Here is a 202,038-nt window from a genome sequence, read left to right as displayed (position 1 = left end):
GCTACCCACATTCAGAGGAAGAACTACAGGAGAGGAAACATAAAGAAAAACAAATGCTTGAAAGCATGGGCTGAGGAGGACATGATTGGGGATGTGGACTTGAAACTACCACACCAATGCAACCACCAACAATTTGGAAATAGGTCTTGAACAAGGACACATGTTAAAACCAGGGGAAATGTGCATTGCCTATGGGTGGGGGGTGAAGGGGAAAGGAGGAGCATGAATCATGTAACCATGTTAAAAATGAATATTAATAAATGTTAAAAAAAAATAAAAAAAATTGTATGCATTTGTGTGCACACATAAATTGTGTGTCAGTAATAGTTAATACTCTTTGTAGGCCCTATACCAAATATTATTGAGGGATCCTTTCACTTCAAAATCTTAGAAAGAAATATCAAAATTAGGAGACCGACCAGCACTGTGTCCAATGCATTTGCTTCCCTTATATTTGTTCTGTCAGTGTCTTGTGCCTCCCTTTGTTATTGAAAAAAGGATTAACAAGGAAGTGGGTATTCTATTACTGATATCAATATAAGGAAGATCAGCCTTAAATTTGAAACAGTTTGTGTTGCATTCCTTCACTTCTTTGTATGTCCTTTTGGTTGCACACATTTTATCAATTTACAAAATGGCATCATTAGCAAGGGCTAAAAGGGCAGAGAAAGATAAAATGAGAATACAAGAACCCTGAAGGTAAGCAAAAGATATTATTTGAAGATATAATGATTAACCTGGGCCTATACCCCTAATGGGAAGAAAAGTTCCTGACTCACCACAAAACTTATGGTAGATAAAATGCCTTTGCTTACCTTGTTTACAGCTTGTCTCTAAAGGTCTTTTAAGGCAGATCGACATAGCTAACACATTTCATTTAAGTCTATTGTGCATTCCCCTTTAGGGAATTAGAATGTACACTGAAGGTAAGCAAAAATTTTAATGAAATCTGAACATAACTCCAGCTCAATGTTAATTCAAACATAACTTAGGAAAACATCTAATAACTGAAATAAATTTTTATGTTATTGAATTCTAGGTTTGATAACGTAACCTATTCTTTAGTCCAAACAGTTTTAAAATTGAAATCTTTGGGAGCAAGAACTAGAACCTTTTATGATGATATGTTAGCATCTTCCATTCATTTGTACAATGTGGGTATTTAATCCAAAATGGATTATAGATGTGGAGCTGGAAGGAATCTCAGAGGCTATCTAATCCAACCTCTTCATTTGTCATCACTTTCTTAGCATTAAATCATAACATTCAAGACAATGAGATTGCTTTCTCCAAGGGATCAATACGGAGCAGGAGAATGAAGAAACAAAGGAAAATCTTAAATAACTACAGGCTAATTGAAAGAGATCCATTTTCATTAAGGAAGAAGTAATCATTCAAGTTATGTTATTTCATATATTAAAGATCAGAAAATATAAATACCAATGTGAAACTAGATAACTGCTTATTCTATTAGGTAATTTCAGCAAGGTTCTATTCATTTTGTCTTAGAAATATGGAACACATAGGTTGTAAATAGAAGAGCTAGGGGTACAACCAGGTTCTCTGACTCCCAGGTAGTAACATAATGATTTGGATAGTGACACAATGGTCAAAATAAGAGTTCAGGAAGGGAAAGTCCCACCCCTGAGTAAGTTCACTGAAGCAGAGATATATTGGGCCAAACTTGTAGGAGTTGAATGAAAAGTGGATAACTAAATAACTAAATAAAAATAAATAAAATAAAGCAAAGTGAATGAAAGTAATGTTAACAAATAAGGTGGACAAAAGAAATGTCAAGAATAGTCACACAGAATAAAGTATAATAGAATTATTCAAAATTGGTTTACAAATTTAGGATACATGATACTGAGGTGTAGCAGGCAAGGTGATTTGCAGGGGAACAACTGAGCAAAAAAAACATTTCTTACATAAATCAAGAGAGAGAAGGATAAACATTGGCAAGCTCTGCACACCTCCTCAAGATGCTGTGCTAGAGCAGCACTATTCCATGGGATTCAGTTGATGAGGAGCCTTTGTCTCAAACATAGAAGCAGGGTAGCAGCACAACGTAGTGGGCAATCCAAGGGCCTGGCATCAAATCCTAGCCCAGTCATTTACTCCCAGGGCGCTTTTCACAACCTGAGGCTCAGTTTCCTTTCCTGAAAATGAGGACATACTAGATAGCCTTTAAAGTTTATTCCAGTTCTAAAGTCCTATGATCCACTGTCTGCGCGGAAGTGGACCTTTCAGGGAGGAAAGTGCTAGCGCTTGGGCCAGAGCAGCCTCTGGAGCCCGCCTCCCTAAGGGCCCTGCCCCGTTACCTTGGGAGCTGAATAGCGGCCCCCTCCAGCCACCAGAGGGCAGCGCAGTATCCCAGCGGGGCCCAGCACAGTCCCTCCCCCTCCTTCTAGTGCTCGTCCTCATCCTTCTTGGGGCGGCCGGCTGGGCCTGCCCGCTGAGCCGTCTGATCACGCTGCCGCCTCCTCCTTGCTCCTGGTGCTGCCGCGGCCATGGCTGGGGGCTCCGGCGCCCGGCAGCCTCGGGATTCCAGCGAGCAGTCTCGGCGCGGGGCTGGGGATGGCCCGGCGGAGCAGTCGGAGAGCTACCCGCAACGCCAGGACCACGAGCTACAGGCACTGGAGGCCATCTACGGCGGCGACTTCCAGGACCTGCGGCGGCAGCGGCCGGGAATGGTAGGAAGGCGCCTGGAGCCCCCGCGTCTTGCCCCAGCCCCGCCCCACCTGGCCCGCTCTCCTCTGTCTGTCCCCGGGCTTGGCCTGCACCTTCAGCCTGCCACCCCGTTACTTCCTCCCACATTCCACCTCCACTCCCAGTACGGGTACCCCCCACTTCAACTGACCTCCACCCTAAGTGCCTTATCTGCGGCTCTGGTCACCCTAAATTCCTGCACTGCCCCTCGCTAGCCCCTCCCCGCCAGCGCAGCAGCTGCTCCACGGACCATTACAACTTTATGCCAGTTCTTTATCCCTTGCCTAGGTCTGAGCCCGGGTCCGTGAACTTGGTATTTTACTTCTTAGAAACGTCTTGATAATTGCATTTCAATATAAGCGGTGTCTTTCGTAATCCTACGTATTTTATTTTATGCTTTTACAAGTCCTGAAAAATCCATAGGTTTCACCAAATTGCTAAAGTGCTCCATGACACAAAAATGTTAAACCCCCTGGCTTAACTCTTTTTGTTCACCCTTAGCTGTCCCATAGCATTTTATTGATATCTCTTCATTTTCCTGCCACCTTCATCCTTTATTCCCAACACCCCCCTCCCCAAAAGGTTTACATAGGTACTTTTCCTTTTCCTTGCAATCCTCTGAACTCTTTGGGTAGATCCCTAACAGCACATTATTACTTTACATTTTCTAACTTTGTTTTTTCCTCTCTGATCACTTTTTTCTCGACACATGCCACCCCTTACTCAGAATAATCCTCTTCAACAAAGGTTGAGGGTCTAAGCCCTGCAAGAATACTAAAATTATTGCAAACAGTTTTGAGTTGGCCTTAAAGAATGAATAGGTTTTCAACTGGAAGAAATGTAGGGGAAAGGAATTTCAGAAATTAAAAAGTGCATAATGCATGAGCTATGGGACCGAGGTGTTTGAGCCTGGCAAACATTAAAAACTGAGAAAACTAGTGTGGTTGGAGGGTATTGTAGGGGACCTTGAATAACAATCCACAGAGTTTGGCTATCTTTTGGTAAGGGGAAAACAATGAAAAGTGAGCTGAGTTCATGCCAGACATTGGGATAAATCTGGCAAGGAAATGTAGGGTAGTTTGGAGGGGGAAATCCAATTAGGTTATTATAGTGGTCTAGGAGAGAGGAAATTAGGTCCGAATTAGGAGCCATGGAAGTGAGAATGGAGAGAAGACAGTTGCTAGAGAAATTTTAGAGGTAGGATTGAAAAGACTTGGTGATTGAAGCAGTGGGAGTAAAGAAGGAGTCAAAGACAAGTCAAATTTTTCAGACTGGGTGACTGACAAAATAGTTATGCCATTTACCTATGTAGATAAATAAGGAGAAGAAGCCAGTCTTTAAGGAAATATGATGAATTTGGCTTGGATAATGTTGAATTTTAAATGCCTATGAGATATTTACGTGGAACTGTCTAGCAGGAAGTTGGAAATATGGTACTGGAACACCAAAAGAGAGAATTGGGGTTGGAGATTTGTAAATTAAGTACATTCAAATGATAGTTGAAGCCTTGAGTGTGAGCAAGATTACATTGGGATATAGTATAAAGAACAAATAAAAGAAAGCTGAAGATTGAACTCTTTCCAGTGCATCAAGTTTCTAAATACAAATTTCCCAAGACAGAATCAAATTAGTGCACAGGGAAAAGGGATATTTATTCAAAAAGGAAGTAGTAATACCTTCAGTACTTTATCTTCATGTACAATCTACTCTTTCATTTGTCATATTGTTCCTAATTTTATAAATCATATATCCTAATTTTTCTACTTCATCTATCCTCACTGTATTTCCCTATTTAGATACCCCAACCCCTCCTTCTGACTATTTAACTTTACTCTCTTGAGTATCCACTCCCTCAAATGCATCTAAAAGTCTCTCATGCTTTACAAAATATATGGAATAGACTTTGCCCTGACCCTACCCATTTTCCACCTGTTATAGACCCTCCCTTTCTTTTAGGGTTCAACTTAGATGCCTAGTATATGCTTCTTCAATTTGTTGTTGAATTGAAAGTTCCTTGTGGGGCTAGGGTTTGACAATTGGTCTCCTTTCTGCTTGTGGTAGTTACCTCACATAACTTATATCTACCCTGCTTCTATCCTGTACCAAGTTGTTACCTTGTCCCACCAGGCCTTCTCTGCTACTTACTTTCTTTTTATCATTAAATATTTCAAGGATCTGTGAGCTCATTGTGGGTATTTTCTTTACTAATGGAGGTTATAAGGTTAGTTAGTAAGTTAGTTCTTCATGAGTTACAGTGGCTAAAAATATTCATCATTTCATATCCAACCTTCCACTAGAACTTTGCTAGGCTAGTCTACAGAGAAACAGCACATATATGTATGTACATATACATGTGCATCATGTATTCTATCTCTGAGCCTATACTTGAAGATTTCCCATTGGCAGGATCAGCCAGGAATTGTATTCAGCTGATATAGCCTAGGTGAGTCCAGAGACACATTTATATCACAATATAGCATCAGAATAGGATTTTAGCAAAGATTATTCTTAATTAATTGCTCATAATAGAGACCTGTCCATGTACTCTAGAATAGTGATGGCAAACCTTTTAGAGATTAAGTGCCCAAACTGCAACTCTCATGCCGCATGTGAGCCCTCCAACTTAATAGGAGAGGGAGGAAGCTCTCCCATTGGGCTTACTGGGAAGAGGGCAGGTGATGAGAGAAATGTCCTCAGGTGTGAGTGGAGAGGGGGAGGGGAGCACACATGCCATAGGTTCTCCAACATAGCTCTAGACAATGGGATTTTTTTTTTTTGGCACTTTGTTTTAAATAATGTCTTTCTTTTTCCTTGCAAATATCCAGAGATATATTGAAGTCCTCTGTTACTGCCAGCATTATTGCTACCTAAAAATCTAATACTATCATGCCTCTGAGTATTATAAAATAATTGGTGCTTCCTCTCTTCTGCACTTTATATCATTCAGCCATATCCAACACATCTACTCAGCAATGTTTTTTTTTTTTTTTAAACCCTTGTACTTTGGTGTATTGTCTCATAGGTGGAAGATTGGTAAGGGTGGGCAATGGGGGTCAAGTGACTTGCCCTGGGTCACACAGCTGAGAAGTGGCTGAGGCTGGGTTTGAACCTAGGACCTCCTGTCTCTAGGCCTGACTCTCACTCCACTGAGCTACCCAGCTGCCCCCTCAGCAATGTTTTAATGAAGTAATAACTTTTGGAACTATCTATAAAAGGAATACATTCTATTCCTCTATACCCCATGTGTTCTTTCACATTGAAATACTGGAAATGCAATATTTGTGCTTCACACAATCATAATGCAATAGCCATTTCACCTATCTGGAACTTGGCTATTAGGCAACCTTAATTATATAAAACAACAAAATTGGTTTTTAAAAGTCTACATGGTCAAATTGATGTGTTTTACTCATAGGAAAACCCCTTTAGGACATCACTCAGAACTCAGTTTTTCTATTTTTCTATTTTCTGTTGTTCTAACAAATTGGTTATCAGGTTTTCATATCTACAGTAGATAAGAAGCAGCAAATTGAAAGAGTAGGGGGAGAAAGAGAGACAGACAGACAGACAATTAAAGGTAGGGACACTCAAAAATTTTTTAAAACTCTTTTTTTTAGCAAGATATAATGAAAGCAAAATGCAACAACTTGACAACAATTGGAAGGAATGAGAAAAGTTTGCTTAAAAATCTAGATAATTCAAAAAATATAGTAGTGAAGTACTATTTTGCATGGAACCAAACTTCAGTAAGCTTATTACTGAAATATATAGTACAGTACAGTAATATTCCTAATTGTGACTCTAAATTATTAGAGCAAAATAAAAGTATGTTTTGACCCCATTAAGAAGAGAGGGAAGTTTTAAATATATTTATTCACTTTACTTTTTTAAAGAAAAAAGTGTTTTGATGTTTAAAGAGGGTTAGCCCTCTACCATCACTTTGGCTATCTAGATAAATTCTGGTGGGCTTCTAGATAGTGGTTTTCTGTACTTGTATTCTTGAAAGTGAGAATATCAAAATAGGAAAACCATTGCTGATAACAAAATGAATATTTCCTTTATATTATTGTATTAGTGTTTTCTGAAAATACGCTAATTTTTTAAGGTTTTATAGTTTCAAAAACTCATGCTGCTTTAGTTGTTAATTCCCTGAAATATAGTTATTGTTTTGGTTTTATAGGTAAAAATAAATTCTATCTAGGGTTAGAAATGCTAAATTTCCAGAACTGTTAAGTGGTAGAGGAGGGGAAGAGGAAGGAGAAATTACTCCTTCTCATCCTATTAGGTGAAAAAGTATTGGGAAAATATTTATGTAACTCATGTAAATTTATGTAAAATTCTCCTTATCTGTGCTGTGTAATTGTCCTGGCTACTAATTTTTTTTGTTTTATTTTATATTTGAATCCTTAGACTTTATTGCACTTCAAAAAATGGATACACATGACAGTTCATCTCCGATAATTAATATCCAAAGCATGGAGTTCAACACTGACATCATACTAGCTGCTAAATTAATTCTGAAGCTGTACCAATTCTGCAATGTAAATTTTAAACCGTTATTTATACAACTAAAACTTACATATTCAGATTCTAATACTATTACATTAAAATGAAGCAATCATTTTTTCTAGGCAATTATTTATTTCATAAATCAAAGATTTAATGAAATCACAAAAAGTTACCTATCACTTATTCAATTAGAAATTACCCAATATTAAGGAAAAATAGACATTCTAAAGTATTTTATTACTCATACTTAATTTTTAAAATTGCATACATTTACTTCTGTTCACCAACTTGTAAATTTATTCACTGATATTTTAATTAATTTGCATGCCAGTGATGTAGACCTAAACAGTACATACAAAAGCCAGCCCTTTCAAGGGCTTGTGATGAGTTTGGTAGCATATGTGAAGGCTTCTTCAACTTCATGCTATAAAATCTTTTGAATATGATTGAAGTACAGACAGTTCTTGCTTTATGTAAGGGGACCATTTTGCATAAATCATTTTTTTATATAATGAGAATTTGCCCCTATCCACTCACTTCACTCAGCCTATATAACAAAGACATACACAAAAGAATACACTTATATGGCGAAAAATATACTGAAATGTAGACACATTAAATACTGTACCATGATATAAACAGAATTATGAAAGGTAAAGTTAATGATAAAGCACTTAAGGTTAACATAGGTTGTGCAGTATGTTGCCCCTTCCCCATTCACTGCCCCTTGTCTTTATCACTGTTGTTTGGCTGTACAATTTTTTTATTAAGCTATCTTGATGTTTGAACAGTAGCAATCTGTTTTTCCTTTGGTGTCTGATGATAACAAGGAATCCTCAAAAAGTCTCTGGAATTTCAAAAAGTGTTCAGATTCATCTTTTCAATACAAGAATAGAATTCACTCAGATGATGAAATGCTTCTCCCAGTTGTTTTGTTGTGAATCTTTTTTGGTTTGACCTCTCTTCTGAAGCTTTGCTTCCTAATGCAATCTTTGTAGCTACTTCAACCAAATACTCATTCAAGATTTCTTCTCTGTGATACTCAATGAAATCCACATCATTCTTATCCACTTCTACCTCTAATTCTTGAGCTAAGTTTACAGTCTTGTTATTCACTTCTTCCAACATTTCATCTTTGTTAAATCCATGAAAATTGGGAGCTGTGGGCACACTTTTTCCCCCAAACCCTCTTTATACATGTTTCTGTTACATCTTCTCAAGCTTTTGAGAATTCTTTATCTAAAGTTGAATTTCCATGCCAGTTAGCCCAAATTGAGAACTGAGCATTCCTTTTTTCTCTTCTCAGCTTTTCTATATCTGAAACTATATTCAGATCCTCAATTTTAAAACCATCATTTCACCACTTACTTTCTTTATGGAGACATACATTCAATTTTAATAATTATAGTGTATACATATCCAATGCTTAAAATTGTAAAGTGGTCTGTTATATTGTGGGAAACATAAATACAGCTCATATAATGCAATACAAACAGCTGAAAAGTAAAGAGGCTGTATTTGTGTGTGCATGTAAATAAAATTTTCATACATCTTGAGAATAACTGAGAAATCAACTTTGAAATGCTATTTGTTTCATTTGAAAATTTACTTCTAGTGCTGCCTCATTTATGTGTCCTACTCATATGTTCGGCTTAATAAAATTTTATATTGTTACCTTATACAAAGGGATGTTCCCCTTTGTAATAAAGGAACTCCTGCATTCTACCAAGATAGACTCATTACCCATGCAGGAAAAGTACTGGAGTATCAGTTTAAACAAAAAGATTCATTCTTATATTTCTGCTCCCATGCAACAGAGACATCTTTATAAGTTATCCAAATCTGGGTATCAAACTAATTAGACGAAGTTATAGGGTATAGACTGTCAACAGAAATCAGAGCCCTTTCTTTAGAAGTTTCTCTTTAGTTAAATGTTTCATACAGTTTAAAGTAGATTCACTAATTTTTTTTAATGAATAAGCAAAGGAGAAAGAACCCAACTATTAATAGCTATTGCAGGGACAGAGAAGGTCTAGGTTCAAACTCAGAAGAGAGTGAAGTAAAAATACCTACTTCTAAAACAGCAAAGAAAAATGTTAAATGGTCACATGCTCAAAAAAAGCTTTTGGAGGAGCTGGAGAAAGACCTCACAAATGAAATGAGAGAGGTTAAAAAAAGAATAATGCAAGAAAATCAACAAAATTATGAAAGAAAGATCACCCAAATGAAAAAGAGATTCAGAAACTCACAGAAGAAAATAATTCATCAAAAACTAGAATTGGACAAAAGGAAGCTAATGACTTCCTAAGGCAATGAGAAATAACAAATAGACAAGAATACGAAACTTCTTATTTCAAAAATAATTGATCTGGAAAATATTTAAAAAACAAACAATATAAGAATTGTTGGACTCCCAGAAAGTTATGATTAAAAAAAAAGCATTTAGATACCATATGTCAAAAAATAATTAAGGAAAATTGTCCAGAAATTCCAGAACTAGGGAGCAAAATAGAAATTGAAATATTTCACTAATTGTCCCTGCAAAGAGACCCCAACATGAAAATGCACAGGGATATCCTTGTTAAGTTCCATAACTCTCACATTAAGAAGAACATATCATAAGCAGCAAGGAAAAAAAAACAAACCCAGATACTGTGGAGCTACAATCAGAATAACATAAGACTTAAGTGGCTTCAACATTAAAAGAATGAAGGGCATGAAACACAGTATTTCGAAACAGAGGAACTCAGTTTACAACCAAGAACACATAGCTAGCAAAATTGAGCATAATTACACAAGAGGGAAAGTGGATATTTAAGTTTCAACTCTTCTTGGGGAAAAACCCAGAACTCAGCAGAAAATTACATCTTTGAGAATCATAAGAAGGTAAACATGAAAGAACAATTTTAAAGGACCCAGAAGGTCAAATTGACATTTCTTATATGGGAAAATGTCATCTATAACCCTTAAGAATAACATCATTACCTGGGTAGATTGAATGAGCATATATAGATAGAAGACTTAAGGTAGAGTTGAACATAATGGAATGAGCTTAAGATAATAATAAAATAGAGCAGGAAGAGGTGAAATGGAATAATTATCATATAAAATAAGCATGAGTGGAAAAACTCACAGAGAAAGGGGAGGAGGGCTGGTAAGACTAGAAACCTATTCTCATCAGATCTGGGTTAAAGAAGGAACAGCATAAACAACAAGGAGGGTAAAAGTCAACTTACAGAGAAACAAGAAGGAGAGGGGATAGGATAAAGGAGGGATTAAGGAACAAAGAGAAGGGATGTTAGATCAAAAGAAAAGAAAGCTAGAGAATATGAAAAGAGTAGTATATCTAGGAAGGAGTACCTAGTAAGATATGTGAGGGGTGGTTAGATAAGGGGATAAGGAAAGCACTTTTAGGACTAGATAATGGAGGAATATTTTAGAATCTTAATTCATATAAAAAATAGAAAGACAAGGTTGGAAGGATAAAGAAGGGACTTTGGATAGATGGATAGAATAAGGACCCTGAAGGTAAGGGGGAAGGGAAAAGGGTGGAGTATTTAGAAGGATGAGCTAAGTTAGAATTAGCAAGACAAAGGGAGAGAAGAAGGGAAGAGGTCTAAAAAGGGATGCAAATTGGAGAGGTAGCGTACAGAAGAAATTAGATGTCCATGGAGGGATTTGGCAAAAAGAGGGGAAGAGAAACAGGAAAAACAGATGGAGGGAAATGTACAACTAATAATTATGACTGAATGTGAATGAGTTGAATTCACCCATAAAACAAAAATGGATAGTAAAATGGATCAAAACCCCAAATCTGATAATATATTATTTACAAGAAACAAACTTGAAAATGAGAGTCACACACATAGAGTAAAAATAAAGAGCTAGAGCAGAATATACCATGCCTCAGCTGATTAAAAAAAAGGGCAGGGGTAGCAATCATGATTGCTGAAAAAGTTAATGCTAAAATAGATAAAAAGAGAAAAATGGGGAAATTGTTTTATGTTTAAATGTTACCATACATAGAGAAGCATTATCAATATTAAACTTATATGTATCAAAAGTTATAGCTTCCAGATTTCTAAAGGAAAAGAGTTACAGATGGAAATATATAACAAAATAATAATAGTGGAGTACTTCAATTTTCCCCTCTCAGAACTAGATAAATTTAACCCCCCCCCAAAAAAAAAAAGTCAAGGCAATGAATAGAATCTTAGCTAAGTTAAATATGAGAGATATTTGGAAAGAACTGAATGGGAACAGAAAGGAGTATTCCTTTTTCTTAGGGCTCAAAAACATTGTAGTTAAATAAAAAAACCATCGAATTGATCAATAAATCTAGACTTTGGTTTTATGAAAAATAGGTAAACCATTGGTTAATATGATTTTTAAAAAGAAGGAAACCAAATCACTAGCTTTAAAAAGGAGAAGAAATTAAAAATTAAAGCAATTATTACGAGTTATTTTGCTCAATACATGGGAATAAATTGTAACAATGTAAGTGAAATAGAATACTTATCCCCCCCAAAAAGAACTGCCTAAACAAGTAATGGGCAAACTTTTTAAAGAGGGGGCCAAAGGAAAGGAAATGATCATCTGTCAGTCTATTTCTAAGGCAACTCTTTCGAAGTTTCATTGTATTGTATCCTACTTATTGTATTCATCAGATTAGGAATAACATCCCGGGGCTGGATAGAATATTTCAGGGCCCCCCACCCTAATCTGGCCCATGGGCTGTAATTTGTCCATAATCGGCCTAAACTATCAGAAGTGGAAGTAGCATACATAAATAAACCTGTTTTAGAAAAAAAAAATTGAACAAGCCATAAATAAGCTGCTCAAGAAAAAAGCATCGTGATCAAGTGGATTTACAAGTGAATTCTTCCAAACATTCAAAGATCAGCTAATTCCAATATTAAATAAATTATTTGAAATAACAGGTAAAGGAGTTTTACCAAACTCCTTTTATGAAACAAATATGGTTCTGATACCTAATCTAGGAAGAGCAAAAACAGAAAGAAAAATAAAGACCAATTTCATTAATGAATATGGATGCAAAAATCCTAAAAAAAACACTATCTGAGAGATTATAACAACAAATCACAAAGATTATACATTGTGACCAAATAGGATCCATATCAAAAACAAAGGCATGGTTTAGTATAAGGAAAATATCAACATAGTTGATTATATTATTAACAAATGTAATAAAAAAGTATGTGTTTATACCAATAGATACAGAAAAAGCCTTTGACAAAATACAGTTTTCATTACTACTGAAGACACTGGAATGCATAGGCAAAATGGATTTTTTATTAAAATGATACAAAGTATCTACCTAAAACCATCAGTAAGTATTATTTGTAACAGAGATAAGCTTGAAGAAGCCTTCCCAGTAAGCTCAGGAGTGAAAGTTATTTATCATAGTATTAGAAATGCTAGCAATAAGCAAATACAAGAAGAAAAAGAAATGGAAGGAATCAGAATAGGCAAAGAGTAATAAAACTATGTCTGTTTGCAGATGACATGATGATATATGTAGAAAATTCTAGAGATTCAACTAAAAAGTCAGTTGAAACTATCAATAATTTTAGCAAAATAGTAGGATATAAAATAAATCCACACAAATCATTAGCATTTCAATATATTTCTAACAAGAGTCCTGCCAGAAGAGATGGAAAGAGATATTCCACTTAAAATAACTACAGATTGTAAGAGGGGAAAAGGGGTTTTATGGGTTCAATATATTAAAAGATGGTTGCCAGAGGATTGAACTATTATCAATCCTCAATTAAGAATAATCTCAAGTCAAAATTGACTTTTATGGAAGTTTATTTACAATTAGGAAGGTTGAAGGTAGGGAAATTGAGAGAGAGAAACTCTGGCCCGGATCAGAGGCCCGGACCAGGTAAGAATTTAGAGGCCCAGCAGAGGGGCACAGAGGCTTCTAGCCACAAGGCCTTTTACAATTAGAGAGGTAAGAGAGGCCTCCCTGAGGGTAGAGCCTCCAGAAACGCCAAGGGCAGAGAGAGTCAGCCTAATTTACCCATGTGAAAATTCAAAGTCAGAGGTCCCACCAAAGATCCTTCAACACCAAGTTCAAACGCCCACTGCCTTCTCAGGAAGTTACCATCATATTTAAAAGTTGGCATCTTTCCTCACTTCCTGCATCCACCTCCAATTTGCATGTCCAATCACAATAGACTGATTCTCATAGTACTGCCTAGGGGGCAGTCAGTTGATTCTGATTCGTCACCCACTCTAGCACACGTGGGTTACAGACCTCCCAGAATTAGAGGTGTTTGTGGAGATCTTTTTATCATCTCTGATAATCTGATGACAGTTTAGTTGATAAGGAAATAAGGACAGGACAAGGGAAATGTCTTTTACTTTATGCTTCCAGCTCTGGCTCCAGGAGCATGGAGTTTATTATATATATTTCAAGACTCATTTCACACAAAAGAACCCCCCCGAAACTTTGCAGATGCGCAGAAGTTACAAATTATGTCACATCAAAACACAAAACATTGGCTTCAGAATAGACCAAGGCCAAGGCTGAATTTTGACTAGGTTCTTATCAGAAAGCCAAGTTGGGGAGTATCTTGGCCTTAGCTATAACAGGCAGCAGCATTCCTTGCTGTGTTAACAGTGTTAACCCTTTAAATTCAGGTTTGATAGGAACTTAAAGCTTTTCAGTAAGGCCATAATACTTTTCAAGAAGAAATCACAAGGATCACAAGAGGGGTCAAAAGAGGAGTCTCAGATTTTTATCTATTCTCTTATTGGCTTCCCACAGGTGTTCTCACCTTTGGTGATTAAATCTAAAGATGGGCAGTGTAGACTTAATCTAATTATCACAAGATAGAATAAAATGCCTGCGGAAATAAACCCAGGAACCACATGAACATAATTATAAAACATTTTTATACAAATAAAGTAAGGTCTAAATAATGAAGAAATATTAATTACATATATAGACAGAGCCAATATAATTAAAATGAAAATTCTACCTAAACTAATGTACTTATTCAGTACCATCTCAATCAAATCACCAAAAAATTATTTTACTGGGAAAATAATAACAAAGTTCTTTTGGAAGGAAGATCAAGAATATCAAAAGTATTAATGAAAGAAAATGTAAAGGGAGGGTCTAATAGTACTAGATTTTAAACTGTATTAGAAAGCAGTAATTATCAAACTATCTGGTACTAGCTAAGAAATAAAAAATTAGATCAATGGAATAAGACAGACATAAAGCAGAAGTGAAAGATTATAGCAACCTTTAATTGGATGAAAGCATAGATCAGGTTTGGGGATAAGAAATCATTATTTGGTAAAAATTGCTGGGACAACTAGAAAATAGTTTGGCAGAAACTAGATATAGACCAATATCTTAACCATTCATTAAAGTAAGATTAAAATGGGTACATGTTCTAGACATAAAATGAGATTATAGGCAAATTAGAAGAACAGGGAACAGATCATTTATCAGATTTATTGATGAGAGGTTTTATGAGTAAATGAGAGGGAGAGCATTGCAATATGTAAAATGGATAAATTTGAATACTTTTAATGAAAAAGGTTTTGTACAAATAAAATAAATGTTGCCAAGATTAGAAGGAAAACAAAATCAATGGGAAAAATTCATAGGCAGGCTCTTAGATAGAAGTTTCATATCCAAAATATATAGAGAACTTTGTCAAATTTATGGGAATAAGAGCCATCTCCCAATTGATAAATGAGCAAAAAATATGAATTAACAATTTTCAGATGAAATCAAAACCATATATAGGAATATGAAAAAATGCTCCAAATCATTATTGAGCAGAGAAATATAACCCAAAATAGTTCTGAGGTATCCTCTTATACCCATCAGATTGGCTAAAATGACAAATGTTAGAGAATGTGGAAAAATGGGGGCACTAATACACTGTTGGTGAAACTGTAAACTGATCCACCCATTTTGGAAAGCAATTTGGTATTATATATATGGTTATAAAATTTTATATGGCCTTAGACCCATTGCTAGATCCCAGAGATCAGGGGAAAAGGAAATTCCTGTATATTCCAAAATATTTATAGCAGCTCTTTTTGTGTTGACAAAGAACCGGACTGAGGGGATGTCCACCAGTTGGGAAATGGCTAAACAAATTGTGGTATATTGTTAGCATCCGTATGGGTGGAACACACGAGACAATGTAATCAAAGCAGGAGAAAGTTTTATTGCCAGTGCACTGGGGGGGGGGAGTTCTGTAAAAGAATTCCCTAAGTGGTGCGTCAACAGAGGGGAATATATATGTTTCAAGGGCTGGAATTTAGGCACCGGTGTCTTAGGGTCTGATAATAGCTAGACAGTGGGAGTATAGATGTTTCCAGGTGCCATAGGATATAATTCTTAATGTTCAAGGCTGCTCTGTCTAGGGAGGAGTGGTGTCCCTGGAACTATGAGTTCCAGATAACCTCCCTGCTTAGCAGAGCATGAGTCTCTGCTTTCTGGCTACAACATTCCCCCCTTTTCGTTTTGTTCACTGAGGAATCATCCTCAGGTGGTCCTTTAAAGATTAGTGTCAGCACAGATTGTATCAAGGGTGGGGGTTGTCTGGTAATACCGATGTAGGACCATAAGCTGAAAGGTGTTAATTTGTTCCTTTACAAAAGCTGCTAGTTGTTTAAGAATAAGGGGAAGGGTACATAGTGGAAACAAAGGGATTTTCCTGCCTATAGTGTTCTATGCTGTCTCTGGGGTACAATGTCCCACAAAGTCCCATGCCGTCTCCCCTCCCCTCCTCCAAATGTCTAAGGGAAGAGGGCTGATGGTTTCAATCTTCTGTAGCCTCCTCAAGCTGAGAAGGGGTGTAGAATCTCTGAGAAGGGGGAACAGGAGGAAGAGCTGTGGGCACAGGGTCTTCAGGGGCATCTCTGCAGTGAATGCCAGGGTCCTGAAGGCTTGGAGACCAGAGACCGTTTCCCCAGACTGACAGACAGGTCACAAGGGGGAGCATCCATTCCCTAAGGCAGAAGGATAGAACCTAGGACTGGGGCAAAAACTAGAACACCAGATACAAAGAGAGAAAATTAGCACAATAGAAAATGATATTAAACATTAACATTTGGGTATCTTAGCCAACAGATTTTATCCCCAGAAATCATCCTCTGACAGGAATTGAACCTTTTAGGAAATTTGATCCCTAAGTTGTTTGCAGAGCTGGCATGTGATGTTTCTGTTAAAAACATATCCTTTTGCAAAGCCCTCATTAATATGGCATCTATAACTACTTAAATAACAATACTTTACAGATAAATTTCTTTATCCCAGATTCTGGAGGAAATCCAGAAAGCTTTGGGTTATTTCCAAGCTCAAAATCCAAACTTCTGTTGTGGTAAATTAAGGCTGTAAGCTACAAGTCATCTATCACTAAACTTCACTTACTTCTCAAAGTGTGTTCCCTAACAATTTGATAATTTCCAATTATTAACCTAATAGGTTGTTTGGGGAGATGGAAACATTAATTTACAACTTGCATTAAGTGCTGATTATGGGAACTTGCTCCAAAAAGGGAAGGCAGATAGGAAAAAAATTTCCTTGTGTCCCAAGGGACACATAGTGAGGGGCTCCATGTACAGGCCAAAGCTGACACTGGCTCATGCCATATGTACAGGCCAAAGCTGTCACTGGCTCATGCCGTCCTTGTGTCACTCAAGGATTAGTAGCCTAGATGGTCAGAAGAGGTCCAGTCCAGATTGAGCCCTAGAATTGCCTCTCTAACCATCACAGAACATTCTCTGTCTTTTGTACTGGATCCCAGAAGCCTTCTCCTTCCTTAAAAGACAAGTCTTTCCCATTACAGCTCAGAGAAATTCTGCTAAGCAGCAGTCTGAAAAGAATTTCCATACCCTCAAACAAGCCTTTCACATCCCTACCAGGCTAATCACTCAGTTATTCTTGCATATTCTGGCAATAATTAACATATCACACTTTAGTCACAAAACCTGAATTAAGGAACAGGAGTGCTGGATTGAGTAGCTCCACAGTAAATATAAGTCAGGGCTGTTATCGTCTCTTGTACCTGGGCCATCTGAAAGACTAAGACAAGCCATACAGGAATCTCTTCAGTGTAACTTTCAAGAGAATTCCAGAATTTGTGATTTTCCCAATACCATATACACTAATTTTAGAAATTATCCCTAGGTCAAAGATCCAATTATAAGAGTAGAACATCTATCTATTCTTTTTCACCTCCCTATCTGTTCTCTTTCATCTCTCCTCTCTCCTTCTCTCTCCTTCTCCCTCTCTCTTTTTCCCTCAAAACCCTCTGCTTAAAAAGCAGAACACAACTTCCATTTACCCATCACAAATCTGCATACCCAAGGTATTAGATCAAGTCTTTCTTCTCTATTCAAACACAACATACCTCTTCACTTTCTCTGACTCTCTGTTACCATCACAAAAATAAACATACCATTTGGTATCCCTTCAAATGCTAATAAGTAACTCCCAAGAATTGAGGCACTGTGTCTTTAGCATAGTGCTTATCAATTATAACTTGCAATTCATAGTACAAATTGGTAAACTGAGATAACCACTGAGGATTGAACAAAACCTATGGTACAGTCAGGTTTACAATGAGCTTTTGCTTACATTCAAACAATACTTAAAGCACATGTTTTAGCAACGATTTACATAAAAGTCACATTTAAAGGAATATCATAAAGCATGTAGTATTACAGGGTCTATTTCCAATTACAAGATTTGAAACCTTTTAAGCACTATAAACCTTAAAGCAAGCCTTTTGACAAGCAGGCTGCTTATCTATTTTCAAGACCAGGAAGTCAAATGTAATAATGAAGTTAGTCAATTTTAATACACTGAGATGAAAAACTATTTATGATAACTTTAAACCCCAAAAAAACATTTTTGATCAATTTAAACACTTAAACCTATTATATTTTTTAAACCTCTTATGACGGAAAGATAAATAAGGAGAAAACAGTCTTGTGCAGAGATGGTAGGGACCCTGCACCCCTTAACTCAGGCAGGCTGTGAATAAGGAAACTCCCCCTTAACTCGGGCAGTCTGTGAATAGGGAAACTCCCTTCCCCTTTCCTGCCCCTGTAACAAAAGAGATACACCTCCAGCCACACCTTGATAGCCTAAGCCCAGAGGATCTCAGACAGACCCCCCCACTCACTAAATGCCTGAGTGCAAGGAGTCATGTCCACACTCTTTGAAAAGGATACTTCTAAGCTAAGCTTGGAGTCCTCTCCTCCCTGAGAAGGGCCTCCTTCCTGAACCCAGGGGTTCACCATTTGCACCCCTATAACAACTGTACTGCTAAAAAAAAGAACCTGTTTTACAAGATATCCATGACTTTTCTATCAACTTTTACTTGCTTGAACACCTCTGAAGTATACAATTAAAATATACTCATCTTTAAATTCTTTAAGATCTTACTTATGTACTATGCTGCTATATCAGTTCCTAAGTATCAAAAGTGGAACAATTAAAAGTATTTCTCTCTTTCCTTTTTGCAATGAAGAGTTTAATAGCTTGTGGGCAATTTACCCTAAGGCTGCCTGGCTTGATTTAGGTTTTTATGACTTAACAACCTTGTCTCTTATCTCTCTTTACCAAGTGAGATCACCTACAGTTTAAAATTTAGCATGTACCAAAATCTTCATAATAAATTATTTTGAACAAACTTCAGTTTGAACTCCACAACTCCCAAACAACTTTGAGTCCTTTAGTAATCTTTCAGTATGTAAACAACTGAATTTCAAAGCCATTTACTTTTATTCCTTTCAGACCTCTGTTTAAAACAGAATAGAACCTCCAGTTTAGCTTCCTTTACGTCAAAGCATTGCTTACATAACTGATTAAATTCCATCAATATTATTCTGATTTACCATTTGTTCTAGAATTCACACCTATTATTTCTTTATCAATTACTCTTATTTCTTCTAGCTTCTCCTCCTTTACCATTATTGCAAAAAGAGGAAAGGCACTATATTTAATTGCATGTAATCCTATTAGCTTTCTGGGCTGGTCAAATTTTCTCTTGTTAATTTCATACAGTTTGCACATCATACAACCTTAACCGATTCAGGTGGAAAACTTAATTCTCCTTATAGTCCAAATGCATACATATTTTGTATTCATTCATCATTACTTTCTAGCAATTTGAGTCTAAATACATGTTAATCTCTAGATCACAAATTCCTTCTTATACATTGTACACATTTTTAAAAAACAGTTCATACAACCCTAGTCAAATATAACACTGTTTAGAAATTCCACTTTTCCCAAATTTTAGTACCTGTATTATTAAATCCCATGCACAGATTAACCACTTTAAAAACTTCCTGTGTGTCATATGATTACTTGTTGCTAGTTCTGACAGCACATACATTAAAAAAACATCTCATTTTAAAAATACCAAGTTTAAATTCTAGAATAAGTTCTCAATAATAACATTACAACTTTTTCTGTATGACTTTTACATCTACAAAGTAGCCAGTACAATTTCTGACCTTATAGAATAATCATTCCCTCTCTGTGTCAGATTGGCTATTAACTACATTTAAACAATTCTCAATTCACTGAAACCAAGGCTTAACAAACTTCCAACTATGAGTTTTTGTGCTCAGTAAAATCTGGTTAATATTTCACATTTGACTGACAAACAGTTACCATGATAAATAAAATTACATTGTATCATATCAACATCATTAGCAATCCTCGACCCTTAAAATCAAATCTTAAGTGAAAATGCTTCCAATTGTGGAGTAAAATCTCCCTTTTCTGCTCTGAATTTTTCCCTTTTTCACTCCTTTGGAGGTCCATTCAAAGGAAAAAAGAGAAAAATGATTGAACATATATTTGCTTTTGTCCTCTGCTGAGGATTTTTGACTGTGGGAAGTTCAATCTTTCAATTCCCCTCCTATTCAGATGTTAAATCTGCCAACAGGTCTGGGAGGTTTGTTTAAAATCCTCTCCCTATTCAAATGTTAAGTCTGCTGCCTGAGCGGCACAGTTTCTCCAGTCTGGGAGGTTAGAAATGTAGATAGGGGAAGGGGAATTGCAGAATGTTTGCAGTTTTCCCCTCTGAATTCGCCTTGAAGCCTGGGAAACCAGCAAGCACCAGGCTGATTCGCCCTGGCTCTTGATAAGGACGGAAATAACACCAAAGACACAGACCCAGCCAGTACTGATGAATTAGGGGACCTCCGAACTGGAGCTGGGTTTTTGGGGCTGGGTAACCAGAACCTGGGAGGGTGTAACTGTTTTCTTGCTGGTATTAGATCCTTCCACAACCGAACAAAGCCAGGGTGGGGGGTCCAAGACTAAATCCTGCCAGGTTAGAATGTAAGGCATTTGGTCGGGGTGTCCTTCACGACCAGGGAGCAAAATACGACCCTGAACTGCAGAAATAATAGACTGTTGCCATGTCCCACCCCGGGGCCATCCAACCCCAAATGTAGACCACTCCGAATTACAAAAGGTCTGCAGCTTCCCCTTTTTTACTGATAAACCTAAGGCATGCGCATGGATTTTGAAATCAGAATAATGACTTAGGACGAAGTCCAGGGGGGTTGATTGACTCTGGCACGTTTTTGACCAATCAAAAAGACACAGACAAAGGACAACACAAAAGACAGACAAACAAAACGATAAACAGAAGATTCTTTTTGTGGATCTAAACAAAGTTTGAATTGGGGATGTAGCCCACTTGGGGCTCCATCCCACTTTCCCTGGCGTCCTTCCAAAAAGATCCAGTTCCCCTCTTCTGCCCGTGACGCATCCGCCACTGGACTTTTCCGGGATTTAGTTCCACCAGGGATTTGAACCCTGGATTTCCGGAACTGTTTCCTCCAGGGAATCAAACCCTGACTCCTTCCCCCTCTCACCGGGGGAGCTGCTCAAGGGGACTCCAACCCCTTAAAGTTACGTATCCCCTGTCCCCGTATTCCCCCCGGATACCTATCTCCAAGGTTTCCAACGACTTCCTTCCCTCCCTTATATCCGACTCTCTTCCCGGTTTTCTCGACCTGATTCCTCACGGAAATGCAGGAACTGCGATACTCAAGGTCCCACTCAGAAACAGGTGGAAATTCGGACACAAAGCCATGGGACATTATACCTCACCCTAGAATGGGGTGGGCCTCGGAGCTTGTCAATAGGATGTCTCCATATAAGCCATGGAGCACGTGCCATCCACTTAGCCGTATGCCAATCGAGAGTCCTCAGTTTCCCCATCTAGTACACACATCACGCACCATTCACACACCATTCACTGCTTACCTCTGGAAGTCACCACGAAACCTAGGAGAGAGCTTTCTCTGTCTCATTGGTCCCCAGGGGGTCGCACACCATCCTGGGACGAGCCCCCATAAGTTAGAATCCGTATGGGTGGCCACCAGAGGAACACACGAGATAATGCAATCAAAGCAGGAGAAAGCTTTATTTCCAGTGCACTGGGGGGAGTTCTGTAAGAGAATTCCCCAAGTGGTGCATCTACAGAGGGAAATATATACATTTCAAGGGCTGGGTGTCTTAGGGTCTGATAATAGTTAGACAGTGGGAGTATAGATGTTTCCAGGTGCCATAGGATATAATTCTTAATGTTCAAGGCTGCTCTGTCTAGGGAGGAGTGGTGTCCCTGGAACTATGAGTTCCAGATAACCTCCCTGCTTAGCAGAGCATGAGTCTCTGCTTTCTGGCTACAACAATATGATTGTAATGGAATACTACTGTACCATAAGAAATAATAAGCAGGCTGATTTTTTTTTAAAACTTGGAAAGAATATAGGATAATGAACTCTTGGAACATCATATATAGCTACAGATTTAATATTTGAAGAATAACTTGTGAATGTCAACTCTAGAGTATGAACTCAAAATTGGAAACATGAAAGACATAATCTACATATACATGTCTGTTTGCCAGATGATGCCGTCTATGGTGTAGGGAGGGAAAGAAGGGAATGAGATACTTGGAAATAAATTATATTTAAAAAAAGAAAAAGAACAACATATAGACCAATTTTTGAAGATTTCAAAATATAATGTTTTTTTTTTTTAGCCAAAGTTTGCTTGAGACAGTTTATTAATATGCAAGTATTACCTAAATGGGGTCATTGCTCTTGCTACTCTAGTAGTATCTTTCACATGCTGAAGAAGTCTGAATCAAGAAAAAACTAGAGGCTCCAGAGTCTGTTCCAGGGAGGACTGTTGTGGTTCAAGTGTTTCAGTCATGTCCAACTCTTTATGACCCCATTTGGGGTTTTTCTAGTAAAGATACTGGAGGGGTTTGTCATTTCCTTCTCCAGCTCATTTTTTATAGATGAAGAAACTGCGACAAACTGGGTTAAGTGACTTGCCTAATGTCACACAGTTAGGAAGTATCAGGCTTGATTTGAACTCAGGTCTTCCTGATACCAGGACAAATGCTTTATCCACTGTGTCACTTACCTGCCCCAAGGTGCATATCCAGGGAGGATGTGGTAGACAAAATACAATCCTGTGATCCTGGAGCAAACATCTAAGGTGCTTGCTAGGTTAATGCTATCAAATCTAGTAGCAATACTATAATCTCCTGGAGACCTTTACCTCATTATAGAAGCCTTTCCTTAGTTGTTAATCTCTCACTTCATCCCAGCAATCCCTTTGTATGTGTTTTGTATATATCACTTCTACAGAGAAGTATTTACTTATCTATTAATATGTCAAGGACCCAGTAGACATTAAGCTCCTTGATGGGAGAAATGATCTTGCTTTTGTATTCATATCCCTAACACCTATCTAGCACCATGCCTGGCACATTGTATGTACTTGATAAATGATGTTTGTTGGGCGATTAACTAATACCGACTTAACTTTTCTGCTTTAGATTTTTTTCCCCTTTAAACTCTTACTTCCTGTCTTAGAATCTATACTAAGTACCAGTTCCAAAGACAGAAGAGTGGTAAGGGCTAGGCAATTGGAGTTAAGTAATTTGTTCAGGGTCACAGAGCTAGGACATATCTGAGGCCACATTTGAACCCAGGTTTTCCCATCTTTGGCCCTGAATTTGTGTCCATCAAGCCACCTAGCTGCCTCTGCTTTGAAGAGATTAAGCAATATGAATTGGTTGACAGAATTGTTCCTATTTCTTAAACTTTTTTCTCAAATATTTTTATTTAAAAGTGAAAATACACTTACAGTAGATTCCCAAATGTTTGATTTCATCTATTCCATTTGGTAAATAATACCTTGCAAAATATAGCATTTAACTAAAATATGCTGAAAAAGCAAGCTACATATTGTAGTAGATAAAGCACTGAATTTAGATACAGAAAGAGATAAATTCAAATTCTACCTTAGATACCTACTAGCTCATTTCAGGTGACTTAACCTCTCTTAGCCTGAATTTCCTAATATTCCTTACAGCTCTATGATCCTATTTTTTAAAATGGCCTTAAGAATCTTTGAGGATTTTTGTGCCCAAACCTGGATACTTTAAGACCCACAACTATTTCTGTGTTTTTTTTAATTATTTCTGTGTTTTAAAGATTTTCTTAACTGTTTTTTGAAGCAAGTTCTGAAGAAATGTCACCACTCCATTCTTAACATCCTACTGCAGAGGTTTTAAAAACTATCTTTAACCTCTGCATTCTTTTCTTATTTCTTAAAATCAGCAGTGATAGCATGATTAGATTTAATATTTGTTGACTTTTGTTTTAAGGATTTTTGAAATATTAAACTTCATGTTATGAAAATGCAAATTTAATGACAAGCAGGATGATTTTGGAAAAATCTGGAAAGACATGAACTGATGCAAAATGAAGTGAGTGGAACCAGGAGAACATTGTATAGTGACAGCAGTATTTTATGATGAACAATTGTGAATGACCTAGTAATTTTCAGCAATGCAGTGATCCAAGACAATCCCAGAGACTCATAATGAAAAATGCATCTGTCCTCTGATAGAGAACTGATGGAGTTAGAATGCAGACTGAAACATATATTTCAGTTTCTTTCTACTTCCTTTTTTTTTGTTTGAGATTTCTTATACAAAATAATGAATATGGGAAAATATTTTATATAATTACACATGTAAAATCTCTATATCAGATTGCTTACCATTTCAGAGAAGAGACTGAGGAGTCAGAGACAATAAGGAAGGTGGTAAAGAGGGAAAGATTTGGGAACTCAAAAAAATTTTAAATGGAAGTTTGAAAATTGTTTTTACATTTACTTGGCGGAAAATGAAATATTATTTTTTAAAAAATACTTATCTCAAAAAATGCAAATTTAGATCATAGAAGGTACATTTATTGTAATATGTGGGTGCTTACACATTATAACTTCCCATGAAGCCTTTATACTTTTTATTTTGACAACCAGCAAAACAAATAGTTGACTACTTCCTCATTTCTGTAGGATTTTATATACTTAATCACTTTGTAGTGTATTTAGGTTTTTCTAATTTCAGTAAATATGTCCATTAAAAAAAATTCCCACTTCTTACATATTTGCTTATCAATCTAGAAATGTTTCAAGATACAGTATTTGATTGATTCTTTCTTATACCAAACCTGCATGTGCCCAGTTCTAAAAGAGGTTTGCTTAAAACATGCCTTCTTGGCAGAAAGTATAGTCGTCTTAATTATTTTTAAAACTTCCTAGGAGCATATATTTCTGACATATTCACATGACAGAATAACAATTTTCTAAAGGAAGCTCTTATATGAACTTAGTGTTCGTTCAAGTATCAACTGCAAATACATTGAAGATTTTTTTTTGATAAAAGATATTTTATTCCTTGATAAGGATGATGACGTCCATCACTAAATACCTCAAGGCAGTCCCGATTGACAACTCTCATGTTAGCAAAGCAATAGATGAAAACTCCTGGACATAGAATCCTGGAAAGTACCTTTATTCCTCCTCCTCCTCTCTCTGTAGCTACTACTGTGCCATCAGCAGCAGCAGCAGCAGCATGAGTGACATACTTTAGGATTTGCAAAGGGCTGTACATACATAGCTCATTTGATTTTCTTTCTAATCCTACAGGGTAGGTATTACAAGTATTTCTAGTCTCATTTTATAAATCAAGAAACTTAGACTCAGGTTAAGGAGTTTGCCCATGGTAGCCAAGTTAATCTCCAAAGCATTGGTGGTGCAATTCAGACTCAGTTCAAATCACTCCTGACTCTTAAGTCTAGAGCTCTTTCCTACTACATTACATAAAGGAATTTTAAAATGTTGGTAGGATTTCTTTCATACAAAGATGTGTCTGGTCATCCTAATACCATTAGAAATACCTACTTCAGGAATCTTTGATTTCAGTCTCTTGTACTAAAACAAATATTAATTCTTCCATGCCTTAGTAGAAAGCCTTCATAATTTGCTATATTCAAAAAATTCATGATCCAGTGACTAACCTTCTGGTGACTTAGGCTGGCCTTTAAGCAACAGGAATAATATCAGTTGATGGGCTTGTGCTTAAAGCTTTTCCAATTTTGTAGGACCTGCCAGAGTTTGTTCACCACTAACATTGCCTTTAAGAACCTTTAATCACTGCTATACTATGATGAGGCATCAAAGGAAGACTTTAATGGAGGATTTAATTGTTTTTATTTTAATTTTGAATATTTTCCCATAGTTACATGTTTCATGTTCTTTCCCTCTTCCCCAAACCTCCCTAACCCCCCTTAGCCAATGCACACTTCCATTGGGTTTTACATGTATCATTGATCAAGACCTAATTCCATATTATTGATAGTTGGACTAAAGTTATCGTTTAGTGTCTACATCCCCTATAATATCCCCATCAACCCATGTGTTCAAGCAGTTGTTTTTCTTTTGTGTTTCTCCTCCCACAGTTCTTCCTCTGAATGTGGCTAGTTTTCTTTCTCATAAGTCACTCAGCCTTGCTCTGGATCCTTGCACTGATACTAGTAGAGAAGTCCGTTATGTTCGATTGTACCACTGTGTATCAGTCTCTGTGTGGAATGTTCTCCTGGATCTGCTCCTTTCACTCTGCATCAATTCCTGGAGGTCATTCCAGTTCACATGGAATTCTGGAGGATTTAATTTAATAATTTATGAAAATCATATTTGAAATTGTTTTTTTCCCCCTTCAGGATAATGTATAGTGTGAAAGTGCTTCCACATTATAAAAAGCTGATCTCAACATTTTGCTTTGTGGGTTTGGGGGTGAAATGAAAGAAATATTTTATCAGCCAGCTGGCAAAAACAAAGCAAAACACTATTGCTGCATATTTATTAAACAAACTTGGTAATAGTATCCCCTTAAAGTTCAATATCAACAACGTTCCAGCCTTGTAGATCATCCCCTCTTGTCTACAATTGGGTGAGAGGTTTTGCTATAAAACACTGAATTGGTATCCAACCATTCTGGAGAATGATTTGGAACTGTGCCCAAAGGACTATAAAATTGTGTACTCTTTGATCTAGAAATACTATTACTAGGTCTGTATCCAAAAGAGATCAAAAAGAGAGAAAAAGACCAATTTGTACAAAAATCTTGATAGCAGCTCTTTTTTTTTTCTTTTTTTCTTTTTTTAAACCCTTGTACTTCGGTGTATTGTCTCATAGGTGGAAGATTGGTAAGGGTGGGCAATGGGGGTCAAGTGACCTGCCCAGGGTCACACAGCTGGGAAGTGGCTGAGGCCGGGTTTGAACCTAGGACCTCCTGTCTCTAGGCCTGACTCTCACTCCACTGAGCTACCCAGCTGCCCCCAGTAGCAGCTCTTTTTTTGTGGTGGCTACGAATTGGAATCTAGGGGATGCCCATCAATTGGGAAATGGCTGAACAAGTTGTGGCATATGATTGTGATGGAATATTATTGTGCTACAAGAAATGATGAGCAGGATAACTTCAGAAAACCCTGGAAAGACCTACATGAAATGATATAGAATGAAGTATGCAGAATAGGAGAACATTCTTTACAGTAAATAGCAACACTGTGATTATGTTCAACTATGAATGGCTTAGCTTTTCTCAGCCATACAGCGATCCAAGACAATTCCAAAGGATTTAGGATGAAAAATGTTATCCCCCTCCAGAGAGAGAACTGATGGAGTCTGAATGCAAATCAAAGCATATTTTCCACTTTATTTTCTTGGTGCTTTGTTGTTTTTGTTTTATATGAGTCTTCCATAACATGACCAATATGGAAATATGTTTTGAATGACTGCACATGTATAACCTATATCAAATTCTTGCCTTCTTAGGGAAGGGGGGAGGAGAGAAAGAGAGGGGGAAAATTTGGAACTCACAATTTTAGGAAATGAATGTTAAAATTGTTATTACATGTAATTGGAAAAAATAAAGTATATTAAAAACATTGAATTAGTAAGAATTTAATTGTGACTTATGATGTTATTAAAAGGATAATGCAGATAAACATATAGTTTAATATCATAGAAGCAGATAAATTTTTTAATCTTCTCAAACACAAAGTTTATTTTCAGGCATTTTCTGCATCTTAAGATTTCAGTGCCTTAGAGAAGCTGAGTTTTAACTTCTTTCCAATTCCTGGATTCTAGATTAGTTCAGACTCACCTTAGGTTCAGAGAGTGTGTATGTGTGTGCAGTCACAATAATTAATAAACTCCTTCTTTTTAATCTTAAGGAAAATAGATGCTGTTGCTACATCTATTTCCAGGCCTTTGAGATATAGCCAACCCTAGCTCCCCTAAATTGGGATGTTCAAAACACAAAAAACCCAGAATAAACAGATTCTAGGTTAAGTTGGATTATCCTAATATTATTATTTTTTCCTAATATTATTATTAAAGAAAAACAAGAGAGTTAGGTAGAGGATAGGCAGTTATTTGAAATTATGCACAATTTTACATTTTGAAATTTCACATATTTCATGGTATCTTTAAAACAGAATGGAACATTTTTGTACAATGGTTTTTTAAACATACATGGCTTTTGAGTTTTATGTATGCAATAGGTAAAAAATATATAAAATACAGTTATGTGTACAGAATGAAAGATGACTGGAAGAGGGTTAGACTAAAATGATTAATGCCACAGCTTGTTCTGCTCTTCCTTTTATCCCCAGGCATTTATCTAGTCCCAGGCACCTAGTAGACACTTAATAAATGTTTGTTACTAGTTTTTACTATTTTTAAAAATAACCTTTATTTTTCTGTTTTAGGTAAAAGAGCCCCCTGAAATCAATTTAGTTCTACATCCTCAGGGATTAACTGGTGATGAAGAAATCTATGTCAAAGTGGATTTGCGAGTTAAATGCCCACCAACCTACCCAGACGTGTAAGTACATTTGGGAACTATTTTGGTATGATTTCAATTTGACTTCTCATCACCACAAATGCTAGCTGAAATTTGTTCATGAGTACGTCCTCCTTATCCCTTTTTAAATGGTATTACACTGAACATTGATATATGCCATTATTCCACCTTGAGCAAAATCATTTTTTTTCTCCTTACATTAAATCAACTCTTAGTGATATAGTAGCTATAGTATAGCACAGAGGTTGGCAACGTATGGCTCTGGAACCATATCTGGCTCTTTTGAGGGCCAGATATGGGTCTTTCTGCAGGAGCCATAAAGTCAATTTTTTTTTTCAGGCATTGTTACAGGAGCGCGCACTGTGAGCACTGTAAGGCTCTCATGAAATTACATTTTAAAAAATGTACGTTTATGGCTCTCACGGCCAAAAAGGTTGCCGACTCCTGGTATAGCAGCTTCTTCCTAAGTTTAGATTTGGCCTCAGATGCTTAATTAGCTGTGTGCCCCTGGGCCAGTAATTTAGTCCTGCTTTGCCTCAGTTTCTAATATCTTTGTCAAGAAAATCTCAAATGGGGTCATACAGAAGCAGACTTGACTGAAATGACTAAACACAATGACAACAAGAAGTTTTCTCAGACTTAGCTACCTGTGAAGTATTGCTGAGTATTTGTTCAAGGTGAATTGTTAATCTGTACTTATTTAACACTTTTGTATAAACTAGGATTAGGGATAACAAAATTATATATAAAGCAGAATAGAAGAAGCATTAAAGGTCTGATTAGTAGTTAATCTACTTACACTCCCCTGTCTGTACTCTGCAATCTAGCTTTTTGTTTTGTTTTGCTATTTTTTTTTATATATCACTTTATTACTTGTCTTATTGCCTTTGCCTTCCTGGAATGTTCAGCCTCCCGGAATCCTGATTTCCTTAAAGATTCTGCTCAAGTGCCATCTAAAATAAGAAATCTCTTGACCTTTCCTGCTCTCCAAAGCTTCTAGTATCTCCCTCTCAAAAGTTGCTTTTTACTTGATTTGATTGTATCATGTGTGAACCTATTATGTACATGTATTCCTCATTTGAATATAAACTTTTTGGATTCTTGAGGACAGGGACTATTTTATATATTAAAGTAGATGTCACCTTCAATAAAGTGTTTTTGGTTGCTACCAGCACCTCAGTCCCTCCTGACTGCCAGTTGTGTCTAGGTCATTTTCCTTGCCACCTTTGGGGACTCTAAGTGGTTTTGTCAAGCTGGCCCTTGCTGGACTTGACAGTGCCTCAGTTCAAATTGGTTCCCATACTTGAAATGTACTTTTCTCACTTCACTTCTGGAATTCCTACTCATTATAAAAAACTAAACTCAAATGTCAACTCCTTGATCCTCTCATCAGTAATAAACCTTTCTCTACAAGCCCCACATAGCACTTTTGTTTTAGAATTTTCTAAATTAGAATTCACAAAATTGATTGCTTTAGTTATCTCTCTTGTGTCTTATTCTCCCTATTAGAATGTAAGTTCCATAAGTACATAGACTGTATTGTATTTAATAAACATATCCTCTAGCACCAGTATCCAATTAGCATTTAACGTTGTTGTTTTTTTGTGAAATGAGTGACAGATTGACTACAGATTCAAGTTGCAAGGAGTTGGAAAAGCATAACAAACTCACAAAGTGGAACCGAGTAGGCTCTTTCCCTTTAAACCTGCTTCTTTTGACTCACAGATTCTCTGTAAAGAATAGAGTGGGCACTTCATTGCCTTATGGCATCCAATAATTTCTCCTCCTGTAGTTGGCCCTTATTTATAGGTTAAACCACATGTATTCAGTCCATTTTCCTGCAGGATTCTGATAATACGATATTAATCATTGTATGAACTGGAGTTGTCTTGTGAGGAAAAACCCCTCTGCTTTAAAAAAAAATTTATCTTTATTTTGTTCCAGTAACAAATTTACACATAAGTTTTCTAAAGTTATATGATTCATGTTGTCTTCCTCCTCTCTCTACCTCCCCCCAACCCCCAGAGTTGAGAAGCAATTCCACAAGGTTATAAAAAAAAGAGATGTGTAGGGATTAACCAGGCCACCGTGATAGGAAGTAGGAACCAGGGAGCCCCCTGCTGAGGGAGAGTCAGTGGCAGGCTGTCAGTTGTTGACAGTTAGGAGAGTCAGTTGTGAAGACTTAAGGCTGGGAGTTGTGGGGAAGTTGACTGCTGGGGTGAGTTGGTCATTGGGGGTTGGTTGCTGGTAGTGTGGTTGGCATTTAGTTACTGGAATATAAGGGTGGGCCTGAGTTTTCTGAGAAGGCTTTTGGTCTAAGCCTTTTAAGGGTTTTTTGCCTCTGAGATCTGTAGAGAGCAAGAAGTCTCTCTCATAGGCAAGGATCTGCTGTCAGTTGGCTTCTGACAGTTTGGGCTGCTACAGAAAACTGATTGAGGAATGAGAGTTAGATAGTTAGTGAATAATTTATAGATAGAGTAGGTTAGATAGGCCTGGTGTCTGCCAGGCAGAAGAAACTGTCCTCAGAAGATAGTTAGAGGTATTATTAGGAATTTTAGATATATTTATAGGGTATCAAATTAGTAATCTCTCCTCTTTTCTATCTGTACTTTTTTCTTAAATTAAACAAGTTTTTTTATTAAACTGCTCTCCTTACTTTGTTTCTCATTAAAACTTAAATTATTAAAATCTGCTCTCTTATTTTGTCAAAACCCCTAATTTAACCCTTACATTTAATTGGCGACCGTGGCAGGACTCAAACCCACAACCTTCTGATCATTTTCCTTACTTTTTACTGAAACTATCCCTAAGTCAAGTTATTTCTATTAATCCTTTATGTTAAATAGCACCATCTATTGACAGAAAGTAGAACTGCAAACAAAAATAACAATTAGATTAACTATGATTTTGAGCAGTCTGGTTCAAGTTGTGATGCTGTTTCTTGTCTATCTAAAATGACTTATTGTCCAACAGACTATTTCACAGTGGCTCTATATATCACTGTTCCTATCCGTACTTATGGTGATAGGAGGCTTGGCATTCTACCTATTCCTCTTCAGGAAAAAACAAAGTGATAATTTGTTAGCTGAACTAAAAGCTCACCTTCAAAACCTAGAAAATAACTCGAGTGACCTTAAGAAGCTGAAGGAGAGTTTGGGGGAACTCAAGGCTTATATAAAAAGCATTGAGAAAAGCTTAAGAAATCCCCAGAGGAAGAAGAGAGCCTTATCTCTCAACATTCCCTCATCATTAGAGCCAACACAGTCTCTGTCCAGTCCTGCTCCATGCAATTCTGCTCATACTAAAACTATCTCAACTCCTTGCCCTGTTCTAACTATCTCTAAATCTACCCAGACTCCTTCCACTTGACCTTTTTCCCTGCCTACACCCATTACCTGCTCTATGGCAGCAGAAACACAATGCCAAGAGGCAGAAATAGAAAATAATTCAGTTACAGGCCCATTTCCCTTAAAATAAGTACCTACCCACCTTTAATAAGACTGGAGATGTAATTTTGCTAAGGCATCATACACCATTCACCCCCACCCCCAAGATACTAAGATATTCAAGCAAAATACTCCTTCTTTTGAGGATGAGTCAATTGTGATTATTAAAAAGCTAGAGAGCATTTTTCACACACATGATCCCGAATGGATTGATATTGAAAATTTTCTCTAAGTTTTTTTGACAGAAAGAGAGAAGAATAAAATCATCTCTCTTGTCAGTCAGGCTCAAGGAAGAAGAGCAGTTCATTGGCCACTGCAAGACCCAACGATGAGCAAGATTACACAAGACTATGCCAGGCTAGAGAGGCATTATTAACCACAATGAGAGCTTGCTCTGATAGGCCTGGTACATGGATAAAATTTGAAAATCTTAAACAAAACCCCAATGAAAATCCATCCCAATTTATGGATAGATTTATTGAGCTGGAAGGTAGGTATATAGACCAGGATCTTGCCAGAGAAAGGGATGTCAGACAAATAATGAGACCGTTTGTGAAAACTGTTGTAAAGTGGTCAGAGATTATTTTAAGACCAATTGTCTGAATTGGGTTAATATAGACCTCAAAGAATTGAGAAGAGTAGAAGTTTATGTATTTAGTGGCCATGAAAAGAAAGATAAGGAGAATAGTGACTTAATAGAGATGTTAAGGAGAAATATTAAAAGTTTAAAAGAGGAAATTGAAAGAGAAAAAGCTAATTGAGTAGTGGCCATAACCTCTTTTGCAAGAATACACAACTCAAACACCAATGTGTTACTTCTATAGAAAAAGGGGTCATGTAATGTTAAACTGCAGAAATTGGAACCAGGTGCTCAATAACATAAATTTTAGAAATAATGGGAACTCTAGGAATAATAACTTTAGAAATAATAACAGTTCTAGAAATAGCAACAATTGAAATGCATTTAGAAATACTAACCCAAAAGAGCCAAATGATAATTTATGATATATCTGAAATGGGGCTCATCCATGCAATACTCAGGGTAGAAATTCCCCTCAATGAGAGGAACCCCAGAGAAATGGCCAAGGACCTTTATAATGGTCTGAAAGGGAGAAAGAACTCTGGAATCAGAGTGAAACCTTTGATTTCCCAAACATTGACATCTTAACACCAGTTATCATGGTCCATTCTCCCTTACATAGTAATGAACCTCATGTAACCTTGAAAATTGGGGACACTTATTATGATTACCTCTTAGACACTGGAGCTTCCATATCAGTGTTGATGAGTAAACAAGATACCAAGTGCAATTCTATTGGCTCTCTAAATGTAGTAGGTGTATCAGGGCAGCTCTGAAGGTCCCAAAGCTTTCCTCTCGAATGGTGTCTGTGTGACCTCCATCAGTAGAAAATTCTTTCCTTATAATGCCTAGCTCCCCTATAAATTTTTTAGGGAGAGACCTTTTATGTAAACTTAGAGCCACAATAACATGTTCTCAAGATGGTGCTATGATGCTAGAATTGCCTGAGGAAACTAAATTTTCTCCCTGTACTTCTTTTAGACAGTCAGGAGGTGGACAACCCTCCCAACTTTGAAATACCAGCTGATATATCTGAATCTTTTTGGGCCACATTTTCATCTGATGTAGGCCTACTCAAATCAGCTGTTACTGTTTAAATCAAAGTAAAAGGTGGCCCACCTCCTTTTTCCATTCCTCAGTATCTCCTATCAAAAGAGGCAATTACCTCAGTGATAAATTCTTTAACTGAACAAAAAATAATAATTCCATGTAAATCTGAATATAATACGTGTATCTTGCCTGTTCAAAGACCAAAATTAGATGTAAATGTAAAACCTATCAATTTGAACAAAATTTAAGGACTGTAAATAATTATGTCATCAAAAGACATACTGTGATTCCAAGCCCAACGACAATTATCTCCTCTATTCTTAGCACAGCTATATATTTTATGGTAGGGGATTTATGTTCAGCATTTTTCTCAATACCCATTCATGAAGATTACAGAAATATATTTGCCTTCACCTGGGAAGGTTCTCAATGGATGTGGTGTCATTTGCCTCAAGGGTATGTACAAAGTCCCACTTTATTTTCACAGATTTTAACACAAGATTTAGAAAATATTAAGTTTAAGGAGAGCCGTTTGATACACTTTGTAGATGATTTACTCTTGGTCTCACCAAATGCCACAGCATGCTAAGAAGATAGCAAACATCTTCTTTTGGAACTATATAAGAGAGACCAGAAGATCTCAAAGGCAAACATTCAGTGGTGTCTCTCCAAAGTGGAGTATTTAGTGTTTATTTTAACTGCTGGTGCCCACTTCATTTCCCCTAAACACATCGAAGATATTAAAAAATTAAGCACCCCCTCCAATAAAAAACAGTTGAGAGAAATTCTAGGAGCAATGGGGTTTTGTAGACAGTGGATTCCTTGCTATGGGGAAATCACTAAACCTCTTATAGCACTGACAAAAAATTCAGTCACTCAATCACTTAGGTTAGAGGTGGAACACTTGTCAGCTCTTTCCAAATTAAAACAGGCTATCCTGTCTGCTCCTGCTCTAGGCATCCCAGATTACAAAAAGCCATTTACTTTATATGTACACAAATGGAGAAGGGTAATTTCAGGTATTTTAACTCCTGTTCAACATCCAATTACTTATTACTCAGCCCAGCTGGACCCAGTAGCTTCAGGAGCACCATCATATCTTAGAGGTGTAGTGGCAATAGATTTATTAGTAACTAAATCTGCTAATTTAGTATTAGGATGCCCACTAACAATAATGTATCCGCATGAAATCGAAGCATTGTTGCTAACGCAGAGAACACAAGCATTTTCCAACCAAAGACTTGTGAGATACAAAGAAACTGTGTTAGGCAATGAAAATATCACCTTAAAATGCCGCACAACACTTAAACCTGCCTCCTTGCTTCTAGATTTACCGGTTACAAGAGAACCATTACACAATTGTGAATATTTAGTGTCCATGGCTGAAAAATCTTGAAATAATCTTCTGGACACTCCTTTAGACAACCCAGATCTAGTCTTACTCACTGATAGTTCTTTTATGAGGGATGGCATACGCTACACTGGAACTGCTGAAGTCACAGAATTTTCCACTGTGTGGTCAGCTTCACTGCCCTCAAATATAAGAGCTCAAGGTGCAAAACTCATAGATTTAAAGCATGCCTGTATAATTGCAAAAGATAAGAAAGCAACAATTCACACAGATTCCAGATATGCATTTGGAGCTTTAGCTTCAAAGGTGATTTTTAACTTTAGCTAGGGAAAAATAACTTAAATGCAGAAATTATTAATGAAGTTCTTTCTGCTCTTCAACTACCTGAAGCCCTGACTGCTGTACATTGCTCTCCCCATACAGGTGGAACTGACCTGTCTCTAGGGGGAACCAACAGGCAGATATTGCTGCAGAACTCACTGCTTTACAAGGGTCTGAACTAATTCTAACTTTGGCAACTAGTAATAAATCAGATTTATCCTTTATAATGAAAAGGAAATGCAAAAATAGAAACAAAAATTCAAAGCAAAACAAAATAATGGAGTATGGGTGTCATCTGAAGGAAAACCCCTACTCCCTAGAAGTTTTTATCACCAAATATTTCAATCCATTCATAAGAATGGTCATTTTGGAACCCAAGACATTGTAGACTCTGCAAAAAGAGTATGGATAGCCCCTGGTATAACTACCATAGCCTCTAAAGTGTGTGCAGCCTGCTCTACCTTTCAAGCATGTAACCAGTATGCCTTTTGTGGAAAAGCTTTTGGTGGATGTCCCTGGCTTACACACCTTTTGAACATCTACAGATTGATTTTATTACAATGCCAAAGGCTGGACATTATAAATTCTGTTTAGTTATAGTAGACCAGATGGCCAGAAGCCCAGTGGCTTTTTTTGCCAAAGTGCTCTTAAAAGAAATTATACCTCATTTTGGCCTGCCAGCATGTATTGATTCAGACAGGGAAACTCATTTTAATGATTCAGTTTTATCTCAAATATATTCCTGTTTGGGGATAACTCCTAAATTCCATGTACTGTATCATCCCCAGAGCTCAGGCCAAGTTTAAAGAATAAATAGAGAATTTAAGATCATGATTGGAAAACTGTGCACTGAGATTCATTTAAAATTGCCTGAGATTCTTCCTCTAGCCCTATTGTATCTTTGAAGAAGGCCCAGGGGAGATCTACATATCTCACCATTGAGATGCTTTATACAAGCTAAGCCTTTTTCCCCAGCATATGCATCATTGCTAGGAGGGAGATACTTCTATTGCTTCATATATACAGGATATACAAATAAAATTAAGAGAACTTCAAGAATCTGGAGCTGTAGTATAAGCAGGACCTATAGACTTTTCCCTTCATAATCTTAACCCAGGAGACAAAGTACGTATAAAGAACTTTCAGTGCACAGGGGCAACTCAGCTGGCCTGGGAAGGTCTGTTTCAAGTACTGTTAACCACTCCAACAGCTATAAAAATTGGAGAAAAGACTTCGTGGATACATTGCTCCCACATAAAATGAGTACCTTCCATTGAAACTGATTGACTATATCCTGTCACATGCATTAAAGATAAAACTACAGAGACAACTGGACACTATTTTCACTGACATTGAACTCTGGAATTTTTTTTTTATTTTTAGAATATTTGATTTTTCCTTGTTCTTGAAGCACATGATACCAGTATTAATATTTTTTTTGATTTTGCAGTAGTATGAGTTTAGATATCCATTAGCCATTGGGTAAGTGTATAATTTATATTATATTATTGAATTTGTATTTTGTTTTAAATATGTGTACTGGCATGTATTCTTTTTAGAAATGGTTATTATTATTATACTTTTATAGGACTATAGCAAAAAGTTAAAATAAGTAAATGATAAATGTTAGTCAATACCCATCTCAGGGGGAATTGATTATATACTTTTTTATGTGTTATCTGTTAGATTGTATACTTTTTTATATAGTATCTGTTAGATTTAAATTGCTATCTCCAGGTTCTTATTTTCCATAGATTATAATTTTTATAAATTCTAAGAATTAGGATTGTATTCTTTGTAATTGTAATTTATAATTATTTGTAATTGGGAATTGTATTTTGTAAAATCCAAGATTTGAAATCTTTTGAGAGTAATTTTAGAATTTGTTAAATCCCTGAATCAATAAAAGCAAACTGTTTTAAGAAGAACCATAAAGAAATCTATACTGCTTCAGAAGATCTAAAGTGAACTGTGAGAAGTATTGATTGAATTGAAGGGGGTTGAATGCATTTAATGAAAGTAAATTTCTTATGCCAAAGGGGATTGCCCCTTAATTGGCTTTTTGTCAATGCATCTACCTACCACTGGTTTTGTTTTCTTTCTCTTTCCTTTCCCTTTTCCTTATTATTACTTTAGCTTTTATATTAGTATAATATTATAGGCACTTGTAACTAGAAGACTTTTAAAACTATAAGTTAGATATGTTTAACTGATCCATTGGGGAGACTAGCCTCCTAAAGGATCAAGTTATACATTGTAAAAAGAAATTCTTTAATTTAACGGGGGACTTGGAGATTCTCTTACCATAGAGATGTGTAGGGATTAACCGGGCCAAGTGACAGGAAGTAGGAACTGGGGAGCCCCCCTGCTGAGGGAGAGAAAATGGTAGGCTGTCAGTTGTTGTCAGTTAGGAGAGTCAGTTACTGACAGTTAGTAGAGTCAGTTGTGGAGAGTTAAGGCTGGGAGTTGTAGGGAAGTTTACTGCTGGGGTGAGTTGGTCATTGGGGGTTGGTTGCTGGAATATAAAGGCAGACCTGAGCTTACTAAGAGGGCTTTTGGCTTAAGCCTTTGAAGGGTTTTTTGCCTCTGGGATCTCTAGAGAGTAGGAGGTCTATCTTATAAGCAAGGATCTGCTGTCAGTTGGCTACTGACAGTTTGGGCTGCTATAGAAAACTTATTAAAGGAGTGAGTAAGTGGTGGCTATCCATTATTTTAGGGGGTTAAGTAGTGTAAGATTACAAGGCAAAGCCAGGCATTTTGGAACCTTGAAAGACAGAACACAGAGGAGGGAGATCCAGTGACAGTTGATAGGAGCAAGGACTTCTGGGATTGAGGAGCCATCTGAATGGGCTTTGGGAGTTTTAGCCAAGGTGGGAGGTGTTTTTTTTTTTTTTTGTTTTTGTTTTTGTTTTTTTGGCAATGTGACCCTCAAAGTGATCTTGGGAGGTTTTCCTCATACTCACAAAGAAGATTTACTATTTCTCCTGATCCATACTGTTTCATGAAGTACTCTTGGACTTCTATGGATAGCTGATCCCTGGACCCCATTTCGCCTTGGGCATTGCCCCTCAATATTCCTTCTGAGTTTTAATAACAAATCTTAACTATAGCAATATTATCTTGGGTTTGGGATAGTGAAGCTGTGTTTGGGGAACACAGAGTATCAATATCTCTGTGGGTACCTAACATAGTCAAGGACTGAAGGGACTTAGGGAAATTGCCCTTTGCACCCTCTTTCCTGTGAACCCAATCTCCAATTCCTTTGTTACCTGTTCCCTAAAATAAACCCATTAGGTTCTTTAGTCAGATCAGTGTGTATTCTTTCGGTGGGAGGCAGAGTGAAGGGGGTTGTGGAAGGAAGGCAGGCTGACCTCCATTTTAAGCCTGACCCTTCCAGTAGGGAAATAAGCAGAAGCTTCTGTGTGTGCTGACTAGCACCAACATCTTATTGGGATTACAGTCATTTCCCCTTGAAGGGACAACATTTCTTTAACCCCACTATCCCAGCACGAGTTTCTCAGGAAATCCCATTTTGTCTCCCAGTAAGGAGGGGAGGCTGAGAGGGAGGAGTGGCCCTTATACATCTTTCTATGGGTTACCAACTACACCCCAAACCTCCTAATCACCCCACTTCTTACAGTAGTTAGTGAATAATTTATAGATAGAGTAGGTTAGATGAAGCCTAGTATTTTCCAGGCAGAAGAAATTGTCCTCAGAAGACAGGTAGAGGTAGTATTAGGAATTTTTGGTATATTTATAGGGTATAAGATTAGTAATCTCTCTTTCCTCTTTTCTAGCTTTCTATCTGTACTTCTTTCTTTTTTTAAATAATTTTTATTTTTTAGAAAAGTTTTCATGGTTACATGATTCATGTTCTTACTTTCCCCTTCACCGCCTGACCTCCTACCACTCCCCATCCCCCATAGCCGATGCACATTTCCCCTGGTTTTAACATGTTTCATCAATCAAGACTTATTTCTGACTTTCTCAGTAGGGTTAGATAGAGTATATATAGCTACTCTTCCCTCTCAGGGTTAATTCCACTGAGAGCAAGGTTTAAATATTATCTCTTAATGCTCTCTTCCTCTCCTTCTTATAATAGTATTCATCCCCTCCCCTTCCCATGCCCTCTTTGTGTGTAATAGAATATCCTTTTTTTCTTATTCATTCAAGTTTCTCTTGGTGCCATCTACTATTCACCCCCCTCTGTCCCATCCACCCCCATATCATCTTAGACCATTTAGTACTCCAACCTCTCCCTGTGAATAATTCTTCTAATTACTATAATAGTGGATAGAGTTCACTACAGAGAATTACACATAACATTTCTCCATATAGGAATACAAATAATTAGATCTTATTGAAGCCCTTAAAGAGGCAAATTTAAAAATAAGAGTTTCCTTTCTTTCCCCTCTGTTTCTTATTTATCTTTTCACGTTTCTCTTGGTTTTTGTGGTTGGATATCGAACTTTCCATTTAGCCCTGGTCTTTTCTGTGCAAATACTTGGAAATCTTTTATCTTGTTGAATGCCCAAACTTTCCCCTGGAAGTATATAGTTAGTTTTGATGGGTAGGTGATCCTTGGTTGTAGACTCAGTTCTCTTGCCTTTCTGAATATCATATTCTAAGCCTTGAGGTCTTTTAGCGTGGAGGCTGCCAGATCCTGTGTGGTCCTGATTGGTGCTCCTTGATATTTGAATTGTCTCTTTCTGGCTTCTTGTAAAATTTTTTTCTTTTACTTGGAAGCTCTTGAATTTGGCTATTATATTCCTGGGGGTTGTCTTTTCAGGGTTTAGTGTAGAGGGTGATCTATGGATCCTTTCAATGTCTATATTGCCCTCTTGTTGTAGAACTTCAGGGCAGTTTTGCTGAATAATTTCTTTTAGTATGGAGTCCAAATCTCTATTAATTTCTGCTTTTTCAGGAAGACCAAAGATTCTCACATTATCTCTTCTAGACCTTTTTTCTTGATCTGTCAATTTTTTATTGAGATATTTCATGATTCCTTCTATTTTATCAGTCTTTTGACTTTGCTTTATTTGTTCTTGCTATCTTGAGAGATCATTGGCTACTACTTGTCCAAATCTTGTTTTTAGAGACTGGTTTTCTGCTATACTCTTTTGATTATCCTTTTCGATTTGGTCTATCCTGTTTTCCAGCTGTTTGATTTTGGTTTCCAATTTGCTCATCGATTCTTTTGATTTGACGGCATCTTTTTCAAATTGCCCAATTCTAGCCTTTAGAGCCTGGTTTTCAGCTATAATCTTTTGGTTTTCCTTTTCAGTCTGGACTGTTTGGTTCTTCAGGGCTTCTAGTTGGCCATTTCTAGTCTTCATTTTGCTTATCAATTCATTTGATTTCTGAGCCTCACTTTACAGTTGTGAAATTCTGCCTTTTAAACTGTTATTTTCTTTCCAGATCCCTTTCATCTTTCTCATAATCTCAAATTTGAACTCTTCAAGAGCTTGTGACCAGTTTTCATTTTTTTTGGGAAGGTTTGGATATGGTTACTTGTTTGTTCTCCTCTGCTGTTTGCTCTGTTGTCTGGATTTTTCTGTGTAAAAGTTGTCGAGTGTTAAAGATTACTTATGGATCTTTCTATTCTGGGGTTCTTGTGTCTGGCTTGCCATTGTTAGCCCAGCGCCCTTTCAGCTTTATCCTCACGCCCAGGGCCTGTCTGCGCTCTTTAGGCTCCTGAGGTCTCAGGTCTAGTTGTTCTCACGGTCAAGCTTCGTGGTGGTCCCCTTGTTTGTTCCTCTGCCTGAAGCTCCCTTTAACAGTCTCAGGGCATTGCTTCCACAGTCATGCACCCCTCTGCACTGGGTCCCCACCCAAGGTCCGTGCCTGCGCTCAGGATCCGCATCTGCCCCTGTGTCCGTGCTTCCGCTCAAGGTCTGTGTTCAAAGTCTGCATGTTCTTTAGCCTCTTGGGGTCTTAAGTCTCGCTGCTCTCAGGAGCAGGCCCTGGTGATCCCAGGTAGCTGCGAAGGACATAATGGGTGCCCCAAACTTGTTCTCTAACTCTTGTGTGCTGGCTTTGGCCATGTAGGTGGTGTGGGGGAGGAGGAGGCTGCTTAGCTCGCATTTTAGTGAGAGCTATTTCGCCCCCTTATAGCATGGAAATGCCCCGATCCCACGTACGTTCAATGCTGCACCCTGTTGTGGGGTCCCATTGTTCGTCTGGATTTGTTTTTATGTCCTCTTGAGGAGTCCTATATGTGTGGGTTAGGAGAGGTTAAGCAGCTGCTTTTTACTCTGCTGCCATCTTAACCCGGGCTGTTCTACTTTCTTAAATTAAACAAAGGTGTTTTTTATTAAACTGCTTTACTCACTTTGTTTCTCATTAATTTAAATTATTAAAAGCTGCTCTCTTATTTTGTCAAAACCCATAATTTAACCCTTACAACACGTATTATCACTCAAAACATATTTCCATGTTATTCATTTTTGTAAGAGAGTAATCTTATAAAACCAAAACCTGTGTTATTTGTAATTTTGGGGATTCCATTGAGAGGTATTTCAGGCTCATTTGAGCCTTGGAATACTTAGATGTGTGACAGACTTCCTGTGGACATTTGGGGAACTTTGAAACTACATTTTCCATGATTCAATGGGTTTCCGGTTTCTCATGTGATGATGTGTACCAAGGTGAAGCGTGGCTCAAATTGGGAGGTCGGGCTAGGAACTTCTTTCTTTGGTACATAGGAGAAGGTACAGAAGGTAAATGGTTGATGGCGGTGATTTTGAAATAGATCTTAGCCAGGTGCCTGGTCATTTCTTTATTTTACCAGGATAGCCCTAATTAAACATTACTTCTCCTTTTACTCTGTCTCCATTATTTTTAATTATTATAGTCATGGTAACCACATTGGACATGTAAATAAATTTTTCAGATAGCCTGAGAGTATTTAAAATCTTCTCCAGAGGTATAGACCTGCTCTTGCCGTTTTGGAGTTTTTGGTTCCATTTTTTCTCTTCTCCCTGTTCTCCCCAGCCACGTGGCTGTTTTTCAGGGAAAGGGGAAAATGGCTTTAATTGTCGTGTTTTTGCTGATAGCAGTTTGGTTTTGCCTGCCTATTACCTCGGAAGCTGCTTCAGCCAGTTTGAGTCACTTCTGCACATTTTTAAGTTTTAAATAAGCCATTGGATTTTCCATCTCAACTATAAGAGCACATCTTAAGTTTTTATTCTATCTTGATAATTGTGTACAAACTTGGAGATTTTAATGCCTTGAGAATTTAAATTTAAATTTTAGAAGAGGTCTTTAGAATTTGATTTTAGATGCCTAGTACCCTTCTGTATAAATGATAAGGTTTTATATATTTATTGTGAAGAATTGTTGTCATATGTATATATGACAACAATTCTTCCTGTTTTAAATATATATATTTAAAACAGGAAGCCAGGAGAGCTCCTGTATGCTTGATGTTAATCCCTATGTTTTATCCTGCTTTTCCCATCAGAAGGATCTAGAATAAATGTGTTATTTGGAATTTTGGGGGTTCCATTGAGAGGTATTTGAGGCTCACTTGAGCCTTGGAATACTTAGATGTGTGACAGACTTCCTATGGACAATTGGGGGACTTTGAAACTACATTTTCCATGATTCAATGGGTTTCCGGTTTCTGACATGATGATGTGTACCATGGTGGAGCTTGGCTTAAATTGGGAGGTCGGGCTTGGGACTTCTCTCTTCGGTACATAGGAGAAGGTACGAAAGGTAAATGGCTGATGGCGGCGTTTTTGAAATAGATCTTAGCCAGGTGCCTGGTCATTTCTTTATTTTACCATGATGGCCCTAATTAAAATATTACTTCTCCTTTTACTCTTAGTCTCCATTATTTTTAATTATTACAAACCCCAAATCATATACTCAAACAAATGATACATCATATGCTTTCATCTGCATTTCTACTCCAACAGTTCTTTCTCTGGAAGTGAATAGCATTCTTTGTCATAAGTCTCTTAGAATTGTCCTGAATCATTGTATTGCTCTTAGTAGCAAAGTCTATTACATTTGATCATCCCATTATATTTCAGTTAATGTGTATAGTGTTCTCCTGGTTCTGCTTATTTCACTCTGTATCAGTTCATGTAGGTCTTTCCAGTTCTTTCTGATATCATCCTTCCTTATAGCACCGTAGTATTCCATTATAGTCATATAGCATAATTTGTTCAGCCATTCCCCAGTGGAGGGACATCCCTTTGGATTCCAATTTTTTGCCACCACAAAAAAGTGCAACTATAAATACTTTTGTACAAACAGGTCCTTTCCCATTTCTCCTCTGCTTTTTTTTTTTACATTATTAACTGTATACAAGAGATCATTTAGATAGATTTATATGATAATAGTGATGGAGCACAGTGAAGTTCTTATGGAACTTGAAGAGTATGTATTATTAACCCAGTGATATTGATGTAGTAAATACTGAGTTCTGAAATAAAATTTTTGTTTTCCAGTGTCCCAGAAATAGAACTAAGGAATGCAAAAGGTTTGTCAAATGAAAGTGTCAATTCATTAAAGGCCAATCTGGAAAAATTAGCCAAAGAACATTGTGGAGAGGTAAGATCTAAAATTTTTTTTAAAACTGTTACAATGAATGTCATTGAAAAACTCAAAGCAGTGGCTTCATATAGCATTTGGTAGAACTTACCTTATACTAAGTTTTTCCTTAGTTCGTTAGGTCCATTTTAGTCTGAAATGTTTAGCTTCAAATGTCCCATGGCAAGACTCTAAAGTGAAATCATTAGTACTTTTGATGTAAATTTGACTAGTTGATCTTGGAGATGTTATCCACTAAATAGGACTTTTATTTTATTTTATTAAGGACTTTTTCATCCAGTGAATGGTACTACAATCACTGATGACATCTTTGAGTGTTCACTTTAGAAACTTTGGAAATATGATCAACCTTTTATCTTGCCACAACAAAATCTTAGCTATAATTTCAACACTGAAAAATCTTGATTTTTTCAGAATTTCCTTGATTTGTTTTGGGGAGCTCTTCACAAAAGAATTTGCTTCCAGTTCTGCTTAGCTGTGAACCCATTTTCCCACTAACTTAGTCTCAGCCTGAAGAAAGAGAAGCACAAAACAACCTCAGAGGGTAGAACAGAGTAGGGCTCTTTCCCCTTGAACCTGCTACTTTTAGCTTGCAGATCTCCTGCAAGAAATAGAGTCGGGGGGGGGGGGGAGCAGCTGGGTAGCTCAGTGGAGTGAGAGTCAGGCCTAGAGGCAGGAGGTCCTAGATTCAAACCCGGCTTCAGCCACTTCCCAGCTGTGTGACCCTGGGCAAGTCACTTGACCCCCATTGCCCACCCTTACCACTCTTCCACCTATGAGACAATACACCAAAGTACAAGGGTAAAAAAAAAAGAAAAGAAAAAAAGAAAAAAGAAATAGAGTGGGTACTTTAATGCCTGGTGGCACTTAATGGTTTTTCTGCCTGAAGTTGATTCTGATTTACAGGTTAAACCACATATATTCATTCTGTTTAGGCCCTAATCTAACTATAAATCTTTTTCTGCTTCAAAACTGGTGCTTCTTGCCCTTCTCACCAAATATGTGCCTTTAATCCAATACATTTGTAAGACTGTACAAGAGAAATAGCAGATAGGTTGAGTCAAACATTGCTGATTTGTCTCAGACATGCTGTGGTTTCTACCCATTTCTCTAGGGTTTAGATTGATGAGTCAAGGATCACACCTTTCCCAAAAGACCTATATTTACTGAAAGCCTTATAATTTTACAATATAATGTATACATTATAGTAATAACCATATTTATCTTCCACCAACAGTGAGGGAAAGGTCATTTCATAACAAGTTCCCTTCTCATTTACTCATAGTACATTCCAATATCACTTCCCTACCCGAACAGTATAATAAAAAATAAGGGTAAACAGGCTTGGTTAGACAAAAATCTGGAGTTTTAGTGGCCTGCAAGTTTAATAGGTGTCAACAGTGTGATATAACAGCCAAGAAAGCGATTGTTATATTAGATTGCTTTTAAAACTATAAAGATTCCAAGATTAGGATGGTAGAGAGTTGCCGTTTTCTTTCCCCAAAAAACGCCTTTGAAATATTCTGTTCTTTTCTGGGATACCACATTTTAGGGACAGGGAGAGGTATGTCAGAGTATATCTGGAGTACATCAATAAGGATGGTGAAGAACTTTAAGTTCAGGACATAAGGGGATCATTTGAAGGATTTGGGAATGTTTAGCTTAAAGAAGAGAAGATTTTATGGGAGATATCATAGCTGTTTTCATATGGAAGAGAATTCTTACTGGTTCTGCTTTAGGGAGACAGTGTGGAATGAACACTTAACCTGAAATCAGACCCCCTGAGTTCAAATTTTTCTATAGTTGTTTACTCCCTCTGTGGCTACAGGCAAGTGAATGTTGCTGTCTTTGCTTCAGTATCTTTATGTATAAATTGAAGAGGTTGGAACCAGTGGTCTCTGAGGACTCTTCCAGTTCAAAATCCATGATTCTGTTTTTGACCACCTTAGGCAGGAGTAGGAGCATTGCTAACATTAAGTTAAAGTTTTAAAGAAGCATATTGGCTTAATATAGGAAAGGAAAAACTTGTTAATAATTAGAACTATCCAAAAGCAAAGTAACCTACCTCAAAAGATATGTTCCTTGTCATTACAGGTCTTCAAATTGAATGACAGATTGTCAGCTATATAGAAAATTCTTGTTCAAGTATAGGTTGGACTAAATGGCCTCTGAGGTTCTTTCCAACAATGAGATTCTGTGATCGTTTACCTGAGAGAAACCCAGTATTGACTTCCTTAGCATTTCCCTGAACATAGAAGTCCATGTATTTAAAGTTCTGCAAATGTGTCATGACCACAATACTAGGGAGGGTAAAACTCGTGGTTTTTGGATGCATGGTAAACAAGGAGTTTAGGCATTTCTTTTCTTCAGTTCTTTTTAGTTAATAGAGACTCCTTTCTTTCCCTTTTAAACTTTTACCCTGGAGGATCTTATTTATTATAGTCTTCATAAAGAAAGAAAAATAACTATTAGCTAATAAGCAAGTACTAAATTGGAAAACCTTGAGGTCTCAAAGTTTCATTTATTAAAGGCAGGTTTATTGCTTAAGTCAACTAAAGGTTCAATAAAATGACAAAACTTAATTTATATGTTATAACATAATCAGAAGTTGATCTCTAAGGTCTATTCTAACTCTAAAGTCCTGCAAATTCAAGTTGTATTTGAATGTTATGGGGGTAAATCAGGTAAATGTTGCATTACTCTAGAACATTCCTGAAGAGGAAGTAAAATCAAAATAAATTATTCCATTAGCTTTTTCTAGTTACTTAGGACTCTTGCATCAAGCTGGAAAATTCAGTTTTAGGTATCCCTCTAGATCAGTGGTTCCCAAAGGCCTACTGCCCCCTTTCCAGAAAAAATATTGCATAGCCCCCTGGAAATTAATTTTTAAAAATTTTAATATCAATTAATAGGAAAGATAAATACACCTGTGGCCATCACTGTCCCCCTGGATCGCTGTAGTACCCACCACAGGGCGGTAGCGCCCACTTTTGGAATCACTGCTCTAGATCCTTGGATTCATGTTCATTTTTCAAATATTAGCTCTTGTCCATCTGATCTTCCTTTGAAGCTATTCCATATGCATTAGGCCTTTAACTTGAAGATACATTCTTTTTTTAAAGAAAGAAAAAATTAATAAGTACTGAAAATATATTAGCATTTTATTGTAGCTTCTAAGAAATATATAATCAGAAGAAATGAAAATATATTGAAGAGGGAACAGCTTTGAAAAGAAAATGAGTAGTGGTCAAAAGCATTCTAAATCAGGAACAAATATTCAAGGATTTATCTATAGGAGCTCTTGAGTGCATTTCCTTGAATACAAGCACATTCAGTCTTTTCTCTTTCCAGTGCAATGAGATGATAAATCAGCTTGCTTAGGCAGAAAAGAACAGACACATATTTATGGGCCCTTTTGTTGTATGTATATTTGGTTACTGTATATCCTATTTGTTACCAATCGTGATTGTTCTTATTTTTGTTGGTCTCTTTTTTGGGGGGTGGGGGTGGAGAGGATCTGAATTAATGAGTATTTAAAAACAACCAACCAGCCAGAAACACGTAATTTTAGAGCAGAGAAGTAACTTAGTTGTCATTGAGTTCAAACTATGCTTTACAGATGGTGAAACTAAGGTACAGAAGTGAGATGATATGTCATTATGATATAATGACAGGACCAGGACTAGAACCTAGATCTTTTGACTCTTAATGCTTTTTCAGGTTTTATACAATTACTCTCATTTGTTTATACCCAATCCCTATGTTGACCAAAAAGGCATTTGTTTGGGGGTAAATAATGTTCAAGAGAAGAATCTGAATTGTAAAATTCTATTTTCTTGTAGAATAATTTGCCATTGAGTCCTTGACTTTATGAAGAATGTTGAAGGGAAATTATTTTTTAATGAATTCTTCATACTAACTTTATATTTATGTGTTAATGAGAATTTTCTTAATAATAAACCTGATACCTTCATCCAATAAAAACCAGAAAAATAAAGGTGTTCAAGTTTGAAATGCTTATGATTGTGAGTAATTAGACCAGGTTTGCTTTTAAAATGTCTGATGACTTAGTTTTAAAAATATTTTTGATTGAATAGAATACAAATCCTTTGAGAAATGCATTAAGCAGCAAATATATTGGGCTACACACAGCCTACATTTTTATCAATACAGCTTGAATTTTTTTTTCTATCACAGATCACAGAGATAGAAATCTATTTTTTGAAATATGGTACACTTTTATGAGTTAGGTATAGAATTGGGTTGAAAAAGGAGGCAGAAGAAAGTGTTTCAAAGAAGCATAGGGTTTTCCCCAAAATAATGGTTTCAGAGGACCAGGACACTCCCATGTCTATTGATCCTGTCAACTTGGCTTACTCTGCCTGTGCACGGTGTATTTTGTTGATTAAAGAAGATAGAAGACCTTAGAGACTAATCCCTTCATTTTATAGATAAGAAAATTCACAGAGGTTAAATAATTCGCCTGTGGTCAGATCATATGTATAATAAATGCTGTGCTGGGATTCAGATTCAGGTAATCTGACTCCCAAAGTCAGTCCTTTTTCTGCTGCATCATACTACCTCCCAGATACCATAGTAGAAGTTTGTGGAAACCCATTTATAAATTACATCAAGGTCTCCTAGTGCCTTGTGGTTTCAGGAGAAAATCCTTGAGAATAGAGTACATGGAATTGTTCTTCACCTCTTATCTCCCCCTCTAGATAATTAGTTGTATGTATTTGTGTTTGGGGGATGGGTTGCAGATTGGGAAGGTTAGACTAATTGTTTCACTAGAGTAAGGAGCCCCAAATGCACAACTCTTATAATTTTTTAATCTTTTAGAGAGTTGTCTGGGACACCGAGAGGCTCAGCGACTTGTGTATAGTTATACATGTAACATGTTAGAAGCAGGAATTTAACCCAGGTCTTGTGCTACACTGTCTCCTTTGTGGACTGGAATAAATCTAGATGATTAACCTTCTGAGCTATATCATAACTAATTGAATTAGACTAGTGTCACAAAGCAAGTCACTTGTTCTCAGTGAATAAACCATCATTTCTCCTACAACATACTTATATTGCTAGCAGGTGAAGTAGGTTACAGTAAAGTCCTGTGTTTCTAAATAGACACTGGTTGAGAGTTAGATTCAGTCACTAAATTATACCTTCTTAAAAAAAAAAAGTAATAACAAAGCCTCTTTATTAAATAATGAAAGCCTATGTAATTAGTATGTGAATACAAAATTTTGAATATGAGATACGCTAGCAAAGTCTGACTTAATTGAAAGTCTTTCTTAAGACTACCAATTTAACATTGTCCTTTTCCATTTTTTAAAACCTTTAAAAAATGTTTGAAGAAAGGTTTCCTCTTCTCTTTGCTCTCATGTTGACCTCACAATCAGTTCCAGTTTATTTCTCAGTTCCAGATTCCTTCTCTTTAGGAAATCATTCATCTCTCTTTGACTGGATAGAAAGTCATCCTCTTGCTTCTTTAACACTGCTTTGTTCTTTCAACTTTTGAGTATTCATCAGTACTACCTCTAAGTGTGTGTGTGTATATGTGTGTGTGTGTGTATTTTTTTTTAAATTTTAAACCCTTAACTTCTGTGTATTGACTTATAGGTGGAAGATTGGTAAGGGTAGGCAATGGGGGTCAAGTGACTTGCCCAGGGTCACACAGCTGGGAAGTGTCTGAGGCTGGATTTGAACCTAGGACCTCCTGTCTCTAGGCCTGACTCTCAATCCACTGAGCTACCCAGCTGCCCCCTGTGTGTGTATTTTTAAAGACAGAAATGAAAATGAGTGCCCTCTACTAGCTCTTCTGGTTTCTGGAATTTTGTATATGACATATTCATAGCCCAGCCTTGTATGTTCACTCAGAGGGCTTTAAAATATAGAGAGACCATGGCCAAAGTGTTTTGTTTTAGCAGAAATAAGGAGAAAGAAACCCAACAAAAGATTCTTCCATATCTCAGTGAAAAGCTGTATTCTCACCATTATTTTTCTCTTCCACAAGGGCTCCCAGAATGTTTCACAATTCTGCTAACTCATCAGCTCAAGTAAGATCTACAGGCACCTGTTGTGCAACAAATTGGCTTATTAGTCACTCCAAGGCAGCAAGGATCCTTTTTCTTTAAGTCTATGAAGACCCCATCAGCACTGAAAATGAAATCCTTTTGAAATATCTGATCCGCCTTCCTATTGGCCTCATTCCCAGTAGACAGAGAGTGAGGTCTTTGTGTGCTAGCCTACACCTACAGAATATTTTCAGTGTCCGAGGTCAGGCTTACAGTAAAAGAGATGACCATTCTGCTTTTAACAGCATTTATTTTCTGCAAAGGCATTATCAATACACTTGAAAGATGTAGACCTTTTCAGGTTATTAAAAGAAAAGAAGAAGAAAAAAGAGAAGTCTTAAGACCACTGTGCACAATAACAATAATATAAAAAAAAAGACAAAATTCAGGTCAAATCCTGTGGGCAGTGTCAATTCCAAATGACTAATGCTAAAAGCACTCTTTCTACTAACAGTCTAAAAAATGCAGTTTTTATTATCAATGGCAATCACTAAGACCATATAAGAGTTTGCCTTTATTATTTTTTTTAATTTTGGAGGGCAATGGTGGTGTTTCTTGGGAACTAACTAGTATTTCAAAACAACATGTTCTAATTTTGTGAAACCTTTTTTAAAAAATCTTTGCTTTAATTTTACTGTGTAGAAAATGTCAATGAAATAAATATGCTTGGAAAGTAAAAGTAAGGAATTTATTATATGCTAGTAGTAATTTGTCTTAATAGCAACAGCTTTTAAAGTGTTTCCCTCATATGATTTGCTTCTTGTTTAATATGTTAGAATCATAATTCAGAAAGTGTCTTATTAAAATGGCATTGGGTAAGCAGTCATTTGATTGTCCATTGTATCTTACTTTTTTTGTTGTGATTATTATTGTTAACCATTATGTTTTTTATGCTGTTCAGGCCACTGCTTTGAATTCTATGTCAATTAAGTTTCATTTTGGTTCATATTTGTAGGTGATGATATTTGAACTGGCAGACCATGTACAATCATTCCTTAGTGAACATAACAAACCGCCTTCTAAGTCTTTTCATGAAGAAATGCTAAAAAATCAGCAAAAGCTTCAGGAAAGACAGGCCCAAGAAGAGCAGCAACGACTGTTAGAAGCAAAGCAAAAAGAGGAGCAGGTGGTAAGAGAGGTTCTGTTTCATATATTTTCTGCAATGATGAAATACAATAGGTTGTGCATGCTTTTAGGGTTATGCATCTTTGTAGTTTTTCTCATTCTTCTTTGTAAAGGGTAAAATTATGATTAGACTGAATATTTAAGAGTTTGGTCAGCAGGAATTAATCACTTAATTCTGAATTCAAGTCAGAATGACTTTTATGGTAGTTTATTTACAAATGGAAAGAGTGAATGCAAGGAAAATGAGAGAGAGAGAGAGAGAGAAGAGAGAGATAGTTACTCTGGCCTAGTCCGAACCAGGCAAGGCTTCAGTGGCCCCAGCAAAGGGGGCACAGAGGTTAATTAAACAAGGCTTCTAGTCAGGAGGCCTCCTCCAAGACGAGGGGCCTCTCAGGAGGGTAGTGCCTCCAGAAAAGCCAAGGAAAGGGAGTCAGCCTTCTTACTCACCCATGTGGCAGTCCAAAGGGAAGCAGTCTGAGATCTCAAGCCCAAGCTCCTCCAAGGCCAAATTCGAAAAACCTCCTCACAGGAAGTTATAACCATATTTAAAGACAGTTCTTTGCGTCACTTCATGTGTCTACCTTCCACTTTACATGGACCAATGGTAGCTTTATCTTTGCTTCGGACTCCCCAGGGGGCAGTTAAGTTGTTTTTGATTTGTCACTCCCTAGCACATGTGGGTCATAGACGTTCCCCTCCCCAATTTAAGGATTAAGTGGGGGCGTATACATTCCTGGTGGCTAAAATCTAAAGAATAAATAGGGGAGAGTTAATCCCATCTTCACACCTTATAACTAGGTTTCTCAGAGTCAGATATAACTTGACTGGATTCCCTGACATTAATGGGAAAAATTAACTTAGCCTGTTCTTTCCTCCTCCTTCCTCTACTCCCAGCTCCTTGGTACTTTCTGGCTCAACTACAGCATATCTCCCAGACTTGCTGTAGTCTTTCTGATTATAGCCAGTTTCATAGGAATCTACTGCTGACCATCATTATACCTGAGACAAAAATTTCCCATTCTCACAATAGCCACAGAATGTCTGTAGTGAGGTTAAGCTGACCCAGGAGAAGAGGGTCCTAGCAGAAGTTGCTCATTTGGGAAATGACCTAGCCTAGCAATTCTTCAAAACAGCCAAGTAATTAGGGAGGTTCATGAAGAGTAAGTGTGTGAATTATTTTCACTTCTCCCTGATCCTCTAGAAAAGTCTTTATTAACTTATTTTAAAACATCAGCAAATGCACAAATAAGTATGGCATTTTAAGGACACTTCTGAAAATCAGTTTATCACGTTAAGAATATGATAATTCTTTGTGGGATAAGTATTTCTTTTGCCTCTGAGATTGACTGACTGCTTAAGGGCCGTGAGCTTTTCTCAAGGGTATAGAGAAAAGTTCTGATATAAAGAAAAGCTTCTTTAGTCAGTTCTAATACCTTCTGAAACAGGAGCATCCGGAGGATCTTAATGTCTACCAATAGGAAATCCTTATTCCATATGAACTCAATGGAGCTTATCCTTCATGACAGTGGCAGAGATAAATTTCTCTGTTTTATGCTTCACTTGATATCAACAGGAAATCTTTGAGCAAAATTATATCTCTGGCTATAAGATCTTAATATATGCCTGAATGAGAGACATCTTGTTGGAGGAGAATCTGTAGGGCTGCATTTTGTCCAAGTCAAATTCTTTCTCTTAAAATAAATATAAACTGTGGTATTTAATATTTTCTATATTGTCTAATCATTTAGTAGACTAGAGAGGTGTAGTCTACTATTTAAAATAATTTGTGACAATGCACTGATTGTTTTTGTAGTTGTCATCAGAATTATATTCATCATGTGATCTCAACATGAAATTATTCTCAATGATTTTATAGAAACGAGATCAATATATGTTAATAATTAGGGATATCCTCTTAATTGTCCTTTTTGATAATAATGTACTAAATGATTTTTCCCCTTCTATTTAATGTCTTCCTTCTTTTAAGTAATTGAAAATTAATCCCTAGGGGCAGCTTAGGTAGCACAGTGAATTGAGCACTAGGCCCAGAGTTGGGAGGACCTGGCATCAAATCTGGCCTCAAGAGCTTCCTAATGTTAAATCACTTAACTCATCTACCTAGCTCTTACCCTTCTTACTAAGACAGAAAGTAAAGGCTAAAAAAAAAATAATAATCCTTTGATGCCTTCAAAATTCTGTTGCCTTCAGCACAACTATCTTCTATCTTTACTTGGTCTAGCCCAACTATGTTTCTCAGAATTATTCTAAGTCTTATTTCTCCTTCCTTACATAGCATTTCAGGGACTGAGGTGAGAGACCAAATGTGTGTGATGGTAGTTACACTGACATAGATGATGAAAAATAGGTCTTTATAAAAACATTATCAGTTTTTTTATTTTTATCTGCTTATTGGGGTTTTTAATCTAGTTAGATTTCTAAACTTTTCACCGACATTTTTCTCTCCTATTCTTACTATTGTATGAGCTGAGAGTGCCCATAGCCTACTACTATCCCCCTTGATATTTCATAAATGAGTTTTTAATTCTAAACTGATGTTGCTATTGGCTACTGTCTCTCTACTTTACAAGAAGTTGAGATGTTGGCTGGCTGAGAAAGACTATGTTCCTTTGGCGTGATTGTAATAATTATTTTCTGTCAGTTAAACCTCTGTACAATATAGTGATAGTCAGCAATGTCTTTTCCTTTATCCATTTGGACTTTGTTGATAATTTATAGAAATGCTGATGATTTATGTGGATTTATTTTATACCCTACAACTTTGCTAAAGTTGTTCATTATTCCAACTAGTTTTTAGTTGATTCTCTAGGATTCTTCAGGTATATCATCACATTATCCACAAAGAGTGATAGTTTTGTTTCTTCGTTGCCTATTTTAATTCCTTCAATTCTTTTTCTTCTCTTACTGCTATTGCTAGCATTTCTAGCAAATATTGAATAATAGTAATAATGATACCCCTTATTTAAAGAAGATTCTATACCTTATTTTGTAGATAATTGTACTTTTGTTAGATTTTACACCATTTGGGAGGTGATAAATGCTGGCTGGTAGAGTCTTGTGGTGAATTGATCTGTCACAGCAGTTTTCCTAAGTATTTGAGCAATATCAAGGTTAGTGTTCATGATTTGTTTGTTCTATAATAAATTTTGTAGTTCTCTGTAAGTGAGCTATAATGGCCAAGAAAATAGGTCTACATACATTGAATACTAACAGCACTCAAGGTTTAGGTCTTCTCAGGAGATGATTTGAATTATTAAACTTATCAAAAAATGTTTTTTGTTGTTTCTTAAATTTCATTTATCTTGATGAGACTTGATATCATTATGATTTATTTCAGCAACGTGAAATCCTTCATGAAATTCAGAGAAGGAAGGAAGAGAAAAGAGAAGAGAAGAAAAGGAAAGAAATGGCAAAACAGGTACTAAAAGTTATCTTTTCTGTTAATTCCTGGTACAAAATAATAGATTTAAATTAAGATTTGCCATTAATAGAAGCTTCTCTCTTATTTTTGTTTATCCCAGGTGATATCAGTAACATTATGTGTAATTTTAAAAAGGAAATCAAACATGACCTCTTCCAACTCTAGACCTCTGATCTTATGTCAGAATTGGAATGGGCTTCAGAGGCCCTCTACCCCACTACTAAAATATATTAAGATATCTTATATCTTATATATATCTTATATATTAAGATAAATTATCTTATCAAGAATTACTTTTATAGGATTTCTCAGAAATAGTCCTCTAGCCTTTGCTTGAAGACATTTAAGCAAGAGAACACCCACTGCCTCTCTCTCTCCATTCCACTTTTGCTTAGTCCTAACTGGTAGATTAAAAACTGGTAAGTTTTTCTTTTTTGTCAAACCCAAATCTGCATCTCTGCAATTCCCTTCTGCCCCCTCATTACTCAGAAGTCTTCCCTCTGGAACCAAAGGAAACAAGTTTCTAATTCCTCTTTCCCATGATAGCCCTTTAAATACTTGAAGACAGCTATCTTGCCCTATTAGTCTTCTCTTTTCCTGGTTAAACATCCCTAGTGCCCTTGATTGACTGAGTCTTACCTAGTCTGACCTACCAAAAACATATTTTTGGTTTTTCAGAAGGCCAGTATGGAGTAATGGTAGATTTAGAGCCAAGTCCTGGATTTAGAGCAGAATATCCCAGTCTCCTGCCTACTTCTTGTATAACACATGCCAAATTATTTTATTTCTTCAGACTTCAGTTTTCTCACTAGTAAAGATAAGAGGTGATGTCTCAGGCTCTAGAGCCTCGAAAACGCTTAACTTTATTTGGAAACAGTAATAAGGTTTAGAGTTTTATGATTTATAAGTTAAGCATGTTTGGCAGATCTGGAGAGAATGTAGTTTATTCTGTATGCTACTATGGAAGAACACTTTGAGGGGACAATAGCTATAAACTTAAGTAGTTAAATAACAAAATAGTTATTTTTATAATATACCATATTATACATATATATATTTATAAAACATACAATAACTATAAATGTAATTAATTCATATATTGAGGTGAGCATTGACCTAAAAGGAAGAGAGAACCTAGGCTGTACTTCTCAATCCCTTTGCGACTCTGGTATGTTATTTAACTACTACTCTGTTTTATTTTTCGTGTGTCCAAATTCAAATAATGCCAAACCTTACTATTTAATAGGGATATTGTCAAGATCATATGAAATAATATATCCAAAAATGTTCTATACAAATATATTTTATGTCCATCAACAGTTATATGAATTCTCATTCCTTTCATTTCTTCCTGGATAACCCTTTTGTTCTTAATACTTGATTGAGGGTTGGTAACTGTAGTCAGAGACTGTAATATTTTGATAAATAGACGAGCTAAAGTGGGAGAAGTGATCACAGCAGTGAACTTTAGGAAGAACCCTGAACAAATTGTTGGGATATAAGGGAGAATTGAATTGTTAGGATAAAGATATGAAATTAGGGAGGTACCAAAGGTAACTTGAGCTGCAGGAGTTATGATCTGTGGGTCTCTATGTTTTCTTGGCCTAGGAGTCAGATTGGTCCCTCCAGAAGAAAACAGTTAAATTAACAAATATTTGTTAAGAACCTACCTAACAATGAGTGAAGTAGTCAGTTCTCACAGTGAGTTTACATTCTATTGAAGTAGATAAATATATATAAAGATATGTACAACATAAATATAAAGTGAATAAATACAAATGTACACAAAGTCATTACATGGAGGGTATTTTGAAAGGGACACTAGCAGTTGGAGGGATTGGGGAAATTTCATGAAAAAGGTTGTACTTTAGCTACATCTTAAAAGATGAGAGGGATTCTGTGGAGGAAGGAAGAGAGGTCATTCTTGACATTTGGGACTGCCATTGCAAAGGCCCAGAGACAAGAGATGGGGTGTCATATATGAAGAAGAGGAAGAAGTCTAGCTTAGCTAGATCAGAATATGGGAGGGGAACCTTCTTCATTTGTAAAATGAGTATAGTAGCCCTTACTTCCCAGAATTGTTATGAGACAAAATGCAATATATAAATGCTTATATTAATATTAATAATTATTATCCAAATATAGGTTGGGGATACTTTGTGCAAGGCTTTAAACATTAAAAAGAGGAATTTATATTTGATCCTAGAGGCAATAAGAAGTCACTAAAGTGGATTGGATAGGTTAGTTACATGATCAGATCTGTGTTTAAGGGAAATTACTTTGGCGGATAGAGTAGGGTGGTAAGAAGCTGGAGTCAGGAAGACTAATTAAAAGGCCATTTCAGTAATCTAGGCCAAAACTGATGAGGATCTTAACTAAGGTGGTGGTTCTGTGAATAGCAGAATGAGTCAGAAGCAAGAGTTTTTATTTAAGTAGAAACAAGAAGATTTAGCAACTGATTGGATATATGGGGTGAAGGAGAATGAAGTATTTCAGATAATATCAAAGTTATGAGCCTAGACAACTTGAAGTATGGAGGTCTCTTCAACTGAAATCAGGGCATTTGGAAGAAAGGAGAATTTGGGGATAGAAAGGAAGATAACAAGTGTTCAGTTTTTGAAATGTTGAATTAGTTGTCTCCAGGACATCCAATTTGAAATATTCAGTAAATAATTGGTGATACAGGCCCTCAGGGAAGAGACTTAAGACTGAATCTATAGATCTGGAAGTCACCTGAATAGAGCCAACAGTTAAAACCATGGGAGGAAATAAGGTTATTGAGAAAGTGGAAGAAGAAAAGAGAACCCAAGACAGAACCATTGGAAACACCCATAGTTAGGTTGTGATAAAGATGGTGATCTAGCAAAGGAAACTGAGAAGGAATTGTCAGGTAGGAAATGAATGAGAAGAGAGAGAAATGTCATGAATATCCAGAAAACAGAATATATAGAAGAGGTTAGCCAACAGTGTCATACAGCAGATCAGATGGAGAAAGATGAAGACTAAGAAAAAGCCACTGGATTTGGCAATTAAGAGGTCACTGGTGTTCATATCTGGTTTCAGATACTTCCTAGCTTTGTGAGCCTAGACAAGTTACTTACCTTCAGTTGCCTAGCCCTTGCTGCTCTTCTGTTTTAGAATTGATTCTAAAAGAGGAGATCGGGGTTAAAAAGAAAAGATAATTGTTAACTTTCAAAAAAAGTGATTTTAGTTGAGTAATGAGGTTGGAATGAGGATGAGATTGTTGCCAAGCCTGTAAATTAGGCTTAAGTGTCCTGGGATGTAGGAGAATTGATAGATGTTATGATGAAGAGAGAGCTGAAAGGTAATCCTACCTGAAAAAGAGAAATTTATTTTTAAATATGTTTTGATAATGAATTTCTAAGTCATGTGCTTTGTTGTTTCCTAACCTGGAACTAATTAATATTTTTCTGTTTTTGAGATTAAGTAATCCAGATATAATTTGTATCAAAGATTGATTTGATGTTTCTTTTCCAGGAAGAAATTGCCAACTTAACAAACCAAGATCATAACTCCAGGAAAGACCTGACAGGATTCAAACCATCTGTCAATATAAATGGAGGTGCCCTAGACCACACAGGCCATGTTAAACATCGGGCAAACTCCACAGGGAGGTCAAAGTATGTACCTAGTAACTTCTGGTGTGGGAGGATGGACACTGATTTATAGTGAGCTTTTTTGATAAACATTCAGAGATTAACAGGTAGATTGCATAATTTATCATTTCGAGGGTCTCCTTGTAAATTATTATCCACTCTATTCAGTGGCAGTGTAAAAGCAAATTATTAGTCATCAGTTTTTAAAACTCAAATGTAACCTGTAAGATAGTATTATATGTAATAAGGGAAAATTCTGCTTTCTAAATAGCATTTTTTAAACTTATACTATATCTTATTCTCAATAGAAAAATTCATTAAAGGCCACCTTTGAAGTGTCCCAATTATGTTTCTAATTCCAGCTTAGTCTGCCTTTTAAAAACTCAAATACTAGAGAAGAGACTTTTTGAAAGTTATTTCTTGATCAATAAAAATTTTACAACGTAGGATTTTTCTTTTCTGACCTCTTGAATAACCAACATAAATTTGGGGAATTTTACAGAATAAGTACAAGTTTCTCTTGTTTGACAGGGCTCCTTACATAAGAATGACTGTTCCAAAAAGGATTAACCTCCTTGTTAAGGCTGCCAGAACTATTCTCCCTATACTTTCTTCCTGGATGCTGTCAAGCTTTTGTAGTCTGGTTTAGGAAAAAAGAACAAGGAGCCCATATTCCTACTATCTTGGATTGCTTTTGGGTGGGAGTAGTAATTCTTGTCCTCCTGATTTGGAACACAGAAGGAATTTTATTATTGAAATGCAGTTATAAATACAAAGTGTAGTATTAGAGCTAGCAGTTGTATGGCTTGCTAATGAAGAAAGAATAATTGTTCCATAGAAATAGAATTCACTCACTTTCAACTTTCAACCACTTGGGTCATAGACCTCCCCCCTCACCACTTACTTCTAAGTTGGGTGGGGTGACATTCCTGGTGGCTAAAGTCTAAAGAATGGATAAGGGCGAGCTAATGCCATTTTCACAGCAGGGAACAGTTTCTAGTTGAATTTGACACCTGAAGTCTAGTCCCTGTCCTTATCAATAGACTTGTCATAACTGGAAGAACCTTAAAGATATTTAAGTCTAACTCTTGTTATTCATCTTGTTATCCATCAAAGCATCTACCACAATGTCTTAAATCTAAAAATATGCAATATTTATTGAATAGAATTGAAAAAAGTCCAAAAAATTCTCCACCTTTCTTACCAGAGACACACATATATCAAAATGTAGCAGTTAAAAGTTATTTGCATTCTCTTGATTAACTAGTAGTAGAAGTGCTAGATAATCATACATAACATGACTAGTCCTTTTTTTGCTTTACTCTATTTTTCCCTTGCCATTCATAGATTTTTCTTCTGCTTTGTGCAAATGGAGGCTGTAATCAAAGCCCTTTCTTTCCCATTCTTACAAAAACAACCTTGGAAAATAAAAACAAATGTGCAAACCCAAATTTTGTAATATACTTGTATCTGAGCTAATTGTAATAATAATCAGTGTTGGGGAAGAGTAGGAAAGAAATCTATAGCCTTTTGGCCTTTTTTCATATTCATATAAATAGATAAAAACTACAAGAAAACCTAATTCCTCTTAAGAATAGGAATTATTTAATTCTTTTTATTTGTAACCCTAGTAACTAGCACAGTACCAGGCCTGTAGCAGACACTTTGGAAATACTGGCTGATTCCTAGCTGTGTGACCCTGGGAAAGTAATTTAAACCCCATTGCCTAGCCCTTTTCACTGTTCTGTCTTAGAATTGATACTAAGATAGAAGATAGGAGAAAAAAAATTAATACTGATTGATTAAAAAGACAATTTAACTTTTTAAAACAATCCATATTTATTGAACATCCATTGTGTGCCAGGAATAGTATCAGTCTCTGGGGATACAAATACAGAGAGTTAACTTAGCAAAACATTGACTTATAGTTGACTAAAATGATTTATAAGTAAACTTTTGAGGTTTTTTTGGATAAAATTATTTTTACTATTTTATGTAAAACTTTCTTTCCCTTACACTTAGAGCAGTGATTGTAATACAGTTATACAAAATGTCTCCACTGTTTAAAGTATATCTTATGCAACATTGGACCTACAGTTTCCTTTGAAGACCTCTATTTTTCCACAAACAATGACTTACATGCTTGGATTTTTCACTTTGTAGTTTATTATATGAGTCTACTAAAAAAACAATAAGTAGAGTTTAAAAAGTGGCATACACAAGGAAGAGATAGGCTTGGATTGTTATGGATAAGAACAAAAAAGTGGTGGAAATTGTCTTTTTGGTGAGGCACAGATACTACATATGTGTATTGTGAAGACACAGCAATAATTTTTTGCATCGTTCATATGGTTACCAGTATCCATTATTTTCTATGACCTGACAGAGACTATACAGAAACTATGGCTTCTTTTTAAAAAATATTTTTAATTTTATTTTGTAATTGATTAATTAATTAATTAAGGATATTTTTCCATGGTTACATGATACATGTTCTTTCCCTTTCCTCTTCCCTCCCCCTTCCCTGAGCTGACGAGCAATTCCACTAGGTTTTGCATGTATCTTTGTCCAAAATCTATTTCCATATTATTAATATTTGCAATAGAGTGATCGTTTAAGGTCAAAATCCTCAACCATATACCCATCGAACCATGTGATCAATCATATGTTCTTCTTCTGCAAGAAACTATGGCTTCTATGAAAAAAGCTTCCTCAATTTTAGAGATAGAGTGACAAGAGCGAAAGGCCAGATAAATCTGCATACTGATATAACTCACTGACTCTGGCTTTATAGAAATGCCCTAATTTCTCTGTGCTGCAAGTCTTATATGTAATTCAGGGATCAACAAGCCTAGAGACAGGAGATCCTAGGTTCAAATGTAGCCTCAGACACTTCCTAGCTTTGTGACCCTGGACAAGTCACTTAACCTAAATTGCTTAGCTCTTGCCACTTTTCTGCCTTAAAACTGATACTAAGACAGAAGGTAAAGACTTTTTAAATAATAAAATAAAATTCAGGAAAACTCCTCCCTAACATCCCTACTTTCTTCATATAACTAATGGCCTATAAATGTGATCCAAAGCACTGTGAAGTCTTTAGAAGTAAAAAATTATATAAACATAGTTCCTGTTATATAGATCTGAGTCAAACATTTCACTTATAGTACTCTAGGTCCAAAGAAAGGTTCAGAGGTCCAGAATGGCAACATTATAATGGTTGGATGATATCAGATCATCTCCCCATTTCAGTTTACCTATCTTTAAATTTGGAGTGATAATAGTATTTTGTATAAGTTTTTGACATTTGATTCCCTATAACTGCAGAGCTATTTGTGCTTATATGTGTATTGAAAGGGACTGATTTCTATTTAGAGGAAACACAAAGACAATAATACATCCAGTAGACATCTACTTACTTCTAACCAAGATTTTTTTCTGAACCGCATTGGTCTTACTAGTTATTAGTAAGTCAGGATAAGTAACCTAGTTTTTTTTTAAACCCTTACCTTAAATCTTCGAATATATACTTAAGTATTGGTTCCAAGGCAAAAGAGTGGTAAGGGCTAGACAACTGGAGTTAATGATTTGTCTAGGAGCATGAAACTAAGAATTCTGAGGTCAGATTTGAACCCAGGTCCTCTTGACTCCAAGACTAGTGCTCTATTCACTGAGTCCCCTAGCTGTTCCTGATAAATAATGTATTCTGATAAAACTCTTATATATCTTGGCAATGGCCCATTTACTCATTTGGCTTTCATTTTGGAAGCTCAAATCTGGTTTAGCTCTAGAAACTAGCCAGACTAAAATAGGGTTCTTGGGGAAGAAAAATGGGATTTGTCCCTTAAGTATTATGTAAATGGCAATCATTAAATGCCACCAATGCTAATTAGTCCTATAAAATATTTTCCAAATTTCCATTCTGTTTTTGACTTGTAGAAGTGCCGGGGTATTATGCTAGAAATACTAGGGAATAGGACTGAATCATTGAACTACAATAAGTTTGCTAAAAAAAGAGCATGTAGAAAATAAAAGGGGCCAAGGAAAGTCTCTTAAGAGGACACTGGCATTAATGGATTGGGAAGAGGATTAGAAACTAGTGAAGGAAGTGGGGGGGTGGGGCAGCTGGGTAGCTCAGTGGATTGAGAGCCAGGCCTAGAGACAGGAGGTCCTAGGTTCAAATCTGGTCTCAGACACTTCCCAGATGTGTGACCCTGGGCAAGTCACTTGACTCCCATTGCCTAGCCCTTACCACTCTTCTGCCTTGGAGCCAATACACAGTATTGACTCCAAGATGGAAGGTAAGGATTTAAAAAAAAAAAAAGGAAGGAAGGAAGAAACCAGTGAAGGAGACAGAGGAAGGTTAAAAAATAGAGAGAACCAAGAGTGTTGTGTGTCTGAAGTCAAAAGAGAAAAGAATATTCAATGGAAAGAGTGGCCAACTAAGAGGTTACTACAATAGTTTATATAAATAGATATCTAGAGACATGCCCATATTTAGTGGGAGAAAAGGAGCAGCTTTGAGAGGTATAGAGGTAGGATTAACAAGGCTTGGCAACTGATTAAATATGAGAGATAAAGGAGAAGGGAAAGTCAAGGCTAGCTTTGGGATTGTGAATCCCCATGATCAAGAGGATTTAGGTGTATACTCAACAGAAATGGGGAGGTTAGAAAGAAGGATATGTTGTAGGTAGAGATGTTCAATCTTGAGCATGTTATGTTTGAGGTAGCTATAGAAATTCCACTTGGAAATGATTTTAGAAATAAAGTCAGTGATACAGAACTAGAGGTCAGAAGAGAGGCTAGATTGAATATATAGATCTGGGAGACATCTGTATGAAGATATAGACTTGATTACTTAAGGCCTGAAGAAATCAAAAGAGTTTAGTGAAGGAATCAGAGGGCCTAAGAAAAAGCTCTAGGGAATACCCACATAATATGTATGACAGTCCAGCAAAGGAGACAAAGGGGGAATGGTCAAATAGGAAGAGAACAAGAAGGCAGCAGTGTCATGAAAATCCAGGGAAGAAAAAAGTTTAAAAAAGAGAGACAAAAAAGAATTCTCAAAAAAAAAACAAACGTTATCCCACAGTTTCCCTTATCTCCTCCACAATTACCCCTTTATTTATATAAAACAACTTTTATCTCAACAAATAAATTAAACATCTTTTTTTTTTTGCTCTCTTTGTCCAAATACTTTACTAGGTGCTAAGTAGAAGTCAGAGATAAGTAAAGTAACCATCTAGACATTCAAAGAGTTTACAGCCTTTCAGAGAAGATTATTATATCAACCAGCCACACCAAGAAGAGTGATATGTGTGGTTATGTATGTCTAAACAGTGCTGTGAGAGTTTACAGAAGAGAAACTACTGACTGAGGGGATAATGGAAGACATATTTGTCATGTGTCTTGAAAGATAGGAAGAATGACTGGAAGTAGTTAGATGGGAGTGATTGTTTTAAGTGAAGAGCAAACAGAAACAGGCAAAAACAAAAAAATATGGGTCCTGTTGAATCAATTTGGATGGTACAGGCTAGAAATTTGAAGGGTAGTTATGTTAGATAAAATGAGACAAGTAGTTCAGAGTCAGATTGTGGAAGACCTTGAATGCCAAGCTGTGGAGGGGGAACTTTATTCAACAGTCATAAATAAAGTGTAAATAAATGTCTAAAGGTAATCTGCTGTTTTTATTGTTATTGATAAAGGCAGAATGTGACAGTTACCTCATCAGGGAGGATGGAAAGCTGAACCTGTTGCTGTACAAATGTGATTGATGTAACTTAGGGAGTAATTGGGGGCAAAGGAGAGCTTTCAGGAAGATGCTATAGGAACATTGGACAGAAAGTTTTCAACTGCCCTCCAAGTGGCACCTGGGAAAAATATTGAAGAAAAGGAAGGATTTGGAAAGGTAGGGGCAGAGAGACATTATCTCATTTGTGTGAGCTCTTGGTTAACAATTAGAGAATTGCCCACTCTGGGAATTTAGCTACAGAAACTTTAAAATTCCAGGCTAACTTTTTTCTCTTCATTATTTCTCAATTCATGCTATAGAAATGCAAACAAATTTTAACTTAAATATAATTAGGGAGATGTCTAATTTTATATAACTAAATATAGCAACTAACACAATGCCTGCATGTAATAGATGTTTAATCAAGGAATATTTATTAAGTAGAAACTACTATACCAAGCATTGTACTAGGCATAGGAGATATAAATACAAGGAATGAAACAATCCCTTCTCATAAGGTGTTTGCATTTTAACAGAGGTGACAACTTTTTAAAGTATATGCAGAACCAACATAAAAAGAATAAATACAAAGTAGTTAAATGCAAGGAAGTTTTAGAGGGAGGGCACCTGCCACAGAGAGGATCAGGCAAAGGCTCATCCAGGAGGTGAGGCTTCAGCTACACCTCAAAGGAAGAGAAGAATTCTGAGAGGTAAAGGTGAGGAAGAAATACATTCCAAAGGGCAATTAGAGCAAAGGTGGGGAAATAAGAGATGAAATGTTATGTATCATAGAGAGAAGATTTATTTAGCTTGGTCAAAGTGTGTAAGAAGGGAGATTTATTTCTTTTTTTGTTTTGTTTTTTTAATTTTATTTTATTGTCATGCAAAACATACTTCCATGTTGGTCATTGTGGTAAGAGCAAACTCATACATAACAAAAACCCCAAATAAAATCATAAATACACTGATATGAAAAACAACTCCAACAGTTCTCTCTCTGGAGGTGGATAGCATTCCCTGTCATAAGTCTTTCAGGAGTGTCCTAGATCATTACATTGCTGAGAGTAGCCAAGTTCTCACAGATAATTATTGTATGATATTGCTATTATTGTATACAGTGTTCTCCCAGTTCAGCTTATTTCACTCTGCATCAGTTCCTGCAGATCTTTCCAACTGTTCTGAAATCATCTTGCTTAGCATTTCTTATAGTACAATAGTATTCCCTCACCAACATGTACCTCAATGTTCAGCCATTCCCCAATTGGTAGACATCCACTCAATTTCCAATTCTTTGCCACTACAAAAATAGTTGCTATAAATTTTTTTGTGCAAAGAAGGTCCTTTCTCTTTTTTTATTCTCTTTGGGATACAGACCCAGTGGTGTTATTACTGGATCAAAGGGTATGTACAGTTTTATAATCCTTTGGGTATAGTTCCAAAACTATAACACTTTATGTTTATTTTAATGTATAGTTCCAGAAAGGTTGGATCAGGTCACACAACTCTGCCAACAATGCATCAATGTCCCAATTTTGCCACATCCCCTTCAACATTTACTACATTCCTTTACTGCCATGTGGGCCAATCTGATAGAAGTGTTAATTTGCATTTGTCTAATCAAGAGTGATTTAAAACATTTTTCATAAGATTATTGATGGCTTTGATTTCCTCACCTGAGAATTGCTTGTTCATATCCTTTGACCATATGTCAATTATAGAATGGCTTATATTCTTGTAAATTTGACTTAGTTCTCTATAATTTGAGAAATTAGGCCTTTATCAGAGAAATTTGTTATAAAATGTTTTCCCAGTTTGATGTTTCCCCTTGTAAGCATTAAAACGAATGGTTTAACTAAATATATGAAAATTATAAATCTTTTATTTATAAAAGAGGTGGAAAGAGTGAAAGCAGAGGAATACATAAGGATAGAGGAGATATTAACCTATCTAACTAAATATAGTTCCAGTGCTTGGCTCAGCCAGGACTTGTTAATCTTCAACCAGAATTAAACTCTCTCCAGAAGATAGGAAGGGAAAACCAGCTATCCACTCACCCAAGTTCCCTCCAAGAGGCAGGTCAAGACAATGACTGGAGCTGAAGGTGACTCCCGAGACTGACTTTCTTCTTTGAGCCAACCTTCTTCAAGCTGACTTCCTTCTTGGAGTGACTCTTTTCTTTCTTTTTTTTTTTTTAACATTTAATAATATCTATTTTTTAGAAAAGTTAACATGGTTACATGATTCATGCTCTTACTTTCCCCTTCATCCCCTGAACTCCCCCCCATATCCAACACATATTTCCACTGCTTTTAACATGTGTCATTGATCAAGACATTTCCAAATTGTTGATAGTTGCATTGGTGTGGTAGTTTCGAGTCTACATCCCCAATCATGTCCGCCTCAACCCATGTGTTCAAGCAGTTGTTTTTCTTCTGTGTTTCCATGGAGTGACTCTTTCCTTGGAGTTCACTCTCCACAAGAGTTAACTTCCCAAGACTGAGTTCAGGGCTTGCTTTTATGGTGTTTTCTCCCCTCTTCACAGTTTCCAAATTGTGTAGCACTCCCCAGGGGGCAGTGTTGTGGGAACTAGTTCTGGAGGGGTGAATACTCTTCAAAAGGGTTCACACTTTCTGAGGATGTGAACAAGTTTCTGACTGGTTGAGTTAGAAAAAAAAGTTTAAAAACAAGAGTTAGAAACTCTCCAAATATCTTGCCGGCTTCTCACCTAGCACTAGGCAGGATATGAATTCACTAAGTGGTTTGTGAGTTCTTCCACCTAGTTCAAGCTTATGTTGATTCAAAGTTATTGTTAACCAAAGTGTTAACTCCAACTAGTCAAAGAGAATAAAGGATTCCCTTTCACAAGTGCAAATTCAAAGAGAACAAAGAATTCCCTTTTACAATCTCCCTTAAAAATCTTCTAATTACAGGTGTATACAATATTGCACCTTTATAATTTTCATATATTTAGCCAAACCATTAATTTTAACACTTACACATTCTACTCTTGGTTACATTAGTTTTGATTGTACAAAAGTGTTTTAATTTAATATAATCAAAACTATTCATTTTACATCTTATAATACTCTCTTTATCTCGTTTGGTCACACATTCTTCCCTTTTCCAAAGATCTCCCAGGTAAACTATCTTGTGTTCCCCTAATTTAGTGATGATACCATTCTTTATATCCAGATCATATGTTCATTTTGACCTTATTTTGGTATAGGGTGTGAGATATTGGTCTATACCTAGTTTCTGCCATACTGTTGTCCAATTTCCCCAGCAGTTTTGGTTAAATAGTGAGTTCTTATTCCAAAAGCTGGGATCCTTGGGTTTATCAAACACTAGTCTAAGTCATTACCCCTGTATATTGTGTATCTAATCCCCTCCAGTGATCTACCATTCTCTTTAGCCAATACCAAACTGTTTTGATGATCACTGCTTTATATACAGTTTGAAATCTGGTACTGCTAGGCCACCTTCCTTCACATTTTTTTTCATTAGTTCCCTTGATATTCTTGACCTGTTGTTCTTCTGGATGAATTGGGATTAAGAGGTTGGGACCATGTTGTTCCCGGGCACTTCATTGACTGGGACAGCTAAAATCAGCCACTTCCACACAATGTATAAATTTTCTTTATTCATTGCACTACTTAGATGGGGACAGATAGAAACATCAGATTCCACCTAAATGGGTTATCCATGTTTAATGCTAAATTGAAGGAAAATCATTGTCCAAATTTATTTTTAAGGCGAGAACGTCAGTATTCTATATGTAGTAGTGAAGATTCTCCTGGCTCTTGTGAAATCCTGTATTTCAGTATGGGTAATCCTTATCAGCTCACGGTGCACAAAGGGAAATGTATTGGTGAGTAAATTAGCTACATCCATTTATTTTAAGGACCAAAAATGGCCATAAAGAAGAATGATAGGATGATGATGATTACTGACACAAATATAACTCCTTTAGGTTTGCACAATACTTTATAGTCTTTATCCCATTTAACCCTCACAACATGAGGGAGGTATTGCTGGCATTATTCTCATAACACTGGATATATCTCAAGAGGCAGTGTGGTCTTATAGAAAGAGTTCAAGATTTTTGAGATCAGTCCTGAGTTCTATTCTTTCCTATCCTTGGTTTGTAGTATGATTCCAATCAAGCCTGATTTTCTCCATCTATAAGAAAACAATAATAATCCATGTTCTTAGGAATGTTAGTAGGACAAATCAAATCATATATTTAAAATTACCTGAGTTTTTGGAAAGTGTGCAGTAATACTAAATATGCTACATTAGCCAATTTCACACATTAGGATTATCAGACTTCTGCCTCTGAGAAAATAATTTGCATGCCAACCTAGTACCCTTAGTACAACTTAGAGTTTTTAGTACTCTGTTGCCCTTTAATGACCATGAAATACCTTTTTTTTACAAGTTGCTGATATTATCAACCTAATTGCCTTTTTCTTCTGGCATATTGGGTATTTGACTAGAAGGTCCCTGTTTTGGTTATATTTTATTTAGCAGTCCTAAAAAATTATTATTTGGAATTATACTTAATGACTAATGGAGAATTTGAAATAGTTTTTCAATACTCGTTGTATTTGAGATCACACACACACACACACACACACACACACATACACACATATCCTCCCCTTATTTATTTATGTCTTTCACAGAGAAATAATCATCTCTATACATAATATTCTGGGAGCAGAAAGAGTTTGAAAAATCCACAGATGATGCAAAAATGAATCTTAATGAGTAACTTCAATTTTACTGCCTTATTTGAACGTATTTTAATTTCACTTCCTTTCTTTTCCATTTCCCATTCTCCTTAAGGAGTTGAAATGAGTAGTAAAATACTGAGAAAGCAAGCAGTAGATAGGAGGATATGCAAAGGACATGGATAATCTACAAACTTCATAATGAATTACTGGTTAATTGTCAACTGATTACTTAGTGGCTAATATAGTATTCCCATTCCATACAAATTGGTGACCTGTGGGCTATAGGGCAAACTCAAAATCTTTGTTGAAAATAATTGACATTCATGCTACTTGTCTCAGAGACATTTGAAATTCACAGCACAAAACCCATTTTAGTTCACAGATCTGGAGACATCAGGGAGGTAAATTAATCCTAATCCTACTGCTCATTATTATGTCTTTGCCTGGGATTCTCACTAGTACTCATTAAACAGATTTCCCACACTTAATACATTAATTAGAAAGCAAATTTGCACTTTGAAGGGTCTTCATAAAACCACCAGTTATTTATTTCCCACAGTGGCAAAGGACTTTAAAATGTGCTTTAGTTTCCTATAAAGTTGAAAAAAGAAAGGAAGAAAGAAAGAAAGAGATTAACTAATAAGCCATCATTTTCAATTGAAAGGTATTAAAATTTCAGAAAAGAAAATGCATGAATCCCCCAACAGGGGACGAAATAAGACACCAGAATGACTAGCTTATGTCATTCTTAGCACATACTGGTTGATGGCAAAGTTCTATTCTTAATTGTCTTCCTCTCTTTTTTTCTGTAAGATGTTTTTAGTCCAATTATTTTTCTCCTTTTTAATTACCATTTTTAGCCTGGAATTTTTATGTAACACTGAAAAGTATATTGAATGCCATACATACCAAGTTTATCATAACTTTTATTTAAGTAATAGCATACCTTATCCAGTGAGCACTTAATAAATGTACCTCTGACTTCTTCAATGCTGTATTCCATTTGTTTCTTTGGATTGTCAAAGCAAAAGAAAATTGGATTTTTTTTCCCTAGGCTAAAAATTTCAGATGTCATTTGTAGCATACTAGATAGCTGTTATCAGTAAGTTACAAAAATACTTATTTTAATAAAAGATCTATAATATGATAATAGTTCATGGAATAGAAGCTGCTTCTGCATTCTGAGTATCAATTGAATTTGTACAATCATTCTTTATCCAAGTGTTTTTTTTTAATTACACTGTCATTTTTACTTTTTCCAAGTGGAAATAAATCATAATTATACGATACCAGTTTTTCAGACTATGTTCTTTTGTTTTCCAAGAATTTCATTCACAAAAATATAAATGGAAATATATGCCTATGACTAAATAAGCCTCCCTGCCTATCACTTATATTTTTACAAAGTAGTCACATTTAGTTGCCTTTTCTGGGCCCTCCTTCATACCAATTCCTGATACAAATGGGCATTTGCATTTACTGAGCATGCAGTTTTTGTTTGTTTTGTTTTTTAAATCCTTCTGTCCTAAAATTAACACTAAATATTGGTTCAAGTGAGGGCTAGGTAATGGGGATTAAGTGACTTGCTCAAGAGGACACAGCTAGGAAGTGTCGAAGGTCAAATTTGAACCCAGTACCTCTCATCTCTAGGCCTGGCTCACTATCCACTGAGCTTTCTAGCCATTTTGCATATTTTGTTTTTAATAAGCTAGTTTTATGTTTAGGAAACCCTTAGATTTTAAAATGCACCCAATGCATAGCCTTGTTCTATGAAGTTAAGATGACTATAGATTCATTCTTTCTACACATACCAATCAGAACAAATTTGATATAATGTCACCATTTTTACCTTCTCAGTTTTTTTGTTATTTGACATTTTGAGAGCATTTGTGGTTGCAAATAAATTTTACTATGATGTCAGGAATAAAAAAAAAGTTGGCCTTGATATTCAGTTTGATGATTCCTTATTAAATATTTCTTTTGTATTTCTGTCTCTTTGTAAATACATTTCTTTGTCTATCAAATGAAAGGAAAATATAACAATGAAATTTAACTTCATTTCTTGCTCTATTTGTTTCTTCTATACAGGAAATGATATACAGCTTGGAAAACTAACCTATAATGCCTTGGAAACAGCCACTGGCAATTTTGTTTTCTTATATGAGTGGATCCTTCAGTGGCAGGAAAAAATGGGCCAGTTCCTTACCAATCAAGAAAGAGAGAAGATTGATAAATGCAAAAAACAGGTTGGGCATACTTTTTCCTTCATTTTTAGGCTAGTGGAATATTTTAATGTTTTATATACTGATCAAATGAGAGGATGGCCTTCTAGAAATGCTAGCTATAATAATAATAATAAGCCAAGATAAGGAAATTGAAGGAATTAGAATAGACAATGAGGAAACAAAACTATCACTTTTTCAGACAATATGATGATATACTTAGAGAATTCTAGAGAATCAATTCAAAAACTGGTTGAAACAGTTAACTTCAACAAAGTTGCAGAAGATAAAATAAATCCACATAAATAATAAGCATTTCTGTAGATAGTATTACCGATGAAGTCCAACAGGAAGAATAAGACAGAGAAATTCCATTTGGTAGAGTTGTGAATTGATTGAACATTCAGGAGAAATTTTGGAACTAGACCCAAAGACCTATAAAACTATGCATCCTGTTGGGCCTGCAGTAGTATTTCTAGATGTGTATCACAAAGAGATCAAAGGAAAAGAATTTATGTTTACAAAAATATTTATAGCAACTCTTTGTGGTGGCAAAGAATTATAAACTGAGGGATGTCCATCAATTGGGGAATGGTTGAACAAGTTGTGGTGTATGATTGTGATGATACTATTGTGCCACAAATGGCAATCAAGATGGCTTTGGAGAAACCTGGAAAAACTTATATCAGTGATTCCCAAAGTGGGCGCTACTGCCCCCTGGTGGGTGCTGCAGTGATCCAGGGGAACAGTGATGGCCACAGGTGCATTTATCTTTCCTATTAATTGCTATTAAAATTTAAAAAAAAATTAATTTCCAGGGGGCTAAGTAATATTTTTTCTAGAAAGGGGGCAGTAGGCCAAAAAAGTTTGGGAACCACTGATTTATATGAATTGATACAAAGTGAAGTAAACAGAACCAGGGGAACATTGTACCTAGTACCAGCAATATTGTACAATAATCAACTGTAAATGACAGTGATCCAAGACAATCCTAAAAGACTTTTGATGAAAAATGCTCTCCACCTCCAGAAAGAGAACTGATCAAGTCTGTATGTAGATTGAAGTATAATATATATACTTTCTTTATTTTTCTTGCTTTTTTTTTAATAACATGGCTAATATGGAAATGTTTTATAAGATTTCACATGTATAATTGATATCACATTTCTTGCTTCTCAAGGAAGGGAGAGGGGCAAGAGAAATAATAAAAATTTTAAAACAAGAAAAAGGATGTCCATGACATCAATATTCAGCTTTTCAGTGGGAGATTTTATGAAGACCAAAGAACATATCTTTAATGAGCTTTTAAAGTTGACTTTAAGTTGAGCTAGTTATAATTTATTATGAGCACCCAAGTAGAGGATGCCTAGAGCAAGTGCTGGTTCACTTTCCTTCTTGTTTTTTCAATTCCCTGCTATCTTCCTCACTGTGCTATTGGAGAATCAGAATTTTCCAGCATATTCTAATCTTGCATAGCTTCTTCAGCCTTTCACTGATGTTACCCACTTCTTGGTGCAGGATCCATCTATCTCTCCAGCTGAGACTAGGTAGGCAGAAATCTCTAGCTGTAGACTAGTGGTTGGATTATTCATGTTTTTGCTTCACAATTTGTATTCTATCAGAGTGCCCCACATAAAGTCAAACCCACCAACATCATTTACAGTAATGACACTAAAAAAATTATAAGAGCACCTCAACACTTAAGCCAAGGTCCTCCAGCCATTTCCTACAGACTTGACCCTCTTCTGCCCCAGTGCTCAGATTCAGTCTTTGCTCTTTGGATTACTAAATATAACAGAGAGTTGTTAAATATAAGATATAAATAATTCACTGTTGTTAGTGGAAAGAGAATTAGTCTTTTGAATGTGAATGGATCTGAATCTTGGCTTTGACACTTTTCCATCTCAGGTAAGTCATCTAAACTTCTTGAGCCCCAGTTTAATCAAATGTAGAATGGAATTAATAATATTCAGACTACTCCTTGCCTCATAGGATTGTTGTGGGAAAAACACTCTTTAAGCCTCAAAATTCCATCTACATGAGTTATCATAAGAATTCCTATTCACAACAAGGAAACATCAAGTTAATTGCTTCACCTAGCTGCTTTTATTATGCAAAGAATAAGAGAGATTTTTGTTTTAATCCTTTGAACTTAAAAAATGTTTGTTTAATATCATTCTCTTACCAATTGCACTCCTGCTTCAGTCTCTTAAAGGGAAGACTAGCTTCTAAGTATTTACCCTTGAGGACAAATAGGTGGCAAAGTAGATAGAGTTTCAGGCCTGAAGTCAGGAAGACTCATCTTCCTGAATTCAAATCTGGCCTCAGACACTTATTAGCTGTGTGTCCTTAGGCAAGTCACTTAACCCTGTTTGCCTCAGTTCCTCCTCTGTTAAATGATCTGGAGTAAGAAATGGCAAACCACTCCAGTACCTTTGCCAACAAAACCCCTAAGTGATGTCATGAAGAATTGAATACAAAAAAAACAAATTAACAGTAGTCTACCCTTAATCATTTATCCTCCCCTTTTCAGACATTGACTATTCCAGTGCTCACATCCTCAGGAGAAATAGATTATATATTTTCTCCAAATGTGTTCAAAACTCTAAAATTTTTTCTTGTTATTTTACTACTCATGTGAAAATCAGCTTTCTTAACTTAAACTAGTATTTGATATTCCTGGGGAGGAAACGGTCACTTTTTCCATACCCCTTCCAAAATACTACTGGATTGACCTTCTGCTAGTTAGTTCCCACTCTTCTCCTGCCTTTCCCCATAACCCAGTCATTTTGATGGCAGTGAGCTATACCCACTATCCCTCCCCTTTTGCTGGTGTAGCAGGTCTCCCCATCTCAGATCTTTTAGCATCTAAGAAGCATAGCCTAGGTATAGGCTTGTTCAATTTTAAACTTTTATTGTCTGAATTTTGGCTATGGAAGAAGGTATCTTCCATTTTTAACATTGTTACTAGTGAACTAATGACCCTTCTGCGCTATTATTTTAAACGTTTTCAAAGGGCTAAGTCTGTTAGATGGAGTCTATCTGCCTTTCTCTCGATGTAAAATGTCAAAAACATACGACTTGAATATAAACCTCCTCTGACCAAGGGCCATCTGGGTCACTCAGTGGATTGAAAGCCAGGCCCAGAGATGGGAGGTCATGGGTTGAAATCTGGCCTCAGACATTTCCTCGCTGTGTGACCTTGGCCAAGTAAGTCACTTAACCTCGGTTGCCTAGCCCCTACCTCTTTTCTGCCTTGGAACTGATACTTAGTATTAATTATGAGTCAGAAGGTAAGGGTTTTTGCAAAAAGGTACCAATTCAGTACTTATTCCTGACTCTCTCAAAAGTGCATTTTCTAAACATTTTCCATTATGAAACAAAATGGGAGTTAATTCTGATTAATCCAAGGTAAACTTTATGTTTCTTCTAACCAGATTCAAGGGGCAGAAGCAGAATTCAACTCTCTGGTGAAACTGAACCATCCAAATGTAGTGCGCTATCTAGCTATGAACCTCAGAGAAAAGGGTGATTCTATTGTTGTGGACATTTTAGTGGAACACACGAGTGGTGTCTCTCTCTCGACATATCTGAGCAAAGCTGTCCCACTGCCTGCTGATCAGCTCCGTAGTTATGCATCCCAACTTCTATCTGGCCTTGATTATTTGCATAGTAATTCAGTGGTGCACAAAGTCCTGAATGCTTCAAATGTCTTGGTGGATACTGAGGGCAACATCAAGATTACCGACTACAGTATTTCTAAACGCTTGGCAGATATCTGCAAGGAGGATGTTTTTGAGCAAACTCGAGTTCGTTTTAGTGATGATACTCTGCCTAACAAAACTGGGAAGAAAGGTGATGTGTGGCGCCTGGGCCTCCTCTTGCTTTCTCTCAGTCAGGGTCAAGAAAGTAAAGAGTACCCTGTCACCATTCCTAATGACTTACCAGCTGACTTCCAAGATTTTCTAAAGAAGTAAGTATCTTTGGCGTTCTTTTTCACTGTCATGTTTCACTGTATTGATAAGAGTGTTGGTGGTATTGAATGTCTAATTTGAAAGACATGGAACTCAAAATGCTGGCCTAGAATCAGTTCTTTGTACCTCTTTTCCCTCTTTATATGATATGTTTTCTATCTACTGCTGAATTATTTATATTTCACATCAGTTAACTCTTATATCTTCCATTTCTCTTCAGGATTTACTGTAGTAACTTTGAGACTTTTGTGGCTCTTTTTTATGGTATCATAGATATTCAGGACTTACTGTGGTTAGAGCCTCCCTAAACAGAGAATTCTTTGTGATTGGTTACCATGTATTTGGAAATGCATGTGACACTGAAAAACAAATCAATATAAAAAAACAAAATTTTGAAAATAAATTTTATATATAGTTTTTGAATGAAGTGATTCATTTGTGAATTTCTTTTGACTCCAAAGAATGACAATTTTGTTTTGTTCAGTTGTTGCCTTTTGTTTTTGTGTTGCAATCACTTCCCTCATTATTCTCTATTTTCCTCTCCCAAAAGTCTAACTTTGTGTCAGAGAAAAACAAGCAAGACCAACTAACACATCCATATTTGACAGCATATGTAAATACCCACACCTATAGTTCTTCACCCCTACAACAAAGTAGCAGATGCTTTTCCTCAGGTCTTCTTCAGGCTGTTTAACCACTGAAATTTCAAAGCTTTCTACCCTCCTTTTTTCCCCCTTATATTGCTAGTCATACAGAGACCATTATCTCTTCATTTATTGATAAAGACTTTAGTAAGTCTTTTTCTTTAACTGGCATCTATTCTTGTATGATGCAGACAATAACATCACCTGTTAAACTTGCTTCTTAAAGGTTACACTGATTGCAGGTCTCTAGCAGGTCCTCTCCGGAAAGACTTTAAGTACAGAGCCAGCAAAGGAGTCTATATTTGTAGTCTCAAGAACCACTCAATTAATATAGGTCAGAGAGGCTCATATTCTGAGGTGTGGCCTCAGAATTTTTTAGCCACAGCAAATCATAAACATCATTATGTTAAAGAGTTCCATTCGATGAAGGGAAAACTCACACTGAAAAAAGTCATAGATCTCCCTTCATGGGAGCCCTGGCCTTTGTAGGCAGCAAGCTCATTTTAAGGTTTCTAAATCTTTTGTGCTTTCAGATCAAGGCTAGCCATAGCTAAGCAGGTAATACTTTATTAATTTCAGCCATGGCATGCCTTTTAGATTACTGGTTTATAGGGATATTTTATGAATTCATGTAGGATCTTGATAGGCAACATAATCTATAAAAGACAGTTGTATTCCAGGAAGAATTTTGTCTCCCTAACATCATATAGTTTTAACTCTTGTTTCCCACCATATCCAACACTGTGTTAGGCACATAAAAAGGTCCTGAGTAAATACATACTAAACTGTTTTGATAAATATAAGGTCCTTGAATCAGAGATTGTGTTTTGGATTGTGTATGTGTCTTCAGAGCCTCACACAGTATTTTGTCTATTACAATTGCATTTTTAAAATGCTTATTGGATTGCATGTTATATTTGATTCATCAGTGATACAAAGCTTTATGATGCATGGCTTCCCTCATCCCTTGCCTTAGGTTGTTATAAATATCTTCATTAACTAATTATTTGTTCTTTCTAGGTATTTAATATTTTTTATTCCCTGTCCCCTAAGGTGTGTGTGTTTAGATGACAAGGAAAGGTGGAGTCCTCAGCAGTTGTTGAAACACAAATTCATTAAACCTCCTCAGTTCAAAGTGCCTTTGATAGAAGAGAGTCCTGAGGGTAAGACTTTTCCTTTTGATGCTCATTTTACCAAGCAAATATATGGGGATCAGAATCCAACAATTAATTCAAGAAACATTTATCAAGCACTTAATATGGGTAAGATTACTCTAGTGTGCTGAGACTACAAAGAAAAGTAGACCCTGCTTTCAGGGAGCTGGCATTATTCTTAAAGTAAACAACACTTATGTGTATAAATAAATAGTAAGTTGAGGAAGAATGGAATACTGTGGATAAGTTGCTGGTGAACAACAAAAACAGCTTTGCTTAGGAGATGACTCCTGAACTGAACCTATAAAGACTAACCAGGGCTTTTCTAAGAGGCAAAATGATGAATATTCCAGGCATGGAGTACAACCTTTGCAAAGGCATAGAGATGGATGATATAGTATTCCTTTGAGGAAACAGCTAAGGTCAATTTGATTATAATGCTAATCCCATTAAGGGGAACTATTATGAAATAAATCCTAGAAGATTGATGGAAAACAAATCATGTAGAGCAGTGATGGACAAACTATTCTTCTTGGGCCAGATCCAGGCAGTAGTTTGCCCATCACTGCCTTAAGCAATTCCCTAATCACTACATCTGGATGTGGGGGCATAGTGATTAGGGAATTGCTTAAGGCAGTGATGGGCAAACTACAGCCTGGATCTGGCCCATGGGGAATAGTTTGCCCATCACTGAAGAGCTTCTGAAGAATTTTGAGCAGGGGAGTGATGTGGTCAGACCTTTATAGACAATTCTTTTTAAGGTTGGGCAAAAGGTTCTTTAAGGTCCCTTCCAACTCTGAAATTCTATGAGTTTGTGAAAGAATTCTCTTAGTGGATATCCTTCAGTTTCAATATCTAACCAAGTACCTTCATACAATTTAAGATAGTTTCATCTTGTTCTGTCTTTCATGGAATTAAAGAACAGATGATACCAGTCCTTAATGCCAAATAGACATAAGTGAAAGTTTTAAAAGTAAAACAAACAGGAACACTGTACCTTAAAACATTAATTGGTTCTTTAAAGACATGACTTTGGGTGAAAAAAGCTTATCATTAATCATTAGAACAATCTTATTAATGTGAAAGCTATTCTTGAGTGGCCAAAATTCAGACAATAAAAAATTTAATAGGGCTTTCCAGAGAAACTGGATTTATTATATAGAATTGGCATGCCAGAGTGGGAAAGATCAAAGCAGGGAGCTGTTGTGCTTGCCTGGGGTGAGCAGGATAGCCTAAGGCAGGGTCTGGGGTAGTTACTGCTTCTAACAGAAACCAGGGGTCACAAAAGCAGTGGTAGAGCCAACTAGCTTTCCAATCTCACCACCCTTGGGAGCATGTGTATAGCACAAGTACTGATGTATAAGATATACATAAATATGCTCAAACTCAGAGGAGATGTGTAGCAGCTAGAAGTACAGTACCTGTTTAAGGAATTGATATCATCAAGGGAATTTGTTCCTCTGTGGTAGGGGTCCCTAATAAAGAACTATTTTAAATCTCAGCATAGCCATAACATTGGGAGAGTAGACTATTATTAGTCAAGGCCATAAACCCAGAAAGGGTGGGCAAAGCCTGGCAACAGTAAGTCACTTAACAAAACAGAAAAGGGGAATCCAGCAAAGGATGGAGGGCAAATGAGGACTCCTGGGGAGGGAAAGTTGGGAGAGCAAAAAGCTTGGAAATCTCCAGGGAGGCTCCAAAATGCACCAATATATGCTAACCTATCAACTGGGAGTGCTTACTCTACTGTTTATGCCATTTGTCTTCTTAGGCACCTGGATATTATTATAGCCTTTCTGTACTTGGAATGTCTTCCTCCCATCTCTGTTTTATCTCAGATTCTGGAGGCCTAGATTATGCTGAGACTGTTATTCCCAGAAACCAGCTACCCAGTGCATCATTCTTCACTGAAACACAAAGACAATTTTCCCGATATTTCAATGAGTTTGAAGAACTGCATTTACTTGGTAAAGGAGCTTTTGGAGCTGTCATCAAGGTGTGGTATATAGTTCTTTTCATGTGCATTTCTAGTTCCTTTTCCCCTGTTCCCTTCTCTGAGATACCTCCTCATTAATTTAATAGTAGTGCTTATTTTCCTCCTAAATATCTCTTATAGCTTTGTCTTTTCTGTGAGAAAGTTGTTATTATTGGTTTAAGTAGTGATCCTCTGACCCTTCCTGGCATTAAGGACTTTTACTTAAAGGTACAATGTGCACATTAAGAGAATATCACTCTCTACTTGAGCTTAATGTACTGACATTAACATGAAACACATTATTCTAACAGCCTATCAAGTGGAGTCAAGACTTCTAAGCAGGGAGGATTTTAGTGTACTTTTGTTCAGAAAGGAAGTGTTCAGTTTTTCTTTTCAAATTTTAATTTGTTTTAGATCAAAGGGTCCTCAGGTTTGAACAAAAATGGAACCCTACTGAGAAATAACAAGAGATGGTCTTGATGGCTTATGTTTTCTGTCTCTTACTGAGATGAAAAGAAATGTTGTCATGTTAAGCTGTGATTATTCTTGGACTTCCTTTTTGTTCTTCATTCCCATTTACTTGATGATCTACTTTAAAAAATCATCCAAACTGTGTTATGTAATTAAGAAACAATTTGATTGAACTTATGAAGTGAAAAAAATTTTCTCTGATAAATCAATTTGATATATATGTGTGTATACATATACAATTATGTATGCACACATATATGTGTGTGTGTTATCTTCATTTTTAAAAATAGTATCAATAAATGGTCCACAACAGGATGCATTATTGCAGTAGTGAAGATACTAAAATGGAAGGTCCTTGGAATTTTGCCATTAACTGAAGTTAACTTAACTTTCTAATGAAAATGCCAAGTACATAGACTTTTGCTATACAGAATCCTGTTTCTGTTCATGATTCTTTTAGGTTCATGTGTTATCTTGGTTGAACTCTCAATTATGAATCTTTATGATTCATAAATCTTCAACAACCAGAGGGAACAGTAGCAGGAACATTGTATTTTGAAAGTAACCTCATAAAATGGTAAACTTTGAAAGAATCCTCATAAAATATCAAGTTAGGTTTTACTAACTTAGACTTTAGCTAAGCATAATAAATCTAGAGGGGAAAAGTAAAATCAGTTCTTCCAAACTTCACACTAGTAGAAAATAAAAGAACTTTAAAAACTCAAGGAAATAAAATTTATTTCAAAAATAGTTCTTCCCAAAATTAGGAAGCCTGGTTGACACTGAAAAGAAACAATTGGAAAGCACTTGTCAAAATGTCAGTCTTGAGCTTCCCCTGGTTGTCTTAGCCTACAGAATAAACCTACTTTCTCACTGGAATTAGGCAGGGAAAAAAAGCAGAAGTTTTTCAGAAATTATAAGCAAACAGGTTAAAAATGAAATCTTAGATACTGTAACCTGCATACCCCTCAAAATTTATTCTACTTTTTGTGGGTTTCAGATAGTAGCTTTCCTACCTGCATACCATTTTTTGTTTATACCATTTCTTATGCCTGTAATATCTTCATGCCATATCTCACCTATTGAATTCACACTCATTCTTTAAAACCCAACTCAAATGCTACCCCATCTTTCTCAATGAAAGATGAAGCATGGTAGAATGGAGCAAGTGCTGGATTTGTAGCATAGGACCTGAGTTCTAATGCTGACTCTACTGTTTACTACCTTTGTGGCCTTGAGCAAACTCTATAAATTCTCTGGGTAATTTTTGCCATCCTTCAAAAGACAGGATTGGCTTAAGGGACTTTCTAGTTCTAATCAGTAATCAATTCATTCCTCCATCAGTCACAATCTTTCTCCTTGACCTTCAGAAAGTGTTCCATACTTTTCTAATGCACTTGTCGATATAACAGACTGTGGTTATATATTTTGCCTTTGGTAGACAGTAAGATCCATGAAGGCAAAGGCCATTTTTATGTGACTTAAGATATTTTACTTTCATCTGAAAGTTTTATATATGTAACTTTAAGCATAAACTTGGCTTCCAGTTGGAATTCTAATATGGGATTATGAGTTCATTGGATACTATATTGAAGTAATGTATTGTAATGTGACAAAAATAACACTCAAAATTGACAGCTGCCTTGTTATGCTCTTATTCTGGCAGGTACAGAATAAGCTTGATGGCTGTTGCTATGCAGTGAAGCGGATCCCTATCAATCCTGCCAGCAAGCAGTTTAGACGAATTAAAGGGGAAGTGACATTGCTTTCTCGCCTGAACCATGAGAATATAGTGAGATACTATAATGCCTGGATAGAAAAACATGAGATGCCCTCTCCTGGATTCCCACAGTCAGATACAACTGAAGAGAGTCCAGCCCCTGACAAGGAGCAACAGAATGGAAAAAATGGACTTGAGTTGACAGATGATGTAGAAACCAATGCTCCTCCCCCTATCCTGACCAGTTCAGTGGAGTGGAGCACATCCTCCAGTGCCAAGTTCACTGGAGCCAATCAGGAGTCAAGTGATGATGATGAAGATGATGATGACCGGGATGGAGTGTTCTCACAATCATTCTTGTAAGTTGATTCAGTAAATGTTCCCAAATGTTCAGTAAAAATTCCCAAATTTTATTTGGGAAGCCAAAGGATATTTTAAAGCAGACCCCTTCACCAAGCCTATTCATAGCATTTAAAAAAAAAACCTCTTTATCTTCCATTTTCATTGTACATTTGAGGTTGTAGTAGATTGTTTGAGAAAACTAGATGTGGTGATACACACCTTTAATCCCTGCTACAGTGGAAGCCTGAGTCTGATGAATCAATCTCTTGAGTCTTGGAGAGTACTAACTGAAGTCACGCAAAAGTCAATTGCAGGGGGTGGGGGGTGGGGACGAGCAGCTGGGTTGCTCAGTGGATTGAGAGGCAGGCTTAGAGGCTGGAGGTCCTAGGTTCAAACCCGACCTCAGACACTTCCCAGCTGTGTGACCCTGGGCAAGTCACTTGACCCCCATTGCCCACTCTTACCACTCTTCCACCTAGAAGCTAATACACAGAAGTTAAGGGTTAAAAAAATTTTTTTTTAATGAAAATAAAAAAGTCAATTGGGTTTTCACATTAAGTCCATTTTTAACATTTTGAGCCCAAAAGAGCAGAACGCTACTGGACTACCTAAGGCAAAGCCAACCAGTCATTGTGGGGAAAAGAGCATATTAAAGCTTCTGTTTCAGTTAGCACTGGGTCAGACCTTATGATGGATTTCTAGCTCAGACAAAATAGGGAAACCTTATCTTAAAAAAAAAGGTATGGGAAAGGAGAAATGAATTCTATAGCATAAAAGGTTCCCACTTGATTTCATTTGCCATATGATTAAGCCTACATTCATTGTTGTTCGTCTACTATATTATAAGATGTATATTTTCTAAGATATTTAATAACATAATTTGTAGTCCTGAGGTAATATCTCCTGCAGCTTCCAAAATTAGTTAGCAGACTTAATAATGTAATCATAACTAAAACCTATAGATCAGAAAGTGTAATTTGGTAATTTAATAAGATTAATCTGCTTTTAATTCTTTATAACTTAATAAAGTTTTGTTGTAGCCCTTTTAGCTAAATAATTTCTGAATGAAATCATTTTCATGAAGGGCCCTACAATTAGCTTAGTGTTCTCTCTAGGTGAATTTATATTTTCACCCAAGGTTTTTTCTTGATCATGGTTTTTAGGTAGTCCAATAATTCTCAGATTGTCTCTCCTAGATCTATTTTCTAGGTTAGTTGTTTTTTTTCAGTAAGATATTTCATGTTTTCCTCTGGTTTTTCATTCCTTTGATTCTGCTTTATTATTTCTTGATTTCTCATGAAATCATTAGTTTCTAGATGGTCAGTTCTGTTTTTTATGGCCTGATTTTCCTCTGTCAGTTTTTGGTTTCCCTTTTTCAGTTGGTCCATTTCTCCTTGCATCACTTTCATTTCTCTTTCCCACTTTTCCTCCGCCTCTCTTAATTGATTTGTGAAGTCTTTTCTGAGTTCTTCCAGACTGTGTCCAATCCGTATTTTTCTTTTGGACTTTGCATATGTTTCCTTTGCTTTCACTGTCCCCCTCTATGACTGCACCTTGCTCTTTATCTCCATAAAAATTCTTTAGAGTTAGGTGATTTTTTTCTTGTTTACTCATTTTCCCTATCTAATTATAGTTAGGCTTGGGGGGATGATGTGATGGTTTGAGGGCTGAAAGCTCTGGGAGTCCCCTCCCCCTGCTGATTCAGTTGACCCTTGAGATGCCATAGCTTAAAAGACTTGCCTCAGGCTTAGGAGTAAGTTTCTCTGATCTTGATCAGATCAGGGGCTGATCCAATTCTAGCCCCAGGCATAGGTTCAGGCTTTTGGTCTCACTGTTTATTTGATCCACTCATGCACACTTTTGATTGTTCTGTCTTAGAGCTCCACCCTGAGCTTTAGGCAAAAAGATCAGTACTTAATACTATCAGCCACCCCAAAGTGTAAACTGTGTCCTTATCCCAAGCCCAGACTAGAATTCCCTGGGTTGGGGCTCTGGATTTCTCCACAGGATTCAAATTTCAAGGAGTATGGGTTGGCTCGTACATCTGTTTATCCAGGCTGGATCTCAGGGTCTGGATGTTTGGTTTGGGCTTAGGTTCTGAACCTAGGACTGCAGATGTGGGGTGGGAGGCCATAGCTTGCTCTTGGCTTGCTCTTCCTGCCTTGCTACAACTTCTTGCTGGCTCTGCTCTCCTCTCACCCCAGGGCTCCAGATGTTCTTTGCCTACCTTATGTTTTTTCTTTTCTTGAAAGTTGTTTCACTCTGTCTCCTTGTTGGTTCTTTCTCTCCTGTATTCCTTTTGTAGCATTTTTTAATGTTGGCTGGAGAGGATTCTCATGGTGGCACAGAGCTGCTCTGGATTAGTCCGCCATCTTGGCTCCACCCCCAGAAGTCTCCTCTGAATTTATATTTTTGAGTGCTGTTTATGAATAGCATTCATTTTAGGGCAGCTAGGTGGTGTAGTAGAGGAAATGCAGACCTCAGACTTAGGAAGACTCATCTTTCTGAGTTCTTATTTGACCTCAGAAACTTATTGGTTTTGTGACTCTGAACAAGTCACTTAACCCTGTTTGCCTCAGTTTCCTCATCTCTAAAATGATATGGAGAAGGAAATGACAAACTTCTTTAGTATCTTTGCCAAGAAAACTCTAAATGGGGTCACCAAGAATACAGCATGACTGAAGAACAATAAATTTTATTGCATACCAGAACATCTTTTTTTTTTCAGCAGTTGTCAAATTTATTGATTTTGGAAATTTAAAAAAAATTTATTTTCCTCTCTTTTTACTTTTTTCCTTTTTTTTAAAGGCCAGCCACAGATTCTGAAAGTGATATCATTTTTGACAATGAAGATGAAAACAGTAAGAGGCTCAGTCAGGTAAATAAATATTTAGTTTTATGACTTGTTTGACTAGCTAGAATATGATGAGAACACAAAACTTAGTTCCAAGTCATAAACCCTTAATTCAACTTTCAATTCCAGATGCCTTACTCTTAAAAGCAAGAGAAATCTCCTTCTCCAAAATGCTCCTTACAGTGACACCTTCAATATAAGCCACCTTAATATATCTGGAGAGAGCTAACGGACACCTTTGTAAGATATTAGTCATGAAAAAATTTTGATAATAATAAAAGGAACATAACTAATTTGCTTTTTAGGTCAAATTAAATAGCCAGATGGAAAAGTAGTAATATAGTATAATATAGCATAATCACTAAAAAAGTCAGGGAAACTGTTCAGCCTAGAGAATGGTGCAGGTTATACTGATTAAAAATCTGTTCACATTAATATTTTACTATTTTAGATCTAGACAGATCTAGACATACTTTATTCTAAAATGAACACTTTGTTGCTTCATAAGAATTGTTTTTAACTGAAGCATTAAAATCTTAGTCTTTATCAACTGAACTCTTTGGTTGTGAGAAGATATTTTGGCAGTGATAAGAGTGACTTACTGACTAGACTCCCTGTTACTTCTAGGATCTAATTTGGTATTTGGTCTCCTCTCTTTGGTATTTAAAGCCCTTCAAAACCTGACCCCAACCTCCCTTCCTAACCTTTCCTTTTACTCCCTTTCATGCTCTATAATCCAACCAACCTGACTGAGTTACTCTTCCTTCATATGACATTGCATCTCCTGTTCCCCAAGCCTGGAATACAGTCCTTATTCACCTCCACTTCTTAGCATCCCTAGTTTCCTTCAAGACAGCTGAATTTCAATTTTGTCATTGAATGCTTTTCTAATTGTCCTCAAAAGTTAGTGCCTTTCCCAAAAAACTACCTTGAGCATTAATGGTATAGTGGTGAATATAGCTGCCTTCCAAAACACTACCTTGTATTTATTCTGCATGTATTTCCTAGTTTTCTTTATGTGTAAATATTGTCTCCCATCACTCTCTTTCCCTCTTTCACACACCAATAGAATGTAAGGTTCTTGAGGGCAGGGATTATTTCCCCTCTGGCTTTGTATGTCCAGCATTATCACACAGTCCTGCATATATACAGGTGCATCTGGTAAGTAGGGAGGGAGACTTCATAAATGCTTAGCAGTGATAGACTGGTTGAGTATCAATTCTTTTTATTCTGGTTTTTTCTTCATGAAGCAGGATGAAGAATGCAATGAAAAAATTGATCACCAGGAAAATGAACAATCCCTGACGACTCAGGCAATCCATTACCTATACATCCAGGTGATCCTCCAGGTTACTCTTGGATAACACAATAGCATCCATTAAGGCTCATGGCTTAGTGTTTCTTTTGAGAAGACTAGAAAAAGGATGTATTAATGAGATATAATGACATTTGTTCAAAGTTTTGGCAAAAGAATTCTATAAGCATTTCACGTCATCTCGTTACTTTAGGTGCCCTCTCCTCCAAGACAATTTGCAGCCCCTTTGTGCCTTCTCATGCTGAGCAGTTCTTCTCTGTGCCTTTCTTTTAATTTCCCATGGCCAACATTCCACATTCAAAACCCTTAAGTTCTTTCAGTATTGTCAATATCAGTGTAGCATTTGGGCATCACTCTTGATAAGACAGTATCACCAATTAATTAAATGAAACATTCATTCTGCCAGACCTGACATGATGCTTTTTGGAATGCCATGCCCTTGCCATTTGCAGCCATCATGAAATGGATTGAAATAAGGTACCTTCAAGAATATGAGGAGGCAGGAGAACAGAAGCAGAGCTTTCAAAAGTGTAGATTTGTTGAGAAATAGTAGCCACAGACAGACTAGCCTGGTATGAAAATATATAGAATGAGCCTAAGCCTTGGGCTGGCCACAAAGAGGAGAGTCCTGTCAGCTTCAAACCCTGGTAGACTTGTTGTCAAACAGTAACAAGAGCCAGCCACAAGTCTAGAGAGAACTTGTACATATATTGCACAGTACAGAAAGGAATCTTGGTTGGTATGAATCTTTTTTAACTGGAAGATCTTCAGGATAAATAACATAAAGATTTTGAAACAACAACTAATAGTGAGATTAGTATTATACTTTGTTGAAAAGACCAGCTCAATCATCATAAAATATGTGGCATGTGTTACTGTTTTTGTGAAAATGAGATGAATTCTTGCTAGATTTTTATACTGTCATTTTAGCTGACCCTTAGTTCCTAGGGTAGGAATAGCTTCTGTAATAGGTACCAAGAAGTACTGCTAGATTACCTAAATCTTAGCTTAAAAGCCTTAAAGGATTTCTTAATTTTTTTTCCCTTTTCTCATTTGCATAATATTAACCAATTAAATAAATAGCTTCTGTACCAGACTGACTTTATTCAGTGCTACCATATTATGTTTTAATTTGATACTTTAATTATGGTGTCAGGTTAGAGACCAGTCAGTATGATTCTGAGCAAAGTAAGGCTCATTAGTGTTTTTAAATGTTAGGATTTAGTTTAGAAAATCATTCTTTTCAAAACAACTACATAAAACTTGTAACTCTTAGTTTTCTTGCTATTTTCATTTATGATGGGAACCTTTAAAAAGAGAGGTTGGTGGTACATGCCATAAATAGTATTTGATTTACCTTATATACTAACAGCAGCCTCAAATCAGTGATAAATGCATAAAATTAGAGCACAACATTAAGTAGCATTTTAAGCCAACAGGTGAATGTTTTCATGTTGAAATTCTTACCAGTTTATCCTTATCCAAAGATGGAATACTGTGAAAAGAGTACTTTAAGGGACACCATTGACCAGGGATTGTATCAAGACTCCATCAGATTGTGGAGACTCTTCAGAGAAATTCTGGATGGATTAGCATACATCCATGAAAAAGTAAGTACTTTACCTCACTGATATATTCCATTTTATATCTCAACTAAAATTAAGTATTCCTGTATTTTTATATATGTTTGTATGTGACATATACAAAAATAAGTGATTTAATAAAATTGTATTAGTTATGGAAAGAAAAAATACAAAGAAGAGAAAAATGCATGAAAGTGTTTTATATAAATGGCAGCTTTGTTAGACTTCCTAGAAATATATTAAAAACTACTTATATCATCTATTGGGTGGACAAAAGAAGGACAAAGATAGGGAAATCTATTTTCAACTCCTGTTTCTCATTGAGTATTTGTCATTTTAAAAGCCAGAAATTTGGAATCTGCTATAAATGATAAAACATGAACCTAGATTCAGAATGAACTGCCTGCATTTAAAAACCCATCTGTTTAAGACAAATAAGATCTTGGAATATATTTAGTTGCCAGCACTGAAGTGAACCACCTTAGCACAACATTTTGCTGAGCTAAGCATGGAGAGAACACCTTGACTATAGTGTAAAAAACAAGTAAGATAGCTTTATGAGGGGAACAGAGGGAAGTAGGAGATAAAATATAGATATATTAGGCTTTTTTTGGCTCAATTTCTCATTATTCTTCAAATGTTTTATTCTGCCATGTTTAGCTGTAATATTATTAGACCATATTTGGTACACATACCTGGATGTGTCATAAATGATTTCATAGAAACAAAATTTGCAGGGCTTAGATTTTTTTAAAAAACCATTTCTGCTGAAAACCCTAACTATTTTACTATAAAATATGACTACTGGTCTTAGAATTGTGCTCTGGTGCAATTTCCCCCCTCAATTCATTTTAACAAATATTGTTGCATTTCTTACTATACATATATCTACTATGCCTGGGACTTTGAGGATAGAAAATGAAGAGCTTATTCTTTTAAGGGGAAGGTCAGAGAAGAAACAGAACTTTTGTACATTAAATGATTATAAAGCAACAATAAATATAATCTGGCAGTCCAGAAGAAAAGAGATCAGTGTTCACTAGAATTATTTGGGAATATTCTTCAGAACCAGGTAGAACTTAAGATGGACTTTGAAAAATTAGAAGCATTTAGAAGTGTAAAGAAAAGAAGGGAAGTACTCTCTTCATTAGGGGAGAACAGCATGAATAGAGGCAAAGAGATATGAATGAGCATAGTATACAAAAAGGATAGTGAAGAGACCTCACTGCTGGGACAGGATTAGGAAAGGAGTTAGGAAAGATGGTACTTGAGATGATGGACCTTGAATGCCAAACTGAGAAATTTGTACTTAATCCAAAAATTAATAGGAGAAAGTGTTTTAGGAAAATTGATCTAATAGTTATTCAGGGTAAATCAGAGTAAAGAGTTCAATCAGAAGACTAAGTCAACAAAATAAAAATGAAATAATGAGGGCTTGCACTTTTCTGACATATTGTGTATTAAGCTATGTGTTTGTGTTATCCCCTAGCACAGTGATGGTGAATCTTTTAGAGACCGACTCCCCAAACTGCACCCTCATGCCGCAAGTGAGCCACCCCCTTACCCCACACAGGGGAGGGAGGAAGTGCTCCCATTGGGCTGCTGGGCAGAGGGGCAGGGGATGAGAGAAATGTCCTCAGGCCTGTGTGGAAGGGGGAGGGGAGTAACCTCCTCCGGCATATGTGCCATAGGTTCGCCAACATGGTCCTAGCCGATGCTAAGTTCCATCAGGGCAGAGATAGCGTCTTGCCTAAACTTTGTATTTCTCCTAGGTACCCCTCCCCTGCCCAGACAATTCCTTACATAAGAGCTATTTGGTAAAATCTTACTCTATGAATGAGGAAATAAATGAAGAGCAAAACCTGGTTCTTCCCCTGAAATTCAATTCACCCTTCCTGTGATAAACATCTATGAGTCAGGATATCCTAGTTTGAAGAGGGCAATCTTTTTATTCTTTTTCTTTCTTTTACCAGGGAATGATTCACAGAGATTTGAAGCCTGTCAATATTTTTTTGGATTCTGATGATCATGTCAAAATTGGCGATTTTGGCTTGGCCACAGACCATCCAGCCTTTGCTGTAAGTATTTTAATTAAATGGAGGCCATAAATGAAAGAGACCAAATCTCATCCATGAAGCTTTGGGATTTAATCACAATGAAAGATACTTTTAAAACAAGGTTATGTTAATGTGATTCTTCAACAGGAGTCTTCAGTTTACATTTGTTTTCTGCATTTTTATTATGTGCTAGTAATTATATACATTTATTGGCAAAATGCATTTTAATTAAAAGTAAATGGTCCTTCAGGAGGTCCTAGGTTCAAATCCGGCCTCAGACACTTCCCAGCTGTGTGACCCTGAGCAAGTCACTTGACCCCCATTGCCTACCCTTACCAATTTTCCACCTATAAGTCAATACACAGAAGTTAAGGGTTTAAAAAAAAAAAGAGTAAATGGTCCTTTTGGTTTTTTATTTTATTTTTATTGTCATGCAAAATCTACTTCCATATTTGTCATTGTGGTAAGTACAAACTCATACATAACCAAAACCTCAAAATAAAACCATAAAATCACTGATGTGAAAGACAACTCCAACAGTTCTCTCTCTGGTGGTGGATAGCATTCCCTGTCATAAGTCTTTCAGGAGATCATTGCATTGCTAGGAGTAACCAAGTTTTCACAGATAATCATCATCCAATATTGCTGTAACTGTGTACAATGTTCTCCTGGTTCTGTTTATTTCACTCTGCATCCGTTCCCTCAGATCTTTCCAGCTTTCTCTGAAAGATCTCTGAAAGATTTAATCAGTTCTTTTTTTCTTCAGGGTATAGGGATCTGGAGTAGGAGCACAGGCTAGATGCCTGGAGGCTCAGAGTAGTGAACTTTAACACCAAGACTGGAACACTACAATAAGTTCTGTCTGCTTTGGTCTTCTTTAAAATATATTTCTGGCTTCCTCAAGAATTTAATTCTCGATCTCTTCTCTGCCACCATGTTCATTAGTAATGTACATAGGTAGCAAAGTATAAGGAACAAAGAGTCTTAATCTGCAATGCTATAACTTTTGGCCATGAATTTATGCAAACTGGAAATATAACTATCCACATTTACAGAACAGTTAAGTTATAAGAATTGGAGGCTTTCAAAGTTGGAAGGCAGCAAGGTCCTCTAGTACAAGAGCTTCCAACAGTTCTGTCCCTTTTAACATAAAAAGAAGAGATCCAGAAAAATTGATACTCTCCCCATCACACATATAATAGATAGTAGCTGTCCTATTATCTGATCGAGAATATACATGACAAAAAGTTAATATGAATTCATCAGTGCTTCTAAAATGATATTTTGTTAATTACAATAGCATTTACATGCAATTGAAAAATCATAATGCATATGTGCAAGGTGTTATTTAGACTATTAACAGAAGGTGGGTTTTGCTTCCTTATTTTTATGCTAAATCATACTTCTTGTTTTGTTCCATCCAAGTAAAGGCAAAATGATAGTATAAGTATAGATTTGTAGACCTTTTGCAATCATTCTGTATTGCTTCTCTTTTCCTCCTACTCCTTAGGCTTCTGTGGCTCCTAAATGGGATACCACTAATCCAGTCTAATCTGTTCCCTTTCCTTCCCCTCACCTTTTTACAGGTAAGGAAAGGAAACAAGGAAACTGAGGTTCAAAGGATTACAGAATAGGAGAACAGTGGACAGTCAACATTAATGTGAAGATAGTAGGAAAGAGAGGGAACAGAAAAAAGAGGAAATGAGGAAGGTGGGAGAGTACTTAAGGAAAGGGTGTAGCCATTTGCTATTAGAATGTTTTGTTTTGTTTTAGAAAATATCATCCACTTTACACAATGTCATTTTGAGCACACATCAATGTGAACTAGAAAATGATAGAATAAAATTAGAAAGGCAATACCAGTGACATCCCATGTTCACAATAACTCTTCACCATCTTTCAGTGGCATTTTCGTTGGCCCTCCTTGTTCTGAGTGGGATTCCTATGAGCTATGAAATAAGCAAAAGGCAGTCATCAATAATAAGTGGGCATGCTGTCCTGGGTAATGATGTGACATCCTAATAATTGGTTTCCTTGTATTTTAGGCTGATACCAAACCAGAAGATCGGGGAGCTGATCATTTGGTTAAATCTTATCCTTCAGGTAAACAAGGAACCTACATGTTTTCATCACTGACTTTTTTACACTAAATGCCATTTCCTCTTCACTGTGTCAATGGTCCTTCAGTATATCATTAGAAAAGGGAGCTTAATGTGGCCAAATGTCTGTCTATGAATGCATCTTAGGTAAAGTGTTGGCCAGGATTCAGAATGACCTTTGTTTAAGTCCTTCCTCTGATACACACTGACTATGGCACCCAGGGTAAGTCAGCTTACCTCTCAGTGCCCCAGGCAACCTACTCAGGTTACAAGTAGCACAGTGGTTACAGATTAATATTGGTAGAATTTCCTTACCTGATGCTCTATACACCAATGAAATCAAACTCCCTGATCATTAAGGCCTATCCAAAGGGCCTTCTCCTAAGAACATATTCAGTTGATAGAACACATTAGGCTATCTGGGGCTGCTTCCCTCCTTGCTTAACTGAGAAGGCATCCTTTAACAGAATGGGTCGAATGTCAATAATTAACCTTACAAGGGATGTATGGATGGCTTTTTTGGACCATGAATAAAAAAAATCCATTACCTTGCATAATCAATAATTAATTATACTCAGTTTGTCACTCTTAATTTCCTTGTTTGGTAGAAGGTACTTCTTCCTTATCCATAGAATGCCTATCATATAAAGCTTTTTTTTCTGTCTGTAACCACACAGATAATTTAACTGGAATGGTGGGCACAGCATTATATGTGAGCCCAGAAGTCCAAGGAAGCACTAAATCCTCATACAATCAGGTAATGTGAAAGAAAGCATTTCATTTGTGTCGAAAAGCAGAGAGGGTTTCAAGAGAGTGATAATATTATGGGCTTAAAAGATACCATCACTTTGGGGCCATTCTCAAATATTCTATTTTTAAATGTGCTGGTTTTAGCAATTGCTGTTTGCTTTTTATTGTTAAGATGCTGTGAATGGATTCCACATAAACTATCAACATGCTAGATGTTGTGAAGACAAAGATATTGTTTTGATTTGCTGTCCACTTAACTGTTGACTTGTGCAATATGTATTAAATTTCGGTGCTTTCTGATATCCTAGTGGCATTTTGTAAACTTTCTGTCGGAAATCTCAAAATTTCTATTAACTCTTCAACTTGAACACATTTCCTTGTAGAATGTACACCACACTACTAGTTAAACCATTGTAGATGAAGAGTTTGAATCAAAAACCATTCTTTCTCAGTTAAGGCTAGGTTTCACTTGTGAATACACGCACACGCGCACACACACACACACTCCAAAAAATATGATTTGGAAAAGACCTTGGAGGTCATCTAATCCAGTATTAGAGGAATTTTTTGCTAATACTTAAAATAAGAGTCATCTTAATAGCTTTTTGAAAAGTAGGGTTTATGCTTCCTTGCTACTTAATTTTGTTGAAAAACAGAGTCTAAAATTTTCAGCAATTCTCGGACTTGGTGAATTTGTTTACATTATCATCCCTTTATCCTTTAGTAAGACTGCTTTCTGTATTTTTTCTAATCAGATTTTCATTTGTTTTCTTTGAGCTAATCATGAGGCCTTTGCTGATCCATCATTATTATTACATTAATCAATCTACCAGCATTTTCAGGTGCCTACTATTCACCAGGCTCTAGTCTCCGCCATCAAGGAGCTAACATTCTACTACCAATACTAGAATGTCTTTGAAACCTCTGGCTGCTGAGAGTAACTTCATTCAGTGAATGAATCAGATGACTGATAAAGGTGTTACCCAAAGCCACATCTGTTATCACAGTTCTTTTGACCATCAGTACCAAGAATTGCAGTTTTCAGCCATTTGGGTTTTTGACAGGGAATATAAATAAACCAGTTAGAATTTACTTTACAAGTATAATGTTCAGAGGAGCTGGGTTAAATATAGAGCATTCTGTTTATGTTCTTGCCTTTTTTTTTTTTTTTAATTTTTTTAATTTTTTTATTTTAAACCCTTAATTTCTGTGTATTGATTTATAGGTGGAAGATTGGTAAGGGTAGGCAATGGGGGTCAAGTGACTTGCCCAGGGTCACACAGCTGGGAAGTGTCTGAGGCCAGATTTGAACCTAGGACCTCCTGTCTCTAGGCCTGGCTCTCAATCCACTGAGCTACCCAGCTGCCCCTCTTGCCTTTTTGTTTTGTGAATTGTTAGAGCAAATAGATTTCTCTGCCATGACTTCTTTTTTTAAACCTTTTTTTTTTAAGCTACTTATTGCTTATTCTACCAGTTCTTAAGAAATTATATTTTGATCACAAGTTAAAACTGAATGCAATTATTTATAATTCTGTTTTTTCTCCCATAGAAAGTAGATCTTTTCAGCCTGGGTATCATCTTCTTTGAAATGTCCTACCATCCAATGGTTACTGCATCAGAAAGGATCTTTATTCTCAGTCAGCTCAGAGAAGTATGTATCAATGATTTCATCCCCTAAATGAACCCCACTAACTTAGGTTATTAACACATGAGGTTTATGTCTGGGATAGAATATCTTTCTTTCATTTAAACATATGAAAAAAGTTTTCCTGCTGTAAATATAAGCACTTAATTATTGAGACTTGCCAGCCTTGCAAATCTCCTTTGCAATGAAAACTATTCAAACAAGGAACAATCACTCCAAGTCTTCATTTAGCCTTAGTAGTAACATTGCCACTTCTCTGGCAACTGGGAACATCCATGTGGAACCAAAGCTTTTAGGTGGAAATTTGATTATTTTCACAACTTTTAGGAAAGGATATAGGAAGGAGGAGAAAATTATGTAGATTGATAGGGTATTGCTTTTTAGTAAAGAAGAAAGTGCTAGCCCTGACTTTTACTAGCTTCATGAACTTGGGCAAAGTGCTTTAAAATCTCTGATTCTTAGCTTCCCTGTCTGTGAAATGGGCACATAGTTGTACATAACTCTTTAAATTAGTTATTGTGAGGCTAGTACTTCGTGGGCTTTAAAAATTCATGAGTGCAAGATTGTTAATAATAAGCATAAACATATTAAAAAAAAAAAAGACAGGGGCAGTGCAGAGACAGGCATAAGAAAAGGGAGTGAAAAGAATCCACAGTTTAGTTCAGATGTGGTATTTTTTTCCAACTACATTTTCATTTGCTTTCTTCTCATGTCTAATTGTACAACCTTGCCTCAGTCTTCATATACACTGGGATTCTCTTGAGGGATGCCACCAATATGTAACTAGAATATATGAGAATATACTGTGAAAATTTGACTTAGTTTGGAATTTGGTCAGGTTCACTTGTGTTCAGAAATACATGATGAGTATGATGGGCCTGGGGAATCAAGATGTGAAGTATTCCCATTGTAACATACAGAGATAGTTTTAACCATCTTCTTAATTTCCATGAAGAATAAAGCAGGGACAGGAAGTCTGTGCTTTATGTTAAATAGCATTTTATGAGTGAGAAAGTATGGTATACTTAGACCCATTGTACTGCTTTTCACCTAAAAAATAACCGTTTGAACCTGAGCTACTTCACTTAAGTATTTAAACCTCTGGCTATGCCCTCCTGGAGTAAATAAAGTTGTCCTATTGTTCCTGCTTTAAATAAGAGTCTTTTGTGTAGAGTTGGGGTCCTGAATGATTAAGATGACATGCTTTCCTTTTGCTTAAATAGCAGCACATTGTTCCTTCTTTTCTAAATGTATGTCTACATTTTTACTTTAATGATGTCAATCTGTAGTAATAGTATTACTGGCTAGAAAAGTTTAGTGTCTTGTAGGTTCTTTCAGTGTGAATGATTTTCTCTTACTATCTCTTTTGGTGATTCAAAAAAATAAAAAGACTACATTGGTCACATGGTGCCCTTTTAGTAATCAAGAAAAATGCAGACCTCTTTGGTGTGAGATTTTAAATGACGTGGAGGTTCTAAGATATTCAGTGATCCACCTTTTTAATAAAATTCCCTATTAAGCAAAGCTATTACTAAGCTTATGTGAACAAGAAATTTGGAAATGTAAAGACACAAAGTTCATCAGATTTCAAGATGGTTCCCAGTTTATCCTTTTCTTTTGAGCTTGTCACTTCTGTGCTGGCATCTTTTTTTATTCACTTCTAGTGAACAAATGTTTTAATTATGGAAGTTTGCCAAGTGTTTGCTGTATTTATTTGCTAATTCGAATATAATTATCCTTTTAGCCTACTTCTCCTAAGTTTCCAGAAGATTTTGATGATGCAGAACATACAAAGCAGGTAATTTTCAAATGCTTTAATTATAACGTCTTCAGACTTGAGTTTTAATTATTATTTTTCTTCTTCAATTAGTAATCTCTGCCAGTCATTCTGTTGTATTCCGAGAACAAAGTAAAAAGAAATACCAAAAGATAAAGCACTTAAAACATTATTGAAATTTAAATACATGGTAAAAAAAATTGAGTGTTGCCATAGTGAATTAACAAGCTACAGGATTCTTTTGTGTAGTTCTTTGTGCCTTGGAAGTACTGTTTGGACCCTAGGCTTAACTGCTGCAATGAAGCAGCTCTTTGTTTCAGATAAAACCTGGGCCTTTATAGGAAAGAAAAACATCATTTAAAATTTTAATTATATTGAGTTTCAGGTTTTAAATAGCTTAGTGAGAAGAAAACATGCATACTTCTGGGAAAAGCATATTAAAGCATTTTTGAATATTATAATAATGTTCATATATACGATGTGCTGTATATAAGGTGTCACAGCTAAAGTCAATGCCAGCTAATGTGAAAAAGAATGATTTGGAAATTCATGTACTGTATATCAATTCATCCTTTTCTTTCTAAGGCTAAGTATGGATATAAGTAACAGTTTCTGCAGTAATTCCTCTTATAAGGATGATGTTTTCTTTTTTTGTGCTAAGATTTGATCTAAGTTTGGAAGGGAGAGAATCACCTTCTGAAAATAGCTACCCAAATTGGTCAATAGCATAAGACTTGCTAACACTCTTTTACTTCTGATGTACTGTTCTATCTTTTGTTATGACATTTCTGCATCATAATTAAGGATTATACAAATAAAGGACTATTAGAAAGCTCATTAACATCATGTTTATGCTTTTATTAGCTATACATATATGTGTACTGATATTTATTAGTGTGTTTAAATTCTTAAGTATTTGTGAATTTTATACCTTTTACCCTTCCTAAAGAAAGACTAGGCTCATTCTGTTATTTTTAAAGAAGTTATTAAGGAGTCAGTTAAATGGCATAGTGGATATTAGAATGTCAGGTTTGGAATCAGGAGGACCTGAGTTCAAATCTGGCCTCAGACACTTCCTAAATATTTGACTCTGAGCAAATCATTTAACACCAATTGCGTAATTCTTACTTCTGTAAAAACTAATTTAAACTATGGTCCTTAATTTCTTTAGAGTTTATTAATATTTATTTGAACAGGAGAAGGTAGATAGAAAAAGCCTAATTTTTATTCTGCCATATGGTTGGTCTCCCAATGGACCCCTTAGTTACCTGCCTTTAGCTGCACACCTGAGAGAATAGAGTCCCATTTCCTGGATCTCCCTACTTTTATTTTTCCCCTTTATACTCAGATCAATTTCCCCATCATTTTCGGTCAAGTGCCTAGGTCCAGTGACCCAAGCCCACCAATGTGATATAGCTCTAGCAGTACCAAGACACAGGTAGGGCCTCAGTGTGTGATCCTGGGAGGCAGGGGTTCCCTTCACACACTGCTATTCTGTCTTAAAATTAATACTAAGACAGAAGGTAAGGTTGTTTTTTTGTTGTTTTTTTAAAATTTATTAAGGCATAAGAAGCAATGTGTTGAAATGGACTCACCTCATAGACCTGGGTTCAAGTCCTGCCTCTGATGTGGTTTCTGATATGGTTCTGTTGCTAGCCATAAAGGGGAGCTCAGTGGACTCCTCAATAAAAACCTTAATCTTTCATTGCCCCTAAGAACAGAAGTCATAGTGAAGGTACTCTTTTGCACTGAGAAAGAAAGTTCTTTACCTCCAGCTATTGGTCCTAACAGACTTACAAACAGAACCATAGTTAATAACTATGCCAAATAAGGGATTCTGGGAAGATGGCAGCTTAGATGGAGCAAATCTTAAAACCTCTGCACCCTTTCCACACTGAGATAGAAAACAAAGCACTTCGAGAAGAAAGAGGACCAAATCTAACAACAGGTCAGAGCAGGGGGATCCTACTGCTGGACAGCTCAAGAGGTATGCCAAGAAAATGACTTGAATTCTTGAACTGTTGGGTCTGAGAGTATAGAAGAGGAATCCCAGGACCCTTCCCCCACAGGCTGTGCAGAGTCTCCAGCAGCCCCTGAAATTTCCGAGGGGTGAGCACACCAGCCTAGAGAGAGGGCCCTGCTGTTGCAGGACTTGGGGAGTTGAACACAGGCACCAGGGAGGTGGCTAGAGGAGAAAGCCAGAGAAACACAGCAAAAACTCTCAGAAGATGGCAGCTTAGATGGAGCAAAACTTCAGACCTACGGCCTTTACCACACTGAGAACAAAACGCCTCGAGAGGAAAGAAAACCAGGTCAAACAGCAGGACAAAGCAGAGGGACCCTACTGCTGGACAGCTCAGCGAAAACACTCCAATCTTGTCCCCCCCACAATTTTTTTCTCTCTAGGTTTTAGCCTCTGGGCACATTGAGTAATACAGACTAATCCAGGCTTAATCCCATCAGTTGGACAGATAAGAAGTCTTCAGAGGGCAGGGAAACACCAACATCCCTCCTCCATAGACTGCAGAGAACTAACTACAAAACTCCATTGCCAGAAGATCTTTCATCAAAGCTCATTAAATCCATCTAATTAAACTAGCAGAATAGAGAAGGAAAAAATATGAGTAAACAACAGAAAAAGAGAAAAGAAATTAAAATTGAAAGCTTCTTTCCTGGAAGCGAAAAAAGAGCAAATGAAATAGAAGAGGAGGAGGAAGCTCCAGCGAATTGGACACAGGCTTTAGAAGATCTCAAAATTTAATTAAAGAACTTCAGGAACTCAAAAAGCAATTAAGAGAGGCTGAAGACAATTTGAAAAAGGAAATACATGAACTAAAACAAGAAAAGAAAGTCCTAAAAGCTAAAACTGACCAGCTCGAAAATGAAGCAAAGGTGGCGAAAGAAGATCTACAAAGAAAATCAGACCAGGAGGAGAAAGATGACCAAAAAGCCAGGGATGAAATTCAGTCTTTAAAAAATAAAACTCAACAACTAGAAGCAAATGACTTCACAAGGCAACAAGACTATATAAAACAAATAAAAAAATGAAAAATTTGAGGAGAATATGAAACACCTCTTTGACACAACCACAGATCTGGAGAATAGATCTCGAAGAGATAATTTAGGAATTATTGGTTTACCTGAGCATCATGACAAAAGTAAAAAAAGTTTGGACAGAAAATTATCTAAGAAAACTGCCCTGACATTCTTGAACAAGAGAGAAAAGTAGAAATTGAAGGAATCCACAGATCACCTCCTACATTTAATCCACAACTGACAACTTCCAGGAATATTATAGCCAAATTTAAAAACTACCAGCCCAAGGAAAAAAATATTACAAGCCACTAAGAAAAAGTCATTCAGATACCAGGGAACCACAGTTAGGATAATACAGGATCTGGCTGCATGTACATTAAAGGACCAGAAGGCATAGAATACAATATTCCGGAAAGCAAGAGAACTGGGTCTACAACCAAGAATCAACTATCCAGCAAAACTGACTATATTTTTGCAGGAGAAAGTATCATTCAATAAAATGAAGAGGTCAAAAAGGTCATTCAATAAAATTGAAGACTTCCAAGTATTCATAAAGAAAAAACCAGACTTAAACAGAGAGTTTGCTGCCCAAACACAGAACTTAAGAGAATCAACATAAGGTAATTAAGAGAGTAGTGAGGGGAAAAATCTTTTCTTTAAGAGACCCAATAAGTCAATTGATTTGTATCCCTAGAAGAAAAAGAAGATATTGCTAACTATTAAAAATTATTATTATCAACAGGGTAACTAGAAGAAGTTTACTTAGAGGGAACAGTGACAAACTATAGGATGAAATGTCAAGATATATATGTATATATTTGCATACATATATATAAACATATATATAAAACTAGAGGGGCAAAAAAAAAAGGAGATAATATTAAGAAAAATGAGAAAACAGACAAAATTGAGTAAATTTATATTCCATAAAGAAGTGCATGGGGCAAACACAGGAGAAGATCAATATACTGGAAGGGTAAAGAGATTGGAGAGAGGAAATACTTAATACTTAAGTACATTGAAATTAACTTAAAGAGGGAAGAACAGTCAGATCCATTGAGGCAGAGAAGTGATTCGTGCCCTATAGAGAAATAAAAGGGTAACAAAAGGACTGGTGGGAAGGGAAGCAACACTAGGGAGGGAGAGGGCGGGGGTAGGGGTAGCTTATAAAGACTAAAGAAGAATAAGAGGGGAATAAGAAGGGAGAGAGGAGAAAGGGAAGTACAGTAAGGGAGGGGATTAGGGGAACTGATTAAAAACAAAACACTGGTATAGAAGGAAATAGTGAAAGAAGAAAGGGCAGGACAAGGAGAGAGAATGACTATGCCAACTACTCTTCCCAGCTTATGGATACTATGTGCAATGTTAGGAAGCATTTCCAACAAATGCCTATTCCTTAAGGATCATTATATGACTGTCATTGGGGAGATAATGAGTTGAGTGACTTTGGACAAGTCATTTCATCTTTACAGGCCCTACTTTACTTATCTACAAGATAAGAGGGTTAGACTAGACAACTAGTAAGATTTCTTCCAATTCTAAAAGTCTTTATTTCTGATATTTGTTAAATTCTCTTATGTATATGGTCCTGAAGGTGGTTTTGCAGCTAATAAAGTATTTTTGTACTGAAGTTATGCTAAATTAACTTATTTATCATTATATAAAATTAGAAGACACCTGGTAATTTCCCCTCAAGGGTTTAGAACCTAAATAGAAATAGCATAGAATATGTAGATAACAGGGGAATATGCAATAAAAGAAATTTTTTACATACATAAAAAATAGACAGTGTACTGATTTGCTGGAAAAGTATTATTTCTACCAGTTTCATGCTGTATTAAATTCTCAGAAAATCTCATTAAATAACTTCAGCATACTCTAATACAAAAATGCTTCCTAAGACTACAAATAACCAGTCATTCAATCTCAGCCCAAAACAACAACACTTCAATAGGAATGAGGAGATATTTGCTTAGATACACTAAGAAACTGTAAAATGATTTGTGAGCCTCTTTTGAGCACTAACTAATGCTACTTCTTCTGCAGCAGTGCTTCTGTCTCCCCATAAACAGTCCAGGGAAGGTGTGGATCAACACCAAATAGCCCACTGAGCTCTCCTTTATGGGTGGCAACAGAACCAAGAGAAAGATGACCCTTAAAATCCCAGTGCAGGCACAAAGTCTCAGCCCCCTACAGAAAAAACTAGAGATAAGATTACTGGTTAAGTTGAAATGTTTTAAGTTTTCCTTTTTTTCACATGCCTAGCAGAAGAGTAACAGATTGAAGTACTGCCACAGGTTGCTTTACATACATTCGGAATTCTAGTAGCTGTGGGACATGATAATAGATAATGGTAAAAAGATGTCTTATTTTATGGAATTTACACTTCTTTTGATATACTGATAGCATACAAATTGCCATTGAGTGTTCTAGTCTTCTGTAATTTTGTTTATTATTAAAACTTTTAAGGGCATTCAGCATTCTAATAAATTCCTATTTATAGAATTATATGCTGCATCTAACAGTGAGGTATGTGGTTAAGTAAAGAATCATGCATCAAAGGTTGCAAAAACCCCAATTAAAATTCTACGAAATGCAACAAAGCTCACTTTGGCTTAGGAGCAATAAAAACTATTGTAAGACATAAGTCCGTGGGCTTTGATTTTAGAAGTCTGTCATTTCCTGGCTATTGAATCATGATCCAGCAAAGCGACCTACTGCCACAGAGCTACTGAAGAGTGAGCTGCTCCCCCCACCCCAGCTGGAGGAGTCCGAGCTGCATGAGGTGCTGCACCACACCCTGGCCAACGTTGATGGCAAAGCCTACCGGACCATGATGGGCCAGATCTTCTCCCAGCGCATCTCCCCTGCCATTGACTACACGTATGACAGCGACATACTGAAGGTGAATTTAAATTCACTTCTTATAGTATGTATTTAACAAAACACAGGTTGGATTTAGAAATTCTAAGTTCTCTTGAATAGCATTAAACCAGGTGACTATTTCTGAAAAGTTCTTTTAATGCAGCTGTAATAATAAGCATTAGCCAAAATGCCCAGGGCCTAAAACATCTTGGCAGTTCTAGTCCAAACTAAATAGTGGGCCTAACATAAATTTAATGTACTCTGCCTATTTGTTCTTTTCCCTTTTGGTTTGGTTTTCATGGAATCTGTTTGGGGTGTGAGTTTATTTCTTGCATGCTGATAGGCAGAGTAATGAAAAGAGATAGACTTGGATTGAGAAAAATGTTACTTAAGATGGAGTTAATGCAGATTTTTGAGAGCCACATTTTTTTTCTTTTGCCTGTTTCAGAAAGCTATTTGCAAGAATGCTTTAATATCAGATGTATGTTTAAACAGAGTTCTCAAATATGCAGAAAAAACTGGTCTGATGTCTTATTGGATATACATCTTGCCCACAAAAGATGTTTTACAATTGATTGTACTTCATAGAGCCACAAAGGACCTTAGAGATCACATAATCCAATGCATTCACTAAGACATTTTCTTTTCTTTTAAGGAGTCAAAAAGACCACCCAGCTTTCTGACTCTTCAACACTATTCAGAAAAATTCAGAGTACCAACCTCCTCCCACAATTTTATTAGGTTGCTTACATTCTTAAGGCCCTACTTTGTTTTTTTATGGCCTAATTAGACTCATTTTCCCCCCATATTGCTTCAGTTGATTAGCTTCTGGGTATTTGCCAGTTACTGGTCAGCATCTATTTAGGAACTAGGGGCCTTAGGTTACCTAGCCATAGACCATTTCTTTTTTTTAAATTTTTATTGTCATGCAAAACACACTTCCATATTGGTCACTGTTGTAAAGCACACTCATACATAACCAACCCCCCAAATAAAGCCATAAATATACTAATGTGAAAGACGACTCAAACAATTCTTTCTCTGGAGGTGGATAACATTCCCCATCATAAGTCGTTCAGGATTGTCCCAGATCATTGCATTACTGAGAGTAGCCAAGTTTTCACAGTTGATCATCATCAATGTTCTCCTCGTTCTGCTTATTTCACTCTGCATCAGTTTCTGCAGAACTTTCCAGCTTTTTATGAATCATCCTGCTTATCATTTCTTATAACACAATAGAATTCCATCACCAACATGTACCACCATTTGTTCAGCCATCTCCCAATTAATGAACATCCCTTCAATTTCCGATTCTTTGCCACCACAAAAAGCACGGCTATAAATGTTTTTGTATAAGCAGGTCCTTTCCCCTTTTTTATGATCTCTTTGGTATTACAGAATCAAAGGTTTTGCTTAATTTTATGGCCCTTTGGACACTGTTCCAAGTTGCCCTCAGAATGGCTGGATCAGTTCATAACTCCACCAACAATGCATTAGTGTCCCAGTTTTGCCACATCCCCTCCAACATTTATCACTTTCCTCTTCTGTAATGTTGGCCAATCTGATGGGTGTGAGGTAGTTCCTCATAAAGCCCATTTTTCTAGAGCTACTGCCAGTTACCCAGCCCAGTGATATGATAGATAAATAATAAATCTAGTTACTGTCACTCCTAGACTATCACAGTGGCATACTGGTTGGTCTCCCTGCTTCAAGAAATGTTCCACTTAGCTGTCAAAATAATCTTAGAGAATAGGTCTGACTATGTCATCTCCTTCCTCAATACATTCCTGTGGCTCCCTGTCACCTCAAAGATTAAATAAAAACATTGCCATTCAAACCCTAACACATCTCTCACCCCTCCTTTCAGTCTTCTTCCATCCACTCTATACTCTGTGCCCCAGTGACACAAGGGACTTGTCTCTTCCTAGACCAAGGTACTCCATCTCTCAACCCTGGGCATTGTCACCAGTTGTCCTGCACATGGGAACACCCTCTTCCTCATCTCTACCTCTTGGCTTTCCTTCAAGACCCAACTTAAATCCCACCTTCTTCCTTTCCCAGAAAAGGACTTTCCTGATTGCCTTTAATTCCAAGGCCTCCCTCTGTTGATTGTTGCCAATGTATTCTGTATTTGGTTTGACGGTATCTTGTCATTGTGTCTTGGAGATCAAAGATTGTTTTTTGCTTTTCTTTATATCACATAGAAGGTACTTAATGTTTATTGACTGACTTACCATCAGCTATAATATTCTTGAAAGTTTCCCTTCTGCCACCATTTTCATAGGGTTCCTTTCAAAGATTTCTCTTAGAGAACCAACCCCCTAGGAAAATACCTAAGAGATTGAGAAAAAGCAATTTATGATCAAAAGAATGTCCTCCATTATTCATAGTACTTTGAGAGCTATGACAGCAAAGAAACATATTTCGGTATTCTTGGGATCTTGCATCCAAATTGTTTTGGGCATTGGTATCTGGCAGCACCTCAGTGTAGTCAAACTGTGTGTTTCTGTGTCACATTTGCCCTACACTACACAGTGCGTTTTTATATATATGTGTGTGTGTGTGTGTGTGTGTGTGTGTGTGTGTGTGTGTATACATACATCTTTGAATTAAAAAGACTCCCCATAAACCTCCATTTATATTAAAACTGTGACTTATTTTGACTCCTGATTAAAGATCATTCTGAAACAAGATAGAAGATGGTAGAGCCCCCTTCCCTAAAGATGTTTGGAAACAAAATCAGGGCAGAAAGGTGGCTCAGTGGATTGAGAATTAGGCCTAGAGATGGGAGTTTCTGGGTTTGAACCTGGCCTCGGACACTTCCTAGTTTGTGACCCTTAGCAAATTATGTACTCCCACTTGCTTAGCTCTTACTGCTCTTCTGCCTTGGAACTGATATTTATAGATTCTAAGACAGAAGGTAAGGGTTTTTAAAAAAGCACACAATGACTCTATGAAACCTTGTTCTGTGATCTTGCAAAAGTACACTATCATACCACCAACCAACACATTTTTTTTTCTTTAGAGATAACTTGTTTCCCCTCTTGGAGTGGTATTTTAATTGTCTTGGTTGTTTTTTAGGGCAGCTTCTCTATCCGTATAGCCAAGATACAGCAGCACGTGTGTGAGACCATTACCCGCATCTTTAAGAGACATGGTAGGTCCTTTTTTATCTCATTGTTACCTGTGTTTCTTTTTCACCCTCAGAAAGTTATGGCAGCATTTCTGAGTAAAACCTAAATATACTTTTCTTTTCAAATCTGATTATAGGTCATTGAAATTTAGGCATGTGAAATTTAAGCCTATTCTTACATTTCAGCTTCTTATAGAGAAATCGACCTAAGAGAATAGAAGCTTTGCTTTTAAAATAAAGTTGGATAATCACCATTATAAATTATGAGAGCTACAATGACCCATTGTACTCACTCTATATCAAGAATATTAAGAATAAAGAAATTAATAATGTCTTAGGAGTGGCACATGGGGATTAGTCTAACTTTTTTTAATAGTCTTCAATGACATAGCCTTAATTGTCAGGTTCATATTTCACTTTAAGTTGGTTCCTGGGGAGTATGAGAACTCAGTGGTTAATTATGGTTTGCCAATTTGGTATAGGAGCTGTCGAGTTGTATACCCCACTGCTACTTCCCCGAAATAGGCAAATATATGAGCATAATGAAGCAGCCTTATTCATGGACCACAGCGGAATGCTGGTGATGCTTCCCTACGATCTCAGGGTGAGTCCAGGAATATGCTGTTTTTCAAGCTGGAGTTTTAGAACTTATGAGTTTGTTACTGAATCTAATTTTAATTGAGATTTTCTTTTAGCACTTCTTTTTTATACTGGAACTCCTGACTTTTATTCCACACAGATTAGTGTGCCCATTGTTACCATTTCTCTCTCACCCTTTAAAAAAAAAACAAACTTCATAAGCGTGAGTTGGTCAGAGTTGCTCTTGAAGTCCAGATGTTTGAGACCCAAATCTTTGCCTCCTTATCGGCAACCCAGAAGTTAGTTGTGATAGTACAATTGTTTGTGCCCATAGATTCCAGAGTCCCCTTTACTCGAGTCTGGTCCTCAGAACCTCAACACATAACACTGACCAGGACACTGGCTACAGCAAATAAAGTGTACATTTTATTTCTTAGCAAATTCTTTCTTCTGAATTGATAACATTTTTACTCTGCTATGCCAATGACTATCCTAAATAAATATTCTTCTTTTCTAAGCCTGGCCCTCTAGTTTTTTCTTGGAAATATTTTTGCTATATAGGATTTTGACTCCTAAGTATTTAACTGATTCCTAAAATCTCATTGCTGACAAACAATTCTTTAGCATGCTGGATATTTGGGGCTGCAGATGAGATGTGGCATGAAGAATCATTTTACAGAAAACTTGAGTTTTAGTTGTCATTTGTTAATCTTCCTAATGCCTCAGGTTACCCAATTCTACATATGGAAAAGCTGAAATAATTCATCAATTGTTCATTCTATGAACACCCTCTATGTACATGGCATTAGGGGGCCAAGTTATCAAAGGAGTAAATGATTTATGTCCTGCTGCAGTATCATCAGCTTCGTTCGAACATATCTGTCTTTGTACCCACAGTGATTCACACAGGATAGGTGCTCAGTAAACATTTATTGAATTGTGTGAATTCCCACAATGAATGAATGACAAAGCTGGGATAAGAGTCCAAAAGGAAACTGAGATAAACATATCCTGCCTATGCTAACCCACTGAGATCCACTGAACTGTTAATCATTTGCATTTATATTCAGGGTGCCCCAAAAGTCTGAGTGCAGTTTTAAGCACTATTAACTTAAATCATGGGAGGCCAGGCAGTGCAGTGAACAGAGTGCCAGGCCTAGATTCAGGAAGACTCATCTTCCTAAGTTCAAATCTGACCTCAGATACTTACTAGCTGTGTGGCCCTGGGCAAGTCACTTCCCTCTGCTTCAGTTTCTTCCTCTATAAAATGAGCTGGAGAAGTAAACAGCAAACCACTCCAGTATCTTTCCCAGGAAAACCCCAAATAGGGTTACAAAGAGTCAGACATGGCTGAAAATAACACCAAGGAGTTTAAATCAGCATTGACCCACTTTGTGATATGTCTAATATATAGATGTTAGATTGTAGCATATATATTAATGATATTTTTTTTACTCCTGCAAGTACAGGGCCCCAATTTAATTTTTTTTTGCTGGTAGTTGTGCTTGATAATATTATATGTTTTCCATAGAAAGAAATCTGTACCTTTTCTAGTCAGTACTGACTATTTCCTATTATTACATTGAACTTTGACAGTTCAACAAAAATGTGTTTTCCAAATTCCACTTTAGGCATAGTTTAAAAGAATCCAACTCAGCAGCTCTGTATGTGTTATGTCTAACCCAATATGTGTGCCATATTATATTGTTCCTCATTACCAATTTGTTTTTACTTAAATGTTTCTTTGTCATGAGAGATGGTTCTAGTGGGGAGAATGGATGGTAGAGATTGGGAAGTAATAGTGGCATCAACAAAATAAACAAAAGACATCAATAAAACATTAAATAAATAATTGGGGAGGTAAATAAATAAGTTTTTCTGCCTTGGGTGAGGTCCAGAAAAGGGATAAAGCACTGATTTTTTTTATTATTAATTCTTTTGCTAAATGTTCATGTTATTTCTGTTTATCTTTCTGCAGACTGTAAATGCAAAGGAGTATTATTGTTATTTTAATGCTAACATTGAATCAAGTGGTGTGGTAAAGAAATGTGGTGTGGTTTGATAAGGAAATATATAAAAGAAAATAAGTGCTATAGTTATTGTCCAATTATATTTAAAATTGGCTTTTCATTTTCTAAATATTGGCAGGAGAAAAGTTCAAAATTGCAAACAGCACTTACTTTCTATGAATTATTCAAATATGAAAAGAAAATGCATGGCTGCCCATGTTGTGACCCATGTTGTACTAATGCTACCACCCTGGGATAAATGAGTTTCTGGGAGGTAATCTGAAAATAGCTACTTTATCCCCTAATGTGGTAACGGGTTGTGGTTACTTATTTGTGGATAGATGGTTATAATAAAGGATTTTTCTAGAGGGAATTTATTAAGGATTCCCCTTATAGATATTTAGGAAAAGACAGGGTGCTAGATGTCTTTCATGGTTGTGTTACCATAAATACTCTCACGGATTATTTCACAGATATCAGAATAACCATGAAAAAAGTCACTGGACTTTTAGTATATATGAGTTTTCATTTGACACAATCAAAATTAGTTTGTTTCAGAACAGATACAGTGGATAGAATGCTAGGCCTAGAGTTGAGTGGACCTGGGTTCAAATATGACCTCAGACACTTCCTAGCTGTATGACCCTGGGCTAGTCACTTAATCCTGATGGCCTAGCTCTTGCCACATTTCTGCCTTAGGATTGATAATAAGAAGTTAAGGATTTAAAAAGAAAAGAAAAGATCTTAAATACATACATAATATAGCAGCTAGTCACTGATATTGCCACCAAAAGACAGTTTGTGGGAGAGCATGGACTCCAAGACTTTACTCTGAAAACATTTTTTTGTTATATTTTCAGATTCCTTTTGCAAGATACGTGGCTAGAAATAATATCTCAAATTTGAAAAGGTAAGGAATTTGTAGAGGGAGTATTGTCTTCTCTGACCTACATCTAATTAAGAGCTCAGCATTCAACTGTTGGGTTTGGAATACTCTTCAAAAAGCAAAGATATCAGTTCTTAAAAGGCTGACAAGACTGCCCTTTCTCATAAGACTGTGGTCACTGAGCTGAATTAACTAGAGTTAACCACAATTCTCTGTGTGTCTTCTAAATATCTCTGGATCTCATCATTAATTATTTTCACAGATGACAGTTATGAACATATCTGGCCATTATTAGGCACAGATGATACTTTATATGCTTAATTTGAAGAATACTAACATGATGTTTAAAACTTTCTATTTCGGTTAACTTTGACCAAGAGGCACTTAAAAAGAAGCCTAGTAGAAATCTGCATGAAATTTGCATAGTAGAAATCCATAATTATCAAGCACATTTAAGTAACAAAGGAGCCAAACCCCAATGTCTCCTTATAAGACCCAGTGGTATTGCAGCTAATTGGCATGGTGGTTTTATGTGAAGTCAAAGCATTGTTATGGGATTTTTTTATTCATTACTCCTGAGATATTGTCAGCTACCAGTGAATGGTAAATCAGAATGTCATTTATGGTATGTTATTCTATCTGGGGTATAAGCACTAAGAGACAAATTTTTGCTGTGATAATATCTGCATAGTAGAGGAACCAAAGCACACAAGGCTTTTTAACAGCCGAACTAAATTGAAGCATAGATCATACTTCAGTTTTGTATACAGTGAAGTCTACGTATGCATTTAATTTGATTTTAGGTATACATGCTAGGCCAAAAAAAAAAAAAAAAAAAGAAAAGAAACACTTTAAATATGGTAAGTGCCATTCAGTTCAATGAGTGTATGCCTGAGCTTGAGCATGGAATAGACGTGAATCTACTTTCCCTAAGTTGTTCTCGTTGAATGTCTATCTTCAGTGTTATGGAGTATGACCCTAGAATGTCTTCTTCAAATCATACCGTCGACGATCTAGTTAATGAGCTTTTGCTGGTAGAGTGATTGAGAAGGACAGCCATTTGGGCCATCCTAGCATGCCTGGTTAGCTGAAAAGCCCTTGCTACCTTTACTTTGATGTTCTTACATCCTTTCTTACTTCATAATAAAGCAGAAAATTAGAAAGAAGTCATGTGGTATGAGATCCCTTTCTAATATCTAAAATCACATAAATGTGAAACCCTTTCAAGAATATTTTAACCTGTTCATTAGTTTTCCTACCAGCTAAGACTTATCAAACCATTCCAGTATCTGCCAATGAAACTCCAAATGGGGTCATGAAAAGTTAGACATGACTGAACAAAAATAACAACCTAAAAAATAAAATTTACATTTAGTTGTTTTCCAGATTCATCTAAAGATAGTCAGAGATTTTGAGAAATTCAAGGGATTTCTCAAAGGTGATTTCATCTTTAAATCTTTTTTTTTTATTTTTTTATTTTATATTTTTAAACCCTTAACTTCTGTGTATTAGTTCCTTGGTGGAAGAGTGGTAAGGATAGGCAATGGGGGTCAAGTGACTTGCCCAGGGTCACACAGCTGGGAAGTGTCTGAGGCCATATTTGAACCTAGGACCTCCCGACTCTAGGCCTGGCTCTCAATCCACTGAGCTACCCAGCTGCCCCTCATCTTTAAATCTTAAAACTCACTTTTTGACTGTAGAACTTAACCTCTTCATTAAGATGAGACTCTACTGTACTGGTCATGGGGCCACACAATCCTAGTGTCCTAATACATATTCTACCAGTTGAATTTTCTTACTCATTCCCTGTGAATATCTACATTGTTTTTATGAGCATTAGAGTACAGTAAGTAATCTTAGAATTCTGGGTTTCTTCTTCTAGATACTGTATAGAACGTGTATTCAGACCACGCAAGTTAGATCGATGTCATCCCAAAGAACTTCTGGAATGTGCTTTTGATATCATCACTTCTACTAGCAATAGCTTTCTGCCTGTTGCTGAAATAATCTACACCATACATGAGATCATCCAAGAGTTTCCAGTGCTTCAGGTTCCTTTCCATATTTTATTTAATATGTACTGATCTCCCATCCAATATACTTATTTTTTTCCAGTAAACAAGCTAGTGAGGTTGAATCAAGCCAGATTCATCTAAAGTTCCTTAAGTTGCCAACAGAATTAGTAAAGAGCTCTCCATTGAAAGTGATTTGATAGATATGACTTTTGAGTTTAACTTGGAACTATTAACTCTATTAACTTGAAACTCTATTAATCTTGGTCAAAAATATTATTGAGAGGAGGAGGAAGGATGGGGAGGGAGCATAAAAATTATTTGCCTGTAGTATTTCTAAAGTGCAAAATATAGACTAGTAACACTATGCCTTGTATACACAGACAATGATGCAAATACAAAAATGAAATCTTATATAATCCCTATCCTCAAGGAGTTGACTCCATTAGAAAGTTGATTGAAGATTTACATTAAAAACTTTGTCATAAGGCATAGTATCATACATATGCAAGGACTGCAAAGGGCTAGAAGATTGGGTAATGAAAAACAAAAGATGTGCTAAATAGAGGACACTTAGAGAAAGTGGAGGCAATGTGGTATGTATGTATATATAGCAGAAAGAGTGCCGAATTTCAGATCAGAAAGTCATAGATCTGAATCTCATCTTCGACATTTCCTAGCTTTGTGATATAGAATAAGTCACAACCTATCAGAGACTTAATTTTCCCCTCTGTAAAATGAGGATAACAGTACCTCTAGTAACTACCTTTCAGGGATTTTCTGAGAATGTTTTGCAAAACCTCAGAGCAAGGAGACAGTCACAGTATAGTATCATGGTGTCAGATTCAAATAGAAACCCTATGGGCAGTATATTGACTTAGAAAGTGACAAGTTAAAATTATCTACAATAGTTGAGAATTTTTATTTTGTTAAATATTTAAGGTTCTTGAATTGAGCTAGGAGTGTGACACCTCTGGTGAAGTGGATAAAATGCTGCCCTTAGAGTCAAGAAGATGTGGTTTTGAGTCCCACCTATTGCCTATACTGGCTGGGTGACCCTGGTTGAATCAGTCCCCAGGCAACTCTTTGAACCCTAAGTTGTAGAGTAAGTGTGGCCCTGCATTGGCAAAGAGTTTCCTCACTGAGATTCTCTATGAAAATTAAATCACATGTTCACTCCAAAGTCAAACCTTAAAATACTATATTATATAAATTTAAGCTATCCTCATTATTATTAGATACAAAAAAGCAGTCTCAGCAAGGTGAGAATTTTGTAGAAGAGAGGTCGGCTGGAGAGGGGCACATGAATAGGCAAAACTAAGGAAAGCTTCATGGAGAATTTGGAACCTGAATTGGGCCTTGATAGGAAGAACTTGAGCCAGAGGAGATGGGATTATTATGGAATTATTCATTTCCGGTGGAGAGGTAGAATTGGAACAAGAAACAATGAATAATCTAGTTTGGTTAGTATGTAGAGTATGTAAAGGGGAGAAGGATGAAATAAGGCTGGAGAGGTCAACACCAGTTGTGGAGGGTTCTGAATCTCTGGATCAGGAGTTACTATTTATTTGTTAAACTTTGGGAAGCTGTTGATGACAGGAGTAAGAATAGTGAAGATTATATAGGCAGCCATGTGAAGGATGGATTAGGAAGGAAAAAGATTAGAAACAGGAAAATCAGTTATAAAATTATTACTGTGCTCTAGATGAAAGGTGTTAAGGGAAAGATGCAAAGATTATTTTGTATGTAGAATGAATAGGACTTGAATTGGGAGGTGAGGGAGATGGAAGAATCAAGGGTCACTTTGAGGTTTTGATCCTGGGAAGCTGGTGATGTCAAACAACAGAAACAAAAGTTGGGGGATGGTGCAAGTTTCTGAGAAGAAAATGATGAGTTGAATTGTGGATGTGTTGAATTTAGAGCTTTCAATTTGCAGAGGCAGTTAGAAATGGAGGACTGGGGATCTATAAAGATTGGGTGTTATCTGCTTAGAGGTGATAAAGCCATCAGAGCCTGTTAAATTACTAAAGAGAGGGTGTGGAGTGAGAAGCAAAGAGGTCCAGGGACAGGGTCAAGTATAGAACTTCGGAAAGATAGTCACAATTAAGGAGGATAAGAAAACAGAAAAAAAAGTGAGGGAAAAATCAGAACATGAGGATGTTCAGTGTTATGGGACTAAGGGAGAAGATAATATTAAAAAGAAAAGGGGATGATTAACATTGCCCACTACTTTAAAGAAATCAAGACGTAATGTGAACTGAAGAAAGGATTCTGGATTTGGCTATCAGGAGGTCTATTAGCTACTTTTGAGAAAGCAATTTTAGGGAGGCAGATGACTTTCTAGTAGTTTATAGAATTGAATGGATTCTTTTACAAATGCTACTTTTATTGTATTGCTGTTCAAAAACTTTTCATGGTTCCTCATTTTTTACTGTATGAAATCTAAACTCATCTTGGCTTCCCAAGTTGTTTATAGCATGGCACCATCCTTTCTATCCAGTGTAATTTCCCACTACTCTTAACTTTTGCCTTTCACTCTAGTTAGACCAATCTCCTTCCTTCTAGCCCACACCCTCCACTATCTTTGTACCTTCCCTCATTTTATTATTCTGCATAAAATACTCCCTCATTCTTCCCTTCAAACCCATCTTTCAAACCTGTTTCTTTTGTACCTATTTTGAAACCTGTTATTTCAGGTCTCATTGATTTCTTTCCTCTTAACTCCCCCCAACTCTTACAACTTGTAATTCACATTTAAGCATTTAATGCAAGACTAGTTTACTGCTTGTGTGTGGTTTGGTTTTGGGTTTTTTTTTCTTTATCCCTTACCTTCTGTCCTAGAATCAGTTTCCAAATGGATTGTATGCTCTTTCAAGGCAAGAACCATCACTTCAATTTTTCCTTTACTTCCCACAATATCTAGCATAGTGATGTGCAAACAGAGATGTAACTTACTGGTTGATTGTTAGGTTACATAATGACATGTTTGAAGAATAATTTCTATTGAATGAAATTGCATGAACTCTTGCAGGTAGATATTATGTAGCATCCTAAAGACCTTTAAGAAAAGCTCTATTCTTTTCATGTTTTAAAAATCATTTATATTCGGATCTCTGAAAGTGCCTGAGGCAAAAGTATAAGTATGCACATGTCCAACAATTTCTCCTTTTTACCCCATGATATTCCACTGAATTAAAATTATGCGTTAAAACGCGAGAGGCTCATCATGCATCAAATGCCCTGTGAACAATCATGCCTAAAGTACTCCACTGGACTGCTAAAGGTTTAGATGATATCTTTCTTCACCTTTTTCACCCTCTAGTTTCTAAGAAATTTGTTTCTCAACTAAACCAGAAGTTTATAGCACTTTGTATACTTAAAGCCTTTGGAAAGTTTATGTGTTGCAATGAAAAAGCTAAGTGACCAAAGGAGGGGATTCAAAGAAAAGTCAGTTTTGAAAATCGAATAGAGAATCTTTTTCCTATACCTAAATGTCAATAGATAATTTTTTCTTCATATTAGGAAAGAAATTACAATATTTATTTGAACCACACTGCCATATTGAAAGCAATACTCTTATATTGTGGGATTCCAGAAGATAAGCTCAATCAAGTTTATATAATTCTGTATGATGCTGTGGTAAGTGAATAATGAATTTCTATTTACATGTAAGTACCTCCTGTCAATATTCATGAAGAAAAGTAGGATATGACTACCTTTTTACCGCTACAAATTTAAAACTATTACTCACCCAACTCTAGTACCAATTCAGAGTGATAAGGGAAATCTTCCACCTACATTATCCCAAAATGCAGATAATTAATATTCAATGAATTACATATCAGTTCATAGCTTTTGTAGATATTTACAAATCTAAAGATAGCAAATACCATAATCATATAGTATTCTTACGTGGAATGTTATCAGATTAATAGGAGAAATTCATAAAAAAATTACTTGGAGTTCATAAATATCCTATTGGTTCGAGGAATTCATGTGGTTGATGGAACAGTCAGAATAAAAACATGAAATTGATTATTTGAAGCTTCTTTGCAATATGGCAACAGCCTAAAAATGCCTTATATTAAATCAGGACAAATGTATCACCTGGAATCGAATCTCCCTTACATAGGTAGTATTTCTTGGACACCTATCTCTCTGGCTCTCAGGTAGCACTATTTTAGCAAAAAGGAGTAGGAAAACAAGGTAGTTAAGTCACAAAGTATAACTAAAAAAATGATTAATTTGGAAATGGGAGTGTATGTGAAGAAGCCTTTAAATTTTAAAGACTGGAATAGCATTATTTAAATATCATTAGGAAATTCAATCATCTTGTTTCTGCAGGCAAAGAACCTATAAATGGTATGATATGATTTCTTTGTTAGTAAATAGAAGTGCTGATGGAGAAAAGAATGAAAATGTTACAAGCTATTTCTGAGTTTTTTCTTCCCCTTTTTATGAATGAGTAATAAAAGTCATTTTTGGATTTGTGACACCTACTTTTAGCTAACTGCATTTAGGGAGAACTTGAAATGTAAACATCATCTTCCCCAACTTTCTTTTACACTTTTTGAAATTGTGTCAAATGAGAAAGCCTTTACTGTGAATTCTGCTACTCTAGGTTAACTTCCTTTGGTCTCTAGAAGTATAGAACCTTGAAAACAGGCTGTGCACTGACCTAGCTCCTCAGTTCCCCAAAGGTTGCTACACAGGCACAAGGGTGACATGAAATTCATGGCTCATAGGAAATAGGAAAAGGTGACTTCTCAATAATGATAGCCACAGCTGAAGAGGAATGGGCTAAATTGAATGATCTGGTATAACTAACCAGGGACCAGATGTTGAGCTTAGGTCCTTTCCTCCTATTCTTGCTATTACATCTATTTTCCAGATAGCTACAATGATCCTGGTTTCATGCACCTGGACAAAACATCTAATCTGTCTGAACCGTAGCTTCCTTATTCTTAAAATGAGGATATTAATATGCACAGTAACCACCCTACAAGGTTGTTGAGAATAAAATGAGATCATATTTAAAGCAATTCATAAATGTTGGCCATTATAATTACTGTCTAATTGAAGTGGTGAGTAGGTCATTAGCACCTGTTATTGCTTCATTTTTATTACAAATTAAAGTAATCTTCATTTGAGAAATTACATACTTCTTTTGCAATATGTCTAACCCTTTTTTGGAGACTAAAACTATGGTCAGATTTGAATATCCATTTTTTTAACAAGCATATTGATCTACTTTGATTTGTCTACATCAGAATTTTCATGTTTTATAATAACTAGTGAATATTTGTATACAAAAATTATACTTGAACCAATATTTTACTTTATTCTTTTTTTAAACCCTAACTTCCGTCTTGGAGTCAATACCGTGTATTGGCTCCAAGGCAGAAGAATGGTAAAGGCTAGGCAATGGAGGTTAAGTGACTTGCCCAGGGTCACACAGCTAGGAAGTATCTGAGGCCAGATTTGAACGTAGGACCTCCCTACTAGAGACTAGGCCTAGGTCTCAATCCCCTGAGCCACCCAGCTGCCCCATTGAATCAATATTTTAATAATGGAGTCAGATCCCTCTTTTCAGCATCAGGAACTAGAAATTTTCTCATTGAGAGTCATCTATAAGGAAATTGAAATTTGCTCATCTTAATATTATTTTCTTTTGTATAGACTGAAAAACTGACTAGGAGAGAAGTAGAAGCTAAATTTTGCAATCTTTCTTTGTCTTCTAACAGCGTAAGTACCTTCTAACAGTATATAGCACATTATTATTGCTTTCTCTATAATCTATCATGCCATAAAATGTCACCATATTCTTTTCCTAGCAAGGTAAGAACACTTTATACTACCTTTCAAACACAGTTTTTTCCCTTGCGTGTTAATGGGTACCATGGCAACTCACTGTATTAAGGGAGGGGGTGGAACTAACACTGTGATCCCAAAGAATGTCTCTCCATGGTTCTTTTTAATGTACTGTAATCACCATGTTCTTTCCTGGTCACTAGTCACTTTCTTTTACAGCCCCCTTTTGTTAGACAATGCTTTGGAACAACCCCCTGGCTATGCCAAGCTAGAGTACTAGTCATAGTCTCCTGAAATAAACTGTATGGTACTAGAAGTGGGCAGAACTAAGAAAATTCACTTGGATTTTACAGATTCCTTTCAACTCCTTTTCAGAATGGAAAAAACCTCCTGCTTTTCTGGCACATAGTTTGCTCCTAAAAATCTTAATTTTGGACTGTCTTAGAAATTAAGAATAATTCTTGGGCCAGAACAGGGCTTTGTCTCTAATTGTCTCACCACTTCAGTAAGTTGAAGTGACAATGATACACCCTCTGATAGTTTACTGAACAGCAGAGGACAAAGCAGGGAGTCCTGAAATTATCCTGACTTCAGAAAAATAAGAACTCTTTCTGAGCCTTAGCGCCCTCCCAACCCTTGTTGTCCTGGACATGAGATTCAGATGATTGTGTGGTGAGCCTCAAAAGTTCAAGTATTATAAGATGCTTCAAAATCCTATTGAATACTTCTCAGGACAAAAATTCAATGTGAATATCATATTCAACCTCTCAACTCCTGTTGACATTCAGTCAAGCCTTTTGGCTAATCTCCCCCCCAAATTTGTTTAGTTTATAGCACTTTATTCCCTAGCTTTTAAGGCACAAGATTTTAAAAGAGAATGTTTAAGCACACAAATTAGAGCTTAAAAGAAATTCTCCCAGACAGCTATAAAGACAAAAATTAAGTCATCTGTCTAGCAATAGGAGTTCAGCATAAAAACTCTTCCAATTTTGGAGCTGATGTTACCATTGTACAATGTAACTAAGGGTACCATTCCCAAATACAAAGGATTGTAGATGCACATGTATCTATATGTAGAAACCAGTCCATTTACAGATGATAGAATCCAAATGCAAGGTTAAAATGTGGAGTCAGGGGGCAGCTGGGTAGCTCAGTGGATTGGGAGCCAGGCCTAGAGACGGAAGGTCCTAGGTTCAAATCCGGCCTCAGACACTTCCCAGCTGTGTGACCCTGGGCAAGTCACTTGACCCCCATTGCCTACCCTTACCACTCTTCCACCTATGAGTCAATGCACAGAAGTTAAGGGTTTAAAATAAAAAAAAAATGTGGAATCATAGTTTTTCATAAGACTTTAGAGCTGGATGGGAACTTAAGAGATTGGTTCATCCAACCCCTCATCTCACAAAAGGAAAGAACTAAAATAATTTGGCCAAAGCCATACAGCTAAGCAATTTTAAAGATTAGAACCAATTATGCTTCTGAATCCTACACCAGTGTTGGGTCTAGGAGTCTTGGGGTTTGTTTGTTTTTAAGTGTTGAATTGAAAAATATGTTTCTCAATAAAAGATTTTTTTGCTATTCATAATTTTAATGCAATCAACTGAATAAATATCGGAACAGGACTTAGACTTTTTAAAACGTTTCTCAATACAAATATTTAATAGTGTTTTTTAAAGCTTTAAATAAAGCTTTGTTCCCTACTCTAGCAATTATCATTTTCCAGTTTGAATATGAATCAATTTCTGTATAAAAATGTAAAAATAATTACACAGATACATTTGTGCAAAATATTGACTTGCTCTTAATTATAATTCCATTTTCTGATCATATAAGATTAGAAATCAGTAATCTTCACAAGGAGGTGAAGTATTTTATACTTTTTTTTGTCTTGTCAATCCCTTCTTCATTCTTGCCAAAGAGCTTAATTCCTAAAAAAGGAAAAGCAGTGCAAAGAAGTGATTAAGATTTTGCAGCCCCATAAGAGGCTTTTTTTATAAAGGGGTCCTTAGACCATTCTAGATCAGCCTTACCGTATTGTTTTTAAAGCAAGACAATTTGTAGAATTTTTTCTTTCAAAGTGACATACTCAAATTTGAGCCTATTGGGGTTGAAAACTAAAAATTCCACTGTAATATCAAAAGGGTTTTCTTTCTCTTTGGGAAGATCACCTTTTTTTTTTCTTATGTTTCAAGCAAAAGATATTACCCATTTCCTCACCCAGTGGCCTGAAGCAGTGCAGTTTGAAGAAAAGAAATGGGAGGAAGATGGGAAAAGAGGTCAGATGAGACATAGCTGCACTATGGAAGTTCTAATCCTCTCTTGTTTGTCTGAATTTACTATAGATATAGACCAGATAGGGAAGGCACCTGTGATTTGATCTTTTCTGTAGTGTTTTGTGACTCTTAGTAAGAGCTTCTTGAATAGATACTATGTCTAAGACTATGTCTGTGACTTTTCATAAAATTCCTTCCCTATGGTGTAAAAATAGAGCCTAAGTGTCTCATTGTGCACCCAAGATTCTGTGCTTAATGGCTCTTCCAATACTGTTGATTGAAAGTTCAATTGAAGCTATTTGCTTTTCAGCTGTGTCGACTCTACAGATTTATTGAACAGAAGGGAGATTTACAAGACCTAGCTACAACAACAAACACAATAATAAAACAGAAAACAGGTGTTGCCCAGCTGGTAAAACATGGCATGAAGGATCTGGAGGAAGTTGTTGGACTTTTAAAGAAACTTGGCATAAAGGTTTGTAGACTATCTGGCCTGTCTCAACAAATTTGTAAGAGTAGTAACACCCCGAAATGGTGTCTTTATTTAATTCTAGCTAGTCATTGTTTTCCCTAGAATTCTTCTGACCTAGATTTTGTTTTCTGATGAACAGCAGTGCCTTTGGTTTAAAGTAAGGTTTTATATGAAGTAGTAGGATGGCATTATAGATGAAGCACCAGAAAAATAAAAATCAATTCAAAATCTAAGTTCAAATTATTTTCCAGACACTTTAAGAACCAGGCCGTCCTGGGCAAGCCACTTAATTTCTTTCAACTGTTGTTTCCCCATCTGTAAAAGGGAGAGAATAACTGAAGCAGTTACCCCATGGAGTTATCATGAGACTCAGATGGGAATTTTAAAGCGCTATATCAGTGGCAGTTGTTAATTTAGACATTGTCTGCAAGACCAGTCAAGAATACTTCAGGATTATTGCTCTTCCTTATCATTGTGGGGGGGTCTAGCATAGTAGGGCCAATAGGCATGAATGCCAAAATTTCTACATTTTGGGGCTTTCAGCCTGTGATGTGTGGCTTTGCAGGTCTCGGTCAATTTGGGCCTCGTTTATAAAGTACAACAGCACAATGGGGTAATCTTCCAGTTTGTTGCATTCATCAAACGAAGGCAAAAAATTGTGCCTGAAATCCTTGCAGCTGGTGGCAGGTACGACCACTTGGTAAGTATTCGCCCTTTAAACATTGCTTTTTCTTAGATTTCGATATACTTAGATTTCCATATACACAGGCAGCAGTGGCTGCCTGTGAGCAGCGCCTTATAAGGAGCAGTTGATTGCATCTCATCAATAGTACTGTGCTGTTTGTCTTCTTAGATCCCCCAATTTAGAGGACCTCAAGCACTGGGACCAGTTCCTTCTGCTATTGGAGTCAGTATAGCTATAGATAAAATATCTGCAGCTGTTTTCAATATGGAAGAACCAGTAAGTTTGGGCTCTTGCCTTTACCTTCCTAAAGGGGTGGCTTCATTTCAAAAAGCATTATTTTTCTGTTTTGTAGCAATTCACAAGGAACAATAGATAAAACAAAGACATATGATCTGAATCTAAACCAAACCTCAAAATAGCTATTAACATCCTTAACCTCTTCTGACTTGGTAGCACTGGTGCACAAATGCAAATATGAACTTCAACTTATTCTTTTACTTGAAACAAAAGAGAAAAGATGGCCTTCCCAAAGAGAAAGAAAACCCTTTTGATATTAGGCTGGCATTTAGTTTTCAGCCCCAGCAGACTCAAATTTAAATATGTCATTTTGAAAGAAAGAATTCTGCAAATTGTCTTGCATTTGTAGTCCCCTCTATGGGACACTAGTTAAGGAATTAGTCTTCAAATCAATGTGACCTACCCTCCTACAGCTTAGCTCCCATTTGCACAACCTAAAATCTGATTCCTCAAAGTGTAAAATTCTGTTTCTGTTCTAGGTTACAATAAGCTCTTGTGACTTACTAGTTGTAAGTGTAGGTCAGATGTCCATGTCGAGGGCCATCAATATCATCCAGAAACTCTGGACGGCAGGAATTGCAGCAGAAATCATGTACGACTGGTCCCAGGTAAAACAGAAGAGGACATTTCATATAGGAGGTTCACAAAAGTAATTGCTTTGGGGGCAGCTGGGTAGCTCAGTGGATTGAGAGCCAGGCCTAGAGATGGGAGGTCCTAGGTTCAAATCTGGCCTCAGACACTTCCTAGCTGTGTGACCCTGGGCAAGACACTTGACCCCGATTGCCTACCCTTACCACTCTTCTGCCTTGGAGCCAATACACAGTATTGGCTCCAAGACAGAAGGTAAGGGTTTAAAAAAAAAAAGTAATTTCCTTAATAACGAATCCTATTGTTCCCTCATAGAGCTGTCAGATGATATTTTTCTGTAGTTATGTCAGTTTCCTAAAATCCCTGTCATGAGAGGGCTTGCAGCTTTTGCCTTGGGTCTCTCATTTCATACAGATGTTGACAGCTGCTCTACTTTTACCTTTAAAAGGGACACTTTCAGATAACCAACTGGCAGATTGCTAAAGCAGCCACTAATCCCAATTTACTTTTGTTTTTATGGATGCCATTTGTTTTTTACATCACATTCATTTCTGATTCGTTCCCTTATAATAAAGTTTTTAAAAGAGGGGGGGAAAAAAGAACAGTTCAGCACTATCAGGAGGCTCAGCAACTGTTTGATAACATATGCCACATTCATCACCCCTATTGCCTGACTCCGGTGAAAGGAGAAAGGCATATTTTCTAACTCTTTTGAGGGGATCACATTCTTCATTTGTTGTTATTGTTCAGTCATATCTGACTTTTCATGACCCCATTCAAGGTTTTCTTGACAAAGATACTAGAGTAGTTTGCTATTTCCTTCTCCAACTCATTTTATAGATGAGGAAACTGAGGCAGGATTACATGACTTGCCCAGGGTCACATTACTAGTGTCTTAGGCCATATTTGAATTCAGGAAGAAGAGTTTTCCTGACTCCATGCCCTCTATATGCTATGCAATAAAAAAAAGGGAATAAAGAAAAGGTAAAAGGGGGTTTATGGTTCTTTAGTGGAAAAAGAGGGTGCAATAGTGGATTGAGGTGGTAAGGAGAGATGTAAGGGGATGGCTGAGTTTAGGGAAATAGAGGATAAGGCAATATAATGAATGGTATGAGGAGATGATGAGGTAATTAGGAGAGGCAGCTGCAACAGGGAGACACTCAGACTAGAGACAGAGGTGCCTCCAGCTTCCCTCATGAAAATAAAGAGAATAGTTCCTTCCCTCCTTCAACCCTCACTTATCGTCAAGCCAATGCTTTAGAAAAGGGTTTGATTAGGTAACATGGGGTTTATCAAAGTTTCAGGGTTGGTTATCAAGGAGAGAGGAGTTCAGGTTTCCCTGACAGCCGCTAGGGAGAAGCTTAAGGTTGGGGAGGGTCACAGGAATGGCTTGGACTGAGAGAGAACCTGCTCTCTCTCAGCCAGGGAAATTTGGCTGTCCTTGAGGTTAGGGAGTACTAAAGCAATAAAGCAAGGGATAGTTTGTTTCAAGGGTAAGCCCTACTTGTCTATGGGGAACTAAATCCTCAAACTCCAATTGCTACAACCCAAAAATCCACCCTTCTCCCAAAGCGCACAGGAAAATCAGGAAGGTAATAGGAGAATGATATAGGGAAGATCAGGGAAGGTCCAGAGAAGTTAGCTAAGCTCCAAATGTCCAAAGACAAAAGCACAGATTTAAGGCAAGGTTTCAGCCTGAAGGCAGAGCGCCGTTCACCCCTCCACTCTTCACAAGCTTCTGGGACCAACTGAACTTTGTCAGAGTTCTAAAGATGGCTAACGGCCAGAAGTTCTATAGTTAGGTTTTGCAACGGTATATGCCTTGATTGCATCTCTGCATTACAGCTAGTTAGTCACCTTTGTCATAATTACATAGCACTTAATTTCATTTTATGATTCTTTCCATTTACATTGTTATAATTACTATATTATTGTTTTCTGATTCCTGTTACTTAGGAAAAACTTATGGGATGGTAATATATTCATATATCACTTAAAAAAATTTTTTTGTCACTCAAGGGTGTCTCTTCCTCCCCCCACCCCCCACCCTTATCTACAGTTCTTTGCTAAGTGCTATGGATAGTTTGAGGTCCATGACTCTCAGTGTATATCTAGGTCAAAGGCTATGGAAAATGTAGCCTTTTTCATTTTTTAAAACCTTACCTTCTTCCATCTTAAAATCAATACTGTGTATTGGTTCCAAGGCAGAAGAGCAGTGAGGGCTAGGCAATGGGGATTAAGTGACTTACCCAGGGTCACACAGCTAGGAAATGTCTGAGGTCAGATTTAAACACAGGAATTTCCATATATAGGCTTGAGATGGGAGGCCCTGGATTCAAATTTGGCCTTAGCTACGTGACCCTGGGCAAACCTGGTTGCCTAGTTCTTACTCTCTTCTACCTTGGAACCAATACATAGATTCTAAGATGGAAGGTGTATGGGTTTAATTTTATTTTTTTAATAAAGGCTACCCAGTGTCTAAAAATAGGGAATACTCTTAGACAAGGCATATGACCCCAAGAGAATAAAAATATGGAAAGGTCTCCTATCATAATGAGGTGAAGTGGGTTGTGGCAGAGACAGTGGAGCTGGCCCATGAGTTCCTGAAGTTTGATCTTAAATAGCCCCTAGGAGGCTTTCCTTGCTTACCAACCTCCAGAGAGCCCCAGACTTGAGACTGGAGATAAGAAACCAGAAACAAATTAGCTTTTAGCAAGAGCAGAGTCTACCTTGTATCAGAATATTTATGGAAATAAAGTCGCATTTGGGGGGTGGAGGGTGGGGGGGTGGGAGTATTTTATGTACAAAAATATTTATAGTTGCACTTTTTATCAGACCAAAGAACTAGAAACAATGTGGTTGCTTATCAACTGGAGAATGAATCTACAAATTATGTAATCAAAATATAATGAATGAAAAGGACAAATTTTGAGAAACCTGGAAAGACTTGAGTTAACTGATGCAGAGTGAAGTTAGAATTGTTTTTATAAAATGACTAACTACTATAAAGAAAAACCACCTTTGAATTCTTAAGAACTCTGACCATTGTGGCAACTGGTTTTGGTTCCAGAAGACATTGAAGCATTTATCCTACCCCTTGGCAGAAAGGTGGACCATAGTAGGTACAAGATGTAGGTTGGAAATTGGAGGGAAAGGAAAGGAAGGTAGCCAGTCCACCCCACCCCCAGCCCCGGTAGGAAAATTGACCAGAGCCTTTTAGAGGTAGGCTAGGGAGCAGATAAAATCAGACTAGACTCCAGGGATATTTAGCTGAGTTTATTTAAGGTTAGAAAAAAAAAAAGATTTGAGAAAGCCAGGGAAAATTAGATCTCCAGCAGCAATGCAGGGACCAAAGTTCTCCACCCAGGTTCTGGGGTGGTGGTGGTGCTGAAGTGCTTCTCTGGTTGGGGAAAAAGGGGCCAAAACCCGCACTTCTCTCTTCTTTTATTCTCCCTCAGACATCTCCCACAAATGAAGTGGGATGTGTCCAAGGAAGTTAAAGTAGAGAGTCCTGGGAGATGTAGTGTCCCAGGGTTTAGATTCATTTTAAAACACAAAGATGAGGCATAGATTTTCAGACACGACCTATGTGTGAATTTGCTCAACAGTCCTTATTTAAAAGCAGAGCTTTTATTTGGGGAAGGAGATGTTGGAAGAAAGTGAAAGTTAGTGATAGTAAGGCAAAATATTGCCAAAATCAAAATAAATATTTTTAAAATAAGAGGAAAGCAGAAATTCAGAAAGGCTCCCAGACAAGCAGGGTCATGTTGCTATTACCACGTTAAATTCAAAATAATTTTTTTAAAACAAGCTATTAGTAATTGTTAGAGTTTCTTAATTTTTTAGAAAGTAAAGAAGGCCAAAGAATTGTCTTCTTGAAAAAACCTTTCCTTGGTGAATATTTTATACTCTAGGAACAAGAAGTGTAGTCATTCATTTTAAAATAAATGAGCATTTCCAATGTTTCCTGCATAATTGAACAAAGAGTTTTGGCATTTGTTTTATTCTCCTCCTTACTGTTTATCATTTCAGTCTCAAGAGGAATTGCAGGAATATTGTAAACATCATGAAATCACTTATGTGGCTCTTGTTTCCGACAAGGAAGGAAACCATGTAAAGGTAAAGATTCTAGGAAATTATGTGTGTGATCAGATTCTTAACCTTTATGTGATTGGAGAACACATAGCTTCCTGTCAGAACATGACTTGCTTGTTACTCTACCTGTCCCTTTGAAATATTGTACTGGCCAGAGAAAGCACATCAAACAAGAATTGATGTAGATCTGAACACTTTTATAGACTTTTACCTCTCGTCTTCCCATTCTTTTCCAAGAAGAGATCTCCTGGCCTGGTTAGTTACTCTAGCTTTTTTTTTTTTTCCCCCCCTTTGGGAGAAATCGGATTTAACTAAAAATGCCTTAATACTTATTCTGCTTCATGGCCTATTTCTTTATTTCTCACTATTTTTAAAGGATTAAAAAGTAAATCAGTATCTATTTGGAATAGTTTGCATGTTAATCTGATATAACAGGACTCTAGAATACACCATCCAACATTGGTTTTGATTAACTAACAATCATTTCTTAAGCACCTACCATATGCCAGGCGCTCTGCTAGGCAAAGGGGTTATAAAAACAAAAACTAAACAGTCTTTGTTCATAAGGAGCTTAAATTCTGTCAGGGAGACATGTACATAAATAAGTATATATAAGACCATTACAGGGAAAGGGCAAAAGGATTTGTAGCTGAGAGAGATCAGAAAAAGCTTCATGTATAAAATGAAGCTTGAGAAGTGTTTTGAAGGAAATAAGAGATTCTAAGAGGCAGAGGGGAGGAGGAAGGGCAATCCAAGCAAGGGAAATAGCCAGTGCTGCAAAGGCTAACACACATTACTTCCACTACCTTCTAATCTAACTATTGAAGTCTTCTGGAAGCACAGACAAGCTTTTAAAGCAAATCCTGGGACTATAATTTGGATAATTTCACAGAAACTAGAGTTCTCACACATTACAGATGCATAAATATGTCCACAAAGAATTACAGTCTAATTTTCAGCAGTGCAATGATCTGGACAATCCTGAAAGACTTATGACCGGGAATGCTACCCACCTCCAGAGAGAACTTTTGGAGTCGTCTTTCACATCAGTGTATTTATGGTTTTATTTGGGGGATTTGGTTAATGTATGAGTTTGCTCTTACAACAATGACCAGTGTGGAAGTGTGTTTTGTATGGCAATAAAAAAGAATTACAATTTAGCTACTTCTATATAGCATACACACTTAACATTTATTAAGTACTTATGTGGAAAGAACATTATCTTTTATAACCTAGAGAAATCATCTGATTCATTTGCATCTTTAACATCACTCTTAAACCATTTGCTACACTATGGTGGAACAATAGTATCATCTTTGTATTTGAAAGGAGCCACATTGCTTATCATTATTGAATTTTATATCATCTACTTCTCTGACATAAAAAGTTCATTTAGAATCAGTTATGGCCCTGTCATATAAGCTCAATTCCCATCATTCCTCATTACTCCCCCCGCAAAAAAATAACAGTAATCATACTGTTCTGTCATCATAGTCATTGAAAATGTTAATACAGGGCCCAGGACTGATTCTTGCAAAATACTATTTGTTTCTTCAGAATAGCACAAATGTTTAGTGGAATATGAAGGGAAAGAAATGGGGTAAGCATTTATTAAGCGCCTACAATGTGCCAGGTACTGTGCCAAATGTTTTACAAATATTCCCCATTGTTTGGTTCCTTAAGTTGATTGATTGATTCTGCTTCTTGGCTTCAGAAATCTGCAACTTATCTAGCTATTCCTTTTCTTTTTACAAGGTCAAATCCTTTGAGAAGGAAAGGCAGACAGAGAAACGAGTACTAGAATCTGACCTTGTGGAACACATGGCACAAAAACTAAGGACCAAAGTCTGTGATGAAAAGAATACCAGGTAATGTAACAAATAGAAGCCCTTAAATGCAAATACTTCCTTAAGCAGAACACCCAGATTAGTTTTTAAATTAGGTCACTAGTGAGTCTTTTTTTTAGAGTGATGCTTATTCAAAATAGCTTTTAATGGATGTAATCTATTCCCTTTGGAAAGTTCAGAAAGTAATTTGATGAGCCAGTACCTAATATTTTGTGACATGCCTTCCTCTTGATTTTTGTCATGTACATCAGCATCCAAAAGCCTATTTTGTCATTCTTTAGGCATCATTAAGAACAGGATGTCAATATTTTCTGGAATCTGCTGATATCTTTGTAAACTATTTTATTAAATTATTTAAAAGAGAACTAACAGGAAAAATTTTTAAAATTATTTTAATATGCATGAGAGTTTAAGTTTTTTTCCATCCCATTCTTCCCATTTCTATTGTAGTATCTTTTCCTATTAATTCCTTCCTTTTTTATCTGGAACTGCCTCAAAGAAATAAGTTTTCATTTTTATTTAGCACTAGATTTTGCAATGACATATAATATTACCAAAGTCTCTTGTTAACAGTCAACTAAAAGTCAGAGGGCTAGGAGTAAACAAGAAATAGTCAACTACTTAACAAAATTGGCAAGAAAATATTATTAAAACATGTAAGATGAGATGAAATTTAATTGTAGCAGTTATCTAAAATCTTAATGTAAATGGCTCCTTATTAATCAATAGAAGATGAATACTTCCCTTTATTTCTAAGATATAGGACTGCTATACATTTAAAAGGCTATAAACTTACTCATTTGCTTTTGGAAAAACATCTATTCACACCTTTAGGAAGACCACCTTATTTAATAAATTGTTCTCCTTTGGGAGGTTCCAAGATGTGAGATGGGGTAATGCTTCCTAGTATTGTGAAGGGAGCAGAAAGAATTTCCATTATAGCTCATTGCAATTAGTATTTTATGGCAAGCCACATTTCCAAATCCAACTAACCAAACTGAAGTATTCTCTAAGTGTCTGTTCACTTGAAATGACATCCTATATCATTTTTTATTTACTCTGGACCAAAAATTGATGCACATTTCTACATTAAGGTCCAAAAGTAAAGCATTTTTGTAGTAGAAAAATGGACTGCAACATACATTGATATAGGTTGCTTTTGCCTTCTTAACTACTTTCCTAATTGTTCTTGTTTGATTGTTTTTAGAGAAGCTTCCGATAATCTTGCAGGGCAAAATCTGAAGGGGTCGTTTTCTAATGCTTCAGGTATAACTACTAATTAGACTGAACAAAATAATTGTAGTGTCTGTCAATAAGATATTGTATGTTTGCTTTGCTGTACTTATCCTAGGATTTTGGCTAACTCTTAGAAATACCCCAAAAAAGAAAAAAAAAGATAATGCTAACTTACCTAAAAATCTGTTCTGTAAAATGGGAGTTTTACTGTCTTTTGAAACTTCTAGCTGAGGAAAAAGTATTCTTAAATATAGAAACTAATTTAAACTACATGTCATATACCTGGGTGCTAGTCCTAACTGTTTTACCAACTTAAGTGCTTTAGGCAAAGTTTATAGCTCTCTGTCTCAGTTTGACCCACAGAGCATATATAATTTTCTTCTAACTCTCCCCACCTCGCAAATGAACAAAGATTAAATCTATAATTTCTTAAATAAAAGTAATATATAAATGTAATTTTTGATAAGATCAAAAGAGAATATTTGAGTCAGCTTTCCTAAGTTAGGTCCTGAGTCTGGGTTTCTCAGACTCTTCAGAACTATGCCATTTGGGGTCAAGTTTTATCAGGATTGATTGAGTGCCAGGATCAGTGAAGATAATCTGCCTAGATGAAATCTGAGAAGTTATTAGGTTTTAGAAGATTTCATGTCAAAATTATCTTTAAGTTTATAACTACGAATAAATACTAGTCTTTAGTCAGCATTCTATTTGTTTTTTACCTTCTTTCCTTCAATATGCTACATTTATGGAAATGAATTTGAAATTCTCTTTGATTTAGGTTTATTTGAAATACACGGAGCAACAGTTGTTCCTAATGTGAGTGTTATAGCCCCAGAGAAGCTATCGGCTAGCACCAGGCGGCGGTATGAAACTCAGGTAAGCACTGAAGCTTTCTTTCTTTAGCTTTAGCTTTCCAAACTTTCTTTTTGGGCAAATAAAAGTAATGAGTAGAGATAAACATGGACATCCCTTCCCACCTCCAAAACTTAGGATATACTTTTGAAACTGATCAAAAATTAAGAAAAACTTATCTGGGTGACCATAGGTGACCAAGCACTTTCTTCCCTGCTCTTTAGTGGCCTCATCTGTAAATAGGGATAATAATATTTGCAGTACCTACCAAACAGCGATGTGCTAGGAAAAGAGCTTTATGAATAATTAAAGTACTGTGTTAGTGAGTTGTTGACAGAAATAGGTAGTTATACCTTGTGCATTCTTGGCTCCTACTCACAGAATCTAAACACAGATGTTCTAACTGGCTCAGGGAAAAGTGGACTTTTAAAATGGGTCTTGGAAGATTTGAAGAGAGCATTTCAAATTAAAGGAACAGCATGCCAAGAATAGGAATGAGCATGGGCATTTGCTTTATTGGGGACAGAAGGGCAGAGTGGAATTAAGTTTGAATGATACTTCATATTTAAAAGGCTTACAAAATGCTTTCCTCACAAACAACCCTGAGGAAGGTCTCCTTTTTGCAGAGAAAACCATGGTTCCAGTAATTTGTCATAGCTATAAAGTTTGGAGCTTGAATTTGAATCCTGCCCTTTCCTGACTCCCAAATGCAATGGTCTTTCCAATATTGTATTCTGCCTCTCAGTTGAATTGACAGAGTTCAGGTTTTGCAATTTCTTTAAGCATTTCTAACTGTTTGCTTAGTTTATTAAGTACTAGCCAGTTTATCAAGTGTTCTCTGCTACATTCATCTCTTCTACTTCCTTGCTAACTCCTGCCACTTTCTTCCTATTATTACATTGGTATTAAAATCATTTCCCCCTTCTTAGAGCAATATTTTACTGGAACCCAGCATTCATGTTCTAGCTTTTCAGTGAACCACTGATCTGAATGTGTCAGGAGATACCGCCACCATTGATCCTATTTGGATTTAAGAACTAAGTAGCAAGAAGAAAAAGTTCCTAAACAAATGACCAAGGGACCTTGTGAAATTATTATGAGACTTTAAAATAAAGAAGAGTAGTTTAAGAAGAAACTTAAGGCCAGAAACTAAGCTAAAAACATTGATATTCCTTTTAGTGTGGTGGGTTCCTTAACATTTTAAAGATATCATGAACCCCTTCTCAGAATAATATCCTTATTACATAAAATAAGATTACAAAAGAAACCAATTAATATTAAATTAGTTCCCACAGTTGTTTTTTTTTCAAACCCTTACCTTACATCTTAGAATCAATACTATATATTGGTTCCAAGGCAGAAGAGTAGTAAGGGTTAGGCATTGGGGGCTAAGTGACTTTCCCAAGGTCACACACATAGGAAGTGTCTAAGACCACATTTGAACCCAGGACCTCCCTTCTACAGGCCTGCCTCTCAATCTGCTAAGCCATCTAAAAGTTCCACCTCCCATGCCCCTTCACAATATTTTTTAAAAGAAGTTCATAGGAGAGATAGAACCCAGAAGCACTCAACCAAGCTCTCCCTGATTTCCCTATTAAAAAACTCTAAAATAAATGCCTCAAATAGAATTCTGGAGCAATAGAACCAATAAAAGGTTGGGTAAAAGTTTCCATCCCAAGATAACTTAGGAGGTTAACAAGAAAAGTCTGTCTTAGCAGGGTGATGGTAAGCCCTGGGCCAGATCTGGGGGGTGGCTGCATTGGTGGTGGCAACAGCAGCTTTGGGAACTCTCAACCCACTGAAAATGATGGCATCAAACAGCTGATTGGAAGATTATAAAGGACCCTTTGATGGCACTTGATTCAGGACCCTGTTGCATAGTCCTTCACATAATCACAGTCCCAGAGCCAAAAGGAATGGTGGCAGCCACAGGTGAACAGGGGCCCAGGTCAGGGTTCCAGGGTGAAGAAAAGGGTTTATAGTCACTGGTCTCAATTCTAAGATATAGGAAAGTACTAGCATTTATGGCTTTAGGAGAGTAGAGAACCTGGTCAAAATCTCAGGACCAGGAAGAGTATTAGCATAGGTTAACCTTCCTAGGTTAAGATCAGAGTACTGGCCAGATCAGTGGCTACACCTCTAACCTTAGATCATACTACCTTGGAAACACACAAAATCAACAGACCCTCTCCAAGCCAGCTCTGAAAACAACAGCAAGAAAGGCATAAAGCTCAGGACAGTATCTCTGCCATCCTAGAACAGAACTTAATTTTAACATAAAGTTAAAAGTTAAGAAACAGGCTGGGAAAGTGAGCAAACAATTTTTAAAAAGAATATTGACACAAACCCAGAAGACTACGTCAAAGCAGCTATATGCAAAGCCTCAAAAAAAAAAAGTGAATTGATTACAGGTCCAAAAAATTCCTGGAAGAGCTCAAAAAGGATTTTAAAACTCAAATAAGAAGAGTGGAAGAAAAGTTGGGAGAAAATGCAAGAAAATTATGAAAAAGAGTTAATAGTTTGGTAAAAGAGGTACAGTGCTGAAGAAAAGGATACTGTAAAAACAGAATTGGCCAAATGGAAAAAGAGGTACAAAAGCTCATGGAAGAAAATAATTTAAAAAAAAAATTAGAATAGGGCAAGTGGAAGCTAAAGACTCCATGAGACACCAAGAAATCAAAAAAGTCAAAAGAATGAAAAAGTAGAAGAAAATGCGAACTATCTCCAGGAGAGATAATTTAAGTATCACTAGACTACATGAAAGCCATGTTCAAAAAAAGAGCCTCGAAATCATCTTTTAAGAAGTTATCAAAGAAATCTAACTTGATATCCTACAACTAGAGGGTAAAAAATAGAAATTGAAATAATCTACCAATCAACTTCTAACAAGATCCCAAAATGAAATTTCCAGGAAATATTATAATCAAATTCCTGAGTTCCCAGGTCAAGGAGAAAATATTAAAAGCAGCCAGGAAAAAAAGCCAATTCAAATATTGGCAAGCCAATGTCAAGATCTTACAAGACTTAGCAAGTTCCACATTAAAGGATATGAGGCCTTGGAATATGATATTCCAGAAGGCAGAGGAGCTAGGATTACAACCAAGAATGGTCTACCTAGCACAACTGAATATAATCCTTCAGAAGCAAAAATGGGCATTTAATAGAGTACTTTTATGATGAAAAGAGCCAAATGGAAATTTTGACTTTAAAATATAAAGAATCAGACATAAAAAGATAAATATGAAAAAGAAATCATCAGAGAATCAATATGGTTATAATGCTTATATTCCTATAACTTTATCATTCTTAGGAACAGTTGAAGAGATAGAGGACACCGATATGAAATAACTATGATGGGATGATTTCAAAAAAATTAAATTAAGGGGTGAGAAAGAAGGATGCTGGGAGAGAAGGGGAAAAGGAGAGGAAGAATGGGGGAAATTATCTCAAATAATGAAAGCATGAAAGCTTTTATAGTGGATAGGAAATGTGGGCAAGGTGGCAAGGGACACTTGAACTTTACTCTCATCAGAATTGGCTCAAAGAAGGAATAACATACACACTCAAAATAAAAATCTATCTTATCCTCCAGGTAAGTTGGAGGGGAAGAGGAGAGGAGCTGGTAGTCAAAAGCAAAACAGACTTTTGAGTGGGTTTTGAGTAAAAAGAGAAGATAAATGGGGGGAAATAGGATGGAAGGAAATATACAGTTAATAATCAAAACTGAATGTGACTAGAATGAACTCATCCATAAGATTGAAGTGACTAGCTGAATGGATTAAAAACCAAGAAAACAAAGTATTACTTACAAAAAAAACATACTTGAAATAGAGACGCATACAGAACGTTAAAATAAGCATATTTAATTATGCTTTAGTAGCAATTATGCCCTCAGTCAAAGCAAAAGCAAAAATAGACCTAATTAAAAGAGAGACAGGAAAACTACATTTTGCTAAAAGGTACCACAGATAATGCAGTAATATCAGTGGTAAATATGTATGCATCACATGACATAGCATCCCAAATTCTTAGAAAAGTTAAATGAGTTATAGAAGAAAAGAGACAATAAAACTATACTTGTTAGGGACCTCAACTTTCCCCTCTCAAAACTAGATAATTCTAGCCAAAAAATAAATAAATGAAGTTAAGGAGATGAATAAAATTTTAGAAAAGCTAGATATGATAGACCTCCGAAGAAAACTGAATGATAAAAGTGAACCTACCTTTTTCTCATGTATACTAACATCTTCACAAAAATTGGTTATATATAGAGAATAAAAAACTCACAACCAAGTGCAGAAAAGCAGAAATATTAAATGCATCTTTTTCATACCATAATACATTGAAATTCAACAAAGGGCCAGGGGAACATTAAAATTTAGTCTAATCCTTAAGAACAAGTGGGTCAAAGAACAAATCACAGAAACAGTAATTTCATTAATGAGAATAACAACAATGAGATAACATACCAAAATTAATGGGATGCAACCAAAGTAGTACTGAGGGGAAAATTCATCTCTTTAAACTAACATCATTAAATAGAAGTGTAGTAAATTAATGAATTGGGCATGCAGTTAAAAAAACAAGAAAAAGAACAGGTTAAAAATTCCCAATTTAACACCCAAATTGGAAATCCTAAAAATTAAAGATTAATAAAATTGAAAACCAATGTACTAGTACAATTGTGAAAAAGTCAAAAAACTAAAGTATTAATATGATTTTTAAAAAGAAAACCAAATCACCAGGATCAAAAATGAAAAGGGTGATTTTACCACCAATAGAGGTGAAATTAAAGCAGTTTTTAGGAGCTATTTTGCCCAATTATTTATTTATATATATATATATATATATATATATATACCAAGATCAACTGTGAATGACTTAGCTATTCTCAGCAATACAATGATGCAAAACAATTCTGAAGGACTTATGATAAAAAATGCTATCCACCTCCACAGAAAGAACTGATGGAGCCAGAATACAGATTTAAGCATACTTTTTAAAAACTTGGGTTTTTTTGGTCAGCATTTTCTTTTACAACATGGGTAATAATGGAAATGTTTTGCATGACTGCATATGTATGAACTATATCAAATTGCTTACTTTTCCAAAGAAGGGGGAGGTAAGGAAAGGAGGGAGAGAATTTTGAACTCGACATTTTACAAAAACAAATGTTAAAAATTTTTACATGTTATTAAAATCAGATGCCCAAAAAAAGTTCACATTCCCTAGATTAAGAACCCCTGCCCTAATGTTCAGTTTGTAAATGAACAATGGAAGGATGTCTTGCTTCCATGTGTTCTGAATTCAGTAATCTCTTTTTGTAGGTGCTAACAAGACTCCAGACTGCCCTTGCCAACCTCCACCACAAAAACAGTGAAATTGAAATTTTAGCTGTAAGTCCTTTCCTTTGATATTGTTATAAGAGCAAGATCCTTAGAGCTTAACTTTTAGCTCAATATAAATATTTCGTATTCTTACCATGATTTTCACTAAGATCAACCTTATGCAAAATTAGAGCATGAGTCTACACAGAAAATGTGAAGGCTTGGGGGAAAATATCAGAGAGAAAAAGTTTTTTCCTCTCTTCACACCCCCATCCCAAAAGTGGAAAAAGTTATAGCATTCTTAGAAAATCTCCATTTTATTTTGGAAATTTCCAGGGGGTGTTTAAATCTTAAGCCTTCATATGTACATGTAGTAGAATAAGTCCCCCTGATTGACTGGGGGGTAGGGGGGTAGGGGGAGGAATTATAACATTAATTTTGGACCCCAGGGCTAAAGTCTCATCTTCATAGTGTACATTTACCTGACTTAACAGTGCATTCTTTGGGCAACACAATGTATAATACAATATCAGAGTTAAGTTAACCAAAATTGTCAATCAGATCCCCTTATACAAACTTGTACATTTTCCTTTTCACAGGTAGACCTGCCAAAAGAAACAATTTTACAGTTTTTATCACTTGAGGTAAGCGATACAATCTCTGCCATTCCCAAGTATTGGTCTAGAAAGAGCTAACCTTTAAAATCCAAAAATTTAAGTAGTGTCTGCCATTAATAGACTAGAAAAATAAAATTGAAGTTAGTTTTCCTTAGTGTAATATACTAATTTTCTAGGCTCAGGCATTTGTATAGCATACTTTCTTTTTACTCTTAAGCTCTTAAACTTTGTATCAGTGGAATCATTTCAGATACTTATCTCCTAATGAGAGGGAGCAGAATGTTAAGCGCCACTGCTAAATGAGAATTAATGTCAATTATTTAATAACATAAACAACCCTAACTAGTACACGACACCTGGTAACAGTGGTGGGTGGCACCCTTCTCAACAGTGGCCTTGCAGATGTCTCTATCCCCTTCCCACCTCCCTCTTACATCCCTAATTCAAGTTTGTTCCAGGTGCTAGAGTCCCCCATTATGGCCAACCACATGTATCTTCCCTTTCCTGTTTTTGTTTTGGAATCTTAAATTTGTCTATTTTCTTTAATGCATATGCCTGATTAGTTGAGAGCCCCCTAATTACACACAACCTTAGCTCCAGCTAATGTGTAGTAATAAAACAAATGATTGCTTCAAAATGGAATCAGAATGACAGTTTTCTCTCACCTATCCAAAGTATTTGCTATCAGAAGTGTAATTTATCTTTACTATTTGTCCTGGAAACTGAAAATGGATCCATGCTTCTCCTGCCATCTTGCTAGTTCTCCATTGATAACTGGATCATTCATTTACCACTAATATAGTATGAAAGTGCCATCTCTGCCACACATAAGCAAAAAATAAGCAGAAAATAACTTGCCCAAGATGATCATGGCAGAACAGTGATAGCTAGTACACATTCCCAAACTAGGGTGAACTGGATGTTAACCAAAGGGCCATGGTTAATGAACTGATGAATCACATTTTAGTTCTAAAAGTACATAAATTTATCTTCCAGCATGAAGAGTAACCTTCCTGTTCCTGGAGATTTTAATACTACTACCTCTAGATGGTTTCTGTGTACATTGTTTGGGCCTTGGGAGAGCACTAGCACATCCCATTAGTGGCCTAGAAAGAACCATATGTGTTTCTGGAAAATAAACCTAAAGGTACCCTACTGTTAAAAAGTCTTATCTTTGTTTCCCCTAGTGGGACAGTGATGAACAGGCCTTTAATACAACTGTGAAGCAGCTACTGTCACGCCTGCCAAAGCAGAGATACCTCAAATTAGTCTGTGATGAAATTTACAACATCAAAATTGAAAAAAAGTAAGTTATCTGAGCAGCAGATTTCACACGTCAGGTCTCAAGCAGGTAAACTATTAAAACCAATCCATGGTAGTTTATCTCCCCTTGAAGCTTCAGATTCCTCCTCATTATCCTGTCAGGGTGGTGGGGTAAGCCTATATATAGAGAGAGTTCAGAAATTGGTAGCCAGTGAAACCTGCCCAGGGCCATCTATCAGGTCTTGTCTTCAGCCATGACCTTATTAATGACAAAGCATAATAACAGGGCACGGATCAACTGTCCCCACTTTAAATTTATTCTGCCAGGTGACCCATTTATGGAATTCTCATGTTTAAATTAGGATATAGCTATCAGCTCCTCTGCTTCACATTTAGAAAATTTTTGCTTTAAAATCCCAAGAGAAATAGTACCTTTGAGAGCATAAAGGAAAAATGAGACCAATGATGACATTTCATTTGCCAAAACAATTTAGTTAGCAGTTTATAAAACATAGAATCTTAAATAGATGAGCTTTTTTTTTAATAAGTATTTTTGTTGCAACAGCATCTTTCAGTAAAATTTATTTTCCCAAATAGAACATAAAGGTTTTATTTCTAGGGGGCAGCTGGGTAGCTCAATGGATTGAGAATCAGGCCTAGAGATGGGAGGTCCTAGGTTCAAATCTGGCCTCAGACACTTCCCAGCTGTGTGACTCTGGGCAAGTCACTTGACCCCCATTGCCTACCCTTACCACTCTTTTGCCTTGGAGCCAATACACAGTATTGACTCCAAGACGGAAGGTAAGGGTTTAAAAAAAAAAAAAAAGGTTTTATTTCTTCATTTTTAGAGCCATTGTTTTTAATTCATGGCTACCTCTAATTATAGACTTTCTTCTGCAGAGTGTCAATGCTATTCCTGTATAGTTACAGAGATGACTACTACAGAATCTTGTTTTGAGTATGAAGAATTCATTGCACAGGACATGTGAATTGTACATAGCAGTATTCAACCCAGATGGAAGTTTATGCTGTAATATAGAATGCTGTACAGTCGTAATTTCTGATCAATCTTAAACTGAATATTTTAAAGTGTATATATCGGAAGACTACCAAACTTTTTGGATTTAATAAATGTTTTTCATAAATCTGCCTGCTATGCTTGTGGAGGGGAGATGGAGAAGAAGGATGTTTAAATACAAATCAAAGCACAACAGCTTTTCGTATATCCCTATAGCAATCAATTCACTTATTCTCTGACTGAACATTTGAAAGAGGTGCTATCTTTATCCCTGATCCCTGCTTTATAGATGAAGAAATTACACCTTGGAAGTTAACTGACTTGAGCAAGTCCAGTACAACGAGTATAAGTACAGTATTGTTTCTACGATACTGTGCTTTGGTGAGTTTGGGATATGGTGTTTATACTTGACTAAAGAGGAATGAAACATCTGAAGATATAACTGAAAACTTTGTCCAGTTTCCCCTAACTAGCTTAATTAACTGCTTATCATTCCAAGCTTGCTTTCTGGAGAGTAGGAGTATAATAACTAACATATGGGTTCCAAAGACTCTTCAAGAAAAAACAACTTTTAAGTTGAAGATATCAGTAGTACCTTAAAAAAGCTAAACTTCTTGGCTATGGAAAATGAACTACCATATATATATATGTATATGTATATATATGTATATATATATATTCATTTCTTCAGTGAATTGTGTGAAATTAAGATGGTCCATTCACAAGACTTAAAAACTTCAAAAACACCTCAGAAGTATTTAGAAAGCAATCCTAAATCTATACAACTATATTCAAAGGACTGCCAGCTTCTGTCACCAAAAGCCCCGAGGACATAAAAGCTTTTTCATTCCTCACACAGTTAGGTTAATGAAAAACCAAAGGTGATTAAAAAAAACAACAGGTAAAGGGAATCAAGAAAGGTATATCAATAGATTTAATAACACAATGCTCTCTTCACACAGGTTGCTAAAGTGACTTCAACAAACCATAGGCCAGGTATACTACAACGTGTAGAGGTGAGGCAAGGCTGGGAGGATGCCACATATAGTATATACATACATAACTAGAATAGGTCTGTCTTTTTTAATCAAAGCTTCCCCTATAAACATTAAATCTGCAATTAACTGAAACAGGATTGAATGAAGATCTTCCATTTAAATAACACTCCCTCCCCCTCACATGAAGCCATTCCACCTTAAAGCAAGTATCCCCAGCCAAGCATCTTCAGAGCTATTTAGATGATGAAATAAAACAGGAATCCAAGTTCCCCTCACTGTGTGGCTTTGCTCTTCTTGTTTTTGCTCTTCTTATCTCTCTTCTTTAGCCCATCCATATTGGCTCTCAGCAAGTTAGAGTAGGCCTGAAAGACACAAGGCATAGAGCCTACAGTAGAAAAGGTAGCATGGTTGATCTGGCTCCCCTGCTTCTATAGACAAGGAAGTCATCCAGTAGAGGAAATAAGAGAATGGTCAAGGGAGAAAGGAAGAATGTAACATACTAGAGCATACCTTTCTTCTGGTTCTAGGAAGGACAATCCCCTTGCTTTTTTATTACAGCAACTTTTTATCCCCTTCTTGCCCTAGGCAAGACAGTTACTGGCCTTATTTAGTTATTATGCAATTTCCACAGCAAAGCCAGCAAGCAGTAATTGTTGACATTTATAATAGTGTTTTAAAGGCCTGCCAAGCACTTTCCTTATATTTTGTTACTTACAACTTTGTATTGATCAAACCCCAGATAAATCTGACAGGAAAAAAAGCAAGAGATAAAGCTAGGTTCTATACCCAATTCCATCATTCTCATCAGGCAGCCTCATTTGTAAAACAAAGTATTAACTCCAGTTCACTATTTTAGTGGTTAGATGTTTAGATTTAACCTTGAATTCTACTTGAAAAAAAAAACTGGAAATCCAATGAACATCAGAAACTTACCATCTGGAATTTATTCACTTCTTTAGAGCTCACCTAAAAAACAAATAAATAATTACCTCTACTCTCCATGAAGGAACCATCAAAGTCCTCATGGGGGCAGCACAACCCAAAATTTCAAAATATTTGTCCCCTACCTCATGGACCTGTTTTTTAAGTAGTATCCCCTAACTAAGGACAAGAAAAAGTGCAAAGCAAAACTTTCCTCACCTATTTTGTTTAAAGATGAAATAGCTCTTCAACCTTCAATTTTGCTTAGAGGTGGATTCCTAATGTTTTATTTTGGAATCTTCTCCACCTTTCATTGAAAAAAAGGTCTTAGAGAAGCCCAAGTCTTGCACTACAGCATATAGTTTCATCATTGAATATGAAGCAAAAGTCTATAAATGTATGGAGGTACTACTACAAAAAGGAATAAAACTCCTTCCCGCATGCAACCTGCCTTTAGCACAAGTCCCAATGGGTCCCTTCAGTTTCTTCTTTAAAAGGAAAATACTGTTAACACACAAATGCAAAATACTTCAGAGAAAGGTACTATGGAGTAAGGAAATCTAAAGAATTCAAACAGACCAACTTTACCATGCTAACCAATGAGTAAAGCCAACTTGCTAGGCACGTGACATTCCTTTTCAATTGATTTTTTAAAAAATCTCAAGAGTCTATAAAAAAGCAGAATTTTGTACTAGGTAAAAAGAATGAAATTAAACCAAGCCTTTCAATATGGTAATTTGGAGGTAGTAAAGGGAGAAAGTTATAGTTTTACACACAGTAAGCTTAATAACTAAATGAATTAGAGATCATGGTGCAGCAAAATAAAATTTTTTCTTCATTCAATAACTCTTATAGTGCCTCACTCTCTACCCTTCTTATTAGGGAAAAAAAAAGAACCAATAAGAGCAATTCAATTCTGTATTTTATCATAAGCAAAATAAGGGCACAGGTCAACTGAAATCTTAATTAGGCACTCAGAAGCTGATGATAATACATCAAGGTAGCAGCATAATGAGTATTTGTGCCATCTTTCTATTAACTGCTCCTGAGGACAAGAAAAATCAGTCTATTTCCTGACAAAACTTTTGGAAAAGGAATGAGGAATTTCATCTTGCCTTCCTTTCTACTCACTTTTCTGGCAGTCTGAGGTAGCAGAAAAACAATCAAACTGTAATTTGTGTTCTGCTTAATTGATCCCTGAATAACTAAGAGTTGAACAATTCTTGAAAAGTATAACAAGCATAAAATATGGATCTGATCATTTCCATCCTTAAAATCCTGAATATTTCTAATTTTAAGACATAAACATTGTTACCCTTGGACCTAGCTCCCTAGTCCCTTCTTACCACAGTGCTGATCTTCTTTTTCCCATCAGTAGCTCTTAGCAAACACTTATTGTCTGAAGGCTCAAAGCCTTCCACAGACCCTTTCCGTGGAATGGGTTTAGTCCGACCATCATCTGCATTTAAAAAACAAAACAAAAAAACTTTGTCAATAGAAAAATCCTAGGACTGGTTGGAATCCTAGTAAATTATATGGTTTATACTCATTCTAATTCAGGAATATACTTATACTATGCCAGAAGTGTTGATTCTTTACTCAATAGCAATAAAAAATTCAATTTCTGGCAGAATCAAATAAAGTCAATGAAATTATAAAAAATAAAATCAAATTTCTGACCTGAGAGGCATCCTGTCAATAGAAAGAAAAAGAAAAAGGCAGAATAAGACAAGCAAGAGTCCTGTGAGGCCAAGTTAAGAACTTAAGGATGCTGACTGGCCATCAATGACTGAAAAAACTAGGTATTAGTTAGCAAGGACTAACCAATCCTCCTTCAGCTCAACATGGGAAATCATATCGAAAAAAAAAACAAAAACAAAAACAAAAAACTGCTTGCACCCAGGCACAACTTTGGGGCTGAACAGCCTGGAACCATTCCTGGGCCTCTCTCATTGCTAAGAATGGGTCTGGTCAGTCCAGGAGTTCCTGAACTGCCAATACCAAGAGCTTTTTTCCATCTTCCTGGTAACCAGGTCAATAGTTCCTCTTCCTCCTCTACTCAGAGGATTTGGAGCTGTAAAGGGCTCGGAGATGAGCAGATCATCTTTAAGATGGGGCCTAGGAGTGCCTCTCCCAAGGTCCATGGGTTGATGTTGGTAGATTCATTTTTAATATATTTTGTAAAGTATTGAAATATAATTAGCTCTCTTCATAAATGTACGTATTTTGTGCGTTTAAAAACAGGATTCTGAGAAGGGGCTCAGGGCCTTTATCAAACTGTCAAATAGGCTCAAGACAGAACCTCGGACTTAGTCCAAATGTCTCCCTTTAAAGATAAGGAAGATGAGGTCCGGGGAGATGAAGAGGCCGCTAGCCCAAGGGCACACAGCCAGGCCTAACCCAGATCCCAGAGCAAGGCTAGCCTAACCTGGTGCCTCAGTTTTCCCCGTGCACCCTTCCCAGCACCCCATCCCCTCCAGAGGCAATGGCCACTCCTTACACTTCTTCAGGGTGATGAACACGCTCCCCGACGATCGGCACTTCTGGAAGAGCCTGGTCAGCTCCGTCAGGAACTGAAAAACAATTCGCCCCACCCGGACTCCGGTTAGGCGGCCCCATGATACCGACCCTAGTGAGCAGCCATCCTCGGCTCGGCTCCGACCCAGTCCCGGGCCGCGGCCCGGTCAGGCCAAGACCTTCCAGAGCGGCTCTTCTCATTCCTTACACCTCCCGCAGCCTCCCTGCCCAGCCTCCACCTAGCCCCCGAACCCCGGCCCTGGTCCCCACCTGCTCACTCTCCAGGAGTACCATCGCCACCTACACTCCTCCGCCCTCCTGCTGCGCTCGCTCAGTCACCACTAGCCAAGGAGCCGGAGTCGGAAGTGACACTCATGGGAGGCGGAACTTCCGCTGTTCCCTCCCAACCATTGTTCTCGCCCCTCGTATTACTACTCCGGTCAGCCACGCCCCCTTGACTCGCGACTCTGAAGTCCCGGGCCGCTCCCCAAGCTCCTCCCTCGGAAAAGGGGAAGGAAAAGAGAAGCAGGGAAGACCTTTGGAAATGGAAACTGTAGGGAAGGGAAAGGGGAAAGAGGGGAGAATAAAAGGCAGTGAGAGGAGGGAGGAAAGGAAGAGGGGGAGGGAGAAAAAGTAAAGGAGAAAAGAAGGGGAAGGAAGAGGGGGATGGAGCCTGAGGAGAAAGACCTAGGAAAAAAGAATGAAGAGATGGAGGAGGTAGGGAGCCGGTAAAGAGAGGAAAGAGAAAGAGAAGGAGGGACGGTCGAGAGATGGAAAGGAAGGTAGGTGGGAGGAGACAGGTAAATGCCAGAAAAGTGGGAAAAAAGATGAAACTAAGAAGGAAGAAGAGAACGGAGGGAAAGGAGGAGATGGAAATAGAGAGGAAGAGAGCTGGGATCGAGAGGAGGGGAAGGCAGAGGGAAATGGAACTAAGAAAGAAGACAGAAAGAGGGGGCGGGGAGGAGATGGAAAGGAAAGGAGCTGGAAAAGAGGAAGGGAAGGATGAAGAGAGGAAAGAGGGAGGAGAAGGAGATGGGTTATAGCTGGGCAGGAGAGGGAGGGGAAAGGAAGAAGAGAAGTGAGGTTGGTAGGAATGAGAGGATAAAGAAGAACGAAGAAGAGTGGTAAAGGAAAAGGAGAGTAAAAGACCCGAGGAAATTGGGGGAAAAGACTAGGAGGAACAACAAAAAGGGGGAGAATAAAGAATTGGAAGGAAGGAAATAAAAGGAGAGAAGGAAAGAGAGGAGAAGGAAAGGAACATTTAGAAGGAGAGGCAGGAGATGGGAAGAGGGAAAAGGGGAGGGAGGAAAGGGGATGGAGGAGGGCAAGGAGGAAGGGATGAAATTGGGAAGGAGAGGGAGAGGAAGAAGAATAGACAGGAGAGGGAAGGGAAAGAGAAGAAAGGTACGGAGGAGAGAAGAAGCATGTTGGAAGGAGAAGGGGAGAGGAAAAGGAAAAAGAGAGGAGTTTGGGGTGAGAGGGAAGGAGGGTGGGAATGAGGATAAGATGGAAAGAGAAAGAAAAGTTGCTCTAAGGGAAATAGATGAGGAGAAATCTCATCTCTTTTTCCAGGCCCCATACAGAACCTATCCTCCTTCAAGGACCCTCCCTGACCAGATTTTGGGTTTGATCCTCAAAGATCATACATGGGAATTTTGTGCCACTGACACTTTTCTGACTAGCCTGGGTTCTAGTCATTGCTTTTCTGTCTAGTTGTGCTAACAGGGATAACCAACAGTTCAATTTGATAAACACTTATGAAATATCTAATGTGTGCAAGGCACTATGTTAAGTACAAGGCATTCAAAGATGAAAAATAACATAGTCTTTACCCTCCTGCTCTTTGCTCCATCAATTTTCATCTCTCCTATCAATTTTTCCCTTTTTAGTAGCTACTTGCCTTCTGCCTATAATAAAATCGGGTCTCCCCTAACCATAAAACTCCCTAAAAAAAAAAATGGCATGGTGGAAAGAGTACTTCGTTTAGAATCAATAGACCTAGGTTTGAATCCTTGTTTCACTATTTATTGCTTGTATAACTTTCGTTGGATGAGACCTTTAGGTCCTAGGCTTCAGTATGTTCATCTGGAAAATGAGGGGGCTGTTGTAGTTGTCCTCTTAAGGTTTGTCATCTAGCTGTCAAAGTGGATAGAGTACTACACTTAGAGTTGGAAAGACAAGTTAAAATCCATCTTAATATTTAAATCTAGCTATGTGACCCTGGGCAAGTCACTTAATCTCTGCTTCAATTTCCTCATCTATAGGATTATTGTCAGCATAAAATGATATAATATTTGTAAAATGCCTTGTAAACCTTAAAATGCTACATAAATGCTAGCAATTATTAATATTCTATATTTTTTCTTTTTAATAAATCTCCATTGATAATTTTTTGTTTCCTACATTGCCAAAATTTTTCCCGGCATCTCTCCCCTCCAAAAAGCTATTTCATATAATAAAATGTTTAAAGGAAAATGTTGGCAATTACAATAGAAAAAAAAGTCTGAAAATATATGCAAAGGTTGTGAAGAGCAGAGGGGGGTCTCTGGAGGTGGGATGGCATGGTGAAAATGAAATTAAAAGGAACCAGAATGCAAGTGGAATTGCAGAGGTTGTTCTCTCTCCTACAGGGTTAATAAGAATGCAGTTCTGGAAGGGTGATTCTGTGCTAATTTGTCATTCCCCTGTTTTCCTTGTGTTTCACTGTTTCCTTGGTCTGTGGGAGTTTGGGAACAAACCCAGACCAGGTACTTTCTTGCTGGGGAATTTAGAAACTTGCATTAACTCACTAACTGCTGGTTTTGTGCTGGGCTGATTCTAGGGAAAGTTTCTATACTCTGGGGGTTTGTATAGGGGCTTATTCTGGGATAGTGGATAGTTTGTGACTGTGGTTTTTCTTGCCTTGAACCTGTATTGTTTTTCTGTGTCTCCCTGGGGCCGAATAAGGATGTTGATTGCAATAGTTTCAATGCAAGTGAATGTCACTGTAGAAAGAATCACATAGGGTAAATTGAGTGTGGAATTTCCATCCTTCACTAGCTGTACTAAACATAAAGGCTTTGATGGCTTCCTGCAAAAGGTCACACTTATGGACCTCCCACTTCCCCAAAGGAGTAGGGTAGGGCTGCTTCTTCATAATTCTTCTTTGGGGCCATCCTTGTTCTTCATAATTTTGCAACATTCACTTGATTTTATTTCTTCCATTTCTATTGTTATTGTACAGGGCAGCTAGGTGGTACAATGGATAGAGTGGCAGGCCTAGATCATCTTCCTGAGTTTATATAACTGGCCTCAGACACTTACTAGCTGTGTGACTCTGAGCAAGTCACTTCACCCTTTTGGCCTCAAATTTCCTCAGCTGGAAAATGAGCTGGAAAAGAAAATAGCAAACTACTCCAGGATCTTTGCCAAGAAAATTTCAAATGGCATCATAAAGAGTTGGACATGACTGAACAATAACACCAATAAAAGTATGTGTGTCTATGTGTAGAGGGGAAAGAAAAGAGGGGGGAGAGAGAGCAAGAGATCAAATAATGTATCAGATAATGTAACTCTTTCAATGTTTCTCTATATTTATCATATTCCATCACATGTACTACAATCTATTTAGGCATTCATTGATCAATGGGCATCTATTTTGTTTCTTTTATAAATATAAAATCCTATATCTCTATAAATAGTCTTACCACCATCACTACCATCACTATCACTACTACTGGTGTGAAAAGGAAATCTTTAATTTCTTTAATTTAATGGGGGACCTGGAGGTCCTCTTACCATAGAGATGTATAGGAATTAATCAGCACACAGTAACAGAAAGTAGAACCAGGAAGCCCCCTGATGAGGGAGTGTCAGTTGCAGGCTGTCAGTTGCTAACAGTTGATGGGTCAGTTGCTGACACTTAGGTTTGGTAGTTGCGGAGAAGTTGGCTGCTGGGGGTGAGTTGGTCATTGGAGGTTGGTTGCTGGTAGTGTGGGTTGGCATTTACTTGCTAGAATATAAAAACAGGCCTGAACTTACTGAGAGGGCTTTTGGCTTTAGCCTTTAAAGGGTTTTTTGCCTCTGGGATCTCTAGAGAGTAGGGGGTCTATCTTTGAGGCAAGGATTCACTGTCAGTTGACTATTGACAGTTGGGCTGCTGTAGAAAACTGATTGAAGGAGTAAGTGGCTATCCATTATTGAAGGAGTAAATGGCTATCCATTATTTTAGGGAGTTAGGTAGTTAGTGAATCATTTATTGATAGAGTAGGTTAGATTAGACCTGATGTTTGCCCAGCAGAAGAAACTGTCCTCAGAAGACAGAGGTAGTATTAGGAATTTTAGGTATATTTATAGGGTATAAGATATATTTCTATATTTCTCTCCTTCACTATATTCATTTATTATATTCTTTTACTATTTATTGTAATTAAGCTAAATTGTTCATTGTTAAAAGCTGCTAGAAGTTTTATTTTCTCTGGCTTAAAAGGATAATGTTACTTTACAACTCTACTATATTATCATTAAAACTTAAATTATTAAATGCTGCTCTCTTATTTTGCCAAAACCCCTATTTTAATCCTTATACTGGGAAGAGAGCATACTAGTAAAATCACCATCATTGCCATCAGTTTTAACATCTTAACCCTTATTTATTCTACAATACCTGTCTTTTTGGTTGGGCAGGGGGAGGGAATAATATCTATCCACAATTGACTTTTTTCCCTCTTACAAGTCAAGAAAGGATGAATGGAAAATCTAGGAATCTAGAAAGTGATAATAGATTACCAATGAGGAACTTCCTGATTCTAAGATTCTGTAGTTCTTTCTCCTTTGTACCTGTTTTTTTTTTTTTTTTTTTTTTTTTTATCCTGGGACTCCATTCTAGGAGCATAGGGCCACAACCAGTAGGCAATGGGTCACGCAGTCGCTCAGGGTCACCCAGCCGGGAAGTGTCTGAGCCCAGATTTGAACCTAGGACCTTTTGTCTCTTGGCCTGGCTCTCAATCCACTGAGCTAGCCCAGCTGCCCCTACTTTAGGTTGCAGTTTCTTTAGCAGATGTAGTTTTTACAGGGTGGGGCTGCTAGCCCCACGCCCAACCCTCCTCCTTTTTTCATCCGGGCTAGGGACCGTCCTTAGCCCAGGAGTGGTAAGGGTGGGCGATAGGGGTCAAGTGACTTGCCCAAGGTCACACAGCTGGAAGTGCCCGAGGCCGGACTTGAACCTAGGACCTCCAGTCTCTAGGCCTGGCTCTCAATCCACTGAGCCACCCAGCTGCCCTTTGTACCTGTAGTTTATATTAATCTGAGTGGAAAGAAGTGTTCTAGCCAAAAGACACTGCTAATTGTTAAAGAGAAGGCTCCAACAGAAAAGCATTGAATGTATAAAAGGAACTTTGAGTGGATATATATGCCTGAGACAAATGAAATGTTTGAATAAGAGCAGAGGAGATAGGAAATGAGATTTATATGCTAAATCCATTGAGATGTCAGGAAAACATCTGACAAAGCTTCTCTCTGATATATTTGTGGACAAGACAAAGAAATGTCTGCTGGATTCATAGCGGGATGAATAGCCATATCTCAAGAGCCTTGATTAATGAGTTCATATTAACTGGGAGGGCTGTCTAGTTCAACATTTTAAGTATCTGACCTCTGTCCTGTCTTATTCAACATTTTTATCAATTACTTGAATGAAGACACTCATTCAATTTATAAATGACACAACAGGAAAAGAGATGTCATCTGCTAGATGACAGAATTAGAACCCCAAAACATCTTGGTAGACTGGAAAGACAGATCAAATCCAATCTCAATATCAGTTAAGTCCTAGATTCTTATTTTTAAAAAAATAAACTGTTCAATCTGAACTCAGACACTTCCTAACTTTGTGACCTTGAACAAGTCATTTAACCCCTATTGCTTAGTCCTTACCATTCTTCTGCCTTGGAACCAATAGACAATATTGATTTGAGGACAGAAGATATGAATTATTTTTTAAATAACAATAAATAAACAGTTCAAGACAGGAGAGATCTGCTTGAATAATAGTTCATATAATAGTTCAAAATACTTAAATTTTTTTGTTGACTACAGCTTCAATATTCAATAGTGTGATTATGGCTGCCCAAAACACTAACTTTAGTCTGCATTATTATTAATAATAGCATGTATATAAAGCAGCAAGGTTACAGTGGATTGAGTACCAGGCCTAGAATCAGGAAGACATATCTTTCTGAGTTCAAATCAAGGCTTATCTTCCTAAATTCAAATTTAGTCTCAGACACTTCCTAGCTTTGTGACCCTGGGCAAGTCACTTCACTCTATCTCTGTTTCTTCATTGGTAAAATGAGTTAGAGAAGGAAAGGGCAAACCACTGCTAAGAAAAGGAAAGGGCTAAACCATTGCTAAGAAAACCCCAAATAGAGTTACCAAGAGTTATTTACAAATGAACAACAAAAACTGAATATTTGGGGTATTTTTATCCATCCCAACTGAAGAATGTAGATTTAAAATTCTACCTTTTTGTTTGTTTCCTAGAGATTATGTATTTCATATCTTACATAAACACAGTGTCCCAAAAGACTTAGTACAGTTTTAAGATTTAGTAGCTTGAAGCTACTGTAGTATCTAGTTTGAACAGATACGCACTCTCTTGTCTTCTCCTTATGTTTCTGGATAGTTTTAGGTTACTTTCTTGCTTACTTGTATCTGTAGCAAATAGGGAAAAAAAGACACAAAATTTAAAATCAGTGTTGCCACTTATGCACCAACGTATACATTTTTTGAAGGATGAGATTTATGCTAAAAGCTAAAAAAAAAAAAAGAAAAAAGCTTGGGGATTATGTGTGGCTTTCATTTTTCAGTGTGATCCTCATCCACTGTAAGATTAAAAGGAAATTTAGAGGATTGAATTTCATAATTTTTTCAAATATGAGCAAGTTTCCAGCTTTCTGAATGGCTTTTGTTCCAGAAATTTAGCACATCTTACATTGAAACAATGTCACAGAGAAGTGTTGCTTGGTTTCCAGGCCAACCCACAAAAGTCTATTTAAACTGTGATACAGCTGAACTACGCTAGAGAAACGAGGCATCCATTATGCCTTTCTACAGGAAAAGGGAATTTCAAGTTCCACTTGGAAATGCTCCCAATATCTGCTACCCACCTCTGAACAGAGGGAATGGACTCAGGGTACTGAATGAGATCTGTATGTTTTTAGACAAGGCCAATGCCGGAATTTGTTTTGCTTCATTCTACATATTTGTTACAAGGGTTTGCAGGGTTGTTTTTTTTTTTTTGGGGCAGGGGGAGGACAAGAAGGGGAAAGTGAGAAGAGAAAATGAATTTTGTTTACTGAAAAAATTGTTTTCAAAGAATTGCTATGATCATATGACAGCAAGAGTAGTTGGCAGAGTGTTAGTATTGGAAGCAGGAAGATCTTGACTCAGTTTCCATCTCTGAGTAGCTTTGTGAAGGAAGGAGCAAGGAAACAAGTATTCACTAAATGCCTACTGTATACACCAGGCATTGTGCTAAGCACTTTTTTTTTTAAACAAATACTATGTCCTTTGACCCTCACAAGAACTTTGCGAGGTAGGTGTTATTATTAACCCCATTTTACAGTTGAGAAAACTGAGGCCAATAGAAGATGAGTAACTTGCCCAGGGTCAAACATCTAATAAGTTTCTGAAGTTGGATTTGAACTCATCTTCCTGACTCCACACTCAGCACCAGCGGCCACAAGTGGCCAGAGCCAACTTACTTAATTTCTCTGAACCTCAGTTTCTTCATCTTTAAATTTGTGTCAAGAATAATGATAGTATCTACATCCAAAGGTGGTTGTGAAATCGATGACTATATAAAACTATATAAAATTATTATTGTTTCTAACTCGTAACTCCAACTTCTTCATAGGATTAGAGATTTAGAGCTAGAAAAAATCTTAAAGATTAAGTTCAACCCTCTTCCATCCCCTATTTTGCAATTGAAGAAACTGAGGTGTAAAAATATTAAGTGATCTACCCAGAGCCACACAATAAGTATCTGAGATAAATTCAGGTCTTTCAGGCAGCAAAATGGTGCATTAGACTGGGACCACCAGGCTTGGAGGCAAGGAGACATTGAGTTCAAATCCAGCCCCTAACGTTAGGTTTGTTAGCTGTGATCCTGGGCAAATTAGTTTTTTTTAATGATTTTTTTTAAAGGCAGAAGTCTTAGAATCAATATTATGTATTAGTTCCAAGGCATAAGAGCAGTAAAGGCTAGGGAATGGGGGTTAAGTGACTTGCCCAGGGTCACACAGCTAGGAGGTATCTGAAATCAGATATGAACCCAAGACATCCCATCTCCAGGCCTAGATTTCTATCCACTGAGCCAACTGGCTGCCCCTACCCCCCTGCAAGTTATTTAACATTTGTCTGCCTCGGTTTCCTCAACTATAAAGTAGATTATGATAGTACCTACCTTGCAGAGTATTTCAAGAAAATTCTCCATTTCAGGAAAGACCCAGGCTTGCTTCCTTTTGCACCTATTGTCCAGTCAATGGCCAGGTGCCTCTTCATTCTTCTTCCCCTTCCCTCCATTGATCCATCTATCCATCCACCCATATATCCATCCTTCCTTCCAACCATCCATCCCTACATCCATCCATTCATCTGTCCATCCATCCATCCATCTGTAACTATCCTTTCCAGCACCTCTTTATACATTATCTTCCCTTATTAGAACAGAAGCTCCTTGAGAACAGTGACAAAGTGTTTTGCTTATTTGTATTTATTTCTTTCAATACTTAGCACAGTATCTAGAACACTAATTTTTATAGTAGGCACTTGGTAAATTAGCTATCTATCCATCCATCTGTCCATCTCGATCATCTGTCTCTCATTATCCATTTGTTCTGAGGTCAAGGATTCACATCTCCATAGCAGATGAATATTGCGCAGCTAGGTGACAGACTATACTCCTCTTCAAATCTGGCCTCAGACACATACTAGCTGTGTGGCCTTGGACAAGTCACTTAACTCCTTTTGCCTCAGTTTCCTCCTCTGTCAAATGAGCTAGAGAAGGAAATGTAAACCACTCCAGTGTCTTTGCCAAGAAAATCCCCAAATGGGGTCATGAAGAATCAGAAACAGCTGAAATGACTGAAAGACAACAACAGTAGCTGAATACATATTTCCCATGCCAAGCACCTCCATTCAGTAGCCAGAAAGTTTCGAACACCATTTCAGGACCTCTTGGACTCGCAAATGAAATGACACTGTCGGGACTCCCAGATTACTTGGAGATTTCAACTAAAGTCACACAAAATGCAAAGACGCAAGGAGGTTTGGAATTAAGAGACCTGAATTTTTGGCTTGCCTCTGTCACAAAAGAGTTGTGTGACCTTGGGCAAGTCACTTAATTTCTCAGGACCTCAGTTTTATCATCTGTAAACTAAGGGATTTGATTAGAGACTCCAAATGTCTTTTTCATCTCTACAAATATTTTTGCCCTGTGGCCTAACATATAATCTACATTCTATTTTTTATTATTTTTTTAGGGCCAGCTAGTTAGCTCAGAGGATTAATAGCCAAGCCTAGAGACAGGAGGTCCTAGGGTTCAAATCTGGCTTCAGATACTTCCTAGCTGTGTGACCCTGGACAAGTCATTTAATCCCCTTTGCCTAGCCTTTGCTATTCTTCTTCCTTGGAACCAATGAAAAATATTGATTCTAAGATGAAAAGTGATGGTTTACAAAAATAAAATATTTTTTAATTTAAGCATTTATTTAAACTTATTCTCATTTGTCTCCCCTCATTGGAAAGAAAAAGATGACACTTGCAACAAATATGCATTGCCAAGCAAAATGAATTCTTTTTCTTTATAACCCTTATCTTCTATCTTAGAATTGCTACTGAGTATCACTTCCAAGGTAGAAGAGTAGTAAGGGCTAGGCAATCGGGGATAAGTGACTTGCCCAGGGTCACACAGCTAGGAAATATCCACCTCGCTGTCCCTGCAAAACAAATTCTTCACTGGCCAAGTTCAAAAATTTTATGTCTTTCTGTATCTTGAGACCATCATTTCTCTATGATGTTGGGCAGTGTGTTTTGTCTTTGGTCCAGCGGACCATGGTTTCTCCCCATGCTGATTGGAGATCTCTTATGCTTTTCTAGAGGAGACAGGAAACTAAAAACTCTGTCAAGTGGCCCAGCTTCATGAAAAATTCATCCAGTCTGTTGTCTCTTCAAACCCAAATGGGAATGGGTGGCAAAAAAAGGAAAGAAGACATTTGGAACTAGCTTTTTCCTGCTTTCTGCAAGTCCTCTTTGGATTCTGCCTGCAGCACTCCTCAGTGACAGCAGAGGAGGCTCTGACCAAAGAGGTGGCCAAAACAGCCCAATGAGACAAGCTGAGCTGCCTGCCAATCAGGCGAAGCCACTCAACTTTCCTAGCACCACTGTCTTCCTGGCATCTCTCCTTTGCTTTCAGAGTATACAGAGAAAGAATGTCTTGATCATTTTTCTTTTTCTCTTTTTTAGCAAACATTCTTTTTTTATTTTAAAGATATTTTATTTTACCAGTTATGCATAATAACAAATTTCCATCCTAGTTTTCTGAAGTTATAGGATCCAAATTGTCTCCCTTCCTCCTTTCCCTTCCCTTTCAGGAGCTGCCAAGCAATTTGATCTGGATTATACGTGTATTATCACACAAAACGTATTTCCATATTGTTCAATATTTTTCTAAATTTCTGATGTTTCTTGAGTTCTGTGTCCCACTATAGCTATAAGAAAGAGATTCGGTCAAAGAAAGAGCTAGAACTCAATTCAACCAACATCTATTAAACGACTTCTATGGCCCATGCACTATGCTAGGTAATGTAGGTACAAATACAAAAAATAAACTGCCCCTGCCCTCCAAGAGCTTATATTCTAACCAGTGGAAATAAGCAGTACACAGGTACATGGCCAAGACATACAAAGATAGGGCAGCTGGGTGGCTCAATGGATAGAGATACCTAGGGACAGGAGATCCTGGACTTAAATCTGATCTTAGACACTTCCTAGGTATGTAACCCTGGGCAAATGACTTAGTCCCAATTTCTAGCCCTTGCCTCTCTTCTACATTGAGACCAATACTTAATGTCAATTCTAAGACGGGAGGTAAGGGTTTTCTAAAAGAAAATTAGAGGGGCAGTTGGTTGGCTCAGTAAATAGAGAGCCAGATCTAGAAATGGAAGATCCTGGGTGCAAATCTGGCCTCAAATTTGTGATTCTGGGCAAGTCACTTAACCCCAGTGGCTTATCTCTTGCCTTTCTTATGCATTGGTACCAATACTTAATGTTGATCTAAGAAAGAAGGTAAGGATTAACAAAAAAAGATATACAAAAGCAGGAGCATTAATAATCAAGGAGATCAGGAGCCTCTTGTGGGAGATGTGGAACTTGAACTGAGCTTTGAAGAGAACTAAGGTTACAGGACAGAAGAAGTGAGGAGGAAAGCATTTCAGGCATGGGAACTGTTTGTGCCAAGACATAGAAGCAGGAAACAGTATGTCTTATATATAGGAAATAGCAAGGACAGTTTCTGGACAGCTAGGTAGCATTAGTGGATAGAGCTTTGGGCTCTAATAAAGAAGAATCACCTTCCTGGCTTCAAATCTGGCCTCAGACATTTACTAACTGTATGTCCCTGGGCAAGTCACTTAATCCTGTTTGCCTCAGTTTCCTCTTCTGTAAAAATGAGCTGGAGAATGAAAGGGAAAACCAGTATCTTTATCAAGAAAACTCCAAGTGGGGTCACTAAGAGTCAGACTGTACAACAATGAAGGACAGTTTAGCTATAGTGGATGAAAGAAAGAAGAAATTTCCACATAAAAATATTACCTTATCTGGAAAGAAATTTGGAATTATACTAAAAAAGTGACTAAAATGTCCATATCCATTGACCAGGAGGTTCTCAAGCAGGCAAGAATCACAAGAAAATTAATGAAAGGAAAAAGGTCGTGTATACAACACAACATTTGCAGCAGCATTTGTTCTAGTAGTGAAGAATTGGAAATAAAGTAAATGCCCATTGGGTAAGAAGTAACTTAACAAGTAGTGGTATATACTACTAGGTCTGTATCCCAAAGAGATAAAAAAAGGTGTGTGTGTGGAGGGGGGAATCTACTTATACAAAAATATTCTTAGCTGCTCTTTTTGTGGTGGCAAAGAAGTAGAAATTGAAGAGATGCCTGTCAATTGGGGAATGGCTGAACGAATTGTGGTACATGTTGGTGATGGAATACTATTGTGCTGTAAGGAATGATGGACAGGATAATTTCAGAAACAGCTGAAAAGACCTAAATGAACTGATGCAGCATGAAATAAGCAGGACCAGGAAAACACAGTAACAGCAATATTGTGGAATGATCAACTGTGACAGACTTAGCTACTCTGAGCAATACAATAATCCAGGACAATTCTTTTCTTTTTTTTTGAATCAATACTATGCATTGGTTCCAAAGTAGAAGAGTGGTAAGGGCTAGGCAATGAGGGTGAAGTGACTTGCCCAGGGTCACACAGCTAGGAAGTGTCTGAGGCCAGATTTGAACCTAGGACCTCCCATCTCTAGACCTGGCTCTCAATCCACCGAGTCACCCAGCTATCCCTTCCAGAACAATTCTTAAGGACTTACAACAAAGAGTGCTCTCCACCTCCAGAGAAAGAACTATTGGAGTCAGAATGCAGGTCAAAGCAAAAAAAAATTCACTTGTTTATTTGAGTTTTTATTTGGGGGTTTTGTTTTATACAAGTATTCTCTTACAACCATGAACAATAAAGAAATATGTTTTGCATGCTAATACATGTTCAACCCAGATCAAATTGTTTGCCATCTCCAAGGGGGGGGGGGGAGGGAAAGAAGGTAGGGAGACAACTGGATCTTATAACTTCAGAAAACATGTGGAAAATTCTTATTACATGTAATTGGGAAAATAAAATATCTTTAAAAGAGAATTTTTAGGGGCAGCTGGGTAGCTCAGTAGATTGAGAGCCAGGCCTAGAGACGGGAGGTCCTAGGTTCAAATCCGGCCTCAGACACTTCCTAGCTGTGTGACCCTGGGCAAGTCACTTGACCCCCATTGCCTACCCTTACCACTCTTCCACCTATAAGTCAATACACAGAAGTTAAGGGTTTAAAATTTAAAAAAAAGAGAATTTTTAAAAACAAGTAGCAGTACATGAATTGTAATGTAATATTTGTTCATTGACGTTTCAGCTGTGCCCAACTCTTCGTGATCCTGTTTAAAATTTTCTTGGCAAAAACAATGAAATGGTTTGCCATTTCCTTCTCTACCTCATGTGATATATGGAGAAACTGAGGCAAGAAGGACAAAGTGACTTGCCCAGGTTCACCCAGCTAAGTGTCTGAGGTCAAATTTGAACTCAGGAAGATAAGTCTGCCTGACTCCAGTCCTGGCACTCTACCCACTGTGCCACATAGTAGCCCTAATAGAATATTACTATCTGAAGACATGATGACTATACCTGACAAGCTCTGGAAAACTTATATGGACTGATGCAAAGTGAAGTAAATAGAACCAAGATCACATTATACACAATGTCCAAAATGATATAAATGGAAAGCTCAACAATAATAAGGCAGTCATCACTGAATACTGTGGGTGCTGTGGTTGCTACTTGCATGGAATCAGCAAGATGAATGAATAGGCACAAATGGGAAGGAGTAGAAGAAGCCAAGAAGCAGCCTCAGCCTCTAGTCCCAGGGCAGTATACAACTCATCTGGCAAGTGATCACCCAGGCTTCCTCCTAAGACCTCCAGTGTTAGGGTCCCAGAGGCTCCCATTCCAATTTTGGACAGCTCCAATGGTTCATTTTCTTTCTGTCAAGTTATGAAATCTAAGACTCTGCAACTTCTTTGCATTTCTTCTATTCTTTGGGCTAAACAGGACAAATCTAATTCTCCTTCCCTACGACACCCTTTCAAATACTTCCAGGCAGCTATTATATCCCCTCCTTCCTCAACCTCTCCAGGCTTCTCTGCCACAGACTAAATATCCCTAGTTCATTTATTTGATCTCCACATGGCACTGGGTAAAGGTCTCTGCCCATCTTGTCCATCTTTCTCTGGATGTATTCCAATTTGCTGTCCTTCTTGCATAGAACTAGAAGGAGAAACAATGAAACAATGATGGCTACCATTTATATAGAGGAGAACAAGGGAAGCGAACAAGCCATTATTAAGCACCTAATATGTGCCAGATGTTCTGTTAAGCCCTTCCCAAAGAGCCTTGTGAAGCAGGTGCAATTATCATCCCCATTTTACTGTTGAAGAAACCAAAGCAGACAGATTAATAATAATAACACTAATTAATTAAATTAATAATAACACTAATTAGTTAATTAATAATAATAACACTTTTATGTAGTATTTACTTTGTGCCAGGCACTGTGCTAAGAACTTTATAAATATTATCTCATTTGATCCACCCAACAACCCTGCAAAGAAAAGGAGGAGGGGAAAAAGTGAAAGAAACTGAATATTGTGGCAATAATGACCAACAGGCCCCAAAGAAGAAATAGGACAACGCACCTCCCCAATTTCATTGAGAAAGTGAGGGGACCATGGGTGTAGAACACCACAAATAGTGTCAGACTTTTTTGATGTTATGGTTGATTTTGCTGATGTCTATTATTTTTCTCTTTTTTGAATTCTTTATTCATAAGGGGTCAATCTCTAGGAGGGGAGTTACATTGGGAAAGGAAAGTAATGCAAAAATAAAAGATATCAAAAGTTTATTTTATTTTATTTTATTTTATTTTATTTTTTAAACCCTTACCTTCCATCTTAGAATCAATACTGTGTATTGGTTCCAAGGCAGACAAGTGGTAAGGGCTAGGCAGTGGGCTAGACTTGCCCAGGGTCACACAGCTAAGAAATCTCTGAGGTTACATTTGATCCCAGGACCTTCCTGACTTTCAATCCACTCGGCCACCTAGGCCCCCTTTAAATTTATTTTTGAAAATACTAATAATTCTAGTCCCTCTGAGGCATCAGATTCCTTTCTCTAAAAAGTCTAATTCCCTTCTCAAAGAATAAAGAAAAACAAATATTTACAGCTCAAACACAGTCTCATCTGGAGCACCCCACAACTCTCATCTTTCCAAGTTCTTGTATGTGAACATCAGGAGACATTAAGTACAGAAGCACTGTCAGACCTAATGAAAATCGTGAAAGTCGGGGGGCTATGGAGTGCTCTATCCTTCCTCCCCACTCTCTTCTTCCCTTTTGGCATCCACCCTTCTCCCTCAGAGGCTTCCAGTGTCCTCATGGCGCCTGTGGTGGTTCTCTTCCCCTCTCTGTGGTCCTGAGGGAGTGTCCCAGCTATGAAATGATGTCTCCCCCTCTCTGAAGCCGTGAAAGCACTCCCCAGACATAGTGTCCTTCAGTGCCCTGATCTCACCTAGTAATGCAGAGGAAAACAGTTGGATAAACATACGATGTTATACTCTCTCCCCTGGAGATCTCATCCTTTCCCACAGGGTTAATTATCACCTCCAAGTAGATACCTCCCAAATCTATCTAGCCAACCCTAATCTCTCCCCTGAGCCCCATTTCCACTCCATCTCCAGCTGAATTTCTCTCCAGTGCCTCAAACCCTGCGTGTTCCAAGGGGAAATCATAAGTCTCCTCCCAAAGCATCCCTTCCCTCCCAACGTCCTCATTTCATCCACCCTGTCACCTGGGCTGGAAACTTTGAAATCATCTTTGATTCTTCCCCCTTCTTTTTCCCTTCCCCCAAATTATACTGTTTCCAAATCCTGTAGATTCTGTTACATTCTGATATTCCATTCCCTTCTTCAAGAGCATCTTAATTCAAGTGAAATGGATAGAGTATCCAGAGTGGAGTCAGAAGACTTATTTTCCCGAGTTCAAATCTGACCTCAGACACTTACTAGCTGTGTGACCCTGCAAGTCACTTCAACCTGTTGGCTTCAGGTTCCTCATCCATCAAATGAATTGGAGAAGGAAATGACAAATCACTCCAGTATCTTTGCCAAGAAAACTCCAAATGGGATTGTGAAGGGTCGGGCAGGATTGAAATGACTGAATAACACATCACCACTTGTCTAAACTTTTATTTTAATTGACCCAATCCATAAGGACTCATACTGACTCTATATATGATTTTACAGTAGAAAGAGTTCTGGACATAGAATCGGATGGCCAGGGTTCAAATCCCACCTTATACATTTATTACCTGGATGACCTTGGATAAATCCCTCAATTCCTCAGTTTCCTCATCTATAAAGTGAAAGAGTTGGACCCAATGGTCTCCAAGGCTTTTTTCACTCTAAATCCTATGGACATCTTTGTTTTTTCTCTTGGGACCAGAAAGTCTCCACTGATATAGAACAGTCATTTATCTGAAAATTAAGGTTTTAGAGAACTGGCTAAGGAATTAGAGGTTAAGTATCAGATGATTACCAGAGTGTCCTCTAGTCACTGCTCCATGTTGCATTCTCAGTTTCTAAACAGATCTAAAAAAATAAACTATGGATGCTATGATGGGTCTAGATTCCCATGTATTTTATATTGTCTAGAATGGAATTTCTCTATCTCTTCCTGTTGGACTTTGTTGGAAGCATATATAAATGTTGATGATTTATGTGGGTTTATTTTATACCCTGCAACTTTGTTAAGTTGTTAATAATTTCAACTAGCTTTTTAGTTGATTTTCTCTGATTCTCTAAGGATACCATCATATATCATCTGCAAAGAGTAATGGTTTAGTTTTCTCATTGCCTACTTTGATCCCTTCAACTTCTTTTTCTTCTCTAATTGCTAAAGCTAGCATTTCTAATATAATATTAAATAATAGAGGTGATAATGGGCATCCTTGCTTCACTTCTGATCTTTATATATAGTATTTATATATAGTTTAGTAATGGGATTACTTGCTCTTTAAATGTTTGATAGAAATTGCTTAAGAATCCATCTGGCCCTGGAGATTTTTTCTTAAGGAGTTCATTGATGGCTTATTCAATTTCTTTTTCTGAGATGGCATTATTTAAGTATTCTGTTTCCTCTTTTGTTAATCTGGGCAATTTATATTTTTGTAAATATTCATCCTTTTGACCTAGATTGTCATAGACTTATTGTCATATAATTGGGCAAAATAACTCCTGATTGTTGCTTTACTTTCCTCTTCATTGGAAGTGATTTCATCATTTTCATTTGGTAAATTGAATCTCTTCTTTACTTTTTTAAATCAAATTAACCAGTGCTCTATCTATTTGGGGGGGGGTTCTTTTTCATAGAACCAATTCCTAGTCTTATTTACTAGTTCATTAGTTCTTTTAATTTCAGTTTTATTAATTTCTTCTTTATTTTTAGGATTTCCAATTTAGTCTTTAATTGGGGATTTTTAATCCTAGTTTTTTTAACTGTATGGCCAATTCATTGATCTGTTTTTTCTCTATTTTTTTATATAAGCATTCAGGGATGTAAACTTTCCCCTATTTACTGCTTTGGCTGTATCCCATAAATTTTGATATGTTTTCTCCTCATTGTCCTTCTCTTTAATGAAATCAGTGATTGTTTCTATGATTTGTTCTTTGACCCATCCATCCTGATGAATTAGATTATTTAGTTTCCAATTAATTTTTATTTTGCTTTTCCATGAATCCTTATTGATTATAATTTTTATTACATTGTGATATGAAAAGGTTGTATTTGTTATTTCTGCTTTTCTGTATTTGATTGTGAAGTTTTTATGCCCTAGCACATGATTGATTTTTGTATATGTACCATATGCTGCTTAAAAAAAGGTATATTCCTATTTATCCCCTTTCAATTTTCTCTAGATATCTATTAAATCTAACTTTTCTAAAATTTCATTCACTTCCTTTTCATGTTCATTTTTTGTTTAGAATTACCTAGTTTTGATAGGGGAAGGCTGAGGTCCCCCACTAGTTTTACTATTTCCCCTTTAAGCTTCTTTAGTTTCTCCTTTAAAACAATTGTCTTTTTAAAATTAATTCATTAAACTTAGAACCTTTACCTTCTGTGTTAGTATCAATTCTAAGATTGAAGAGTGGCAAGGGCTCTGCAAATAAGGTTAAGTGTTTTTCTCCTCATTAAATGTTCCCAGCTGACTTTGCAGAATCTCTTCTCTCCACCCCAAACATATTCCAGTCTTGCATTGTATTTATCTGTGCCCCTTTATACCCCTATGATTATAAACTCCTCAAGAGTAGGGATGATTCTACTTCTCATCTTTTATCCTCAGTTTCCTGGGCCTTGTGCTTCTTTTTGGACCCAATCACATAAATACTTTCCCTACAACATATTTGTCTTTAAAAATGATGCCAAGAGGCAACTAGGTAGCACAGTAGATAGAAAACTAGGTCTGGAATAAAGAATACCTGGGTTCAAATCTGATATCATATACTTCCTAGCTATGTGACCCTGGATAAATCACTTAACTTCAATTGCCTAGCCCTTGCTGTTATTCTGTCTTAGAATTGATACTAAAACAAAAGGTAAGGATTTTTTAAAAAAGAATAGTGACCTATTCCACCCACAGATGCAAAAATTAAATAATAATTCTCAGTAATCTTGACAGGTTCTCCTCTGTCCTGAAATGATTTCATTTACTTGCTCAGCTTAGCAAAAAGGAAGTAGGTTCAAATGATTACTTTCCTCTTTGCTTAGTGTCCAGCACACAGTAGGTGCTATACACTCATTTCCTTCCCATTCCCTATATAATAATAGTAATAATAGCAATAGCTAGAATTTATGTAAAGCTTTAAAATTTGCAAAGCACTTTACAAATATTATCTCATTATTGTTACAACAACCCTGGAAAGTAGGTACTATCATTATTCCCAATTTCATAAGATGAGGAAACGGAGGCAACTAGAACTCAAGTGACTTTCCCAAGGTCACATAGCTAGGAAGTGTCTGAGACTAGATTTGAACTCAGGTCTTCCTGATTTATAAAAGTCAACCAATAGATTATCAACTAGCATTTAGTAAATTTAGTAAGCACTTACTATGCACCAGGCACATAAGCAGAAGGAAGTCCTAGGAAAAATTACTAGAAGCATGAGACAGGTAAATTTCACTAGATTTAAAGGAAAACTTACAAATAATTTAGAAAATGCTAAATAACAGAAGCTGAATGACCTTTTCTTGGGGATGTTGTAAAATAGAATCATTAGTCAGTTTTGGACCACACCAGCTGGACTTTGAGATCCCTTCCAGCATTGAGAAGCTGTGATTCTATTAAATTGCAGCTAGCCTGCATGGGCATTACTAACATAGGCATCTTCTACAGTGTGAGAGCTCAGTGGAAGAAATGACTCTACAGGACAATGGATAGAGCACCAGGGATGGAAACGGGAGGTCTGGGGTTCAAATCTGATCTGACACTTCCTAGCTATGTGACCCTGGGCAAGTCACTTAACCCTGTTTACTTAGCCCTTGCAAGAGTTGTTAGTAAAAGAGAAAAGACAGGAAAGGAAAGGGAAAAGGAAAGGAAAGGAAGAAAATGAACTTGAAGAGGAAATTTTGGGGATATGGGACAGGAAAGACAAGAATAGTAGACTAGAGGATTGTCCCTTTTGCAGCCTTGAATTTTGGTGCTCAAAATTCAAATTTAACCTTTAATCCTGACCCAGTGACTTATCAAGTCACAGAATGAATCACCCAAGGCTCTTGACTTGTAGCCACAAGGGAATAATTAGGCTGGTTCATTTTTCATTTCCAAGAAAGATCACTAGTCCCTGAAGTCCTCAGAACTCCACTCCATTTCCCTGCAGGATCAGCAAAGCCAGTTTTTAGATGGGGGAAACAAGGAAGACAAGAGACCTTTTGCTTTCTTCAGGCCTCCTTCTCTCCCCCAGGAAGCGTCCTTATCCAAGTCACAACTGAGTCCTGGTGAGAGCTCCAGTGGCCCCTCAAGAGCCGATGAGGCAGGGATGCTCGTGGCATGGAATTCTCAGGACCAGAGAGGACTCTATGTCTGTTTCTCTACTTCTGTCTCCTCTGACTCTGTCTTCCCTTTGTCTCTCTGTCTCTGTCCAGCTGTCTGTCTCTCTTTTCTCATCTAGAGTCATGGGGTCATGAAAAGTGTCTTTGGGACTTTTTGATTCAGCTGGGACATCCCCTTTAGTCCCAGAGTTCTCCTGTGGAACCGGGAAGATCAAGGGCCCATTCTCACACCTCCACCACTGGACTACAGATTAGAGGCCAGAGGAAGCAGCTTCCTGTTTGGATTCAGTTCAATGCCATTTCACAATAGGGGGAAAGAGCACTGGGCTGAAGGGCCAGGGTGACTGCTCACCCCACCCCCTCACCCTACTATCCCCACTGCCTTCCTGCAGTCTTCCAGACCCCCCCCCCCCACTAATCCTCAAATAAGTGAAAAGAAGCAAGTTCTTTTTTTTAAAACTCTTACCTTCCATCTTAAAAATCAATACTAATTTTGGATTCATGGTAGAAGAGGGATAAAGGCTAGGTAATGGGGGTTAAGTGATAGCTTAACACATAGATAGGAAGTGTTTGAGGTCAGATTTGAACCCACGATCTCCCGTCACAAGGCCTGGTGTTTTATCCACTGAACCACCTAACTGTCCCTAAAGGCCAATTCTCGATAAGGTATGGATATTTCTCTTTGAAATGTTGTTAAGGAGGGAGCCTGAGTTCTGAAAGAAGAAAGATGGGGTTAAGAGAAGAGAGTTTCAAAGAGAAGGCCAGAAAAAATTCAGGGGATAAAAATCCCCCCATCATTCCTAGTTCTCTTTCCTACATTTTCCATATGGTATGATTATTTTTGAGAAGCTCCTATCCATCTGGAGGTGTCTTCTTTTTGAAATGAGAAGACACAAACCAGTATTTCTCAATAACTTGATACTAATTAGACCTGTCTGATAACTGGGAGAAGCCAATCCAGTGTCATTAGAATAGAATTGACCTATGACTTCAAAGCCCTGGGTTCCAGTTCTGCCACTTGACCCTCTTTAGCCTCAGGCCCTCTCACCTTTTGTGATTCTAGGGGTGAACTCATTAGTTATAGATCTACCCTGCCCCAACTCTTTTTTTTAAACTCTTACTTTCTATTTAGTAAAAACTCAAGACAGAAGAGAGTCAAAGGTTAAGCATCAGGGGATAAGTGACTTGCCCAGGTTCACACAGCTAGGAAGTATCTGAGGCCAGATTTGGACTTAATCCACCAAGTCCCTGAGTTGCCCTCAGGCCAATATTGTTTTCATTCCCTTTATGATAGTAATTTCTCTCCCAAATTTTGGTTGTTGTTCAGTCGTTTCAATGGTATTTGATTCTTCATGGTCCCACTCACTGGAGGTTTTCTTGGCCAAGATTCTAGAGTGGTTTGTCACTTCCTTCTACAACTCATTTGACAGATGAGAAAACTGAAGTTAAGGGGGCAAAGTGACCTACCCAAGGTTGCCCAGCCAGTAAGTGTCTGAAGCCAGATTTTAACTCAGGAAGATAAGTCTTCTTGACTTCAGGCCTGGCTCTCTATCCATTGTGGTACCTCATTACCTTTGTCCCAAATAAGTATCTACTAATTTAATGTGCAAAATGGATATAAAGGAGGTGAATATCTGTCCATATTAAAGCGTTTTCTTATCACCCAACGAGAGATGATAAAGAAATTTCTCCATCATCCTGATGAAATGACAAGATCTTGTCCATAAGTGAAGGAGACTAGAGGGGGATCAGTCGCATCTCTGGCTCAAGAGTTCTGGGCCACAGTAGGGCTCAGCAGAGCAGTTGTCCATCCTAAGTCCAGCACCACTATGTTGAGTCCCAGAGGGAGAGGGGCCACTATGCTGCCTAAACAGGGGCACACTAGGCCAGTTTACAAAAACTGAGTCCCCCTGATCAGTAACGGGCTTGTGCCTGTGAGGGGTCATTACACTTTCAGCTTGGGTGACATAGAAAGACCTAATTAAAGGCAGCTGGGTAGTATGGTAGACAGAGCACTAGAGTCATTAGGACCTGGGTTCAAATATGGTTTCAGATACTTCCTAACTATGTGACCCTGGGCAAGTCACTTAACCCCATTTACTTAGCCCTTGTCCTTCAGTCATAGAGTTGTTACTAAGACAGAAAGTAAGTGCTTAAATATTTTTTTAAAAAAGAAAAATCTAACTATATCTGAGTTCCCGAAGAAAGGGTGGCTCCTGGAGATGAAGCAAGAAGTAGAGGAGGGGATTTCTCTTTTCAAACTCCACTCCCCACCCCAACATACGTACACAATCCCATTCCCCTGTCTCTGTTAATTTAGAAATGTTAATAGCATCAATGGCACCATTAATGCATCTTGCATCAAAAGTCTCTGGAAGAATGTCTAGCTTCAGAGATATTCTGAAATCTGCTGCCTGGAACTTGGATCCTAATCAGGGGATGGCAAGTTCTAATAGCTGGAATCTCAGTTGGTCTAACAGTACAGAATCTAGTTCTTTCTGAAGGTATATAGCAATAGCCTAAGCCAGAATATCAGCCGAGCCTGAAGCTGGAAATAGTGAAAACTTTAGCCAAAAAGTGAAATAGCATCTGGAAGTGTCCAACAGCCCAGCATCTGGCAGGGGCTGCAAGATCAAGGCTGGCAGAAGAACTATGAGGACATCTGCAGCCCTTCAGGAGGTGCTCCTCCCCTCATATGTCCTGGTGTTGCAATCTGGGCCAGTTCCCTGGCAATCTAGGTCTAATATTGGAATAAAATGAAACATTTGTAGGTCATTCAACAGTTAGCAAAAGGTGATTTACTTAGCTGTAGCAGAGGAAGAATATTCAACAAGACTTTTCCATGTGGTTGCCATATTGATTCAGCTGAGTTTTAGCTGAATATACTTTCCCTAGTTTGGTCATGAATATGTCCATAGTCAAACTCAGAGAGAATTTTGGGGCTTCTCCTGGTCTTTTACACTCAGGTGACCAGGAATCCACATCAACAACCTGAGACAGTCTGCTAAGTCAGTCAAATCTCAAGGAATGTTTCAATATCTCTTAAGGAAAATAATTAGCTAAACCTGCATAGGATTGGGCCTTGGGAATTGTTAGCCCATAGCTATATGACCCTGGACAAATCACTCAACCTTAGTTACTTAGCCCTTTCCAATCTTCTACTTTGGAAACCAGTACTTAAATTCTAAGGCAGAAGGTAAGAGAAAAGGAAGGAAGGAAGGAAGGAAGGAAAAAAGGAAGAGAGGGAGGAAAAGAAGGAGGAAAAGAGGGAAGGAGGGAGGGAGGGAGGGAGGAAGGAAGGAAGGAAGATGCTAGTTCAGTCTGTGTGACAAAGCCCTAGTCAGGGATATTGTGAGACTCAAATAATATAATGGGTATAAAGGACTTTGCAAATCCTAATAAATGACATTATTATTATTTTATAATTACCAAGCTTCCAAGTTGTTGATGACATTTCCTGAGTCTTTTCCTGCACTCTTGCTAAGCTCAAGCAATAAGTATAGAGCAATACAGGGATAGATTGGCAAATGTTTAACAACCAGGCTGGGGGGAGGGGGAAGAATGTATTCATCTCTATTTTTGAAGCCCTTGTCTTCTGTCTTAAAGATCAATACTATGTATCAGTTCCAAGGCAGAAGATCTAGGCAATTGGGGTTAAGTGACTTGCACAAGGTCATATAGCTAGGAAGTGCCATCTAGAGCCCTTCACTCATACTTTTAAACTTAATCTGGATTATTTATACTTTTTGAATTCTAGCCAATTAACAAAATGAATCAAGCCTTGATTTGTAGAAATTGCTGATTTCTGCTGTGTAAATGACCGCATTGAAAATTTAGCTATCAATTCTCACAAGCTGGTTAGATTTGGTTCCGGCATCCCCCTATCCTAGGAAATAGTATTCCCTACCTGGTCACAAATGTTTCCTATGCATGAACCTCTTAAATCTTCAACTCTATCTGGGCCCATTCTTTGTAGTGAGGTGTATTTCTGGGAGATTACGCTCTCTTGTTTTGGGGGAGATGTTTTACTGCCCCTGTTCTCATTCTACCCTTTCATTAAATGCCTCTGAGTTCATCATATCTTCTAGTTGCCTATAGACAGAGTAAATACACCACAGGGGCGCCTTAGCTTCAGTTTTAGGAATATAGACCCACAAAGCATGTTGAACCAGGATAATTGTCACCAGAGGAGCTCAGTGTAGGAGGGTCAGTTGGTGGTAGGGTGGTTCATCAGGAATATGACACTTTTTTTTTTTTTTGCTTGTGTCTGTTAGCATGGTGAACAACTAAGATAACCAGAAATTCCCAATGCTAAGACTGGGTAAGAAGCAAGTCAAAATAGGGAAATTACCTTTAAAATATTCCATAACACTTCCTAGCTGTGTGACTCTGGGTAAGTCACTTACCCCCTATTGCCTAGTCTTTACTACTCTTCCGTCTTGGAATCAATATGCAGTATTGAATCTAAGACGGAGGTTAGGTATTTAAAAATAAATAAATATATAAGAATATAATTAGAACCAGAGTTTACATGAGTCTGGCAGGTTGGACCAAAAGACCTAATAAGCATTCCACATGAAGCCCACATGCCCATCACTTTGCCATTTTCTATAGAGGATATAAAAGTCACAGAAGGGGTTATCCTCTGCCTGTGAACTGACAATTTTGTTGACTAATATATACACGTGTTAGGGTTTAATAACAAAACAAAGCAGTACTTAAATAACTGTAAAAATGAGGTGCTCTGATCAGCCTAGGCTATAAAATTGAAAGAGGGAATCATAAAGGAAGCTTCCTGAAGGAAGTTGGAACATTAAATGGGTCTCTGAAGGATGATGGGTAAGTTTTAAATTAGGTCGAAAAGAATGAGGAGACAGGACATTCGATCCTGGGGAGAAATGGCATGAACAAAGGGTCAATCAACACGCATTTATTAAGCACTTACCGTATGCCAGGCAGGCCTTGACAGTGAGGATACAAATACAAAAATTAAATCGTTTCTGCCCTCATGGAGTTTACATACTATCCGGTGAGACAATAGGTATCTAAAAAACAAATGGGAAGTAATTGGGGGGAAGGTGCTAGAGACTCCATGTAGAAAGTAGAAATTAAACTCTTGTAGTAATTCTAAGAGGCAGAGGTGGGGAAATAGTGTAGTATAGTATAGTATAGTATAGTATAGTATAGTATAGTATAGTATAGTATAGATAGATAGATAGACAGATAGACAGAGAGGGACAGAGAGAAAGACAGACAAAGAGATAGATAGACATAGATAGATGGATAGATAGATAGGTAGATAGATTACATGAACAGGCATAGTTTAATGCCTGTTCAGTCATTCCAGTTGTGTCTGTCTTTTTAGGACCCCATTTGGTGTTTTATTGGCAAAGATACCTGAGTAGTTTGCTATTTCTTTTTCCAGCTCATTTTACAGATGAGGAAACTGAGGCAAACAAGGCTAAGTGACAGCTAAGGAGTGTCTGAGACCAGGTTGGAACTCAGGAAGAATTTTCCTGACTCCAGGTCTGGTGCTCTATCCACTGCACTATCTAACTGCCCTAGCTTTGTGTTAACTAACACAAAGGCATGGAAATGGGGGATAGAGTATTATGTAAGAACAGTAAAGCCATTTTGGTCAGAGTGTAAGATGTGTGAAAAGGAATAATAAATAATAAGGCAGGAAAAGTAGGTTAGAAGCAGTTTGTGAAAGGCTTTAAATACCAAACAAAAAAGTTTATATGTGATTCTATTGGTAATAGAAAAATCATTTTTCTGATTAGAAAAATCAGATTAGGAAAAATCATTTTGGCAGCAGAATTGAGAATAGAGAGAGACATTTGAAGGGAAAAGACCAGCTTAGCCTCAGAGGCAGACACGCCCATATTCCATAAAGGGGAGAGGAAAGCTAAATTAGGAGACTGGTCACTAAGTAGAGAAGTAAGAGGAAAAAGATGATGGGAGCAAGGAAAACCTTCCTGATCATTCAAATGTCCTTTACTCTTGGGCATCCTCAGCCTAGAGGAGCACAACTTTCTGGACAGGTGAACAAGGACCTAGATATAGTCAGAGTAGATTCAGAGAGAACCCACACACCTCTTCCTGAGACCACTAGACAACAGGAAACAGCTGCTACAGGGAGATGGAACAAGTATTGGCATCTGCCCCCCCTTCCCCTTTCCTGCCTCGACCTTAAACCCCTACAAAACAAAATGTTCTTCAAGAAGCTCTAGGGAACAGGGGAGGCAGACATCTGTTCCCCAGGTGGCTTTGGACAAGCCTTCATGAGCCCAAGGATGGCGGCAGCTGCCCGCTGTCAGAGCCACAGCTCAACCCATCTGTTCTCTCCTAGTAGGCTTGCAAACTCTACCTCTGGCTGGAACATCCCCTTGTACACTGTCTGCCCCCTCACTCCTCCACTTAAAAACCAAAATCTATTTAAAAAAAACTGGGGCAACCTAGGGACTCTCCATAAACCTCACATCCTGCGGCTTCTAGTTATGGCTCTAAAGATGGGCTATAAATGACTGCAATAACAGAAACCAAGAGAACAAATAGTAAGACAAGACCAAAACTGTGTAATTAAAATGAACAATCATAAGCTCATAGGTTCATGAATCCTGAGCTGAAAGGGACCTCTGAGACCATGTAATCCAACCCTTTCATTTTATAGATGAGAAAACTGAGGCCAAGTGAGTGCCTTAAGTTTCCATAATTAGTAAGCCTCAACCTTGACCCCAAGAAGGAATGAGGGATTTCGTGACCTTGGGCAATTCTTTCTGAGCCTGTTTTTGTTTTTGTTTTGATTTAATTGAACGTATTTAATTGAATGTAATCTGAGTTTCAAGCCAAGGGTAGGAGTTTTGTATGATGCCCTGTGCAGGAGACTCCTGCTTCTGGAGAGAATGCTGACAAGGTGCTCCTGCATGGCTAGAATATACTATAGGCCTGACGGGAAACCCAGGTCACATATAAAATAAGAATTTTAAGCTAGATGATTTCTAAAGGCCCTTCCAGTCTGTGGCCTGGTCACTGGAGACGTGGGGGAATTTAGGTACAGAATGTGTCTATGTGTGGTTAGTTTTGCTTATCAGGTTTGGTTTTATTTTGAGGGAAAACTCACTGAGGTGGGAAACTGTTAGTTCAACAGAAAGGCGAATCCAGAAATGACTGTGATATAAAAAAAAAAAAAAAGCAATGGCAACACTTTCAAACACTCTATTAATAAATTTAAAAAAAAACCATGAATTCCACTTTCCATTTCTGGAACTCTGATCTGGCTGAGAGTTGGGCTTAGGGTTCATGTAAGAATTATATTGGATGAAGGTTAAGATTAGGGCTAGGAATAGCCTTAGATCAAGATTTGGATTGAGATGAGGCTGGAATGGAGCAGGGCATGAGATTCAAGCTGACTTGTGGACTTGTGCCAGGATACTCATAGGAGAGAAAGTTAGAGTTCTTGAACAAGGTGGTTCCAAGCTTTTGTTGTCCTTCAGTCATTTTCAGTCATATTCAACTCCTGTGAACCAATTATTTGAGGTTTTCTTGGCAAAGATACTGGAGTGGTTTTTCCATTTCCTTCTCCAGTTCATTTTGCAGATGAGGAAACTGAGGCAAACAGGGTGAAGTACCAGAGTCACACAGCTACTAAGTATCTGAGGCCAGATTTAAACTCAGGAAGATGAATCTTCATGACTTCCTCCCAGCACCCTGAGCCACCATGCTGCTAAAGAGCAGAGAGTCCCAAATATTTTGTGGAAAAGAGCTGTAGTTTTATTTTCCAGTTCCTTGAAATTTCTAATAGAGGGGTTTTCCAGAGTATTCATCAATTCTACTGACCCAGATGAAATATATGGGAGATCAGTGACAGGATCTGCAAATGTGATTGCTGAACCCATGTAAGTAAGTAATTATAGAGAACCCAAGAGGTGTTATAGAGACTGGAAAATGTCTCAGTGGGTTTTTGTTTGTTTTTTAAGGGAAGAAGGTAGATTCTAGTATAAGGTGCTTTAAAGTCACTATCCCGGGAATGGCTGAACAAATTATGGTATATAATGGCGATGGAATACTATTGTGCTATAAATGAATGAAGAATTACTTGATTTCTATAAAAAACTGGAAAGATCTCCATGAATTGATGTGGAGTGAAATAAGCAGAACCAGGAGAACATTATACACAGTAACTGAAGCATTATAAGATGATCAAATGTAATTGGCTTTACTACTAATAGCAGTGTAATGATCCAGGACAATTCTGAGGGATTTACAAGAAAGAACACTATCCACATCAAGAGAAAGAACTCTGGGAGTAGAGATGCAGAAGAAAAACATATGATTTATCACTTGTTTATACAGGTATATGATTTCGGGTTTTGGTTTTAAAAGATTGCTCTATTATAAAAATGAATAATATGGAAATGGGTTTTGAGTACATGTATAACCCAGTGGAATGGGGAAGGGAAGAAGGGAGGGAGAGAACATGAATCATGGAACCATAAAAAAATTTATTTAAGTAAAATTATATTAAAAAAAGGATCTATTCCAACTCACACCTACAATGATGAATCTACGAAGTCCCTTCAGTGCTCTAGGAGTGCCCCTGAGAGGGTCAAAAGCATCTTTTCTAGAGCTATAGCTGGTATGTTTTCCCTAAGATGATGAGTTGAGAGTAATTGAGTTAGTGAGACTTAAGTAGTTTTTAGAAAAGGTATATAGTTCCTCTTGGCTTTATGGGCTTGGTATAGATTCTTTGATGAGATCCTTGTAGAGTGGTAAATCTGGATTCAGGCTGGTCCTTAGCTCCTAAAGCAGACACTTCCATCAGCTTATCCAGAGATACTGCTGGGATGGAAAGATGGAAAGTCCAAAATCCTATTGACCCTTTGGAGGTCTAATGGTCTGGCCAAAGCAAGATTATGGGAAAGAAAAAACCTAGGTAGAGACTGAATCTAAGACTCCCTTCCCAAAGCATTTCCTCCTCAAAGGTTTTACTGGAAGACTATTCCTGCTCCAATCTTTTGAATAACCTAGACCTCAATTAGCTTGATATTTTCTAGGCAACCCCTAAAACAAGACCAAATTTTCTTCACCCTATCTGAATATTCTTGTGCAAAGTTACTCCATTTCTAAGGACTTTTCATTTTGGGCCCAAAACCTATAAATGACAAATAAAAGTATGACTAATATTGAGACTTGCTTTCATCTGATTAATGGTATGAGAGCTTCTTATCACCCATTTTAAGTAGGGTGGGATAACTTGACTTATTTGCTCAACCAATACCCTATCCTTACACTGAGATTTCTAGACTCGTGACCTTGATCCTGTAATAGGAAAATAGCATTTTAAGAGTAGAAAGCAGAAAAGCAGGCAAGGGCTGACAGGGCTGAGCATTCCAAACCTGGACTCTCTCTTTGGCAGTTGGTTTTGAAGGGGTTAGAGATATAGCCACTGACCTAAGAGCCTATGGATTTGGGGTTATCTCTGTGCCTTTAGAAGTATCTATGTGAACATCAATATCCTCATCTAGCAAGTTCCAAGAGTTCAGGTCGAGATTAGAAGGCTATCTTGTGTGGTGGACATATAAGGCATCTAATTCTCCCTGACTTTCCCATTGGATTTACTTGGCTGTTTACCTGTGTTCCTGGGACAATCTGATTCATCTGAGAAAACCTTTTCCAGCCAGACTTGCCTTGTAGCATTAGTGTAATGATCCCCAGACCTCCTGCCCCTTTGGTTTATCCCATAGCTGTTAAGAGTAGTTTAACCTTTTCTCATCTCCTTCCCTTAATTTATCCTTATTAAACTGTTTTCTTATCTTCCTGTGCCTTCCTTAAAACCCAAAAGAACTCACAGAAGGACAGTACTCAAGCCTTGTTACCACAGCATGATTTGACCAGTAACTCCCAACTGTCATTCCTTCAGTTTAGTGTCATTTGGTTTTACCCACTTCCGAAGTCATTCCCCTTCCTTAAGGGCTGATTTAGTGACTGACAGTTGCCCAAAACACACCTACTGGTCTCCCTGTAGATATTATTACCTTACAATCCTGATTTCTGGAAAATTTTTAGGATAATTTATTAAACAGACTCTTGAAGTATTAAAGCTGGAAGAGACGTTAGAGATTAATTGGTTAAGCCCTTCAATTTACATGTAAAAATTGCATCATAGGGAACTGACATGATTTGCTCTGGATCACACTGTTAGTACAGCTAGAAGACAAATCCAGATTTCTTGACCTCTTCTTCACTGCTATTTCCAGTAAAACACTGCTTCCTAGTAGCTTGTGGCCAGTCTGAAAGGGAAGTGATGATTACCAGGAGCCCACATGAATTCACTTAAGAAATCCTTGCTAAATAAATCTCATTTCCTTTTTGATTGGTATAGTAGAGCTGGTCGACTAAGGGACTACAATAAACACAGCATATCTGGATTTCAGCAAGCTATTTGACAAAGTTTCTCACTGGAAGGTTGGATCTTGGTGGGCATCTTGATAGAGGTATAACTAAATGCATCATCATATGCAGAGAGTCAGACTGATGCTAACCTGGGAAGAAACTTTTATGGCAGGCTACAAGGGTCTGCCCTCTGTTTTCTTCTGTTCAACATTTTTATCAATGACATAGGTAAAGATAGAGTAGTGTAGTGCCCAGAACTTTAACCAACAAATAAGAGGAGGCCATTTCCCTGAGAAATAGCATTGTTTATATTGTGGAATGACCAATTGTGAAAGACTTGGCTAATCTCATAAATATGATGATCCAGGGCAGTTTGGAGGGACTTATGACTAAGAATGCTATCCACATCCAGAGAAAGAACTGTTGGAGTCAGAATGTAGATGAAACTATATGATTTTTCCCTTGTTTATTTGGGTTTATGTTTTGGAGTTTTGGTTTTATAAGATTATTCACTTACTAAAATGAATAATATGGAAATACATTTTGTGTGATAATACTTGTATAATCCAGATTGAATTGCTTGACAGCTCTAGGAGGCTGGAGGGAACAAGGGAAGGAGACAATTTGGATAATATGCTTTGGAAAACATATGTGGAAACTTATTACATGTAATTGGTAAATAATATAATAATAATAACAATAATAATACAAAATAAATTCTCCAAAAAAAGAAATAGCATTGCTTATTAATAAGGCATGAGATTTTGTTAACAAAGGATGGTTTCTTCACCAGCCTCTTTTGTGAAAGACATGTGAACCCTGGGAAGAGTGAATCAAATTCTCTTTGTCTATCAATCAGCAACTTTTAAGTTAATCAATCAAAAACTTAAGTACTGGGGGCAGCTGGGTAGCTCAGTGGATTGAGTCAGGCCTAGAGATGGAGGTCCTAGGTTCAAAGCCGGCCTCAGGCACTTCCCAGCTGTGTGACCCTGGGCAAGTCACTTGACCCCCATTGCCCACCCTTACCACTCTTCCACCAAGGAGCCAATACACAGAAGTTAAGGGTTAAAAAAAAAACAAAAAACAAAAAACTTAAGTACCCCTACTTAGTACCTTACCAGTCACTAAGTATGAGAGTTCACAAATCACTTGCTAGAGTGGGGGACAACTCCAGAAGCCAATGCCCTCCTTGGGCAGTGCTAGGCAAATTGAAAGACTAGGATTGGTTCCTGTAAAGTGGAGAAGGGACAGGAAGTGATGTGGAAAAAGGACTATAAAAAGTCCTGAACTTCCTATCCAAGGGACTTCTCCTTGAGGCTTCTCCTTCGAAGTTCTTCTTTGGAATCTCTGCTCCTTGGATCTCCTTTGGATTTCTTCTTTAGAGAATGGCTCCTTGGGTCTTTTGGACTTCAGCTTTGACTTGGAGCTTTGGGCCTTTCAACTGGAGTTTTTGGCTTCAAGACTTTGACTTTTGGCTTTGGAGCTTCTTGGAGTTGGAGACTTTCTTGTTGGGTTCACTGCTGCCTTGGTAAGTTTAGCTCATGAGAGTTTTTCTGTATTGGGACCTTGCCTGGATTCTGCCCAGCTTGCTGGTGAGTGTCTAGGATTCCCATATGGAGATTGGAACTCTGTCAGGCAGCGAGCTTCATTTCACCAGATCAGCATTTAGGGTAGGTGAGGCAGTCTCCTTACCTCTTTCCCTTCCGTATTTCCCTCTTTTTACTAATATTCCAATTAAACAAAATTGTTAAAAGCTGCTAATAGTTTTCCTGACTTAAGGGATAATAATTGGTGACCACTTTTTATAAATCTCTTATTTAGTCAAAATCCCAATTTAACCATTATAGAACTGATTCTCTCTTTTATAAGGATGTGTATCTTCTTTCTGACTGGCCAAACAGTCTGCCTTCGGACCTCCCCTGGCAATCACCATTCCTCTCAAAAGAGGAAATGGATTTAGAGATATTAATTTCTCCCTCATTACTTCATCACAGGGAAGATGAATCTTTACCCAAATTAGTGAAAGGTAGGTCCCACCCTGCTGCCTAAAGAAATGTATTTTTGTTTCAAGATAAGGGCTTTTGAACAAAAGACAAAAATTCCAGCCAAGGTTTGTTGCCTTGAGGCCTGGACTATATTAATCTGACCTCCAAAGGCCAAGAGGCTTGGGGAAAATGAATGATTTACTCTAGAAATATTACTGATAAATAATACAATTCAACATTAATCTTCTTCAGTAAGAACATTTATCACATCTACAGATGCACAAAGCTGGAAGGAATATTCATCACCCATTGTATAATACAATGGATGATGAATGAGGCTCCCTAAAGGTTGCTGGACTTTGGAACATGAGTCAAGTGTAAGAATTTAAAATTTAAGAATATGTATTCTCTAATGGACAAATAAACACTTCAAAATGTTCTGCCTTGGTGGGCTGCTGGGATAGAGTAAATCTGAGGTAAATGAGAAGCATATGATTAGCAATCCCACAACATTATCTTTATATTCTGGGGCAGAGGAGTATAATGCTTTATTTGACATAGTTTTTTATATTTCTTCTTGTACCTTTTTGAGTTCTAGAATCTTAAGCATTTACTTTTTTTTTTTTTAACCCTTACCTTCTATCTTAGAATCTATACTAAGTATCCATTCCAAGGCAGAAGAGCATAAGGGCTAGGCAAATGGGATTAAATGACTTGCACAGAGTCACACAGCTAGGAAGCGTCTGAGGTCAAATTTGAACCCAGAACTCCAATCTGTAGGCCTGACTTTCTATCCACTGGGCTACCAACTGCCCCAAGCATTTCCTTTGGGCTTAAATAAATTGGGTTACTCAATATCCACATGATCATTGAATTGTTGTTCAGTTGTTTAGATCATGTCTGACTCTTCATGATCCTATTTGGGGTTTTCTTAGCAAAGATATTAAAGCAGTTTGCCATTTCCTTATCCAACTCCTTTTACAGATGAAGAAACTGAGGCACACAGGGTTAACTGACTTAACCAGGGTCACAAAGCTAGTAGGTATCCAAAACAGGATTTGAACTCAGATCTTCCTAACTACTAGCCCATTGCTCTATTTACTATGCCACCTAGCTGTCTCCCTTTTAAAAATATTTTTTATTCTATTTTATTTTCAGTCCCAAATTCTCTTCCTTTTCCCATCCTCTTTCATACCCACTGAGAAGGCAAGAAATAAAATACCCATTATATACATGAAGTTATACAAAACACATTTCTGCATTAACCATGTTTTGGAGGAGAAAGCAAGAAAAAGAAAGAAAGGAGAAAAGTATGCTATGTGTGTTTCAATATATACTCAGAGTCCATCAGTTTTCTCTATGGAGGTAAACAGCATTTTACATCATGAATCCTTTTGAGTTGTAGTAGACCATTGTATTGATCAGAGTTACTAAGTTTTCCATAGTGATCTTTACAATATTTCTTTTATTGTGCAAATTGTTCTGCTTCTGCTCACTTTTCACTCTGTGTCAGTTCACACAAGTCTTCCTTGGTCTTTCTGAAACCATCTCCTTCATCATTTCTTACAGCACATTATTCCATCACATTCATATGCCATAAATTGTTGAGTCATTCCCTACTTGATGGGCATCTCCTCCTTTTGTGGTTCTTTGCCATGACAAAAAGAGCTGCTATTAAGATTTTTGTGCATATAAGTCATTTTCCTTTGTCTTTGATCTCCTTGATCTAGTAAGGCACTGCTGGATCAGAGGGTATGCACAGTTTGCAGCATAGTTCCAAATTGTTCTCCAGAATGGTTGGACTAGTTCATAACTCCCCCAACTGTGCATTTATGTGCCTGTCTTTCCTCAATTCCCTCTAGCATTTGTCAATTCACTTTTCTGTCATCTTAATCAATTTAATAGGTATTAATTGCCCTGGGAATTTTCTATCATCCTGAGGCTTTCCCAAGACCCTGGTCACAGTATCTCTCTCTATCCTTACATATTTATTTATTCAATATTTATTATATGGAAAAATATCCAGGACCAGGTGGATTCACAAGTGAATTCTATCAAACATTTAAAGCATAATCCTAATACTCAATAAACTATTTAGGGAAATAGGCAGAGAAAGAATTCTACCAAATTTTTTTTATGACACAAGTATGATACTGTTACCTAAGCCAGAAAGAGCAAAAACAGAGAAAGAAAATTATAGGCTAATTTCATTAATTAATATAGCTGCAAGAAATTTAAACAAGATATTAGCAAGGAGACTACAGCAAAGTATTTCAAGGATCATTCACTATGACCAGATGGGATTTAACCAGGAAATTAGGGCTGATTTAATATTAAGAAAGCTATCAACATAATTGACCCTATCAATAATCAAACTACCAGAAATCACATGATTTTCTAAATAAATGCAGAAATGGCCTTGACAAAATACAACACCTATTTCCTATTAGAAACACTAGAAAGCACAGGAATAAATGGGCTTTTCCTTAAAATGATAAGCAGTATCTACCTAACACCATCAACAAGTATCATCTGCAATGGGGATAAGTTAGAAGTCTTCCCAATAAGATCAATAATGAAGCAAGAATGCCAATTATCACAAACAAAAACAATGCAACCAAAATCAGAAGGGAAACAACAAACTGGGAAAAAATCTTTATAACAATAAACTCTGACAGAGGTCTAATTACTCAAATATACAAGGAGCTAAAACAATTGTATAAAAAATCAAGCCATTCCTCAAATGATAAATGGGCAAGGGACATGAATAGGCAATTTTCAGATAAAGAAATCAAAACTATCAATAAGCACATGAGAAAGTGTTCTAAATCTCTAACAATTAGAGAAATGCAAATCAAAACAACTCTGAGGTATCACCTCACACCTAGCAGATTGGCTAAAATGATAGCAGAGGAGAATAATGAATGTTGGAGGGGATGTGGTAAAATTGGGACATTGATGCATTGCTGGTGGAGTTGTGAACTGATCCAACCATTCTGGATAGCAATTTGGAACTATGCTCAAAGAGCAACAAAAGACTGCTTGCCCTTCGATCCAGTCATAGCATTGCTGGGTTTGTACCCCAAAGAGATCATAGATAAACAGACTTGTATGAAAATATTTATAGCTGAGCTTTTTGTGGTGGCAAAAAACTGGAAAACGAGGGTGTGCCCTTCTATTGGGGAATGGCTGAACAAATTGTGGTATATGTTGGTGATGGAATACTATTGTGCTCAAAGGAATAATAAACTGGAAGAATTCCATGTAAACTGGAAAGACCTCCAGGAATTGATGCAGAGTGAAAGGAGCAGAGCCAGAAGAACATTGTACACAGAGACTGATACACTGTGGTAAAATAGAATGTAATGGACTTATGTACTGGCAGTAATGCAATGACCCAGGACAGTTCTAAGGGATTTATGAAAAAGAACACTACCCACATTCAGAGGAAGAACTGCAGGAGTGGAAACACAGAAGAAAAACAACTGCTTTGAACACATGGGTTTATGCGAGCATGGTTAGGGATGTAGACACCAAACAACCACACCAATGTAACTATCATGTAAATAAGTCTTAATTAATCACACATGTTAAAACCAGTGGAAATGCGAGTTGGATATGGGGGGGGGGCGGCATTAAAGAGGGTGTGAAGGGGAAAGTAAAAACAAGAATCATGTAACCATGGAAAATGTTTCTAAAAAAATAAAATATTAGAGAAATAAAAAAATAAAAAAGAATGCCAATTATCACCACTATTATTTAATATGGTGTTAGAAATGCTAACTTTAGCAATAAAAAAAAATGGAGGAATTAAAGTAGGCAATGAGGAAACTAAACTATCATTCTTTGCAGATGACATGATAGTATACTTAGAGAATCCTAGAAAATCAACTAAAAACTAGTTTAAATAATTAATAACTTTTGTAAAGTTGCAGGATACAAAATAAATCACATAAATCATCAACATTTCTACATATCACTAACAAAGTTCAGCATCAAGAGAAAGAAAGAGAAATTCCCCATAACTCTAGATGATATAAAATACCTGAGAATCTACTTGCCAAGACAAATCCAAATGAACGCAATTACAAAATACTTTTCACACAAATAAAGTTAGAGCTAAGCAATTGGAAAAACATTAACTGCTCATGGGTAGGCTGAGCTAACATAATAAAAAATGACAATTCTACCTAAATTAATTTACTTATTCAATACCATACCAATCAAATAATTATTTTTAGAACTAGAAAAATAATAACAAAATTCATCTGGAAGAATGAAAGGTCAAGAATATCAAAGGAACTAATGGGGAAAAAAATGTGAAGGAAGATGGCCTTGCAGTACCAGATCTCAAACTGTACTCTAAAGTAGCAATCATCAAAACAATCTGGTACCAGCTAAGAAATAAAATGGTAGAACAATGGAATAGATTGAATACACAAAATACAGGGATAAATGACCTTAGCAACAATATTGATTGATAAACCCAAAGACCCCAACTTTTGGAATAATATCCCACTATTTAACCAAAACTGTTAGGAAAATTGGAAAACAGTATAGAAAAAGCTAGGTATAGACCAATACCTCACACTCCATACCAAAATATGGTCAAAATGGATATAGGATTTAGATATAAAGAGTGACACCCTAACTAAATTAGGAGAACATGGAAAAGTTTACTTGGGAGATCTTTGGGGAAGGGAAGAATTTATGACCAAATGATGTAGAGAAAATTTTAAGATATAAAATGAATAATTTTGATTACATTAAACTAAAAGGCTTTTGTACAAATAAAACTAATGTAGCCAAGATTAGAAAGGGAACAAGAAACTGGGCAAAAAAATTTCATAACAAATTTCTCCAATTAAGGTCTCCTTTCTTGAATTTGTAGAGAACTAAGTCAAATTTATAAGAATACAAACCATTCCCCAATTGACAAATGTTCAAAGGATCCGAACAAGCAATTTTTAAATGAAGAAATCAAAACCATCAATAATCTTATGAAAAAATTTTCTAAATCACTCTTGATTAGAGAAATGCAAATTAAAACAGCACTGAGATACTATCTCACACCTGTCAGATTGGCCAATATTACAGTAAAAGAAAGTGATAAATGTTGGAAGGGATGTGGCAAAATTGGGACATTAACGCATTATTGGTGGAGTTGTGAACTGATCCAGCCATTCTGGAAGGCAATTTGGAATTATGCCTAAAGAGATATAAAACTGTACATTCTCTTTGATCCTGTAATACCACTACTGGGTCTATATCTCAAAGAGATAATAAAAATGGGGAAAGAACCTACTTGTACAAAAATATTTATAGCAACTCTTTTTGTAGTAGCAAAGAATTGGAAATTGGGGGGATGTCCATCAGTTGGGAAATGACTGAACAAATTGTGGCACCAGGTGATGGAATACTATTGTGTTATGAGAAATGATAAGCAAGATGATTTCAGAAAAAGTTAGAAAGATCTGTAGAAATTGATGCAGAGAAAAATAAGCAGAACTGGGAGAATGTTGTAAACAGTAACAGCAATATTATACAATGATCATCTATGACAACTTGGCTACTCTCAGCAAAGCAATGATCTAGGACAATCCTGAAAGACTTATGATAAGGAATGCTATCCACTTCCAGGGAAAGAACTGTTGGAGTTGGATGGATGTGGATCAAAGCATACTATCTTTCACATCAGTGTATTTATGGTTTTATTTTGAGGTTTTGTTTATGTATGAATGTGTTCTTACGACAATGATTAATATAGAAGTATGCTTTGCATGATAATAAAAATAAAATTTTTTAAAGAGAGAAAATAAATAAATTTGAGAAATGAAACTTTTATTAAAGAAACTGGCTATAAAATTTTCCTGTAGTTTCCTGCTTTTCTTCTTATTTTGGTTTTGGTTTCGGTTTTGTTTGTATAAAACTTTTAAATTTTATTTAATAAAAATTACCTATTTTACCTCCCATGAATCTTTCTGTATCTTCTTTGGTCATGAATTCTTCTCCTATTCATAGACCTGACAGGTAACTTCTTCCATGCTCCCCTAATTTAATTATGAGCACCCATTATTTCTAAAGCATGGACCTATTTTGAATTTATCTTGTGTGAGATCTTGGTCTGTGCCTAGTTCCTGCCAGACTACTTTCCAATTCTTCCAGCAGTTTCCAATAGTAGGTTCTTGTTCCAATAGTTGGGTTCTTTGGCTTTATCAAAAACTTGGTTACTATGCTCATTTGCTTCTGTATATTGTGTACCTAATCTGTTCCATTAATCAACCACACTATTTCTTAACCAGTCCCAAATTTTTTGATAAATACAGCCTTGTAGTATAGTCTGAGATTTGGTATTGGTAGGCCGCCTTTGCATTTTTTTTCATTGATTCCCTTGATATTCTTGACCTTTTATTTCTCCAGATGAATCTTATTTTTTTCCTAGCTCTATAAAGTAAGATTTAATACTTTTCCTAGAGGGATATTCTAACCTACATTATGGGAAGACATTAGATATGAACTATACCTTGGCCTTATTTTAGAAATTTCCCTGTAGTTTCTCAGGGTTGGGGATAAAGCCAAAGAGAAAGAAACCTGCCCCCCTTCTCTTTTGGGATCAGACCCCTGCGCTGCCCCCCCCCATGAACCTGGTCTACATGAACCCAGAACCAGTCCCTTATGGGGCCATGGCATAAGCATGGAACAATGAATAGGTATAAAAGCCAAGCCCTACCCTTGAGATTTTAAAAATCTGTTGCACAAATTAAGGAAAACATGGCTTAGCAATAGTTCACATGAAAAAGGAGTTTAAGGTTTTAAGTTGACTGAAAGATTAATATTAATGAATAATTGTCATATTGCCCAAAGCTCTGAGCTACTCAGTTACCTTTCTTTAAAACAGAAATTTTCTGGAGCTCATGTGCCCATAGTATAGATTTTTAGTACTAGATGGAATCTGTTCTTAGAGTTTTTAATCTTTGCTCACATAGGATGTCCATGTGCCCCTAGATGATATGATCTATCACCATGTGAGTTGTCTAAGTGTGACTTGAGGATGGCGTGAATAGATATCTCTGAAGTCTGGCCCGTCTCAGTGCCTGCCCCAGGGGCACACTAGCTACAGGTGGGAATGGGGGGAAAGGCAGGCTGGCCCTAGGAATGCGTTGAGAATGAGCACTCTTTTCTCCAGTCTCTAAGAGGGATCCCAGGCTGGCTTTGTACCTAGAATGATATCCATCGACCCTGTCCCTCCATCAGATGTCTCTGTTCCATACAATAAGTTTAAAGCAAAAGCTTCTTCCCTAAGCACTTGGGCTTCTTGTACACTTACATTAGGCATTTACACACTTACTTTTACATTTGCCAGCTTAATTCCATCCCCCCAAATGCAACTTAGACAAAAAATAATCACAAAGATGGAAGACAAACCCATTCATCCAAGTAAAGCAGTAAACAGAAGCCAGAGCAATTATACAGGTGAGAATATACCAGGAGATACAGAAGAGTGAATGAGCAAAATAGTATCTCAGCTCAGCTAAGGGCTCACCTAAGGAGAAAGTCTTCAAAGTGTTAGGGCAGCTGAGCTAGGAAACAGGGATGGATGGAGGAGCCACCTTCTCCTAGAAGTCTGCAGATTCCAAAGTCTTTCCTTGTCTCACTTGAACAGATCTAGAACCTTCCATGTATCTCTTCCAAGGAGCTTCAGCATCAACTCTACCCTTTCTACAGACATTCAGCATTAACTCACACTCACCCTTCCACCATCATCATTCCAGAGTCACATCCCCTTCCTCATAGAGGCACAAAAAAATGACCTAGGCTTAGGTAAAAGTCTCATTTTGGTCACATTTTTGTAAAAACCCTTACCTTCCATCTTAGAATCAATACTGTGTATTGGTTCCAAGACAGAAGAGCCATAAGGGCTAGGCAATGGGGGTTAAGTGGCTTGCCCAGGGTCACACAGCTGGGGAGTGTCTGAGGCCAAATTTGAAATCAGGACCTCCTGTCTCTAGACCTGGCTCTCTACCCACTGAACCACCTAGCTGCCTCTAGCCTGGTCACATAATAATAGATGGTATGGGGGTATAGGGCTCCCTGGATACCCCAAGTCTTTAGAGGAATCCCAGGTCAAAGAGTATGGGAGGAAATTCCCAATCCTAGATCCCAATATATTAGGGGATGCTAACAACCACATGCCAGCAGCTCTCCCATACACAGGCACAATTCATTGTTCTTCTCAAGGATCTTCTGAAACCCATATTCTCATAATCATGGTCAATCTTGGGTCATTCTCTCTACTCTCACCTGGAGGCCCCAAAACAGTATGCCATGTATGGCTATGGTCCCCCAACTCCAGACTCCTGTTCACCCACACTGATTAGCTCTCTAATCTCCCATGAACATGCTTCAAAAGCACACTTTCCCTGACCCTCCTTCCATGACAACAAGCTCCCAGTTCGGTCTCCCAACTACTCCAGCAACATAAACAATGATACACAGAGAATTGCAACTTCTTGCTTGTCCTAGCACTTGATTCCTGCTCTGGTAGTGGATGGGAAGGAAATTGTGTGTCTGTCTTTTCCCTTGGGGAACTCCACAGAATTCTAAGCTCCAGTCTACAATAAGACATGACCAACCCACAAAAACAAACAAACAAACAAAAAAAAAAACCCAACTCATGTGGGGTCTTGGGCTACATTAATATAAGTTCTGTGTCCAGAACAAGGGACATAATAGTCCCATTGAACACGTACAAACTTGAAATAATGCAAGGAATGATAGAATGAGTGATACATGCTAAGTTGTATCAGACTTGGTCTAGTCCTGTTTACAATTCTGGCCATCCCTTGGATGGAGGCAAGATATGCCCTCAAATAAGCTATGTGAAGGTTCAGTTGAAGGCTGAACCCAATTTAGTTGTCAGAAGTAAATTTAAGAGAGACTTTGACAAATAGGAATGGGCCCAGAGATAGGCAAAGGAGATGGTGAAGAAATTCAAAAGAGTGGCATATGAAAAACTAATGAAGGCACTGGAGATGTCTGGTCCAATGAAGAAAAGATGTTGGAAAAGGAAGAAGTGGACTTTTGGATAACTATCTTAAGGAAGGAATACTTAATGGTATTTGAGTTCTCAGATCAGAAATAGGATGTCAGGAATATAAGTGGGCCAGTTGATAATGAAATAATGTAACAGAAAATGCAGAAAGTTCTCCCTCTGCCTCCTTCCTTCTTTCTTTCCCTTCCTCAAAGGTCTGGAGAGGAAGGCAAAAAGGATATGTTGAGTTTATGCTTCTGTAGGCATGGCCTTGGCTAGGAAAAAAACAAAACTAAAAGTTTATTTTCTCAGAATTCCAGGAGCTAAAAACATATGGCAGAAAGTACAAATCAGTAGCAACTAGGAAGAAAAGAGTTTGCTGGGAGGAAAGAGAAAAAAGAGAATGAAATTATCATGAGGACAAAAACAAGAACAGTTTTGGTGCTTTATCTCCCACTTGGAGATGAAGAAATCTAGCCAAAGACAGGATCAAAAAATTATGATTACATGTAATAGGACTGGCAGCAGTCAGATAGAAGAGAGATGGAAAGGATGGAAAGTGAGGTAGGAGACAGCACTGAATACATAGAATGGTCAGGAGACAGGATGCAAGACCTACCCTTGTTATGAAAGCAGTGACCACAGTGTAGGCAGCCGTTGGGACTTCCCTATTGATGTTGTGAGTTTGTTCTTCATATTTAAGACCCATCTATGTTAAATTTTTCACTGGTTATCTTATTTATTAACAGGATTAATTGATCTTATTTATTAAGAGGAGAGAGAGAGAGAGAGAGAGAGAGAGAGAGAGAGAGAGAGAGAGAGAGATATCCTTTGGATGGGAGGCAAGATATGCCCCAAATAAGTTAATTAAGGTTCAATTAAAGATTGAATCCAATTCAGTTGCCAGAAGTAAAGCATTGGATACACAGGTTACATTTACATTAGCAATCTCAAAAGTTAGAAATTATTGGATGGAGAGGGGCTGGGCTGGGAGAAGAAAATGTTGTTTGAAACACTTTGTAAGGTCATGCTCCTGTCCTTCCCACTCTCATCTAGGAATAGAAGAAGAAATACCTCTCACAATTATAACTAGGAAAAGAGTATTTAACCAAACAAAGGGCAGATAAGATCACAGAAGATGAAATAAAAATTTTGAATGATATAAAACTGAAAAGGTTTTGGATAAACAAAATCAGTGTAGTTAATATTTGAAGGTAAACAGTTAATTGGGAATCTCCTGGCAGCAAAATGTCTGAGAAAGTTATGATATCTTTTTAATTAATTTCATATGCATATAAATGAAATTTGTACAAGTATATAAGAACAAGAAACATTCTCCAGTAGATCAGTTGATAAGGATATGAACAGGTAGTTAAAAAAAACAATCCTTAAAAAAAATCCTCAACCCATTAATAATAAGAGAAATACAAATTAAAAGAATTTTGAAGTTTTGTCTCACATTCATCAGAGTGGCAAAGATGACAAAAAAGGAAAATGATAATTGTTAGAAGGAGAAGCTATGGGAGGTCAGGAACACTAATGCATTCTTGGTGGAACTGTCATTCTAGAAAGCAATTTGGAATTATATCCCAAAAGTCACTAAATTGTTCTGAAAAGTTTAAAACTCTGTAATACCACTAGTAGCTATATAATATTTATATGATTATAAAGTCTGCAAAGCTTTTTATATGTTATCTCATTTGATCCTCACAACAATCCTGGGAGGTAAATACTATTTGCTGTTATTGAGTTATTTCCAGTCATGTCCAATTCTTCCTGCCCCCATTTGGAGTTTTCTTGGCAAACATATTAGAGCAGTTTGACATTTTCTTTTCCAGCTTATTTTACAGATGAGGAACTGAGGCAAATAGGGTTAAGTGACTTGCCTTGCCCAGTGTCATATAACTAGTATGTTTCTGAAGCCAAATTTGAACTCAGGTCTTCCTAAATCCAGGTTTGGCACTCTATCCATTTTACCACTTAGCTGCCCTATAGATATGACTATTCTTTCCACTTTATAGATAAAAAAGTGATACTGAAAAATACTTGTATGACTTGCCCATAATCACATAGCTGTTAAGTGCTTGAAGTCAGATTTGAACTCAAATTTTCCTGACTCCAAGTTTTTAACTCTCTGTGTCTAATTATGCCACCTAGCAGTTGTTTTACTCTAAAGAGGTCAAAGACAGAGGGAAAGGATTTGTCCTTACAAAAATATTTATGGCATTTCATTCTGTTATAGCAAAGAACTAGAAACAAAGTTTCCCATCTGTTGTGGAATGGCTAAATAAATTATGACATGCATGAAATGGAATATAATAGTGCCATAAGAAATGGCAAAAGGGACAGATTGAGAGAAACCTGGGAAGATTTGTAGGAACTGACAGTATGAAATGAGCAGAACCAGAAAGAACAATTTATTCAATGACAACTTTGAAAGATTAAAGGGTTCTCATTAAGGCGGTGACTAGTCACAACTCCCAAAGATTGATGATGAGTCATTCTTCCCAACTCTCGCTGAGAGAGAATGGACTAACAGGACAGAATGCGATATACATGTTCAGATTTGACCATTATATGAATTTGTTTTGTTTGACTCTAGCTCAGTGGTTCCCAAACTTTGGCCTACTGCCCCCTTTCCAGAAAAAATATTACTTAGCCCCTTGGAAATTATTTTTTTTAAATTTTTAATAGCAATTAATAGGAAAGATAAATGCACCTGTGGCCATCACCACTCCACTGGATCGCTGCAGCACCCACCAGGGGGTGGTGGTGCCCACTTTGGGAATCACTGCAAACAGAGGTACTTTATTGGGGTGAGGAAGAATTGTGTGGGGGAGTAGGTTGGAGTACTGGAGATGTAAATAAAAAAATGGAGGAGTATCAGCGAATTATTTAAAACTGTATAAAGGAGAACAGAAATAGATTCAGAATGGGTCACAGAAAAGCAGGATGGTGATAGAACTATTCCATTAAATCTAATATATGCTTTTTTTTAAGTTGCATATAATAGAGATGAACAATTTCCCTTATAATCCTCTTTTTTGTTCTTTGCATGATGGAAATATTCATTTTTAGTGTTTGTCTAGTTTATAATTAAAAAAAGAAAATTTGGGGAAAGAAGAAAAAAAGATGTAGATATTAACATTACAGAAAATAGAATTGATTCTACTTAAACAGAAGGCAAGCAACTACTTATTGATGTGGGAATCATTATTAAATCAACCATCTGTGTACAATTAGGTCATTGACCTGCTTGAGCAAAGATCAAAATTAACAGTAAGGTAAATTTTTTAAAAATATGGTATTGAATTAAAATGACTCCAGACTGATTCAGTAAAAAAGTGATTGGTGACAGAAAATGGAAAGTGGATGAAAGAAAGGACTCTGGCACTAATAGTTCCCTACAGAAGTTTAACTGATGTATATCAATTGGCATTATGAAAAATAGCATTACGACAAATGTACCTAAAAACAATGATAATCTGTAAAAACAGACTTAGTTTGTCAAAGGAACAGATATGACAGCCATTGAAATGCAAGTTTAGAATATAAACTCATGGGACAACTAGGTGGTTCAGTGGATTTAGAGTACTGGACCTGGAGTCAGAAGGACCAGGTTTCAAATCTGGCCTCAGACACTTTCTAGCTATATGGCTTTGGGCAAGTCACTTAATCCCAGTTGCCTAACCCTTACTGCTCTTCTGCCTGGGACCCACTACTTGAATCGAGTCTAAAACAGAAGGTAAGAGTTTAAAATATAAAAGAGAATAGAAACTAACTTGTAAAGTCTTATGGAAAAGAATGATGAAAGATTATAAAGCATGTTATATTATAAAACAGGGAGAAGCAATGGAAGGAAAACCATTTTAAAGAATGTCTGGTGAGAGACCCAACTAAGCAAAATCACCCAAAGGATATTTAAAAATAAAACAGAAGAGGGAGAAGAAAGGTAAAAGATGGATATTGTCTACAAATATTTTTATAAATCTCTTTTTATCATCAAGAACAATGGACTTACCATATTTAAACTCTAACATCATAATTCAAAGTGTGCCCATTGAGAAAAAAGAAATGATGCTTAAGAATGTGAAGAAGAGAAAAATTACAGGACTAAACCAAATATACACAAGGAATGTCTATGCTGAAGGCAACTATTTTAAGAATACTGAGGATATCTCAAGGTACCTAAAGGTAGAAAAGATAACCAGTGGGGGAAAAATATCAGATACTATTATTATCCAAAAGAAGGAACCAAGAAAATATCATCAAGTACAGAACCACATGTCAACTTTCCCATCTATATAAAAATTTTATAATAATTTGCACAAACATAGGCAACTTTGACAAGTGTATTAGAATCAAGCAATAAATATTAGGTATATGTTATATGTTAGGCAGTATACAGGGTACTGAGGGTACAAAGGCAAAAATGAAATAGTCCCTGTCTTCAAAGAGTTTACATTTTAGTGGAAGGGAATGTAAAAGGAGTAGGCAGTTTTTTCAAGTGATATTCCACAGCCAGTCACATCTTTATCATCCCTCATTTGACTGAAAGAGATAAAGAATACCAAAGTCATGTCACTAATGGTTTATTGACTATGAAATATAATCAATTGATTTGGAGAAGTAAAACACTTTAAAGGTCTCTTACAATATGGCGCCTACCATGTATAAAAAGTAAAGGTGGAAAAAGGAACTAGCCTATGTCAAATATAAATTGTTACAATTAAAATTATCTTGAGAGACTGGTTTTGAGGTAAGAATGTGATTATTGATTATATCAGGTTTATTGGTTAGTTTAGCACCATAACCGATAAAGTGATACAGGTCTCCATGGCTCTCTTGAGACTAGGAATGACTGGAGTTGGGTCAGGAAGCTTAATAAATAGATTTTTAGAAGCTCATTATTCAGCCCTTCCTTTGAACATCCCAAGACATCTTTACCTGGTAATAGCTAATTAAGAAATGGTCCATCAATCTATTCACCCCTCTCTATCTCCACAAGAAGACAGGTCACATACACAGAAAAAGAACTCTTCTCACTTTCATTTATTAACCAAATTCTGTTAAAAAAAGAAGACAAAATTCCTTGGGATTCCTAAGGACAAAGAAAATGCAAAAACCAGCCAACTAGATGGTATCTCTGACCCAGATCCCAGACACAGGAATAAATAGTAATTCTTCCAAATATACAGGAATTAATACAACATATGAAAAACAAATTCTCAAAATATACAAAGAAAAGTTCTATACTGGAAGCAACAAAGTTTTAAGAGCACTGAGGATATCTCAAAGTATATAAAGGATAAAAAGATATCAAAATTATATAAGATTTCTAGAAATCTAGAGCAAGAGAGACAACCTTGTTCAATAACCAAAATAAGGCATAAAATAGAAAAGTGTATACTTTGATGCTATTATGGAGTACATCTAGCACAGAGTCCAAGTCAAGGAGGGATTCCCAGTAGTAACCTTAGTAGATACTTTCATAATCACCTAATATTCTTCCTGGTGGTGAAAGCCTCCCTGTCTACTTGGTTAGGCTGGTCCTACCTCCAACAATCCTTTACTGAGCCCATATGCCAAATATTTCCAGCTAGATAGGACCTTGTTTCCTTCAAAACTATTCAAGCAAATTGCAAGTCTTAGGTCTTTTTCTCCTTTGCCATATTATATGCTAATGAAATGCCATGAAAGTGTATAAGAATCAGTAATATGCAATATTCCTTCTTCCTTTAATCTATAATGAAGGAGTATATGAAGACAGGTGAGAAGACAAGAGAACTTAAGTCCTGATCAAGGTTTTCCTTGGCACATTTTGACTGTATTTTCAAAAGAAGCGGCAAGTATGTTAAATGACGTTCCCTATCTCCATCTCACTCTCCATGTATGGAATTGGACAAATATCTATTGGCCTAGGAGAATATTGGCACTAGTGGATGGAGAAGCCATCAGGAAGAAGAATATGGATGTAGTCAATGGTTTAAGGTGCTCTAGATATTAGAATTTCCTTCTGTTCATCCCCAAGAAACTACGTTTTCTCTTAGCCAAAAGAGAGAGCTGGGTGGTGGTCAAGTATGGAGCAACACTGAGAGCAGAGCAGCAGCTAGCCCAGAGACTTGGCTGAGAAAGCATCACCCTCTATCTCAATCAATAAATCATCCAGCAGGGCAGCGGTCCAAGACGACGACTTTAAATCACCACCAGATATAGAAAGTAAAAGGAATGAATTAATCTTAGCCTGGGGTATTTCTCTTGCTTTTATTGGCTGTTGTCCAGTAGAGTATGTTGGTTCATAACCCTATGACACATGTCAAAAAATTTTAACCCTTCCTATTAGGTAGAGTTGTCAAAAACTGATATGAGTTGATATTGGAGGTAGTCTTCAGGTAGAAGTTGAATAAAAGCAGAGGCTTGCAAGCCACTACATCCCAGCTGATGATAATAGACCCAATGAAGCTAGACAGCGGAAGCCCAGAAGATGGTAGCAAAGAGTAGTTTGGCAACCAATAGACTGAAGGAGGTGCCAGTCTAGATGAGACAGAGGAAAGAGGAGGCATTTGCAGCAAAGGACAACATAACAACATCACCAGAGGCATCAAGAAAAAGGTGAGTTTTCCTTGCCACACATGTGAGCTGGTAACTCAAGTTGCCTTTGTGGGAGCTCTGCTCTGATCTGGCAAGCATGTCCTTTGTTTACCCACATTCCTTCTCCCACTCTTAGTATGGCAACCTGGAGAAGTATAAACCCATTTCTTGTGGTGATCAGATGTGCGTTTTGGGGGGTATATCTTCACCTTTTAGAATTCTACCTGTCCTTCAAGGCCTATGTCAAATGTAATCTTTTCTATAGAATCTTGGAATTATGATTTTGAATAATTGTTGACCCACAGAGTCCCCCAAACTTTGGATAATTTTCAGGGGGGTGGATTTATATGTTTGGAATTCCCTGGATGCTCCATATTTACATTGCATTTTATGGTTGCCAAATGCTGCCTATACATGATCTCATTGGATAATGAAAGTTTAAAAAAATAATGTAAAAAGTAAAAGTAAAAAAAAGTTAGAAGTAATTTTCTCACTTGGCATTATAAGATTTTTTCCATTTATTTCCACCCAAACATTTAAATTAAGAAAGAGAAGAATATTCAACCCATGTCTCTGACCTTCAGGCATTTCCACTCATACCATTCTTTCGGCCTGAAATGCCCTTTGTCTTGTATTGATCTCTTCCTACCTACTATCTTCACCTCTTAGAATTCCACCTGTCCTTCAAGGCCTGTGTCAAATGTAATCTCTCTCATGGAATCTCCCCTGATCACCTCTCTTTCCTCTGAACTGCAATAAGATTTGAATCATTCCTATGGCTCTTGTATTGTGAGCATGCATATAATCACATACACGTATATACATACATATACACACATTATATATAGAGAGAGATGTTTTCTCTCCCACTAAATTGTAATCAAACATTCATTAAGTGCTTTCTATGTTCCAAGTATGCAGGTAGTTCCATAGGATGATAGATAATCCCATCTCCTTACTTAAAATGTTTTTAATTCAACAGACATCATTAAATATATTTTCACGTACACAGAAAAGAAAAAGATTATATACAAAACTGTGTATAACTTAGCATATACAGCTTGCTTTTCTCATGTAGTATACCACAAATACAATATGGAACATTCAAAGCTGTCCTGTTTGTGATTCCTTCTGGCCTTTGTGTTTTCTTTTGGGTACATTATTATTATTATTATTATTATTATTATTATTATTTTGTAAACCCTTATCTTCTGTTTTAGTATCAGTTCTAATGCATCAAAAGAGCAGCAAGGGCTAAGCAATCAGGGCCAAGTGACTTGCCCAGGCTTACCCAGGTAGGAAGTATCTGAAGACAGATTTGAACGCAGGTCCTCCAGACTCCAGACCTGGCTCTCTACCCACTGTACTACCTGGCTATTACTTTTGTGTACTTTAAAAATGCTTCAGTCACTCTCTTTTCTTTCTTTTCTCTCATTTCCTTTCTTTTTTTTCTTTTTTCTTTTTTTTTTTTTTTTTTTTTTTTTTTTGGTCATTCTATCCTTAGCCTCTCTCTCCCTCATGGCTCTTCTTCATTGTAAGAAAGAAAAATTAAAAAAAAAAACTTTTATGATAAATATGCCTAATCCAGCAAAACAAATTCCCATGTTGACCATGCCCCAAAACATATGCCACATGCTACATCTTGAGTTCAACTCTTCTTTGACAGGAAGTGGAGCAGCATGTGTCAGCACTGATCTTCTGGAATTAATAATCCAACCTCCTTATTTTAGAGATAATGAAATTGAGATTCATGAAGGTTAAATGACACAGTCACATAATTAATAAGTATCTGTAGGAAGTTTTGAACCTAAGTCCTCTGATCTAAAGCCAATATTCTTTTCCTTCCCTCCTTCTCCTTTTCCCTCCCTCCCTTTCTCTCTTTCTTTCTCTCTTTCTTCCTCTCTTTTTTCTCTCTTTTTTTCTCTCTTTTTTTCTTTCTTTCTTTCTCTCTTTCTTTCTCTTTCTTTCTCTCTCTCTTTCTCTCTCTCTCTTTCTTTCTTTCTTTCTTTCTTTCTTTCTTTCTTTCTTTCTTTCTTTCTTTCTTTCTTTCTTTCTTTCTTTCTTTCTTTCTTTCTTTCTTTCTTTCTTCCTTTCTTCCTTTCTTTCTTCCTTTCTTTCCCTTACTTTCTGTCTTGGTATCAATTCTAAGACAGAAGGGTTAAATGACTTGCCCAGAGTCACACAACTAGGAAATGTCTGAGGCCTGATTTGAATCCAGGTCTTCTCAATTCCAGGCCTGGTGCTCCATCCATTGTGCCACCTAGCTGCACCTCCATGTTCTTTCTAAGAGTTTATATTCTAATAGCAAACTCCTTGAGGGCAGGGATCTGGAATTATGGAGAAAGACAGAGAGACAGACAGACGGATGGACAGAAAGATAGATGATAGATAGATAGATAGATAGATAGATAGATAGATAGATAGATAGATAGATAGTAGATAGATAGATAGATAGATAGATAGATAGATAGATAGATAGATGATAGATAGATAGATAGTAGATAGATAGATAGTAGATAGATAGTAGATAGACAAACAGATGATAGATAGTAGACAGAGAGACAGACAGAGACGGACAGATAAAGAGACAGATAGATAGTAGATAGAGAGATAAATGATAGATAAAGTAGACATCAATCTATATAGCCATATATGTATGTATACATGTATATATATTTATATGAATATAGACATATATTTGTATGTATATATACAAATATATAAAAAATATACTAAATTTCATCCCTCTAAACTCTTAGGGCATTTCTGGATATTCAGTAAATATTTATGAAATGAATGAATGAGAGACAGTTAGGTAGCACAGTGCATAGATCAGCAGGCCTGGAATTGGGAAGTCCTGCGTTCAAATCTAACAATAGCCACTAACTGTGTGACTCTGGGCAAATCACTTAACCCCAGTTGCCTGGCCCTTGCCACCATTCTGTCTTAGAACTGATACTAAGAAGGAAAGGGTTTTAAGAAAAATATGATAGACACTTATAAACTATGGTCTTTTTGTATATTAAAGCACTCCCTGTTTAGGTGAATGACCCAGCTACTCTCAGTAATCCAGTGATCCAATACGATTCCAAAGACTCATGATGAAAAATGGCATCCACCTCCCAAGAAAGAACTAATGGTGTCTGAATGTAGAGCAAAACATATCTTGTTGTTTCTTTGTTTGAGATCTCCACAAAATAATGAACATGGAAAAATGTTTGACATGATTGCATATGTAAAATCAACATCCCATTGCTTATTGTCTGGGGGGAAGGGAGAGAATTTAGAAATCAAAATTTTCTTAAAATTAAAAAATAAATAAAAATTTTTCTCGAAAAAAATTTAAAAGTTGTTTTTATATGTAATTGGGAAAAAATATTTTTAAACTGTTCATGTTTATTCACGATTAAGCTTATACTAAAAAAAAAAAAATTTTCCCCCTAAAGGGGAAAAAAAAAGGGAGAAAAGAAAACAAAAGAGAGAAGAGAAAAGCAAGGTACCATTAGGGTATTTTTTCCCCAGAGAGATCCTGCATGTCCCACGTCTCACCATGACAAACATGACAGCCAGGAGCTACGCACCACCACCACCACCTCCACCTCCCTCAGCAAAAGCAGCGCCATGAATCCCTCCGCGTTCATGCGGGTCTGGAGGGACTCCGCACAATGGAAATAGAGATCCAGGCGCGGGCGGGCCGGCGGATGGGCACCATTAGACCCGATCCTAACCTTGAGGGATGCGGCGGCAGAGCTAGGAGGAGCTGTGCTGGGAATGGGGAGAAAGCCTTTCTTCTTGGATGGCTTCCAGGCCATTTGACAGCTCCAGAGCTGCATCCAAACCATGGCGTGTTGAGGTTCACCCAACACTAATGGTTCCCAGGTGGTGGTCCAAGGAGCTGAGGAGAAGCACTACCCCTCCCGTGCCTGAGGATGGCCCGGGGATCCCTGTGGAAACAGATTTCAGAAAAGATTTTGATGCTAGCCAGTCAAGTGACTCGTGGTGGAGGCAGTGGAGAAAGAATGCTAAATTTGGAAGCATAGTTTCTTGGTTCAAATCCCAACTCCTCTACTTATTTTTTTCCTTCTTATTAAACCTTTACCTTCCATCTTAGAATCCATACTGCATATTGGTTACAAGGCAGAAGAGGGGTAAGGGCTAGGCAATGGGGGTTAAGTGACTTGCCCAGGGTCACCCAGCTAGGAAGTATCTGAGGGTAGATTTGAACCCAGGACCTTCTGCCTCCAGGGCTGACTCTCCAGCCACCGAACCACCTAGCCGCCCTTGGACTAGATGGTTTTGGAGGCTCCTCTTAGCTCTAAAGTTATGTATGAGTAGCGGCACTCCTAAGGCCCCTTCAAGCTCTAGATCCATGATTCTGTAAATTAGGGTCATTTATTTGATCGATTTGAGTCTGTTTTACTGACGGATGCTTTCTACCTGTCCTCAGGGCTGCAATGCCCCTATCCTGACAGGAATAGCTCCGAGAATACGCAAGGCAGCACCAGGAGGAGGGACTCGCCTAGCCAAGGTGGATTAGGGAGGGAGGAGTTTCAAGCATCCTACTCCCAGGCCTATAGAATGTCCTGAGGGCTGGTAGGAAGCTCAGATAGAAAACCGGGGCACCAAGCCATGCCTACGAAACCCTGTAGGCTGTGTATTGGCGTAGACTTTTATTTATTATCACAATTATTATTATATTTTAATATTTTAATTAATATTTGTAGATATTTTTTAATAAACCCTTACTTTTCATCTTGGAATCAATACTATATATTGGTTCCAAGGTAGAAGAGTGATAAGGGCTGGCAATGGGGGTTAAGTGACTTGCCCAGGGTCACGCAGCTAGGAAGTATCTGAGGTCACATTGAAAGCATCTCTGGATCTGGCTCTCCATCTACTGAGCCACCCACATGCCCCCTTTGACTTAGTTTTAAAATGTTGTATTATCTGTGTCTTAATATATTTTTACTTGTTTTGTTCAATATTCCCCAGTTATATTTCCGTTTGGTTCAGGTGTGTTATGGGCTATCCATATGACACACCTTCACAAAAGGGATCATAGGTTCATATATTTAGACCTGGAAAGGACGTCAAAGGTCTTCTCGTAAAACCCTCTCTTTTTACAGATGGGGAAACTGAGGCACAGATGGGGGCAAAGTGATTTGACCAGATCCTATACTGAGTTAGGAAGGGGTAGCGCCGGGAGGTAAGTGTAGATCCCCTGACCCCAGGGCAAGCCTGAGTCCTCACAGAACAGGGCTTGGGACTGCCTGAGTTTGGGGTTTGTGCTGCGTAAACTCCCATTCCTGGACTCTAAGGCCCTTGAGGGAAGGAGTCCCAACTTCTCCCAGCCAACCAGTAGGGCCTCATGGGCTCCACAAACAGAAATGCCCACTTCGAAGCAAGAGTTAATTGTCTCCCCCTTCCCCATGCTGGCCTCCGTGCACCTGCAGGCCTGTGGTGTGTGGTTTCCCACAGCTGCAGCTGGGCCTCCATAGCATCAGCCTCCAATGGAACCCGAGAGCCAGCGAGGGGGGGCGGCAGCCCCACAGCCGAGAGGACCCGGGCCAGGACGAGGAGGGGCTCATCCCTCGGGCTACCCCCCTTCAACAGCTGGAGGTGGCATTGGGTGTGCTGGGGCCCAAAGCCCCCCACTTGGGGTATTCCCTTTAAGCGAGAGCAGGAGAGGAGGAGCAGGCTAGTCTAGGGGCACCCCTGAAGAAAACCAGGCAGGCTCCGACTTCCTGGCTAGGAGGGAAAGGGCAGGGATGGGAGCTGCTGGGGAGAAGCTTCTCGCAGGGATGCTGTGGTATGAGGAGAGTGGAACTTTCCATAACCCCTTCCTTCCCCCACGTTCTCAGCAGCCTCAGCACTAACAGCTGAAATTTTCCGATGGGATTGGAGGTCCCATTAGAGGTTGGGAAGGAGTAAAACCCCTGGATTCCATGATGGGCAGCGCCAGGGAGATAGCAGCTGACATTTACAGATGATTGCAAAGTTGCCAAACACTTTCCATGGGCGAGGATGGAGAGAACTGCCCCAGGGTCCAGCAGGGCTGAGGCACTCACCCTCTTCTTATTGCACTAAGGGTCCCTTCTTGGACACAGACCCACCCAAGGAGACCCAGGTCTGAGAAAGAGGAGTCAAGTTCTTTTGTCTCAATGTCTCCCCTCTCCAGAGCCCCAGGAAAGTGGGTTAATGCTTATATTTGGCTCAATTCTAGAGTCTCCTCAAAAGGGAGAGTAAGAAGGTGTCCAGTTTTTAATACAGAACAGGGTTAGGATAGATATTTATTTCCTTTCAAAAAATAGCTTAAGAGGCAGCTGGGTGGCTCAGTGGATGGAGAGCCAGGCCTAGACACAGGGGTTCCCAGGTTCTAATCTAGCCTCAGACACTTGCTAGCTGGGTGACCCTGGACAAGTCACTTAACCCCTCTTGCTTTTATTGTTCTTCTACCTTAGAATTAATTCACAGTATTGATTCTTTTTAAAAAATTGTTTAAACCCTCACCTATCTTAGAATAAATACAAAAAAGAAAAAAAAGAATCGATACTGTGTATTGGTTCTAAGGCAGAAGAGTGGTAAGGGCTAGGCAATGAAGGTTAAGTGACTTGTCCAGGGTCACACAGTTGAGAAGTGTCTGAGGCCAGATTTGAGCCTAGGACCTCCCATCTCTAGACCTGGTTCTCAATCCTCTGCTGCCGCCGCACAGTATTGATTCTAAGATGGAAGGTAGGGGTTTAAAAAAATAGCTTAATATCTAGAATATGTATATGCTCACGGTGACAGAAAAAAACTTTAGCGAGCCATAGTAGTAACATAGCTAATGTTATATTCTCCCTGGAATTTGAGACTTAAATATTAGAATGTGAAGAAGAAGTTTGTGGGACCGCTGAACTAGCATTTTATATTTCACCTTGGTTCTGCACTGTCCACCATTTCCCTCCAGCTGCGTCTTCTGGCAAGCCCGCATTAGGGGGCTTACTTAACCTTCTTTGCCTCCTGGTGGTGGCTACCTTAGCCAAGAAGCACTGGGATAGTGGTCTGGTGTTCCTCCTATTGCCAATCATCTCCAGCTGAGGGACACGGAGTCTCTGGACAGCTTGAAATCACAAGGTTGCCTCCCAGGCTGGAATCATCCATCTCAAGATTGCCGCTCAGTCACCTATGCTCAGGGAAGGGATACAAGATGGAACTTTCCAAATCCTAGGTTCAAATCTATCTAGGCAGAACATGCGCTTTAGCTGCCACGGACTTGAAGGAGCCATCCTGCTAAGTTAAGGGAAAAACACTAACTCTCCCCCCAATCTAGAAGCTGGCACAGTCCTGGCTCACACTTCAGATGGAGAGAGCGAGAAGGCAGAGAACAGAGTTCTCTCTCTGAGGTCCAAAGAGTATCTCCATACCAAATGGTACAGTAAGGGGATTGCTCTGTCATCTCAATGCTCCAAGTCCTGTCAGTCTTGAGCCATAAATATGCCCAGGAGTTGTCAGGGGAATTCTCATGCATAGTTCATATGATGGCTTCTATGGAGTCAACCCCTCACATGTTCCATGGAGCACATATGTTATATGATTCAAAATGTGTAACAATTCTTTGAGGTATTGTTGTTTAATCATTTTCAGTCATATGTGACTCTTTGTAACCACTTTTGGGGATTTTTCTTGTCAAAAATACTGGAGTGGTTTGCCATTTCCTTCTCTTTTTCATTTTACAGATGAAGAAACTGAGGCAAAGTGGGTTAAGTGACTTGCTGAGGGTTATACTGCTAGATTCTGAAATGGATTTGAACTCAGACCTTCCTTGCCTTCTTCAGACCAGACGTTTTCTCTGCTCTTATCCCCTGGGTGACCTAACTCCCCATGAAGCAGTTTTATAGGTATTAGCCATATTTTACCATGTCGTATGTGAGCCTCAAAAGAAGCCTATGAAGTGCTATATTATTATATATTTTTTATAGATGCAAGAACTGAGGCTCAGAGAGATTAAGCAATTTGCCTAGGGTCACACAGCAAGAAGTATTAAATGCAAGATTTGAAACCTGGTCTTCTTGCCCCCAGAGATACTTGGGCGATGATGAAAAGTATGGGGACAGAAATTAAGAGCTTTCAACAGTAAGCCACTAAATTGAACTTTCTGGACTGCCTAATCATTACTATTACCTGCCTAGAAAAAAAAGGGGGGGTAGTTACCCTAGAGTCATGGTGGCAAACCTATAGCACATGTGCCAGAGGGGACACTCAAAGCACTATTGCCACAACACGGGGTTTGCCAGAGTTCATTACAAGAAAGCCAGAGGGACACAGGGCTGGGCTGCTCCCCTCCCTCTCTCCATGGGCACCTAAGGACATTTCTCACATCATCCGCCCCTCTAAAAGGTTCACCATTACTGCCCTAAAGGCTGCCACCCATAAAGAAACCCCCAATTATTCACTAGGGCCATTTAACTCAGCCCCAGGAAAAAGGCTGAACTCCACATCCCTATAGAAGCTTTGGTGTAAGAGAGCAGGGCTCATCTAAGGCAACCCATTTCCCAAGAGATTAGGGTTGGGGCTAGTTACATAATTAGCCTCCAAGGCATTTGACCAATGCCGCCATATTTCTAATATTCCTAGACAGTCCACTGCCTGGAGACTGTCATCTGGGTCCAGAGCCAGGTCTTTAGAAAAGATGGACAGAGGAAAAAGTAGAAGCTGACAGCCCTGGGTGGTGACAGAGCCCAGGAGCTCTGGTGTGTTTCACTTCAACCTCCAGGCAAATTGCTTCAACTCAACACTTTCCCTGTTCTACCCTCTTTGCAGCAGGTCTGGAGCTTTGGTGGCCTCCCTGCTGAAGGGAGAAGAGGCTCGGCCCCTCCTCACGTCAACTCTCCAACACCAGGAGAGTTCACAAGAAAATGTTTCCTCCATCCAGAATAGGAAGAGAGATGGAGTCCTGCTAAGGAAGACATCAAAGCAAACAGAGCTGCCCATTGGCAGAAACCCCCAAAGGTGGGCAGTAGTGGAGACAAAGGCAAAATAAAAACCCAAACCAAGAAAGAGGAGGGTGAAGAAGAGTAAGATATAGCCCATGACTTCTCATCTATCCCCTTCTCAATCTCCATTACCAATTGGTTGTTGCTGCTGTTTAGTTGTTCACTTGTGTCTGGAACAAGATCTTTCTGGCAAAGATACTGGAATGGTTTAATATTTCCTTCTCCGGCTCATTTTATAGATGAGGAAACTGAGGTAAGTAGGGTTAAGTGATTTAGCCAGGATCACACAGCTAGTGAAACTCTGAGGCTGGATTTGAACTCAGAAAGCAGAGTCTTCCTAAATCCAAGCTTGGCATTCTATTCACTGTACCACCTACCTGCCCACATCGCCAATACCCCAGTACAAACTCATATCACTTCTCCACTGTAATACTCTCTTAAGTAGATCCACCCTACCCATTGGCTGCCTGATCAATCTTTCTGATGGACAGTCTCACCATATCATTTCTCTGTTCAAAAACCTTTAGTAATTTCCCATTAGGGCAACTAGGTGGCTCAGTGGACAGAGTGCTCAGCCTGGAGTCTGGAAGACCTGAGTTCAAACCCAGCTTCAGATACTTACTATCTCTGTGATCCTAAGATCAAATTTGAACTTGAGTCTTCCAGTCCTTCTTCAGGCCAGGCATTCTTTCCACCCTATGACCAAAGTTACTTTACTTTGTTTACCTCAGTTTCTTCATCTGTCAAATGAGCTGGAGAAGGAAATGGCAAAGCACTCCAGTATCTTTGCCAAGAAAAGTCCGAGATCACGAAGAGTGAGACACAATGGAAGATGGCCAAACAACAATTTCCCATTGCCTAACAGAAAGAATGTTAACTCTTTGATATGTCATTCAAAGCCCTCTATAGTCTGTCCCCCACCTCCCTTTCTACTGGGAATCCCCACTAATCACTACTATCCATCAGATGCTCCAGACCAGTGGTCCTCCTCCAGACCCATCCTGAGTCACCTTCCCTACAGACCTTTGCTCTCACTGGTTCCTCTATTTGCTAGGCTCTTCACTCTGCTCTTTGAGATCCCCAAATGAATGCCACCTCCTTTAGGAAGCTTTCCCCCATTCCTCCAAAAGGATATGCTCTTCCTCCTCTCAGCCCTGGTGGCAAATGGTTTGTATAGCTATTAAATTAGCACTAAATATACTCTGAGTTATGTGTGGACTTGTTTTCTCCCTACAGCTAAAGCAAAGAGAGAGATTCTGAATTATCCATCTTTTTTTCCCCTCTCCTACCCAGAACCTGGCACCGTGCCTTCTCTGTACATAGTAGAGCTCCGCTCCATCAATTTTGGCTAAACAAATGACTTGACTGAGGTCACACAGCTAGAAAGTATCAGATTATCAGATAGGAATCAAATTCGGCTCTCTCTGATGCCAAGTCCAGCCCTCCATTCATTTAGCTCTTTCATTAGACTATCAAGTTTTTAAAAATCTTTCTTAGTGACACTCTAAGACAGAAGGGCAAGGGTTAGCCAAACAAGGATAAGTGACTTGCCCAGGGTCACACAGCTAGAATGTGTCTAAAGGCAGATTTGAACCCACATCCTCTTGTTTCCAGGTCTAGTGCTCTATCCACTGTGCTGTCTAGATGCCCTGTATATTCATTTTTAATCTTTCCAATTTAATTTTAAGTTCCTTGAGGGTAAAAACTATATCATCAGAGGATCATAGGCTTAGAGCTGGAAGGGATATTATTATGATTGTTATTGTTCAGTGGTTTCAATCAAACTCTTCATAACTCCATTTGGAGTTTTCTTGGCAAGAATACTAAAGTGGTTTGCTATTTCCTTCTCCATTTCATTTTACAGATGAGAAAACTGAAGCAAATGGGGACTAATGACTGACCCAGAGTCACACAGCTAGAAAGAGTCTGAGGCTGGATTTGAACTCATCTTCCATACTCCAAGTCTAGTACTCTACCCACTGTGCCACCCAGCTGCCCTGGAAGGGATATTAGAGGCTATGCAGTCTAAGTCCCTGATTAAAGAGGTCAAGTGACTTGCCCAGAATCACACCACAGTAAATGTCTAAAACTAGACTTGAACCCAGTCTTCCTGGCTCCAAGACCAGTGACCTCTCCACTATATCATGCCACCTCATCTTTCATCTTTGTATCCCCAGTGCCTAACACGGTGCTCTATATACAAAAGGCAATTCATAAATGTTTGCTGAGTCAAATAGTAATAACATCTTATTTATGGGAAGGATCTGGGTTCAAGTCTAGCCTCAGACACTTCCTAGCTATGTGACCCTGGGCAAGTCTCTTAACCTCCTTTGCCTAGCCTAGAGTTGTTTATAAGACAGAGAGTAAGGGTTTAAATAATATCATAATAACTTTTTCATATAGAAATTTGAGTCTCTTGAAGCCTTTCCAATTTGGTAAGAGCTGACAAAGTTTGAGCTTTGCAAGCTCTGAGAACCCAACATGATACTCATGCCACAAGGGACCAGAAGTCCCTTTCTAGTGGAAGATCCAGAAATTTCAGCCACATGATTTCAGTATAGGTAGCAAGATGGTATAGTGGATAAATACTGGATTTGGAGTCAGAAGGACCTGAATTCAAATTCTGCCTCAGATACCTACCAGGTGTGATCCTAGGCAAATCACTTCACCCCTCTGTTGTTTCTTTCTCTTTTTCTTTCTTTCTTTCTTCCTTCCTTCCTTTCTTTCTTCCTTCCTTTCTTTCTTTCTTTCTTTCTTTCTTTCTTTCTTTCTTTCTTTCTTTCTTTCTTTCTTTCTTTCTTTCTTTCTTTCTTTCTTTCTCTTTCTTCCTTTCTTCCTTATTTTAACCCTTACCCTCTGTCTTAGAATAGATATTAAGAATCAGTTCCAAGGCAGAAGAGTAGCAAAGAGTAAGCAATGGGGGTTAAGTGACTTGCCCAGGGCCACACAGCTGGGAAGTATCTGAGGTCAAATTTGAATGTAAGATGTCCCATCTCCAGGCCTGGCTCTCTATCCACTTAGCCACCCTGCTTCCCCTCCTGTTTCTGCATCTGTAAAATGGGAATGATAATGGTCCTTCCTTCACAGTGTTGTTGTGAAGCTCAAACAAGATGAATAAATGCAAAGTTCTTGGGAAACCTTAAAGCTTACATAAATGTCAGCCATTGTTATGATAATATATGTTTACCCATTTCCTTAAGATAAATGACTGATGGAGGCAGGTCATGCAAGTAATAACCAGCCATAATGTCTGTAAAACATTCCATGAGCTCTATGGAAAAAGGGTTCTGGATCAATAAACAGACCAGGCCCCCGATTGCCTAAGCAAGGAGTTTTAAAGACACAAGCTGGAGGCAATGTCCAGAAGCAATGAGATGAGTCAGGAAGGGCAAGGAGACTGGGGGTAGAAAGAGGGTGGCTGGCCCACAGCCCTGCCTGGGTGGCGTCAGGATGATGGCAAAAAGCCCGAAAGGCATCAAGGGCCTCTTGAAGTCTTCTCAGGGTTCAGAGGTTCATGCTGTCTTCATGCCGCGGATTTTTTCATTTGTAGTTTGTTCAGTCACATTCACTGGCTAACAAACAGGACGTTCATTAGTTCTGGGGCCTGTGCAGTTGACTGTCCAGGGGCTCTTGTCATCCAAAGAGTAGTAAAATAGTCTGTGAGGAGAGACCTTGTGAATTGGGATTAGGTAGCCTGAAAAAGAGAAATCTGCAATGGGCATGTGGGAAAGCTGGGGAGAGGACACCTAATAACAGTCTTCAGATGTCTGGGAGAATTTTGTGCAGATGATAGCATCCAGCTGCTCCCAATCACCAAGAAAGATCAAAAAGGAGAAAATGTGGCCTAGGAGGATTCCTGGCTAGATCTAAGGAAGAACTGCCAATAACGGGCTGCTTTATTTCAGAATCTAGAACAGGAAGATGGGGAGAGCTTTTAGCAATAAATCAGTGGCTCAATTAGCATTTATTAAGCTCTTACTGTGGTAGATCAGGCACTATGAATGCTTTGTCTAAGAAGCACAGAAGACTGACTCCCAGGGCAGCATGATAGTTTACCTGGGGTCGCTAGGGGATAGGCGAGATGACTTCTCCAGCTCCCCTCCAGTCACAGAAATCTATGACTCTGTATCTATGCTGGGAGCTTGATCACTGGCAGAGGAACTAGCCTGTGAGGTGGCTGAATTCTCTCTCTCTCTCTCTCTCTCTCTCTCTCTCTCTCTCTCTCTCTCTCTCTCTCTCTCCCCTCTACCTCTGTCCTGTCTCCGTCTCTGCCTCTCCCTCCTTCCCTCCCTTTCTCTCTCTCCCTCTCTTCTCTCCCCTCCATTTCTGTATTGTCTTTCTGTCTCTCTCCCTCCTTTCCTACCTCTCTCTCTCTCCTCTCTCCCTCTCCTGTTTTTTTGTCTCTCTCTCCCCTCTCCTCTCCCCTGTCCTCTTTGTCCTATCTATCTCTGTCTCTTCCCCTCCCTCCCTATCTCTCTCTTCTTCCCCTCTCCTATTTCTGTCTCTGTCTCTCTTCCTCTCTCCCCTGTCTCTCTCCTGCTATTGCCTATCTCTCCCCCTCTTTATCTCCTATCTTTGTCTCTCTCTTCCCTTCCTTCCCTGTTTCTGTCTCTCCTCTTCTCTGTTTCTGTCTCTCTCCCTCTCTTCTCCCCC

The 202,038-nt window shown here is 37.5% G+C and overlaps 2 protein-coding genes across 2 annotated transcripts; one reads left to right on the top strand and one right to left on the bottom strand.

Annotated features, from left to right (window-relative positions):
* The first annotated feature begins 2,401 nt into the window (after positions 1–2,401).
* EIF2AK4 (eukaryotic translation initiation factor 2 alpha kinase 4) lies at positions 2,402–136,148 on the top strand. The gene is made up of 39 exons (XM_044665134.1): positions 2,402–2,693; positions 28,396–28,511; positions 43,698–43,800; positions 50,833–51,006; positions 54,358–54,438; positions 57,940–58,082; positions 67,539–67,654; positions 70,611–70,768; positions 74,182–74,717; positions 76,416–76,525; positions 78,355–78,512; positions 80,629–81,041; positions 83,833–83,902; positions 85,132–85,215; positions 86,681–86,803; positions 88,750–88,854; positions 90,879–90,936; positions 91,610–91,689; positions 93,232–93,333; positions 95,072–95,125; positions 100,809–101,045; positions 104,087–104,162; positions 104,621–104,742; positions 107,587–107,636; positions 109,495–109,663; positions 113,147–113,263; positions 115,304–115,369; positions 118,019–118,183; positions 118,740–118,880; positions 119,034–119,141; positions 119,642–119,770; positions 123,783–123,869; positions 125,601–125,713; positions 126,900–126,958; positions 127,707–127,804; positions 133,108–133,176; positions 133,707–133,751; positions 134,912–135,030; positions 135,888–136,148. Exons 1-39 carry the CDS (start codon positions 2,511–2,513, stop codon positions 135,943–135,945), a joined length of 4,995 nt encoding a protein of 1,664 aa, XP_044521069.1. The 5' UTR covers positions 2,402–2,510; the 3' UTR covers positions 135,946–136,148.
* A 773-nt stretch (positions 136,149–136,921) lies between these two features.
* SRP14 (signal recognition particle 14) lies at positions 136,922–140,954 on the bottom strand. The gene is made up of 5 exons (XM_044662219.1): positions 140,712–140,954; positions 140,425–140,497; positions 139,271–139,383; positions 137,937–137,969; positions 136,922–137,365 (listed from the first exon to the last, which is right to left on the bottom strand). Exons 1-5 carry the CDS (start codon positions 140,733–140,735, stop codon positions 137,276–137,278), a joined length of 333 nt encoding a protein of 110 aa, XP_044518154.1. The 5' UTR covers positions 140,736–140,954; the 3' UTR covers positions 136,922–137,275.
* Positions 140,955–202,038: the final 61,084 nt, after the last annotated feature.

This window comes from Gracilinanus agilis, chromosome 2 (assembly GCF_016433145.1).
Source record: "Gracilinanus agilis isolate LMUSP501 chromosome 2, AgileGrace, whole genome shotgun sequence".
NCBI lineage: Eukaryota > Metazoa > Chordata > Mammalia > Didelphimorphia > Didelphidae > Gracilinanus > Gracilinanus agilis.
The sequence above is the reverse complement of the archived record's forward strand: the minus strand, read 5'-3'. Positions and strand labels throughout refer to the sequence as shown.

Excerpts from the sequence above, each read along its gene's own strand:
- EIF2AK4 (XM_044665134.1), top strand. The coding sequence starts at position 2,511 with ATGGCTGGGGGCTCCGGCGCCCGGCAGCCTCGGGATTCCAGCGAGCAG. Across the intron at positions 88,855-90,878 it reads CAGACCATCCAGCCTTTGCT|GCTGATACCAAACCAGAAGA; the intron begins GTAAGTATTTTA and ends CTTGTATTTTAG. Across the intron at positions 119,771-123,782 it reads TCATGTACGACTGGTCCCAG|TCTCAAGAGGAATTGCAGGA; the intron begins GTAAAACAGAAG and ends TTATCATTTCAG.
- SRP14 (XM_044662219.1), bottom strand. The coding sequence starts at position 140,735 with ATGGTACTCCTGGAGAGTGAGCAG. Across the intron at positions 139,384-140,424 it reads GTTCATCACCCTGAAGAAGT|ATGATGGTCGGACTAAACCC; the intron begins GTAAGGAGTGGC and ends TTTTAAATGCAG. Across the intron at positions 137,970-139,270 it reads AAAAGAAGATCAGCACTGTG|GTGAGCTCTAAAGAAGTGAA; the intron begins GTAAGAAGGGAC and ends TTTGTTTTTTAG.